Raw genomic sequence first — 288,358 nt, 5'->3', positions numbered from 1 at the left:
TAAAGTTTTGCTGATCGTAGTTCTCAATACAGTAGTTCAAGTAGTTCACACCGGAAGTAGGCGCCAGAGCTGAAACATTGTGTTTCCTTTCTTCTCTTTTCAGCATGGAATAAACCTTTACTTGTTCTCAATACAGGTCCTGGAGAGCCTCTGTGTCTACCGGTGTTTGTTTCATGTGGGCCCTTAATCACAATTGCTAACTGGTATCTGTGGCTGATGTGTTTGTTGGTTTACACTTTTTCTGCATTCTGGTTTTGGTTTCCAAAAAATATCCTAGTTCAAATACATTGTCTACAAAACATTCACCACACAGGACTTGCTGTTTCTCCCACATTTGCAAATGAAGCACTTGCTCATTTCTAAAAATAATAAGGACTTGTTTCTTTCTAGACTGCTATCAATAAGTGATGAATTGAAGATGGACAGACAGGGAATGACACTTTGTCAGACAACACCCACAGTGAATAGATGTTTTCTTTCAAGTATTTTTCCTTCTGCTTAAGTCCAATAATATATATTATATTTCAGTGGGCACACCTGAATGAGGGCAGTCCTGAAACTTACTACGCAGCATGGGGTTCAAAATAATTACAAATGCCATTCAGCTTTATAAGAGCTGAAAGCAAATTAAAAAAGGCCTTTAAAACTGATAACTGACATGTTGATATAGGATAGGTGATGGTTTTTCACGTTTGAAATTGTTTGAGATGATTTTATAAACACAAAGTTTTAGTTCAATTACTTAACATGTCACTCAAATGGCAGAATTCATAACTACGCAGCTTCCAGGGCAGTTTAAAGACTTAAAATGGAAACATTTTCAAGCTCAAAAGGTATGTGCCATGACAGTTTTGTAAAATAAACTGCTACAGTTTTTGTAGTTTGACTGGCTAGCTTTTTATTCAGATGCTAAATGCTCGCATCTGAGAAAGTTCCACTTTGACTAAAATGTATTACCAGCAGCAGTTTGTGAGCTATATTTATCACAGTAAGCCTTCCTCTGGTTTCACTTTGCAACTAATAGGTGTGGTGTGATATCAGTACTTAAATTGTTCTCTCATGCATGGTTTCCTGTTTCTCTGTGGCTAGTTTCAGAGGCAGAGGCCATGTGACAATACTACATCCGATATCTCAAACCACTACTGTTCCACTTCCTTTTCTGCTTGAGAAGTCATCATTGAGAAACTCTGAATGAGCGGGCTGGGAGAGAAAAAAGTATCTCTGAGGTAGACACCAAAGAATATGAAAAAAGTAATGATTATCAAGAGAGCTTGGCTGTTTGTTTCTGGTATCTTGTGTTAGCTTAAGTAAAGTATTTAGTTCAGGTAATCTGTCAAGTGAACTCCCTACACAGTCCCAGTCACTGTGTAATGAAAGGCTTAGGATGTTAAGTTACCTTAAAAGTTGTGTCCATATCCAGAAATGAGAATCAAAGTTTAGTTAGTTGTACTGTCATATAGCCACCCAGACTGCTCATAAAAAAAGGGACAATAAGTCAGAAACTAAAGGTTGAAGTACTTCATACACCACTCTTAATTATAATATAATGTAAAGGAAAAAAGAGAGATTGCGCATGCAAGAACAAACAAAATGTATCTTTTCAACTACGTTGTTGATCAATATTACCCTCCATGGTTTGCAAAAACATGCACCACAGACATGACATGGTCATTTGATATGTTTTGATATGTTTCAAGGTGGCGTTTTGCTTGAAATATACAAACAGGGGCACAAAAAAAACAAGATAAGATCCATATTATACAATTGCAGAAAAATATATTTATGAATGTACAAAAAACACATTAAACAAAGGGTGACTTGAGGTCAAAACAAGCCTTAGAGTACTACAGAATACTGCAGTAATTCAGAATACTATTCTAATCCTAATTATATTCCCACTATATCATCCTCTTATAGTCTGCTTCCCTTTTGGAGCATAGTGTTAAAAAGGTTGTAGAGTTCATCAGACTGCATTTCAATACAATGCAATATGTATCTGCAGCATCTATTTTGCACCAGGTTGCCTTGTGGAATTCTGTCCCATTCCTTTCCTAGAACCTAGAAAAGCATGTACCTGTTCAATGGATGCTAACCCACATGTTTTCCCAGCTCATCCCCACAAATCTTCGATAAATTTAAAGCCACAGAATATCCACAGCACAATACAGTTACACAAGAATGCATCTGATACATGAGCAACATGAGGATGTGCTTCAGGAATGTTGTCGTATGAGGATGAGCCTGCTGAAAAGGCAGCAACTGAGGTCCCTGGACCTGATCGATGTGGTGCTGTGCAGTCAGGTTTGTTACAAGTTTGTTACACTCCAGCTCATACCACCACACTTGGATTTCTCTATCAATTTGTCTCTTGTACACAGTGATTGTCTCTTGTACACAGTGATATCATTCTGCATTTTTGCTACATATTCACTGACATACTGTACATTAGGGTGATCTACAAAAGGCCTTGATTGGTAAAGAATCCACTCAAGGTGTTGTGCACTTCACCTCATTTTGTTGCGTCGCTTAACTTTGGTGAACACTGGGCAACTGTGTTCTCACAGTTGAACTGCTGACAGGAGAGCTGTTGCCATTTGGCATTTCTGATGCAGTGCAAGTAGCAGAGGGGAAATAATTGTAAAGATCCAGCATGGTGATGCATCAGTCTTACACAGTGTAGTTGCTTGTGATCTGTCCTATCATTGATGGACTGTGTTGGACTGTAACAGGATAAAAATTGCTGGCTATGAACACCCCAGATGGTGAGCAACACTGAACTGACTTAATTCACCCTACAACATACTGCACTTATTCTACAAAGGAATAATTTTCTTGATACTCAGGGCATATTGGGTTCCTATGTAGGTCTTATTTTCAAGATTTTTACCAGGCTTGACAATTCAACAGGTTAAAACACCTCATCACCCTGTCACCAGCCAAGTGACCAGGCTTGGCTCAAAAGAAAAGAAACTCCCACAAGCAGTCTTCCAATGCAAACAAAACTGGATTTCTTGCCAAAAAAATAGGGATAACACACAAAAAAAAAACCCTCACAGGAGTACTCTCCACACCTTTCCTTCAAGGCACCCTCTCCATACTGAGCTCTCCCAGTCCCTTTTATAGCCTCTCCTCTTCTAAGGACCATCCTCTTAAAGGGACTCACATTTTCTTAACAGAGATGGGCAGTTTGCTCAAAATAAAGTATTCAACAATCCAAAAAAACCTTATACATTTTAACAGAGTCATGCAACCGTGATATATTCGCTTAAACAAAACACCTAATCTTACATCGGTTATTTATAGATGGCTCACCAGTCACCTTTCCCTTTAAGATCATTTGCGTGATACTACAAACAGGAAAGGTGACTGGTGGCCATCTTGATCAACACAAAACAAAACAATACAATACTCCAAATGGGGAAAACACTGCAGTGCTTTTAGGGAAACAACAAAAAGGGTAAGTATCATTCACACTTCATTCGTATCACATACACTCTCTCAAACATACCAGAAGGGTAGGGGGAAGTATTGGAGTATTTCACATTCAGAGAGAAAAAAATAACAAGCACTCTGTCACACACCCACAACCAATCAACTCCCATGCTCTGTAACAAAGTGATTTAATGCTTATGACAAAATCATGATCAGCCGTGCATGACCAATCACTATGAAACTGAAAATATTGACATATCAAAAGTTAATAAACATACTTGCATAAAAAGAGTGATACAGTACTGTATGTTTCTTCTGATATCCAATATATTTTGTGTGTTTGATGTGTATGTTTTTTAAAGTAAATTCCATTTACACTGTAAGCAACTGGTGAATTCTGATTTTACAGTGCTATCCTCTTTAAAATAATGCCAAGTATATGGAGCATGACAGCATAGTTGCTTAATCATTTCAGAATTTGAAATGGCTAAAGTATAATTGTTTTAATATTCTATAAGCAATTAAATTACTCCATGCTGATAATACATTTTTTTCAATAAAATCTAAAACAGTTTGAAACTGAATTACAGAAGGAAACACGTACAAAATGTTAAAAGAAAAGTATCTTTTCCCAGGGACTTTATGAAAACTGAAATTATTTATTTCTCCTGTTTCCCCTCCCTGGGTCCTGGGAGAAAAAGTGTCTGATGAACCTACTTTTAAATCATCTGAAAAAATGTTAGTTCTAAATTTGGCTTCAGTTTTTCCCATAAAACCAAACCAGAAAACAAAACAAAGCGCTTGCAGTTTTAGGCACTGTTTAATTTCAAATGAAAAACTCACAAAACTAGTACAACGTATTTTATCAGTACCTTTCTCAAATTTATAATTTTTTTGATCTCTTTTTCAGAATGAAAGGAACGATTTCCTTTGTGTATTCTCTGCGATGTTTACTCCTGACATTATGGGTTTTTCTTTCCTCGGGAGAATCTCTTGGCTTTTTAACTGTAATGCCCTTAATGGAGTAATTTAATTTATCTACACCTTTCTCTTATTTCATTTCAAAAGAACAAAAGAAGCCGAGGGCAGAGACTAGATTTTTGGCCAGTCAGAGCCAGCCAACTAAAGTGATGCAGCCATTACTTCATCTGGTATTGAATTTTTTTTTTGTGTGGGCTATGCCATTATTTCTGTGAAAATGAATTTAGTAATTTGGTCAAATACTGATTATGATGAGACACTACACCAAATGTAAAGAGATGCTTTATATTTTAGAGTTTGGCATTAACTCACTTGGCTGAGGAAATGACGGCACTGTCTGTAAGGTCAGGATTGCTAAAACACCCCTTACTAGTGAGGAATGAACCAGGGAGGCAGATTAAAAGGTGAAGATGGGGTGGAGGAAGGTATTCTAGAAAAGATGTTTGAAAAGGAGTGCTCAGCAGGCGAGTATATGTAAGAGAGTGGAGATGTGAGACTTTAGTTTGATCTCCTGAACGTCTGTTTAACAGCTCTGTGAAATTGTGAAGTCTCAAGACAACGTGGTATAATATGTCCACCAAAGGGAGTGTGCAGTTTAAATTTACTTCTTCACTTCTTGGAAAAATCTTTTCAACAATCAATGGCAAACAACATTCACAAAATGTTGTTGGCTATATACTGTACAGTAGAGTGAGAGTGAAATTATATAATGCAGAAATCTAGATAACATGCATGTTTTTCCAATAGGAAGATGCATACAAGTACTATAAGTAGTCTGAAGGATCATTTCAGTTACAAAAATGACTTTACTGCCTTGAGCCAAGTTGATTTTACAAAAAAAAGCACTAATACAGGACTTATGAGACGTGTTGACTAGACTGGGATAGACAGAGATATTTTATCTCTGCTGAGACTCATTCACACACATTTATATGGGTCTGCCTGCAGAGGTGGTTGCACCTTTTTAGGATACATTCAAGCCAAGTTTATTTTGAAAATAAACAAAGCAAAGCTAAGCAAAGCTGAAATAAAGTTCTGTTGTATGTTTTTTATTTTTCAAGTCAACAGATTATTTTCATCATATTGTTTACATAGTACTGCGTTGTCTTCTTTTTACATGTACAAATTGCACTACCATGTTAAGACACAAGTCATGTGAAAAGATACTGTTTTGTAAATGAGTTAAGATTCATTTTGTTTTTCACTGTTTGATTCATTCCAGTTACTAAGTTAAAATATTGACTATCTTCTGATCCATGGATCACTACAGGTAAAATTCAGTACATCATGAGCACATTATGTATTGTGTTGTACATTTGCATAACTCAAGATACACAGAGGGCTGGGGATTTAGTTAGAGTGTCCAGATGCTTTAGTAAATTGGCATTACAATACAAAAAGTCTGAATTTACATCTTAAAATCAACTCCCTATACAGGTTAACTAATGAATGACCCTGACTTTTTTCAGTCCTGTGTTTAAATGAGCCATGTGACTGTGTCTTTTATTGCATTACCACTGCTGTTATTGTTGGGAATAATGCTGATGCTGCTTTTATCAGATACTGTATGTTTGACCTCTGCTTAGAAAACTTTAGAGACATAGCTTTGACTGCTTTTTTTGTTGGTGTCTGCATAGTCCCAGATAAGACATGGCAAAATGTCACAACAGTTATGCATCTAAATGTGTAGTCTGGCTTATGGGTTGAGGATAACCTGGAAATTCACAACAAAAAGTGAGAAATGATTATGTGATCCAAGAACATTTTCGTTAGATTGAATTTGCTGTTCCCAAGTAGGCCTGCGGGTAAAAAGAAAACACTTAAAAAACTTTAATGATCAGGTAATGTAGCTATAAAGTGGGAAACAATGTACAAATCCCATTCATAGAGCTATTCTCAGAAGGCCACATCCATCCATATATTATCAGAAAGCCACTTACCCTGGTGAGTACTGTGGCAAACCCAGAGTCTACCCTGGAAGCACGAGATGTACGGTGGGATTCAGAACACAGACCTGTTTTTCCCTTGAACTGGACACCACTTGGTTACATAAAAGTGGACAGAGTATCAGCTTTAACAAGGTCAGCATGTCACTGAGAGGTAGGAAGCAATTAGTGCACCAGTTAAAAACCTGCATGAACACAGGTGCACTGTGCAAACTCCATGCGACAGACACTCAAGTCCGGAATTGAACGCAGGAGCACTGGGCTGTGCAACGCGCTGCCCTTTCCTGAAAATCAGTTAGGATGATATAATGTGACCGAAGACCTCATGCCAAGTTACAGTTAATACGCAGTTTGCCATATTGGCATAGATTCAGTTGATTTTTTTTCTATCACACTTGTGCTCAAGTGTACATATACTCAAACAGTCCCTGTAGTTAATTTCTGTTGTGTCTTTAGGCACACATGGAGCATAATCCTTTTACAAAGAAGCTTTTTAATACTTTTTAAATCTAATAAATACATATTCATGTAAGGTACACTGAAGGTTCTGTTCCAAGTTGTTCCATCGTTACTTTACTAACCATACTGGGACTATTGTTTATAAGTAAGGTTTCAGGAATGAGGTTCCAGAATTCTTGTCTGGATGCCCAACATCCTTAAGTGGAAAGAGGAGTTTTTTTGGCCTTTAACTCCGTCTGTAAAGTTGACTGGCTGCCATCTGGATGGAGCTCTGTTCTTTTGAAATCACTAACGGGCTGAAAAAGTTTACAGTTTTGTTTGCTTTCCTTTTGTAAAATTGGGCCTTTTGGAAAAGAAAAAAAAATAGACTGCCTCAACATTTGTTTTCTAACAGATTACATTTTAAAGGTTTTGTAAATAAAATCGACAGGAGTTGTGAAAGGTGTATAACTTCCATAAGGATATATGAGTCCTTGGCAAGAGAAAATTAATTCTGAGCACTTTGCAAAAGACTCTGGACCACCCAGCTGAACAGAACATTTTCCTTTGAATTTCATTAACTTTTCTTCAGACCTGATTCCCAAAAGGCATAAAAAGCATAATTATCTATTTATTGCCAATGTGAATGATAGGTATTTAAATTAATTCCCCTTTTACATGATTACATGTATATTTTTTAATCAGCTCCCTTTAAGTTATATATTCCAATAAACTGTAAGTAGATTTAATACACTTTTGTACATTCAGCATAAGTCATGGTTATAGTAAAACAGTGATCTCCTTTGGATTTACTTTGAACTTTAATTGGGTATTCTGGGTGAGTGCAAAAGGATTTAAGAAAAGACTTAATTTGTACAAATGTTTTTACCTCTTATTATTTTAAAAATACCATTGAGGACCAAAATATGCTGTAGACTCAGATTTGCTTCATTAAAATCTGTGTTAGAACTCCAAAGTTCTGTGAAACTCCATTACTCCTTAGTTTGTCATTTAATACAAACAAAAAGTAACAAAATGTGCACTTGTGAACAAATAAAAATAGTGGCTCAGATTTATGGGCTTCATAAATGGTTTAGGTAAGTTCCAGCAAAAAGATTATGTATCATTTCTAATTAACTGTCAAGCATATAACCATTTGTAGTACAGTCATTGGTCAGTAATCTTTCTGTTCCAAAGCATTTCCTTTCTGTACTGTAAATTTCACCTGCATATGAAAATGTTTTTTCATGTTTTTCATAATTTCTTTTCTAAGATCAGGGTAAACTCTAATGTATAAAACCATTGAGAAAAAGGCAGGGTTCAGCCTGCAGTGACTTAGATGAGGGATTGAACGGTTAATGTATTTCTGCGTGACCTTCCTTGAACATGAAACCCAACTGCGAAGGACCATAACAAAATACCTAAGATGCAGTAAATCCAATAATTTTGAACTTTGAGGCAGAAAGGAATCCAAGGATAGAATCACAGGATCAGTCTGGAACACACTGTAATAAAAATAAGTGATGTGTTTAGCTTGGAGAATTGTCCGTAATTAACTATCAGAATGTGAGTAGAGTTCAGTCTAAATACAGTGCAAAATCCAAAAAGTGTTGGGAAATAGAAACAAAAAGGTGAAAATAAAAAAACCCCAAAAAACTCAGGAAAGGCAACCATATGAAATACACATGAGTTAATTATCTCTGTAATTTTTTGGAATTAGTCTCTTTTGAGCTCTTGGTTTATTAAAAAAAAAGATTTATTACGAAATAGGAGTTTACAGGTTTCTAGGAAGATTTTTAGTGTTCTTAAATGCTACCTCAGGGCAGGGCTTAATAAAAAGCATTCTGGAAAATAAAAAGTGATGGCGCAACTTACTGTGTTATACCTACATATTCAATACTAAAACGGGCACAGTAAAGACGTTTACTGTAAATCTTTCTACGACAGACCAACGGACCACGAGTGCCCCTGTCGGTCAACCAATCATGTACGGCGGTACCGCGCGTCATCGTGCGTCACAATGCGCGACGCCGTAGCCAATTACCTCCTGTACGTGTCTGTACCGCGCACTTTGAATGGCTGCACCTGTAGAACATGAAAATGACGTTCACTGCCTTACAAGTTGATAATCTGTGCTTTATTAAATTACCTGAATATGGTGAATGTGAATCTGAGGCAACGTAATCAATAATGGGATGTGAAGACATGTCAGTTATGCCTGTTCTGTTCCTCTTTAAGGACCATTGCTCAGTCTTTGAACAGTTCACTGTGTGATGACATATAGCCATAGAGATTCAGAAGAATATGATGGGGAAAAAAATGGGAGCTTATAAATACTGTATGGTAGATGTGTGAGCGGTAATGATATTGAGTATGTGCTTGTGTGCCTGTTAGAGAGAGAAAGAGGGGAGGAGACAGAAGGAAGACACAGTACCACAGGCAGGTTTTCTATAAATAACTCCCCCGGTGTCTTTCTTTTCCACTGAAGTGAAAGGCAGGAAAATGAGATCAATACTGCCATTGGAACTGGAACTTTGTTGGCATGAGCTGGGTTAATGTTAGCTGTTGTGGGTGCGAATGTGTTAATTGGCCAGTTTGGGAGCTATTTTTAGTAGCCCGACCAAGAGCAGAACTCTGGTAGCCCCCTTGTTTTACAGCCTTGAACGATGTGGTTTAAACGACTGAAATAATTTGTAATGCAGCATTTGCTTACAGTCAACAGACCGAAAAGATATACAAGGTGTCATTCTAACCTGGTAGGTTAGAAAAACACGAACAATACACTGGCTGTACTGAGCAGATAAATTATTTTGCATTTGGCTGTGTAGGAGTAAGACAGTGTTTTGAAAAATATTGTGACCTGATTAACGTTACCGCAAACATAATGCTGAAAAACCCGTTTTTTTTAAATGCTTCATTTGAAAATGTAAAAATCCTTTTAACAGGCTTCTAAAAATTGCAGCATTAACATCCTCCACCCCTTGCACTTTACTCCACTTTCAAATGGACATGATCATTATGAAAACCTCGATTTTGCTCTCCTTTGAGAAATGCTCACAAACTCAGTCACTATGAATGTAAAAAAAAGCAAGTCTTCAGTTGCCAGAAATGTGCCAGTTGCCAGGACTGTGGCTGTCCTCTGCATGTGCAAACACATTAGAGAACATTACATTTCTGAACTTGTAAAGGCTTGCATGAAAGAGCCAATTAGAAATACATTCTCCCATACAAAAAAAAAACTGCACCTACACAAAACAAGTACTGCAAATGGATCTGGTGTCTCATTTTTTACTAAACCAGAGTAACACACCACTGTAATTTCCAAAAGTATTTTCGTCTTCTTGAAATGGCACAGTCAGTATTATTCATTGCTTTCATTACAGTATGTATACAGCGTATAAATAATATATGTTGATATAGTTCCTATAGTCTTCAGTTACTGGGTTGGTGTTTCCCTAATGAAAAGTGGAGACTGAACAGAGGTGAACAAATGATTTAGGAACTGAATAGAGATTTTTTTAAGTATTCAGTGAAAACGGATATATATTAAAAGCAATTCTGTTCAATTTGAAATTGTTCAAAAATTCAATTATTTTAGCTTATGACTGGGGCTTATGCTCTTTAAGTAACTATTGCTCTTTTAAAACTTGGGAAGATACAATTTACAGTTTGTATGAAACTATCACCACTTATGTTTAAGCTTTTTTAATTTAATTCCCTCTGGCCTTGTGGAGGGCAGATACTGTATATATACTAATAGTATAAACTGTATAATACAAACTGTCCTTTTCAATCTGAATAATCTCCACATGATAGTGCTATTATATAATGTTTCAATTACCACTATGCCTTGTATGTAATTAGTGTTATATTTTTGAATATTTTGTATGTATTAAATGACAAAACATCCTATATCAAGTATAGAGCCAAGAGCAACAAAATTACATATGTGGTGTTCAGTCAAATAAAAATGACCAAATCAAACATCCAAGTAACATAAACACACTTCCATATTTAGACTCTGTTAAACCCTGACATCACTTCTTCAGGGAAAAGAGAAATTCAAGCCTGTGTTGTTTATGATTCCAAGGATTTTAAAATGAAAGTTTCTTGAATATTTGGTTTTTCGTGGTGCTTGATGGGACATCACAATATTTCCTGAACCAGCCAGTCAGCAACAAGTCTGCTAAAGTTATCTAACATTCCTGGAAGGAAGGATTATATATAAAATATATACGTTAATGTATACATGGTATTTATTAATGTATTTGTTCAATGATAACTGCATCGGCTCTTTTCTCAGTAATGTTTATGTTTAAAAGTCAGTAAGTTGTAAAGACTTAAAAAATATGCTGAAAATGTTGAATGAAGATAATAAAGTAAACATGTCCTTCAGATTCTAAAACAAAGCCTACACATTCTGGTGTATTGCAATCACTGGCCATAATTAAGCTCTCCAAAAATAAAGAAAGCCCTAGGTTTGAGTTTCTTACACTATATCATGCTAACATTTTCTTAGCAGACAGCAGTTTTAAACCATGAAATCCATTGACTTTAGCTCCCAGACATCTATCAGTAATTGTGAATCTAGTAACAGTGAAACTGTCTGACCTATGCACTTATTGACTCCAGACTTTAGGGAACAGCTGTATACATATAGGTGAGTAATGGATGGGTTACATAAAAGGATGCTTGTGGTTTATTACAGCACAAAGTGTGTGGTAATTACTGCACAGGTCTGATGGAGAGAGGAAGTGGCAGTGACAGATACTAAATTATGCCTTTTGGTTCCTGCTTATCATGTCTGCTTGACATAAAATTAGTCAAGGGTTTAGTTATTGCCTAATCTGCATGCCCATTAAAGGAATAAATTACTGAGAACCGGATTTCTACTACCAGCTATTTCAAAACTAGAGTTTCCCTATTCCTTTTATAACCGAAAATATGTTACAATCGCATTGCTGAAGAAACAGAAACCATTGTGGCATATCTTTTTACAATATGTTTTTTTATTTTATTCTCCTAGGACGCCCACTGTCTGTAAAATTAGTAGCTTACTCTGGTGTCAGTTAGTTTTGAGACAATGTAAAAGTAAATCAATATGTAAAATGCACAATATAAGATACATTTCTGAATAATTCCACCACTGAGAACATAAGAAAGGTTACAATTGAGATGAAGCCAATTTAATCCAGCTATAACTTAAAATAAGATAGGTATTGCCTTTTTTATCACCTTTCTACACTTCCACGGGCCTCTGTGTAAGAAGTGTACATGTCTCAGTTCTACTGTCTTGTCAAAAGGATGTCTTTGCAATAAAATCATGTTTCTTGATCCTTGAGACATTCCTGCACCGTCACCCAGACCTTGCTGTTAAAACTGGAAGTTCCAATATCTCACAGCTTCCAGCTCTATATAGTTGCTACCCTGAGGAAGGCAAAATACATCATTCAGCTTGTGTCATCCCACACAAAATACAAACGTGACAATGTGAGTCCACACTGGTTTTAAATTATTACCCTGACCCCCCGAGATTGGATTGGACTTCAAGGTTGTAGCTTCATTTTGACAGCAGTATTAACAAAATGTAGCCTGATCTCATCAGATCAACAGATCTGGGTTTGGTCAGTACTGGATAGGAGGCCTCCAGGGAAACTAGGCTCTTGCTGTAAGTAGTTTTGGTGGACTAATAAGTTGTACTCTTCTCTCTGGACCAGGATTGCTTAACCAGTGCTCAGTATAGTGACAGAAGAGAGTGTGTTGTTGGAGGGGCCAGCCTATGGGAGCAAAATCTGATGTCCAAAATAGCACTATCTACTGTATATAAATAAAAATAACAACCCCAATGTCCTGGTTAAGTCTCACTTCAGTGTTAAACAATCTAGCCTACATAGATTTAATATTGTATATTTGGATATGGATATGAACTATTCTGATTTTGTCAATATGAATGCCTTAATTCTGAATGATTTGACCCCTTTACTTTATTTTTATATATGTGAGCAATTCTGATTTCTTGCCACTCACTGAGCTTTTATTTTTATAAGACAGCATGTTCTTTTGCCACGGCCACAAGGAACTATAGTGTAGCATTAGAATAGTTCATTCAGGATGGTGGGTATTCAAATCAGAAAACATGACCATTATTTTGAACCCTGTCTTTTTTCAGTCTACTGAACCGTGCAAAACCACTTCCATTCTATTTATGAATATTTTAAGAATCTTGTTTTTTTACTTTAAGACTTCCTGGTAGTGCACGGTTTGGCAGAAGAGTATAAGTTAAATTGCAGAAAGTACTTGAACTCATAGATTTGCACAGGTAAAGCAGGTGTTAAACTCCAGCATCATGAAGCCCGCTGAACCATAAATAACACTCAGTCAAAAGGAAGGAATTTAGCCTAAAACCCACATTTTACCTGGCACACGCTAATTAACCCTACAATTATCTAATGAAACGTGCATTTTCCTGCTTTAAGAAAATTACAGGCTTTTCCACTATAAACACATGCTTAAAAAGCAGAAATATAATCTGGCCAAAATACAATCCCCCTAATTAACTGGTTCAGTTTGAGGATGCTTTTAAAACCTAGCCAAAAAAATCCAAACATTACCAGTTTCTCATCAAGACATCTAGGTATACTCTTAGAACAAACACTCTTAGAGCTCTTAGAGAAAACTGCATAGGAAGTACCATAAGTAATTGTCCAAAAAAAAAACTTTGCTTTTTAGGATAATCATTTGGCAAACCTATGGATTAAATTCTAAAATTCAAGTTTCCCATTAAGAAGCTAATCTAAAAGGGAAATAACTGTCACAATTGTGAGTAATGATTCCTTGAATTTATATATTACACAGTGCTTTACAGATAGGAGACTCACCTGTAATGGTAGGAGTCATCATCTGCCATCAGTTCACAACACATCTTTTATCATCAAGGACCTCTTTGAAGCAGCAACACATGAAGAGGTGGGAGAATCTGACAAATTGGTCAAGTTAAGGTGGTTGATCTTGTTTAGACTTTGGAACGAAATCTCACAGACAGGCCGGCTCTGGTAGCCCAGGATAGGATACCCCTGCTATACTCCATGACAAAACACCACTTACATGGAATATGCAAAACAACAATCCTTTATATCATTGACCTTCAATGATTCTCTTACGTGATTTTTTGCATTGTTTTGAACTGCTGATCATGTTTAATGTAAGATCGATCTTGTCTGGAAGAACCGTGATGAACAGTGACCATGCTTCTGAACACAGCTGGGCAGGTTTACTAGTTTTGCAAGTATGGAAGATATGCAGACATCCTATGTTAGAACAGCCACTAACTATGGCTCATCCATGCACTACGCAAGCAAAGAGGTGAATATTGATGCACTGTGCATTGCATTATCAGTGTATTATCTCTGTGAACCTTGGACAAGGAATAGACCCTGCAGAGCTGGAAAGGGCGTATAACTGGAACAGTAATTTGATCTACAATCTGGAAACTTTTTTGCAATATGGAAACTAATAACTGTGTTTTTGCAAGAGTTTAACGAAAAACCCTGAGATAACAAATGTTTGTTTAGAATAATTGCTTTTTGATTAAAAAACACGACTTACTCGTGAAAGTCCATTGACTTGTTTTAAGGATGACTGTTTCTGCTGACAGTGGTAAAAATATGTTCTCCTAAGGACCACAGAAGAAAAAGATATTGGCATGTTGAAATGCTTTCTATCAAACCTTGCCATCTTTTAGATAAGAACACTGGTAAGAGCTTGTTTCAGTTTCCTATGGGAGGCTTTTCAAAGACATTCTCAGTAACTTCTGTTACTTAGTGAGCTCAGATTGAAACAGTACAGATAGCACAAATAGGGCAAGTCTCACTTCCTTCGTAGTGGTAACAAGGTCACAAATTCATTCAGGAGTTTCTAGTTATGTAACAGATGTTTTGATCTGACTTGTTAAAATATTTTAAAACACTTACAGCAGATGGCTGCTAGGAAACCCAACTACAAAACAACAACTTTTCTTGGCCATTGGCCCCATAGGCCCGTTCTCTATCCCCTATTACGTACAGTAGAACCCACACAATATTTGAAGTGACATGTGTGGCAACGCCTAGCTGTAAAATAAAGGACAGGGTTGGGCAAGTTCACCAGCTTGACAGAACCTGACAGGCCACATACTGTACCTTGAAGGCACAAGAGGGCCGCCGAGCCTGGAGAAGGCTGTAATTGAAGGTTACAAAGTAAGCAGCAAAGCAGGAAATTCTTTTCTCCTGAGGGAGCGTGACCTTGCGTGCAAGATAAGCACAGTGCTCTCAGCCACGTAACAGCGATGGTGCTGACAAGATGTACAGTAATGCGATCAATGATCGAAAAATCTGCACTTCTGCGATCACAGAGTTAGGCCTCGCCTTGCTGGCGGGAGGCCGTTATCTTCATCAGATTGAAATGTGATCATTTTGAAAAATATTTTCCGAAAAAGTGGAAAGAGCACCCTTGAAAAACAGTGGAAAATCTTTCTCGTACAAGCTGTCTGGCTCTGAATGTTGAATTGTTGTATATTCCAATGCTTGGTAGCTTGGCAGATAGGATATCTGAGCATTACACTGAAAACAAGAAAGTTCAATTCTACAAATTGAGTGAGAAAGTCATTTTAGTTACTATATATGAAGAAGGCTGAAAAAAACAGGGGTGTAATTTTGCACAAAATGACTCACTGTGTCCAGAAATGTATTTATGATATATGTGTGTACGTACGTAAATCATTAAGTTACCATGTCAAGTAAAAAACAACATTTTATCATTTCCTTATTATGGAATCAGTTTAATTTGAAATCACTTCTTTGTTGGCATAAAATTAGAAATCTTATCAGCTAACATAAATCACAAGGCAGGTGTTATGTAAAGTCAGATAATTGTGAAATGTTTGTTAAACCAGTTAGCTCACCATGAAGCAAGGATAATGCAATGACAGCTTTAATGCAGGATGTCAATGAATTAGGTGGAATTTATAAATGAGATACAGTATACTTGCCCACATATCATGCAGCTGGTAGATTATATATAATTTCTGGTAGTCATTGTTGTGCTTTCTTTTAATATCACAGCTGGCAATCACATTGTAGGGAGAGAGGAAGGAGAGAAAGGAATCTGGAGGATCATTTCAGCATTGCTATTCTTGCTAAAGCCTCTGAAGTTCTGATCTTAAATGTCACAGATGTAGCCAAAATTAACACATTAGTATATGATTCATTTTTGGTTTATTCGTGCTTTATTTAAGGTCATTTAAGTTGTATTACAATTAAAAAATGGTGATTTTAAATTTTAGATTTTGGTTTTAATGAAAAAGGTTCAGGTAACACTGCTGCATTTTGAGGGAAAAAGCTACTTGGGAATGCATAGAGAAAGTTGTCTCTTGGCCTGACTACCGCCACAGTAACTGATATGATAGCACCTTCCAAGAGTGACACTTGAGCAATGGATAGCTATTAAGTACCATTTCCTGTCTGGAACTACCTCAGCTGCTACTGTGTGAAATTTACAATGGCAGCAGGGTGTCACATTGGTTTTTGGATAGGGAGAAGGGAAATGTTTGTTGCCAGAATTTACAAGGTTTTGAACACAGCTCATCTGAGGCAAAAATAAAAAAACGGGGCCTGACTCCCATGAAATCATCACACAGACATTTCTCCTCCTGGAGAAACTGAAGTCAAACAAGGGATCATATTTTCCTGCAAACAGGCTTTGTACTCCTATCCTTTACCTTTGAAGTACAGGACTGAGCAGGGAACTGACATACTGGTGTGTTTCTAGAGCTCTTTAGACAACCAGATTGACCAACCTGTTCCAGTTTCTCCCACAATTCAGGTGCCATCATAATATTAATATTTAGCTCAAAAGCAAGTACATTTCCCTTTGAAAGACCAACTTAACAAAAGAGTGGACCTTAAAGGGAACACAGGGTCAGAGCTGACAACAACTATGAATAGCTGTTAACACGACACAATCCATTCATTAAATCATATACAGTATGATGGAAAATAGGATGCATACTTACTGTACGTGTGCATTACAAACAGGCTGCCTTCAGCATCATGGTGACATTTGGCTTGTTAGCGGAGTGTATGTGTTTGAACTAGTGTCATTGTCAGAATATCCAAAATTTGTACAAGATTCGTATTTTGTAAGGGGCAGGGCTTACTCGCAAAAAATTGGAGAACTGGGCCTCCAGCATTAAAACTGCTACCTTAGTTGTAGTTTGAGCTCTATTATCTCTGTGCTGTGGGTTTGAACCTTGAATTTGTCGCTAGCCAGCTGTGACTGGGATTCCTCTAGTTGTGGCATGGAGTTGACTATTGAGGGTATGGCGGGACTATTCGGCTAGAGCTCTTTTGGTTTCTAGCAAACACAGTGACCCCACCACCTCCTAGGCACTTAAAGGTTTGTGGAGCTGTTCCTGAGAGACGTGCTTCTCCTACATGTGGTGCAGAACCTCCAGTGGAGGGCTATGGTACTTGTGACATGTGTTTCTTGTATGACCGGGCCTCAGGAGTCTGCCTACACTTCCTCATTTTCTTCTGTGTGTGGAATCGTAAAGCATAAAACACATAATTGAATAATCAACAACAAATAAATAAAAGGTCATTCCAAGCTCTGAAAAAAAATAAAGAAATATTGCAACAAGGAAAAAGTAGAACAGACATTTTCTCCCCCACACACTTGTCACAATCCATATTGCGAATTTTACAGTTCAGCTGCTAGTGCTGGAGTTGCCCATATTCTCCAGTTCATGCTTTTGTTTTGTGTTGAATGATCCATATTTTGTGTTGATTGTGTTGCAAAACAATCAGCGGGTTAAAGCAAAACTGTTGGAATTTCTGTTAATACAGTGAAATATAAGAATGGTTTATTGTGGGTTTAACAGAGCTTGGTGCACTGAACATGTCACAGAAGTGACGTCACTCCTGTGGAAACCAAGGCAGTGTGGGATTGTACCATGACTGAGGATCCACTCTTTCACTGCAGTGGATTTTGTTGCTTTTGTAGCGGAGCTAGTTCAGATATGGTGACGTCAGCGCCCTCCCTGCGCGTAGCAGGGACCTCAGCTGCCTGGGCTGGGGGAGGTCTCCTTTAGCTCATGCGGCTGGTTCCCTGTTGTGTTACGCCGGAGACCCGGGTTCGCGCCCCAGGTGCTGCGGGACGGAACGGGTGGCGGGGGGCACGACACCGCGCGGAACCGCGACGGTCACATTGGTGCCGTGACCCAGACGGGAGTGTCCTTCGCCGAGGCGAAGTTCAGCAGGGGAGGGTGTAGTGGAGCTAGTTCGGATATGGTGACGTCAGCGCCCTCCCTGCGCGTAGCAGGGACCTCAGCTGCCTGGGCTGGGGGAGGTCTCCTTTAGCTCATGCGGCTGGTTCCCTGTTGCGTTACGCCGGAGACCTGGGTTTGCGCCCCAGGTGCTGCAGGACTGAACGGATGGCGGGGGGCACGACACCGCGCGGAACCGCGACGGTCACACTTTCTGGGAAATGACTGTCTGCTCTGAGCCCATAAGCAACAGAGATCGAATCCTGGCAGGGGCAGAGCAGAGATACATATATTATTTGGGCTTTAAAGGGTACAAAAGTATAACATGTTTCAACTTGCTGCTGAGTAAAATGAACATTAAAAGCTATTTTTGGTCTTTGTGGGTGTCAGAGGACTGTTGCCTTAGGGGTAGTTCAGTTTCAGGCCTGCAATGTAACCCTAACTCCTTATAACATGGGTGCCAAACTCTAGCTTACTAGACTCAAACTAGACTAGACTAGTTCTACAGAGTCACTGAACAACATAAGTGACCTAATTAATAGCTTAACCGGGGCAATTTGATATTTCTAAAGGTATTCAGCTATTGACAATTTAAAGAGACAGACCATGCTATATCGTGACCCATTGAGGAATGAATGTGTATTAATAAAGGAAAGAAAATACATATAAATATGTACTCTCCAATGCTGTAAAATGTCTTTTAAAACATGATTATTTAGCTTGCTCTATTTATTGAAGTTTTTTAAAGTTTGAATATTGGCATGTAAATCTTTGGGAGTAGGCACTCTGTAAGACTTGGAAATTAGCACATTCATTTACATATAATGTGCCGTTAACTATATTGCGTGTCTCGAGTTTCACTTCACTGTTTGATGAATTTGTTAACATAGTCAGGGTTTCCTGCAGTTGTTTGTCTGCAAATAACATTAGTAAAATGCAGAATCAGCATAGTCAGGGTTTACCTTGAAACATTTTGGACTTTGTGTCTCAGGTCTGGATTTTTATCAAACAGACAATCTTACCCCCTTATCTTTCAGACTTTGTCCTGCTAGGAAGTGCCACTTGGCATTAGGTTAACAAAAAACCTTCAGACTTCACACAAAATACACTATTTTTTTATATTCAGCAGATCTGCTGCAGAAACCGTTTTGTAGAACAACTCACTTAATAAAAGACGTTTATTTTTAAGTGGGTACTTATCCATTATTGCTATTTGCAAGAGATCAGCATATGGAAAGAGTAAGGACTTGAAAAAAATAATAAATTGCAAAACATAATTATGTTTTACAAATCCCTTATAATTCTCATGCACATATCTTTTTCATTATTTCTTATTCTGTACATCTGTGACTTTTTAAGCTAGTAATATACACTACTAAAAAGTGGTTAATTAACTGACTGTATATGATATGCACTGAATCTAATTTAATAAGACGAGTTGATAGCTTCTTTTTAATGTAGTTCTGCTCAAATCTTCTGAACATTATATAAACCTTCTGCCCGTTATTGTGTCTTACATACCTACTTTAAACTATTAACATGCAATCTAGCGACTACTCTGAAGGTGAATCTGCCAGACTTAAAATGTGTTTAAATTAAACTGTCAGTTCTGCCATGTCAATATTCTCTTTTCCAGTCACTTTGGTCAAAGAACAAGCTGTGTGTACAGAGCTCATTGAATTTTGTATTTTTTTAATCAATGAAGGCTGACCACATGTGTAACAGGTTGATGTCATCCTCATAGTCTTCTTTGTTCAGTTGTGACTGGCCTCCCATATATGCAGCCATTTAACAAAGGTTTTATTTGCTCTGTGTGTATTGGAGAATAGAATGAAAGGATAACAAGTTATACCAAGACCAATCGCTTTTTCAGCTACATTTTGTGATCTTTTTAAAACACTTGCATGGTTTCTGGGGTGACATATCCCAGTGGGGTAGACCTATGAACTGGTAAAGATGGTGAGTTCAAGTCAGTGCTGCAGGCACTGTTGAGCTATTTTGCCAAAGTTGTATACTATAAGTGGGGACCAGCCCTGTTCAACCCAGGGGGAGTCATGTGCTATGTAACCCACTCAATGGCACAGAAGCCAGGACGAGATCCGGCCTGATGAGCAGCTGTGTAGGCACACAAAAGTAGGCATTTTACCTACTTGCCTACTTCCAGTTGAATACATGGAAATTCTTAATTGACAAAGGCATTTCAAAAGAGACCCCAGAATAATGAACAATTGGTCAGAACTGAAATTATGTGAGATTTTTTGTTAAGTGATAATTTACTTAAGATTTTAACTGTTATGTGATTATTTTGTTTGCACGTGTTTATGTACTTTATAATTAAATGGCTGTCATCGGAAACATTATCTGATATAGGGCGATATTGCACATGACAAATACTTACCAACACTGAAGTACCCTTGAGAGACAATAATATACTGTATCTAGCACACAAAGAAACAGAAAAATACTTTCAGCGGTTTTAGAAACCAAAACAGGACCTTTGCTAATTTTCCATATACAGTATCACGATCACTGCAAAATCTAATAACTTTAAAGAAACCGAAAGCAATTTTTGAACAATATTTAAAAATGGTGTGCAAACAAAGGTTGCAGGTGTATCATGAAAGACGTAAATGCTAAAATTTAGTCAGCTGTATTTTTTTGAAGGTGCACGTTTGCATCATATTAGCATTGATTTCATTCTTATACTACCCTGTAGGACTTGTTTTGCATATTTACTTTATTTCTCTTTCTCAGAAACTGTAGGGAAGTCTAAATACAGGGGGAAATGGCGAGTCTCTCTTTCTCTTTTTATTTGCAAATATTCCAGAGTACAAAAAAAATAGCTGTCAATTTGAACATCAGAATATTTTCATAATTCTATGGATTGGCAATGGATTCTAGGTGAGCAGGCAAAAACATATGAGCAAGCACTGTTAATTAATTTACTGATGGAGGTACAAAATAAATTCCACAGACAACCTTATGCCAACCTGGAAAATTGCACAAGGTAATTAATTACAAACATAAGGCATACAGAGTGGCTCAGAATTGTAGTTCATGTTTATTTGCAGATAGTATTCTTTAGTACTCCTTGAGGCATTTAGGTACAATATCTGTGCAGAGCTGACATGTGTTGATAAGGTGTTTCTGTAGATGTATTTGGAGGGCCTTGTACTTCCTTTTTGTTAGGATGCAAAACAGAATGCTTCTAGAACTAACATCCTGTTTTTCAGTGAAGGCAACACATCGCTTAATTAAAGACGTTTTGAACATCTCTGCAACGAACGTTCAATCCTATGACATAGAACTAGCCATCTGTACCATTTCTGCTTGTGAAGTGGTGCCTATGGTGTTTTTAAACAGAAGTCTGGGGGGAGGCCAAATTTCGAATCTCACACACTTTGACTCTCCTACACATAAATATTTCCTCTGCTGAACGCCCCCTTTGTGTATCCTTCTCACACCTCTCCTTCTGCCTCATCTCCACCCTTGCAGCAGCTCCCTGGCTTATTCCTTGTTATGAGAGGTGGTGTCCTGTCAGCCTCGCCCTCACAGGCTGGCTGCCGTTCCCTCAGCCAGGTGAGAATTTTAGCCAGCCAAATAATCTTCAATACATTTTGTTTCTATAGGTACATCACATTGGGAAACTACTGAACTACTCTTTGTAGTCATGAGACAAAACACAGACAGAATTACTATTAGAAAGTTTGTTTAAAAATGTTTAGTGAGGAAAGAAAGTTAAGAAGAAGGCTTAACCCACCTAGTTGTAGGAAGAGGAAATTAGGGCCTGTATGCTGAGTGAGGAGTTAACCAAGGAATAGCTATGAAGATGGGTGGAAGATTAATGCAGAAAGACGAATGCAAGAAAGAGATGTTAACTTACTATGATACAGTATTTGTAGTTTTTCAGGAAGTGACATCACGGAGAATTATTCAATTCAATTCAAAATGCTTTATTCATCCCTGGAGGTCAATTTGAGAATTATGGGTTAGAGTTGCAGAGTTGAGAAAGATCTTGGTTGCTATTATTCTTCCTGAACTTTCAGTAAAAACTCAATTTAATTTGGCCTTTCACTACAACTCTTGATTAAGAATTCTGTTTCATTAAGGGGACAAATATACGTAACAATAAACTAAGAGCCTTAACCTGCTTGCGCTGTGATATATTGATTTACCCCTACCCCTTAAGAACCAATGTGTTATTGATGTTTTTTGTGGCACAAAGATCAAATTGGCAAATGAAATAGCCCCATCTTTCCCAAAAGAGGTGTTTTAATGCAGGAGCAAGCATAGAAGTGGAAGGAACTGGATTCACTTGCAACATGTTACATAATGAAAGTAGAATGCATTCCAATTGCCGTGAACCTTGTGAGTATGTGTTGTGTCTTGGAATCAGTGTCCTCCTGTTGAAGTGTGAAAGTGAAGAAACACATTTAACAGCCTGCGCATTGCTGAACGAAGGCATCTTTTCACGAGTTGGTTCTACTCTATTGGAGCAGTCAACAGAACAGAAACATTTCAGCTGTTCCTAAGCGAATTCATTTTATTTTAAATTTCTTTTCCATGTCTAAACATGCTGATATATTTTGACTTCAAACTCAGTATGAAATATTTTTTTAGGGAGGACAATTTTAATAGACATATGCTGTAGATAAGCTCTGTGTAGTTGTAAAAATTGCAATACATGGTAATTTAACTATAATTTAAATACCATCCTGGATAAGAACATTAATTTGCTTGTGGTAACGCCTAGTTTTTGCAAGGGTTAAGAGCAGTTGGAATAGATTTGTTAATATAGGCTTGTATTAGCTTATAAAATGTTAGATAAGGAGCCCATTCACTTGGGTTTGTTTTGAGACACCTAAATCAAATTCTAAAATATTTGTGAAAAATATATTTACTGCTGTGCCTCAGCAATTGCCTTTTGAATTTTTAGTCAATGCACTTGTTTTAAAAACAAAAATCAAATCTGTGATAACAGCATTACTGCTGTAGACTGTTATGTTTTCTAAAATTGACATAAATCGGGAAAATATTTTTCGGTTTGAATATAAGATTGTCTTACACAAAATCCAGGTGAATGTATTTTATAAGGTTTTGGCAAGGAGTCAGATTCCCTTTGTCAACTTTGTCTACATTCAACAACAACAAGTTGATGTATTCATATTCCATCTTTAAAATGGAATTGCCTTCCATTGAATTTCATTTCAATGAAAAGGCATTAATGTTGTACTTGGCTGCTAGTTCCTTTTAATATTTTATGATGACTATTAACATGACGTTTCAATTTGCTTTGTTCTTTATTAAAATTAAGGATTGCTTTAGTAAGCAATGACATAAAAAGGCTTATTTCTTACAAAGATCTGAACTTATAATCAGATGTTTTGACATAAGCAAGACATATTATTTGGCTCTGTACTCTTTGTAAAGATAACAATAATCAAGCCTTTTATAAAAGAACTTACATTTTGTAAGTTTAATTTAACCAGCCAAAACAAATTATGGCTCTCTGACAAAGCTACCTATATATTGTGGTATTTTGATTTGCTAGAACTAATTTTATTTTATGTTTGTATGAATACATATACACAAACAGTATCCAGGGGATATGTGAATTAATGAGAGGTGGCTTTATGTAACTGCAAAGGAACGAGTAATAGGTTTATTCCATGCTGAAAAGAGAAGAAAGAAAACACAATGTTTCTAAACAGCCAAAACTTTGTTTTTTCTTTCTTCTCTTTTCAGCATGGAATAAACCTATTACTTGTTCCTTTGCAGCCTACGCTTGCTGACATAGCTACCCACCTGAACTACTTTGTGTAACTGTACTTGTTAATTGGAGAAGGTTGAACAATGAGTTCACAGCTGGTCTAATTTAGTAATTCGTATTCAGAGGGAGTGAAATTCAATGTGAGGGAGCTGTCAGGATAGGCTCAGAGTGGAATTAGCCACTCTGGGCTAATTAGGAGGCTTATAAGAACAGCTGGGAAGGGTTTCTGTGTCTAGACTCCAACCAGGAAGGAGGGAGAGTGAAAGATCCAGAGGAAAGACAAGCTGAACCAGGGCTTACTGGAGTGAAGCACTATTTGGCAGGGCCGCAGCATATCTTCTCCCTGTAGCTACCTAGATAGAAGAGTCGAGATGGTACAGGTGAAGACCTGACTTCTACCTGGGCCTTACCATCCACAGATGGGCAGTCTGTGTGTGAGATGAGAGAAAACCATCCAGCTGCTGCTTCTCTTAGGGACGCAATTGTTGACTACAGAATAAGTGTCCCTGGCCAAACAGGATCAGTCAGGATCATTAATGATCAGAAGAGTTAGCAGTTGCTAGTGGAGATCTGGTGCTTTGTGAAGAGCAAGAGCAAGGAGTGGAGTTAGTGATTATTTTAGTGCACACCGTGCTTGGGTAAACAAGCTCTCCTAATTGAGTACTCTAGTGTTGGCTTGAGCTAAAGTGATTAGTTAAGATTGTGGCTGAGATAATAGGGTTGAATTCTCCAGGGCCTGGTGGTTTCATGAAAGTTAGATCTACTGACCTATGAGTAGAGGACAAGTGAAGACCAACTTTGGAGAGAAAGGATGGCGCAGTCATTCCCAAGACAGCAATATGCTAATATCTTCAGAGGGGCTTTATGGGAAAGCACAGGCCACTTACAGCTTAAAATGCTAAGGTAACACACTGACAGAGTTAAAAATGAGGTGATGTGCTGGTGGCTGTCACAGGTTTCTTAATGAGGTTATGTGATTGGAGAAATTATACATATATATGTGATTTGAGAATGTATAAGGACAACCTGTAAAGGGTTTACTTACTTTTTCTTGAACATTCTGTGCCAAATGTGCATTCTTAGAAGAAACAAATAAATTGGAAACTTTATTTTCAATACTGCTCCATCTGCCCTTGTGACTTCTTCCATGAGATTGTGGTTTATTTAGAGAGAACTCAATCCTGTGGAAAATGATTGTGTTAAGAGACCAGCTGAGCAAGAGATAAGACCTGCCACATCCGGACAGTCAGTTAAATAGTAACAGGTTATTACAAAACCACCGGTAGTCTTAGCTAAACTTTAACAAGGATGTGTGTGGAAACTGAGCCATTTTAAATTAAGCGAATCAGCAAGCACCCCTTAGCTGTCATTTTAACCCAGATAAGACTGTGTGCCAGTGAAAGCAATGGACATCTAATTGCATTGTCAAAATGTACCGACTTTGTCATTCAATGTGACTGAGGGGTTGTCTGTTCCCATTGCATGATGGATTATAGAAGACTTCATCTTTTTTTCTCCTCATGTAATACTGCATGCCTACAGTATGTAACTTTAGCTGTGGTGCAAGCATACAGTACTTCCTGTTTTGATAATCAATCTTGTTTTTTTCTTAAAGTGTAACCTTTTGTAGCTGCTAACTCAAAACAAACAGGGTGAATTAATGTTAGGCTACATTGAGAAAAGTTATTTCAGTAATGTTAAAATCACTTTTTAAAAATGGAACTTCAATAATAATATACTATAATGCATTTCAAAGTTTTATCTGGATCCGCAGTTACAACTGGTTAAATTACTGTTTACAACAGAAATGAGTAAAAATACTAATTTCTTCATACCTTCCAGCATTTATTTTGTGTCCTTTGCTTAGGTTGTATCCTTTAGAGGTGAGAGACAGCAAAAGTAAAATGAGCTTTGGAAGGAAAAACAGTTATCTTAAGTATTATTTCACATTCAGACAAATCATTCCACTCTTCAGTGCTAAGATGATATTTCGTAAAAATAAAATCCATCAGCAGATGGACAGGAGTTAGCTAACATTACAGCAAAAAACTCAATAACACATAAAAATGAAGCTCCCAGAAACATGAAGCAAAAAGAACTTTCTTCTTAGAAGTGATATTAGAGAAGTTCTAGAGAAAAGATTGAGACCTTACGGTACAAGGTTAAATGATTAAAAAATAAGACTCTACTCCTACTGTATTCGAGATGATTTTGGCCTCATCTTTGCTTAATCATAATTCTGCAGAAAGGTCAGAGTGTTTAAAACAATAATATGAATGCAGTCCAGACAGACCCTGGAACTGACATGCTGTCTCTGACAGCCCTTCAAGTGCCTTGGTATCACCTAGGAAAGCACCACACCCCCTACACCAACAGACTTGTTCTTCAACACCAGGAATTAAAAACATAAGAGGTAACATATAAGTGGTTGCATTTAGTTTAGCAGTATTAGTAGAGTTTCCACTTGTCAAACAGTTTGTTTCAGTTGTGTTAAAAACCTTTGACAGGTAAACTAAGTTTATTTGTTTTAATTACTTGAAAATGTGGGAACAGTTTTTAAAAAATCTGGAGCAAAAGATATTGCTACTACTATTGCTTGGTAATATACAGTAAAACTTACCTTCTAAATCTCCTACGACTAATAATGTTAAAGTGAGGAAGATATAGTAACCGAAGATTTGGACATTCGGAATGCCAGTGTCATTGATTTATGTTATAATGCCCTCTGCGAATGTCAGTCCACCCAAAATAAGCAGCTGTGGGAGTGGATTTAAAATTAATTCTCATGTTTGCTTCCTCCCTTATGTATGTGGTATCCATTTATAGTAAATTTTATCAGGATTTTATAAGCTTTTTAATTGTCAGTTCCTGCTTAGCTTAAATCCCTCTACAGTTTGTTAATGTGGAGTTGGATAACAAAGTTGGTGAGGAAGTGCAGTAATGGCCTGGTGATGCCACTGGGACAGTTTCTAAGGGATGAAAATCCTGTGTTACTGTTTCCTTTATAAGTTGCGTGACAATCGGAACAGAAACGTCATGTCAGTTCATGGCTGTGCAGTACCTGTACACAGATTCACTGGGTCTTCCCCTAAAAAAGACCTGACAATCAGGTGATAACAGTGCATGGAGTAAGAACAGGTAATTATGGGATACAGAAGTATCAAGCCCTACCTAATATGACACCCACACGAGACTGGGAGTATTATGAAGTCTCATATTTCACTGCAAAGGTGAGCAACAATCCGTTTGTTCGTCGTTTTTGTTTTTCAAAGTATGGAATTGTTTTTTTTAATTGTTTTTACCTTCAGTGACCTCTTTGCCTTTGCCAAGGTGACTGCAGCCATAGTCCTCAGATGACCTCTGTGAAAGGTCCTTGTACTAAAGGCACTTGTACATTTGTTATTGCACAAACATTTCCCTTGTTCAGTTCCTCTGGTAGCTGTGTAATCCTTTCCTGTGTGCAACATTGAAACTTTGTTGGATTTTACACTCAAAATGGATGTGAGACATTGCGGCCTTCAGTTTTCTGAGTATCTCATGAAAAAAAAAATCCTTTGCATCAGTTTCAAGACAAACTTCATAAGAAATGGGATCTGACTGAATATGAATACTCTCAGCAGAGGATGTTAATGTTCGATTAAAATGGCATAACCAGCCAATCTTGGCAGATCCCCAAAAAAACTCAAACAGTTCTAAGGGCACTGAATAACTCACAAAGAGTATGGAAAAGGAAGGAATTACACCATTATGGTATTTTGTAAATTAATATAGAGTAGAGCTGAGAGGTAATAAAAACTAACACTATTGAATTAACACCTTTTCATAGGAATTTAGATCTGTTAAAGAGATATAACTTTCCTGATTTATAGAACTGAAGACCATTCCCCTTTTCCTTACAATTTAAGGTGTGATTTTTTTAATGCTAACATTTTAAAATAAATTTAAGAGTTTTTCACTAACATTTTACACCCATAAAAAGACAGCATTAACTTGCACTAGACAGCACATCTGTTTTTCACTGAGTTTTGTCATAAAAATTTAATTGAATGAAACTTATCAGCAGTGAAACATTGTCTAACACATCTGTCATAAGTTCTTCAAACCAGATTTTCAGTGGTATATTATGAGATTCTTGACAGCTACAGTAGATGTGAAAAGTTGTGAGATGGTAAAAGCTCAAACATTGTACCAATCAGTTTCTTGTTTTTATTTTGTTCCATTAGCCAAACATTACATGGACAAGGATGTTAAAAAGGATATATGGTATTTTAATTGGTATGTTCCTAAAAGCCAATACGGATTATCCAAATTTCTTAAATAGAGAAATAGAGGATAAAAACAGCAAACTTAATAAAAGTACCTGCTGCCTTAAAAGGCTATTTTTCAAAAGTGTTAATGTACAGTATCTCATAACTTCCTCTCATCATCACTTTCCACTGAATGGGTGCAGTGTCATGTCCAAATATGGGCAAACAGTTGCTTGCTGCTAATTATAAAATCTCTGGATCATTCTAACAAATCAAACAAAAGGGACTTTAATGAAAAGGCTTCTCAAGGCAGAGAGTACTTTAGGATCCCTTGCCACTGGGTTAATGGATAACTCTACAGGACAGATATACATATTAACCCAATACTGACCTTTGTGGTTCAATTTTCTTTCCAAATGCAATGTTGCTTCTTCATTTTTGTGTGCTTAAAAGTCAGCTGATTAATTTAGTAGTAAATGTCACTAACTTTGATCTTGAAGTGTCATTTTTTTTCCAAATGTTGCTAATTTTGGAATTTGTCGTGTGTGAACAATGTCTAATAGACCTAAAGAGTTTTTTTTTGCAATGTCCAAAAGGTTAACAGTACAGTGGGCACTAGATGGAGAGAAAACAACTGTAGATGTAAAGCATACAAGTAACAAAACAGATGTTGATTAAGCTTATTCACGACATTGTCATTTGTTATATTCATTCATTGTATTCAAAATAGCTACCCAACTAAACTGGGTCAGACAAATACATTTATGTATCTTTCCTGCTCTTGGATATACTGTAAGAGTTTAAGACCTCCTATTATCCAAGAGTCTATAATAGTACTTGAGTTGCATTATCTCTGTTTTTAATTCCTGAAATCTAATACCAGCTGTAATCGACTACAGTATTGACTTGGAAATTATTTAAGATTCAAGCATGTCAAAGACATAACTGCTTGCATATTAGAAGCAGGGAATACAGTGTGTGACTGAAGACAAAGATTGTGCAGTTTTGAAAAAAAACAACAATGTTTGGGTTCATGAGCCTCAACTGATGATTAAATTAGACTAACCTTGAAGGAATGATTTAAAAATGTGATTTCTTGTTAATTTGTGTGTTGCGAAAGGACTCGTTCAGGAAGAGCTTGTCTCTCACAATTCTGTCTCCAGTGTTCACTAAGTGCCTTCCTGCTGAGTTTGTACTTGCTGTGTTCACACATGGTACAGTTGATATATTGGTTTTGACCTCCACACAGGAAGATAAAGGGACTTTAATCTTTTTTATGCATATAATGTAAGCGTGGGGAAAAAATACACCCAGAAATAAATTGCTTGCATCTTTTGATACAGTACCAGATATTTCAGGTGCATGAAACATGGTTTGTCTGTTTGGTCTTTAACTACGATAAAATGAGTTTGTTTGTTTTTATTTAATCTTAGAAAGTTGCAAAACTAGAAAAACAGAACATATTACCAAAAAATAAAAAAGTTTGGACCCATAAAATGTATGAGATTTTGAATTTGGGGATGTTGAATTACCTGTGTTGAAAAGGTTTTTTTCCACGTGGTAAGAAACCATAAAATATGCAGTTTGCAAAATGCAGTGCTTAGAAGTTATTTTTTCCTTTTACATTGCTTTTTTGTACATCTGTTACAAGTTTAATTGAAATTGTGAGTTATGCTTTTTAATGAATTTCCTACATCTGGGAAAATAAAAAATTTCTGTGGCTGCCACCCCTGTTGAGGCAAAGAGATCTCATTGCGGAGATGTAAGGTGACTATTCTCCCAATCCATTTTGTAAGGCTTGAAATGGTGTCTGGAGGAGAACTAGACTACAAAGCAATTCATTGTAGCAGAATGAGGGGGTGCCTGTGACTACATTTCTAATCATATTGCACCCCTACATAATTTGTAAATTTTAATTTCCATGATAAGTTTCTATTCCCAACCTGAAAGGAGAGCAGTGTAATAAGGAGCAGAAGGGAGTTGTTTCCTTGATCTAATCTCTCTACCTTTATAATTGTTTGCTGTGTCTGTGTAAATAGAGACCTAGGATTTATTTTATTATTCGAAGACTTGACATGTACTCACTGCCACATTGAAAAATGTTGACTTCTACGGTAGTTATCTCCTGTTAAAACAATCATACAGTATATGTCTGAAACAGAAATAATGGTAGTCTGAAGACTTAATTATATATTTTTAGAATAGATTTTTCTTTCTCAAATGAGTCTTTGGTCATCAGGCTATGTTTACAAAACTTAGCTTCAGTTTTTTAGTTGTTATATTCCCTTGCACACACATAAATGTAACCAAATGGCATCTTTTCACTTGTAGCCTTTCTTAATGTTCTCATGTGGTGGGTCAGGTTGCATTCGTGAGGTTAGTAAGCTGGGGAAAAGATCCAACTAGAAATGGGACACTTATCACAATGTAACTATTACTGTATATCAGCCAGTGGAATTTACCTTTTAGCTGTGCTAGAGTAACAACATTTTTTTTCTTCTCTTGCCCTCATCTGTCTGTAAATATACTTTATATATAGTACTGCAAACACTGTGTTGTACCAAGGTGTTCTATTTGTTCTACTGTTTTATTTGTTTTTAAGATGTAAATGATGTGACCAGATGTACACCCAAGCCGTTCATGCATGCACCATCTTGGACTTGTCTACATTAAATATCATGTTTCATGTGTCTGTTTAGTCCTGAAATTAGCCTTTCTGAATTTCCTCTGTAGCTCCTGTTGTGTTTGCTAATGTGTATGAAGAGCAAATCAAAGTGGTTGCCTCTCACTGCGAAAGGGTGAGAACTGCACAAATACTGTGCTGCTCTTCATAGTTCCTCTCATCCTACCTAACACGCCTTTGGGGAAAAAGAAGAAGTGGTCCTGCTAATTGGCTCACATTAGCTCCAATTGACTTTCAAAAATGATGCTGAGAACTCAGACCCTATGATCTCATGTAAAAGTCTCAAGGGAGAGATTAGTGTCCATTAGTATGATTACATTACCTAGGCACTCTGAGTTCCTTCTTCATAACCATTCTGTCATGTGTCTACAATGTACCATTGAGGTGGAACAAAACACTTCAGTGCACTTGGACTTTTCTTAATGTAATATAATAGTAGTTGGTGTGCTCTGTATATAAAGAACTACTTTATAATTTGCTTGCACCAGCCTTCATAGCTTTAAAGACTGTGAAACATTCAGTTTTCACTGCATATTCCAATTTAAAAAATCTTCCTTTGTACAATGTATGCTCTTTATGATTTTGTCTATAAAATGTGAAACAGCAGACTAACTTTAAGGGGCATTGCAACAGTTTTCCCCCAAAAAAAATTTTTCCTGTCACAACCTGTGATTTCTTTTAGGTTTGCTCTCATGTCATTTTGTGGCTTTAACATCATATGACAACCAAAAAAGAAAGGGTTTTTATCATATCATTCTTCAATATTTGGAAACCGCTGAGGAAAATTCAGATACATGTAAAGATGAAAAAAGGAAGAGAATTGTGCTGTCATTTCTATTTCAAAAATGGAACGAGAAATTATATTTGGAATCGGCAATTATAGAAATGAATAGTTCTGCCATAAACTTTCATGTCACACAAGGACACACATCTGTTAGCGTCACATATAGATACAGGATGTGGGTGGATTTACCAAAACACTCATTGACATTTTTGTTGATATACTGTGAAACATCCATGACCTTAAGATGCTGTACTATCCACATCAGTATTTCTTACAGACAACTGAATTACATTGCTCTCCCAAAGTACTGGAACAGTTAAAGTTAAACTGGAATTTTTACATTCATCTATAATCCTTTCTCATAGAAACATGACTAAGTACATAATCTAAGTATTTTGTTTAAAGTCAGCTTAGCTCTATCCTCATGCTTGGTTTAAATTGATATTATTGGACATGTTATTTTAAAGAAGCAAAACTAGCAGGACAACTATCAGAAAGGCATCACCTGTTGGTCAGTTCTTTGCTGGGGAAAGTAGGCATTCCAAAGAACTGTGAGCAACCTATCACCACATCTGTACTTTGATGTCTGTAGTTGAAAAGCAAGATAAGTAAAGACCTTTCTGAAATCCAGTTTTTAAAGCCAAAAGAGAACTCAATCAGAACAATAATGGAAACTGGCCATACCTAAATCAACAGTTTTGAATGTACTTAAGAAAGAAACCGCAGGTATAATTGCCAATCAGGAAAGACAGAGTTGGCCAAGAAAAACATCTGCAGCTGATGACAGAAAAATTATCAGATCTGTCAAGGAAAACCCTAAAGCAACTGTCAGTGTGAAATTGCCAGCAGCCTACAGAGTGTGGGGGTGAAGGTTCAAAACCCACTATTTGCGAAATCTTGAAACAGGAGAATTACAAAAGCTGCACCACAAGATGTAGATCTCTCATAAGCACCAAGGACAGAAAAGCCAAATGTAAATTTGCTTGGAAGTACAATGATGAGCACTAAGAGTTCTGGAACAGTTTAATAGACGATAAGATGAGCAAAAGTGATGGAAAGGTTAACGTATGTAGAAAGAAAGTAACTGGAGATGCTTCCTAAGAACACGGTGTTATCTGTGAAGTATGATGCAGGTAATGTCAAGGCTTGGGCATATTACCTCTGAATCTAGCTGTCACGATTGTAATCCCTCCCTCTTAAGAGCGCTCCGGCTCTTTCACTTCGGACCTGATTTTGTGCACCTGCCCCTTGTTCCAGCCTCCTTCCAGCCCCCCTTAAAAGCCAGACGCCCACTCAGTTCGGGGCTCTGCATTGATTCCCATATCGTGTGAGCCCGGGACCTGGAATCGCCTGGCTCCGTTATGGTTTTAAGTTCCTGTTCCTGTTCCTGTTCCCCCTGCCAGTTCCAACCCTGTTACCGTTTTTAACCGTCAGTCTCGGATGGACCGCCCGGCTTTGGACCTTTTGCTTTCGTCCTGGATTTCGCATTGGACTCCTTTTGGATCGTTTGCCTCGGCCACACCTCCCCCGACCACCAGCACTTCAGGGACACGCCCCCCTGTTTTCATCCCCGCTTCCTGCATGTCTTTTTTCCCTCGTGTATTCTCACTCTACTCCGGATTGTGTCGTCCGCATAGGGTCCGGAAAGAACGCTTTCGTTACATTAGCTCTATTGTCTTTTATTGATGATGCAACTAATGATGTAGCAGCAGTGTGAATTCTTAAATTTACAGAAATTGTCTGCTTAGGTAGACGATGTTTTCCTATTTATTGAACACTGCTTCTCCATGGAGCATGACAGTGACGGAAAATGTCATCAGTGCAACCAAAGTAGGAAAGATAGGAAAGACTGACCAAGTAAATATCCAGGTTTAAATCTACTTGAGCATCCTTTTTATATGTTGAAGGAAAAATTAGAAGCTGGAACACCCCAAGAGTAGGCGAGGACTCAAAGTGGTTGCAGCAACGAATCTCAAATGATTCCACAAAGTTGTGATCTTAATAGGCCACCAAATACTGACTTTCACTTTCTGAAATTTACTGAAAGTGAAGGTGTCCCAATACATTGGAACACAAACTATGCAAATGCATGCATGTAATTTATTAAAAAACGAAGTGTATTGTACTTATTGATATCATGGCTACTTAATAAAGCAGTAATTCAAGTCGAGTGAAGTAATATTGTCAGTAGTACATTTACAAGTTTTGCAGTTCTTTCTTTATTAGATATTTTTTCTTATAAATCTAAATTTCTTTCATAGGAACAGATGTTTATGCAGGTGTGGGATAAGAAATAGCTTTGACATATTTACCAGCCAGTGTGTGGAGATTTCCCATGCACTTTTCCAAAGAGTCAAATGGTGCAGTCTTCTCAGACATCCAAAAACAACATTACATAATCGGCGTACACAGATTTTTTTTTTTCCTCTGAGAAGCATGCTCAGTGCAATGGTAACAGCAAGGAAAACTTTACTGTGCTGTCCAATATTCTTACCATTTTGTACTACACATACTGCAAAACGTCTCCTACATAATGAATAAGAGGATAACGGGAAATCAATAAGAATCGTAAGAACTAGCAACCATTGCCCTTCTTTTATTGTTTATAAAAGTATTTGATCGCTGCATTATGAGTGAATTATAATTAATTTGAACAAAGGAACAAGCGAAGGTTTGTTCCATGCTGAAAAGCGAAGAAAAGAAACACAATGTTTCGGCCTACTTTGCTTCTCTTTTCAGTATGGAATAAACCTTTACGTGTCCGTTTTTTAAAAAAAATGTCTGTTGACTGTAAAACAGATTAGTCTAGTATGCTGTTGTCCTATTTTCATTGTCACTTTTGGAAATAAATAGAAGAGAGGTCGACACATTGCTTGGCTCAGCAAAAGCAGTGGGAGGATTCCCAACTGTCCTGCACATGTGCTTTGTCTAAGAGAATGTGAAGAACTGTTAAATCACATTAGTAGTGTTAAGTGTGCATATATTTTTTTTTCTTCTTCAAAGCACATCTGTTGTGGTTAGAGTCTTTTAAGACAGGAACATTTGATGCATTCGATTAGAATTAAAACAAGCTCTTCTGCATGAAACATTTTTCCATGGCTTTTTCAATGATTGCATGTATTAGTTACCACAACATGTTAGAAAAAAAAATCCATGCTTGCTCATCATGTCACACTGCAGTCAAATGGTATCTAGAAATTAAATTACAACGGCAAAGGTCTATTTACTGACATGCAGTTTTGTTCCTCTGTTTTTGTACCAGATGGTAAGCTTTCGCTGTGTAAAAATATTGAATTCCAAATTAATTTAATCTTCGCAAAGGACTGATATTTTTTCCCGACTGTCCAAGCCTCATGCTCTCCATGCAGTATTTAGCAATCTGGCTGTTGATTTTGTTGGCAAAGGCCACATGTGCTATCACCCAAGGATAGACGATCAAAATAAAGTACTTTTTATTTTATTTTCTGTCTTATGATTTAAAGAGGAGCCTTTTACAGCCCGAGTCTGAATATGTACCTGGCCCAAAACTGAATCAGCTAGTGTAATTTGAAGGCTAAATGTCACAGCAGTTAAAGAAAGAAAATGCAAATTCAGATTATTTCCTAACTCTCAAAGAATCAATAATACACTGAAAGCAGACAAAAACAAGGTCTCCCAGCTGGCAAAAGGGGCAGCAAAGATGTCATTCAGAAATATTTTGATACCTCACAGCTTTTTCCATGTGGTGGATTCCCTCCCCCAAGTCTAACAATGGGGCTCTGGGGAGCATTAGCACAACCAGAAAGGCCAGGAATTGCTTCACCCAGCTCCCAGTGACAACTCAGGACACAGGCACATTGTTTCGTTTTCCCCTTACTTTCCAGGAAGGGAAAAAAAAAATTAGCAGCCGTATAAATCTCCTCAACGTTTTCACAGGACTGATCCTAGCTGTTAAATTTATTACACGTCTGTATTGTAACAGTCCTGATTTCATTTCCTGTTGTGGGGGGATTATGGTCTAATCCCATGAATCATAGTTGAAGCCTTTAGCGCGGTCTTTCCATCCCTGTAATGGATGGAGGAAAACTGATAATACGGGATTAGCATTAATTCTCTGACACATCTGGAGAAAGGAAGAGTGAAGGCTGAGGGAGGGGGGTGGTCAGGGGTAGGGAGATTGAGTGGAGAGGTGATAAAGTAGTTGACAGTTTTCTCATCCTATAAAAACCTGATCACCATCATTTACTGAATGAGAGTATTTCCAAACTCAGACCACAGCCACAGATAATGTTTCTAAATTGCTATATTCACTGACCAGCGCGGCTTATCAGAGCAGGGCTTTTAATGATTTCACAGGTATAACAAGTCCCAGTATGACTTTCTTTCAAGAATGTCGTGACCCTTACCTAACCGGTCATTCTTTTCTTTATTTTTTGAAGTTGAGGGAGTTCTGTAAGAGATTAATGTTGCCAATTTCTTCTAAGATATTAGGTTTTCTTCAGTCCTGTATAACCCATTTTTAAAGCAGGAATTATCTACTCAGGAGACTTATCTTATTTGATTCACCAAGTAACTGTAATGCAAGGAAGCTTCTTGGCTTAACCAGAAAAATATTCCTAGATGTGTGAAATGACCAAAAACCATCAAAATATGTTTTTTTCAGTCTGGATTTAGAAGGTTTAAAAGCATTAATACATTCTTGGCCTACTGTGTAAAGGTCTCCCATATACATATTGTAGTAATAGAAAGTTTTTATTTCGATTTTTAATTTGATTAATTACATCCTGTCTGAAGCGTAGCCCTGTGTTACACCTTATGCTTTTGGGATTATCTCAAAGTTGGCTCTACGCTTACCATGAAGAAACAGATTTCCAACAAAAACTTGATTGAATTTGGTTAATAGGTATTATTTCCTTTTTTGTTTATACAGATATATTTTGCTATACAGATAGATGTCAATTTTCATCATTTTGTTAGGAAGACCTCTTATTGTTGTGTTGTTTTGAGATGTATCCAATGGAAAAATAATAATTAATGGTATATACTGTATTACTGTGAAACAGTAGTATAAATGGAGACCAAACAGGTGGTTTATGATCAACAGCCAGCTAAGGTTGCTGCTGGAAGAGGTGTTAGTGGGGCCAGTAGGGGACGCTCACCCTGCGGTCTGTGTGGGTCCTGATGCCTCACTATAATGATGGGGACACTGTGCTGTAAAAAAGATGGCGGTCTTCGGATGAGACGTCAAACCGAGGTCCTGACTCTCTGTGGTCATTAAAAATCCCAGAGTGTTTCTCGAAAAGAGTAGGGGTGTTACCCTGGCATCCTGGCCAATCATGGCCTCCTAATAATCCCCACCTGTGACAATATCACTCTGTTCTCCTCCCCACTGAAAGCTGATGTGTGGGGAGCGTTCTGGTGCACTATGGCTGCCGTCGCATCATCCAGGTGGGGCTGCACATTGGTGGTTGTGGAGGGGAGTCCCCATTACCTGTTTGCGTTTTGAGTGGTGTGTCCAGAAAAGTGTTATATAGTAAGTGTAAGCAATTATTACTATTGTTCTTACTACACTGTTAATGACATTAAATAGCTCAAGGTCATTGTTAATGTTTTATTGACTGGGCCCCTCATGGAAAGACAGCAATGCCATTCTCTTCAGATACGTTTTTCTTCCTTAAATTTCTTTAAGAAAATAAAGCTTTTTCTTTCTAATTACATTTTATTAAGTGTTCTCTTGCATACCCCTTCTGTTTAGACTGAAGGTTTGTGCAAAAGGGAGAGAATTATTATTTTCTTTACAGCTATCTAATGTTCCCATTAGTTTTCTTTGGTTATAGTCAATCCAAGAATCCACTTATTTTGAAAAGGATAATTGAATTTCCCTGTTCTTTAATGATACTACCAGTGTTTTTGCTGTTCAAACATAAGTGAGTTCAGATACGTTTATCTTGTTGTTTGCTCTTTTTAACAGCTATAAAGGAAGATCTAGAAAAGCTAGTATAACAGGCTCCTGTTTGTTGAATTGTGTGCAATGAATTTTCAATTATGAGTCAATCATCGTATCTAACCAGTTTTTGGTGGGGGTTGTTGTTTCTGTTGTTTAGATGTCATTTAGCTTAAATGTTCTTTAAGTACGCTTCTAAATAACATAACAATTTATTCAGAAGGCCTGATGTGCCAATCTTTATGTCAGTTTTTTACTAAGAAACATTCATCATTGTTTAATTTAACTTTGCAGAATGATTTTTTTCTGCCCATTTTACATCTTCACTGAAATTATTCCCACCTCCTTTTTGTTGCTTTCATTGTGTTTCCTCTCGTGCACACAGAGGCACACATGCGCATTCCCTCTTTCAATGGAGGTAGCTGATTTATGAATGTGAAATGCAGGCTCATTCACACTCTGGACAGGCAGCATGAATAATTGATAAGCTTAATAAAGCTGCTCCTTTGGAGATAACTCAGCCTCAGCAATTCTGCTTGGCCTCAGAGCTTTGGGACTCACTGCTAGATACAATCACACGCATTACACACACGTGTTTTTCACGTGTAATATGCAATTTATAAGTTTTTGCCATGTCACATTAACCTGGGCTAAGTTGGGAAGGACTGACAAGCTCAGTTGCATTGATATGGAGTGTATCATCTAAAGTAAGTGCTTTGCTTAAGGGTAACATACCTCACCTGGAATTCTCTCAAAACTATTGGTAAGGATAAAAGACATGAGAAACCTAGCCTTGACAAAAGGCAATACTATTTGAATATTTTCAGGCACACTGTATGCAGTGCCAGGTGTGTACATTGATGTCCGTGGCTCATTGTCACAAAATACCATGTGAGGGTTTTCCAGCACAGCCCATTTAATCTCCTGCTAGGACAGAAAGATTGCTTTCTGCAGCTCTGCCCCTTCATTTTGATTCATCAATTAATGAGACTAAATGTAGCCTGCAATTACTGTGACTGATGATACATTCAAACTGAAAGAAAAATGTCACATTTGACACTTCTCTCTGATATTCTGTAATGCCTTCTGTCCTTAAAACAAACTTGCAAAAGAGCTTCAGTGTTTTCCTGTCTTTTGAAATACAGTCATACCCAAAATTGCTAGTTGTCATGTTTTTAAAGCTTTCTGTTTTACATGTTTGCTCCATACATTTCTTGTTAGCTCATCTTTCACTAATTTGGTCCACTTAGTACACACAAATATGACAAATATCAATTTGTTATTTTTTATCTTATGACTAGTTCTTTAAGCCTTCTTAGAACATTAAGACTATAGAGCCTTTGAAGTGAAAAAAGTTTCACTTTTATTTTGAAGTAAAAATTGAAGCAATAGTCCATTAAAGTGTGGAAAACAAAGAGTTAATTACCAGTGCCCCTTTGGCTTTTGATCTACAGTGGAGTTGTAGTTTTTTTTTTTGCCAAGTATTTTTATTGCATTGTACGCCTACAAAAATGATGCATAATTTACATATTAAAGTAATGTTAAAGGACATGTAAATTGTTGGTACAGTTATAGGCGACACAGTGGATATACTTGCAGTGCTGGGGCCCTGGGTTCGATTCTAGACCTGTGGTGCTATCTACATGGAGTTTATGTTCTCACTGTGGTCATGAGAACCTGGTTTTCTTCAGTGCTCTGACTTTCTCCCACAGTCCAAAGACATTTTGTTAGGTTAGGCTTTTGGAAAAATAGGCCCTAGGTGAGAGTGTGTTTGTGTTGGGACTGGTGTCCTGTCCAGGGTGTATCCTGACTTTCACCTTTTGCTTGCCAGGATAGGCTGTGAATCCAGCTCCTGTGACCCAGTATTCGAACAAGTTTGAAAATGGAAGGATAGAGCTTTAGTGTTTTGTAGCTGTAGTGTTGTAGTGTAGAGTCATGAAAGTGTTTCAAGTGCAATGACCAAAAATCTGCCTTTTTTAAAAAAGTAAAGAATCAATGGAGACTTAGTTCTTCTATAGACGAACTTTAAAGGTTTAGCAAGAGGAAGATACAACAAAGCATAAGTAATGAAGACAAATATAGACATTCATTCAGGGTTCAATTTGCATGATTCCAACTGAATGCAAAGTTAAGCTCCAAAAGAAAGAGAATCTATATAAGACAAACATATTTGCATGTTCTCGCGTCTATTTTTGAGAAGCAAATATAAACCTGAAAACATCTGTATGCATTCAATTCATTCCTGTGGAATTATCACTGAATTCAAAAGAATCCTGACACATCTGTTTTTTTCCCATGGCTATAGTGTAGGTTTTGGATCTATATTAGTAGATGAATCCAGTTACCGTTGTGTGCAAAGTTACTTAATGAATCTGAAAGAGTGAGAGGAAAAATTGTAGCACAGTACATTTCCAAATCTCGGCCCTTTCTACATCTTGTCTGATATCCAGGTTTTCCAGAGATCCATCTGTTTTCTCTTATGTGACAACTACTAAACTACATTCCTTGCAGAAATGGTATTAAATTGTAGATGACATGAGTGCTGTATTAAGTTAATGTCCCCATATTGGACAGATATTTCATAAACATGCCTGTGAGCCACCGCATGTGGCATAATATTAATAGATACTTCCATAATCTTTTACTGTTTTCACAATCTTGCAAAAAGTGTTTGCAGCAACATGTCAGTTTACATACACATCATTAAAAAGTCTAAATATTTTCCAGATCATGAAAGAAACAAACTCTCTGTGTAGCTTGACAGAGATGATCACGTCAAGGAAAGATATGTACCATTTAGAACTGTAATCCATATTAGTTCCAAACAATTCAAACATAAAAAAAGAGTCTAAGAGGTTGAATATACTGTACATATAAAATATCTCTGGAATGTATTGTTTTTGGTGAGCCAATTGCATTTTTATTATATTTCTGCAGCAGCGAATTGCTCAGAACAAATGTTATGAACATTTTTGATTTTCAAAGGATAAAATTCTCCCCAAAAAAGGATGTGTAATGTAATTCCATTTACAGAAGCATTTAAAAACGGCATGCATTTAAATATGAAACACAGTTTCATATTCAGTTCTTAATTGTTGCTCAATGCAGCCTCTGGTTGAAGGAAGATATTCTGCTCACCAGCATTTAAATTAATTAAACTTTTGAGGAGAACCATTGCTATTGGTATTTCTGTGGTCTGTGAGCAACATCTGTTCATTGCTTTTTGCAAAAAAAAAATCTAGCCCCTGGGTAAGTGTGAAATTGACACAGCACATCTGCAGAGATGGATTCATTTCCAATTCATGAACTGTGAAAGCAATTCTTTGAGAAGAGCAGGCAGACCTGTCTCGAAGCCCCTTCCACCTTTGTGAAACACAGAGCAAACACTTTAATTCAAAAAGGTATTCTTTTAATGACTATGCACATGGCATATAACAGCCAGGAAAGCTCATTCTAGGCTACACATAGGATGACCAAAAGAGTAATGCAGGTCTGTGCAAGATCATTGCATGTTTTTGACGTGTCAGAACAATAATTGCATCCTGTCAAAAAAAAACTTTTCAGGATGGATGTGGGAGTTCAATTCACCTCCCATCGTTGTCCTAAAAGTAACATTAATTATTTTCTGGGCTAGTAGGTGCTAGAGCTGAAACAGGAAACAGTTTATATGACCGTATTATAAAAGACATTTTCTGGAGCATTTCGCTTCCTTCCTCTGACATACTTGCAGTGCTTGCCATGGTTACCATGGCAGCGAGCCGGGGCTGCCGCGCAATCCAATACAATCCCTGAGCCAGGCCCAAGTCACGGATAATTTGAAGCACACACCATGGGAAACGTCGCTTACAATAAATTAAAACAAGTGCCTTTTCTGTGAATCTATCTTCCTTCCTGCCTTTCTACTGTTTCGTCCCCCTGCTCTCTAACAACAGTATCGATTTCTTAGAGTGAAATAGCAGCGTCATTAAAAATCAAGATGTCAGCAAGGCATTTCCTGCCGGTGACACCCCTCGCTCTGAGGTTGGAGCAAATGATACGGTGAGGGCCACGGGGTCTTATTCCTGCTCTTTTAATGAGCTACAAATGCTTTCAGCACCACGAACCAGGAACGCGAAGCTCCACAGGAACTCTGGATCCTATCGATTTAGACATTAAACCAGCCAAGCTGATACACTTTGTGACATCCATTAATGCAAGCTGTGTCTAATTTCAATGTGCAGGCTGTGCGTCTTCACTGCGCGGCAGATGTGCACTGTCTCATTATAAAGTGAACACTTCTAACATGAAAGCGCTACTTGGATGCCAAATTTTGTGGGTGTTAGTGAGGGAGATTGATTTTTAAGGCCCGGTTCTCTTCACCTCGTAGACTTTGTATTAATTTTAAGAGCCCATGCGCATGCGAGGTCTAAACATGCCACACTCGGGCTGCCTCTCCGTGTTAAAATGTCTTTTTTTTTTCACCCGGCTTTAAAACCTTTTTACACATGTGATGTAAATATGTGAACAGTTTTGCATTTCGACACAACCACAAAATTAATTACAAAGTAAGATTAATGTAAAGAGTTTTATTGGCATAAATATTGAGGGATGTTTTTCTTGGCTGCATTTTATTTTACGTACTGTATATACAATATGCCGAAATGGATCTAGGGAGAGAATAATGTCTAATTTCAATTTTCAGTGCTAGGAAATGTCTGTGATATTTATAGCCCAGTCTTACATTGTACATTTAAAGCTTTTAACAGAGTCTGTCTCAGATCTGGATTCCCAGTGAGAATACACCTACTAACAAGATAGTGTTTTCGTAAGTCTGTCAGACATGCCAGAACAAAGTAAGCACTGCAATCTAATATACTGTAGATTCTGTTAAATATGTGAAAAAGCTTTATGTTTTTGACATCCCTAAGCCATAATCCTAAATTCAGTGTTCCCCTAGGTGACAATGAATCCATAATAAAGACCCACTTTTATGATTTTCACCTCCTTAACTGCTTGTAAGTCACATTTACTATTTTTGGCAAATGAGGTTATACAAGGCCTCTTCTTTATTTTACACACAATATACAGTGACAAATTCTTAAGGTATCAGGCGTATCATCTTAACGCTCCAGCTTCCTGACTGCAGTTGAGAAGGCGAATCGAGTTCCGCCACTGAACCTGAAAATAGCCCATGCATTAAAATTCAGCACGTCAACAAGCCATTTCCTGCTTGCGAAATCCCAGGTCTAGAGTTACAGAAACGGATCTAGCTCTGAGGTCAAGCCTGTTTCATTGTGCCAGCCAATTGACCTGTTATTGCTTAGTGACATCTGAGGGGGGAAATAAGGGTTATTTAACATTTCAAACAAAGCAACATGTAAAAAAAAACACTGAAATTATATAGTTTGATGCACAACATTTATGATTACTACAATGATTTTAGAGAATTTGTTTATATTTAAGGCTTTGCATACATTTTTCACAAGGCCAAGAGAATATGATTAGAAATAGTGTTGGGAATCATATTTGAAGTTCTCTTACCTGTTGTGGAGGGATGTGAAACTAGCCAGATGGCAGCAGATCCAGTCACTTTAAAACATCAGATTTCACTAGGTGGGTTGGTGAGACAAGGCAGTTTTAAATCAATCGATATCAACATACTGTAGCTAAAGAAAATGGTAAAAGCTGTGTAAAATACTGTGCACACTTAGTCTTTAAACTATATGCAGATAAGTTGAGGAAAAGGACATTCCCCTTTTATTTTTATAATTATACTGGCATACAGCTGAGCAGGTCTGAAAAAATATTTCCATTTCAAGAAAACAATGATAGAGCATATTTGATATAGTTTTGATTTTTGTATTGCATTAAGCTTTCATTGCTATAATAGGATAATTACGTGTATATTACAATATTTGGTCTGTTGTATACTGCACACTTATTTTGGATTATTGGTGTAATGTGTCAGTATCTGGGCTCATAACTGGTGGGCTGTGGCTTCAAGTCCCTGTGAAGGACCTGCATTAATACCTTGAGTAAGATACACCAGTGCGCCCTGCTGCGTAAATGGGCTAGATTTGCTGTAATCCTATGATAGACCAGTGTCCATTCCAGGAGGGGGGGGGTCATTTATTCCTCTTGTCTGCTTAAACCAGGATAAACTCTCCCTTGATGAGCTTCTGTGGCTTATACTGTATATGGAAAAATATACTTTGACACCCTTGGGGATTTCCTATACTGTATGCCACAACTGATTCCGGATGTTGTTGCTCTGTAAGATTATTAACATGAGAATTAGAACTGAAGAAGATGTATTACAATTCTACAATGTAAGAGTAAAAATGTTCTGAAATTAGTCCAAAGACGGGCTTCGGTACAATATAAAGGAATGTCCTACTCTGACAGGCTAAAAAAGCTGAAACCTTTTAGTCTTGAACAGGAAAGATTGAGCTGCCCTGATTCAAGAACTGTCTTCAAAGACACTGGCGAAGTCAAACCAGTGCACTTCTTCAGAATCAACAGTGAAACACAAGCCAGAAGTAGTGGAAACTATGGGAAAGTGCATATAAAACTGTGAACAAAAGGCACTTTACACAATGGGTCGAGGGAGTCTGAAACAAACTCTATGTGGTCATATAGCTGACACTGTATAACTGATTTTCAAGAAACAACTGGATGAGATCCATGGATCAATTAGCACACTAACAACCAAATGGAGGCTAGATGAGGGCCTCCTCTGTTCTTTTTGCCTCCACTGTGTAGTATAAAACTTGTTTGAATGTATTCAAACAATTTCTTCTTTAAAAAAGATTAATCTGAAAGACAAACCCTTTAAAAGCAAGCACACGGAGTATACCAGAACACCATATAACAACAATATTCAGACAATATACAGTTCTGCTGTCACACATTTGTATACAGTATATTGAATCTTGTGCTTTAGCTGAGGTTCCCAAAATAAAGCATTGCACTGAGGTTGACAGTGTAATGTTGCTTTGCTGCTTTTCTAATGGCTTTGCATAAACATTTCACAGGGCCAAGAGAATATTACTAGAAATGTGTTGGGATCATATTTCAAATTCTCTAACGTGATAGGGAAGGATGTGAGACAAGGCAGGTGGCAGCAGACCCAGTCACTCTGAGACAGCCTTGTCTCATTAACCCACAAAGCGAAAGGGTGCGACAGGCTCAGCTGCCAGAGCCTGTCACTGAGGGAAGAAAGAAGGCAAAGAAATCAATGAGCAAAAAATGATCACAAAGAACATTTTTTAAACGAAAAACACAATTGGCAAGCATGGCACAAACACCTTGTTCTGAGAACAGCACATCTCACATTGTATGAAAGGAAAATTGCATCATCTAATTACAGTTTGCTTAATTATATCCTTCCGGAGTACCTCATACTCTCCGATGACAGGAGATTCCAAGTTTTGCAGACGCTTGCTTCGCCATAGTATTTTTAAAGGCTTCTGACATGCCACCGCTGTTATTACTGCTATACAGTATGTTATGTTTGCCAGGGCATTCTGTACATTTCTTTAGTAAAAGATTTGCATATATTGCATATATGTACTACAGTGGTCTCAAAAGCACATCTTCATTGTTAATGGAACTAGCTAAAACTGTATTAAATCATGCATGAAAATGTATATTACAGGCTAATATATGCTGTGTATTGTTTCCTTCTTTGTTTATTAACTAAGCTATTTCTAACATATTATGTTATAGCCAATCAGTGGGAACACTGGGGGTGTGAGGTCACATAAACAACACCATATGCTTCCTCATTTTACCTCTGCACTGAGAAAGCAACGTGCATGCTTTTAAAAGATTCTCTCCTGATTAATTACTAAGAGATTAAGGCTTGACCAGGTCATAGCTTTTTCGGACGCTGTAATGATCTGTGGTAGGCACTGATGAGGCAAGTGTCTGCGAGTGAAATAAACGATGAATGCGAGATGTCATTCTCCTCCCTGGATTGAAATTCACCTTGCATGTTAAATATTTTGTTTAACCTTTAAACAGTGTGTTTTGGAGACTCTCTTCCACCTGATGTTTAGGTACAAGCACACAAAGGCTTGTTTTACACCACCACTCACTTAAATACTAAGCAAAACCCTCAAGGTGACATGGATTTTATTTAGTTTCAAACAGCTTCTATTGTGTCTTTTATTGCAACTCCGACATCAACAAATACTGTTTCAGCCAAAACAAAGCATACATATTTCAAACCATAGGAAAATATTACTTTGAGCTTCCTTGTTTTCTCACCTGTGGACACTTGTCTTGGAGGTGTTAACTACCGTGATAAAATGATACTCGAGACCCTTGTGAACAGGGTTCTTTATTTACCTGAGTTAGACTATTTAATATCTTCAGAAGTCTTCTTTATTCAGAAGAAAACAAGAAGCCTACTATCTTATTAATTGCTTCCCTGCAGTGATTAAAAAAATGTAATCAAGCCTTACCACGGCCAGTTAAAATAAATGGCATGGCAGATAAGTTGCTGCTCTTAAAATATTTTCTTATTGATTTTGAAAGTAAAACCAGATTCAGGTTTGCCATTTACTAGGATTACTAGGATATTTGTCTTCACATTTTGAACTTTTTATCATGCCCTGTCAGCATTCCATGGAAATAAAATTCCACAAAAGACTATCAGGAAATACAGGAATTCTGTAAGGTACAAGAGATAATATCTCCCTGAGTTTCTAATTCTGTTAAGTGTTTGTGTACACTTCCATCTGCTACCGAAACCCCTATTTTCTAAAATCTGATAAAAATGTTATCCATATCTGCTTTTCATTTTCAAGCAGAAAAACATGTTTCAATCCACTCTTTTTTTATGTTGAAAAGATCCAGATCTGTAGATTCAGGTCCATTGAAGTTTGTAAATAAAAACAATTGTCAGGAATGTCAGTCGCAGAATAATTCAAGAGGCTAAGCTTTTTGCCATTTCTCATCTTATGCTACCAAATGTGCAGTTTGTAATGGTAATCTTGGTTATATCTGTAGTGTGGTCTTGTTAATTGATATGTTTTAGGACATTTGAGATAATGTAATTTTTTTATAGTGTGGTTCTTATTTACGTCATATGAAGGGTTAATTTGAAGGTAGCCTAAAATATCACAATTCTGAACAGACTTTTTATGCAGATTGCCTTGTGTTAATAACTTACTGTAGCATTGTCAATTCAAGACATTATTTCCTTTCCAGCGGATACTGCCCATACCTTGTCTTACAGGAGATTGCCCCAATTACAGCCTTAGTTGAGAAGATTTCCTGTAGTGCGTAAGCGTGCGGTCTGTCTCAGTGATTTACCTTCTTACTGTGATGGTGAGCAGCTTGTCCTGACACTGTTGGAGCTGTGGGTGATAGAGCCTGGAATAAGATTTGACCTTTGGAAGAATATGTTCTGCTCTGAAAACCACCCTTTTTTTCCAGTTTGTTCTTCAAACTGTCCATGTTGAATGGACAAATCTATACCTGCAGTATAAAAGTAATAGTTGGGTTGGTAACTTGCTCTGGATATTTTCTTACCAAGGTGGTATTTTTCAGCAACCACAGGCAACTCTCTAAAATGCTACTTTAGTGTCTGAATTGTACACTACGAGGCTTTACACGAATAATGCCATGTATGTCAATGTTGCCTCGAGTTTTGCATAATCCCTTTAAGTTTATTTTTAGTTATTTTGTATCTTTACAACTTCGTTCCAGTCAATTGTTATATCCTTACTTAAGTAAAGACCAAGACAGAATGTAAAAATTCATTAATACCCAAAATTGTGATTTTAACTTATTAACGTGTACAAGAAAACTTTACAGTCTCAGCTCATTGGTATACATTTTGTTACTATTTCTCTTGTGTATTTAGAACTGACGATATACAAATGTAAATCATTTCTGGCAGACAGAGATTTAAACTACTAAGTTTTCTTTAAGAAAAAAATGAAAAAAAGTAACCAGTGATGAGATATGTGTGTAGGCTTTCTCCAAAAAAAGGAGATGGAAATACAGAGTGCTATCATGTGCTGGATGCTAACAGATGGGATGCTACTTCTCAGATGGAGGTTATTTTGCCTCTTGACACCAACATGTGCTTCTAAGCAGAGAAACAGTTCTTTAAACCCTGCTAATATCCCACCTGATCTTTGCAAAAAACGGATGCTTAGCAGGGTTGTTTATAAAAAGGGAGGTGTGTGTAAAAGGTATATGATCATGAAGTTCATGATAGTTACCCTTGCACATTGGCTGTTACAATACTTCATGGTATAGAAAGAGGGGAAAGGGTTCAGAGTCAGAAAAACCAACCTTCTGAAGCTTAACCCTAATCAAAAATCATAAATAGAGAACTGTGGATAATGAACTTGAACTTGAACTTTATTGCCATATGTAACCGGTACTGGAACAATGGAATTCTTACTTACAGAAAGTAATAATAAACCAGGACCTGGGCAGTCTGAACATTCTGAAGGGTTGCATCACAAACATTTGTTCACGAGGAATGACAGCAGCCAAAAGCTTGGGAGAAATTAGAATCGTTTATTGGGATGTGGAGATTTGGCGTAACCCGCTTGGCTGAGGGCCAACCTCCCGGCCGTTGGACAGGGAGGATAGGACCCCTGTGTGACCAATTGGGTAGCTGCAAAGGTGGAGAGGGGGTGGAGGAGGGATGCAGAAAACGAACGAGGAAGAGGAGAGGGTGACGTTTGATATTTATGGAGACCGGTTGCTTACGTCAGGATTAGTGAGAATTGCAGCAGCTGTGTTGAATGAGCGCGGCTGCCTTCATTCCTCCCGAACTTTCATTAAAAACTCCATTTAAAAACAGCCCGACCAATTAAAGCTAATTCTCTGGCATGTTTCCATAGCTGATGCAAATACAGTATCTTGTCCAGGCAAGAGCTAGAGGGGCCTAACAGCCTTGTCCCATTTGCAGACTTTTTTGTTTTTATACACTAACAGGGCAAAAGGATTCTGAACAAGGCATCTTGCAGTACCTTCATACCTGCTGTGCAAGATGACATAAAAATATGATAAGAAGGAAGAGGATTTCTAAGTAAACAAATGTATGACTGAAGAAATGAGAACTGTGGGTGGGATTGCAGTTTGTTCCTAACTTATGGTGTAGGTGTTTTTTCAGACTAAAATTAAGCACATCTAGAATCTCAGTTCTTAATGACTAAGGAGTGTGGCAACATGCTGTCACCAGGACTGAATGCACTGCTATCATTCATCAAACCAAGACACAGAAAAAGCAGGCCAGCTCACCCTTACTTAACATTGAAAAAGATGAGGTAATTGTATGTTAAACATTTAAGGATTTTCTCAAAAATAATATTCAAGAGAAAGGGGAAATGAAAGGTCACTTTGGCATGTTGATGGGTTAAATCATATGATTGAAGACTCAGTGACCTGGCCAATGTGGTAAAACATACTGAGAATACAGACAAGCAGGACAAAAGAAATCATCAATAACAAAAAAAAAGTCTGTTCAGATTTTATTTGCAGTTTCACAAAAGAAAACAGTTTGACAAACCAGGATTGTTTTTTCAGATGACTAATAATGAGTCACCAGAATCGCTTGCCTTAAGACAATGTGCTATATAATAACTCCCTGAAAACACACACCTGCATTTCTTAGCCAGTTCGAAGCGTTACTATTTATGTTTTTTCAATAGTAAATAGCCCTTTCACCTGAATTGTGTATTTGGAGGTGCTTGTGGGATAAGGGGGTTTAGTTCATTCGGAACAACTTCAGTTTTTTATTCAGATCTTTATTTATACTTCAGTTTTTGTTATTCGTTGAACTGAATAAAGTTTTTGAAACTATATGTCCGTAGGAATTCAGATTTTTAGATTCAGAAAAATTGATTGGCCATTGAGTAAAGGAATTTACAAATATAGGTGTGTAGAATTGTTTCTAAAAATGTCTTTTCTACTGGTCAGAAAGTGAATTCTGATTGCTACTGTATGTTGGAAAATATTAGAAATAATCAAACATAATAAATATATTTTATTGTAATATAAAGTGTTTGATTGTAATAAAGCTGCAAATGGCATATACAGTAAATCACCAGAATGTATTATACTGTATATAGATATTTTGTCCATATACTGTAGTATAACATCTTGTTTTTTGATTATATTTATGAATTGTACTAAATCATAACATAGTTATGCCTTATTATCATGAAGAAAAGCATGTGTTTTCTGCTCTGAAGGTGTGCTTAGTATAGTTCTTGGAAAAAGCAATTGCCAAGCAGAGAAGGATATGTTTGCATTTAAGGTAGGGCAGGAGAAGGGTAAGCTACAGCAAGCAACAGGCACAAGGCAGGGTACACCCAAGACAGGACACCAGTCCATCACAGGGCAGACAGATACACTCACACCAGGGCCAATTTTCCCAAGAGCTAATTCACCCACCAGGAGGTTTTAGGCCTGTGGGAGGAAACCAGAACACCCAGAAACCCACACAGACACAGGGTGACCATTCCAACTGCACGCAGATAGCACCACAGGTCTGGAATTGGATCCAGAGCCCCAGTACTGCAAGGCAGCAATGCTAACCACTGCATCAGGGTGCCAGCCACCTACTGCTTATACGCTAGTAAAATGTATAGAGTCAATGTGCATTAGATGACTTTTGGGATTGAATTTTACTAACTGTGCTTTCTTTTTGTAATGGTGGTGCATGATGGGTATATTAATTTCTCATGTTGTCATTTTCTGCCATTTTTTACAAGAGAAACAGTTTGGAACTAGAACTCTGTGAGAAAACCTATTTTTTTGGTCGAAGAAATCCATCTGTATAAAACCCATTAGAAGAATTTGCCCTACACTGTCTAATGTTCACAAAACATAACCTCTATTTGCTTTTTACCCCAAGACCACAGAAACAGGAAATACAATTCAGCGTAGATAGATAGATACTTTATTGATCTCGTGAGGGAAATCGCAGAAATGTAGCAAAGCACATTGGAGGACTCAATCTCTATAATCAGACTATTTTGTGAATATAGTGCCATGTAGGGGAAAGTTACTATTGCAAAGTAACTTGAAAAGGATTCATTTTTTAAAATTAACAAAGTTGTAGAAAAGTCATTTGAAAACGTTAGCCATTGCAGTGACCTATGTATAGTAGTAGGTGTATTCGATATGTAAAAGTAAAATATTGCAATATACAGTAAATGTAATTTTCCCTTTCTTCTTATTAATTTAAAAAGTAATCACTTACACAAGAAACTTGCAGGCATTTCCCCTAAAGTGACAGTGTTGTGTTAGAAATTTACCTCACTGAATCTGAAACGCTTTTTTTTGTGTATTAAGTATCACTTTGTTCAGCCCAGGTTTATAGTACCTGCTCAGGCTTCAATATCTGTCAACCAAAAAATGATGAAATAAAAATATTTTCCAATCTTTGAAACCTGATGATAAATGAAAAGCGATTTACAGTGAAATTGTGCTGTATAATTATATAAATTATATGATTGCTGTTACAATCTAGCAAAACGTAAAGCGATACAGACAAAAGCAAATCTGTAGCTAAGAAATGAATAATGAGCTTTTACTTTAAATGTTTTAATATTTACAAATGCACATGTAAAACAGAGGGATCTTCTTTTGAAGGAATAAGAAATAGACTTTAGTTCTAAATTAAAAAAAAATCTGTATGCAAGTAAGCACAGATTGTGGAGATCAAATTAATTATCAGTTCTTGGATGAGTTTGTGCTAAATGCAGGATGGTGTGAATGTAACACCTCTGGAAAGAACACTGCAGCTCTTCCTGTGAAAGTGCTTGTAAAGTTTCTTATAAAGGTAAGCCAAACTAAAAAGGCGCTAAGCAAGTGCAGATAAAAAAAGTACTTTTGACTTTTTTATGTTGTCTCAAATGTTCTTGTACCAGTAGAGTTTCTACTGCCCGATCATTCACCTATCTGCTGTGTTAAGTAGTAATGACAAAATGTATACATATGGTGTTAAGAACAGGTTTGAATAGACTGGCCAACCATTCCTTTTGAAATTGAACACAAAGGTTGGGTATTAGGCCCCAAATAATAATTGTTTGCATTCGAAATTCACAGAAATGGTAAAGTGTATAATTTGAAAGCAGAAGTAAACTCTTTGAGACAAAATACCCAAAATGGGATGTCAATGAATAAATATCAATGAATATTAAGTTTACAGGAGTAAAATGAATCACTGGATTAGCAGCCAACTGTGGTGTATTTTCAGGAATCACAACTCTAAACGATGCAAAATTCTACTGACACCTTAAAAATATTCTTTCAAGAGCCACTTTGATTGTGGGTCTCTTAGAAGTATAGTTCACTTTGCCAATAAACAGTTTAGAAAACCAACCACCATCCATTTTCTAACCACATTATCCAATACAGGGTTATGAAAAGGCCGAAGCTTGTCCCAGCAAGCAATGGTCTCAAGGCAGGCCCTGGTGTGAGTGTGTGCGTGTTCAGTCTCTGTATCCCTGCGATGGACAGGTGTCCCCTCTAGGGTGTATCCTACCTCGTTTGGAATAAGACAAACATCTGCAACATAATTTGCTTTTTAATTCCCTGGCCCTTTGACACAGGAGCCATGTTTTCTTGTTTAATATCTTGTTTACACAGATAAATTACGGCATGTCAGGCAAGTGTGAGAAAAGTAGTCTTTTCAAAATGGTGCTGAGTCCCTATAGTTGTGTCCTTTAGGTAACCTTCAGCTCTTCCCTTACACTGCATGCAGCAAGTAAGTGTGGAAGTAGCTGCAACTGGGTGCAAATTAAAACTGGAAGCTGCTGTGAAACCTTAAAGGTCATTATTACAAAGGCTGCGGAAGAACACTGCTAGTGCAATTAACACTGTAATGCCATTTGGAGTGTAACAGGAACTCCTGAGAGCCAGTGTTCCACATCTGAAAGCAGAAAAGGTAAGCTTAAAGCTACTGTTCCACCTTGATCGCACATACACACATACACATCTATTATCTAGTAACCAGAGTAGAAGGAAATAAACATATTGTGCATCTTACATTTTCAACACCTACCACTGTTAAAAACAAATGTAATTTATATTAAATAAAATATAATTGGGTAAATAAGATTTCCCTTTCACAGCACTTTTTTTTTGACAATCGTGGTTTCCTTTTTTGCATGATAACAATTACATATTGTGGACAACAGGGAATTTGGATTTAGAAATGTCAAAATTCTGAACATAAATCTGTAGTGAAGGGTCATAAAATCTGAAGGTTCCTGAAAAGCTAGACACATAAAATATGTTTGATAAAAAGTGTCTTTAAGCATTAAATGCCAAGAAGTCATAGACACTCTGTAGAAGAATACATTAACCTTTCTAAAATACAGATTATTTTACTGTTTCCTGAAACTCCGCAGATGATACTTCAATATATCAAAGCTGAACAACAGGAGGCTATCTACAGGAAATGCAATAGCTAGAATATTTTTAATGCAACCTTTGTTTTGTGGTTATGTGGTCAGTTGTATGGAACATTTTTACATTTCCATGTCCAATCACAATGATACAGAAAACAGAACTGTCTTGCAATGTCTTGCAATTCCATGTTTTTGTGCATTTAAATTCCTGATTCAATGATGATCAATTCTACAACTCATTGCAATTGTCTCTTAACTCATTTTCATGTATTTATAAAAGTTTTTATAATGTTTGCAAACTGATCATTTTTTCAGTTACTTTAAGCCAGCCTGCCATTTTGGTTAACTTCGTGTACTATGCAAAATTTTTTGGAAAAGCATACACGTCATTAATTTTTTCATGTATGTATTTTATATGTATTTTCAAAATGTTGAATATTCCTACCCATTGCTGGCTTTCTGTCTCTCTTCATATTAGTTCAGAAATAACAAAGAAGATACAAGATAGAGCCAGCGAAATTAAAAATGACTTTTAACGCCTTGTATTTTATTCACTGTTAATTGGATTTCAGTGGTAAGAAGGAACTTGTCTTAAGCTGTGGAGCTGTTAGCTGTGTAACAAGAATATACATTCCAATAAAATTGACCTTTCTATTTATCTACTTTTAAATTAGGGGAAAAAAATAAAAATTCTATTGACACAATGGTTAGGCTGTTGTGTTTTCCTAAAAACTATGAACCTACCTCTAACACAACATTAGTTTCACTTTGAATAATGAGACTGGGTTTCTGTAAATCTGAAACATTGGATATGTTCACAAAAGTGTATTTTAAAAAGAACATTTTATTAATATGTTCCAATCAATACTCAAAACATTTCCACTTGAATATTCAGTTTCCTCTTCCATCTTACAGTTTTATACTTTAAGATGGGAGATGTTCAGATTCAGGAGAATGTTTTTGTTTTTAGTAGTAATGTGTATGGTATAATAAAAAGCATGACTTAGTGTCTGAACCAAAGGGACTTCTCTTAAAGATGAATGCAAAGCTTTCTTTCAAAACGTAGACTGTGCGAGTTAATAGTAATTTGTTAGTCACTCTTCCGTGAGCAGGAGTGGAGCAAGCCACAACATGATCTCCAACTTCCTCAGCCACACCAACTCACAACGCTTTGACAACAGTTGTGTGCAGGACACATGGAAGTCCCTGTTCTAAAAGCAGAAACTCTAGACTCAAGATTTTTCTAATTCGTCCCTACTAAGGTGTCCCCTGTAAAACCATATTCGTAAAACATTTATCGCCCACCAAATCTAGAGGTATTCAAAATCCACTGTTAGCCATGGTTTGCCCTAACAGAACAATGTTGTCATCGTTAACAATATGTTCAGCTACAGCTCTGCCTTTAAGAATTAACAGCGAAAGTAATTCTTAAGACTTGTAGGTTCTTATTGAAAAAGGTTTTCTTGAAAAGGGTCAGAAAAGTTTAAAAGCTCCTTTGCGAGATTAAATACATGCAGTCAATGTAAGGTGGCTTATTTGATCCTTTCAGCCTGTAATCATACAGAATCATGCAAGTAATCATACATAATCAAGCATTATCACATATTGAGGGGGCTCTGGGGGTTCTTAAATTAATTTAGGTCTAATTGATTTGATTCTATTATTTTTTTAATACCATAGCTTTGTTAATTAAAACTGTGAATTTGTGTGGGTAAAATTTCTGATCTGAAATCCGCTATTGTAGCTGTCATCTTATAACAGCCTACTTTGTAAAGTCTACTGCTGTTCATTACTAACCAAGAACAAGATTACAGTTGCTTTTCAGTGCCATGGTGATCTTTTCTTCCAAAGCCAGAAAGCTTCTGAACTATTTTAAGAAATGGAGCCAGCTAAATGCAATAAAGAATTATTTTCCACCTTCGCTAACGAACCAAGAGAGGAAGTGGCAGTGGTCCCACAGGGTTCTGTACGTTCAAAAAGGCCTTTGCTCCTGTTTCCAGCTGGAACAGGAGAGAGACATGGCTGCGGGCTTGTTTCCATGCTGTGGCAATGCCCTGAAATGAAAAGCTCTTGTCATGACCCTGCACGAAGCACACTCCTGCTGAACAGGCTCCTGACACTAACCCTCTCTGAGCAATGAACTCTGCAGGTATACACTGAGAGCTGCTTGAAGGAAATTCAAGTGAAGGAGGGAATTGTGTTGCCATGGTGTTCTTCACCAGTAAACCACAGGATCCAATCAGCTTTCCTCAGGTTCCAAATAGGAACTTTCATAGTAACACACATCAGAACACTTCCTTTTCTTTTTATCCTTCAAGCCACACCACTCTATTTCACCTGCCCCCACCACTCCAACCATTGACATTGGGATGTCTTGCCTAAGCTGTGCCAGTAAACCCTACACCTTGGTATCTTCAAGAGATTGTTCCTTTTTGATCTACTGTTAACTTTTCTTTTTTCTTTAATGCAAGCTGACCTTGTAGCTAAGCTTTTAAATGTTTAGTATATATTTTTTCCTCTTCTATTCAGTTTTTGGTCAGGATCTATTGGGATGCACATATAGTCATTTGTAACCAGATTTTGCCTCTGCTTATTGTTTTAGTGATCAGGCGCCAGTCTTATTTTGGCTTGCTTTGTGTAAATAGGTTTTCTTCAATTTAATTCATGTCTTTCTCCTTTTAGTCCTGTGACATACTAGATAGTCCATCTGTTTTGGTTGCTTGTTGTTTTATAAGTCTGTGAAATGGTACAAAAAGCAAGTTGAGTTGCTTGCAACACACCCAGCACAAGCAAAACAAATCAACATTTCATAACAACCTACATTTATTGTCTGACTGAAAATCTCTCCAGATGATCACTCTGCACTGTGCCTAGAGTACTGTACTGCTGGAAATTTAACACTAAAATGATTTAATGCACACCAAACACCTCGACTTATATGAAAACCTTACTGGACATTTTAGAATTGTTTTTTGCTGATGAAAACCGACATTTATTTATCAAGCACTATGGCTCTTGTCACACTGCTTACATGATGGTAAAAACGGACGCAATAAATCATTTTACATCTGAACAAGACTTTAGTTATGCTAGTTAACGCTCCTTATCAGCTCTGTTAATGTCTCAGCCTTAGTATGTCTGTTGATTATCTTGGAATCTTTCTAAGTTCTCAGGTCAGGACATTTGGGGCCATCTTTGATCTGAGCCTTGAATTTGAAGTTCATGTACACATTTTTCAGAAGGTGTCTTATTTCAGCTTTTTAAAATTTGCTGATCCATTCACATCTCTCCAGAGCTCATGCAGAAAAGTCAATGCAAGCTTTTGTCTTTTGTAACACGGTGCGTGCTAGTGTATTCAAACATTCTTAACAAGTTGCAGCAAGTTCAGGACTTGGCTGCTCAGATCTTAACTAAAACTAAGATGTGAAAGTGTACTGTATATCCCCTGTTTTAGCTTTTTTTTTTAACTGGCTCATTGGATTTCAGAATAAAATTCAAAATACTCTCCCTCCCTTTTAAGGACTTGAACAGTTTGGCTCCTGACTACATCAATGAGCTGTTACCTCCCTCTCACCTACATGTAAATGTCATTTGCACTCTTTGAACTCCGGTCTTCTTTCATTTCTTAAGTTGAGGCTCTGAACACTGGGAGTTCATGCTCTCTTTCCTCATGCTCCAGGACAGTGGAGTGATTGCCCAGCCCATATCAGATTTCACCAGCTTGTCAGCAATTTCATATCCTTTTTTTAAAACTCACTTCTATACTTTAGCTTTTAATTTTGTTTAATTTATTGTATCTGTGCTTAAACCTTTTTTGTTTAATTGAAAACCATTATTGCATTATTGAGATAATGAATCATGAAAACTGCTGTATAGAATGAGGAATATTATTAATTCCCTTTCAGTAGAATTCAAATTAATGTTCAAGTCCATTTTAAAATGCAATATACAGTACAGTACATATAAAGTATGTTGATCCTTAATTGTTTTAGAGAGACCCTGTGTTTTTTTGCCACACATGATTGTAGTTCCAGTTTTAAGTCAAATAATATGGAGTCACATAAATTCTTGATTTCCTAGATTTCTCAATTCTATAGTTTAAATATCATTTTGTTTTCTCCTTGAAATGACAACCAAAAATAAAAATACCCTTCGGTAACATTTGTGCTGAGGGTCAAACGCAGTACCTTGAGCAAGCACTCATAACAGCCATGCCCTTCCTGTTGGCTCACTGTCATGTGAGGCAAGGAATTATTGTCAAGTTGCTGTAGACAGATCCTGTTAATGCTGTCCGGAGATGGACAGCTGGCTGATGGTACAGTATCTTTGTCGGAGGCAATGGAAGCTGTATTCATGAACGTTGATGCAGTGACGTAGCTGAACAGAAGTATACTCCCAGTGGACCATGCTGTGTCTGGTTCAGATGACTCAAATTCCTCTACACTGATGCCATCATAAGCTCGTAGTTTCACAGGAACACTAGAACCAATTAGAGCTGGGATATCAAATGCTGAGCCAAGGTTAAGACATTTCTGGTTCGGAGCTCAGCTTGTCAAAGCCTGAAAAGTATACTATTGTTAAAGGGTGTGTTGCGTGAAAACCATGGAACTATGAACATGATAAATAGACCTTTGAAAGATGATGTAACCATGGTTTATAATGAATGGATCAAATGTGAAAAAAGCAATTTAACACTTCAAAGGAGGTAGAGAAAGGATCATAAGAGGACTGTACATTAATTAAGGAAGAGGCTCATTATGTCAGAAGATTAATTTAACCATTTAGGGTCAATACTTAAGGGTACTTTTTTATTAGGTATTGTCATGGTTAGTTGAGGTGAAGTAAAGCTTTGTCACTTTAAAGGTTAAAAGAGTCCTCGAGAAGAAATAAATATTTCAAAGAAATATATCATACAAACTTCTAAAAGGAAGTGTAATAGAAATTGGGAAAGAATGAGTCACAATAGCAGAGAGATACTGTATGACAATTGACATTACAAGGCACAGGTTTCATTTTTAAATTATTGTTTTTCTTTCGGAATACAGATGGTGATTTTATATGAAATAACAGCATATTGATTGGGTAGTGCATGTAGGCTGGCAATAGGTTTTACAAATTAAATGAATACTTAAGAAAGGTTACACATGAGTAGGCCTTTTGGGTCATTTTGCTCATTTTATTGAATACTCCTGAATATTGTAATGATCAGTGAGAATTGGTGATTCTGTTCAAAATTTCATAGAACAGTACACGGACTGGATCCAATCCCTGTGCAGCAAGCAAAGAAACTTTGGTTGTCACAAAAACATGAGCTTATGTATATTATGTATCCTAGACAATTGTCTGGTTATCCCAACCAGGCTGGGATGGTGCAGACATGAGCCTGGATAGATTACAAAACTTTTACAATTACGCCCCGGAGGTCCCACACATGCAATGTGTTTTAGATCTTTGAGATCTGCAGGGAAGGGAAGATGCCATTAAAAATGCATATGCCCGCACACCGTCCGGTGAAATGAACTCAAATTCCACTACGTGGGTGACATCTGAGAACGTGGTTCTTGAAAAACAGTTGTATTTCTTTTTAGCAGCACCAGCAGAATAAGGTTGCGTGCTGAGGTCATATCTCTTCCGTTAAGAACTGTCTGCAATTTTTATTTTCCACCTGAAGAATCATCTGTTATGCTGTGGTAATTACAGACATTTTCATGTTTTATCAGCATTAAAAAGAATGCCTCTGGTGGATATAAAAACAGACGCATCAATTCAGATAAGAACGTTTCCACAAACCTGAGTACATGTACGTTCTTGGGGTTAGACCGGGAAGCTGTGTCTGCAAAGGAACATTTAGAAGTTATTCCATGCTGAACAATAGAAAAAAAGAGTAAAACATTTTTATTTGGCAGTGGAGCCTTTTCAAGTGTGTTCACATGTTCCTAAAGAGGGCTCCACAGCCAAAACGCCACATTCATTTTTTTATACTCTGTACGAGACATACAGTACTGATATAATACAAGAGCAAAAGAAATTTCACATAGGGTACAGACCTTTTGAAAGTAAATCTGTACAGGCTGGAGTTTTATCTGAATGGATCCAGTGTTGCAGCAGATTCTTAGGTGAATAAGTTTAACAGATTCAGCAATATCTCAGAACTCATTCTGTCCATCAGACTTGTTTATTCATTGTATAGAATAACTTAAACTGCAATTTGAAATAGTAGACACCAGTGATGGTCACTAAATGCTTTTATTTATTGTGGTTGGAAACAGAGACCGTTGTCTTCACAAACACTATAGAAACTTGTGGCAGCTAGATGTCTTGTATTCCGTAGAACTGTTTTTTACCTGTTAGTTGTGACAGACTGAGATCTTAATGCATTTCTTTTAGCTTTAGCAGTACAGTAGATAAGGAATACCATACTGTAAGTCATTTTATATAGCCTTTGATAACAGGAAATGTAGTACAGGCCTACATTGTAACCATTTTCAAACTTTGAAAATCACATAAAAGACAGACTAAGATCAAATTTAAAAAAAGACTGTATAACAGTGTTTTCAAAACTGGGTTTGTGAATCTGAGAAACACAAATTGAAGATTGTTTAGTTCAATACTGGGTTGGCCTGGAACTGTGTTTCTACGAAGAACTTTTTAATTTGAAATTAAAAGGGAAACATATTTTTGAAAGATTTCACTATCAAAATGTTGCATTTAAAATCCCAATCCCAAATATTAGAACTGTAGCATATCCCAATGATCTTAATTTGCTTTACATAAAAACAGAATTAAGACCAAATGCCAGATTACCTCACAATAAGGAGAAATGATATCGATATTTCCTAACAATGCTGTTTAAAGTATCTTTAATTCTGTCAATTAGACAAAGGTCTCTACTAGATTCCGTGATAACATCAGAATTCTCCAGAGCTCATCAGAGCCTTTCACACATTCTAGTTTGCTTATTGTGCCACAGGTGGAACTGGTATGAGGTGGCGAGTTTCAGTTGCCTTCATTCAAATCAATTTTGTTTCACAGGTGTGAAATTATACTAAAGGAGATTCTGCAGATTACTGCAAGGGAAAGTCTAACCATAAATGGTGATGGTTTCAGACTTCACTGGTCACTCCTACATCCAACTCTGAACTCCAAAGACAGACTTAATGAAGCAGCCCAAGAGTTTTAGAAGACTTGGGGAACTTGCTGTGTGCTATAGGATGGCTAATTTTAAGAGTCTGTTAGACATGCTAATCCAGTTCATGTGAAGAGAGTAAGATACTCTCCTATTATACTGTTTTCTGCTGCAAAAGTAAATAAAAGCAATCAAACATTGACATTTATCAGTCACCTGACAGAAGAGGAAAAACAATATTTTTTTCTATACAAACCCTCCCCCCCCCAACTTACCCAACCATGCTCCAGTGAGGAATGTGAAGTGCAGTTAACCACTGGAAAATTACACTTTACGCCCGCGGGCCATCATCATAGCAAGACCTCCTTTATTCATTAATTTTAGAGGGAATGAAATCCTAGAATTTTCCTTTCAGAAATAATAGAAATGCCTTCTGTAGCCATCCATTTGAATTAAAGACACACGTGTAAAGCACAGCATGTGGTTGTAACAGAATTTGTTTCAATTTCTCTCTAATTCAAAACTTTTTCTCTGTACGGAATTCAGAAGACTTTAATTGTTGAATCTTAAGTGTTGTGCTGTCTGGAGATGCTGAAACGGTTGTTTTTCCTGTGTACAAAATTAACAGTTAACATTGTACTTATACAGTGCTGTGGAAAGTACTTCATGTAAATGCTGTCTGTGCAAGGCTAGCTTTCCAGCAAGTTTAAACATGCATTTTTTTCCACTGAGTACAGCTTTCCAGAAATACATCACCAATTTTTACATACTGTACACTGCCTAATGTGAGTGAACAAATAGTTTTAGTTCACCTCTGTTAGAGCCATTTATTATTTCTTGGCCTGAATGGTTGGACTTACACAATACTTACTACATTGCCTTAACTTGAAAGGTAAAACGTGTTGGCTGGAACACAATATCAGGACTATATTAGCACTTTCTTACATTTTGTATGTAAAAGAAATTGACCTAGACTATTTTTGAACCAAAATAAAAAAAATGGTTGAATATAATAAAAGAAAACATATGCATTATGAAAAATGAGAATGCAAGTAGGTCTTCATACAATCATTTCCGAATTCATCTATTTGTGCGGATGTATGTATTCTACATTGACCAAAGCAGAAAAATAAAGTATATATCATACGACTGCAAGGAAGACACACTCTGTATATTCAAGCCATAACCTCTGTGAGGTCTAACATTCTCTGTCCATGCACCTAGATTGTTACCATCACTAACTGCATTATTGCTGTCATGTAGTCTGTCTTCTATGTATTATGTGATCGCATTGTTTTGATCATCCGTGCTATTTATTATCCACTATTTTATGTGAGGTTACAGACTTGGACAGTCTGGGATAAAATGGAGTCTTACCCTACTCATAGGGGGAGCCAGAGGTTGTGGTGTAGGATTTGTATTCTAACATTTGTGCTCATGGCATTCAGTCTAATTTTTTGAGTTTGTTTACAGTAACTCACAGGCTTTCTCTTTGCTGCATTTTTCTGCATAGCAGAGTGCTTGCTTACTTACTTACTGCCATTTCGGTAATAAACCTTCTGACCTTAATCTGCTTGGGGAACTGATCAGACTAATACTCATCACCTGATGGTAATTCATAACGAGCAGAGTTTTCATGTTTTTTTAAAGTGGGAAACAGTTGGTAAATGGTAAGGTTAAAGGTATGTTTCATGTAAAAAAGTTAAACAAAGAATGTGGAACAATATTTGCTAAATATCAGCGATATTAAAACTGCAAAATATCCACTTCTACAACTATTGCTATTGCTCTGTGTCAACAGCTACCTCATTTTTTGCTTCTTGTTGAAGAGTTAACCATACTTATTACACCAAATGGTCCAAAGTATTACTAATTACAGATAGAATAGGCAAAAGCCAAACTAGAAGTGAAATGATCAGACAGATTAGGATCTATAATAGATCGAATATGAATATTTAAACCCAGAGATATAAGATTTAAAGTATGCCTTTGATCATGAGTAGAACCTACAACATGCTGAATAAATCTAAAGATTTCAAACTTATAAAAATCACATCACCTCAGTATTCAGACTTCAGATATCTTGTTTCATATCTGGATGAATAATGTGTAAATGAATGTCTCCTAATGGGAGAATCCACTCATAATTAGCAGATAAATCAGACAGGTATTCTGTCTATTCTAATAAAATGGACTGTCTGGCTTTAGGTGGGCGGTGGATTAAGTATAAATTTGATTGTTCAGTAATGAGGACAAAGATTCAAAGGAGGAAACTACCACAGTGGTATTTTGCTTACAATTTCATTCGTGATGGAAAATTCTCACAAGCTCTCCACTAAGCCTCCTGACTTTGTGAGTGATCGTAAATGATGATTTCATTTTGTTGGCTTTCTGGTTGTTGAACTTTTTTCCTAAATAAAACGTTTCTTCCGTAAACTTATTAGTCTATTCTAGAAAACCTGGTTTCCATTTTAGGGCAACAATAAACAGTATTTATCCATCCATTCATTTCCTAACTGCTTTATTCAATAGAGGGTTGCAAGGAAGCCAGAGCCTATTCCAGCAAGCATCTGGCACAAGGTAGGATACACCCTCAACAGGACTCCAGTCCAATACCAGGTTACACACAGATATAAACATGCACACGCTTACAACAGGGCCAATTTTCCCAGAAGCCAATTAACCCTCTAGCGTGTCTTTGGACTGAGGGTGGAAACTAGAGCACCTGGCAGAAACCCAAGTGAATATGGGAAGAACATACAAACTGCCTGCAGGTTGCACTCCAAGATGGAGCCCAGGGGCCTACGGGCTGCATTGCTAACCACTTTTTTGCCACCAATATTGAAATTAATAATTAAGTAAACGTACAAACCATGTGTACCCTAATAAATGCAAGAACAAACTCCACTAATCAGAACAAGAATATCACATCTGTGCATGCTATTAGATGTGTTAATTGGGTTCTTGATGTATTTAAAGATGTAATATTCACTGTTAATAGTCTACAAAGAAAAACTTTGGCTGGAGACTGTGCAAATTATTAAGCGGAACTGAAGCTGAAACTTTCATCTTTTCATAAGCAAAAAGAGCTGTGGTTTTTCAGCCCTTAAGTATACTTTCTATCCTGGAGGGCTGTACTAAAGATGGACAGACATCATTTTGCACTCTGCATTTTGCTCAGTCAATTCAAACATCAGGTGGTTTCTCTACTCTCTAACAAAACAAGAACAAAAAATCCCAGTACTTTCCCTTTTCCTACATTATTTTCATTCCCAAGAAGTCTTGTACCTTCAGATTCTCATTTTTTAGCCTTTTAGGTTAGGCAATTTCAATGGTAAGTCTTTGTGTCTATCAAAAGACAAAGAACTTCAGTTTGCCAAACCCATTTAAAGGTGTGTAGGAGTGTTAATCCCAGTGTCATGGCTGAATGCCACCATGGGCTTGCACAGTCCGGCCTGCCTAAAATTCCCCAATTATTTAATGGATGAAGACACTTCTGCACCTCATCTGGTGTTGACAAGGGTCACACTTGCTGCTTATCAACCATGTTGGTGCTGCCCTTCAGTGGGAGATAAAGTGGGACCAATTCTATATTTATGAAGTTTTTGGGGGATCCACACACTAAACAATGCAGAAGTGTTCACCCTTAAAATTCCAAGACAGAGCACAGTTTACATCATTATCGCAGGATTTTACATGTTAAGGGTTACAAAAAAGGGAAGGTTATCTGGCCCCTCTAGCCTGTTTTGGTAGTTAGTAACTAACTGATCTCTCCCAGTAGTGTCTGGGCAGAAGCCAGGATGTCAACTTCAACAGCACAACTGGGTGGCTTGTTCCATATTTCCAAATGAAGAAAATGTTTTCTAAGAAATGTGGCTCCAGTCCCCCGTATAAACTGCCATGAACAACATTGTGGGGAAAAAAAGAGAAACTGGAAACACACTTTGAGCCCAAAATAGCCTCATCAATGAATTCGCCCCACATTATATCACCGTCTATATGATTGAGACACTACTACTGATGGATTATAATCTAGTCCCCCAAGGTGAAGAAATTCTTATCTGTTTTGCCTACTATCCTTCTTTTTGGCCTGTTTTGACAAGATCCTTGGAAAGCCTTTACTATTTTGAATATAATGCCGACAACACACTAAAAATATTTATTGACAGTCTTTTAGTAATGAAAAAAATATTCTTTAATGAAATGTAATGAAAAAATGGTCTTTAAGTGTTCCCTAGGTTGATGTTGTAGTTTAAGAGAAGGGAAGAATTCAGAATTGGCCGGGGTAGAACTTGAAGGCAATGTGTATCATGAATCTATTTATTAACCATATGCAACCCCCCATCTGCTTCAGTGTTGCTTTAAGTCCATACTGTGTTGCTCACATTATTGTCGGTGATTAAAAAAAATCCTCTTGCCATAGATTTATTGGCTGGTATTTCTATTTGAGATGATTCAGTATCTAAATAATGAAACCCTCAGCCTTCCCATGTACAATAGAGAACCTGAGTCTTATATGTTTGGAGCATTTCAATGTACTGTAAACCTTATATGAAATAAAACAATATCTTATAGATCTTATTTGTAAGAACAAACAATAAAATTTGCTCTCCGTTTACTTTCTGCATTAGGTTAGCATTTCATGTCTGTTTTATCCATTGTCTGCTGTGTCTAATATTATGTTTCATTTCCTTGTGAGATATTACTTGATACAGCACCTTACAACAATTGTTTTTACGTCTTTTCTTCTGGAAATGTACTGTATGTTGTTCGCCTTTCTGCTATTTTCTTTTCCCCATTTCCCTTTTAATTGGTGTACAGTTTCAGCAGGAGGCAATATGAACAGCCGCTGTCTATAGGTGATTGTTACTGTCTATTGATGAGGAATAGTAGAAACGGGGGAAAGAGATGGATGAAAACTGTTTCTCTGCCTAACCACAAAAATTGCATTTGCCTGGTCTCGGAGATGTAATATTTCTGTAAATCCCGTGCTCAGCAATCCCTACCTGAAAGAGAACTACTTGACTTTTTTTGTGTGCTTTAGTTTTAATATATAATAAGAATAAGGATCACATTTATTGAATTTTGGGGTGCTGGTAAATATTAAATGTATCCTGCAATCATTTTCAATTGAAATTGTAAAAGCACATGAATAGAGAACTCTCGCAATTATTTTGGCTGTGCAGCACAGTAAATACATTAGATGAGCTTACAGCAAACGTCATGACAGATAAATGCAAAGTTGGGCAAACTAACGTAATGTGCAGCTGTTCATTTTTTTAAGTTCCCTCCATCGAAGGTACTTCAGGAATCCGTTTCAGAGACACTAATGAAGCAAAAAACAATAAAACTTTCTCCCCCTTAGAATGAAAGTTTATTTTCATAGCTGGCATCAAATAAAAGAGGCGTCGGCTTTGGCCAGTGAGACTCTGGATTCAGGTATCTTTTGAAACAAAGGCAAAAAAGCTGTTGTATTTGATGGGGTTGTGGATACCATTGGCATATACTCTGTGAAATAAACACCCAAGTGGCGACAGGAGTTGTTCTACATATGGTGTCTGCCTGGGATTTGTCATGTAATTCTAGCATGGAGGGCATCAATGATTTACAAGGTCTTTGGTTTCTAGTGGTTGCTGTCAAAATGCCAGGCATCATGTCAGATTACTGTAGCAAAATGGTGATGCAAGGCGGACTGCAGATCAATTGAACGTGAGCTACAGGGCTTTCCTGAGCTCCCAGAGATGGAGATAAATGTAGTTTCTTTAATACAATAAACCGGATTCTTATAAACTTTGTTATTACGAAACAATACTGGAAAAAATCAATAGTTGCCTCTTACTTTGGAATCTGGTTTACCTTAAGTGCCTAGTCAAAGACATTTCAGGATTTTAAGGCTTTCAGAACCTGTTGAAAAAATGTAGCTTGTTTTTAGTAATATGCTATATGTTAGTTTATGTTTTAATAACATGTCATATTTGCAATATATATAAAATATGTATTTTCACATTAAAATTTTAAATCTCTTGTGAGGTATAGACACTGTGGCTGTATGTAACTTACACTAATGTCATCATGTGAATCAATGAATGTGAAAACCTTATTAGTGAATCTTAATATTTGGAGTTTATCATAATAACAATAAACTATAGATTTCATTGTTAAATGGTTGAAAAACCATTACCACTACCGTAGATACTTCTTGATCAATTTGAATGCTTTTGATTGTTTCTTAGTGCGTGGGTGATGTGACTAGTTGGTGCAATGCACATCATTGAAGGGCAAATTACTAGTTACTGTAAAGCACTTTTAGTTCCAACTATACTACAGTATATTCCTCTCTGGTTGGTATTATTTCCATAGTCATAATTAAGAGATCTCTAGCAATACCTTGAGTCTGTCAGTTGCTATCAGGTCAAGGAAAAAATCTGTTCTTAGTACATATAAAAGTGTGGCTTAACTAACTGTGTCACAGCAAATAAGGATGGTATTTCAACAGGGGGTGAAGGTCTTTTATACTACCTAATGGACAGCAACATGTCAGGAGCTTAAGAAAGAATTCCATAAGAACTTCCTCATGTATAACAGAAAAGGGCTATATTGCATTTATGGTGTCATAGTATCAAAGTCAAGCAGTTGTTTTTTACAGGGGGACTGGGACAACTACACTATAATTGGATGGCCTGAGAAGGATGTTCCAAAAGGAGGGCACAAGGCTCATCCAAAAACAACATTAATTTAAGAGTTGAATCATTACATCCCAATCCAATACATTTTGTATATGTGTGTATAGATATGGGCTTTAACGCAGTCTGAGCAGCAAGGGGGGTTCGATGTGACCTTTAAAAAACTGTGTAGGAGGTGCTTTTTAAATGAAGGGTGTTCCGTTCCAATGCATGCAGAAGAGTGTTAGCCATCGGACAGTTCAAGATAAAGGGCTAAAAGCTGAACATTTGGTTTCTGGTGTCCTTATTGTAAAGAAGGCACTGGTCCTGAAGGGCCAGTGTATCAGCAGGTTGTTCAGCTCAGCTCCTAATGAGCTAAACCAGCTAGTTACTGGATAAATTCATCTGCTTCTCCCAGCTCTTCAAGTACTGCTGTTTTAAAAGACACCCAAAAAACCTGCAGGCACAACACCCCTCCAAGACTGGGCACCCCTGGTCTAAAGCACAATTTACAGCCAGAACCAGTCACTTTTACCAGCCACTGCAGAAGTAAACTCCCCTGGTATTTCAGTAAGTAAGGAAATTGTAAAACATTAAGTTAATGTTTAGAATTCACCAAACTTTATGTTAACTGGAATCAGGTTTTTAAATATCACCTGGCTTATGGTTACAAGACAACCAAAATATACCAGTTAAAGAGATGTTTACTTGGCTATTAACCCAAATAGCTTCTGGGATTGTTTCTATGCTTTCTCTAACATTTTGATGTCTTTAAAGTTATCTTGAGGACAATTTCTTAACATCATTTCCTGTTATTTCATGTTATTGTTTCAAGTTTGAAGGTAATCTTGAAAAATAGTTGTAGGCTCTCAGAATTGGCTTTCTGTGTTGAGTCTGTACAGAATCAAATCAAGACAAACTTTCTTTCCTTAAAGGATTCCTCAGCTGTTTTCTATTTATGGTATTGCTCCTGATATTTTTTTCTTGAAATAAACATTAAGGGTTTATATATGACTGTATTAATCAGATCAAGTACCTCTCTGAATCGCAACCCAAAATGGTAACTTGGAGCTAAGACAAATAATGTGGGTTGCCGTAATATTCTAGTAAATCAGTTGTCTTTTATGATTATCTGTCCTTTTGGGTTTTATCTCCATCTTTGAATAAGAATATAGAATTGCTGTAAATCAACATCTCATTCTGGCTAGACTGTTTCGCTTTTGTTTTCATTTTTCTCCTGCTACAATAATTATATCTCTCCGTGAAAGAAACAAAAAAGAATTACTGCCTACAGCTCTGAATTGGTTCAAACACCCACGGAGACTACAAAGGATGAGGCCAGAGTCTAAATGAGGTCAAAGATGTGATACTGGGTGTTTCACAGCCATTACAGAAGCACTTCTGAGTTTTGTTACACTTACAATGTTATGTCTCATCATCGGTTTAATGGGGATCTTCAAGGTTAACAAGGATTCAGTCTTATGTCTCCACATTATGTGAACAAATAAGAACAAATGCAAAGAGTTAATTGAAGCCAGTTTAGGTGCTTTGCCAAAAACGGATGGTTTGTTTTGAATTTCCAACCTACAAACACCTCCTCACACAGGAGATGCAAAAACAGACATAGCAATTTTCTTGAAAAAAACAAAACAGGAAGAGCACTGTAATAATGTTGAAGACATATGAAAAGGATACTTAATCTAAAGCATCTTGATAAACATTTTCTTAACACATTACTTGAACACAGTAACAAAATATTTCAGTAATACAGTCTTCAAGTGCCCTCAAAGTTGTTAGTATAGTAATGTTAGAATATAGCTAGAATAAAGTTTCAAATTTATAGAGGAGCTTTATAGATTATCCAGTTATGTATCATATTGTAAAAACATGAGCATGCATTTATAAATATACAGAACAACCAGCTGCAAATACAGTAAATATTTTCCCTGAAATTAACTAAAATTAGAGGAATTAGAATGAGCAAGTAAATAATGTGAAAGAAGATTACAGAACTCCATTTAGCAGTGACTGACAGACTGACACCGGACATGCACAGTTCCTGTCATAACAGGAAACAAAGCTATTGTAGCCTTAACTTGTGTTCTCTTGAGGACATCAAGAAAATTGTCAATTAGTTGAAAAACTGTTCAATTATCTTAGAGAGAGCTTTGCTATGAACTTGGATTTATTTATCCTAGATGGCAAACAATTGAAATTCTTATTTTTTTTACACAGCTAAAACTGAAAATGTATTTTTGTCTTGGAAATATGTTATAGAGAAGACAAAGTCTTAAAGGTTACTTACAAAGAAATGTTCAAATACAAGAAAAATATATAAATGAATGAGGAAAGAAATAGCTGTTGCTCAGGGTCTTTTTTGTCCTCACTTTTGCACTTGTAATACTGTGACCTTATTCAACTCAGACAATAACCCATGGGAGATTTTAAATGTGCCACACTTTCTGTAGTGAAGTGTAAAAACATCTACACCTCATAGCAAACTTCACATCCACTGTGCAGTGTAACCTGAATGAAAATGATTTCCACATACTTAGATGAAGTTCAGACTCAGACAGTAAGTAAAACCAGAATCCCACTGAATGACTTGAGAACTCAAGGATCTCTGGGGGTAAAAAGAACAGCACATTTTGGTTTTAAAATGTCTTTGACCACAGACTATGTGATCATTTAAAGCAATAAAAGAAGTGATTTAATTAAAGTATCAGCTTCCAAATGGTTTAGAAAAAAAGTATCAGGAGTCATAATTACATTTGGTATAACTATGAAACATCAATATAACATAAATGTTAAGCTTTGCTTAGGTTACTACTGTATATACAGTATACAGACCTGATAATTAAAATATACCATTTTGCCATACCACAACCTGATAATTAAAATATACCATTTTAAGCAAACTGTACTATACAGTTAGAAATACGGAACATTTCATATAATTATGATTTTGCTGTTAAATCATCATTGTCATTATTACAGATTTCTGTTTTAAAAGCAAATGTTTCCAAAATAAGTTCATTTGAGGGTTTTCCATTACCATTTGATTTCACAGATTGCTGACATGTGAAGTCTGATGCTGGTCTGAAAACACTGTGATTGTTTCTGCTTGTGCATTTTTTGTCCCCGTTCCTTTCGTTAAGCTGGTTGCATCCTGTCTGATGATTGAAAAACATTAGGTTCAAAACAGGTGAAATTGTTTGAAATGCATTACCATCCTGACTTTTAAAGCCTTGACACGTCCCAGCTACAGCCAGCCACATCCCTTGACATATAATACAGCTGCCAGCCTGGATTATAGTAGGGTTCACAGAGACATGCATTTCAGGTTAAGCATCTGGTTAAACGGGCAGGAAATGACTTGACAGTTTTAGTGATGCACAATATGTGTTATGCCCATATTCTCTGAGGCGAAACACGTACCTGCATTATAGCATGCATCCCTGTTGTTATAAGGAACTCCTCCATGTAGACACATGTAGACTCAGGGGCAGCTTCCCCTATGTACTGCAGCTTCATCACAGGTGAAGACGAGGTTAATACCTCACCTAACAAACCTGCTGTTATCGTGGTTCAATCATGTCTAAACACATTTCTCCAAAAAAGGAGATTTCCAGAAACTCGAGAGAAATAAGCATTTATAAACATCCGTGTACCTTATCCTTCAAGACATTTTCTATACACAATGTAAACTATTTGACCCTAGTTCGCTTACTAAAGCAGTCCATGTTAAACTATACCTTTTTTCATCAAGATTTGATTAATCTGTTCAAAGTTTGTACCAGGAGGAAGTATAGAATTCATGTGCCTTCCTTTTTTAAAATGTATGAATTCTCCATTATCACATTTACAACTTCCACTTCCTGAAAGGGATTTTTTTTTGATGAGTTGTACCACGTCTCAGAACAGAAAAATATATTCCACTCAATGGTGCCTCTCTTCCCTCTCCTTGTGAAAGCACCAAAGGCAGAGTATTATTGATTATGCAGTACTTTAAAATGAGTTATAATGACTTGCATTTGTATAGTGCTTCTCATCTCAGAGGACTCCTGCATGCTTTACCCACAGGAGGGGAACCCTCTTCATCCATCACTGAAGTGCAAGAACTGCATCGGTGATGTGCGACAGTCATTATATGGCAACAGCACTACTACACAGCAGATCAGATGGAAAAGTGGGAAAGTGCTTCTATAATTAAATTAAGGGCCAGATTACACAAGTTCATAATGGAATTTAGTCAATACAATGCAGTTAACAACCCTATTCTTATGAACAATGCAATATACTTTAGTACAATTGATAATGTGCCAAACATTTTTAGTGTTTGCCTTTTGTTTCCTCTCCTTCACATTTTCTTAAACAATCATAAGATACACCAATCGTTCAGTGCCCTGAGCCTTCAAGAACTATTTCACAAGAGGCTGAAGATGATCTGCTCATCAGCACAGTTTAAAATGTGGTTAAGAGGTACATACAATTAAACAGTTTAGAGTAAAAGATTGTATCATTCAAACATGAGCATCTTCAGTTAGTACAAATGTAATAGTGTTTGTTGGGTGGTAGAAGAATTCTTTGTTGGCCTGGTTGTGGTTAGGCCTCAGGCGTACATAAAAGGGTGTGATCAACCTCTGGTTAGGGCAGCTCTTCACTCTTCTCACAGGTGTACAGTAAAGTAATTTCAGACATTTCTGCTATTAACAATTTTCTATTCATTATTTATAATCATGATTATTTTATTTTTCTTCTTGTTACCTTTGTCTCAGTTCACTTGAACTTGAATAAAAACACTCTCTAAGGGGCACATTAGCACAGCTCTTCCAAGATATGAGCACTAATCTCTATATGTAAAGTCAAACATAAGTTTTAATATATAACATATAATCATATTAGTAATGATTTACCAGTTTAAAGCTTTGCTTCCTTGGTGACTGCTCATAACTGTAGGTACTGTAGGTCTTTAATTTGTTGTCTCAGAAACAGGCTAGACCTGTCTTTTTCTGCCTTCTCTGTCCCTGTTAAATGGTTTACCTCTTTGAAGGAAGTTAACATACGTATGTAGACAGGCTGAGGTTTTCTAATGTGAACTTTGTTAAACCACATCAATCTAGAAGCATCAACAACTGAGGAAATATGTGGCCCAGCACAAATATGAACAGGAAGTTCTATTTTTTAACAATCCTTCATGGTGGCTGAAATGCAAGCAAAACAAAGCAGTAAATTCTATAAAGAGTAACACTACAATACCTACTAGAATAAGGATATAAAATAGGCAATGAAGTTAGACTTTAGAGATAATTTCAGATATTTTGGAGTTTGTGTTTATGGCCAGCTTTACATGTATACATTTGATAATTTGTATGTTGCCATAGAGCTCCATGGATCCTCTGTAGGTTTAATTCAAGCTGTAGGTATGAGCGAAGTGTCCAGGCTTTTCCACTAGGTTTTCCATTTTCCTTTCCATTGAGATCTTGCAATGGACCTCTGTCTCTGCAATGGACCAGTTCATTCCAGTGCATCTAGGGAGAACAGTTTTGTGTTTCTGGTTTAGCACTCTTCTATACTAATTACAGTACCTCTTGGTTAAATTTCTCTGTAACTTTCTTGTCTGTCTGATACAGAATGAACTTCTTTTTCCTATTACAGAAGGTGAATTTATAATCTCAAATATGAGAAAGATTACAAATGAAAGTTGAACAATGATTGGAGATTATAAATAATAATAAGCACTTTTCTGGGCACTCCAGTAACAGTAGTGGGATGCAACAGCAGCCAAAGTACACTTGTTCTCTCACCACACACCAGCTCTCAGTGGGGAGAAGAACAGAGTGATGAAGCCAATTCATAGATTGGTATTATCAGGAGGCCATGATTGGTAAAATCATGGCCTTGATAATGGCCACTGGGAAATCTGGCCAGGACATTGGAATAACAACCCTTCTTTTTTTGAGAAACGCCCTGGAATTTGATGACAAACAGTCAGGACCTCGAATTTTACATCTCATCGTAAGGACAGCTACTTTTTTACAGTATAGTGTCCCCATCACTTAACTGTGGCACTAGGACCCACACAGACTGCAAGATTAGCACTCCCTACACGTCCCATTCATCATTTTGAAGACCCTTGACCATTTGTATGAAGAAATACCTGCTTTTCTAGTTCCATGAGACATGTCTTTACACAACAGTACAGTCCACTAGTGTGCTTTGCAAAGTTTGGCAGTTTTGCTTTTGCAACTAGCAGCAATGAAAATTAAAACACAGGAAAAACATGACTGAAATGCATCCCCTTTGCAGATGGTGACTATATAAAAATGAAACAACAAAATCTATTGCCTTACTTCATAATTGTCATTAAGATGTTTCACTTAACATTTTTAAGGTTAAAACTAATTTTCCGTTTACTACTCCTCTCTGCAATAGTGACACATACAGCACCAAAATTTACTCTTTGTTTAAAAAAATATATTTTCTTTAATTGCCCCCTCTTCAATTAGTACAGACCACTCCAGATATACCAAGTGAGTGAGCTCATAATATAAACAAAATACAGAGTCACAGCCACCCAATGCTGGCTTGAGCACCATGTAACATCTTGTTGTTGCTAGCATAAGGTCAGACTGACACTAGTCACAAATCAGTAACAGTCCTGACCTTAGAGGAGCTAAGGTATATCGATGCCATTGATCCCTTGTCTCCTCTCTTGCTTGATTATCTAGCATTTCCAGAGCATCTGGAACACATGGTCCTCTTTGCTCCTGGAGAGCCCCAGACATAAGTAGCCTTTAACTCAGCAGCTTCTAAATGGCCTAGAACAATTAAACTATGGTCAATTAGACCGGTACTGTGTCTGATTAAGTAACGGAAAGATCATTACAAACAAAAGTAATAATGGGCTTCTGCTCTCAAGGACCACTGTTTCCTGTTTAAACAGGTTTAACAATTTATTTAAGGCGAAATATAAGAATAGAGTTTGGACAGATAAGATGGATAAACGGAGACATCTGCCAAAATATTCTAGGGAGAGTTCTATTTATGACATAATTATAAAAATCTTCATTTAAAAGCATCAGTAAGTGATTATACAGTATATAATCTGTGGACTGACTGATCAGTGTGTCTTAGCTCTGTGTATTGTTTGTGCTCCTTCAAAGCTTTCTCATTCAGTTATTTTTACTTTTTTGTTTATTTATGAAGACGAAGCTGTGCCTTTAAGGCAAACAACAGTGGAACATTGAAAACTTGGCAGGTATGTTTGAGAACAGGCCTGTGCAAAGCTATGAGTCATTCAAGGTGTTATTTCTAGCTGCGAGCTGAACTGAAGGTGAAAAACACTGAACATCAAAGCAGAATTCTTTTTGCACAGGCAGCTCACAACTGGCTCACCTCTGTGAATCACACCCCCGGAGCCACCTCAGCTATTGACCACATCCTCACAGGTTAGACAGCTCACATCTTGCATGACAGTCCACAGCTGTTCAGTTTTAATTTCCTCTTGTCATTCATTCACTGTCTTTCATTTGTATCAATAGAAAGCCCATAATACTGACCTGACTTATTGATTATAATGGTTTATAAAAATAACTGAAGAAACATTCTCTGTAAATAGAAAATAAAAGCATTTACCTGTGAAACATTAGTTCTCCCTAAAGCTATTTTTTTTTTATTGAGTTATTCACGGGGAGTTCCAGAATGGCTCAGACAGTAAAGGTGTGCATTGAGAGCACCCAGATATCATGATTTCAAGCCTGGACCACACCAGACTGTGAAAGGGATTTCCCGAATTGTGGCATACGATTGCAAGAGTACTGCTAGTGGAAGGATGGGGATGAGTTGTCATGAGAGGAGTGTCTCTTTTGATTTACAGCTCTTGTGATTTCACATGCATTGGTAGACTTGCATTAATATATATCAGTTAGAGACTTAGTGTTTCCCTAGTCAGCACCAACTACAGACTTGCAGTGATATCAGTAAGTGATCTGCTCCTCCTCCAATCAGTTCCAACTCTCCCATCACGTACTGTAAAGCTTGCAGTATGTTGAAAGATTAAAGACTTGTTGAGTGAGCAGGAGGTAGGTGTATACTTCTGTTTTCTCATCCGACCTGTGCAGTAAAGCAGGTGTTGCTGTAGGCCAAGATGCAAAGAAACGAGTGATTCCAAATGGGGAATAGAGTATAAAACACAAAAATGTTCAAAAAACAAGGTGGCCTTCAAAAGATTTCCAAAATATTAATGCAAAGCCCTAGAGTCTAAGTTGCTGGTTAGCTAATCTTTTATATGTTTTAATGGAGAGATGTGTGTGGTCATTTTTTCTTTTTGATTTACATTTTATATTGTCCACAGTGCTCCAACATGTCTTTAGCTTGGTCTTTTGTTTTCGTTTTGTTTTTTGGAAACATGGTCATGGTTACTCATTCAATACAGTCACAGTCAATTTTAAAACACTCAGCTCTGGAATCTACTCATACCCAAAGACTCCAGAGAACAGCAAGTTCGACTAGACTGCGATGCAATAATTAGGCCAATGAGTAACAGAGGGATATGTAAGAGTTTCTGCAGTCCAGACAAACAGAAAGATTTTGTTCTCTTGAGATCCCATGAATCTTGAGCAATTTTTGCACTAAAGCCAATTTCACCACATGGAATATATATAGAGAGACAGGCATACTACGGCTGTAAAAAGACATCACCAGTAAAAGCATAAACAATGCTTTCTGTTATTTCTAATTACTCTATTAATTGTGTAGAATCAGTTTAATTAATCCAAAAATTATTGCATAAACACTTAAAATGAATCATGTTAAAACATGTTTTCTTGAGAAGTATTTGGACAATTAACATATTTTAGATTAAACTAATTTGTTCCTAAATATTGATTAATATTGTACACTAAAAAATACATTGGGTAACATGGAAATTCAGGTTTCAAACAATATTTTTTTGGCTCTAAAACGTCTCCTGAAGAACATGTGGAGACTTTCTAGTTCGTACAGGTTGCAGTTCTGCACTTATGATTAGCTTTCTTCAGTCCATACCATAAACAATCCACTAGAGAATACCAAAATGATAAAACACTGATCTTTATGTCTTCTCAACAATTGGTTCATTTTAAGACATGTTTTCTGTTGTTATTCCTTTTCATAAAGTCCATTTTCAACCAAACACGAGTTTCGCTTTATGAGTAAATTGACCTAGTAAATCTAACTAGTTCTAACCAGAACACCAGGACTGGAGGATTCAGAATGATTTTATTTCTGTTTTTCTGTATTCTTTTCAAATACAAGCTTCAACCTTGTGTGCCAATAATGCCACATGTGAGACAATCTAAAGACTCAGTTTGAGTTTCATCAGACCCTGTCATGAGATCCTACAGTATGTCACCTGGGAGTCAATATACAGTAGTAAGTAAGGTGGTATTTAGCAAATCCATGCCTTTCTTTCAACACCGCTGCAGACGCCAGATTCATACTGTAACAACAGTACCAAATCTCCCGATGATGCCAAAATTTATTGAAGATTCCCAGCTAAGTGAATTAACCCAAATAGCACTTTTCTGCTATGCAACAACCATAACATCAGCATTAAATGTTTTGTTGATGGAAAACATTATTGAAGCTGGGATGTCTTCCGGATGTCAAAATGGCTGTCACTATGGACTCTTTATCCTTAAATCTTCAGATTATTCCCTGACTTTCCCCATGAATAAGCAGTACAGAGTATTTGACTTCCACATCCAACCACTTTTAATACTTAGTAGCACTCAAGGTGCCTTCCAGCAGGTTCTCTAAATGGTGACAGGCTTTGTGAAACTACTAGAGGGCCAAATTGACAGATTTTTTATCGGTGTATTAATACATTCAAGCATAATGAATTTAGAACTATATGTAGTTATTTTGTATAGTTACACTATTGAATTATTCAATGCTACTTTTCACACTTTACCACCTTAATTAAGTTAATGCAGTTTTTCTAGCATCCACAAATTTTCTTTGCAAAATCAACCTTTAAATACAGTTCACCAAAAATATGACAAAGGAGGCTACTCAATGTGTGTGAATTTTGATAATATACGTATTAAAATTTTTACATTTTATATCTGTTCGCTTGAGTCTTAATAATATACTTGTGGAGCTGCATTAATGTTTTAGCTTAAATTCAACATTGTTGTTCCTTCTCAGCTGACATTATTTATACATTTAGATATTTCTGGCATGTGATTCATGCGGACTTCTGCTGTTGACTAATTTCTGGACAGTATCGGTCAGTGTCAGAAAAGCTTGTGGTGATAAGTGGATGTAGCAAACAAAAATACATATCAAACAGTTCCCTTTCTTACTATTTACAGTACCTGAAGCATGTTGTCTTTCTGTATACAGAACACATTATTTACTTTAAGTTACTTTTTTTGTGGCAAACACCTTTCGCAATGTTTCAATGAACAATTTTCCCACATGGAACTATTTGAGGTAAGCAGAAAAAACACATGGGCTATGAAAAATGTTTAAATTTGTCAAATGTACAAGTTTTTGAAAACTAAGCTTTAAGGACTTGCATAAGATAGGATTTTTACCATCATGTCAGTCAGAATAATTCATGGCAACAGCATGCTCTTAAAGTAAACCATAAACCTGACATATTCCTACTTAGACATATATATTTCTATCTTTTTAATGGTCACAGATATGTCTATAAATGATAAATTAGCTGTGTGTTACTTTTATCTTGGTTTCATAAATAATTAGCATTCTCTTCAGACAAATTTGCCCCACCCAGTGTTATCAAATGGCAATATTGGGGATATTCATAACCACAATTAAAACATGCCTGTAAAAAACAACATAAGACTGAATGCATTATAGACAGAGGGGTTAAAGAATTGCATTGGCGTCTGCTAAAATTGTCAAGAACGTGTGACATCCCTCCAGCTCCCAAAACCCTCCTGATACCACCTACCCACTCTCTCTCTTCCAGTAAGAGCAGTGAACACTCCCACACAATCACTGTAGCTAAGGAAGCATTGCAGTTGTCTGTGCAAGAAAAGCCACCTAAAGAGATTTCACTAAATAGTCTTTTCTGCTTACAAGTCATGCCCCAGATTTCCCATGGCACACAGGAGTTCAGAGATGAGCTGGCTTCTAATCTTTCCTAGGGGGCTCGAGGTAGACTCTGTAATTAATGAAGGTCTGTGCTGAGGAGGAAGTCTGCATTAAAGTTTTAACACTTATTAGCAAGCCAGGAATTTAAGATTAGACAGATTATGACTTTATTTGAGAGCACGTTCGTACAGTTTGTTGCTCACCCATTTCAAATCCGCTCAGTCTGAACGAACAGCTGATTTTGACTCTCCTTCTGTTTTTTTCCCCTCTTTCTCACAGCTATTTACTGTTATAAATTAATACCAAGTGCGATATAGTTGTCACTTAGTATTTCCTTTTGTTGAAATCAACAAGTATGAACCAGTGGGGTCTGGCATGTTTTCCCATTAGAGCCAGTGGATGGAAGGGGGCCTGTTCTTATACAATCACATCAGAGACATTCTTGGGTCAAACATCTTGTCTGCTGTTGAACTGCTAATTCAAGGATAATTAGATTTATAACTTAAAATACAGGTAATGGAGCAAAGCCTGTATGATGGATTCATTCAGAGGAGTGAAACATAGCCGTACCGAACCTTTATTTTTGAGGGTACTAACCTTTTTTATGTTGCAGGCTTTGCACTGACCCATCCTTGATTTACACTGTAGAGTGGTTTAGGGGTTCAAAGAGGAAGTGAAGAACATCAGCATAAATAACTATGGAATCGATGTGCCCACCTTGTTTTTTGCTGAAACATTACTTACAGTGTTTTGTAGTGTACTGTAGGGCATCTCCTGCGTAATGCATGCATGCAGTTGCTGAAAATGTATACATTAGTGTAGCAACTGCTCTGTATTGGGGAACAGTTAAATTTGAGGTATCAATGCACTCCCATGGGCAGCACAGTGGTACAGTGATTAGCATTGCTGCCTCGCAGCACTGGGGCTCTGGGTTCGATCTTGGACTTGGGGCTCTATCTGTATGGAGTTTGGAGGTGTTCTTCTCATCTATGTGAGGGTTTTCTAAGGGTGTTCTGATTTCCTCCCCCTCTGCACTGGTAGGTTGATTGGCTTCAGGGGAAATCTGAACTAGGTGTGAGTGTGTGCGTGTCTGTGTGTCTGCCCAGCGAAGGGCTGGCATCCCATCCAGGGAGTACCCTGCCTTGTGCCCTGTGCCCCCAGGACAGGCTCCTGTCACAGTGTTAGTAAAACTCTGCAGCAATCTGATAGCAGAAGGATGGACGTTGATTTTTTTGAAAAAATGATGAATGTGTTCAATGTAGTTTTAAATTATATAGGACATTCGAAGATAAAAGTGTACACAACACCAATAACAACAGTTGTCTCAAGGTATACACATATTTTGACCAATGTCCAAGTGTATTTTTTTTAAGCTTGTAAAATCTTATGAACCGAGCAGGAACATTCTATCCTTAACACAACCTAAACCTCAAAAGGAATATTATTTTTAGGGAAAAGTGGAGCAATGACAATATGCAAACGTTGTTGAAAAGTAATATTAATGAATGTCATTCTTACACCTCAAAGACAGATTTATTTTTTGAAGTGCAGTAGTATGTTCTGTAATGTCTCATTCTATAATAGATACAGCTGGTCAGTTGTATAGTTCTGTAGTAGTACCGCAGTAGTATCTGTTCTTGCCTACAGTACTTCACTTTCTCAGAAACCAAAAATTTCTTACAAGTTACTTCAGACTTTTCAGATTCTCATCTAACCATGTCAGCACATTAAATGACCACAATGAAAATCAATCCCAGCTTTTTGAAGCCCCTCCTGTGGCTCAAACCATACAAAGACACTTTGGACAGACATATCTTTTTCACTGCATATGTAAACAGAGCCCAGCAAAGTGCTTTCCATAGCCCTGACTGCTGAACTCTCTCTTCCCACTGAGTCCAAAAGGTATGGAGAATAAATAAAGAAAGAGGTCTATAAGTATAATAAGTGGGAAGGAGAGGTTTGCATTAAATTAATTTTTCACACTTACTGAATAATCGGCTGTGTGGGATGAGGATACTGAATTCCAGATTAAGGAACTAAAACACCACTGAGTTACTGTGAGTCATGATGGCCTTTTGCAGGCTGATCATCAAAATCTGGAGTCTTTCACATCGGAAAACTGCAATAATAGTAACCAGAACAATATGAGTCACTTCTGAGATTCCAGTGCTCAGATCTCATATATGAGCTTTACATTTCCTCGAAAAGGCTGGAAATAAAAGAAAAAGGCTGTGCTGGGAATTCATTCAGCTGGGTCGGTGAATGAATAAAACAGGTCAAACAATAAGGAGAACTCCCATATATAAAAAATATCTGCTCTGTCTTGCAAGATTTTCTGCTGTCTTTACAACCTTTACTTAAAACCTAAGATAAACCTAAGATCATTTATTAAGTGCATCTATTTTATGTTTTTTTATGGTTTCATTGTGTTTTTATTCTGTTGAGAGAAACAAAAATCCTGTGACTACTGCCAGGTTGAACACACATTTATATAGATTTTATTACACATCAGTATGTAAAACGGACAGTTTTCTCTTTTCCTGATTACAATATGGTCTTACTCACATCATCTTTGACTTCAGACGACAAGCTATATTCCTGAGAGAGAAGCAGGGGTGGATTTCCAGATCAGGATGGATGGATGAGCTGAACCAGCTTTAACTCAAACCAAATTTGTGGGCGCCACAAATTGTATTGAAACTGTGTTCAAGTATTTGTCAACCATTCTTAAAATTAAAAAGAAATTAGGAGAAGGCCCATCAACCTTCATAACCTGTGTGAGGTGCTGTCTAGAAGAGACTTATGAGTTAATCAATTAATTGTGGTCGGTTAGTTAAAATCAATTCGTTTTGAGGTCATTATGGCCTTCCTGTTAGTTAATACAAGGAAACACAATACAGACTGTAAGGCAACTGTCATTCATAACAGTTTAGCTGCGCATGCTTGATTCACAAAAGACTCTAAGACCAAGTTTGTCATTTTAGAAGAGGAAACAAAAAATAGATGTTGTATATATACGACATTCATTCTTTGTTACAGACTAAGGATTTTAACCTATTTTCAGCACTGAGTTGGTCAAAAATATACTTCTTCTTTTGCTGAAGTCCTACCATTTGGACAATTTCAGTTGCAGTGCCACAGTACTGTATATACAATTTAGAAAATATCTTTCTATAGTAAAGAAACAATGAAACATTTGTTATATGACTTTGGATGCACTGTTGTTCCATTGTGCAGGTCCAAGACTGAGGGAAAACTCAGTTCTCACAGGAAGATGATTTGTTCTCCCATTTTGTCATTACCATGCTTTGCACAGGAGGCAGCAACTGCTTGCTGTTTTAGAATCCAACATAAGCCAAGGAAAGAAGGAAAGACATTAGAACACAATCCAATTCTTGTTTCTACTTATATATTGTAAAAACGCTACTTTCATGCATCTGTACCAACTGTACAGTATCTAACATTCAAAGTATCAAAATATTTTCTTTGTCCTTCTGTAGCATGAGTTTGGGCATTGTTTAAAATCAAACACTTGTGTTCTGAGTTTATTGAGATGATCGCATTGCACATATCAGGCACAAAGTACACTAGGACTCCTGCAGAGGGTATTATTGCATGCTTAAATCTGTGTTGAACAGACATTTTTTTTTAAATTAGATAATGTTAGCCTATTAATGTTTTTTATGTTACTTTGATCTTTCCATAACTTCTTGAGCTCTGTCGAAATAAATCTTTAAAAAATCATAAAGCATTCTTTTTCTCTCTGATAAAAAAATTGTACGTTTTTTTTTCATTTAAAATTTTAATTGGAGGCAGGAGGTTGGTGAAGCCCAATCAAGAAGCATGCTTTAGTCAGTTTTCTTTGAAATTTGCATTGCTAGCTATTGTCATGTTAATATGTTGTAATTAGTAAACACGAACAGCCTGAGACACAAATAACTTCATACAATAGACTAATGAAAAAATGCATCATTAAACTAGTAAATACATGGTACTTAAATCTGTGTCAAATTAGTCAGCTGATCTTGAACCATGTTCATTACTCAGAGCTGCTGAGGAAACTGTTACTAATTAATAATATTTTCCAAAGGCATTCTGGGCTCTGCTTTGCACATCTTCCAGCTGTAGCTGTTGTTGAGCTGGAATAGTTGTTCAGACAAGTTGTTTAAATTAGCAATATTAGCCACGTCATATATAACCACTGAACATGTTAACTCCATTGAAGTATTTAACAAATTTGAAGCGTTAAGAAACCGTGTGAACGCTGGCCTCCAAACATTGCAGAATCACAGATTTTCAGTGTTCTGAAATTAACTTAGACCTAACTTCTGCCATTTTTTCTTGTGTTAAATTGAAATGCACATTTAATTACTGAAGCATGCAATAATACCCTTTGCAGGAACCATAGTATAATCTATTTTCTGCCTGCCTCTGTGCAATGTGATCGTGTCTACAAATTTTCTTCTGCTTTAGATGATAATGAGGCTTCCAGCTTCCTGGTCTTTTCCTGTCACATAGAAAGTCTCTGTGAGCCTACTCCTCAGAAACCCTCTGCACAGACAAAAAATATTTAATGCAATAATTATGTCTAGAAGTCGCTTATACTTTTAAAACAGCCTTTGTCTGTGATCCTGTGTCACTGTTTTGCTTCAGTATTTTATGTTTTTGAAAACACAGTGTTGTCTTTCTAGTCTGCCCAACTGGTTGCAGCTAGCACAAATACTGGAAGCCGAAGGACTTGTCCGAAACCGTGTCAAGAATCCATTTCTGTGTATTGCTTGCCTACCATTGCACTATTTTTAAATTCACTTTTACTGTCTGTTGAGCTAAACCTGGCTAAAGTTCAAACAGTTCTAGATTGAATTCTCATTGGACAATTTTCAGCTTATTTATAAACACAATGAACAGTTAATTGGTTGTGGAGGGGGAAACCAGAGGAGAAACTGAGGAACAGAAGCCTCATGTCAATAGAAGCTCTCATGTCAGCGTCTGTTGGCTGCAAAAGAGCAAGTATAGGTTCCACTCTGAAAAGTAGAAAGAAGAAACACTACGTTTAGGCAGTTGATGTCACAGTAGCCGAATCCAACTCCCGTCGAGTGTGTTGTTAAAGACCCTACTGTATGTGTGACGGTATAATCCGGAAGTGTCTAGAGAAGCACACCAGGGAAGGTGGGGTCGACTGACAGGGGTGGTGACAGTGCATGGGGAAAGGCCAAGGCGACAAATCCAATAAAGTATAAAGGGCTAGTTTGAGTGCAGTCCAATGTCTAATGCCGGGAGGTCCATCCGAGACAAAAACAGCTAAAAACAGGATAGGGGGAACTAGGAGCATGGAAGGTTAAAACCATAACAGGGCAAGGTGCTCCCAGACCCGGACTCAGAGGTCAGGATGCCGTGATAAAGCTTATGCCCTCTGGCTAATCCTGAGCCTGGAACTGCGGAGACGCCGGGCTTAAATAAGACAAAGGGGATGAGACACAGGTGAAACTACTAAACTAAGAACAATACAGAAAAAGGTAGGAGCGCCCTCTAGAGGAGGGATGACGACCGTGACAGTTGAGCCTTCCTCAGGTGTGTGAAGAATCCGTATATCTCATGAAGAATCCTTACAATGCTTACTTAGACTTTTCAGAAGGAAAATGAAATCCATTTTTTGCCCGCCAAAGCAACATTAAAAAAAGTTTTATGAATCTGTCTGGACTGTCTTTGGTCTCCAGGTATCTGGATCTTCACCACTCACAAGTACCGGTGGGAAACATTCTGCTCATAGCGAATGCACAAATAAGTGTGAGGTGAGCAGAACACTTGAAAGGCATCCTTAACTGTCCCTCATCTTCAATGCAGAAGTAAATGAGAGATTGCCTTAGGGAGTTTCCATGAATAACCTCCCATCTGCAGGAGAGACCAAGAAAGTCTTCAGCCTACTGTAAATGGCAAGGCACCAGGAGCTGATGCAATCCCAGCTGAAATCTACAATTTAAGGCCCTCACACAGTAGAGAGACTGACCAAGCTCATTCAGTCCAAGTGGGATCAAGAAATTATGCCTCGAGTGTTCAAGGATGCTTTGATAGTCCAAGTGCAAAGGGAATTTCCAAGCCAGAGACCAACACAAAAGGCTATCTGTGCTCTCCCCTGGAAAATGCAGCCAAAATCCTCTTGAATTGACAGTCTGCAAACTTCTCTCAAGAGCTTTAGCACTGATACAGAGTTCTGGCAGTTGCATCCATGTGGGGATAACAGTCCCGGGCCCAGCCCTGTCATAGAAAAGAGCACTCACTTTGACAAAAAAAGCACATCTGTGAGGCACAGAAGAAACAGGAAACAATGCATACTGTATACCAGGACCAGCAGTTCCACTATCCAGAACCAGCATGCTTTGTTGTTCTGTAACCATTGTAGCAAAGCATTCCAGGCCTGGACTGGTCTGTTCTTCACCTGTACACACAACCTAACTCCAGCAGTGACATCCTCTCATAATGAAAGACACAATTACATCTTCACTTCAGAAGCAAAAACAACACAGGTGTTGTCACCTCTGCCTTTTACTATTATGCATCATATTAGTCTAATCAGTCGGGTTCTGCCAGGATTTTTTATGTTTTTCTGTGATTGCTGACAGTTCCTTGCCTGTACTGATAAATTTGTAGAAAATGGATCTGGTTCATACCATCACCTGTAGCTTTTATGTAGACCAGTGGTTTGTGGAGTGAGGTGTGGGATGTAATTTGTTGGGAAGCCTTACAGGATATCCTGCCTTGCAGATGTTGGTACAGTATATACAGTATGAGCTAGTCATAGTTCTCAGGCAATGTATTGACAGTTTTGACTGTGACATCTACCTGTAATAAGAAAGTTTCTAGTTTCCCTTTTTAAGGTTGAAATGTTGCCAAAATGAAACTCGTATCATTGTTAAGGACAGTTTGAGATAGGATCAAGTACCATTTTGTTACTCAATCCAGTGATGGTGTTGCTGGTGAATATAAGGCTACTATTGAATGATTTAGGAAGCTTCAGGTTACGTTCAGCTGCGGTACATGGTATATGGTTTTAGCATCTTTATTGGCCTACACCAATGTACACAACTGTTGAAGTGGGGAGCTGAGTTAGAAGAAGAAGAAATAAAAGTTAGCCACCTGAGCAGGTGTGCCATACCTGAAGAAGGCTTGACAGCTGAAAAGTTATCTTTCTCCTTTCTGTTTTTAGTGTGGAATTAACCTGGTTTGTTATGGTTGAAAACTAAAGGACAGCACATTTAAAACTGAAAAAAGAAAGAGCCTCTGTAAACAAAGGATAGGGGGTGTTTCTTTTGGTATACAAAGCCCTGCTGTGTTGTCAAAGGTGATATTCTTGCTGGTCTCTCCAAAGAAATAACTGGGTGAGATTCTCTAATCATTCAATTTTAGCAGCATTTCCACCCAGCACTGATGTTCTGTCTTGGTCCTGGAGAGCCACTGTCTTTTCTGGTTTTCATTTCACCCTGGACTCTTAGTCACTGGATTTGAATCAATGGGTATTTATTTAGCAAATGCAAAGTCCCTGACCCAAGTGGTATCTTCTGGCCCAGCTATGTTAAGAGTGTGAGGTCCTCCACTGAGGACCTCAGCCAACCTCTAAGATGTACTGCATGGTTTGCTCCATCCCATGGGATCATTGCTCTGATTCCCCATCTATTGTATGGAGGCTGGCAAGAAATGTACCATAACCATCCTAAAGCAATACAGAGTAGAGCACTCTGACCACTTTCTTCGGAGGTGCGACCCAGGAAGTTGTTGGGTAGGGTATGCGATGAGGTGCTTGCTTGTCAGGTCCAGTGATTCCCATTCTTGAGCCCAGGTGAAGTCTTGCTGGATAGGGTTTTTTCAGGTTGTCTTTCTTGAAGGCAGACCTCTCTTTGGTGGATCAGATATGTCCTTGTGTTGTGGCATTATGTGGGTTATTTCGAATCATGGAATGTGTGCAGGAGTGATGTTTTTTAGGGCAGGGAGCCAGGGGAGTGGGGTAGAGTCTAGGGTCCCAGTGCTGATGTTAATGGTGGCATTCATTACTCTGAGTGTCTACTCTGTATGTGATGATCTTGACCAGACAGGAGCACAGTATTCTGCTGTTGAGAAAGACGGTGCAAAGGCTGAGGTCTAGAGAGTGGAAGTGGCAGCACCCTACAGTTGTACCAGCAAGTTTGGAGATCAGATTGTTCCTTGTTCCTGTTCTCTTGAAGTGCTTCCTCCTGTCTAGGGTCATTCCAACCTATGTGGGAGTAGGATGGTGCAGCAAGTTCTGATTGTTCATCTGAATATTGAACTTTTTTTGTAGCTTTTTGATTTGTGGAGGTGGAATAGACCAGATAATTAGTCATTAGCACTGTTTCCAGATCTTCACTCATTGACCTAAAAACTAGTGGACAGCTGTCTCCCAGAACCAAAAGTGAAAACTGATATACTGTACTGTACAGCTCGGTGTCTGTTTAACCGTGTTACAGCAAACAATTTAACGTCCGATCCAGAGCCATTTTTAATATAAATCGTTTAATTGAATACTCCATGCGCTTCGTTTCGATTCCTCTTTTTGAGTTAAAAGCATTCTCGTTTTAATACACTGTTTTGTTTGCCGCGCTCAGCAGTAGTCGGATATTCTTCGTTTTAAAGAACGCGTGTTTTCAGGACGTGTCTAACTGGAAATTTATTTTTGCAGCATAGTGATTCGGTAAGTATGAAGTAGAGGGAAGAAGTCGTGTAAATTAAGTGATAATGAGTGGTGAATATTTTTAGATTTCACAGCACTTTGGGAATGTTACTTTTCTTCAGTATAACTGGTTAGTGTTTTTACCTAGATGAAACAATGCTTGTTTCTGAAACTTTTTTATTGCCTGTCATTTAAAAGGTTACAAAGGAACAAGTAAAGGTTTATTCCACGCTGAAAAGAGAAGAAAAGAAACACAACTGTTCGGCTGTGGAGCCTTCTTCAGGTGTACCTACAGTACTTGAACTATTTAAAGGGTTAGGCAGCAGTAACAAATTCCAGTATTTAACTGTTATGTCTGGCACAGGTGTGTGTGGAAACATCTTAAGTGACATAAGAGAGGCACGTCTTCAGACGTCTTCAGAAGGAAAATGCACCTTTAAAATCCTTCGTCTTTTTCGCTCCCTTCCCCTTTTCAGGGCTAACGTGTGCAAAAGAAACTGCTTACTCCAGCCCTAACTACACTCTGCTGCTTAGAAATCCCTCCCAGGCAAGATCCGGTTAGATCTAGTTTCTGTTAAGCCATCTTATCTGTAGCCGAACAGGCTTCCTGTCAGAAATCCAGGAACTTGATTGCTACATAATGACATTGGGCTGAGCTCCAAGCGCTGCTACTGCCGCCGCCGCTGCAGCGCTCACTACGGTCATGTGACCTTCCACGGTGCTCCATTCATACCGGAGCAATCAATGGAGTAATAAATGTATGCTGGTCATGGAGCTGCTCCCTACGGCAGACTCTCTTTCTTCAGCTGAATGATAAACAGCAGCGGAGCGAGCTGAATGAGAACGGCTCGTTTTTTTGCCTTGGCTATAATCAGAAACACTGTTTCAATAACTACAGCCGGGACGATCAAAGGCAGCACTAATCTTTCCCGAGTATGCACTGATGTGCTAAAAGCATTATAACTGTCACCCCGTTCAGTATTGTGCTTGGGGTACAACTGGCCTTCTATTTTCCCCAGTATCTTGGGGTCTTTATTTCTGCGCTCCATTTTTCTTCTGTTAAAGAATAGTATACGATTGCAGGAGGGTGATAACCAGCCTGGCCCGTCCAACCTTTCTTGTGAATCAGTGAGTCAGAGGAGAAGGGAGGTGGTGTGCAGCTGAGGAATGAAGCTGTTTCTGTCACATGACTTCTCCTCAGGAGCACATGGAATGTTGCAGGACATTTGTGGCATTTGAAGTCTGTGTAAATAGACTGCCAAAAAAAAAAACCCAAAAAGAAATCACCCCCCTCCCCTTGCTCCCGATTCTGATTCAGAAAGGACACAAGGAACTACATGGAGGGAAAGGATTAATAAAAACAGGAAGAACTGTCTCCCCGCATCTCTGAAACACAGCAGGCGCTGCGCAATCTGAATCTTTAAATCCTTTGACAGGCCAAGCTCGTGAGACAAGATTGTACACAAACTCAACTCACAGAGAGCAAAATGCATCTGAAAGTGTGCTTATCAGCAGGGAATAAGGAAAAGAGCTGTCATTTGTAGGCGAAAGTGTGAATCTATGTAATCACAAATGTCAATCCAAAAATGTTTCTAGGTGCTCTTAAAGGATTAGGTGAACATTGCAGAATATAGCTGCTTGTTGTTGTGAATGCTACTGTATATTTAGAAGACCACCATCCAAAAGCTTTGCACAAATCACCAGATTTCACTTATGCATAGAAAAATAGTAATTGTACTGCCTTGTGGTCTCAGCAGCATGCAGAAGATTACAGACAGCTAATACACTGTATGTTGCCATGCTGGCAACATTCTGTTTTTCCAGCTTTGAGCAAATCTCTCACCTAATAACTGTTGTCAGAGGCCATTCACTTTTTTAATTGTGTTGTAATTCATTGTTTAAATATCCTGACTTGCCCAGGAGACAAAAGAAAACGTCTGTGTGTTTAAAGTGAATATTGACATAATTTCGAGAGGATGGTTCTCCTGTTGAGTTAAGGTAAAATGTGTATTTGCTGTGAGCCTTTGTGAAACTGCTTGACTACGAAATAAACAAATGTTAGAATTCATCCAATCAACTTCATTATATGTGATGTTAACTGGGGTAAGTAATTGCCTGAAAGAATCTAGTTCAGAACAATATTTGAAAATATTTACTTTCCTAAAACATTGTTTACTTTTTCAACAGGGAAGTGAACAGACAATTATCCTTCGTGTCTGTTTGGAATCCAAATTAATTATTTAATTAAGTTATTGTTCACAATAGAAGGCATGCAATTGATAAAGACATTGGGTTTGCTTTTATCAATGAGATGTGATTCATTGATCCTCAGAGATTATTAACTGCCTAATGCGGCAAACATACATACATTCAAGTGTATAAGTGATGTATCTCCAGAAAAGAAGATAAAAGTGTTTATTTAAAAAAAAGGTCAGCCAGAGAAATTTCTCTTTTACTGTTCTGATGTACAGTAGTAGTTGGCTCAGCTGTGTTGCATTGATAATTTCAGGCTGTCTTCATCTTCCACAACTTTAAATGACCTTTTGTTTTTCACAGTGTTTTTTTCCAACTTTTAATCAATGTTTTAACTCTCAAACCTAAAAACAGTTTGATACTTAGCACAGCACCGCAAACCAAATTTCACACACATCTGAGCAGCACATACTTTGAGTCACATGCCTGTGCTTTGATTTTGTTGAGTCTCTGTTCATTAATTCACATTTGTCAATTATACCAATTAATTCAATGAAGCACAGCAGTGAAAGCAAAAAAAAGCTATCTGCAATGACTGACGGCAATTGAAAATGGTTAGATAATGGGTTCCCATTGTTATGTAAACAACCAAATATTAAAGGCTTTGAGTCTATTATAGAGTTTTAAAAATGGCTTCAATATTCCTGTTTGTTGTTTCCATTATCATTCTTAGGTATTCTGTCTCTGCATCAATCATTTGTCTGCCTGCCCATCTATCTGCTTTTGCTAAAAATTCACCTACAATTCTGATCATATTGTCAGCAATTAGGGATGTAGAAAAAAACCAAAACAATATGTCAATCCAGTCTTGCATTGTTGATCTGATCAATTGACCATGACCAGGTTCAACTCGGAGCCTTTCCAAACTAATTCATTGCAGAAGTTTGTTACAAGCAGATCTATAATTATTAAACTGGTCATCAACGGGATCAATTAAACAATTAAGGTGGGGGTTCTTCAATGGAGCAGATTGGTGGGGCCATTTTGGAAACAAGATGCAGGTTGTGTTGCACTCTTCTAGAGGATATCCTTTTTAATTGAAGATCTGCCTTTGTCTCCTACAGTTCTGTTGCAGCACTGTGTTTAGTAAGACAGAAAATCGACCATATTTGGAATGCTCAAGCTCACAAGCCCATCGCAGTGAAGGTGTCAGGAAAAAGAGACCTGAACCCTATAATCAAGCAAGAGCACATTTTGGTGTTTTACATGACTCATCCTTGCTGGCAAGAACAAAAATGTATGGGGTCAAATCATTAGCATCAGCACCTGTTACCTTACAATGCACCTTCCAGGTTTCAAGGATTGGCTGTATCTGCTCTTTATCATGTCCCTAATTATGTTCTTTTTGAACATTCTTTTCTTCCAAAAATATTTGAAAAGACAGAGCCAGATAACTTCACCATCCAGTGATCTGTTGTTAATGTCCAGCTATGTAAAAAATGTTTAACACGTTTAACACTTTCACTGATATTTAGTCATGTTGCTGTACAATCAAGCAAATTGTAGTGGGACATGAATGCAGTCAGTCACTGATATGTTTGGATTGGATTGAATTTGGCTCCCAAACAGCCCAGATAAAGAGAAAGTGCAGCATGCTGAATTGCTTGTGAGAAACTCTTTTTTGTCATAGTTTAATGAAACCAGGATTTGACAGGCATTTCAACTGAAAAGTGGAACTTGGGAAGCTAACTGGGTCAAAGTATACTTTTAAAATACTTGTATACTAAAAAAAAACAAAAACTTGTCTCACAAAGTCATAACTGAATCACTATGTTCCTTCTTCGGCTTGACTCCAATCAGCAACCATCCCTAAAAGATACAGTAAACAACTATTACAAAAAGGTAACAACCTATGAAATGGAAATATCTGTTATTCTTCTGCTTTCAATGTTTGCTGTTCATGAATTCTAATATTTTAAATGCATGTCTTCCTGTGATGCCTGGTACTTTATAAACCAAAGGAAATATTCTGTCAGATTAAGTAAAAAATGATTTTGATACAACAAAAATAAAAAAGGTGGGTGATTTTGCGCTTACAGCTGAATGGAAACTGACATCCATCCAAAGCACTGCAGACCTTTTCACTTACTGACTGTGTAAAAAAGGATTTTTGCATTATTGTCACAGTTACATACAAAAAGAATAATATTTTAATCCTATCTGGTTAAGTCATCCTCTGCACAGGAAGAAATAGCTAAATTAAAATAGAACGCTCCTTAGACCCCACTCAAAGTCCCATCATATCCTCGTAATCCTCCCACAAAAATCTATTACTTTCAATAGTATTTATTTCACATTTCATTCTGCTCCCCTATGATAAAACTTACTGTGAACGGTGTAACTCCTGAAGCCAAGTGAATCCTTAGTGATGAATTATATTGAGGAAATGATGACAACTGGAACAAATAGCATTGCAAAATTGTAGGCTATGTCTTTTGATAGTTCACTGAAAATACGAACATGCTCTGTCTATATTGCTTACAGGATTCACAGGCAATGGTAGATCCAAGAGAGTAATTGAACAGATTGTCATCTGATTAGATATATTTTAATCCTGATTTATCACTGATTTATAACATAACTCCACTTTCTATGTCTTCATCTTATATTTATTCTGTATTATATTTTTCCTCTGGAAACATACCATACCCATTGGAACTGTGAAATATACCAAAATACCCTCTCTAGTACATTGTCTTTAGAAATAGCAAAGCTACTCGGTTGAAGGGAAATCCGGGCAATTACTTGGCATTTCTTGCAAATATTTGAATGTCAGTAGAAATTGGATCTGCAATGTAGTAATACACTGAAAGAAAAAAACATTCTTTTGAGATTAATTTAAAAACACATACGCTAAGACAAACTTCCATATTCACAGGGGGTATGTGAAGGCTGAGTGGTATTACCTTCTGAAGTGTAATAAATCTAGAATTAAAGCAATTAGTATGCATTTATTTTCAGAACCCTAGTGATTTTCAAATTGGCAGTATGCCCACTTTTTTATAAATGACTTGCTGTTTTATGTCTTACTATGATTTTAAAAAATGATCATTTCCAAGGGCTTGAAAATGGAGCAGTTCAATTCCTCTTTGACTGTACTGAGTAAGGACTTAACCTTTTCTCCGTAATCAAGCTGTATATTGGCATTCATTGATAAATGAATGGCTTTAAGAAAACCTAATGAATAGTCTTACTCTGTGACAAATATACTGCCAAATATGAAGGTATCACTCAATCCTAACTTTTGTCTCTTCCATTGTTTTGAAACATATTTTTGCTTTAATTTCCAGCGAGGATCCATTTTTCTCACTTTAGCAGTCAATATGTTTGGATTTTGTACACAGCGTACTGTGATGACCCTGCTATGTATTGTTATTTGTCTTTTTTGGCAGTACTAAAGTCCACAAGGTTATTACAATGTTAGACGACTGGCTTCATTGTTCAAAAACCAGGTCAGAAGTGGTAAACCCCCACTGAGACAAGTATTACTCAGTGCTGCCATGTTCAATATACAACTACACTGCGTTTTTGTGACAGGATCCATGAGTCACCGTTCAAGGCTTATTTAATTTCTCTATCCATTGTTTTGGATAGTAGCTTCCACCAGCCCTAGTTTTGAAAATGTTTTCCCCTGTGAATATCAGTACACTCTCACAGAGTAGAAGCAATAAAATAAGTGCATTTGTTCAAATATTACTTAGGGAAAAGACATTTTCAATAACAACATTAGACATTAAAAATGCAAATTATAAGTAGCAATAATGATACCACCTGATCTCATCAGGAGCTCAGCAAGGCTGGACCTGGTTACTGTTGGGATTGTTAGTGTTGGTGGACCAATAGATACCACTTTTCCTGCTGAAACAGATGATGACAGGGATGACTGTACTATAGAAAGTGCCATCCTTTGAAACAAATATTAAACCTGTTCTGATTACTTGGCCATGAAGGCATGTCATAGTTTGTAATAGTAGAGATCTTACCCCTAGAATACTGACTGCATTCCCTCTCCGGATTTGTAGAATCCAGCCTCCCTATAACTCCTCCTTAAGTCAATGGGGTCAGTAATTATTCATTTCTCCACCTGATCTAGTGTGTATTTAAGCTGCTGGCACATAATAGGTACCCCCCAGGTGTGTATTACACTTCAGTGGTTGATAAAGCATGTCTCCTCCCACACATAAAGCTCATTGGGATCTTCTGGGACGAGAAGTGCAAAATGAGTACAGTTATGAGTTATACTGTAGTATGAAAGTTCACAATCAAAAAGGCCACTGGGCTGTAAGACACCTCTCCTCCATCAGTATCAATCAAATCAAGAACAAAGGAAACTATTTCTCCTCAACTGCTTGAACAGTTCTTTTCAGAATCCTTTCATGTAAAGAAAAGAATTTTACTCTTTAAACTTATTTTAAGAATAAAATTGGTGTTTATGTATCTTATTTTAAAACAAAGAAATGTTTACAGACGTTTCTAAAACAAACTAAAACAAGAAAACTACATTCCCGACCTCTTATGAAACCTTCTCACCTCTCCCCCATATCTCTGTACCTTGAATGGATAACGAATGGATTGCATTTTGCTTTGGACTTGTGGCACTTGTGAACTCCTATGAAAATGCAGAATAAAAAATAAAATTTTAGCTGAGATTAGACTCTCCTCTCCCTCTCCAAGCCATATTAAACACCTGCATTGCACAGCTAACTGTTAGGAGAAGACTGTCAAACACATCACGCTTGACCGTTAGGAGCAACCCAGAGAAAATTTGCACTGAGGCATATCAATCATCTCTTTCAGTAGCAGACCTGCACGATTATTCCTTGTGCTTCCAACAAAGGTAAATTTGATTGTAATTCGCCTTGGACAGGGACATCCGCAAAGTACCTGAATGAATGAACAAATGAATGAATGAACAATGCTGATAATAATATAATAGCACAACCGACAGAGTGCAGTCAACAAGCAGCCGTTAGCCTGCCCACGTTGCAGCAGGATTAGTGAGTGACTCATGCCTTTCCCTGGATCTCTGCCGATGCTATGAAAGGTCTCGGTGACTCTAGCTCCTGATGCACTGTGACAGCTGGCCACGATCCAGGTCAGTTGGATTTCATTCACTTCCCCTGGCAGCCAATGGAGGAGCCTTGAAATACAGTAGCTCTTTATTGCTTTCTATTTTTTACACCGTTCCGCACTCTCGTAGCTCATTTGCCCTCAAGTAACCATAAGGTCTAATCTCAGGCTGTTTCTTTCAGCTCACACACTTACCCTATCAGCGTCACACAGTCATACATCCAGGCAGTCAGAAACTGAAGTGCCAGGGGGCGGATTCACTCTCACAGGGACGTAGCAGACATTTCGCGTAAACTTGGCTTGCTTGGAGCAACATAGTTGTGGGGCATGGAGGTCTTGGAAAACCTTTAAAAAAGCGCTACTTTACCAAATGCTGTAATATTTAATTCACTGACCTCAGAGATGGAGAACAAGAAAAATGCTCTTGAAAGTCAACCCCCTTTTGGTTCTTTACTACATTGGCCTTCATGATTTCCAAACTCATTGCAAAAGCATATACTGTACAGCAGGTAAGCCTCTCAAAGGCAGTTTGCAAGAGACATTACATTACGAGACAGACGTTACAAAATTTCAAAGATACGGAGGGAACGCAGCTGAGCTTGTTTGTCATTCATTTAACAGTTCTCGTCTTGTAGGGCATGCACCTTTAAACATCCGCTGGGAGCCCTTGACAATATCTACTTTCCATGACTTCATATCCTCTTGGAGCACTTTACAGAATTTGAACAGGACTGCATTTAAGGACTGTTAGGCAATATTTCACCGATTACTTTCAGCAATGAATAATCTATAACCTTTTTTTCCAGAAAGAAGCAAAAATCTTTATAATTACTGTGAGCTAAGGGCACGTAAAAACATACATTGACCTACATACATTGAGTCTGTTCTTGCAATACTGTTTTAAATAGACTATTGAGTGTTATAATTAGATTTCCAAGCAATCACAATACAAGAACAATAAGAAGCCATATTTGCCATGTCTGGGATACACAATGCAGGTTTTACACTAAAACTTCGTCCCTGGACTTGTAATTTCAGCTGAACTGCACACTAGACATTCGTCTGCAGAGAGGCAAGCAAGGGAGCTTGGTGTGTGTCGATGGTAATGGAAAGATTGTCAGAGGATAATTAGAAAAATCTGAAAGGAGCTGATTAAAAGAAGCCAGTGTTTAATGTCTTTCAACTTCCCTGACCAGATTTTGCAACTCAGGGATTACTTTTAGTTAAACTTTTTATCTGAAACAACACTCAACATAATCAAACACCAAATGAGACGTCTAATGGAAGCCACATGAATAGAAAGGGATCCTCATGTAGCTTGTCCTAAGCCATGTGTCATGTTTCTGCTGAAGGTTAAAGGCTAGGATTTTTTTATAACTCTGCTTGGTTCTGTGGGTGTAGTTTAACTGCTGTAATTACATGGCGTGGGTGGGGGTGGATCTGACTTTACTATACATTTTATAAGCCACACTCAGGGCGGACACACCATCTGTACCTCATTTCCTTTGGCGACAGAAGCAGTCATGCAGCATTGCCTTATGTATGAGTGGTAAATAGTCAACATAAAACTAAACTAGTTTATCTCTGACTTGGATTAAATATACAAGCATCTGAGAGCTCATGGAAGCCAAAAAAAGTCTTGCAAGATCCACTATAGAGTAAACCCGGCAATTTTGGAATAAATGTAGAATAACATTGGAGTACCAGCAGAAAATAACTTTATGCCTCATAGGAGATGGAAAACATATGCATAACATTCCGGTCCATTTTAAAATCATTAATTTACATTACCATAGTGTAATTACAGTCTTGCCTCATAGTGTCTCTTATTCTTATTTTACTCACAAGATACAGTACGTTTACAGGGAATGTTTGGGATCTTATTTTTTAAACCCAACAATATACCTCATAGGTCTGGTTATCACCACTGTATGCCTGTTTCTACATGAGAAATAACATGCAATATAGTGCCTTTTAGCACCTTAAGCACTTGTGTACCTGATAACCTTTTTAAATTATTCTCCAGTCATGTCATTTTAATGTACCAAGAGTATGGCACTTACATTACAGTGCCTTGTAAATGTATTCAGACCCTTGCACAGTTTTCACATTTTGTTGCTTTAAAGCTTGCAGTCATGACACGTTGAAGTGGCAATTAGTATTTATTATACACACAACCTACTCTCCACAAAGCAAAAAGCGAAAAAGAAAGTAGTAAATAGGTAATTAATATGAAAGGAAAAATGGAAAAGTCATGATTGTGCATGTACTCAAATCCATTGTGAGGCAAATATAACTTTTAAGTGTACAAAATAAGGTCAGCAGCTTTTGTGTGCAGTAATAGTGGCTCACATGATTTTAACAATAAATACGCCTATCTCCGTAACGTCCCCCAGTCAGGTAGTGAATTTAAAGCAAAGATTCAACCTTACAGACCAAGGAACTTTAAAAACTAATGAGGGATGAAGTGTACAATGGCACAAATCAGAAGGGTATAAACACATTTCAAAGAGTCTTAATGTCTCTTTGAGCCTGGTGACGTTGATCATTAAGAAGCGGAAGGCACCCCAACACTGCCTAGTCCCTCCAATCTGAGTAGCTGAGCCATGACAAAACTAGTTAGCGATGCTACCATGAGTTACAGAGGCCAGAAACTGGAGTTGGAGTACTTGTCTGTTGGTCCGCAATATCCCAGTCACTCTACAAAGGGGGTTTGTATGAAACTGAAAAAAACACCACATGGGGTTTGCAACAAAGCACCTATGTGATACTGGAAACATGTGGCAGAAGTTTTTGTGGTCAGACAAGAGAGGATTGGAACTTTCTGGATTAAATGCAAAACATGAAACCTGCCACAAACCCAAGACAGTGCAGGACTCAGTCAACACTATCTCTCCTGTCCAATATGGTGGTGATGGCATTATGTATACTGTAGTTCCGCTTCTCATCAGCAGAACTGGGAAGCTTGTCAGGATTGATGGGAACATAGACAAAGCAGAAAAAATCGGCTTCAGTCCAAAAACTGGGACAAAAATTCTCCTTACAGCAGGACGATGCAAAGCAGAAGCCCAGAGCAGTGCTGGAGTGGCTAAAGAATAAAAACATGAATGTCCCAGAGTGGCCCAGACAAAGTCCCGAGTTGAATCCTATTGAGAATTTGAAGAAAGACTTGAAGAAAAACTGCTTTCTATAAGCGATCCCCAAGCAACTTGAGAGAGCTTGAGCAACTCTGCCAAGAACAATGGGCAACAATTGCACCAAGCCAGTGTACGAAGTTGGCAGAGACTTACTCAGAATGACTGGAGGCTGTAATTTCTACCAGAGTGCTTCCACCAAATATTGTATACAATCATATTTCTTTTTTCTCTTTAGTTTTGCTGACATTTATTCTAACTTAGCTTACCATTAGAAGTTTGAGCATTCAGGTTTTAAGTAAAATATTAACAATATGAATGCAATATTTTGTAATTTCACAAAATAAGATACCATAGGAAAGCTCTGAATACAGTGCCTTAAAAGTATTTATAACATTTCATAAAAGCGCATGAAAACTGTTTAATCTTGAGAACCGTCATCTTATTCACATCTACATTATTAAAACCTCCATTATTTCCATTTACTTAATACCTCCAATAAAACACGCAACATGATATTAAAACATGTCAATATATGTTTAGATATTATATAATATATAATTTGAATGTTTGCAGTTGTGGCCCTCTGCCTTTTGCAAAGCACAACCTGTTTGTCAAGGCAATATTTGTGTTGACATATCACATTATGTGATTGCATATGGACAGCAATAACACTACCATATCTTTTTCTTTAATGTGTTTGCCTGTCTAAAATTCATTTTAATAATAAACTTTTAAAGGTAGCTTCTTAAAGCTTCTCAAGAAGGCAATAGCAAAACTGTCTCAGAACATTTATACACTTAAACTAAAGTGTTTCGATAAAACTTGACACAACTCTAATTTCTGAAAACACCCGTAAGCTTTTTTGGGGTTTTTAATGGGGCTTCTGGTAAATATATTGTTGTGAACAAACAAAGAGAAAAATATATAAAGGCAGAGACATAAATGGAAAAGGGGATTCACATTCAGAGATGTTCTGTTTGCTCAAAGTTAACCACAGCCTATTCTGTTCATATCTGAATCTTCGTACAATTGCAACACCTAAGATTAATATATACATTATTGCCTATATCATTTCTTACTACATGTGGACACTCTGTCCTTGGTGTGGTGTATAAGCTACCTTACACCTCAGCATAGCACAACAGCACATACTCCCAAACCAGGACAATTCAGAGCCGCTATTATCTGTTGACTGGTGTTTAGGAGGATAGTACTGGAATGCAGCATTTCTTTCAAGAGTATCTCAGGTTTGGAATATCCTGGCTGGGTGAGGGCTAGAGATCACATCCCTAAAAAATACATTTGGCCTAACACCTGTAGCTAGAGGTTAGATAAGAGATTTTCTTGGAAATGTGCTATTACACTCTGGATTATGTTTATTTTTTACCATACTCCCTAATCCTTGTCTTGTAAGTAGATAGATGCCCTCTTTCTGCCACTCGGGATGTTGGTTTATGAGAAGGTTTTGTCTTTGCACTTGACCTTGTGAAAAGAGACACCTATTTTCTGAAATCTGTGACCTGTAATGACTTTCAATATACAGAGTGGTTATCAAGTAAGGTAAGTGCATTTAAACAGAAGGGAAATTCTTCTTATTATTATAGTGCAGCCAAATAATTGCATCTTATTCTTAGAATCATCATGGAAAACCAGGGAATACTGTAAGCTCTTGGATGTGTGTTATTAAAATATTAATATTTGTGTGTATAAATGTGAAGAAATCACAATTGTCTTATACAAAGGAAAATAATCGTGTAATCTCATTATTAAGTCAGAATTTTCACTTCATTTTCTTTTTCTCTTATAGTTTAATTCTGCACATGATAAATTCTCTGAGAATATAGCCAGTGGAGGTCTTTTTATGATAAAGAGAAGCTTAACAGATATTCCACCATGGTTGGAAAAGTTAAGATTTTCGCCAACTCCATTTCAAACTCCATTGTATCTCCATGCTCTTACACAAGATTTGGTTCATCCATTTGCTGTCTGTCCGCACAACATTTTCACTCACTCTTTCACTTGCCAAGATGCATCTTCTAACGCTGGAACTTTACTTCAACAAGGATGGTGTAATAAACGGCTGCCTCACAGACTTCATCATAGTGCCTTTAATCCAAGAAACCACAACTACTGCAAGCTTTTAGCAGATCTGCGAGTTCACTGAAACAACTGTGCACAAATATGTACAGGCTGTGTGCAACAATTGTAATGAACACGTGATGCACAATGTAGCCCTTAGGCCACTGTTACATAAGTAGAATGGAGATGAACTCTCATTCCTTTAGAACACAAAGGCAAGAGAACATTTTCCCTGTAGCTGCTAGCAAAGCAGAGAATAACATGATTGGGCATTGTCTCTGGATATGGCCTCTCGTTTTATATGTTAAGTCTGTTTAGCCATTTCAAACCCGATGCCCTGCAGCTGGAAATATAAGAAAGCTTTGAGGTAACAAAGGGAAACTTCCAATCAAAGGAAAAGGCTAGCTACAGAAATCTGGTCAAGGTATACAGCTGTATAACTTTTCAAAGTATTCCGATAGACCCGTCTGTCTCCAGAGCTTTGTTGAAAAATGAAACCGAATATCCATGAAAGACTAATTTCATGAGATATTTTTAAGACACTTAAAAGTTTTGACATAGCTAAAAATGAGACACATTTATTCATCCGTCAGACTCAAGAAGCACATTTTAAAGTATTTGTTTTTCAAGTTTTTATGTGACAATTTTGAAGATATACAGACAATACAATAAAGCACTGATTTGAAATGGCTCAGACAACTTTATATATAGTTCAATCTGCCCCTCACCATGCAAAATAAAGGGAAGTATTCCATTTAATTGTAATAGTTTTTACATTTCCTCCATACTTCTGCCTGTTTCTTAGGTCCTTTCATTTCACTGTTCACCTCTTTCGGTGTCTCTGTATATACTCTAAAGTGTCTTTTGCTGCCTAGTCAGTCTCAGCTATTTATAAATTACCTAGAGTTCTGTCAACCTAGAAAGCTACAACTGATACAACTATTACAGAGGAAGCAATGCCATGTGATAGGAGTACGGGGCATAATGATATTTTCTGACTCTAAGATCAAAACTGATACTTTAATTCTCCACATTAAAACACACGGATACTCTAAGACTCGGGTAATGAATTCATTTTCATAGTATAAACGTAACATATTGATACCAAATACCAAACACCAAACGGTGTCTAATACATTGAATGAAACAATTAAAATTAATAAAAATATGTGCTGGATAATTTCCTGCTTGTACTCTCCATGTATTGTGGATGGATGATTCATATTTAGAGGCAGAATTTACACAGCTGCATAGGTAATGGATTTAGCTTCCCCTGATATTTTTTCAACAGGTGCACAAAATGTAGGTCACACATTTCCATAAAAAGAGCACCTATTTTGGCTTCCACAATTAACTAAAAGGATGGAAAATCTTTGAGCCTCAGAGTTACAATTAAAATAGAAACGTCCCTGTTTCACCAACCTTAAAAGACATATAGTAGTAGTAAAGTAGCCGGAAGCAATTAAAAATTCCAGTGGGTGTTAGGCCAGTTTGTCACTTTCATTATTATTAATAAACAAATTCTTAAGGTTACTGCATTCTTGTTTGTATTGTTAATTCATCATCATCACCTAGATGTACTACCGACTTCACACAGAAAATAACATAAATATTATAATATCTCAAAAGTATAAAATAATATTACAAATCTTTGCCTTTTTAGAAAGACTCCAAAAGAAATACCTAAATATGTATTGTAATTCAGCAATGTATTTTCTTGTATTTCTTTTTTATGTTTTTTAAAATAGGTTAAGTACTCTGAATTGAGTAAAGTGATCATGCACAGGCTCATTCTGAGCTACTTTAATAATTAAGTAAAAAGAGCACTGCTACACCAGTCTGCCTGGGTGTTCGTCCGACATTGCATGAGGAAGACGAGTATTGATACTTTTAATTATGGTGAAACTGCTTATAAGTTTAACTTAACAACTTAACTTTTGTTCTCCCAGCCTCAAAATAAAATGTGATTGATTTGTATTGTTATCATGAGAACATATTTCAATCCTGCCTCTTTGGTAAAGGATATGTCTAAATGAAGGGTGCTGCCATATTACTTCAGCTCCAGCAAAGCATCACCACAACAGAACTGCCCGAGGAGACAAGCAGAAACAGTACACATGGAGGCCTGTAGTCTTCCAGATTGTGTCATTGTTGTACAAATGGTGCTCCGCATCATATGCGCTGTATTGATACAATGTATTGAGATTTTAGGGCAAAAATGTTCATTGATATATTTGTTTTGAGGATATTGCAATACCTCAGGACTTCAACAAAATAAAATATCATTCTAGATAGTATTGTATCATTAACAGATATTTAAAGAAGTAAAAGATTATAACAATTTGTAAATCTGTATAGATCTGCATGTATTCGTTTTTTTTAATCACAGCAAAGTTATTGTAGTAATATTTTCAATGTATTTCTTAGTGATAAACTTACAGTAAGTTAAATATTTTTCCGGTATAGTGTTCTTGTTGTAATGGGAAACATTTGGCAAACCACGTATTACTCAGGAAAATGTCCTGATTTAGTTTAAGGTACCTGCTGAAATAAAAAAAAATCATTTAATTAAAAAAGTTCAATTTAACCTGCGCAGTAAAAAACAGCTCTTTGACTTCATTGACATTGTATAATCCAGCTCATGTTCTTTTCATCTCCCTGTGATGTTGTTGCGGATAAAAAGACTGCAGGCTGTCAACAGCAGTCTGTTTTTTGTTCACATCACCTCCTTGTGTTATCATATCTGACAGAAAACAATTTCAAGTACTTTTCTCTCTGAAAAAAAAAAACAACTCACAATAGGCCAACCTCACAGCGTTCAAGATCTATTTTACTTAAAAAATAAAAAGCAAAATAAAAATACATTGTCAGTTATTTCTTTTTTACATTTAAATATTTTTACGCAATGTGCATTTTGTACAGAAGCAGTGTTTGTCTAGTTTCTAAGCTTGTTATAAATAATTTATATTAAATATGGCGAGGTAGTATTCTTAACCTTTGATGCTGAGGTATTGAGGTTTATGCCTTTGTTGAGACTACATGAAATATTTCCCTTACATTTTTCTTTTGAGTAGAAGTAGAATAAAATGATTACTTTATGTTGTAATCTGAAACCCACTCTCTAATGCCCAGTAGACTAGAAATCACTCTATGTTGGTGAGATTTGATTACTTTAATGGTAAAATATCAACTGACTGCTGACTAGAACTCAGATATTTTTTATCTTGAAAACAAAATGTTAACGGTGTTTGAATGTTTTTTTATTGATGTGGTGATGCAAGCACTCATTTTTTAAGTGCAGATGAAGTACCATTATAGTGGTATAAAGATTTCTGATAATACCAAAATGAAAAAAATGAGACCAATTAATTTAACCAGCTCCAGATATTTTTTTTCTTGAACTTGTTTTGCTCAAACTCTTGTTAAGACAACTTCTTTTTACGGAAAGCACCAACAATCTCAATTTCGTTTCAGCAAGAATCATAAATCAATCGAATGCAACTGAGTATAATGACATTAAACCTTTACTTGAAATGTGTATATTTCAATATTTTAAAATACTTGATTAATTCCTGTAAGAAGTGAACTAGTGAAACATAAAATCGTTGCTTCTCTGTGGCTCGCGTTGATTTTATAAAACCACTGTCTTATACTGCCACCTGCTGGATTTGGATGGATCCACTGTCATCCAATGTAAAAATTACGTTCAATCTGATTCTTTCTTTTACCAACCATCATCTAGATTCATATTTTAGTGCCCGTTCCAGCAATTTGCTATACTTCAAAGAGATTTTTAACTACATTTCATATCTGAATATGAAATTTTATTTACGAAACGTTGTATGCTTTTTAAATTTGATTTTTATTGAGAGACCGTATCAATAATTAATCATTATAATTGCTTACACTTATATAGCGCTTTTCTGGATACTCCACTCAAAGCGCTTTACAGGTAATGGGGACTCCCCTCCTCACCTAGATGATGTGACAGCAACCAGAGTGCGACAGTACACTGCCCACACATCAACTATCAGTGGGGAGGCGAACAGAGTGATGAAGCCAGTTCATAGATGGGGATAATTAGGAGGCCATGATAGGTAAAGGCCAATAGGAAATTAAGCCAGGACACCAGAGTACACTCCCCCTTACTGGCCCCACTAACACCTCTTCCAGCAGAAACCTGTGCTTTCCCAGGAGGTCTCCCATCCAGGTACTGACCAGGCTCACACCTGCTGAGCTTCAGTAGGCTGTCAGATGTGAATTGCAGGGTGATATGCTAAAACCAGCTGAAAGTAGATTTCAAATCTTTTGATGAACTTATGTTACTTTCAGTTTCACATAAGACACACATAAGAACTATGTTATTTGAAAAAATAAATTATAAAACAAACAAAAAGTCTGCCTGTAATTGTACATTTGACATTTTCTATAAAAAGATCACTCTAGTTAATGTGCAACCGTATAATACGGAGGACCACAGCATATATACTGTATATATATATATGCGGAACCCATTTCCGTATTTCCAGTGTTTCCAGTAGTCATTTTATGTGACACTACAGGAAGCACTGCTATTTTCGCTACTAATTACCATGGTGCTTTGCGACTTTCCTTTCTCTTCCGGTTGTGATCTAATTCGGTTGCAAGGTAGTGAATTTGCTCCTTTAAGGGATATCTTTCATCTTAAACAATCCTTAAATGTGAATCGTGAAACTTAAAATATAAGGGCTCATTAATACTAAGTAACGCATAACGGGTGGATTATACTATGAATTGAAACATAAGTACAACGTTCATTGCTTACATTCATTTTAAAATCACAAGGCCACTTTCCGATTTCGTTCCATAACACTTACGTAGGGTACACAGACGTTGTTTTGTTTTTTACATACCGAAGAACTGGGAATATAATTAATATTATATTCGGAAACCTTGGGTGGAAAGAACTTTTCAGTTAGTTTGCTGGAACGTCACACAATGAAGTCCATACTTATATAAAACGCACAATTAGTGTATAACGTTGCTTAAGTTCTGGGAATTGTTTACGCATCTAAATAGTTATGTTCAGCTCGTTTTTTCCTGTAAATACATTTTCTACCACAACTGTGTGCAAGTAGCTTCGGATGTGAATGCTGAACCTTGTTTTCTCTCGTTTTAGCAAAGCTTTAAAATGGCCAAGTCCAAGAACCACACCACCCACAACCAGTGTAAGTATAAAATAATGCTACTTATGTGCCCGTTTATTCACACTCGATTCCATACTTACTGTTTTTTTTCTTTTTCCAGCCCGTAAGTGGCATCGAAATGGCATTAAAAAGCCCAGATCCGACAGATACGAGTCCCTGAAGGGGGTAAGTGTTGTGTTGTTGCTTTGTGGCCTTAAATAGTCGTTCTCGATGTAGTGAGTAGGTCTTGTTATCTGTTTGGCTTATTTTGTGTGCAGTTTAATTGTGCGATAATATTTTTTATGTTCCCCGCTAATGTAAGTGATTTGACAAAAAATAATCACGTTTAAATATTGCACTCTAAACCAAGAGCTGCTGTGCTTGAGCATATGGTCGTTAAAAGAATAACATTATTTCTATAATAAATGTGGGAATTTAGGAATGTAGCTCAAGAATTGCACATCAGTAAATGTGATACAGTTGGCCTTCCAAGCATACATTGTTCGTGTTCAGTTGAGTTCAGTCACTTATAATAGAAAGCCTTTTGAATATCCGCACCTTTAAGTAGTCTAGGAAGTTGTTTAACTGTTGTATGCATGATGGTTTTAAAACAAGGGGGAAGTTCCCATTTCTTTCACGTCAATAAGCCATTGTTCATTCTGCTGTCATCTTCAGTTGTGACATCAATTCTGTACAATGTTTTCAGTTGGGCTCCCATCTGGATCATATGTAGTATTTTAGTCTGCTCCAAATAAGTTTAATAGATAGTAGACATATTGCTTAAGTTACACTTCCTATAATAAAGAATGACTAAGGTACTTATTTTAGGATAAATGTTCCTTTATTGGATGAAATAAGTTGTTAATGTAATAAACTCTCATCAGATTATGTATGCAAATGACATATAGTAACTGAACAGATTTAATTATATGAAGAAGTGGTGATTAACAAAAAGGCACATTAAAAATGAACTTCATAGAAAGTTAGGTCATCACTGGTGTTCAGTCTTTGGCAGTATATTGTCTAAGACACTGCATCAGAAATATATGCTCTCTAAAATGTAGCTGTCAAAAATTTGGGTTTTGCTTATCATTATAGCACAAGATGTCTGCAAATGGGTTACAATCTAAAGATTCTTGTAATAAAGCAGTTGTAGAAAATGTTGATACCTGATCAGAAAAACAGTGACTTTACATATTTCTTTGTTCTTTGTTCAGCTCCTCTTGGTGTCTTACCAGAATGTTGGTTTATATCCCTTGTTAAATCTAAATTTAAGTTAGTCAAAGTGAAAGTGTCCTCAACATGCTGCCTGAAATGCATGACTTGACATGCTTGGTGATCTGTAGGAAAAGGTAGTATTGCCAGGTTACCAAGTGTACAGAAATCAGAATATATAAGCTTAGTTTGATCATTTATGACACTGCTTACTTTCTCAGTTAAAAATTACTTCTAATATTGTAAGGAAAGCTTAACATATGAAACTGATCATGCTGATGACATCTTTACAGTTGGGCACATTTTAAAGTAATTTGCTTTTGCAGGTTGATCCAAAATTCTTGAGGAACATGCGGTTTGCTAAGAAGCACAACAAGAAAGGACTGAAGAAAGCCATGGCAGCCAAACAGAGTGCAAAATAAGTGGCAGGAGTGTCACAAGGATCCACCTTCTTGTCAGACTTTTCCTTTCGGACTGTTTCAATCACCTGAGACACCTTTTGTACCTGAATAAAACCATGGGCAGTTGAAAGGAACAGTTCACTTTCTTTCATTTTTAAAAAAGGCTATTCATCTTTAGCTAGATGAGGGTGTAGATTGGGACAGCAGTTGCAGTATTGATAGGAAAGTTGATAATTAATTTTAACTGAATCAAAAGGCAATTGGTTAACAACATGAATGCATCTTGTTCCATGAACTTAATTACTGCAAATATTTGAAAAGGTTGAGACCGTTTTAAAATTGTGTGGTACTACTAAAAACATCTTGATAACAGTTTCTATGGCTACGTAGAATGTGGGATAAGCAAGTGGTTTTTATAATTACATTTATATAGTGCTTTTTTTATTCCAAAGGATCCCAAAGTGTTTTAAGTGTAGGAGTGGACCCACTTAATCCATTACTGAAGTGCAGCACCACTCGAGTAACATACAGTAGCCATTATGCAACAGTTGCACATTATACTGCAGATCAGGTGGAAAAGTGAAGAATTGCTTTGCCATTTGAATTAAGAGGGAGCTTTAGGTGGGCCTAAAGTGTGAGCCCAAAGTGGAGTTAAGACAATATTGCTTAGCTCCTGATATCTGCTGAGTTCAAGGTCAGATACAAGAAAATTGTTGGATATGCGTACTGAAAAGTTCAGTTCCTGTTAGAGTTGTCCTCAAAAGGTAATTTTAATCCTTAACATTAAAGTGACATGAGAACAGATCTAGACCTGCAGCTGAGCCATCTAAAAATATCAGTTGCAATGAGACAGGATTTCTGTTGTTTCTAAATTAATTCTTGCCAATGAGTGGTATCTTTGATTTTACATCAAATCTTTGATTGAAGATATAAGAATATTATGCTTCTGTATTTTTATTGATGGGTAATCCCTTGATGACATTTATTCTACTCAAAAGGTTTTAAGAGTGATTAACAGAGGCTGGGTGATTACAGTCTCTTTGGGAAAGTGAAATGGAAAGGGCTAATCAAACTAATAATCATAATAGTAGTTCTATTATTATAACAGTTATCTTAGGGATACATTTGTGCCGATAGCTTTAGATACAAAGTGAAATCTGTTTAAAGACGAGGATTTTTATGTGCACGAATGCATGTATCCATAATCTTAGTTTTTAATTTGTGGTATTTGAACAGTGCCCATGTTCCTCCAATACAAAATATTATTTTAAAACCTCATTCTTTAGTAGTGCCTGATGCTGAAGTAAAAATAGTTTGGAGTCTCCTTGCCCTCCTTTTTATTTCTCTTTCAGCTTTGAATCCAAATGGTTATCTGCCTCTACAATGAGATTGTCAAATGGTGATACAAAATTGAAGTATGATAGCATTACCATGATGGGGATGTTCTCCATTGCATATTTTAATGGAGCTTACAACGAAAGTGCAGTAGGGATGACGGCATCAAGGTGCCCTTTAACCTCAGCCACCCTAACGCAGAACTATTCCTGACAACATTTCCTAAAAAAAACTATCAATACCAAATGTTAGTCTTTGTATTAGTTGAATGCAGCCCTTCTCTACCACATCTTGTGCTTCACAGCTGCCCCTTAGTTTACTCCTCACTCTGTGTGGGGGTTCTTGGCCCTCAGCCATGGTGGTTAAGCCAAATCTTTATATGCCTAAGCACTCAAATACTTCAAATACATTTAAATATCAGGTGTCATTCTTCACTAGCAGCATTTTAAATAACTAGAACCCTCGTAAAACATTTTGGAAACTACTGTTTGGTATTTTGTAGTATGACTGGAAGCCTTCTCTGTCTTCACAAATCAAACATTTCTAAACATGGTAACTACATTGTGCAGACAGAAATAGCTCATCACACAATACATTGGGTAACTTGATCTAGACTTTGAGGCTGTGAAACAGGACTGATAACCTCAAACAGTTTTGGCCTAAAAGTACTATGCAGTAAGCGTAGTATTTAGAATGTCTTGTTCTCTAGCTTTGAGATTTTGTTGGTTTTCCTATTATTGTGCTGATGGTTTCTGCTTTCTTTTCTAAAAACAGTTAAACCTGCTATTTGCAAGCATTTATCTGCAAGTCATCTTTCAGACCTAAAACTATAGTGGGTCTTTAGGTGTTGCTTAGTTTTTCAGTAGTGCAAGAACACTTACTATCATCTTGTATTTACTGACTAGACACAGAAGTCCTTGCAATCTTCAGCTGAGCATTCCTACGGTCTTTCAGAGAGCACTACTAGTATGTATATTGCAGGTTGTTGCTTATTTTAAAACTCTACATCTGTGATCTTTATTAGAGATATTCAGCACATCTGGGTTGCTTGTTGAGAGTCGAGTATAATGCCACAAGAAACAGCTTCAAAGAAATGTTCTTCGGGAAGACAGAAGAAACTGGCTGATGAATAATCTCAGGTATATATTTTAAAGGCAGTGCCTAGCGTGCAACACATACTTAAGGGTTGTGAAAGTAGACATGAATGACCTTGTTTGACAGAAATTCAGCTGATCAAATGTGATTATGCAAAGGAATACCTATATGGCCCTTTTTAATACTAATAGTGTTTATCTTTACAATGATAACATACCAGCCATTTCTTTTTCTAAATGCCAAGAGCTTCAACCATTCAAAAGCACGGAAGCATTGTTTTTTGTGAATGTATAAGTTATATTAAAAAAAGAAGTTTAGAAATGTGCAGTGACCTTTTTACTTTTTTGAGCCTCTCAGTGAAGTGAAATAAGCTGTAGAAGGTAGCAGTCTTTTTCAAAAGAAGAATCTCTTGAGTTATTTCCTATGGTGGAGTCCAAAATAATCAAACACTGTTATCAAAGAACCAAATGAGCATAATACAACACTGACCATAATGTAGAAACCAGACTGATCTGAAGGTGTACAGAGGTCATGAGATTTGATGCTACGGTGCTGGCATGAGTATGTGTCTGTGGCTGTGTCCTTGTGCACTCTGCAAAAGACTGGCGTCCCCTCCCCACCCAGGGTGTATCCTGCCTTGCACCCGTTGCTTCCTGGGATAGCTTCCAACTCCCTCGTGACCCTGTATTGGATAAAACTGTTAGAAATGGATGGATACATGTCTGCTAATAACTGCATAAAGAAAATTTATTTTCCTTCTATTCTGGTTCTTCTACACTAATTCAAGATTAATAATGTAGAATATAAGTTGGTCAGAATTCAGACTTTTTTTCCCATTAAGCACTGAGCTTAAGGGTGCGCAAAAGTTAACAACTTTATTGCAGCACGTCTCTAACGTAATTTAAAGAGAATACACAGATTAAGAATGGTACTGCAAAAGGCTGTAAGAAAAGCTAAGATTAATGTCTGTTGCAAAATTCGCAAAATTAAGAAGGGGTGTCTTCAATCTTGTTTTTCTACATTTCTCATTCATCTGTCTATGCTACTGTTGTCTTTTAAAGTTGGTAAAAATGCTAGACTTTAAAAGAGATCACTTAAAGTGATCAGTGAGGTCTTTTCCAGTTGTGTGTTAAGTTAATACATTTTCATTTCATCCTGCATGAGCAGAAATGCAGAATGTATTCTGGCACTTGCTGCATAATAATTTCTCACAGCAGCACGGAGTGGATTATTTTAAACATCTACACATGAATTGAATACATGTACTGCAAATAGCAATTTTGAAGCATGAGGGATGTTGTTGCATCACATAACTTCTAACTGGTGTGAAAAAGTAAAAGGCATAACATATATAACATCTGTGATTATACCTTTTAACACAGGTTCTGCTGCCTCTGCTTTTGCTATAGGCCTGTTTATTAACACAGATTATTATGATGGATTATAGATTGCTCCAGTTTTTGTCATATAGCGTTATGGGAAAGCTCTGAATCTTGGAATGAATTTGAGTCAGAGGTGTCAGCATTACTGTTAAGGCAAACACAGCATACCACATCTGACTGATAAGCAAAGCAAGGACCAAAACCACTACACTTGGGACTTGGGACTTGGGACTAAGTTCTCTATGTGGAGTCAGTGTTCATCAGACCTGCTCTACTGACCTGTTGAAAAGATGAGGAGAGAAGTAACATTTTTAAAGGTTTTTTTGAGAGTCATGAAATGGTCAGAGGCACATGTTGGAGTTGTTTTACTCTGCTGTTGCATTAAAAATATTTATTCACTGCTTGTTCTATTAAAATATATTTTAAGAGGCTTTGCCAGCTTTGACAACAAACAGCATTGTTTAGTTATTTTACTGTTATTTTAAAACTGTATTAAAAACAAACAAGAAGGTTTATCAATTGAAAACCCATACTTCTTAGCCTATTACATTTATTATTTATTATCAGTTAAATCTGAACACTAACATACTACTGAATTCAAACTCAGTGCATACTGTACAATATCTTGTACTGCAGAGGGTTTAGGTTTCTAGAGAATTGAGATCCAGCTGCAGATACTGTAAGTCAAAACTGATACACAATTACTTGTGATGCTGTTTGTGAACGTGGATATCTAAAAATCAACAAACTAACCTCCACCTTTTTAATCTTTGGTCCGAACAACTCCAACGGCAACAGCCATATCGGGGACTTACTGCTGGTGCACATACTGAACCACCAGACAGATTGGTCTCTTGTTTTAAATCCGGTGGGAGAATGGGGGGATTAGTTTAGTATGTTGTTATAAGGCAACTTTCCACTGTGTGCAGTCTGAGCTACATGTCCTGGCAGCTGCAATCCCATTCTGACTTCATCACATTCTTTTTTTATATGACAAATGAAAGGGAAATCCTTACCTCCAAATATTTTACAGTAAATTGGACAGGAGTTGCACACTCCTGTCCAAGCATAGGTTGTATCTTATGGAGTATACATACGACAGGCTACAAATGCCCACACGCTCAGTGCAATGATGTTTAATTGCTGTGCTTTGCCAGGGACAGTTCAATCGCTGGCAGCACCTTTAATGTGTAATCATTTACATTGTGCTGAAACAAATTCATTAATAGGAATGTTGTCTTTGCCTCTAAGGTTTTTTTTTAATGTGTTAGATGTTATCACATTCCTTTAGCTCTTCAAATAAATTAACAGAAGAGTGATAAAAGTTTATAAGACAAAATACCTTTGTACTGTTAATTTTAAATAGTGTGCTTGAAATAGAGAAATGCCACATCCTAAATTGCTTTGCTGATAGAATCTCTAGAGGCATATAGCTAAATTGAATTTGAAATGTGATAGAGGAATTGAATGTATTTACCACAGATTTGATGTGTTTTTATCATCCTTGTCTTTAGTTATGTAATCTATAGAAAATGTTTCACTTCCTCTGTCCTATTTGGTACTGTATTGTTACTACCCTATAAGTGCTGAATTTCAGCATGCCTAGTTACAGTACATCCTGTATTGTTATGAGCTTTTAGTTATTGGCTTATCATGCTTTTGGCGTTTTTTTGAAACTGTGCATTATGTGTCGGCTCTGGTCAGTAATTTCTCAGTGGTGTGTTAGCCACACTGAATGATGGAGAGTTTTCAAAGAAAGCCTTTGTTTCCTTTCTCCTAAAGGTTGTTTTTTATCGTTTTGAACTGGACTGGAGAACAAGAGTCTGGCATCAAATATGTTAATTGCTCGAGAGTTTTCAGGGACACAAGAGCAGCTGTCACAGAGCTTCTGAAACTTTGCTGATTGCTTCAGACCAGCGGCTCCCTTGTCGAAGACCCATAACTTTGATCGTCTTTAGCAATCCTTCAGTTTAATTAGTCTAAATATAGCTCTGTCTTTCCAACTCATTCGGTGATAGAATGAGGCACTGGGGAGGAGCAATAATGGATTTACATTCCCAACTGATAAAGACTGGAATTTGTTTGTCTAGTTTTTGTATTGCAGTCCAGATAGCTTGCATCTCCAAACCTAGAAAAAAAGCTCCATCCTTTTTTGGTGCAACCCTTTCCCTCCATCATATTTACTTTTGTCAGTCTTCTATTGAAAAAAAGTAAATATGATGGAGGCAGAGAATTGGCTCTGTGGCTAAGGCTGTGGCTGGAAGGTTGCCAGTTCATATCCCACGGCTGGCAGAGGAATCCTACTCTGGCGGGTCCCTGAGCAAGGCCCTTAACCCCAACTGCTCTGGGGCCGCCATATAAATGGCTGACCCTGTGCTCTGACCCCAAGCTTCTCTTCCTGTCTGTGTGTCTCATGGAGAGCAAGTTGGGGTATGTGAAAAAGACAAATTCCTAATACAAGAAATTATATATGGCTGATTAAGTGATCTTATCTTATTGGTGGAGAAGGAATAGTTTGTCTTTATCCCTGATAAGATAACATCTCAAGATAACTTGTAATCATGTTTCTGTAGCATTACCTTTTTGCATCTCCGCTAATATTCCTGTATACAGTATATATATCCCCTATATATATTTGGGGAAATATATCTATCTCCCCAATATAGCTTATACATCATTTCACATTCTACTTTACCAAACAGAAATCATGCAAACTTAATGATGGCAAGTTCCTGAAAGAGAGAAAAAAATTCAGAAGGTTTGATTCTCTTTGTGATTGCAGAGGTCAGGGCTTAGTTGCGTGCAGGACATTGTCTTTCCATGTTGTAAAGTGCTGTAAGACAGTGTGAGGTGAAAGAAGGGGGTGATAAAGCAGCTGGCGAAGACTGACAAGAGATAGCAACGGCTCTTAAAGTCTTGCCTGTGCCAGATGGGGGCACAACTCCAGCTGCTGCCATCCAGTTTGTATGCTCTCCAACCCAGCAAAGGAAGAAGAGACCATCCCAGTGACTGTAGCCAAATGATCAGGAGTGCAGATCCTGCATGCTGCTTCCCAAAACTGAGGGCTTTAAAAGGTCAGCATACCACCAGATACCTCTGCACAGCACACACAGCTACAGACCACAGTGCCAGCAGCCCTGCAGGGGGAGACAAACCATCACACCTGAGCTGCAATTGAAAAATCAATTTCTTCGTTCCCTTTCCTGAATATTTAACTCTGAATATGTGGCTTTCTGAAATTGGATTGATGCTTTTTTATCAAAATGTCATGTCTTCATATTAACTTCGTGAAAACTTCATATACTGCACATAATTCTAAAGAACTGCTATTTAAGCTGACAAAAGAATTGTCACTGGACTGTGAAAAGCCCCTGTGCGCAAACAAATGTTAACACATTTAAAGATGCATTCAGTTGTCTGTTGAGATGTGTATTCTTCTATCCTAATCCATTTGCTAGGTAGCAGTATTGCGTAGTGTGGTGGGTTTTGGGTTCAAGACACTGGCTGTTTTACCTTGAATGAACAGGTTCAGCCCAATTTCTCCAGACCATCCAGCTGCAAGAATGGGGACTGGTGGGGTAGGCTCTGCATTGGACTGGCTTCCCATCCATCCAGGAGGTAGTCTTGTCCTCTCTGATCTCTTAATGCCATGGAAACCAGGATTGTGTCTGCATTGATGAGTTGTTGTGGCTAAAACACAGAGAGACCTACCTAATTCATTATATAACTGTGTGGGCATGTGGTTAAAAAAGTGTTAGCCAATAGAAGAAAACCTCTTTCAATAGCTATAATGTCAAAGAAGTTGGAGGAAAACTGGAGTTTAAAATATCCATAGTTATTGTATATATTAATATGCACTTCCATATTGCAGAACATTGCAGTATATGAGTTCCAGCCCTGTAGGTTATGTTAGGTTATTATCACCTGGTCTATTAATAGCTGACATTTGTTTAACAACTGCACTAAGCATTCAGACTTGCTAATGAGGCTGGAGAAGGAATTCCTTGGATGAAGAGAAAGTTAGAGAGATGAATTGTTGTCAGGAAGAATCTTAACATCTCAGTGTGGTGTGATTTGAGACCATCAAAAAGGCAGGGAAAGATTTGTTTGCTGGTTAGAAGTGGCTGATATCTAAATTACAAAAGCTAGAGGGAAAAAGCTATTTTTTACTTCTCTCAATTAGACTCATGTACTCATTGTTAGAGGCATGTTGCTTTCTAAATAATCCAATTCATACTGCTTTAAGCATGCTTTTAACTTTCATTGGTGTCACGGGAAGAAAACAGGATTCGTTTTTGGAATCTTACTGCAGTTTCATACTGATTTCACACACAGGTAAATTTGCTGGAGCTCTGGAAAAAGGAAAATATATATTTTTCAAAAGCAGCTTTAAATCACTACATTATATTACAAATCCTTTTCCTCCTGAAGTTTTCCTAATTGCATCTTATTTGTTTTGAGTGAAAAAGACTACACCAGTGTTGGACTTTTTAAGCTCAGTTTTTAAGGCTGTAATCTATACCTCCAAGCATTTTATTTTCTAGATATTGTAAAAAAATAATATAAAGTTATATTTTTTTTCTGTGTGTACTTTGTAAGTTCTCCTCATGTTCATGTGGGTTTCCTCTGGTTGCTCCATTTTCCTCCCAAAATCCAAAAACATATTGGTAGATTAATTGGATTCTAGGAAAATTAGCTCTAGATGTGAGCATGTCTGTGTCTGTGTTCGTGTGGCTGCCTTGATGGACTGTGATTTTATCCAAGGTGTACCTTGCTTTGCGCCTGTTGCTTGCCAGGATAGGAATTATACATCAGAAAGATCAAAGATAAGAGAAGATCATTCAGCCTATTAAGCTAATGTGGCTGAATTTCTCTGTGGTTCCATAGGCAGTATTTTCCACACGTGAAATCTCCTTGTGACCCCTAAAAAGGATCATTTACAATAGCCAGTCATCCCTAACCTGCATGTCTTTGGGAAGAGGTACTATGGGAAACTGGAGTATAGTAGGCAATTTATAATTTATGCCAAACAAGGTCATACACAACCCTGAAAGGCACACAAAACTCTTTCTTCTGTGTAGAAACCTTGAAGGAAAGACTCTACAGTCAGTCAATGTCCAAAAGTAGAGCTGAGGATATCTACAACTGACAAGTTCATTTTAGTGTAATTGATAGGTGCCTGCAGGAACTTGTGCTTGACTGTTGGACAGATGGTTAAAAACATCACATCCAATCAGTGAACATCCAGTTTGCCTCTGGAGGCAAAGACACATTGTAAACTCATTCTTCCATTCTGTCAGATTAAAAGGGACCTTAAAACAAGGGTTTGTAAACTCTCCTTTAATTAAACCAACTTTTTATTATACCAAAGGTTTGGGTGGGAAAATATTAGTATGCAGCACAGCTATAGTTTATTTTAGGATGATAAGATAACCCTGTCTATCTCACCACATTGAAGTGTTGTTTTATGATTGCCAGTGAAATCATACTTTCTTGATGATGTTTGTAGTAATGCAACCATTATTATTTCGTTGTATTTTGTAGGACACAGAATTTCTAGTAGTATGTTGTATTTTAAAAAAAATTCCACTGTGCTGCACTTTTTGTATATTTTTTAAATAAACATTTACATCCAGGATGTGAAAATCTTTATTCGGTAATTCAAATTTTTATTAGAGAATGACTATTATTTAATGATTCAATTTAGTTCTAAATCAGTAGTATATATAAGTATACATTATATATACTGTATAATTAGATGCAACATTCTCATATTAGAAAAATATATTAATTCAAAAACAATTATTGTTGCATTTAAGGTTTTTGTTGTCATTGGAAATTAGGCAAGAATGTTAAGACTTAGATCTGCTCATGAAACAAAGGAATTATTGGCATAAATCAGATTAAGCAATGGTTAAAAGATTCTCCAAACTGATGATAAACCTGTATAAATTCAGTAAACCATAGCAATTTACTGTATTATAAATGGGAACCGTGAAGATAATACAGCACTTGGGAAAACTGTTTTTTTTTTATTTATTTTGATAGTGCTATACATTGTAAATTGTATGCAAAATGCAATATATTCATTAGTTATGAGCTTGAAACCACAAACCATATTTTTGACATTATGTTTTATTAAAATCCCAAAAAGATACTATATTCCAGCAATTGAAAATATTGTTTCACGTCTCATTTACTGTATTTACATTACCAGAACAAAGAAAAAATACAGAATCATTTTCCTTCAGTTCACACGGAGGAGGATGTCCTCTCTGCTCATGAGAGAAAAGAACAGCGTTGGCCTCTCTGGTCAGTTCAGTAGCTTCATGCCATGCCAATCGGGTACAAGAACACACAGAAATCACAGCAAGGGACTTGAAGAAATAACATTTTCATGTTGGCCTTGTGATATTTACTCCACTCCTTTCATGAATTCCAGGAATTCTACAGAACCAAAAAAAAAAAGTGAAGAAATTAACATGATTCAAGTATTCTTTTTCAAAAATGCATTGGATATAGGAGTCATAAATCACTCCCTCTTTATACAACACAACACTTGTCTTGTGAGTGTAGCCCCAGCATCAAACAAGTTTCATTCTTTTATGCTATGAAGTCAATTCTTTTCTTTTTTTCAAATTTCAAAAAGTACGTTCTGTTTTTCAGTTTCCTCAAACACTGTGCAGTTATCATCCTATGATGAATGATATTGTAGTGGGAAGTCTTCAAAAAGGAAACCAAAACTGTCAGTGGGAAGCAACTCAACCAATCCCATTATTCTTCTGGCTTCCAATGAGTGAAATGTTAAATTCATAAATGGTGATTTATATACAGTATATATACTGTACTTACCGTCGTAATCGATCTTTCCATCATTGTTTTTGTCTCCATCTTTCATCAGTTCTTCTATGTCATCTTCAGTAATGGCTTCCCCTGTGGCTTCCAGCATTATCTTTAATTCTTCAAAGTCAATGTAGCCATCTGCATTCCTGTTACAATTACCACAAGAACGAAATCTTTATGCCGCCGATTTGGAAAAATGCAGAATTTACAAAAAAAAGTTTCTCTTTGCCATCTCTGAATACATGAATGATCAAAACCCACAAAAACAGTATAATCTCTAATCAATTCTCAACATGACCATATACATTCAAGCACAGTCAAGCATAAATAAAGATTGAATACAGTGGATACTGAATTTCATCAACTTACTATTACTTGAGTTTCTATGTTTCTACGTAATGGTAATAAAGCATCCATAAATATTCAGTAGTAATTTGGTTAGGTAAATGTTAGGGTTACTTTTAGGATTAACATGTACACTACAGTGTATCTATTAATATATCATTAGCATTTTATGTGACCTTAATTAATGGTAAATCGAGCGTTGATAAAATAGATCAATATTAACATTAATAAATCATTATTTGTAGGTTTTAACCTACTGTGTTACACAAATTTCTTTGAGACATTCCTTTTTGACAACAAGCACTTACTTATCAAACATTCGGAAGAGTTCTGCAAGTTCTTCTTCTGATTTGCCTTTGCTGTCATCTTTCATACACCTGACCATCATGACTAAGAATTCATCAAAATCCACTGTTCCACTCCCTACAATAAGAAAATGGTAATACTTCGGTCAAGATTAGATCGAAACTTTGACCCACCCAGTAATAGCAAACTCAGAAGCCTTTTTTCCATAACAGCTTTTTGTCTACCTGTATTTTCCGGTTTCTCCCCAGTGGAAATCTACTATGACGTGCTGTAATGGGTTTGTAATATGCACTTTGTAATTGGAGATATTGTTTTCATTTAATAATATGAGCGTCCACTTACTGTAGATCCAGAACCTTTTTTCTGTGTCGTTTAGTTCTGTACTTCCGATGTACAGTACTACTGAGAAACTAAGAGAAACATACCTCCCAGTCCGTGGCCTTCTATGAAGGTGAGGGAAAATCAGGATATACAGTATATTTCTGAAGTGGGTTTTGAAAGCTGTGGAATTTACACAATAATTTAAACTTGGATTACTGTACAGTGGATTATGACCAAGGTAACATAACAATAACTATAAAAGTATTCTTTGACTTTTGACAAACCCACATACCTCTTTCCCACACACCTCCTTGATTAATATGTATTTAAGGTCATGAACAAGTGCTACATGCAGAACATCTCACCATCTTCATCCACCTCATCTATCATTTCCTGTAGCTCCTCTGGGGTTGGATTCTGGCCGAGCATCCTCATGACCTTCCCCAGTTCCTTTGTGCTGATACAGCCGTCCTCTGCATCCTGTACAAAGATGTCAAAGGCAGCCCTGAACTCTATAACAGAGAGGACTCAGGATTAGACAAAAGCAAACATGGGCAGTGGCATACAGGAGCGTAAATTCACAAAATGTGTACTGTAGAAATATTTCAGAAAAATGCAAACGCACTACTGCGGTTTTATGAATTATAGGTTGTTTTCGATTACCTTGTTTTTTAGTCCTTTTCTGTATTTTAAAATCAAGCTCTTAGGGTTTCTCGGGGCTGCAACAGGAACTCTGGTCATTGTATTAGACGCTTATTGAAATAAAAAGTTGAAAAGCTTAAGATGGGAACAGTTGTGGATGTCTCTGTCATTGTTTTATTGTAGCAAGGCGCTTCACCTATGATTGACTCTGCACAGTGGGGACTTTCATAAGAGGACTCTCAAAAGGTTATGATACTCTTACAGCTGATTTTGGAGCCATAGATATCCACTTAGGCTAAACAGATCAAGGCAAATTGTTCTTCTCCCATTCTGGGACTGCTATTGTCTACTGACAGAAAGCAATAATGGAACTTCTGACAGAAAGCTAGAGTGAACAGCACCAGCGCAACTCACTTTTCATTGTGAGTTGATACACGCAATTACTACCTACCACTTTTCTGTTCCTCTGTCAGCTGCTCAACCTGTTCCAGAAATAGAAATAAAACAATTTAAAACATGGATTTGTGTATGGTCTTTGTAGGCTTACAGTATATAAACTCTTTACATTCACCTGTACTTTGTATTTCATTTAGGCAAAAATGTTTAATGAACTGCATTAATGGCTCTAACAGCATGACTGAAAAAGTAACACTGCATACTGTAAAGAGCGTGTACAGTATAAGCATGACTGAGTTATGTACTTGAAAGGTGAATACAGGTAAAAGTTCACAGTTCAGATTTAAAAATGTTAAGGTCAGATTGACATATAGGGTAATGTCATGTACATCTGGAAACATTCCTAGCAAAAACAGGACCTTAGCAACCACTGATAGACATAGATTGCAGATAATCAATGCTGACAAAATAGCAGAACTTTACATCATACAACTACATTCAATTAATAAACCATAAACAAAGGAAACATAAGTTGTGCTTTAAAGCGTTTAGAAAAATGAAACAGGAATTCCAGGAAAATCCACAGAGAATCAAGAAGAATGACAGCTGCAGGACTTTATGGTTACCAAGAACAATTCTACTGATTTGCCAGTCAGGGGGATGCAGTGCATATGCACTGTCATTTTAATACAACTATACGCAATGAGGAATTGAATGACAATCTTGTAGCTGCCCAGGCTCTGACAGATAGCATTGGAATTCAGCCTTGAAGTTTTTATCTAAATCACAGGCTCTTCTACTGTGACCATACATGACAAAAGCGTAGCTGTCTGAGTGGTTTGCCAAAATTAGCCTTTGGAGGTGATCCTGCTATTTGTAGGCATGGATGGAGTCATCACACAATGATCTTTATCATTTCAGATTTTTCCATATATGAAAAACAAATTATTTCAAAATTCTTAAAGCACATCGCATTCGTTACTACTTTCCCATGCAAAACTACAGTGAAGAAAATATTCTCAATATTAATCTTAAATGTTTTAAATATTATCATGTAAAACTGCACTCAGCAGCAATGAGCAAATCTGCATTTATTTTTATCTCTTTATTGGCTAAGTTACTGAATGCGATTGCCAAGAATTGGAATTACAATATCTTCGTTAAAAAAAATGATTTCACAGTGCAAGTGCAGTGAGGTTTTCAATAATAAACAGAGTGGCACAATTCCCCAGCACAGGTGAGAGATGTTTTGTGACCCATATCAACTAAACTCCATCACAGGATAAATGATTGTATTCCACTAAGTATAGAAGTCATTGCACAATCCAGAAATACTATGCTATTTGCACTTGTGTGCTTCACTGTGGTATTAATGTAACACTTTCCCAGCTCTATTTTCAGATGACACTCTCTCGGATGGAGTTTACAATTCCAACCACACTGTTAGGCTATGTCAAAGTAATTATGAAACGAGAGTATCTGCAGTACTTGACAGATTTCTGCAAACACCCAGCTAATACAAATGACCATACCATCCTGTTACCAAACAAGTTACCTGAAGAAACTGAGTACAAAAAGCAGCTGTGTTGGTGAAACCCATTTGACTCTATAGATAATATTCTTAGAATGCTATGTAAACTTTATGGATTTTATAATGTATGTTTACTTATTTGGGTATAATACATTAGTTTAAAAAAGGTTACATGCCATGTTTTGCCAAGAGAATCCTTACAATCTTTGTTCTCTTAATCCCAATGATTTCTGTCTTTCTGCTTCTGTAGATTCCCAGAATACCTCCGGCTTTAAAGATGCCTAAATGCTCTACTTACCGCTGCCTTGTAAATGTTGTCCATGTTAGAAGCCACTCAGATGGCTCCTAGGTGCAGGAAAGGCGATGAGAGAAACACAGAGGAGAGCAGAGGCAAATCCGCTCGACTGCAGCTTTATATCTGCCCCTCAGACCGAGCTGTGTCCCTCCCTGCCTCCCAGCTAACCCACCGGGATGTGGATAAATCGCAATCTCCCAGCTCAGATAAGAATGTAGTGACTCTTGGACAGCATACTTTGGAATGGAATGAACCAAATGGATAGCCATTCTTGTCGCTTTCCCCTAATCATGCCTGAATGGACTAGAGAGACACTCAACATTCCAGCGGGGGTATTACAGAGAGAATATGCCAGCTCTGAGATGAGCCAGAAAAGTCCTCCTACAATAATGTTTCAAGGCCATGATCTACTAATAGGGATGTCTGGTATACTTTTTTTCCAGATTCGGTACAGCTCTGTTTTCAAGGCTCCGTGGCAAAGAATTCTTCTCTCTCCAAGTCATTTGCATTAAAGCCTCCCACACAATTGACAAGATGCACCAAGCTTGGTTAACTTATAGAAATTAGTTTAGAAATGAAACTTGATTATATGGTGTTTTTTGTGGAAGGTTTTGTGTTTTCAAAATGATTTTGACATAAGTGGTGTTTCCCCTTTTAAACAAGAGTAAAGGGAAGCAAGTTAAAAAAAATACTTTTTATGTACTGAATTTTCAAACTGCTGTTGTGATGAATATAAAAATCAGTTTGTTTTTTTTCCTGGTAAGTGCTTCTCAATGTTGACTCTATGGAAAACAATAAAAATAAAGTGACTTGATTGTTTCCACATTTGTTTGTATGCTTCCTGTTCAGTTTGCAAAATATTGTGCTCTAAGCCTAGGTTTTAAAGGATTTATAAACGTACAAATTCATCCTTGTGAAGGACTGCAATTTTTAAAGCCACTATTCAGACCTTGGCACTTAGTGTCTTTCAAGCAATTTCGTTTAAAACGTTATGAGGAACTTAACCATATTTATGAAAACACTGTTAATTATTAACTAATTAATGTAAGGAGACAAGGCTGTACAGCCTAGAAACATAAAAATTTACGTCTTGTGAGTACTTTAATAAGGAAGACAAATAGAGTACCAGATCCTGACAGAACCTGACTAAAAGGTCATGTCTAATTTGCAGGCTGCTTCGACGTCTTTTAAATTTTACTTCAATTTCTTAAATTCGTATTTAAATGGTCTCGGTCTTTTTATAAAGACCAAGATTGTAATATGTACTGTTTCTCCTGTGGCGCAGTACAGTTTTTATACAATATGCGCATATTTTAATTTCAAATTCAGCAGCCCAGTACTGGTATTAAACAAAACTGAACTAAATGTGTCGCCGGTGAAATCAAATTATTACGAAAAAATATAATAATGTAGTGTATCCCTTGGGCGCTGAATTAGAATTCATAACTGTTAACACTTAAATTCAACGCATGAAACCAACTTAACAATACTGACGAATTTAAATTAATTTCTGAACCCGAAAGACTACCATTCCCACCATGCAACACGTCATTTACATTATATAACACCCCCCCCCCTCGGCCTGCATAAAATGGAAGGCAGTTGTATATAAGGTCACAATTTAGTCAGTTTAATGTCTTTAACATTAGAGTTTATATGATTAAAAACTTCTCGTAATTATTTCAAACACAGAGGAATACAAAAGACATTGCAGTTTGTGTATAGTACGTAGCACGCCAGTTTATATACATTCAACTTATAGTACATTAATATTCCTGTATACCAAAAGACAGTGCTTACTTAGTGTAACGCATTGTGACCTTAATAATGTACCCAGTTTTGTTCTTCTAGGATGCGCAGTCTGTGTCATTTATATTATATCAAACGATAACCTAAACAATGTTGGAATGGTTCATGGTGAAATATTTGATTTTCGGGAAAAGCAAGTAGTCGTCATGTTCGCCATCAGTCGTACTGTAAATGTATTGCTCGATTTACCACGGAGTAGTGTAAATTAACATTCCTGGAGGATTAGTTAAAAATAATTTCCGAATAAACGGGGATTTAGTTACATTCATGACCATTTAGTAAAAAACTGACTTTTTAACAGTCCGTTTCTTTTCAGACGCTCCCTAAGTCTTTTCTGGGGGAAGGAAGTCCCAACTATTCACCGAGGAAGGGAAAGCTAATGAAATCAGGTGACAATTTTTTTTTCCAATTTTTATTTTGTTTCAGCGTTTTCTGTTTTAATGCATTCAACAGTGGAAGAAAAGGTCCCGCTTTTGAATCTGATGTAAAAAGGACTCACGTTAGTAAGTATACTCGCTGGAAACGTGTTAGGGTTTTCTGAGGTTTTTAAGTAGTACTAGCAACATAATCATATATTACGATGCACATGACTGAATATTGAAACACAGTTGTGTGTTGTAGGGAATATCAATCTTACTGCTCTTCTTCTTTAAATTTGATATAAAATAAGAACTGAGCTCATATATATTAATTAAAGTCCGATTCATACCCACTGCATTCCTACAGTATTCATAGTTATTATCAAGGGGATTGCATACAACTAGAACCGTGGTCCTTGTCAAATGTAGTTTTCATCCTTTCGAGGAAGTGAAAATAGTTTGTAGGTGATATTTTAGCTTCGTATTTTTACATACATTTCCAATTCGCTGTGAGTCGTTAAATAGATTTCACTGAATGCTAAGACCATAACATTGTTTATTCATTGTTCACATGTACACTGTCAGTGTGAAATGACAGTAGTGTTTTATGTGGTTTGCGCAGTTTATTTGGGTAATTTCTTGTTTCTCTTCAAAATTGAGAAATAGTTATTTCACGTGTGCATTCTTTTTATTGCAAATAAAGACGACTGGTTTCCTCACCAAAGAGACCCGATAATAACTTTTTGGTTCTCATGGTTTGGGAGACCAAGGTTGTTATTATTTAGGACTGGTAATAGCCTTTTCTGTGTTATATGATGCGTTATGTGCATGAAAATGAGGATTGTCACCTTGAAGTCGTAGGCTTCATCAGTTTATCATGACACCATATTTACTGTATCTGAAGTGGAATTTCCAGTTTGTTTCAGTAAAAAAATAGCAGCTCTTTTTTTATTATCCGAGCAGATATTGGTTGGTTACAATGGTAGAATATAAACGGTCTCTTTATACTGTATGTGGTGCTGTAATAAGCTGGTCACTATGGTCCATAATATGGAGTTATGAACTTGACGGTAGTAGTACCTTCTACTGGCACCAGTAGATACCAGTCAATGCTTTTTGATTTGTAACACGATGTGTACTGTGTTTATATTTTTCAAGACGTGTGGTCAGTTTAGCATTGTAGGAACGAGCTTCGTGAAATAGGGCCTGTTGCACGAAGTGTAACATTGCACGACTTTGTTGTGGCGCAAGAAAACATTCTAATGCTGTTTAACTTATAGTAAATAAGGAACCCCAACAGTGTCCATGTCACTTTTAATTTAGAAGGTGTTTTATTTCTTCTAAATAAAAAACGATGACTAGATAAAGGATTAATAAAATTACCCAATAAAGCAAAGACAAACATCTGTAAACCAAGCAGTCATTCTGAAACCATAACTGGCAGGCTGAGACCACTCTGGGTTCTTAGGGAATCTCCAGTTACCAAACATGTGATATTTTTACTTTGCTGTGTAAATGTAAACGATGAAGCTCAGGAGGCAAGAGAAACATCTTTCTCCAAGCCTTGTTTTAATGGAAACATACTGTATAGGCAGTGGATTGTGGTGTACTGCAAAAACATACAGTATAGGAGCATTTGAGTAGAAACAGTGGTCCTCAAAGTACACAGGCATATATGTGTCCCTGACTTTTTGAGGGGAAGCTGAAGTAAACAGCACTATCTTTATCGTCATCTCCCCTGTATGCTGTTTCAAGTCATTTGACCACAGCAAGGTTAGTTTCGGCAGAGTGCCAAAAATGAGAGAAAGAGTTTGTCCCCCCCCCCCTTTCCTAAAATATGAATGTCACTCAAATATACGAGTGCAGGGACTATTGCTGCTGGCAGGAATTTGCAGTGTGAAGAATTTGAGGACCAGTGGTGTAACAGCTGTTTTCCTATCAGTCAGCAGCCTAAAGGACACTGAGTTAGATACGGTGTGTGGTAGTGTGCTGGATTTTACACTTAAAAAGGTTTGTCAGGGTGTGATAGGTCAGGGGTGAAACTGTATATTACTTTCATAGATGTAGTAACAAGTAGATTTAACAAGTAGTAACATCAACATTCCTTTGTTCCACTATCCATTAAGGCTGTCAACGCAAATGTCAAGGATAAACACAATTTTGACTCTTACAACCCACTTGAGTGCAATATGTTTTGTGATGTGTTTATAAATGTAACATGTTGTTATGTTTTTTACATGTGCAATAGAGAGATGTACAATGCTTATCTTATTTTTTTGTAATAGAATAATGTGCAATGTTTTTCTTTTCTTTTTTTTGTTTGCATTCTATTTAAATGTACAGGAGCGCAAATGTACAAATGTACATTGTCCATAAAACAATTTCCTCAGGGGACAATAAAATCTTATCTTAGATATGTGTAGTTTTCTGGACCCTCAAATTCACTCTGAATTCAGTTTCTCAGAATTTGATTTAATGATGAATGTTGATTCCGACTGATGAAGATAAAGAAAGTCGTATAAAGGTGACCTGTTAACTGTAATTTGACATATTTTGTTTTTAAGAAGGACAGGTAAATCAGAAAAGAGCAGTGTGGAGTATGGGTCAGGGCTCTTGGCTTGTACCTGAAAGGTTGTAGGTTCAAATCCCAGTTGGGATTATTCAGCAAGGGGCTGCATTCAGACTACTCCAGTGAATTCCAAGCTCTATTAAAGGGTAGAAATGTTTGCCTGTGAGTGAAAGTGTCAGCTACATAAAAAATAAAATAAAACCATCATCCTTGCAACTGGTATGAGTGAGCATGATATAATGTAAGGTAGTCATTGATGATACACTGTAGTAGAGGTGCAATATGTGCTTTTAACCTGTTGTAGTTTGTAGGGTGTCGATTACAGTGTGATTTTATATCCCATTGCAGTAGTTGAGCGTTTTTTTACTATGTGTTGCCTTACATTTTCATTTCTTGTTTGAGGCTCTGACCTCCTTAAAGGAATTCATGTGATCTGTCAGTGCAGTCATAAGGGAATATGACTTGTGAAGCTAAAACTCTCTTGTAATAGGTGGGTTATGCTCCGTTATGGAATAGATGGTTTCTGGGTGAATGGCTTTCTTTGCATATCATTTTCTCCTTTTTCGTGTTGGAACTTCTGACCTTAAGTAGTTTGCTTCCATTGTTTCTCTGCAAACAATGGATAAGATACAGCCATCAGTTTGTTTTTGGAAGGACATTTTCTTATATGTTCATGTATGTGGAGTTACCTGCATTTAACTAAAAGTTGACTGCAACCATGATGTTTAAAATGCTTGCTTTTGAGAAAAAAAAAACTGTTTTATAAGTTTTGTGTATGCAAGGTGGATGCCTCATAGAATTGATCATTTACTGGATGTAAATTAACTGAAATAATTCCCCCCCCCCACTGTGAATAGGCCACAATATTTAATGTGATTGCTATATGATTTTTTACCACAGCAAAAGCTAATAATGTTTACTACTTGACCCCTGTAAATATTTAGAATTCAAAGGGATGATACAGTTGATTTGGGGATGTTTTCATTTAGGGCAAATTTGATCCAGGTATGAGCAAATTTGCTTTCAAAACACCTTCGACTTTTTAAGAATATTTTTAAATGGAGGAAACATGAATAATGTAATATCTGCTGTATTTCTGTGTAATGACATTAACTTGCTATTTTTACATTAGTTCATAAATTTTATAGTTCATAAATTTTAATACTCTAAAAATAATACTAAGCATGGCACCTATATACATGTATATATGGATATCTGGATGAATGTCCTACTTTAGATTTGCTGTCCTACTTAAAACCACAAATGCCTAGAAAAGCATCCCATCCTGGTGGAACCAGTACTCTGAGTGGGTCACTAAGTGTGCGCTGTTGGCATCATCAGGCAGGACAGTTGCAGGATGTTGGAGGCTGCGACCACAGTGGTGAGGTTTGCTGACTATGGAGGTGAAAGCTTAACCCTGCTACCAGTAATCGAGAACAGCTCTGTGTCCCCAACATGGCAGCCGGGCCCCGGAGCTAACATCACCAAGCCACACAAGTGCCTTCAGATTCTCTTTGAAGACATCGGCGACTCCAGGTGAGTTCCCTCAATTTCAGCCTGGTGAGTGATGGAAAATGAGTAAGGATCTTATGCATGAATATGTAGCCAAAACCAACCAGGCTTTTTTCTTCTCTTGTTTTCTGGAAGAAAAAGTGTTGACAGGGCTTTCTTGTGATGGAAGAGTGCAATAAATCATGCATGTAACTGGTCCGGATTAGTTTGAACAAGTCAGATTAAGTTGAAGCGTTAGACTAGCTGGATTCTTCCATAGTTTGCTGTTCTAATGAATTCCAGTCATGCCTCAGATTAATTTGTTAAAGGTGTTTTGTTAAGCAGTCAAGTTATCAGTTTATTTTAAAAAGGCCAGAAACCACAAGATGCCTCTCCCTCAACCATGGGGTTCAATCAAGCAATGTTGTTTTTGCATTTTTACATTGTTAAATTGTATTTTATTCTTTTTGTGTCTAACTCCTCCTTTGGTTCTGTTCAACCATGGGGTCAATCAAGCAATGTTGTTTTTAAATTTTTACATTGTTAAATTGTATTTTATTCTTCTTGTGTCTAACTCCTCTATTCCCTTTCCTGCCACTTCCTTTGCAGAGTTAGATTCTGGGATCTTCTTCTTCTTATCCCGAATGTGGCATTCTTTGCGTTTCTGGTCTGGAAGCTGCCATCTGCCCGAGCCAAGATCCGTATTACTTCCAGTCCCATTTTTATTACTTTTTATATACTGGTGAGCACAATAAAAAAATAAGAAATGTAATACGAATTAATCCTTTAAGTCAGTAATGCTAAGCCATTTTTTTTCAAAGGTTTTGAATTCAGAGGTGCTGTTCATGACATTTTTGAGTCCCCATTTAAAATGATAAAATAATCTCTCTGTTACACTCCCAGACGTGAGCTGGATATCCCAAAATACTTTTCTCAGCAACTGAAACAAAACGTCCACACTGTTGCTAGGCTTTACTTTTGGACAAGAGGTTCATGTGATTTTTATTTTTTAGTTAGAACCTGTCTTTACTCTAGAAGTGAAGGATGAGCATAAATATTGATTTTACAAGACAGGACAGAAGTGATGTTGCTTTCCTAGATTGTTGTCTCTGACATATAGATCTTGTATATAGCCAGCAAGCAAATAGGCATTATATTTGTTTGTGCTGTAAGGATGTATATGGTGACACAAATGTCTTAATGGAAGATTGAAGTAAATATATTTACAAAGGAACAAGTAATAGGTTTATTCAATGCTGAAAAGAGAGAGAGAAAACACAGCGTTTCAGCCGTGGAGCCTTCTTCAGGTGTGAGCGAACCTCTACCCACCTGAACTACTTCAATATATTAACAATATGTACTGTGTTTGTTTATCGTGCCTGCAGAACTTGAGCTCTTCAGAATGATGATTTGCCTGAGTGGTTGGACAGATACAAAGGGTTCACTGACTTCTGGGTAACCAGCTCTTGTCTTTCACTTCCAGGTGTTCGTCGTAGCTGCTGTTGGAATCACCCGTGCTGTAGTCTCCATGACTGTTAGTGCTTCTAGTGCAGCTACCATCATTGACAAGGTAGTGCACATCGCTCACTGTGAATTTGTTTTGGGTAGTATCTAATCAGTTGCGTTCAGCAGTGGATATGAACTTTTATATGTGACCTACTGTATGTAGCTTAATCTGAGAAGTATTTGTTTTACGTTTGTAACTCTGTTGCACTAAATGGTGAGACGCAACTCTAGAGTGTAATGATATCCATTGTGTTTGGCTTTGTTCCTTTTGTCTTTTACCCTGATTTTACCTGGCAGTACTTGTAAAAAGCATTAACAGTAAAACTGCTTTTTTTTGACTGACCACTTCATAGCTCTTAGGTGAGAAACTGATATTCGCTCAAACCCTTGTCTTTGCAGGTTCTTTGGGAGATAACACGATTCTTCCTGCTTGCCATTGAGCTCAGTGTTATCATTCTAGGTCTTGCTTTTGGTAGGTCTCGCAACTGGCAACGTAACAAGTGTAAAAGAGTGAAAAAATAATACATCCGACAGGTATTTCATGTTAGTAAAGTTATTTCTTAATTATTTACTGGTCATATTATTTGTTGTATTATATTTTTGGAGAAAATCAGAATGGTTTTTTTATCTCTGTTACAGTACATCCATTAGGTTTTCTTTTGTTTATGCTAATTCATCAAACAAACCCCAAAAGCATTAGCAAACTGTTTTATGTGCACACTTGTATTAACACCCATTAATCCTGTTTCTTTACTTTCTGTTTACAGGTCACCTTGAAAGCAAATCAAGCATAAAGCGTGTCTTAGCGATCACTGCTGTGCTGGCACTGGCCTATTCTATCACTCAGGTATGGCGGATTTTTGGGAATAAAGGTTCATCCAGTGTTTATGTCTCTAGAGTTCTTGTGAGTACCCACCAAAAATATTTGCTTTCCTTTGGTAACTTTTTTTCACTACACTGTAAAAGCTTTTAATCAGTGACTGGGTATAATTGCACAATACACACATACAACATGGTGAGTTGTTTGTACAGTTCGATCTGGAATGATTCTAAACAGCTTTGGGCTTTGAAAAGTGACTGAATCCAAGTGACATAACCAGGCTTAAAATGAAGTATTAAAGGGTATTACTTAGGAAATATAAATATTAGTACATCCAGAGGAGAGAGGACTGCCGGTAGTCACTTTGGGGTGGTGTACTACATAAATCTGACTGTCTTGATGTCTTCAGGGGACTTTAGAGATCCTGTACCCAGATGTCCATCTCTCAGCAGAGGACTTTAACATCTATGGCCATGGAGGAAGACATTTCTGGCTTGCTAGTTCCTGCTTCTTCTTCCTGGTACTGAGAATCAAAGGCTGGGGATACTGATTGCTATTGGAATACCCAATTCAAATATATGAAGGAGAAATATTATATTATAAACTATTATTTTAACTAAACATTTTTTACTGCAGATTATTATGCTTTATTTTTATGTTTAGGAAGTACAAGAAAATTGCACTTCACTGTAGTGACACTGATGTGTTTGATACTTCATCACTACCATGTACCTTAGGAATAATTAATAATTGTACTTCAATAAAGTATGTCATATTGTTATAGTGTGGCTCTCTAAACTGCAGGAAGCTTACAGTATATGTATGTTGTTTTTTTAACTCCCAGGAGTATTCAGTTGACAGCATTTACACAGCTGAGAAATAAATCAGATTTTCGGTCCTGAAAGAGAAAATTAATTAGTTAATTAGCAATATAAAAGTACATTTTTCTGTTAATAAAGTAATTTTGCTTAAAGTGTTTTTTCTGGGGTAAGAACATCAGAAAACCTACATAAGCTGCTTAGAGGGTTTCAAAGTTTTTTTGCCTTACAGATCTATTCCCTGATAGTCATCCTTCCAAAAACACCTTTAAAGGAAAGAATATCACTTCCATGTGAGTATCAGTGCACATTTTTGACCAAGAAGATGGTAGTGTCCTGAATTTGGAGTGCAGAGTATTTAAAAATGTAAATTAAAGCAGCAATTAACAGCCAGTGCAGTTTATATTTAAAAATTAACAATGAAATATTTTGACCAGGAGGTAACGCACTTTACTTATTGCTGCAGTGACAGCAGTTGTATCCCGCTGACTTTTGTATAAAAGTGTGTTGCATGCTTTTAAATGGGTTCTGTTCCGTTAACACTTTCTTAATTCTGTGTAGTATTTTATTCTTTCATTTGGCTATAGAGATTAAGACAATATTTGCAATGGTATTTTATATACAATATTTCTATCTTTATTTTATAAGTAACATACATTAACTTGTGGGACAAAGACCACATTTGTATACTAGTCTTTTACATGTAAGAAAAACATGCTAACTATGCCATTATGCTATGCCAGATAGTTTAGAGCTAACTTACAGCTAGAAATGACATGATATGGAGTTGCAGCTGTAGAACCGCATAAAACATGATGCCTTGTACAATGAATGAGGCCTGTGTATTTTGCAGCCAAGAAGAGTTTTTATGTATATGCTGGTATCCTGTCATTGCTGAACCTAGTACAGGGTCTGGGCAGTGCGTTACTGTGTGCGAATATCACAGAAGGACTCTGGTATGTATTTGTTGAGGTCTAATCACTGTCGTCTTACTCCCACTCTCCAGCAGAAAGGACTCATGTTTGTTTTAAGCGATTTTGCGCTGTATTTATTACTATACCTGAATAAGTATAAATAAAGTATTAATGAGAACCACAGCACAGCATGATGTATGTGCTTAATTAAAAACTGAAGTAGTAGCTAGGCTTGCATTTATAGAATTCCAAAGGCTTTATAAAACTACTTGATAAGTGCTGGATAGCAAAATGTAATCATTTTACCATTAGCTGCAATGTGGAGTAGAACGGAGGGACATGGATTTGTAAGAGCAAGGTTATGGATTAAAATTCCCGATGAGGCAGTGACAAAAAATAGTTATTGCTTTGTTTTTATAAAATTCTTTTAATTAATGAAACTAGGCCCATTAATTCAATTGCTTTAAAACAGAACTTTCCAATTTCCGGATCACATGATTCTGTAAGGTCTAACTTGTTTTGGGGCCTGTTTTAACAGCTGCGTTGACGTGACTACGTTCCTGTATTTTTCCGTGTTTGCTCCCCTGATCTACGTGACATTCTTGAAAGGATTTTTTGGGTATGTAGAGTGTCCCTTTTGGTTTGTTTAATGTATATGTTAAGGTTTAATGTATGATATGTTAAGGCTTTTATTATTTATCATCATTACCTTCATTTAATAGTTTATATCAAAGAGTGCACAACTCTAGTCCTGAAGGGACTGAAGGTTTCACCTGAACCCACAATCACCTATTGAACTCATTATTTACTTGGTTGTTTGCTAATAGCCTTTCCTTGTTCTTAGGAATCTGGATATTTACAGAGACCTATAAAACCTCCTGGGCAGTGGTCCTTAAAGGGGAACTGCAGTTCCAATTTCTTAGACCGGTTATTAAATCTTGGTAACAAAATAAATTAATCGACATTGTAGAAACATTTTACAATGTCGACATTGACATTGTACAAAAACTCATACTTTAATTCTGAATCCCCCAAATTCTTTAAATCATTGCTTAATGTGTAATGGCTTTACAAAAACTCATTAAAGCTATGTAACAGTTGACATCAAAAACTTGTAAAATTAGCCATGTTGAATGAAAGGTGTAGCATAAAGATGTCCGATTTTATGTGTTCTCCCTTTATATGAAAATTTAGGGTCAAACAGTAGATTCGTTCCCTACCTACAGTAAAAGTGTATTTGTTTAAATGTTCATAATAAATATCTGTTCTATTGCATAGAATAGACATCATCAAAATCTATTGCACAAGCAAAACATTTGATAAAGTCACTGCAATGAATCTTACTCTGGCAAGAATTAGTATTTATCTCTCATCTCGTCCTCCAGATCAGAGCCCAAGATCCTGTTTTCCTACAAATCCCAGATCGATGAGCCTGATGACACAGATGTTCACCTTCCCCCGACCTATGGTGTGGGCAAGAAAGATGGTCATGAACCTGGATTCTACTCCAGCACACAGATAGATACCTCGGGGTCCTACTTGGATGATGTCGCCTCAGGCCCTTATCCTGTGGGAAGCATTAACAGTATTGATAGTGACCGCTGGAGAGCCATCAATGCCTAGAATCCAGTCCAGAGGAGGAGGGCTAGGATTCTGCACCTCTCCAGGAACAGTTGTGATCATGAAATGTTAAAGACCATGTGCAGGATTTTTTAAATCCATTCATGGGGATACTTAGCAACATGGATGTTGCTTTTGAGCAAAGCAGTAAATGTACAGTATATGCATTCCAATCTGAAATTTGCAACAGGCAATCTCGGCTCCCTGCTGTCCCACATGAAAAAGGGAAATGAGCTGGCAGACATCATTCTCAAATCATTTTGCCTCACAGTTTTTGCCAAGTCATTCTCATTTTCTCTCAGACTCAGCATTTACATTGTATTACAAGTGATTCTTTTATTTTTTTTTAAAAAAAGCTTTTAACTAATGCTTTATTGATGGCGTGAAACACTGACATACATGCTGCTTCGATTATATGGGAAATAAGAGACTTTACTGGAGTTTCTTAGAGGGGTTAATTTAACTTAAATCGTCACTTTCTTAAGAGTTTTGTTTTTGGTGCTTTAATGTAATAACACTGCTATAGCTTTGGCTGTAGCAAATTCACCAGAGGGGTTAGGTTTGTAGAAATCTAGTCAACATGATTTATGGAGCAGTTGCAAATTTTCAGCCAAAACAGTAATTTATCAGTTAAATGGATAAATACCAACCAGTGTCAACTAGCTTATTTCTATCATAAATATTTTTTCCCTTTTTGTCCTGTAATCAACAGCTGCTTTGTTACTTTTTCCCTGATCTTAAGGGAATTTAGAAAAGTTGTGTTTCCATGGTAGGACCAGTGTGGTGGAATTTAACCATTTTAGTGCACTTAAAGAAATTCTATAGAAGAGCATTAAAATATAAATAAGGTGTATGAGAATGAGTCTTATTTATTCCTATGTGCGCATAGTTTGTAATTAATGTTTGATGGACCCGCCCAGTAAGACATTGTTTTAATAAGAACGTACTGAACATCTGATTAAAAAATACTTAAAATTTCCATAACTGTAATTGAGAAACAAGCAGATGTTAATTGCGCTCTGAGAAGCAGGATGGAACTCATTGTTTCAGCTGTGAATCCTACCTCAGGAATGAGGAGGCTGAAGAAGGATCCATAGCTAAAATATGTGTTTTACTGTTTTTTTTTCTAATTTTCAGTGTAGAGATGAAAAGTAGAAAGAAATCTTTATTAGTTCCTTTATGGATTGCATGGTGAATGCATGAATGCAGTCTCCTGCTTTACTTGTACAAACTTGGAACATTTTGCCCAGTAGCACTCTATGTAACCTCCTCTTTTGTTTAACAATTTTTATAAATCGGAATTCCATACAAGCTGTGATTTTTAACTGTGGTAGTTCCCTGTTTGTGTTTTGTAGGACTTTACAAAATCTGGAGCTGTAACCTTATCAGTAGCACTAGAAATGTGTTGCTGTATTAGTATTAGACAAATAAGTTCCTCAGAAAACTATATGGAACACTCAGATCCAGTATATCAGAAATAGAAGAAGGATACAGTGTCTTGATATTAAGTATTATTTCTCAGCACTGACACCTCTTGAATAAATATTTTTTGCTTTAATGATTCCCCTGAAATGGATTATATTGTTATCAAGACTTCTTCAGTAGTTAACTAGTTTCCTTAACTTGTAAGGCAATAAGCCCAGGGCAGGATTTTGCATCTGGAAAATGCTGGACTTTTGCGTTTCAGGGAATAGATGGGATGATGTGGAGTATTACATCTGGTTGTACAGTGAAGATGAACATTTTTTGTGAGCCGTGAATTGGAAACATTTGTAATTTTAATTATTTTTGAATACTGTATTGTGTAAATCTGAAATGCCAAATCAGAACATTTTTGTGCTTTCATAGGGTTTAACAGAGGTGCAGATGTCACGATTACAGCACAAGTATTATACAATGTTTCTTAGCAAAAATTAAATCGATGTTTAGCAGTGAAAAAGGTTTTTGACCTGTGTGAAATTTAACTGGAAAGAGTACTCTAACTTTTGCACTTTGGGCTGAGCTTTTTTGGACTGTGTATTTTATTAAAAATAGTTCAGAGTGATTGAAATATTTAAATATAGACCACAGAAACTTTCCCACTATGAGATTTTTCTGTTTCTTAAATGTTAAATGATACACTTTTCACATTTCTAAAACCTTGTTTTGAATATTGTGACCAAATTTAAAACTGGCCCTTTAATATGGCAAATCTGTGTTGAGTTTTTGATGCAGCATAATAAAAGTTGCACAGGGAAATGTTTTCAGAGGAAGTTGCCTCTAATTGCAAAGATTCTTCTCCCATGGAATTTGGTCTGGAGCTGAAGACTGGCATCAAGATAGATGAATTCAAGATGACCCTGGGTTCTGTTGGAGGTATTTGACTGGTGGAATTGTGGAGGCTTGGAATTTGTATTAGAGCAGGGATCAACACAACGCTTGATTCATCATTGTAAGACCAACATGAAAGCATGTAAAAATTAAACTTTTTTTATTAAGAAAATTGTTTTATTTAATTGTGTGTATTTCTGTAGAGTATTATTATTGTGGTATGTTAAACATTCCTAGAAAGTGATTATTAAAAACACTTCCTGTCTGCCTGCTTTCTATTTTTTTTGTCAATGTTTAGTTTTTTTTTTTGCCAAAGTAGAAGAAAACTCATGGTAAGAGGGAAGAACAAATCTTAGATATGCCTAACATTTTGTATTTGTTTTAGCTGGTTAAGGAATAAACAGTGTAATGTGCTTACGTGTATAAGCACTTTTATATCCATTTACAGTATAATATAGAGTTACTTGAACAGTACTCTCAAGTGGGTTTGAGATCTATGATCCAAGTTTCCAAGATTAAATAATTCTGTAGGCCTACTGGAATTTGGAAGCAAAATGCAGGAGGTATATACTTTTTCTTAGATCCACCTTAGTCTTTACTTATTATTTCATCCAATTCCATGGAAGTTTGAGGTTTGAAGCTGTTCATGGTATGAATGTGACAAAGTAAATACAGGAGTAATAACTTTATTTCATAAAAGAGGAAGGTATACATAAATTAAAACGGTAAATTAAACGAGAAAGTTGAAGTGCAAAAATGAGTTTTAAATCCGGATTAAAAATGTTGAGGTACTTGCAAAATCCAATTTGGTTTAGAGAATCATTGCAAATTCCTAGTCAAACAGAATAGAAAGCAAGATTTTCCAGTGTTCAAAGTGTATTGGGAAATTAAAGAACTCCCTCACGTTCAAAGGAAGTGTAGGTGTATCTGGAGTTCAACAATGATATGATGTGATGTTCACTGATGATCTCAAATGCAGATAGATTATAGATATTAAAAAAGGGGCAGGACTGTTTTTTATGGCATAGCATTTTAATGCCTCTGTAATTCTGCAGTCTGTGTTTAAGCTTTACAAATGTTTTAGTTGAGAGGACACAAACAGTCAATAAATAGCTAACCCTTGAAAATTAGGACTGCTGTATGTGGATGTAGCTGCCAACACACAATAAAGAGCTGGAAACATTGGTATTTAGGGAGTAATATGGGTTTCTAGTTCCCAACTTTCAAATTCCCTCTCGGATTGGGTCACTCTGTAACCTAGACATGCTAAAACGTTGAAATGGAGTGTAATTAAGGCTGTCAAAATCAAGTAAACATGAGATGTGAATTAATGTGCAGACAGATTATTAGTTTACTAGTTTTAGGTTTTGATGGTTCAATTAGTCAGACCAGCATAATTGTCAAAAACGATTTAGTGCCAACATTGAAACTCTTTGTTTTTGTATATTATTATAATGGTACTATACAGTATGTAAATCAATTATGTCTATCAATGCCATTCACTATGTCCTTTATTAAATGTAATTAAAACAACCAGACTTCCAGTGTCATTTAATTCTTGCAATGACAGCTTGTTAGTTTATTAAAATGTAGGCCTGTGATGTCCAACAGTATTTACAAATGAAAAATACTGTTTAGAAACCAGATTGGTTGTATCTCTAATAGCATAATCACCTGTTGACAGGAGGAAGTATTTCTGAACAAAAACGGTGCATAATTTATCTCTATGTACATAATAATCATTATTTAATCATTTAGAAACGGTTCTAAATATCTCAAAGGCATTCCTTTTTTATTTTTTCCAGAGCCGATTTTGTGTATAGTTATTGTGAGTTGCCTGCTCCCTCCCTGTTTAAAAGATAACGAATGTATCCGTTTTTCAAGCCGACACGACACAAAATGTTCACTGTATGGCTGAGATAATACAGGCTCACAGGGATAATGCACGTTAACAAGCCCCTCCTGAAAGTTGTTGCTTGTTTTACTGAACTACAGTTCCCACTTGAATCCGGTTCCCTTCGGTAGCATTCTGCAATGCGATTGGGCTTCCCATGTACGTCTACCAATTGCATTTCACAATACTGGCATGTTAAAAAAAATGACTTTTCATGTGGAGCGAAGGCTGAAAGGTGCATAGATTTTCAAGTGGTTGCAGAGGAATATCAGTGTATGTTTTAATAATCCAAGCAAAATAACCGAAGGTCGTACCGAAGGACAGCGTTTTACAATGGGAGGGAGTGAGAGTGTAACGAGAAAGGTGTCTTTTGGTTTGGACGAGGAAGACAGGGTGAGGGTTTTGCACGGAATCAAGGTAAGGAAGGAACAATTGCCAAAAAGCAAACTTATTGGAAAGGTCCTGCTCGCCAAGGAGAACGTATTACGTTTATAACAAATGCAAAAACGGAGACTGAGCTTTATCTGGTTTTTAAGCACCTCTTAAGTCTAGCTCGACAACCTTATACTGGGTACAAACGCCTGGAGATGCAATCCTGTCTTCTAACATCGGATGGAGCAATTTATGTGGGCTAGGGCAGCATCCCATAAGTCATGGCTTTATACAGCTCTCTCAGCACCAAACCAAAGTTGACCTCTGATAAATGCCTGCAGGTTTGCAAGCCGTCTTGCTTTATAATAGGCAAATCGGATGCTGACTGCCGCAAGTGCTGCCGAATTGCCGAAACTGACAATGCCAACGTTACTGTTAAAACAAAAACAAACGGTTATACTGTAGATCAACACGCCAAAACAAAAACAATAGCTGTTTTCTCATACAGGCCCAATTCATGGTTGTTTGAAATATAAAATTAACTTTCTAAATTACTCACCAAATAAACGTGGTAATTTGTGTTCCAGTTTTGGAGCATGTTTGCCTTTTAATCTCGTATTTCACTGTCTTGAAATGCTTGTAATGCTATGCTTTCATCAAGTGCTCTTCAACTTGTGTAAGCAGTGGTTACTATTCACAATATAGCGATTGCATCGTTTATGATTGCAGGTGTTGAGGTCCTTGTTTTTTGTGTCATCGAAAAATATGTACCTCTTAAGCTCAGTGTCTCGAATCTCCAGACACAGGCATAGGTTTGGAATTAGTGGTGCAGAGTTGCGAATCTCACCTGCTGGTCCTTAAGCACCACTTCCAGCAGCGACATGATCTGGTGTAGCTGCCTTCTGTTCAAGGAATGCCTGGGCCCAAAGTTCTTCTCTTCTAAAACGTGTTGCAATAAGGTCCTGAGGTAGCATGATTTTTGAATGTTGTACATTTTTCTGACAGCAGTTAATTCACTTAACACAGCCACGAGACTTGATTGTTTGTTCAGTTTATTGTCATATGCACAAGTGCATGCGTATTTGCATGTATGCTCCAATACAAAGACATTAAAAGAATCGCCAAAAACATAAACACAGAACAGCAGCAACAACAACAAGTAAAATAACATACAACTTAAAAAAAAACAGTATTGTGAGTCAGTGGTAGGGGTAGAGTTCAGTAATCTGACAGCTTGTGGGAAGAAACTGTGAATGTGTTGATGGAGGGGGGTAGTGTGGAACATTGTCCAGTTAGCCTTTAAAATTGTGAAGTCAGGACTGAAAAGAAGTGCATTACTGTCACTTACACTGTTTGTTCCTGGACAAAATGATAACACACTTGTTTTCTCTGAGCAGTTGTCGGAGGATGTCATCAGGAAAATGAAAGAAAAATCAGACGAATCCCAACCCTCTGCTTCAGACGAGTGGTCGTCCTCTCAGACAGAAAGCAGTAAAGACTCCTCAGGTCTTGTCTTGTTTGTGTGAACTATTTTTTTTTAAACACTTGAACTACAAGGTACTGTTTCATCAATAGGTGAAATAATAGAGATGGTATAAAAAGTTTGAAAAGGAGAATTTCAATAAAAAAAATAAAATAGCTTTTCAACAATTTTGCTTATTTCTAATTCCATCATACTGATGAGAGTGATTTGGGTGAACTGACACTTTTGCTTAACTGAAGATTGGTGAATGAGGGGCAGATGCTTACTTGTTGATTGAGTTTTCTTTGGAGAAAGATGTTAACTTTACATTAAATGCCAATGCATTTAATTAATGTGAAAGCACTTAACAAACAGTGAAACAAAATGTGTTGGTGGTCAAACTTTTTAACAACATCACATTAATCTGAAAATGTGAAAGACAATAGTGAAGATGTTTTCTTTTGTTGTTTGTAGGTTCAAAGATGCATTCGGGACACACATTCACAGTAAAAGAAGAGGAGTTGTACAGAAGGTGGGTGTTTTCATTGGTTTGAATTAGGGCCGTGCGGGTTTTTTATAAGTTATTCCGATCTAACATTGACCGTACTGTATTTTAAAAGGTGGAATTCGTCTGACACCCCGTGGTGAAGTGAGGTATTACATCTTTAAACGTGGGTTGGAAGGAAAACGGTTAAAGTATCTTAGAAGAATTCTGAGAGAATATTATTCTAATATGATATAGGAACAAATATGGAAACATTATGTTATTCAGATCTGAGACTAAACCTTTATATTATTTTAGTCATATTAGTTTAGTTTATTTTAGTTTATCTGTCAGCCATCTGTCAGTTCATACAGTTCTCTGTTTTTAAACTGTTTACTAAGTAGCTTCTTTTTTCAGCTAGTAGGTATAATATTGTGGTTTTAAATGTTAAAAGTGAAAAGGGTGTTTATTAATTTGGTTGCTGACACTGTGAAGGTACTCAACCAATTTTTTAAGAAATCAGTTAAACTCCACAAATGTGTCATTATCAGACATTGAACATTGTGGGCTGTCCTGATGGAGAAGGGACCATGCATAACAAGCCTTTGAAGCCCCTGTTTAATATAAGTCATCAAGAAATTCAGAATACTGTAGTCAGCTTAAGTGGGCAGATACAGTCCAGTTAATATTACTACTGCCAAGTCCACAGTATTACTATTCCAAATATTTTCAAAGAGCATAATTCGGCTTTGAATCTTCACTGTCCTTTTCAAACGCGTAACGTGGAAAAATGCCTGAAGGTTCTTTAGCTGCAGATTTAACTGCAGCAAAATCATTCTGTCAGAAAACTGCTGAAGAGAGAATCTTTGCATGCTTAGTCTTTTATGAAGAAAGATAGGATCTTGGTCTGCAGAATGACCTCCTGTAGCTACAATACAGTATAATGATTGCATCAGTACCTTTTAATCTAGCTGAAACATTGTTCTGCATTAACCTTTAGTGTGGTGTTGTGTGTTAATTTTTTGTGCTGCACAATGCTTTGAAGTACTTTAGAAAATATTACCATAAATAAGATCATACACTGTCCATTTTGTGCAAAAAAGTGGATCAATATAAAAAAAACTGCTGACTGTAAAGAAATACCTCTGAAAGCTTGGAACGATGATGATGGTGGTGATGGTATTGATTAAGTTATGTCTTAACTCTGTGTTGCGGGTTGTAATTTTTTTTATTTTTTGAAAATACTATTAGTTGTTATAGTAGTTGTACTATTTTACTTTAGTAATGATGAAAATGTACATTATTTAAAAAAAATGTCTTGGTTGATTTTGTTAATGTTTTGGTCAATTTATGCCCTCATACTTTTTTATGCTTTGTGTGTCCAGAAAGTGCATTGCATTTTTGCCCGGATTAGGGTGTTTGGTGTTCTTGTGGTGCAGGAGACTGTTCTGGTGTGTAATCAGTTACAGGTGTGATGCCGTACGTGCGTGACCCTCTCTTGCAGGTACGAGAGGGAGAAGGCGATGGTCCAGGAGGAGCTGGCTCGGATTGCCCGGAAGGAGAGAGAGTCGGTGCGAGACGAGCTGAGTCTGGCAGTCCTTCGGGAACGAGCCCACACACGCCAGGAGGCAGAGAAGGCCAAGGTGCTGGTGAGTGTCCCTCCACTGTGCCCCCAAGAACACAGCAGTGTACCTAAATGCAGATCCCTGCATGAGCTGGCACCTTGAAAATGAGTCCGATGGAGTTTAAATTTACACAATCAGAAGTGAAGGCAGCTTTTTTTGGTATCTTGTTGCTTTGAAGTTTGGAAATTAAGGGGAACGTTGTAAATGTTGTTAATGGAGTCAGTCACCTTAAGTTTTATACTAAGGAATTGCCTTAACTCAACTCAAATTCATTCTATTAATTTCCCAAAGTAAAAAAAAAAAGTGGCAGTAAGACAGCCCTTGACCTATTCACTTATATTTTAAGCCATCTCAATTAAAAAAATAAAATAATAATAATTATTATTATTATTAATAAATAATTATTAATTAATTTTAAGTTAACTGGTATTTAGGATAGTTGTTATTAACCCTTTTTTGTACAATGTTTTGCACAATGCTTGTAGTGCCTTTAGGTCTTCAGATAAATATTTGAAAATGAATATGGATCAAAATTAGATGAAAACAGACATGTTTGTGGCTGTCTTTTCTTTGTGCAGTTTTATCGGTGAGATAGTCTGGGATTTAAATCACAGTAAGGAATTAAAAAAAGTTGTCCTAAAACATGTGAAGACAAAAGGATATTGAATTGGTGTGAAACTGTTAAAAGAGAACTCAAACTATTGAACTAGATTCATTTCTAACATTGTGTTGTACTAAAGAATTCAAATTAAAGCAAGTTTGCACACTGGATGTTTGGCTCCTTTAACCCCTTGTAAACTCAACCTTGATTCAAATCAAAGTGATTCCCTTGTGAAATTTTTCACAAATGCATTCTGCTCTTTTGAAAAGCTCCTCAAAAGCTCCTCCTGTTTGTATTACCTAGTGCGGTGACTGTTTAACTAGTAATTTGAATTTTATGACTTGATTCTGATATGGTTTGGTGGAGTACTAAATGAGTCTCAGAGAAAACTGAACCATAGTGATTTTTCTGAATGATCTCTGATCTTAAATAACAATCTCTACGGTTATGTAGGTTCAGATTTCTAGTCTTACAGTAGGTAGGCTTCTTATCGTCCACAACAGAAATGCCTCTTCTTTTCCCACCTGGGGGCGTGCTCAGTCAAGAGCATCTTGTGTAAGGCCCAAGCTGTTTAACTTTGATGTCTAGAGGCCTTTGTGGTGTGTGGTACCGTAAAATTACAATCTTGGTTTTGTACACATCAAAGCTACTTCAGGCTGAAGCCTTAGACAGGCCACATGGTTATCTTAGATCTTGGCTCTGGATTAGCACTGGAGGCTGATGCTGGCTGTGGGTTGGTGTTTTTCCAAACACCTGCTGTACTTGATTACCTTCTACTTCCGTATTGCAGGTGTCATTATTATATTGACTATCAGCTGGCACAGACCTGTGGCCATGGGTTTAAGTAAATTTACAATGGAAACCCTTGAGACTCTGTTCAGAAGTAGACAAACCTAAAACCAAAACCATAAGTGAATATTATGCTACAGAACAGATTGGATGTGTTTAATATTTGTTTATTCCATTTTTTGTTATAAATTGTTACTTTGACTTAGTTTTTGTTGTTATTGTTTCATTCTCTTTATCCATTATGAGGTAAAGCTAACAGTATAGGTGACATTCAGCTCCCACCACTTAAATCACCCATGGCTTTTGTGGATAGATTTGTAAAAGAGCCAGTAAGCTTTAACCTTTTTAAATTTACATAATGTCAGTGGTTGTGTTTTACTTCACAGAGGTTCTGTTTTAGTTGGTCTAATACTTTATCATTGTATTGTGAGCGGCTGCCTTCATAACTTATTTTTCTCTCAACGTTGTTGGTACTGTGTAACAGCTGCAAAGATATTTCCAACTTCAGTGGTAGGTCACGTTTATACATTTATTTGCCTTATTCACAAACTGAAAGTGTGTCACACTTTGTGTGACTAAAGTGTGTGACTGAACGTAAGATTAGGTGACAGTGCTCTGCCTGAAACATAACAATGATGTAGAACAGAATTTGGTCAGCTCGGTGCTAAGATTATTGCCATCAATACAGATAAGGTTACATTATCCATATTGATGGCAAGGAGAGAAATGATTCATTGCCTGGATATTTAGAGAGATGTACTGTAAATGCAGGAACCTGGTTACTTTCCATGGATTTATGTCCATTAATATCCCAATATTACTGCAAGCTAAAGTCCATGAATAATATGAATATATGTATTATAGAAAACAAAAATTTATCAATTTAAAAAGAGTGGTCAGCGTGCACGGTAAATATGTTTACACAAATATATAAAATAAGAATGTCATAAGAAGCATGCCAACAGATAAAACATACTATGCCTGTCTAGGCAGAAATTTTAAAATGTTTTTCATTTTACGTGTATGTATTTTCTTTCAAGCGTGACGCTCTGAATGTAAGTAGAGAAGCAAAACTCTAAAACTGATATAAACAATAAACAGCTAAGTGAAGTAATTCATTAGCCATGCAGTGTTTAATAACCCATTACTGTCAACAACAGATGTACCCAGATGCCTGCGTTAAGACGTACGCTTTGCACTGAACGCTCATAAGCTGCTGCCCCTGGGCAAGACTGAGCTCGCACTCTTGTGCCTTTCTGCTCTCCGCTGCTGTGAGAATCTAGCTAAGCCCACGGCTGTGGCTGTTATCTCAGGCTGACAAAGATTGTGCTCTCAGGATTTTCTTGTGTCGGTATCCGGTGATGTCCCCAAGCACAAAAATCCACTTGCAGTCGCAGCTACCTGCTCTTATTTATTTATTTATTTTGTCTAATGGCAAGTTTATAATAAGACTCTCTCTTTGGGCTAGTTTAGCTAAGCCCTGGTTAAGTGCCTCTTTGCAAATCACTGTCGAAATTTTAAGTAACCTGAAATTGCTTTTTTTGATTACATCCCGTTTTTTTCCCCGCTCACACAAATCTTGCAGGAAATGTTTTCCCCTCCACCTCCCCTTCCCCTTAGCTATGCTGTTATCTGCAGTATGTGAAAGGTAAATTGTACCAAGAGAGTTTCTTGAGGATTTAGATACAGGCTGATGTTTTACACGGAGTCCCATTCTCTGGCTGACTTCTGAGACATGTTGCCAGCACCTTATCTTGGTTCTGACACACACCGGACATTAATCGAAATTCATTGGAGAGGCACGTGTGGGGAATTCACTATCAGGCAATGTGCAGAACCTCTATTGTGGAGACGTAATTGTGTTTTAACCCCTCTTGGGACTTGCACACAAGTGCTGGGACATTTTTCACTCTGGCATGAGATTAATAATGACGCTCTTAAAGATAATAATACCTACATATATAAAATCATCCTCTCTGTAAAATACAGGTTTCTTCCAGATTTTTGCTTATTATGGTGTTTTCAGACCAGGAAAATCAAATTGTTTTAATAATAGGAGAGCGGGAAAGGAAGACTGATTCTTGAAAACCACAAATTATGTAAATCGTGCCACCCAAAATTAGAGGTGAGCATCAGGCAGTTTCACTCTGTGTATAATTTGCAGTAGCAAAATACAGCCTGGGAAGCACGAAAGCAAAAAGAAAAATGTTGCTTAAGAAATAATAGCCTCTTCTTGAGTTTAATTAATAAAAAGCCAGCCAAAAAGACATTAAAAGGCTTGTTTGACAGATTTCTAATAGGGCCCTTGAGCCTTTGAAAAACCATTGGCAACTTGGTGTGGATTGATAAGTGCTTATTTTGTGTCTTCGACAATAAATTATATGGTATAACCTGAGGTTGCTGGCTAAGCTGTCCGTAGGGGCAGCAGTGAGCTTTTTTGAAAGTCCTATACTGTGCGTAACTCTGTGTGCACATGTGAAGAGTGTGGGTAGAGTGCTAGAAACTGTCTAAAGATTCTAACAGCTAAATGGGTCCGATGGGGTAAATAGTTTATTTCGTTTGTAACAGTTCTTACATCTAACAGAGACGGGGATCTCCTGCTGTGTTGCTTGAGATGGCACAGTCCAACATTTTTTTTTAAATCTGAGAAACCTAGTTTTTTTTAATTATATGCCCACCCTATTTGGAGTTGCTAGTTGTTTCTCATGTCGGCTCGCAGTGATGACTGCTGTACCAATATAGACCGAATGAAGAAATGAGGATAGGCACCCACGCTTTGAGATATTCATCCTTTGACATGTTCTAAGCTACTCAGTGATGGATATGAGGTTCGGTGCCCTTTGGAGGAGAGTTGTGGCCCTTACTGACCACACCTAGTCCTGGCTGCCTAATCCCAGTCCTAACCCAGGTGACACTTAAACAATTGTGTATTGCCACTTGAAATCCTGATCACAGTCTTCTAGTGACATGACCTGCACTTGTCACCTAGATCATAGAGCTCACTCTGTGCCTGGGTGTGGGCTTTCACCAGTTTAGCTACTTGCAGTCCATCTCACTGGTTTTCTGTTTTTGGAAATGTTACAGTCTAAGACCTGGGAAACTTATTAGAGTTAACTGGACCAGCTCTTTTCCTTAGTTCTTATGCAGCTGATAATCTAATGTACCTGAAATAGCATCTTGTTTCACATGTTCTGGATAAGGGTGATTAATGAGTGTGTGGGTGCACCAGTTCTCAGCTGGCTTCCCCAAGATCACCAGGAGCAGCATTTTAGTACCGATCAGCATACGTTATAGACTTGAAACAGGCTAGAAATGTTGCACAGAGTAAAAGTGAAAATGAAAGAGAGTAATTTTGTCAAGTATTTCTGACTAGTCAAAAATACATCACTGAGTATCTGGAGGTAAGCGTCTTTATAGGCTAGTTTATGATGTTGCTGGAAACCTATTGTTATTGTTCAGGTTGTGATTCCAAGAAGCAAAGTTGGTGGTGGTTGAGCTTGTTTTTTGTTACCACTGTTATTTTCAAATACTCCTGAAAACTCATGTAATTTGGCAGGATTTTAACAGGCTAGGTGAAGATAAAAGTATGCTGGCAGGTCGCATACAGTAGTTAGGCTGCCATATTGGATTTTTTAAAACAAAACTGGAAGAATTGTGAGCCATGGTGGAGGTCTAAAATGTGTTGGATCATGTGATACTCTGTCCATGATAAAATTATCTTCATCACAAAGTAATTGGTGATAGGCTTGGTTTTTGTTGAAAAACGTGAACGACTACTCCTTCAAAACCACGAAGCCAAACAATGCAAACTTGATATACATGAAGTAGTTAAATTGGTCTGTCAAGATTGTTCATGGCAAGTTGCAATTAAACAAAAAACATTGCTATGTTACGTACATGATTTGGTAGCCATATAAGACCTTTGACCTGCTCTTATAAACTAATGAAAATTGAGTTTATAAACCCAAGAGTGCAGATAGGATCATGGTTACTAAAGAACACAAATGAAAAACCTTATTTGCTTGTCTTTTTTCATGACAGATAACCACTCTTAAAGGTCAAATGCAAATCTGTTACAAAAAAGGGATGATCTGTAATGATCCTAGCTTGTAGCTATATTTAAAGTTTGTATTCATCATCTGTCGTTTTGTCTATATCTTGATTTTGCTATAATTTACAGTGCCCTTTATTATAAAAGTAATCAGTCATGACGCTGCATATGGGAAGGGATACCCACACGGTAATGGCTGTAACTCAAGTGACAGACCATGGCTGCTTGGAAGTATCTGGAATCCTTAAATCGGTTTATTATGCTGTGCTTGTTTTATGGGACACTGAATTTAATATCACCTTGAGTGCTGTTTTTTTTTAAACAGGTGGCTTACAAAAATCGAAAAATGACACAAGAATTATGACATTTTCAGATTCACTGCTTTACCTGGATGGAAACTATAGAGGTGCCATTGACTACAAGCAATGGTTAATGGATAAAAATCAACAGCATTTCAAAATGCAGCTTGCAATTTCCAGAGCATTTCTAACCCTACATGGTGACTGACCCCAGATACCATAACTCATCTGCTCATTGTGTTTCTAGAGCACAGTTCTGCCTGAGGGCTGATGGAGCGTTCCAACACATTCCTTACATAACGACGACGTGCTTGGATATTTAATACTAAAATATACCCCATTAATTTTGATAATAAAGAATATATGTAAATCTATATGTCCCATCTTTTACTTCAGTGGAATTTTAACATATAAATAATATGCACACACAGTTCATAGGCAATCTAGGATATCTTTTTGTACATGAAAGCAGGGGTGATAAATTTTACTTTAAAGATCATAGGGTAAATGAAAACAGAGGATTATTATTTTTGTCTGAAGGATGATTTAATAAAAAGTGGTCAGGATGGATGGCTTTTTTCTTATTTTTTCAGCACAGTCCTTGAGTAATGAAAGGAGGTGGAGGAGGGATATAAATTGCATGCTGCTGTGTTGTTTGGCAATAGCATATGTCAATAAAGTGGCAGCTATTCAATTGAGTAGTTTAGAGTGTGGGTGAATGGAAGCTATATAGTACCACTATACCAGAATATACCAGTGTATATCACTATACAAGTATTTTTTAAATTTAAATTTGGCTGAAACCCAATGCTATGTTGCTTGTATCTCAGTTGTGGAAAAGTGAGAGCTTTAATGCACATATCGCTGATCTTGGTTTTAATTCTTCTACAGAATCCAGAGGCTTTCATGTGATCTTGTCCTTGAATGTGATCTTTGAAATCTGTGTTAAATATCACCCGAGTTTATTATTCTTCATTACTTGTTTATATTGGTATGTTGCGGAAAAGTTAGTGAGTGCTTTTATTTAGGCACACAATGATTGTGGTGCTGTGTTTGCTGGTGATGTTAAAATCCTTCACAGTTTACAGTACATTGAAAGCTCAGCTGTATAGATAAAAACAAGAACTCCATCTCATGACCATACATAACACCCCGTGACAAAATGGCACCATTTTACATCTCTTTTTCACAAATAATAAACCTATATCTTACAGCGTAAAGAGCTTATAATGAATAAGGCTTCTTCCAAGAGCATTTTCTTCAATTGGGATTGTCAGGGCACCTGATGAAGGTATTACACACATGTCTGGTATCTGTTTTTTAAGGAAAACACATTTGTCTGTTGTTTTGAAAGGTTTGCTGTGAGGGAGATTACACCCTTAACTGCTGGCATGATGGCAAGTGTACTGTGTGAAATAACATGGTGACAATATAATTTGTTCCACATGGAGTAATTACTGTTGCAGAAATACCATTTTCTTCATCTAAGCAGGACTTTGTGGAGTACCACTGGTTGAAAATGGTATGTACTGAATAAAGAACACAATTTTTTTCAGATAAATCCAAGTAATTCTCAAACCAGGACTTTTTTTTTTAGTGAGGACGAATGTGCTTGCATTAAGTGGTCCAGCTTATCATACAGCATGAATTTTATTTACTCTACAATATGTAATTTCTTAAAAATATAGGTTCAACTATGGAGGACATGCTTTCCGCCACAAACAGTACAACAAAGGAAACTGTGATGTAATGACTTGTATGTATGTTTTTCTTAGATATTAGTGTTCTAACTTATTTCATTTTTCAGGAAAGAAAAAATATCACAGTCTAATAACTTCAGGATATGAAGGACTGATTTTGGTTCTGCAGTCTTTCAACTTAGCGTTGACAGTAACTCCTCCTGATCATTCTAGATGTGCCTGATAAATGGAAAACAGAAAACTGAAAAAAAACAGAAGAATGAATAAATTGATAATCTGAATCTGACAGCCTTGCTGTGACTCTAGGGAAATTAAGAGTCAATGTTTGAAACATCCCTCCTTAAACTGTACTTTCTCAAACCTTTTCATCCCCAATGCATTACATACTCATGGGGTTTCCTGTTCATATAAATTCTGCTTGCTATTTCTCCTGCAGATGGAGAGGTCACTAGTAGTTCCAAGGGGTAAGGTAAACCCATAAGTTTTGGGAATGGGGTTGTGGGGAAATTTCTTCATGACCAGGGTCTGCAGCGCTCCTACAGTATGTGTTCATTTGTAAGGATTGCATCGAAAAGGAAGTTCTGAAGTTGGAGCATGCCCATGGCTGGAGCTGTTTCTTTGCAGATGATTCCTTTGAGGGGATTTGTTTTCTCTTTACTACCACCCAGAGGAGGGGGAGTCAAAAGTTCAGTCTGTCAATTAAAGTATCTCGCTGTTGTAAAATGACGAGACTGGTATCAACTTCCTCTGGGTTTCCTGTCTCTTAACTTTGTATAGCTAGATTTCTTGTGCAGGAAAATTGAATATTGTCAGGTCAAGGTTGTGATGATAAGATAAGTGTTGGAAATTTAATTTGAAATATGCTTTATTTCTGTTTTTCTCAGCATTTTTTATCTTACCATTTGCTCTCCTAAACTCCTTAAAGAGAGTGTACTTAACAGAAAATGTCTGAAAATTATCTTGCAGATTAAAACGTCTTAGAAAAAAATTATAAACTAGAGTCAGAAATAACACCTTCTTTTTTGCTGGGAAAGTACAATTTGAAGTACTGTAGCTTTCTTTTTTCGTGTTGTGGATGTCACTCAAAACTGGGTTTACTGAAGTTTAAATGGCTCATATTCCTTCATTTTGTCCCCCCAGGTCAAAATGCAAAACAACATCAGGAGAGAGCGATAAATTGTACTCTCAAATAACTTGGCACTGTTGTTGATTACATACTAACCTTTGAAGAAAACATGGATGCCATATGTAAGAAGGGCCAACAGTACAAATACACAGAAGAACATTCTGTGTATGTGTACTACAACAATGACTTTATTCTATAGAACTTTCAATGAATTTGTCCAAACATTCACTGTGGTAGCCTGGTTTGGTAACCTTAATACATGCAATGAAAATGGACTGGGCATGATTGTGAAGATAGCCAGCAAACCTATTCGTGCACAACAGCTACAGCTGGCAGACGTCTATGTCAACCAAATAATGTGGAAGACCAATATAGTCATTGACTGTCATGACCATTCCTTGCACAGTGAATTCGACCTCCTTCTGTCTGGGTGTCGATTCAAGAGCAATAGAACTAAGTCATCTTTTATTCCCACAGCTATTAACCTGCTTGATTTATACAACTGCCTATTTTTTCATATATGCATTTCTCTTATTTGTTAATGGGTTCATCTTTTACCTGCCTGCAAAGCAAATTGTCCTTCTGGGACAATAGAGTATATTCTGTTTGGAACTGGGGTACCATGAAAACTATGAATGAAATTTGAGAAGGAAAATATCATGGGGACACGTGACATACTAAACAAGAAGACGTTGTTTAATTGATCAGATTTAAACATTTTTAATTTTTCAATATAAAAATAAAAAAAATACAGCAATGATAAAGGAAGGACAAAGCCATTAATGAGATTTTAGGAGATATGTATTGCACTTTGTGAGCAAGAATGCATCTAATTGATCTGAAAATAATAACAACAATATATACTGTACAGCAAATTATCTTATAAACTTTTATTAATACGGCAACATGCATCAGAAGAAAAAAGACTGCTGTGTTTTCATGCTCATGTTTAAGAATTAATAAAATGCAGTTTAAATTGCAAAATATGTGATTAAAGAATTCAAACAAGAAAAAAAAAAGTTTTCCTTGAAGTCTTAGAGCGGCACATTCTGAAAACCTGTCAGAGAAGCATGTTAATCAAGGCGCAATATTAGTGAGTCTGTCTCCTTTGAGCCAAGATGTGTAAAATAAACCCTAGTCCTCTTTAATGCCTTATTTTTTATCTCAAACTCTTGCCTTTGTCTTTCACAGACAAACTCTGTTATTCTTTTCTTTTCCTCTCTTTCGTCTGGCGTTTTCAGACATTCCCTTCTTATCTACGAATTCTTCTTTGCATCCAATGAATAGTCTTAAGGAGATTAATTTCAGAGCAGGAGGAAAAAAGACCAAAGGGATTTTTCTTTTAAATTTTAATAATGCCTTTACAGGCAGTCAGTGGAATAGGTGATAAAGTCACATTTGCATTAGGCTGTTTTTTTGCCTGTTTAATTAAAACTCCATCGAGCTAACATTTGTCAGTTCAGGGTTTAATACCAGCTAATATAATTTATATTGTGTTTGTTTTAAACTTTTCTAAAGCAATAAAAACACCTCAATAGTCAACTGGAAAGGTAAGTGAAAATATTTGTTAAGTTTAAACTGAATATTGAAATTTCTTCATGATGTTCCTGTTTACATTGCAGAATACTTAGATTATACAAGTTTTCGTTTTTTGTGAAAGAGGTTCTGTGTTTTACTCAGAATGTCTTAAACTATTCTGAAATACTTCTGCATTGACACACATGTTGTGCCATTTTAGGTTCTCTTTGTGTCCAGCAGTGTGTGCTGTTAAATGCTGACTCTAACCAGTCACATTTTTCAGTTTCATGCAGTCTGTCATACTTAGCTGTATGTAATACTCCCATTTGCTTTGCTTAGGTTGTTAACATCTCCTTATTATTTCTTGGGTGATTGTTTTTCAGACTATATACAGTACTCTGGCTGCCTGTTGGGTATACTATGCTAAATTTCAACTAAATAGAAAAGAAAATATTACATTTCCAGTCGATTGAGAATATTGTACGTAGACGTGTATCGACTTGGTTTTGCTTAATTTTTTATTTCAATGTCACAATAACATACCAATTTTGTGATGAAGTTTTATAAAGAGGTGTTCATCCCTGAAGCAGAGAGAAACCAAAAGTATGGCCTGCAGAGCTGTGCTCCAGGGATGAATTGTTGCTTCTGCCTGTTGGCTTCACAGAAGCTGCACATACTGTACTACCAGGTCTCAGCTGGAGGTGTTTCTGCATGGCATTGAGCCCAAATTACTAAGCATTTGCTCAGAAGGGGATGTGGAGGCTTGTGTTTAACAGAATAATGCCCTTGGTATATACATGCATTGAGGTGGGAAGTAAACAGTGTTGTTTGTCTGGGTAGTGTACTAAAGCAGTGTACTGAAGTTGTATTAAACTTATTTTGCTCATTCGATTCTGGTACTAGATCCTTACTCCAGAGGTGAGATATTTACTATCTACAGCCATTCTGTCACTGAACTGTCCTTCAGTGAATCCTTGATAATAAAAGCTCTAAGGGAACAGGATATTGGTTCTGATATCTCGGACAGTATCTGGGAATCTGTTCTTTTATGTGAGTTCTGTGCTTGTCATTGGCTCTTGTACTTTTAACTCCAAAGACTGAGATGAAATATGATCATTTTTAGTCCATAATTATCTTTCACTAAGCAGGTTATTTTGTCAGAAAAATTGTAAGGTGAGTTAATTCTTCACAAAATGGACTGCTGCCAGAAAAAATGAGCATAATTTAAAGATTTTCCTTTTGCATACATGGTTTTTGCCCTCCCACGACAGAGGGCTGCATGCTTTGGACACTGATGGTTTTTCAGTCTGCCCGCTACTTATCAGTGTGGTAGAACATTGTTAGTTTTTATTTTGTGCAGTGTGTGTGGCATGCAGGAGTAGCATTGCACTGAAATAAATAGACTTTTGCTAAATAGAGCAGCTGGAGCGTTGACAACATTTCCATATTTAATTTTACAAAACAGTTTTAAGCTACTACATTCATTTACTAAGATTAACCTCTGTCATAATGACTGGTATTATCGGTCACATTGTCTAAAAGTATAAAACATTATCAGCATCTTAAGACAAAGTTTTCCAAGCTGTGCCTAAATCTTTGCAGTGAATCCTGTCTGTAGAGTATGTTACCCAAACAGACCAATGTGGCCAACTGGAAATATTTATGGGCATCTCTTCTAACAAACACATACAAATGATATTCTTCAAAATTTAGATTAGCAGTAATACATTTTCAACTTAGTTTAATTTAGTCAAAACAAAATTAAAAATAAGTCTTTAGGTAGTAATCGGTATGTGAAAATGAAACTTGTGTCACTGTTTGAATCTGAGATGCAAATTAGTGTGTGTTCCACAGTGTGAAGAATTCCATGTATGATTTTTTTTTCCATTTAAATGTATTCTGGAGATGTCATCAAGAAAGCATGTTTTCACAAACATAAATTTGCAGTTTGTTTCTTTATTTTTAATGGGAAGTATGCAAGGCTTCATTGTAAGAAGAGGGCTTTGTTTGGCAAAGTTTCTTGAAAGTTTTTTTTGCCTTTGTCTACTTTTATTTTTTCAGTATTCAGATGTAAACACTGAACCTTTTGGAGTTTTCCCGTTCATGCTCAGGGTGGTTTGTAGGAAGAATGGCACTATTATGGATTTGAAATATGCTAGAGAAATGCTCCAAAGAAGTCTAGGTGATGTTCTGTTGTTAAAACAGACAGAAGATCCTGTCTTTTCAACTGACGGTCTCATGTCTTTCAGTATAACCCTGTTTTGAAGGGTTGGGTATGTTGTGTTGTAGTGCCTTAGTTGCATGCTTGATTAAATGAGCTTTTTACACCAAAGGAAAGTGTGTCAGTTCTTCTCCATTTCTCAATTCTCAGGAACAGCTGGAGTTTGTTTATGAATGCAAACACAGTGTATAAGATCAGGCAACAGCTTTAATTTCCCTTGCAGATACACATTGATTTTATCCAAAATGAAGCATGGTATTATCCAGAAATGCCAAATTTTGGACCCGTTGAGACTCAGCTGTTTCTACCTTTTCAGTTACAGACCTGGGTGATATCTGGAAAGCTTCCTGGTACATTTCTGGAAAGCTCTTTCAGGTTGCAGCAGGTTGACTATTAATGCTATTATTTATTTTATAATGCCATTTATCTCTCATAGAAATGACTGCAAAAATAATACTACTCAAACTTTTAGTCACCTGTGATAGAACAAGTTAGTTTAGGAAAAAATCGCGTTTTCTGCTGTTTTGATTTCAAAACAAGGCAAAACTTTCAAGGAAACAAGGGGGGCAAGTGCACTGCATTACTAAGGATTCTCTCCTGCCTTACATTTTCAGTTACTTAATAGTAATTGCTGTCCTTTTAAAGGTAGTCTCAATATGTTGGGTCTGCACTGAAACTGTGTGGTATGTTTTTTAAAGGAAGTGTTTTTTATTCTCTGCTATTAATTCTGGGGACAGCGTAGCATATTGGGTGTCTCTGGACTCGTAACTTGAACCAGGTGGTTGTGGATTTGTTTAAATAAGCTGTTGGGTGGATGGTAAACAAAAAATGCCCCCAAGGTACAACATTCCATAGCTGGAGAAAACTCCATTATATAATGGTGTGTCATGAAAATATGTGCATTTCTGTTTCATACAGTACTACAGTATCTTAACTAATCATGAATTCACAGTCCTGTTGCCTTTACCTTCCTAAAACCTGTACACTTGTGTTCTTTAAAGCCTTCTCGGGAAAGGACATCTTATGAATCTAATCAGACAAATAGATGTCTTTTTCAGCTTTGTCAGGCTACTACAATTACTTTTTCTTGTATTTATCTCTAGTAACAGACAGGGCTGTATTAAAACACTTGACCGTAGTTTTTAAAATGCCACCTACATCTGACAGTATCTGGGTTTAATGGGCAAGTCACTTTGTTTCTGTTGATGCCTGTCCATTTCAGGAGATGTCTTGATGCACAGCTCTGTTTTAAGAAGAGAAACAGCATGTGCTGATGCAAATTATACATTTAATATTGAAATAGACAAGGTTTTATTTAACGTTTGTGTAATATTAATGAAGACCTTATGTGATGATAATTTCCACGCATGCAGGAGAGGCATTGCATCAACATTACATCAACATAATTCAATGCTCAGCCCTTCTCTTGACTTCAAGGCAGTGTTTGTTTCTCCTTATGTGGCACTCAAATGCTATTTTAAGATTATTGAATGCGTGTTCATACCATTTTGTTGTCCCTGTTAGACTCCTTAATTTTTAAATAAAATGTATACACATACAACTCTATATCGACACAAATTTCTGTTAGTAATAAATTAAGATACCTCCCGTTTAGTTTTGCGACATGTTTTGTTTATTATTGTTTCACTGGTTTGATTGTAGTGCTGGGAAGTAACCTGACCTCATGTCAGGCAAATGTTGGGTGCTGAAATCCTTTAGTAGTTTAGGTGGTATTTGATTTCTTTGGCCAGTGTATGTACTGTAATAAGTACGCCTGAAAGCTGTCTAACCCCAGCAGAACTACTTTCTGTAAATGGTCAGACAAATTTGCAGCATGATATGTCACTGAAGACCATCAATTTCCTCCTGTTACTCCACAGAATAGAAGAGCTATCCTTCCTTGCTGTGTTTAAACCCGGGTCAAAGCATTTACCTTTATTCCTATGTCCAGTGACATTGCCCCTTGTTGTAATAAAGCAGGAGTATCAACATCTTAATAGTATTAAAGGCTAATATGCAGATGCCTTGTGTTAGCAATAAGAACTAAAGAACGGAAGATATGGTGATTTTTTTTTGTTTAATCAGGTGCATGAAGATGCAACATATTTTATGCTGCATTATAGAAATGCAGAGATTAGTGCTGTGTCTGAAATGTATCTAAGCTCAGTGCTTTTGGCATTAATATAATTTTAGGTCTTCCAGTGTTGCTTACTTCAGTGTTTTAGTTTTCATAACTTGGGTTTGTCGAGTTCTTGTTCATTTTCAAATTGTAGTGCTGCTTCACTGCGCATCTAGTATTTTAACTGCCTTATATACTGTTATAATAAATGCAGCTAATATTAAAATTTAGACCTGTTTATTTCAAATGAATAGCAACCATCTACAGTATCAAAATGAATTCCCTTATTTTTTGAATTTACAAGTTCCTTAATCCCTTCCTCCTGATTAAAATGGAAACTCTTTGATTCCTATCATTAAAAAATTCTTGGTGAATTACATCTCATTATAGATGTGTGCATATATCTTTGGACACTCATAATTGACTGGGGTTCTGTGTGGAAATGAGCAATTAGCTATAGTTGTAGGTCCTTTGACAAATGCAGAAATTTTCAGTTGATGTACAGAATTAATGAACCAAGGATGAAAGTTACATCACAGGAATCTTTTAAGCATCAGCTGGAAACCTATTGTGTTCTGAGACAAACGTGATGTCATTTCACAGGCTGAAGTATTGAATTGCCTTCAGAGTCCTCTTATTAAGTTGGAAGTGCACACAAAAACTCAGTCACTCCCTCTACTCTAAAAGTGTCTTCATACAGGGCAACTTTGTCGGAGATTTCTGGAACCAGACTTAAAACTTGCAGATCAGGAGATTTTTATTGCTGTGTCTTTGAAGTTTTAAATGCTCTCTTAAATCCGTAGGCTTAAACAAGCAATGCCATTCATACATGATAGGAGAAAATTTACATTTTCTCAGTACCGGTTGCATCAGTGTAGCTTTCGTATAGAAGATAGGTTCTAATGTAAGCTAATTAAAGGAGGGAATTCTTATTAGTTTAGAGCAGGTAATGGATTAAGCAGCAAACTTCCTACCCTTGAAGTTCTGTTGGAGCTTCTAGCTCTTCTACACAAAGACATCCATGTTCTCTGATGCTGTGATTTTTTTTTGGGAAAAGGCATGCTTGTGTGTAGCTGCTGCTGTACGCAGAATCAAAGCAATTAAGTGTATTTGGAAAAACATAATTTTTACTTTTAAATTCCTTTTCTTTCTGTAATAAATGTTCTAATCAAAACTACATTACGTTTCCAGCATTTTAATTGAAGTGTATAGTCCCACTTTCTTTTTTGGGGTGATTTCCACTTTATTTTGACAGACAAAGATTGACTACAGGGTGCCAAAATGAAGTCCAGCTATAGGTTCTAAAAGGGTTTATTTATAGTATCATAGAAATGTCAGTTTCCTTTGACCTCACATTTAAATTTTGTGTTCTGAATAAATCTGAGGTATTTGCGAGTTATTTGTGAATTGAAGATATGTTGTGCCATGCCATGAATCTAAGATCGGTTACTTCCATTAGCCACTAGATGGCAGCAACAACACTTCAAAGCGTCTCTCCGTCTCTGCTGAATGAGGTCTTAAAGCTATAGGGGTTCATACTGTATTTTATTGGATTAATAAGAATGTTAAGACAATCTGAAAATGTCTTTTTGTTAGTTTTTTTTAATTAAGTGCTTAATAATGTTACTAACATGAAAAATCATTTTCACTGTTGTTTTTGTATACGGTGTAGTGCTGTATATGCTGTAATGCCAGCATTGTAGATCAAAGTGGATTTTTTTTAACAGCTGTACCGATTGCAATAAAGGTGTGAATTGTATGGACTGGAGTCCTTTCCTAGTGTTTCCGTTGCTTTGTAATTGTCATTTGCTTTTTATTGCTTCTTTTTTATCTTTCTCACAGAAGTTGTTCCAGCTTTATGGGGTTCACTGTATATTGCCAATTGCCTAGAGGAAAAAAAAAAGTATTTCAGGTGGCAGTCTTTTTTTACGGAATAAATACAAGCACTTTTTTGACTGTACCCTTTTGTTTTAGGCTTATCTTTCAAAACACCCATAAAACATTTCTCTTTTAAAGTTTTTAGTTATCTTACTAGAAATCACAGTTTAGCAGTTCATGAAAGAAAAAAAAATGCAGATCCTGACAGCTAGGATGTATTTACTGACAAGCCCAATCTAATCTAAAACATTATGGAGTCTCAACAAGTACAGAATAACAAGGCTAAAAAAAACTGACATTCATAATACCTGCTTCCTAATAGTTGATTTGTATTAAATTTGTATTTTCATATGAGAAAACAGCTCTGTTTTTAGTGTAATGTGGTGTGTCTGGAGAAAAGATCACTGAGAAACATCACTGAGTCAGAGAGCAGCTTGAAGATGTTGTTTACAGCTTGTTACCATGGTTTCCAGTTGTGTGTGTCCTCTGTGTGTCTTATGCAAAAGATTGAGAGCATAAGAGCATAAGATGACAGGAGGCCTCTACATTCACCTGCATTGATCCAACAATTCCATCAGGCTTTTGTTGGAGGGATCCCAGGGAATTGACTTCATTCATCTTGTTCCTAATACATATGAAAGTACATAAGCCCTTTCTTGAAACAAGCCAGGGTGTCGCTTCGACAACATGGTTGGGTAGCTTGTTCCCTGTTCCCTCAGTCCTTTGTGTGACGCAGTGCCTCCTGTTCTTTGTTTAAAATGAACTTCCACGTAGGTTCCACTTGTATCAAATTTATATCAAACTTGCTTCCACTTGTGATACCATTGTGAAGAAAACTGTCCCATGTTTTCTATTCTGAATGTACCTGCATGTGGTGTTCACCAGAGTCCTGTTGATGACGTTGTTGATCTTGGGCCCAATATTTTATACTTTTAGTTATATGAAACAAGTCCCCTTGTAACCTCCTCTTATAAAACAAAACAGATTCCTTTAATCTGCCTATGTGTCAATTGAAATTGAGTGCTTTTCACTGATGTTGGAGTATTCTGAAGACATTATTTCTCACCATGTTCTGTGATACAGGCAGTAAGAGTTAGTCTCCTCTTCCCACATAATTTTATGCATCATCTCCTCAGTATTGATGACATGTATTAGGTGCACAGAAAGTCTGAGTAGCTCCCGTTTGGAAAAAAATATTTTGAAATGCCAGTAAACCCTGTCACCAAACAAAATTCTCTTGGGATGCACTAGACTACAAAGGGAGATAATCTTTGGAAGATTGTTATAAACAGTCTGTAGTTAATTCTATTTAGTGTAAAATTGAATGCAGTGGTGGGATGTTGCTTCTTGAATGTAAATGTTGGCAAGCAGTGTGGAGGAGCAGGCTGCCTGCTTGTATTTATTAATTCATTTATGTTTACCAGTAAAAGACATTCAAGTCTTGAGTGTTACTCACAAAAAAAGTTACTGAGCCCTTAAACATTTTCACTTTCAAAATTGCAGATAAGTACACATTGTTTTTTCAAAACATCACTTAATCCTGGACTTGATTGTTTGTGATTTTCACTGACCAAATTATAAGTAATAATTTCAGATTATTCTGTTATATAAGCATTAATTAAAGACTTGTTTTCTTCACACCTTGTGCAGTATAAAGTAGCCCTTTGAGCACAGAAAGCGTATTGGCCAAAATTGTAGCCTAGATGACAGCATGGGGTTCAATATGTACTGTATGTGTGCATAAGACTTTTTTGTACCCATACAATAATTCCAGTCTTGTTCCTTAAAGGTCTGTGCATATTCATGAGTCATTTCACAAACAGAGCTTACCGTACATGTGCGTACTACAGTTTAAAAGCAGATAAATGGGACTACAGGTACAGTTATAAATCAAAGGTGGGTGTACAGTATATGTTGTTAAAATAGTTATATTAGGGTTCAAAGGCTCTTACGAAAACTATAGGCTGGACTGGCATCTCAAGTTATATTAACTTTAACTCTGTATTCTAGTGAAATTAACTGCATCAGGCAAATTCATTAAGCTCTGTACCCATTTTCTTCATTTTCCCATAAGCCTTGTGGCAGATACCAGGTCTCCTGCTCAACAAATACCATTTCTTTTAGCATACTGATTTTATTAGAATTCCTATTTAAAAAATAATAGTTTTAACACCGCACACTTGGGTATTGTGTTGAAACTACCTGTGTACATATTGGAAAGTAGCCGTGAGTTAGAAATATTATGAATGCAGGACAGCAGCAGATACAAAAAGGAGCAGACAGGAACAGATTGATGCATGGCTCTTGGGTGTGCGTGTCATGTGCAGCACGACACGGCCTTCTTTGTAGATGGTCTGATACTAGCTGTGATGTCAACTGCGTAGTCATGTGTAATGGAAAAACTGATGAGGTGGAGCTTATTTTAACAAGGAGTGTCTCAGCATACTGTACATGTGTATAATGTGTTGTTTGTGATTCAGAAGTGGATGTGTGATCAAGGCAATTAATGATGCTCTCCTTGTTAGCAGTGTTTTCTTAGACTTTCTAAGCGACGTATTTTGACGTTCATAAGTGCCAAACAAACTGCATTAAAATTAATACAGATCATCCTACTTGTACACAGTGCCATCAAGGTTAAAATTAAATCTTTTAAAAATAAGCTTGATGGTTGGTAGCTGAATTCTCTGGTGACTCTTGTTCCACCTTCTAGTCATCTGTTAAATATGACAAGTTCTGTCAGTGTTTGTCTGTTAGGGCTGTGATATACTGTAAAACAATATCATACCTTTAAACCTAGCTGGAAATGACAAGGTGTCAAGATTGTATACACTTCTAGAGACCTTAGCCTTCATTTGGAACTTCTGCACTTCCTGTGCAGAAGAAATTAATCATGGTTTGTTTTACTGCTGTTATTTTCAATTCCTGTAAATATGTTATGCATTCCTGTTGGAAAATCCAGTTTGTCTTCAGATTACTATTTTATATAAAAAGGAAGAGGTATGTGTAGTATATGGTGGCATTGTTAAATAGGTTGAATAGATACAGCAATGTGAACAGAAGTAAAATAAATGAAAGTCTTTCTTTCAGATGGCTTCTTCTGAAGATAAAATAGCAAATGTGGTTTGTGACTGCTACCCACTAAACAAAATACTGTAACAGAAGCCACTATCATAAAAGAGAGACAGTGATGACTGCTAATAGCAGATGCAAACAACTCATCCATTAAAATTGGTTTATTCCTTTCAAATAACAGTGTGGAAACTGTTGACCTTGTTGCTAATTATAGTTCTAGCTTTCATATTTGGAGAGCTAGTCATTATTTTAAGTGCAGAAATTCACCAGTTTCCCAGTTCTACTCTTTCATATAGAGATGTCAGATGAATGCATGGAGTTTCGCTGTAGTTGATGATACATTAATGCTTAATGAATGAGCACCTCATTACAGTGAATAGATGCGTCTTTCTTGTGGGCCGTTGACATCTCAGAGGCATGCTCCTTTGCAGACTTCCTAAAGAAGGCAGTGAAAGCACAGAGTTCTAGATTTATTTGGATAGACAGAATGTTACACTTTGGATCTCCATGCAAGCTCATCAGATCTGCAATTGTACAACTGTTTGAGGTGACCAGGTCGAGTGTCAATTTAAAATGCAGATTTGGTATGGATTTCTGTGAGCAGGGTGCTGCATTTTGGAAATCGGTATGTCTATTCCCTTGTGCTAGTGTGCAATCATCTATAAATATTGACAGATAACAAATGTTACTTATGCAGTGTACTGTACGTATGCTTCCGTACCTTCTGTATCACATCAGGGTGCTGTATGGGGTGAAGACCACCACAGCAAAATCAAAATTTAACTTTGTGTCAAAACAGTTGAAGAAAACAGGTTAAGATGGCTGTTGGTGCTTTGTTTTCTTTGACAGTAAATCAACAGCAGTCCATAGACGGACAGCTGATGTCCCTATTAGCCTTTTATAAGAAGTAAGATAAATAAAACCCGAAGCAGCAGCAAATATTGGAAATCTCATCTGTATTGAAAACTGGAGTTGAATTAAGAAATGATACTAGAATGAAGAAAAGGCATTTGGTAATACAAATAATTGTAATATTAATTATTATTGTATAAATGTTAATTCTGAAGTGCTTTAGGGTGTTTAGCAGCTGACAGATTGATTTCCGAGGGAATTCAAAGGAGATGCCAGTTACTTTCAGGTTACACTGATATATAAGATACATACTAATGATATGGCTGGTTAATTATTGATAAGAAATGCATATTTAAAATGTGGCTCTGGGGCTCAGCCGTGGTATTGGAGCTGGATTGATGGGTGAGCCTGCCAGCACACAAGTGGAAGAAAAAAAACAGCTAAAGGCCCCCCTGAAGAAACAGAAAGTATACACTCTCTCTCTCTCTCACGCGCATTTGTATTTCTGTACTAGTGAGGACCCCCATTGGCTCATTCTCTTTCTGTTTACAGTTCTATACACCACCCAGATAAATCCTGCCGCAGAGTGAAAACATACCTTACACCTGAAGACGCTTCTTTGGCACATTGATTTTAAATAAAAGACACCGTTTGGTTTATGAAAAAGGGATTTGCCCACGAAGGCCCCCCCTTAACGGTCTCCACAGTGCCGGATTTTGGTTATACTTGGAAACCGATTTCTTCTTTTTTAGTCGATATTTTAAACAAGAGTGCTCTTAGCTTTTTTTGGAGTATTGTTACTAAATGGAGGATCTGCTCATAGCCTGCCTTGGTGGCAGAAGTGGGTTTGGGTGACTGGTCTCTCTGCTCCTTAAAAATGTTGGCTTACTGTTAGGAGCTTCTAGTGTATATACCCTTACCTGGCATCAAGGGATGCTCTATTATCTTGAAATCCTGAAATTCACCCAGTAGTTAGATCCTTAGTGCTTTATTGTAGCTGTCTAATGATGGTTAGGGGTCCTTTGGGTGAAAACTTGGATAAGGCAGTGTGCAATGTATAGCAGCTTTAAGTGATGTATTATTAGGATGCTCTCAAAATAGGAATGAAAATGTTTTACTTTTGAAAGCATATGCTATGTGTTTCGTATTTATTTGTTGTTTTCCCAATTGTTTAATCAGGTGATGCTAACTGTTGATTAATACGTGTCTAAATAATGTCTTCATTTTCCCAATGAATTAGTGTCTTTCATGAATTCCCACAAGGTGCTGATGAATCAGTATAATGTCATGCAGTTCTGAGTGTCAGTCATCCCAGCCAGCATCGTGATAACTCCATGCCAGTAATCACCCCCAGTAGAAAGAAAAGAGCAATCATGTTGTGGCCCTTTACTGATATAAAGTAAAATAGATCTACTGTAAGTAAAGAAAAACCCAGATGGACAACAATTCTAGTATAGTTACACAGATGAAGGGGTTACCTGATACTTTGGTAAAAATGGAAAACATATTCTTTCAAAGGTAAGATATTTATGTTTTCTATGAACATTCTTGAGGAAACTGTATACTAAAGGCAGTGGATGATGTGTGCATGTACAGAATGTATGGAATTCTGCCTCCTTGCCATTTACTTGCGGTTGTGATTTAGTGAGTACCTAATACAGATCATCTCACACTGCTCAAGACTGGGTTCTGATTCTAGTAGTACTTTTCAGGAGTTTCAGATGTTTCCAATTTCAGAGAAAACTGGGGAAGACTAATCTGGCTTGTTAAATGAATAACACCACACAGATAACTGTATGCTATCAGTAATTGTAATCACAGACTTGACATCTTTTTACATGCAAAGCTGTTAAGCCCCTTTCTTTGCACATGCAGTGGCTGGAGTCCTAGTAATTGCTGACAAGATAAGCACAGTCAGTTGAGATTTTATCCTGTGCCCTTTGCACAAATATACTCGTAATCTGAACTCTCACAAAGGTTTTCTTTTTAAAATCTGAAATTATGCTTCTTGGGGATTTGACCGCCAACTAAGTTTTGGTGCAACTTCAGATTGTGTGTCTTTGTTGTAGTCTAATCAGTTATTTTTTCCCCCTTGTTGTATCTTCATAAGGCTTCATGGTAGTAAAACCATTTCCATCTGTTTGAGTTGAACATTTTTTTCAAATAGGAGTCTTGATGGGATGATGGTGTTCTGTTGAGTTTAGCTTTCACTTTTCTTAGATTGGGTATTTATTTTTTTCTGTTTCCTTGGTATTGACTTGATTGTAAAAATTGGAAAAGCACTGTAAGACGCATTCATGCTGTACTTTATATGCTTTATTTCTTAAGAGAAGCAGAACTACACCTCTAATTTGCAAGTCACCTGTTTTTGGTATGCCTTCATATGAGATGTTTTGTTTATCACGTGTTCTGTGAGTGGTAAAGTTAGCTAACTTTGTATTCACCCATGGCATGAAAAAAGAGATTTAAAATGACTTTTAGTTCCATTTACTGGTAATTAACTTTCAGCGAAGAAATGTAATGTAGAGTAATAACATTGTTGCAGTAAACCAAGTAAATGAAGTGTGATTGTTTTTGTTTTAATATCCATTAATGATGTGTTGCTCTGATGGAAATAACCACCATTTCACTCTCAGATTGCTGTTAAAAGCTCATTTAAAGCATCGGTACCATTTTTAAAACAAACTTCTTAACATTAATTCGCATTTTTACAGTGATTTGTTTTGATTTATTGCTAGGAAGAGGCTATTATTATCTCTCTTTTTATGTTCCAGAGAGTGATGCTTTTATTTGATAAAACACAATGCAGTCATATAGTGGCCTCCATTCTTGTGTGTTAACTATGTGATGATTAGGTTTACAGTTATCACATATTTGCATTTCTCAGCAAAACATTTAAAGGCATTTCAAATACATTTCCTTTAATTATACTACAGTTATGACAGGATATGTTAGCAGTATTCTCATTTCTAATAATGATGACAGGACAATTATGTTTGGTTAACTCAGAGTCTGCATTTTACAGTGCTGTGAAAAAGTAAGTACACCCCATTAAAAGGTGTGTGTTTTTCAACATATTTGCATGTATGAATATTTGATCTTCATTTCAACAATATTGATAGATAAAGGTGATCTAATTTAACAAATAACAATGAAAATTATTCTTTGCAATCATTTATTCAACAAAAAAAGTCAGAAATGCAATTGTCTGCTATGGAACAAATAAGTACACTCCCTAGCTTCAATAGCTGGTGTTGCCCCCTTTGGCAGAAATCACTTCTTGTAGGTGTCTCTTGTAATTGTCTATCAGTCTCCTATATAGACTTGGAGAACTTTTTGCCCACTCCTCCTTACAACTCCTTCAACTGTGTGATGTTTGAGGGCTTTCTTGCATGTCCTACCTGCTTCAAGTCCCCCCACAGCATTTCTATGGGGTTAAGATCCGGGCTTTGACTTGGCCGTTCCATAACCCTCCATTTATTCTTTTTGAGTCATTCTTTCATGGATATGCTTGAGTGTTCTGGGTCATTGTCTTGTTGCAAGGTCCAGCTCCTCAAGTACTCTCTGGTACAATGTGGAACTCATGGTTGACTCTATGATGGCAACCTGGCCAGGCACTAAGGCAGAAAAGCAGCCCCATATCGTAATGCTTTCACTACCATGCTTTACAGTTGGTATGAGGTTCTTTTGGTCAAAGGCAGTTTTTTGTCTGGCATTGTGGCCAAACAGCTCTACCTTTGTCTCATCCGTCCAGAGCGCATTGTTCCAATAGTCCTGATCTTCACCTAGGTGTTGTCTGGCACACTTCAGTCGTGCATCTATATTCTTTTTTGAGAGCAGGGGCTTCTTCCTTCTTTACCTCAAATGTAAGGCAAAGTTGTGCAGTCTCTTTCGGATGGTTGACTCATGCACTTTGACATTAACTGAGGCAAGACTTGCCTGTAAATCCCTTGATGTTACCCTGGGGTTCTTGGAGACTTCCTGCAGCATCTTTCGGTCAGCTCTTGGGCCGAATTTGGTGGGACGATCTGGCCTGGATAAATTGCCAGTGGTTTGAAATTTTCTCCATTTGTAGATGAATTTCGGACAACGGAGTGATTGACTACAAATTGCTTGGAAATACAGTAGCTTTAAAACCCTTTACAAACTCATAGGCAAAGCAGACCACAGGTGGTTTCTGATGTTTATATAAAGCAGTGCCCTCCAAGTTACTCTCTAATGATGTTCTAATCTCTTGCACCTGTTTTGGTGCACCTGATTCTTAATTTTAGGCATTTGATGCAATGATAAAGGTAGGGGTGTATTAACTTTTTTCCATACAAGGAAATTGCATTTCTGTTGATTTAAATATTACAAATGAGTGCAAAATGTTATTTTTTTAATTAGATCACCTTTATCTATCAGTATTGTTGAAATGATGATCAAATATCCTTTTGCCCAAAAATGTAAAAAAAGACAAACCTTTTCATGGGGTATACTTACTTTTTCACACCACTGTTTTCAGAGTTGAGGCTTGAGGCCGAGAGTAGTAAAAACCCATTATATTCCCCTCTAAAGGCAGCAGGAACTCAATTTCTAAATCAGTTTGTCATTTGACTTTTTATTTTAAGCGTCCTGTTTGGTGCAAGTTTGAAATGTTTCAAATAAGATCCACATTATGTCTTAATTCCTTTCTTCATAGTTGTTTTTTTTGGTGTTTTCTGGAAAAAAAAACCTTTTAATTAATTCTACCAGAGATTCATCATCGTGAAATCGTTAATCATACGGAATGAGAAGGAAGCCACTGGCCTATTTCCCCCCTCCTCAGACAGCTTGCTGTTAGGGTAATCAGTTTGATTATTAACTGCTAATTCATTGCATAGCTTGGAGCTGTGTACAAAATAAACACATTGAAGAAATAAATACAGAGAGCATAACAAATCTACAACAACACTCGGCAGGAGAAATGCATTTTAGAGAAATCCATGGAAGCCGGGAGAAGATCAGGCGCAAAGTTTGGATGGCAAGTCAGTCTGCAGTTTTTAAGTCTTTCAGCCTTATGATGCATATGGACTGTTTAATTCAATAAGCAAGTAGAATCTGTAGTTTAGAGCCTGCACTTTACTGTGTTACATACAGTACATACAAATCTTGCCAGCGTGCAAAACCTGAGTACACATGATTAATTTGCCTTTTTAAATTGTGATTACAGCACCCGGTGCAAACTGCAAACGTTTAATTTACAATTTGCTGCGTGAATAGGTAAACAATTAACCTGTTTTTAACAACAAAAACGAATCCCTCCACTTTCCCAGAAGAGGCAAAGTGTTAACCATAAATTAGTTCGAGTTGGCCGGAACGCCAGCCTTCCCCCCCCCCCCATACACACGCCAAATGTAAAACCAGCCCCCAGCAAGCTCATCTGCGGGAGTTATTTAAATTTTTCATTTGCATAATTGATTTGTGGAGAAAGAGTTTCCCTTCTTTTTGGCCTTGAATGGTTAGACGTCTTTTTGCATTACTTCCAGACACAGCCTCACGCCCTTGTTATTGAAGCAATTACTCACTTTAGCTGGGCATTTAGTCCCAAAAAATACCTTTAATTATTTCACTTTCTGCCTAAACCCATTTAGTGTGCGTGTTTGCTAAGCTAGAGCAATACGGGACAACCAGGAGCAGATTAATTTCTTAGGAAAACTGACAAAGTAAGCTCTTTCTTATTGATGTTATTTAGTTTGGGCTTGGCTGCACATTGCCTGCAGGGAAAATCTGAAAGATGTAGAGGTTTAAGCTTGGTCTTAGCCTTTTCAGTGCGCGTGGGTCCTATTTGATCTCTGTTCACGAAACATCAATCATCTGATTATGATTGGGACCCCACGCACAACAAGAGTCTGCTCATAAGAGAAAATGTAGTTTGATTACTAATGGTCTTCTAGGACAGCTACAGCTCACAGATGTGCCACTTGTGAATATGTGCAGAAGCTTGTTGAGAAACTGGCTTTCGGGTCACAACATTTACTAATGAGGTCCCAGGCCTCAGGAAAAGAATTCTCAGTACATTGCATGGGTGTCATTTTTTTCATGATCATACTGGTTGGGGCCAGGATAATATTACATATTGCAAAGATATGAATTGTCGTGACTAATGGTGATTCTTTTCAAGTTGTATTCTTATTTGAAATAGCTCAGATTTTCTGCTCATCGGGAGCAGGGCTAGAATTACTGTGTTTTTCTTTTTCCTGGCTGCTCGTCTTCAAGGGAGATAGGCCTAATGAAGCAAGAACAACGATGAGGTAGTGAAAATGAAATGTAAATGATGTTACATCTTCAAGCAAAGAAGGATGGAGAGGTTAAACAGATGGCATTTGGTGTAACTGCCTTATTATCCTGCCTCAGTCAGTAAATGGGCCCTTCCTTATCTTTATAGATTTGCCATACATTTTGCAGGTACGGTATTTTTTAAATGTCTCATTATTCTTCTGGAGCACCACTAAAATGCAGAATGTGCTCATCTGTTTGCATCAGTTTTGTTGGGAGCATTCTGGTGAGCCAACTTCCACTCGGGGAAAAAAACAAAACAAATTGTTTATAAATAAGTACCTTTTAGAAAAGGGATTAAGAATTGCCTTTGATTGCAGGAAGTTAAAATTCAGTTTGAAGTGTCTCACAAATGCTATGTGCACAAGTTCTTTGAAGATAAGGAATGCTGGGTTTAAATTCACTTTTGAAAGCATTTCGTATTGTCAAATGAGAACAGCCACCCTTTAAAGAGGTTTGATTCAGACATTGCAAAATAACAACTCATTTTAAAACTTATCTTTGCAGTTTCCTCAAGACCATTAGATGCTTTTGGAAATGTACTATTTAATTACACTGCAGTTTTGTATCATTGTGGGCATGTCATAGGCACACACTTCTTTTTTTATTAAGCCTACACTTCACCTTTTTCCATATTCCATGTTATGGCCAGCAGCATGTCACCCTGCACCTCATATCTGACAGCCTCACAGCAGGTGTGAGCCTGGTCAGTACCTGGATGGGAGACCTCCTGGGAAGAACTAACGTTGCTGCTGGAAGAGGTGTTAGTGGGGCCAGCAGGAGGCGCTCACCCTAGGGTCTGTGTGGGTCCTAATGCCCTAGTGTAGTGGTGGGGACACTATGCTGTAAAGAAGGTGCCGTCCTTCAGATGAGATGTAAAACCGAGGTCCTGACTCCCTGTGGTCATTAAAAATGCCAGGGTGTTTCTCAAAAAGAGTAGAAATGTAACCCGGTGTCCTGGCCAAATTTCCCATTGCCCTTACCAATCATGGCCTCCTAATAATCCCCATCTATGAATTGGCTTCATTACTCTGCTCTCCTCCCCACTGATAGCTGATGTGTGGTGAGCGTTCTGGCGCACTATGCCTGCCGTCGCATCATCCAAGTAGATGCTGCACATTGGTGGTGGTGGAGGGGAGTCCCCATTACCTGTAAAGCACTTTGAGTGGAGTGTCCAGAAAAGCGCTATATAAGTGTACGCAATTATTAATTATATTCTCACAGACTTTGGTCAGAAATGCTCTGTAGCCTGGTGCCACGAGCCCTGTGGGTGCCTTACTGTAAGATGCAATGTGAATATCAGTGCAACACTGAAGTGGAAAACGATATGTAGAAGTCTTTTCTTTGCATGGTACTAGGCTTAGTAAATCTGTCTTTGCGGTCTCTTGAACACCTGTTAATGGTTCTTTTGTGCCACTGCTGGACCTTGAGTTTTCTTTCAGGTGACTGGAGTCTGTGTTACTCGATCCGCATTGCTGACTGTGCATAAAGGACTGGGCTAAAAGTGGCTTTGCGTCGCTGAATAAGCTTTGATTACAAGGTGACATTGCAGTGCTGGCCTTCCTCAGACGGCTGTGGTGTTTCATTTCCAGTGCTGCTGCACTTTTAAAAACAACTGGGGAATATTTTTGAATGCCGCAAATTATGCACCCATTTTTTTAAAAAATAGTAAGGATTACTTCAAAAAATGCTCATTTTGTATTGTGCTGCAATAGGGGCAGAGTTTTAAACATTCCCCCTTTTCAGGTCTCTATAGCACTTGAAATAAAAATAATAAATAAAAATTCTGGCCTCACGTTGCATGCACTCAATATGTTTGTTTCACACTAAATGATTCATATTTTAAAAGTGAATTTGCAGTTTGACCATCAATAATGAGAACTGCAGCGGATTCCTTGCTTGGTGAGTGCTCTATGGGAGATTAAATTATAGCTCTCTGTTTATTAAGCAAAAAATGGGAATGCTGTCTTTTTAACGATGAAGAATAGCTCCTTGTTTTTGTATTATTTATACCCCTTATTTTAACATGACCAAATCAGTACTGTACTCTAACCTATATTAGAAGCCAGGCTCAATTAATCACTTTTTTATACATTTTCTTTCTTTACTCTTCTCAGCCTGCAGAATTGGATGCCTGGGTAAGCAGTGTGTATTTGCTGTTAATCTTACTTTCTTTTTTTATTTAAATGCCATGTTCTCATTGTGCATTAAAAACAGAATCTGAGCATGCATATACCATCTCCATTGCTATGTTTTAAGGGTATTCAGCTAGAAAATTACATATCATCTGTGTGCCGGCTGAAGTTATTCTCTTTGTCAACAGGCAGGAGCTTAAGTATGGGACTGATTGCACTGTATGGAGCAGGGGTATAATTTGTGGAAGCTTTTTAAAACTCATCTGCCCCATGAGATAAAGCTTTACTAGAACAATTAGTTCTGAATGATTGATCAACATCATGAAGATTTATAATCTTTTAAATTCAATAAAAGCAAAACTGTGTTTGTTTGGACTAGAACAGCCAAAGTTCCCTTTCAGGTGGAATATATCAGCTTATTCTCTTCAGTGTCTCACTATATGTGTGTTCATGTCTCTTTTGTTCCATTATTAATATTGATTAAATTTTTTGCGTCCGTTTGCTTCCTTTTGCATTGACTTTAAAAAGTCTTGAATTATTTTTTTTCTTGTTTTGCTTTGCCTTTGTACTTTGTACGCTAGATCAGTGCTAAATGTAAATTCATTAAATCATTAGATTTTTGAGTTGTCTAATGTACATAACCTGCTTTAGAATGGTTTGAGGCTTAAAATGACTTCATACTGGCCTATATATTTTAGTAATGGACAAACACCCCATGTATAGAACAAGTGATGGTCCCATGTAAAGGCACAAGTTAGGACATTCTGGAAGTTAACTGTGTATCTAAACTGTTGAAAGACCTTTCATCCATAGTGTGGTTCATTGTGTTAAGCATCATACTTAATACGATAGTGAATACAAAAAACGTTGATAAAATTATTTTTAAATCAATTTTAAATTTTAGTGCCAGCCACTGCAAAGCTGTGAAAACAGGAATGATATGCTCACAGTCTTAAATTTGATTAGGGTTCTAGTTGCGAAGCATTGAACTTGCTGAAGCCCATTGGGAACCACTAAGGAATAGCATTCGCTGGCACTGTTTCTATACAGTAGGTACTATTCAAGGATAGCATGTTCAGTTGGACTCCTTTTCTAGTGGTTGGCTGGGTCATTGCACGATTGAGGTGCAATGACTCCAGCATGTAAGATACCATATGAGCACCTGCACAGTCTCACCTGTTGTTCAGGGAAAAGAACTACAATTTATTGCCTTTACTATAGAGTAAGATGTTCCAAAAGGTACTTCTGCCTGTCTGTGCCAGTGTGCATTTGTTAGAAGTGGGCAGTAATACGATACCAGCAAAATGTGGAACATGGTGCCCCAATTTGCATTGCCTATGTGCTCCTGCAATGGAAGGAAGATCAGAGCAGCACCTGACATTAATCCTTCTTCACTATGTTCGACTGATCTATGAAGAAAAATACTCCAGCAAAGCCACTTCCTGGAGCCTCTTATTCATTCTGTGAATAGCATTGTCTAATCTCTACCGAATCTAATTGCCCAATATGTACCAATACGTACATTTACTAGACTGTCAGTCTGCATGTTACGTAGCAAAAAGAAAAGGCAGCTTGTAAGCTTTCATGTAAGTAAATTTTGGCATTGCCAGTTCGTTAAGGGACTCTTAGTAGTTTTATCACCCAAGTGCATGACTGGACATTTCACAATGGCTCACCTAACACATTAAGATTTCTTATAGTTCAGTCACCAAAAAAGTTCCATCTATTATATACATGCTCAAATCACAACCAGTTGACTAATAACTGATTTGGTACTCAACTGCTTAACCATCATGGCAGTATGAATTGAGTGGCATAAACTAAAGTCTTACTACCAGTTGGGGATGTTGTGATAGGCTGCTTCAGGGGTAGCGTACAAGGGAGGACCCCTTCTGTGATTTTGGAAGCCGCACACAATGGATAGTTTAATCACCGAATGTGCTTTGCATGGTTTCCAAGGAGGTCTTTTAGCACATTTACAAAGTGATCAGTATTATTTACGAGTTGTGAAGGCATACCACTGCCACAAAGTGTAGATTATAATTGAGTTTACCTACTATAGATAAGTATCCTGCCCTAATAATAAGTCTGGTGTCTAGTGATCTTGCTAATGGAAAATGTACAAAAATATCATTATTTTTTCAGAAGGTATGCATATCTATGTATGGGTCACATGAACCCTTGAAAATAATTTGTACAAGGTCATATGGAAGTGGCATTGTAAATCGTAAATTTATGCACAGGAAACAAAGCCATAACTTGTATTTGTAAATACAAGCAATAGGTGTTTGTTATTGCATCCTCTGAAAATCTGGGTTTGGTCTTTGAAGTACTGCTGCGATATAGTATATGAGTAGACAGTCCTTTTTTTATTTCTCACTACAGTATGTGTCGAACTACTTGTATGTGTAAACTCTGTTTAATTATAAACAGAACCATGAATTGCTTGCTGCTTGCCTGTCTTCCATAGTACTAGTTTTTCTCTTCTGCACAGAGCTCTTCCTTGTTTCTTCTCATGTTTAGGGATCGTCACACATTACAACACCAGCAGATCATTTACTTCAAACAGAATATGAGATCAGCTCTGTTCATAGCAATTATCCTGCGGCTGTTTCTGATATCTTTCTGTGGAGTGTTTTTCTGACTTTCCAGTGATCCAGTCAGACAGTTCAGCAGTAAAAGGCAAAATGCATGAATTGGAAAACAAGATCAATGAACGCAAAGCAAGAGTTCTGGGTTCATAATTTTTTTCCAGTTCATTATACTTTTCCTCCCTAGAGTTTTGCCTCTTTATCTTGTAAATTTAAATTAAACCAAAATGACCAATACAGACAAACAATGGGACTTTTTTCTGACCTGTTGTCAAAAGTGGGTAGCAGATAGATGGATGTATGCATGCATGCTTTTCTATTATTTTTACAGCTCAAATGCTGAACAAGTTCCTAATTATTTACATTACAACACTGCCACATTTTGAAAACAAGACTAGGAGTAACAATCATGCAGTGATTTTCATTGCACATCAAAGACCATGACATATGCATAGGATATTATATGTATGTGATTTGGTACAGGTCAGTTTAATGTGAGATCCATCTGCCCATGAAATCTGTAAGGCCCACAAAGAATGCAGAACAAAATTATTTGTCTACATTGCAGCAGAAATGGGTTGATCTCATTCATGCTTGTCATAAATACCTGTGATGCTTTCCCTGGAAGGTTACTATTTTTATTTATTTTTTTTTTTGTTTTAAAAAGCATTTAGCTTCTTTGCACAACTGCATTGTCCTACCTACTTGAAGCATTTCTTAAACAAAACCAAACAAACAAACAGCTTTGAATGGCTGATTTATTGCTGTGCCTGAAGCAGGTGGAGAAGGTGTGTAATTGAAGATTTGCTCATTCAGTCTGCTGTGTCTGATTAATCTATCAAGCAGACAGAGGGTGAAGCTTTTTGAAGACAGTGAGTTGAGCTTTCTGCTTTTCCGTTATGGTTTCTTTCCGATTATTGCCTGTGCCAGCTACAACATTGTGCATAGTGCGCATCTCATTGTATGTTAGTTATGTGAACTCCAAGTACCAGAGGACTGTGTCCACCCTCCACTAACCATCATCTGGCTGGACGAAGAGAATCCTAGCTCTTCGAAAGATTTGATTTTTAAGAAGATGCATAGAAGTGGTCGACAAATTAACATTTCAAGATCTAGACAATCAAGGCTTTTGAGCTCTACAGCTCTACGCATGGTATTCAGTCACATTAAGGAAAACAAGTGTCAAAAGCTCCAAAACCATTCCTGCCAAACCATTTGTGCTCTGGGTTTATATAGTGTTTTAACGAACAATGAAATTCTAGGTTTGTGTCATTGGTGATTATCATTATTTTCTACAATTCTTTTTAATATAGAATGTTACAACAAAATAGTAGGTTCCTCTAAACTGTTTGACAGAGAACACAACAACAATTAGTAAAGGTCCCCAGCTACTCACATATAATACTGTACAGTTAAGTATATTCATTATAGTGTGCTAATTTGGTGTAGGTGACAGCTAAGAGAAATTTTTGCGTGTGTCAGTAGGCACCAATAGGCAATCTAATTTAATGTAATTTTTCACTGCTACTGCCTAGCATCTAGGCTAATGGCTGGGTGCTTGCAACAAACAGTATCGCAGAGTAATGCAGTGTTAACAAGTTACATTTGGAGGCATTTATTGGATTGTATAGTTGTCCATAGTGCTGAGCTGCTGCAGTCCATCCTAAGTTAAAGAATTCCTAAGTTAAGGAACACTGTAACTGTAGTTGGATATTTATCAGCCAAGGTGGTAAAGGTGTTTCAGGAAAAGAAGTTCACATGATTTGAACAGGCAGCACAGTTATTTTGGTTTTGAACATAACTCATGGCAGTGACTGAATAGTTTTAGCAACACCAATGACGAAAGCTGTGTTTAAATGCCTGACTTACAGTACAGCCATTTGTCATGTTGCGGGCTCTACTGTGCCTGACAAGAGTTAATGCCTATTGGAGGTACAGTGCATCTTTCACTGACATCATTTCAAGACTTCAAAATAGCATCAGCTGATTGTATACCACCAGGTAGGAAGAACCTGGTCATTGTTGGCAGTGACATGACCCAGGCGTGAATGCATGCCACCTGGATCACAGAATTTAGCCTGCGTGCCTTTACTGCTTCGTCCTAAACCCTTTTTTTTCATACGATCTTTGAGTCACTTTGGCAGTGTCTTCTCACTTTGGGATTATGAATGCGGCGACAGTGCAGGGACGGCTTTCAGTATGCTTTTTGCTGGAGGCAGCACGTTTGAGGTAGTGAGAACAACAAGTAAAGGCTTTCTTGCTACACCTACACAAGGTTGTGGTGAATGAAAGAAATGTGTGGTACAAGATTCTCATTCAGCATCAGGATAGAAACACAGTTGGCTCTGGCACATTAAAGGCACAGCAAACTTCCCAATAATTCCAGATGCAGGATCCACAGTTGGGCTGTTCTATGCCAAGTTGCGTCCTAGGCCGACTAAATAGAAATTTAGCCAGAATGTTGGAGACACCCATTTTATTTCCCCCTTCTTCGATATAGCACAATCTGCTCGGCCAAACGTCTTTCGTTTGATTTAAAGGTTTTTGTGCAGCTTGTACATTCAAGTCAAAGATGTATCTTGGCTTATCTTTTTGTTTTTATATTGCCTTCTAAGAGTTGCTTCTTATTTCTCAATCTCATCTCCTTGTTTTTCCATTTGCACATTGGAAGGCTATTACTAGTTACCTTTTTCTCAAGCTGATAGTCTCACCTAGATATCAGAATTAAAGCACTTCACCCTCTGCAGTATCACTATGTGTCAGGAAGCTGAGATGTCCCGATTGGTAATGCAGCAAGCAAATTATTTTCTAGTAGGTCTATAAGGCTGCGCCCTCTCTGATAAGTTCTTTCTTTAAATGATTGCTAAGGCCTGCTCCCAGCTTGAAAACTGGAGAGATGAAAATCAAGCACAACCTGTCGGAAAGAAAAAGGTTTCACACTGAGCTTTTTTTTTTTGTTTATTTTAAGACTGCTGCCTGATCTCTTCAGTTGAAGCCTGATCTGTTTTCTCTTTTATAGGCAAAGCAGCTGGAGAGGAAAGAAGCAGAGCTGAAACTGCTGGACACTTTTTATAAGGAGCAGCTAGCACACCTCGAAAAGAAGGTAAGGGCCTCCACAGCTGGGGCTTGCTTCAAACAAAGTAGCAAGGGCTACCGTCCATAAGCGGAGGCTAGTTTGACTGGCCTAGTTTTTATTACTGTAAGCCTGGAACAAGGGGGTCTGTCCTGAACCTGTAGTATTACCATATAACGTTATCATCTCTATATGTAATATATCTTATTTATATCCATCTATAGTGGTTATTAATACATCAGAAAGAGTCCTGCAGAAAGTAAAAGTTCCAACCAGTATAGACAACACTACAGACAATGGAAAAAGATGGGAGACTTTCTTTAATATCAGAATTGATTTGTCTTAATGACTGCATCTGTTACACGTCTGTTAAATACCAGAAACTTGGGTATTTGTCTGAGTGCACAATTTTGAATTGAATAGGATAGAATAGAACTTTCATACTAGGTTGATTTTATTATTTTGTAACTAGACCACATTTTCAAAAAATAAATATTTGCAGATATTTTAGCAATAAACATCAGTGTAACATGTAAAGATTATACATTCAATAATGTTTTACGTTGTTGTCAATTAAAAACTAAAAGATTAAAGATAATGACAAATTCAGCAATAGTACATTTTTCAATAGCTATCCTTAATAAAATGAGACTGTTGGATCTTGAATCTCAGTCAGCACTTTTATATCGTGTTTTACATTAACTTTCTTGTCTACATAAACTTTTAATCCTGTTTATAAAATTTTAGTTTATTATTGTTTATAATTTTGCTTTATTTTGGAGGTAAAATGTCCTGAGATTCCATGTCTTAAAAGGCACTGTAGAAACTAAAGATTTGTATTATTATTCTTAATAACGACCACGCAAATGGAGTTAAAGTAGGAGAACAACTCTTGAGGTATTTTCTTTTGATCAAGTGGTGATTTTCTTTTTGTTGTCGCTTTTTGTTCAGATTCCTTTTTCAGCAATGGACGTTTTCTAAAACGCAAAATTGCTTCTTTTTTTTTTTGGCGCTGCAGATACACAATTGGAGGTTTTCTTTAAAATTGCCTTTTATTATGTCCCTTTTGTCATGCAGCATCCACTTTTGTATTCTTTGAAATGTTGGAGTCAATAGCAGTTAGTGCCTGTTCTTGGAGCTGCCTGTATTTGCTGTGAAAATGGAAGCAATCCGTGGTGACCCACCAAAAAGTAGTTTCTTTGATAATAAAATTGTATAAAGATACGCCTCCGACACTTTCCCGAGGCCAATAATTCAGTAGGTAACAAAAATTGTGTGGCCTGGAAGGACTGTTCTCACTGCAGGTTCACACTTCACAATCTTCATGTATCTATTGTATCTGTAATAGGTGATGTGGCAAACTTACTTCACAGCTCTTTTCTCTCTTATTCATGCTTTGAAAGAATGTGTGGCTTTTTCTTTTGTGTTGTTTTCCACCCAGAGTTCGTATTACGGAGTCCTTGACATTTTGTTAGCGCATTAAAGTCAGAGTGCATAGCGGGAAAATAAAGGTTTGCAAAACATTTTAGCAGTGAGGACATTTAATTTGTTTGTTTTTTTTTTTTAAGGCATAGGCAATAGAGTGGTTGGAATAAAAAAAATGAGTCCCATAGGTCAGTGTTAAGGATTCGATCTATTAATCTGTTTGCCCTTCGTAACGGGCTCTGTGTTGCATTCAGGCAGAAAGGGAGAAGTGTTGAGACATCTCCAATGCTGCGAAATGGATCAGAGACCTGGTTTTTAATAGCTTTCCCCTTTGCGGGCACACTGAGCGATTTTTAAGTGAAAGCAGTGCAGCATACCGTCTTGTTCCATCACTACGGATAAAGCCTTTTTTTTTTGCTCAAGTGCTTTTTTTTTTAATTGAAAGAGAATCTACATCTTGTTTAAGATGGCCCCTTTATGACCTGCTCAACAGTGCTCACCATGGTGGCTGCCTCTGATATTCTGACCTATGTATGTAAACTTTATTATTCCAATGGCTGAAAAGTAATACACTATTTTTAAGGTATGGAGTTCAGATTCCAGGGCAAGATGCCCCAAGCAGGAGAACAATATCTCCACACTTACTGGTTGACACAGGACCCACGGTTCACATGCTGTTATATTTTATTGTAGTAATCTTAGCCTACAGATGTTTTCACGACAAAGGTCCTGTTCTCCATAGCTCAATTCCTCGGTCCCTGTGTTCTCTCTGGCATCCTTAGGTTCTCAAGTCTCCTTGAGGTTCCTTCTAGTATGCACGTCCAGGAGGTACAGTACACAGGCATTCACTGCTCACTCTCCTAAACTGTTCAGCAGATTATTATAATCTTACTTCAAACCTAAATGTAACCTATAGATCTTAATGAGAAAGCACTGTACCGATTCAAACAGGCTACATGAAGCATATCTTTGTTTCTTGCTTACTGTCTGTATATTTATCTGTTTAACAAAGCATACTGAGATGTTTGTCTACATGAATTGTACACTTAATGGAAATCTGGATGATGATGATGATGATGAATGGAGATTTTAACAAATAAATTTAAGAACTGTGGCGACACTGATATACAACCTTTTATAGATGCTGTTCATTTCTGAACAGGGATAAAAGCAGCTCCGACACCTCTGTCTCATTAATGCCCCTCAGGTCGGACCTCAGGTGAATGTTAAGATGCCTGGGCCTGTGTGCCGAGCAGCTCAGCTGTTTCATGCCTCACCCTGCCCTGCCAGCCAGCCGCATCCCGAGTAAGAGCTCTGTGTGCGGGAATGCTAATCCACAATAGCTTATCTGCTTCCATTTCCACCTGAGTGGAATAAATTGATTTTGTGTGTCCCTGTCAAGTCAGTTTTGTTCCTTTTGAGTCATTTCCAACAGCTGGCAAAGGCAGAGCTCTCTGGCTGTTGTTTTATTTTTAATGATATGCGGTGCATTGATTGAGCACATGATTCATCTCCTTTCATTCCTTTTCTCCCCAAGTTAGCCATTTCCAGAGTTCATATCATGGTTCTCCAGCTTGGTGCCCTGAAGCCTCGGCTGGACCTCCTGACTATTAATTGTTGTATCAGTGATGAGCAGGAAGCCACCAACATGTGGGTTACATGTGTAAGGTGTTTTAGCCAATTAATTCTGTTTAACCCTTTCCGTGTTCTTCTATCATCACTTGAGACGCTGCCAGGGAAGCTGTAAGAGTGACCTTTTGACATCCTCTCAATCTAGCTATTGTGCTTCAAGGAAAGATTGTTTTCTGTGGTTTTAAAGAATAAAGGATTTACGTAAAACCTTATTTTAAACCTCTCTTCAAAACCTGCTACCTGAAGATTTTCCGGTTTCAGTTTTGCAACAAGAGGGGATTCAAAATAAAATACATTGATATAAATATTACAGATTCTGTACATTAATTACCAAATAATTTTTTGCGGTGATGGAGTTTAGATCAAATCAGTGGGCATTCTGATTGCACCATTCATAATGAGGCATTATGATTGAAGAGAATTCAGAGATCCTACAAAAAACGGTCATCATGAGCTCTTAGGTGGGTTAAATGATATTGGTGATAAATTCTACCAGCAGAGTAAAATATACAGAACTATCTCACAAAAATAGTTTGTGAAAAACACACGTCAATGCAAATATTTTTATTTTTGCTGGACAACATGAGATGTAGTAATATTTTGTATTATAATACCTGCTGTTTAGCTTCTTGCACTGTCTTAAAATATCCTTATTCCAGATCAACTACAGCTTGATTTTACTGTGCTAAAATGTTTTACTCATTAAGAACCTCTTTAGCTTTCTTGACTTCCCACAATGTAGTATTAATGTGTTTCTTGCCTAGGCTTGTGCTTTGAATGTAATCTGATGGAAATCTAAAACCAATAAAAAATGCCTCTTGGTTCTAAATATTGCTCATATCTGTTAATTTGACTACGTACTGTATTTTTTCCTTGTAGGTTAATAAGCATGATACTGATGTAAATTGCTAAATAATTATAAGCCAATTTAAGTTAAGTAAGCAGATTATCTTTGAATCTGTAATTTAACTAATAAACAGACTTAATAAAGTTGAAATGTTGATACCCCATTTGTAGGCTACTGACGGAAATAAGTTTAAGTAACTTCTAAGTTCTGTTGGTCTTAGTGAGAAAGTCAGATGCAGCTACTGCAGTCACAGTTGTTGGAAATTAAAAGTAAGCTTTGCCTCCTGACTTATGCAAAGTGTATTATTGCAGTGGAAGTGTTTATTACATAATACATTTGATTTTATTAAAGTGCTGCTAATCTTGAAAAGGGAAGAGGTGCCAGGAGCAGAATGGAGACGTTTGTGGAATGAGGAAGATAATAATATCCAAATAGTGTCTGCCTAATATTAAGGAGGTGTTTACTTTGGGATTTATTAGAGGCATTCCCATGAATGCAAAATTGAGTAATATTTGCTTTTGATGAGCTGTTTATAGATCTTTTAATCATTCTCTTCTTTTGTATATGTAGATGTTAACATGTTCTCTGATATTGTTCCTTAATTTCTGTTAAGCACATTTCTTGCTTTTCCATTAAATGCTGCTCATCCTATTTATTTTTTGCCCAAATTACTCTAAAACTGTAAAAAAAAAAAATTCTTTTCCTTTAGTATTCTCATGTCAGAGGTATTCTACAGTATCCGTATCTGGTAAAAGGCATTTTTTGTACAGCAAAATCTAAACTTTATTTGTATTTACTAAATTTGGATTGGTGGTCACTTATACTTATATGTGTGAATCAATATTCTCTATATTATATATGTGCAGAAGCTATAGATTAAGGCATAACAGCACTACTTTAAGTTAGCAGGCTGAGTTTTTAGTGTCAGGTAGCTCAGGAAGAGCAGTAGGCTTTCTAGTTCATTGTTCTTAGTTGGAAGAAGAGATGTTTTGGTGTTCTGACCTGTTCTGAAGCTAAATTGAAAAAGTTCTCAAAGATTACCGAAAAGGTGAGATTGAAATTTCCTAGTGTTAACCCCTTTGAAAACTTTAGAAGTGAAATGGGAGGGTAATTAGTTGGATTGTTTGGGAGAAGAGGGGACTTTTTAAATAACAGAGTGACTGCTGTCATTTTATTTTTTACTCGGGCTGGAATGCTCCTACTAGATTATGGAGGTACTTACCTCAGAAGCCAAGTGTGCCTTGGATTCAGACTGTAGGTGTTGATGTGTTGTCTTGTTCTCTGTGCTACATCTGGTGAAGTTGGGAGTGAGAAATTGGCTGAAATGAAAAGAAGAAGAAGAAGAATGGAACTGTTTGATGTGTGTAGCTTGCTCTAGAAGGAGTGGAAAGAACACGGTTGTTTTTTGTGATAAAGGGATAAACATAAGAGCAAAAGGGAAGTTACAAGAACTTATGTTTTGTATTTGGTGGCTAGTAGCATATTTGTTTGTTTCATCTACGAATTTCTTTCGGAATCCAAGGAGTGTGGTGTGGGCAATAGTCTGTTCCACATGCATTCAGTTCATTTCCATTCCCTGCAGGCAATGTTAGTACAGGGGAATCTTGTTGAGAATCCTGCACATTGGTTTGAATTTGTGGGTTTAGTGTTTTTTTTCTTCTCACTTAGAGAACAGCTTCAGTTCAGCAAGAGCTGATCACTTAGTGTTCAGCCTAAAGTGTTGCTTCCTTGTATCAGAAATATTCTCATTCCTGTGGTGAATTTAGTAAAGCAGTTAAGAGTTTTGTTGTTCACTTAAATTTGGACAATTTCCTGTCTTGCATTAAACAGACACGACATTGCTGTTGGAAGGTTTTTGGAAATCATAAACATGCATCGAGATTATATCACACATAGCGTAGTACTGCATTACCTTTCTCAAGCAAAGTAATACTTCATGAAGAGTTGGGTGTTTTGCCGTCATGGATAAGCTCATGTTTATGCATCTTTTGTTTCACTCAGACCACAGCAGCGTGGGGAGAAGTAGTTGAGGAAAATAACCTGATGAAAGTGACTGGACAGAGGTAAAATAGCAGAAGAAGATAAAAGAGAAATATGTCTTTATACTGCACGTTTTTTTGTGCCTTGACTGAGCCTTTTCAGTATTAAAAATGCTTAGCCTGCATTGTTAAGTGAAATGGTGCAGAAATGCTGAAGTAACTGTTGGTAAATTAAGTTAGACACATTCTCCTAAATTTATGTTATTTCATTTCTTCTTCTTTAGCTGCCTGGTATGAACCGTTCCAGCTGCTTTCCCAGTTCTGTAGTCTTATCTCCTGCTCACAGCACTCAGGGTGTTTAACGTTTAAGTAAACGTTTTACATCCTATAGTAAATGGGACTGCATATTGCTGTCATGCTTGAAGGAAGAAGGTGATTGGAAATGGGCTCATTTTATATATATCTTTATTTATATTTTACATTTTCTCTTCATTCCAGAGAGCTGACCAGTATTGGTATGAAGCAGTGGGGGGAAGAAAGACTTGATCTTTCATAGGTCCTTTTAGATTTTTTTAATATGTGAGTCTTTGGAAATGGAACTAAATTCAGAGTGCCCTAGCAATAATAAAGAAACCTGTAATATTAACATAAAAATTTCAATTCACTGAAACGATACATTCACAGAGATATTTAGAGCTGTGACACCACCAGAATCAGACACTGGTAGAATGAGTTAAGCAATAAATATATTTAACTGGTGGATACATTTAACACTATCCAGCATGTTGTGTTAAGCATTTATTTTCTGTTTATTTGTAATAGATGCTTCAATACAGAAACATTTCCTGCTAATATCTGTGCTTGTGTGACTTGAATTTATGATAGATATGGATTTTACTGGATGCCAGTACATTTCTTGCACGCTTGGAAAAAAATGGAAGGCTTGATCTTTCTCAATTTATCATGTGAATCTTATGAAGTAGCATTATATAAGTAATAGTGCAAAGTTACCTTCATAAAGAGGATGTGCAGCCAATTCCTGGCAAGTCAGTAACTTTGATTAGATGGTTTCCTTGTGTGTTTTTTACAAGGTAAATCAAAGTTTGCCTACATATGCACGATGGAATCTGTGTCCTGATGCAAGGTTGGTCACCATTTACATGAAATTGCTGCCCTCTTTGGATGGATTCCTATTGGCACAGTCTGTTTTGTCAAATCTGCATGTAATCTTTAGTTCCAGCTCAGGATCTCACAACACTGTTGTGTCTGGGCATGGCCAGTCATTCAGCTTGAACTGTACTTAGCACATACTGTATGGGCTATCTTTGACAAATCCCTGCTCAAAGAAAACCCACTTCAAGAACTCCTTCAAGCAGATTATTTGTTGGGAATGGGCTTTGAACTCCACTGCCCAGGCTGGCTGGTCTAATTTCCAGAAGACCAGACTAAGGCAACGGTTAGCGCCAAAAAGAATGAAGACCACATTTGTACTTTTCCACTGCTACGAACAGTTCCAGAATAACCTGTGTTGCCAAGTATTACTTCTAGAATTCAGGTAAATTGTACTGTGAGTGAAGATAGCTCCTGTCAAGTCTTCCACGGTCAGATGCAATATTGCTGTCTATGTACTGCTCAGGAATTTTAATCGCCTGCGACATATTGAGAAACACTGTAGTATATTATTGTTTGGCTTTATGGCCATATAATAAGTGGGACAGCCTGACTGTTATTCTTATTGTGAAACAGAAAGGTTAATTAAGCTTTATTTCTTCAATGCCAGAAAGATGAGAAAGAAGTACTGTTCTGAAGGACAGCAGAGGATGCTGCAACTTCCACTCATTTAAGGTGCTAAAATATATGATGAAGGGTCCAAATGGCTTGTGTATTCTATATGGATTGTAGTTCACTACAGTGTGAGTCTTTTTCTTTTAACTAGCTTTTCCTTTTTGACTTATATTCTTTAGAAGTACAGAAAGTACCATAATAAAAGCCCTTAAAATGTTCATGTTTTTATTGAAGCTAACTCGAGCATCTGATAGTTACATTATCTGGCCAGCGTCTGGCCAGGAGATAGGAGGCTTATACATCTTTTATGTGATAGCTTTCAGTTAATTGGCTATTTGTTTTTTTTTCTATGTCAAATGCTTTTGTTCCTGAAACAATGCATTGACTATTTAATTCGCTGGGATTTTAAGTCATTTCAGCAGAGCTTATCTTTCCACAGGTGGAAAGCAAATCTTAGGGGAAACTATAATTAAATAGCAAATGATTTTTTTTGTTTTATTTTTCTGTGCAACTAAAAAATGCTGAGTAAAGGAAACAAAAATATATTTGTGAAAATTAAAGTATTTTCTGTGGGACATATGCTGATATGTTATTGAACAGACAAGACATGGATAAACGTATTACGCTGATTTGTTGTCAATTGGGTGTCTACTACAAAATATAAGCTGTCCATGTACTTTGTAATAGGCTTCTGATGCTGTCGTGTGAGATTCTGTTCTGTTTCTCTTATAGAATCTGGAGAAGCACGTTCACTGGTCTCAGAGTCCTAGATGCCACATATCATTCTAACTCATCCAGAAAAAAAAGTTCAGTTGGGCACAAGGCTGGTGATTGAGGCATCTGCCGTATTACCGATACATACAGTACTTATCCTGAAAGGACTGAGCCAAAGTAGAGCTGTGTAGTTAGGTTGTCATCAATCCCTACAAGCAGTATTCTGTAGCATAAAGTCTCTCCTGTCTGTACTATCACTTTGATTTTCCCATCATTTGGTCTGTTGTGCACATCTGCTGTGTAATTCTGCAGATCTGCCCCACTCTCGCGGTCGTCTGAGTGACATCAGAGTGGTCTTCACATAACCTTGAATCATCACTAAAGCTCCACTTCTGGTGAATCTGACTGAGGATGGTGCGCTACAGCTATGTCATCAAAATACGGCTTGAACATGCTTTGTTCTTGATAAGCAGACATACTGGTTACCTGTTTTTTCCTTTCCCGATTTTTATTTTGTTAAACTTGCGACATGTTATATCACCTCATCACTCATGTCTAATAAGCTCTCGTTAATGAGGTGGTTGCCAGTACAGCAATCAGAGACACTTGAGTGGGACACAGTCTGTTATTACCGATCAGTTGTAGGGGAGTTTTTTTTGCCACATGTTTCTGTACATCGGAATTCTTTTTTGTGCCGTTCTCTCAGGGCATGCACTGTACAACAGACAGCACCACAGCAGACGGTACATTACAAATAAGATTGGTCAAAATCGTAAAAACGTGACTCACTTATTCATTATTCAGAATTGGTTTACTTTGTTTTACTTTTGCTTCTCAATAAAAATAAAAAACATGGTACTTTTTACCATGGTGTGCATTTGATCAGAAAAGGAGAATGCTCTGGTCTCAGGTTTCAATTTATGTCTTGAAACCTGCTAGTTGGCTGGAGTGATTAGGAAAATGTGATTGTGTATCTGAGTAGAAAATGCCTTTCAATTTTCTTTTCAAAGAAGAACTAACTGGGATGATCTGGCTGCATTCAAGAATAATAAATTCCCAATTGGATGAGTTCTCCTACCCTCGTTGAACTAATTAAAAGTATGGAGGGGAGAAATGTTCACTTCCCAAACATGCGCCTACTGGGAAACGACATTTCCAGTTGCCTCTGAGCTTATTTGTTCTGTATATGTAATGAAGTCCAGTAGCGACCATTAATAATTTGTGTGCATGAGGTTTCTTAGACCTCAAAACAAAGCACAGGCAGAAGTTCTTTTATTTATGTGAGAGCTAGCTCCCTTCCTTTCTTGTCATGCTCTTAATTTCACCTGTCTGTCTGAGAGAATAGACTTCACAAAATGTGAAAGGCAATTTAAACTTTCCAAGGCATGTGATTAGACAAACTATTTTAATCTGGTTTAATTTGAACTTTATATTAAACTGGAACAGGTGATTACTAGATGGACAATCAAAAAGGGATGAGCATTTTATTCTAATCCATTTTATCGCTTTCAGTGTCAGACTTCTTACCTGCACACTGCAGTCAGGTGAGCTTACCTGCATTCCTGGATAGTCTTTTTGTGATTCATCAAGTGGAGAGTTACTGTTAGAAAATGCAGACAATCAGTGTACTAATATAAAAAAGTAGGAGGCCAGAAACGCCTACATTTTATTGCCTGAGATTAGCATTATGTCTTTGAAAAACTGTATATCATGAGAATATATAGATAGGAAGTTTGCAAATAATTTAATTAATGAATGTATACCAATACCTGAATTTATGAGCAGATTGTGCTATTAAATAGCCTTTTTAGCACTGGAATGGGAAGAATATTGATTATTTAACATGTTCGATCTGATCTGGGCCTTTGGAACTTAGAAGAGTGCAAAAAATGGAAGAAACATACAGTATGTCTGCCTCCTGTACCTTATTTTGTGGGAAAACTGCAGGCCTACTCATTACTGTTTAAGATGAGATGTTGGTTTCAATGGATTTCTGAATCTGCATTTGCTCTACCTGAAAAGCTAGAGGGAGATAAATCATGTACACCCACACCTGGGCCTTTCTACAAAATACAACCAATTCAAGTTGGCACTTTTTTGAAGGACTTAACTTGAATTAGAACAAGTTACTTTTAGCAGATTTTATAATGAAAAGGAATTGTTTGAGAAGATGTTTTTTACAGTTATTGTAAAATATTATATTTTGCCTGCTATCTCTTTCCTCAGCTATTTTGCTGGTAATGTAGTAAAACTGTTAAATTTGCAGATAATTGGTAATTTAACATTTACAATTAATATAGCCATACAGGTGGTTCTCTTATAAATTTCAATATAGTCAAGTAAGTAGGTCTTAAATCAAGAAGTTGTGAACTTCATATGCAGTAGTTGCTTTGTGATCAAATTAAATGCGTTTGACATGTTTTATTTCCGACTTTGGGCTGTTGATGTGCGATGCATGACTTAAGAATCTGTAACATTAGTTATTACATACAGTAACACACTTTCATATTTATTTACTTCATTAGAAGAATAAGGAAATATAACATCTACCAGCTGGATTTTGAAAAACAAAATCAGATCAAGAATGTGTTTGCTGTCAGGCTTTTGTTGTGTTTGAGGAATTTGGCTGACAGGACTTCAAAGGAAGATAGTAATAATACAGGCTCTCACTTACTCAGTTTATTTTTGTGTGAATTATGTCAGTCCTAGGGAGATGGTAATGACAAACCACTGTGTTTTAGAACTTCTTCTTCAAATTTTGTGAGTCTCTTTTCTACAGACGTCTAGAAAAAAAGCTCTGTGAGTTTCTTTTCTAAACAATGCAAATAAACATAAATTGCTCTTTTTGGCCCTGCAGTATATCTGTCTTTTAACTTGTCAATGTACACATTGACAAACCTAGACTTGTGTACTAGCAACTAAGAAAGTATGTACGCAACTAAGAAAGTCATTAGTGAGGTTAAAAGTATCAATTTTCATTCCGGTTTAATTAATTAAGGTTTAAACTTCACTGAGAAGTGGACTGAAGTTATGGCATATTGGTCATTATTGAACAACGTTGTGCCTTTAATAAGTTTACTCTTTGTGTACTACCCATAACCTTTATTTTCTGTGCTGTTCTTTATACACTACATTTTTTTTTGCTTTGCCTTCGTTTCCTCTTGCTTACTATTTATATATCAATTTCCTCCATTAATAATTTTTTTTTAATTCTGTGCCATTTTTGTTGTGTTCTTATTCTATAGGGCTATAGAGCTGCTTTTCTATCCCACAAATCTCAGTATGTTTGTAGAAGCATACCTGGTTCAGTGAGGGACAAACACAAGCCAAGGACAGATTTAGATGAAAAAACAGCCTGGAAACTTTAGTTTTTTTTTTTATACATCAGCTAAGCAGTTCTTAAAGAAAGGGAACAAAACTCGCTCTGCTTGGCAGAGCCTTCAGCTAGGTCTTGCAAGAGCTCTGAGCCAAAACCAACAAACCTAAAACAATAACTTAAAATAACAAACGGACAGAAGATCGAACAGGAGACCCTGTTGTTTTGCCAGGAATTTCGAGGCTGTTTGTCTGTTGAAAGTGATATACAACCAGTGAGCCACCAGACTAGTCTCTCCACTATGGGGAGAGTTAAATAAGGAGAGGCACAGGAGCAGAAAGTGAAGTGAACACCAACGAGGAGGGTCACCTCAGATGTACATGGTCAGGGCTCCTGACATGTGCCATTCTGTGAAATTAAATCATCAGTGATTTGAAAGCTGGTGCTTAGGGTTAGGTTTAGCATTAAGAAAACAATATATTTTTATTTGTTAATTGAGGTTCTAACTATTTTCATTAATATACATTTATGATTCATTTGGTTGTATTCTGATATAATTAGTCAATATCTGTAACTGGTAAATTTTAAACTTATCTTCAGTAAGTTTAAATCAGCTTTAAATTTGCACCGGGAAAAAGCTCTTATCAGTAGTCAGCTACCTAATGATGCTGTACAGGAACATTGAAACTCACTTATTTTCAGGAGAACTGGCTAATTAATAAATATTGATTTTGTCTCACAGGTTTCTACATGTGAAGAAATTCATGAACTGTGCATATAGTACAGTACACTTAAGTATAATATCCTTTTTCCCCTCAAAGTTTTATAGACCTAAATGAGGTAGACACCTACTGTAAGTGGCTTTGTTGTGTGTTTGTTGTGTTTAGTTCTAGTTACGATTATTATAGTGTAGGTCATTAACAAACAGCACCTTAAGAAAATCAACAGAAAATGCACTTCTCTCTGTTACCGAGTCTCTTCACTCAGCTCATGCTACCTCCTTCTCATCCCTCTTAATCCTTCCTGATCTCCCGGCCGTCTCACTCCATTCTCTTGTCAACACTCACTGACCTAGGAATTTCTGGCACTGCTCTCAGCTGGCTTTCCTCCTACCTCTCTGATTGCACATACCAGACCTCCTGGTGCGACTTCTTGCATACTCCTTACTCTGTTCTCTCTCTGCATCTGTTCCCTGACTCCTCCCTCCCACAGGTTTTTTCAGATCATTTCATGCTAATGAAGCTCAAATCGTCCTCTTTTCCTTCCAAAACACTCGTGTTTCCTCCCACCTCTCTGTCTATCTCTCACCCACCTCTTCCTGGAGGTATTCCAGATCATCTTACCTGCTTTATTTCCCTTCTTCTTCCCCATCCGTGGACCCCTCCTTCCCTGTTTGTCTTGACTAGCTCGCTACCATCTTATTATCCTCATCCTCCTCTGCCAAGAACCTTGGTGCCACTCTTGATCATTCCCTCTTCTGTACCCAGCATTCATACCAGTGATTCTGCACAACTTCATGTCCAGGTTCTGAGGATGCTAATCTCCTGCTGTTCATTCTTCCTCTCCCCAACGGTGGAATGAGCTACTGTCAGCAAACACAACTGCCCAGTCCCTGGTCACCTTCTGTCACCTGTTCAAGACTAATGTGTTTAGATCACAAGCATCCTTCAGTAATTCTTACACTCTATTGCACTCATGTTTTTAATTCTCATGCTGGTAATCTAACTTGATAATTGCACATATTCACTGTAAACATGCAACACGTACAATGTGGTTGTTTACATTGCTGTTCTGTATATAGTAGGTGATTACTGTTTTGTAACAGATTCATTTTGTCTTCGCGGCACATACTGTACGTTACTCTACTAGTTGCTATACCTGCTTGATTGAACCTTAGATTTACAGACTTAATGTAAATCTTCTGTATTTTACATCACCCTAGATAAGGGCACCCCCTAAACAAAAAATGTGGCTTTCATCATGATTGAGGTTTCCTGTAATCTGAGGCAAGGCTCAATGGCAAGTCTTATTTCTTACAATGAAGGCACGGCTCTCTTTATTTGTAACATATTTTATTGGAAATGCAGAATAAGTAACAATTAATGCTGTAAATGCGATTGCATGCAGATCCATAAAATGCTTCTTGCTATCACATTAAATGTAAGTAAGAATTGCGTACTTTTGTGTGCATCACAGCCACTGTAAGAACTGAATTCATCCATACATTAGTAGCTAAGCATCATGTGTAAATTCATCTGATAGAAAAACTAAAAGATATTTCCAGTGTGCTCTAAACAATGTTCATTTTAACACATCGTAGCTCTTCGGCACAGTCTCTTAATCACAAGAGCTTCATTTTCCTTTCTCAGCTAAATCATTAGATATCTTTGGTTATCTTTGTTGTTCAGTCTTCAGCAGGGCCGTCTCTCTCATTCAGTGTTCAGGCTCTCTTAAACATGCATGCTTGCACTACCTTTACTGCAGCTGTGTGTGGCATGCAGGGGTATACCTGTATGTGTAAAGTCCTGAAGCATGCTTACAGCAAAATTATTTCATTTATGCTTAGTATTCTGATTGATGTCCCTTTTAAACATCTTTGATCAGTTCTGTTTTCCAATTAAAAACACTATACCTTTACCAATTACAAAACAAGACCTGCTGCTCAGTGATTTGCCTCATCAGTCCCTCACATACAGGTGATGTTACACCTGTAAAGTACAGTTTACAGGTGATGTTGATCATTTATCTGAGAACCCTGATTAACTCAGATTTTGGTCCTTTGGATTACCGTTTGAGATCTGTAAAGGCTTACGCCTTTATTTTTGCCAGCTGTTGAATGACGCATCCAGACAATATTGCTTTCAAGAGAAGAGAGATGTGTTTTGTGCACAATAATCACAATGACCATTTTTGAAATAATTTTGGTTAATAATGAAATATAGAGGGTAGTAGCTAAATACTTTTGAAAGATACTTTTGAATGTGGTTGTTAAATAAACCCTGAAAATTGTGAAACATTGGTTATACCACAAAGCAGAACCATATATACATTTAAATGTGGGAAAACGTAAAGGAAATGTAATGGAAATGGCACTCAAATGTGATTTAACTTAAGCACTTAAGTTGAATATACTGTTAAAATGTATCTTATACACCAAGCTGGAGTAGGTTATGTATGTTATTGTCCATTTTGTATTAGAATGTGTTGGATTTTCCACAGCACATGATTCAAATGGTTCATAGTATTTTTCCCTGTTTTCTATAACGTCGGTAGTGGTCTGTTTCTCTTAGGGACTCTGCTCAGAGACTGAGCTTCTCCAAAACTCAGGTGCTCAAGAGAACTTTCTTTTATTTCCAGTTATTCTGTCAGCCAGACACTACCTGAGGACCTTACTAACTGTCGATCACTTGGTGCTGTGTAGCCAAACAGAATATTCTTACTCATAAAAAGAAGTGGGTTCCGACATAAGTCATTGGTTGTTAACAAAACTGAAAGATTCCTATTGTTTGGACTGCGATTACTCTTTAAGATGCCATACAAAATGGACTTGCTCCCAGCTGATATGAAAATCAAATTGCAAAGATTCTAGCAGCAAAACAAATTATGTGATAAAAATTGCGTTAGGCACTTCTGCAGTGTTTATCCTACAAAGATCGCAGTGGGTTTTCCCTTCTGTCCTTTCCCAACCCTCCTTATTCTTGTGCTTTTGGAGTCAGGGCTGAGTTTTTTTTTTTCCTTGTCACTAGTGTTGCAAAGCACTTTGAAGCACTTCAGTGTACGTAAGAGATAATAATCCTCCTCAAATCCTGACAGTTTGTGTGACGTGCTGTTCACAAATCCACAGGCTTGCTGTCAAAACTGGCAATTCTGGGAATATCTGCACTCTAACAATGAATAGAAAAGGTATTAACTGGACAGAGAAAAGCAGTCTGAGCCTCTTAGGTTTAGGCAGTTGAAGTCAAATTCATTTGATTTTTTTTTTCTTTAAACCTCAAGGGAAATAAATGCAGAGGTTATTTTTGTATTATTAATTTTATAGCTTGTCGTGATTAAACTGCATCAGGCACATAGCTTCTTACTAAGAGCTATGGTGAGCAAACAAAACATTTGACTTTTCTGTTAACTGCAGAGGCAAAGTTTGATGCCTTTTTTTCTGAAAGTAATACAAAAATCAGTTTTTATTGCATATTTCTAACAATAAATGCCAGGAAACAAGTGTATATTTTTTTTCAACCCTAAAGGCCCGCTTGGTCTTCATTTCATTGTACAGTTCTGCACAACAGTCCCTACTGGTTAAGGATGTGGCTGCTGTTTTTTATCAAGGTAATCTGTCAAAAAAAAAATGCAGGCTTCATAATGCTTACCACTTTGCAGAAGCTGAGTAGTTAGTATATTAATTGCTATTTGTGTGGTGTATGTTTGGAAGAATAAGAAGATAAATGTTTTGAATGCTTCTGGGAGCTTGTTCTTTGCTTTGTCAAAGGGAACAGCAGGAGCAGCTTTGATTGATGAATGGCAGTTAGTAATATAGTTAGTAATACTGTGGAATTGCAGTGAATTGCTTCAGTGATCGATGACAGGTAAATTAAGACTTGAGTGCACCATACAAAAATGTTGCTTAGGCACTGCTCTCTGCTCTTGTTTCCTCTCTGAAATGTAATGTTCACTATGAAAAGAGCTAGTAACCATAACAATAAAGAAAAAAGTTAAATATTAAAGAGGTAAGAATCATTCCTTTATTTTCTTTTGAGAAATCACTTTTTACTGAACCCATATTAAGCTCTTTTGTTCATTAAAGCCAGGATTAGATGGTTCATAGATGATGATTAACAGTTCTTGTACTGCTCCCCTTTATGGGGACCTACAGTACTTTTTAAAAACAAAACTACAAAAATGACCTTTATGAATGTTACCTTAGGTATTAACGAACTTATCTTTGCTTGTCTTTGAATTGATAATTTCCTGCATTTTATGTTTTAACTTTAAACATACAACTCCTTTTTTCCATTAGAAATCAAATTTACATCATGGACGTGGACAAATAAGCTTGAATAAAGACGAGAGAAAAACATGCTTCTAACAATTTCATCCTAAAAGCACTCCATGCTGCATGAATAGGAAAAAAATAAAAGAAAATGATGTGGAATGAAAAGCTGCTATGTGTGGAAAAAGAAATCCAAAGGACATGCAAGCTTTGAGAAGCTTCAAAGGCACCAAGATGTATTTTTAGACGCACATGAAAGCATTGAATTGCTCAAACAGCCATTATAGCGTGCTCCTTGACTTTTCAACATTACACTAACAGAAATGAATACATCACTAATAGGTAGTGGAGGTGGGTTGAGATTAAATTTAAGATACAGAAGACCTTCTTTCAAAGGTTTTATTTCCTTGAGCTGTTTTCTTTTCCTCAGTAGGATTTCCTTAGCAATTCTTACAATAAAACTCATCTAACTGTGTAAAGGACAGCACCCCTGCAGCACAAACTGTAGCAGAACTCGTTATAAACTTATTTCCATCTTTCTTGTGTTGGTTCTTCACTTAAGTGCCCCTGGAATATTTTACATTAAGCTTTACATTACATTAGGTTTCAAACACCTAGCAGCACCCTTTCTTTATTAATTATTTTACACTGAATTGAGCCTTGTGTGTTTAATCCTCCACATGCTCATGCTGTTTGATTTGTTTTTTTTTTATAAGACCAGTATATTATTTTTCAGTACGAACTAGGGGCTGACAGGAGACTGCAGACTTAACTTTGAAGGCCAGCTCAAAACGTATAGGAATCAGATTCTGAATTGTGGGATTTTTGTGGGGAAAATTTAAATTCTGGATAGTTTGTTTCACGTTTTAAAGTAGAAATTCCATTTGGAGATCTCTTTTCTGCTGAAGGTTAAATGGACAAAAATAAAAATCCAGATCAATGATGAATAGTTGCTTTGGTTAACCAAAGATCATATGTCACACAAGTATAAAAATTCAGTCCTGCATGTCTTATATAGACATAAAGTAGTACCCATCTGGGTTAGGTAGGTCTTAATTTACATTCTCTTAATTTGTGCAATTTCTGTTTAAAGCATCTCAATAATATATACCATTTCTTAATTTAGTATGAATTAGTTCTCACTAATTAGTTCTCTTTAACAGGTTTGAGCACGGTCAGAAACAGTCAAGTACACAAAGTGACTGAGAGTGTAGAATATGCTAAAGGATGAATAGCATTGTTTAGGTGACACATGAACAACTGGACAATCACTAAGTGTTCTTCCAGTTACATAAACATCGCCTCATGCTTACTAAATAAAACTAGGATAAAATAATTTTATTGTCTTAGTCTGTACCTTATGTTGGTGACAAGGTTGCTCTTGGCAAGACATTCACTAAAAATGCCCTATTGTGGATTTTGGAACTGATCTTTTTCACAAAAGTGATTTAATGGCTGGTTTTCTTTCAGACAAATTTAGCCCTTCCTCCCTGAAAATTCCTAATTCCTTATGGTGGGATTCCTGGAAAGCAATTCTTTTTTTAATTTTTAGGTAAGGCTTTGAGGTTTTCTGGTTATGTTAGGCAGAGTTTTACAGTTGCTCTGCAATAGTTTGTAAGGCATAAAATCTCAAATAAAATCATTTAAACCCTAAAACAAAGTAAACTACTGTCTGAAGCAATCGTAATGAAATTCAATGCAAAGGATTATTTAATTAATTTTTGCTCTTATTTTTTAAATGAAAATCAATTGTCAACCTTAACATTTAGTTGATAAAATGATTAAATGTCTACATTTAATCAGCTAAAACCATAAATGTTTCTGACTTGAAAAATGGTTCTAATGTTCCTTATGAGACTTTAAAATGACTTTTAAAGGGCTCACTGAGGACCAAAAGACCAAAAATCCTGGCACATTGCAGAAGAGTATGGACATATGACTCCATTTTCCACACCATTCACCAACCAACACTGACAACAGTCAGTTCACCTTCACCTTTTTCATGAATTTGTTAAACATGAACAAATAGTTTAAATTAACTTTTGATATGACCATATAAACATCTTACATGAATAAATGTGTGTAATTGTTTATATTTTGGAGCACAATCAGAATGCATGTTACATTTATTGTTATGGAAAATTAGTTTTAAATGTACATGTTTTTTAATTTCCCTGCATTTTTTGGTGTAGATTAAGAACTACCTGCATTTAGGTCATCCAGGACAATCTTGGAAGTGGTGGAATCTTTGACCTAACTTGATGTGCTCAGCATTTGTTAGAAGACGGAAATATAGCAATGAATTTCTTCTACCTGGGAGCACGTGAAAGCACTGTAGCATCCTAGCAAGACTAGTAGCATTTGCATAATCTTTCTTGCAAGGTGCTGAGACATAGACACTGTCAGTGGCTTAATGCATTGTCTGACAGTACTTATCACCACAGAACCTTGTATAGTAAGCCAATCCAGAATGTAGTGCTGCCAGATAGTGTCCCTTCTGGTAGCTGAAACTGAGCCAGGTGGCTGTATCTCTTTGGACACACTGCTATGTTTGACACTAAAGCTCACCATACCATAGCTTTGCACACCATTCTCAACAGTCCCTAAAAATATCCTCAGACAGGACCCATATTGACTTGTACACTTGCATTAAGGGGGGCCCTCTCAACCTCAGGTTGGAGCTCCTTTGTGATTAATTGTAAGGACTGCCCTTTCTGAGGGCCTCCATTGATGAAGATGATGATGGTGATGGCAAATGTCCTCTAATGATACATGAGCTCTCTTTGCATTAGGTTTGCATAGAAAGCTAAAACCCTGAATGATTAGGCTTTATATTATGAGGCCGAGTTTTGTTAAATACATACTGTAGTAAGATAATTCTGAGACGTATCTTGTTGTACTCTTGGCCCTGATGAGGTGTGGATTTTGAATGACTTTTGAATGGCAGAAGTAGACTCTCTGTCATTTTTTATACAGGTGTTCTATTTAGGACTTTATATTTTGGATGTGTATTTTTTGTTTAAAATGAATTATTGTGACAGTTTTGTTGCACATGTCCCCTTAAACCACAGTCACAGCCTTTTAAGCTTATCTCTTCCTAAGTAGCAGAGAAGTAAAAATACAGAAAGAGGAATGATTCAGTTCATTTTGTCTTGGAGATGGCAAATTCATTTGTTTTTTTCTCAGAGATGCTATAGCTGCTGATTGAAAATGTCAGTGATTAGTGCTAAAACAACTGTGAGCTTTGAGCCTGGGGGAAGCTGACGGTAACACAAACCGAATCAGTGCTTTCTGAATGATTTTATAAATACATTTCCTTGTTTCTTTCTTATCTGTTTGGCATCCTCTTGCATGTGTTCTGTGGTTAGGCTTTTTACTTAGATGGATATTTGCTGTCATAAGACTTTCTTCGTATCTGCTGCCAGGAGGTTTGAGGGGAAGCTAATCAGCATTTTCCACTGTTCTCTAGTCCAGTTGTAAATAAATGAGGGTTGAAACCAAAACTGTGCAATACTGACGTGCAGCCCCATTCATTTCCATTAGATGATATTTGGGAAGGTTTATGTTTATGAACCAGCATTTAATGGGTCAGGCTAGTGCTGCGCTTACAGTGCCACCACAGCTTCAGGCCCACAGTCTGAGGGACTCAGACTAAGTGTAGGCCATACAGTACATTATCATACATTGTGATTGGTTGCATGTGTATATGTTAAGAAACTGATGCTCCTTTAATTCACTGTAACGGATATGGATGATGATGTTCCAGTGCTATGATTTGGTTGTGTATAGTTAGTATACACCGTCTCCTGTTTGCCCTGCTCCTGTGTGTTTGAGAAGTTGTGAGTGCCCGTACATGTGGCTACTCCAGTGTTCTGCTCGCTGCAGAGCCCTGGAGTGATTTGGGCGTCTAGCGAGTCGAGAGAAAAGGATGTGAGCAACAAGACCTCCGATGGGCTGAGACAGCTTTCCATACCATAGAATAAAAATGGACGCCGAACGGACAGAATTGAGCTCTGTGTCCTGAAGTGTTTTTGTGCTAAAAACTCAGTGAAACTATGAGTTGTGTTACAATGTATTTGAAACGTGAGTATTTTGTGCCACAATTTTGCTACCATCTTCTGTGTTTCTTTTATTTCCATGCTTCAGAGGCTTGTGGGTGTGCATGACGTCATTGTGTCACTGTCAGCTGTGTGACGTCTGTGCAGTATGCAGATGTCACTGAGGCGGTTTAAGGACAAGAACAAGGTTATCATCATTTTTGTTATGTGTTTTTCGTGATACATTGTTTGTTTTAGTAGAGCAGATGACAATTTCTGGCAAAGACTGACTTAGGACAGGGTGTAAATTTAGAATGGTGAGGGGGCAGGGAGAGGGCTGGAGGGATCAATAGGCCTTTTGGTCAGATTAAGTCACCAGACCCCTATTAAACTACCATCTCAAAAAGTATCCTTCACTAGAATGTATTTTAGAAATTCAAAGGGGGCAATAATGAAGTGGATTTTAGCATTTTTGTTCAATAACTCTCCATGATTAATTTTAATTCTACTGCTGTGGGTCGGTGCAGCTTGTTCTGTCAAAGCACAGACTTTAATCATTCTTAACATTTGCAAAGCTTTTTTCCCCTCAAATGCATAGATATGATTTTTTTTTCCTGCTGGCTTTCAACATCCGCTTGTAATGCATCGGGTTCGGCGAGGATAGAGACGGGAACTCAGGCTCTTGTTAAATGAGAACACGGCGCTTTATTGATCGATTTTCGATTTTTAAGAACTTTATTTTCTTTTCACAAATAAATACAGGGAACCACAAAATAGACATTATATACATTAATATACATACTTAAAACAGTATATACTGTATGATCACATCTCATTAAGTTTTGACACGGTAACAGTTACATAGCAACAATTTATCTTGTTCCGTTGGAAATCTCATTCTTAATTTAACATGATAATGTTTTTCACAGCTTCTTGAGATACTGTCCTATGCCCTCTGTTTCCCACAGGTTTTCTGCTTCCTCCCTCCCTTCTCTCCACAGCAACCACAACAGAGAGGGAGAGATAGGGTACAACACACTGTGGTCAATTCGGTTACATTTACACCGGGTGGTATAGGGTGGTAATTGGGTACTTGTATAAAAGGGGTGCAAAACCAGGGAAACTATTTACTATTTACGTGAATACGGGCGATCTCGCGACTCTGTACACCTGTTCCACAATTGGTCAGCCACACTGGCCAGCGGCTCTCCTAGTCCCTGCCTTGGCCACTACTACTCCCGTCCTGCCCCTCGCCGTGCGCCCCAGCTGGGCGCTCTTTGGCCGCAACGCTGAAGTACAAGTTGTAAACGGGTACTGTATAAAATATTTTAAATTTAAATTTCAGAATTGAAACCTAACTAGTTGCTGCACTAAATATTGCTGTAGTATTTTGAGTCTATAGAAATCCTTAAACAGATGTGCAATTAACACTTGTATACATTTTGTAGTAAGTTGATTTAACTGTTGACCGAGACACCAGATAGCGCTTTAAATGAAAAGTGAAAATACTGTAACGCATATGGCCGCCATTGCAGGTTGTGCGAGCCGGCTTACCAGTGCGGTGATGTCACCGCCCTTCCCTGTGAATAGCAGGGACCGCAGCCGTCGGGCTGACGGGAGATTTCCCTTTAGCTCAACTGGCTGGGTCCCTGTTGAGTGATGCCGGAGGCCCGGGTTCGAGTCCCCAGCGATGGGGGGGCCGACCTGAGGCAGCAGCAGCGAGGGTGCATACCCATGTGAACCTGAAAGCGCTACAGTACTTTGAATTTAAATTGTATTTCGGGCAGGTACAGAAGTTGATATCTCTTCTGATTTGTGCACTTACATTCATGAAAAAGGGGTAAAGTTCATATTAGGGATGTTGAGATGAACCGGTTTCACTATTAACCAAGATTAAAAACGTCACGGTTTCCAAACCGTGTGAATTTTAGAAGCTACGGCAAAATTCTGTTTTAGAATTTTGCATCATCCTGGCTGCATCCGGCTGCACATTGGTGGTGGAGGGGAGTCCCCATTACCTGTAAAGCGCTTTGAGTAGAGTGTCCAGAAAAGCGCTATATAAGTGTAAGCAATTCTAATTATTATTATTAACTAGAAGCCTCGCGTTCCATGTTGCCCTGAAAAATTCCTTTCGCGAGTCACGTGTGTGTGCAGTGTTCAGCTGGCTAGTCCAACAGCACCTTAGTTAGCCTACAGAGAGCAGACGTGCTGTGAAAATGACAGAGGGATACGACATCTCAGCATTATATCCACCGAAAAAGAGTCTTAAATCGGCAGTGTGCGAGCATTTTGGATATCTAAAAAATGATCAGGGGGTAGTAGAAGACGACGGACTTCCCATTTGCAAAACGTGCGTCTCCGTGATCACCACCCATCCCTCTTTACACAAGTCCAGGTAAAAAATAAACTAGATAACGTTACATTAGTTAGCTTAAGTTAGGGCTCGCCCTGGCTGGAGCAGTTCACAGCAGAGCAGTCCCCTGTGCACGTTTAACGTTACTTTCGTTTTCATTCGATTTGATTTTGTGGGGAATAACTCTGTCACTTAGAAACATTTTCCCCATAATTGGTGCTTGCCACCAGTCCACCCACTGGCCCTGGCGTTAAAGTAAATACACTTTTTACTGACAACGAGTGACCAAGTTCCAAGTGAGGAGAGGGACGGGCTGAGACTGACCTCTCTGAATATTTCCATTTGCCCACTATAAATTATTTCTCTATATTTTTTAAAATATTTTATTAAATTTATTTTTATACATTCAAAAGGTAGATGCTGTATTATTTTGGTTTCTAAAGGCAGCTACAGTGAATTCTTAAATGTTCCTACGTTTCCCCATCATATTTATATTTTTAATATTTTTAAAAGTAGGCTTACATGTTTTATTTGCAGGACCAAAAGAATGCTATGGAAAAAAAAACAATAAAATGTTTAATTACAGTATGCCATGCGTTGTGTCTTTTTGCCCTCCATAGTGTCTCATAATAAATTACCTGAAAAAAAATCGTAAAACCATGAAACCGTGATATTTCCTGAGACTATAATCGTACCATCAAAATCTCACACCGTGACATCACTAGTCCATATACAGTATACTACTGTATACTATAATACAGTATATGTACCAAGATGACAGATAAATGATTTCTTAACAGTGCATCTCCATAGTGTAGATCTGCTTTTTTTTTCAGTCATGAATCAATCATGAGTTACGACCTCTTGCTTTGTTTGGTTATTATCTCTGTAATAGTCACAAAAGATACATATCATTCATACATCTAAAGCTGTATCATTTTTAATTCATTTACATTACATATATAGTGTTATATTAATACCCCTAGATTAATCATTGGAAGATGTTTAAAAATGCAAAGACCTTAAGCCAAGAAAGATATTAATATACAGTATCACAGATGTTTTGATTTAGAGAAAAATGGAGATTCACATTTTTGATTAAAGACTTTTTGGAATTTTTTTGACAGCTTTAGTCTTGCGGTGTAAATCTGTCAGGTCACAGAAAAGACTAGATACCTGTTAATGCAGACTTGATACCTAATCGGAATTGAGTTCAGAACTTTGAAAGAGAAAGCAAACTACATGTGATATGGAAAGACAAAACAACGATTTTTCAGTAGCGTATCAATTATGAGATTCTTCGATCTTGTAATAGTTTCCACTCAGGAGACTAAATGGTTAGCTTCTATTTGGAAGGCAAAATTGCGGTACAATAGTTGGTCAGTGCGTTTTGAATTTATATAGGGCCATCCTCATGCATCTAAATGCATCTGAAACAAAAGGAACAGAGATTTGGAAACCATCCAACGTGACTGTTTCAGAAGGATATCCAGGAACATTCTTTCTTTTTACCACCACCTAATAGGTGTCAGAAGACTGCAGTGCTCTTCCAGGTTCTCTCTTTGAGAACTATAGTCAAGGAGGGTTTATGCTGCACAAGAGATTAATCACACTGTCAGAAAGAAAACAGTATCTTTTGGTGATGCATTTCCATTAGACAGATTTCAGATTCACTATATTTTGATTATTAGTAAAAAAAAATGGTTAGTTCTTTTGCTTTGGTGGCAGCTAAGATACTGTGGGTATTATAATAAGGATATACAGGAAGCCAGCTGAGTTAATCAGGCTTAAAAGTATTCAGTTCCGTGAGCAATATTATTCAGAAATATTCAGAAACATTGGTGTGATAACTACAGAAACAAGCAAACATGTAGCGGACTATGAAAGAAACATCTTTACCTTTAGATGGAACATTATCTTTTTTTTTGTTAAATTTCCAATGTTTATGTATCAAAGTGTCTTTTCTGATATTCTGATGTTATGACTTTATCATATTGTACATACAAATATACCCTTCTCATCTTTACGTAGATTTTCTGGAAAACGTTTTTGTAAACTCTATCCGTGCATTAACACACACAAATGAGTCCAAATACTGTCAGATCTCTTACCCACTTGAACATGGTGAATTCAGCAATACCAGATATGGTAAATAAGAAATCAGTACGTAATGCCATAAGTAGTTAAGAAAGCCAAAGACAAGAAAATGACTTTGCATGTTTCATCTCAGAGATGAGCAGGGAGGTATGTTTGTCTTGAGCAGTGTTAGGGAGAGGTCTGGGAAAATGCCTCCTGAAGCCTGGCAGGTGTACTGTTCAAACGGCAGCAGGTTAGGGTCACAACATCTTATACTTTCATTGTGTGTCAGCTTAAAATTAGCAGTGCAATCATGGGCTCAGGACAGAAGTACCCGTTGGCTACGGCTGTTGTTTTTAGCCTGCTGAAGGAACTCGCCAATCGTGTACAGAAATTACCCTTGGTATTTACAGAGGCATCCTCGAAAGCTGTCAGCTACCATGATGATAAAGACATGGATGGGATTAGGGAGATCTAGCAGATCCCAAGGGGATCAGCATCACTGTGATAGCCCTGCCAGGGAGCAGGAGTGGGGAAAAGCTGATGGAGAGGAGGTGAGCCTGGCAGACACCAGCTGGAGGATTAGGAGTGGGCAATCCAGCTAATACTCCTCAGCACCTGCCTGCTGCCTTGCTTTGTGTTTGAAATAGTGCTCTTCTCTTGTCACAGCTTTAATGTGCTTGGAATGGTTGGAGGTGTCTGTGGCTGTGCTCTTTGGTCCATTTGAGCCCTGCACCATTTTATGCAGAGAATCTTTCAGCATTCTGGGAGGTAGTGCGAACCCCTAGGAGAGCTGATAAACTTGAATTCAACTCCCAGCCATCTGTGTCCCATTGGTACCCCAATTTTGAGACAGATGCCAATATTCCCCATCTGGAGGAGTATTCTGCCATCTTCACCTCTATACTATGTGATTGTATGCTTCCAGCTCACATAAAACCCGCCCATTTTAATTAATATTCAAAGAAGCTTTTTCAGCAGTAGATGTATGCTCTTAGTGCTTAATTTGAGTAATGCCACAAACAAACAGTTACTTGAAAAGGGGATTAAAAACTATAAAAGCAGAAACACTAGCATTCCGCAGCCTTGTACTTGTCACAGATGTCCAAAAGGGACTAACCGTGGGGAGCAGGAGAGCGGAAAAAGACCCATATGCGTAGCGGCGAGACGGGAAAAAGGCCCGGGCTCATAGTGCAAAGAGTTCAGGAGTGCCGTATAGAAACCTATGCCCTCAGGGAGCGGACGTGGGGCGCCCTGGTGCTAGGCGGGTCTCAGGACATCCGAACGTCAATGCTGAGCGAGGACAGAGTGCAAGACCCGGAAATATATAGCCCAAGGGAAAGAGAGGGACAGGAAGGACAGCAGACCGGAAACTAGGGACAGGACAGAGAAGGAGTGCCCTCTGGCTGCAGAGGGCGTGACAGTACTGTGAAAGGAGTTATTTACATGTCTGTTTATTGAGACTTGACATTAGTCACTTGGGGAGAAATTATTTTAGACAGCTCGGGACAAATTAGAATTACTTTACTTTGTATCTAACTTATGATATCACACATAACATGAATGCAGCTGATTACAAAAATGGAAGGATCCTGTAATTATAGTAACCAGTGAATTAACAAGTGTAGCATTTTAGGTTGCGTTGGTTACCGTGGTAACTCTAGGGCATCTCTCAGTGATCTGGTATGAGGGTGTGTTACAATAATATTGTAAGCTGTGCCAAATCTGATTTGTGTCTCCTAGTTTTGAATTTCCTGCCTTAATCTTCATTATGCTCAATTAATTTAATGGAGTACTGCAGTCCCAATTTCTCAGACCAGTTATTAAATCTCGGTCACAAAATATATTAATTAACCGTATAGAAATATTTTACAAATTTTGAATAAAGCACAAAGTCTTTAACTTTGTGAAAGTACTGTAAGTTGCCATGTTTTCGCAAACCCCTGGTCTTGCCACTGGTGCTCGCAAGAGTTCTCATGAATTATGACACAATTTGGCCCTTCCTGCTCACTAGTCACTGAGAGAATTAAGTAAGGGTTTTGCAACAAATAAATATTTCACTGCAGAAAGTTTCCAATGCAATCTGCATTTAGAGTTAACAAACAAGTTCCTTTTATCAGCAAAATTGCCTTGAAGTTGAGAGCTGTGTTTGAGTTGGATTAAAAGAGATGTATACACAAGCCTGCTTGTTGATAATGTAATAGGGCCACTTAAACTCTCCCAAAGTTTTGTTGTCTCGCTCTGATTCTCAGAACGTGGTGCTGCACATACCTGGAATTTTTATCTATTTTGTGATGTAAATTGGAGATTTTACAAGTTACTGTGTACATTTAACTTTTATTGTGGTTTGAAAAGCACTCATTAATGCCGATTCTTTCAAACCTCAAAATATAAAAATAGCGTTGCAGTTCCCCTTCAGACTTGCTGCCAGAGAGCACACTGCCTTTTCTCACTACTGATACAGATCATGTGTTGTCATTATCATGGTTTGGTTAAAGTCCAGATGTTTACCCTGTGTAGATGATTTTTAGGACTTTGAGCTGAGATGTGCTTTCAAGGGTGTGCCGGTTCCTAACGGAATAATTCCAGAGAAGAAATGTTTGGATGGGGTTGCACTTGACTATTATTTCTGGGAATGGTTCGAAACCAGGTACCAGCAATTCTTCACCTTTTTGTGAGTAATTTCATGGCATTTTAGTACTATATTTTACTTCACAAAGAGGGTAGACAGAAGTTTTCGTTTATCAGTTCAATCATTCGATTCGAAACAGAGATGAGAGCTTTAATTAAGGGGTACAACATGTTTTTTTAATGTAATGGCTACTTTATGCAACTGTTTCCCACAGAAACCACAAAAGATTAACTTTTTTGACATATTAAAGTAAAAATGATTAGTTGAGTATCTGATTTTAACTGGATGATATTTCAAAACTTAGTGACTGGAACACGCTATGGCATCTATACTGTGTCAGGCAGGTATTAGAGTAGTCCTTGACCCAGCTGAATCTGATATACTTATAAATGGTTTAGTTAATTGCACTGCAGTATTTCTGATTTATTTTGCTGTTTTTCTCTTTGTTTCTGGGCTATGAAAGGAGCTAACAGTTCTTTTTATTATAGAATTAACACTGTGCGGTTTTGCACATAAAAGACCTATATACTTTACAAGCCTAATTTCTGTATATCCCTGTATTTACCATATTTTAATGTAATTAAGTTCTAATTAAACACAATACAGTAAACATTGGAGAAGCAGAATTGAGCTGAAACACATTACTACTAGTAATAGCAATGAACATCCCACTTTCAGAACTTGATTAATTCAGCTCCGTGAAGTTGCCCCCCCTACAGACGGCACAAACGATGAAACCCACCTCATTCGTTGGTGCTGTGTTTGTGCCGGTGAAAGTAACTCCCCAGCTGCTTCCCAGCTTCCCAGAGCATGTATTGAGCTTCCCAGTGCACGCGTTTGCTTGTAGCAGCTCGATACATGCTCGACCTGTAGGAGTTAAGCACGAAGAGGTTCTAAAATTTCTCCTGTAAACAAATTACAAGTTTTGGACTGCATGAGTAACATTAAGATAATATTGACGGATAGATGCGAGTGTGCATTTTACAGATAACTATTCAGATCGCCTCTGCAGTATTTTTAAGTGAAAGATGTTTACAGAGCTAAAATACACCCAAAGTATGTATTTGACGCTTTTATTAGCAGCCCATTCTTGCAATTAAAGGTACGATGATTTGGTTAGCACTGCGACTATAACAATTCACTGTTAAGTCTTGTGGGAAGTCACGAATTTCCAAATTAGTTGTCTTTTAGCGTCGAAAATAGAATACTAATTTCGTGGGTTTCATACAAGTTTAAAAGCATCATGAAGGATCAAGCAAGATCTTCAGAACTTAATATTTTAATACCTTCGTAGTTTTTATTCTCATGGCGCTTCACTCGATATTACCCTTGGGAAGATGCATTTACTCCAGCCTCTGAAACCCATACGTGCGTGCGCGTTCTTCTGGTATGTTATGATCAAGTCCGCTGAAAATTTAAAGGCAAGGTAAAAGCTCCGTGAAGTTGCTCCCCTACAGACAGCACAAATGATGAAACCCACCTCATTCATTAGTGCTACGTTTTTGCCGGTTTGTGTCGTTTAAAGTAACGTTTGTGCTGCTTTCGTTTCCGAGATATAGCACCTTGTTTTTCCTTGTTTTTCCGGTGATCATGTGACCATGCCGAGTTACAGTTTAGCTCGTACCCTTAACATTTTAAAGATAACCAATATCCATAAACATATGAGCCTCCTTAGATGTGAATAATACTAAGATATGATGCATGCCAACAAGTTAACCATCTATGACATAAACCTGTGGTTGTAATGTATGTAAAATCACCCTGATTGAAAGATCTATGGTTTTTATTTTATACGGCACGTTTTCCTTCTCTTTCCCTACCGTAACACGCTGTTGTCATACACTGTGGGATACCATCGTGACAAGACCTCCGCAGCATGTCATGATAGTGACCCTATGTATATCGCGGCAGTGTATATCACGACTGGCGCCTTGCTTCCATGCCACCCTGGCACCGCTGTCGCAACAAAGGTCTCATATCAGGACATGATATACCCAGATAGGAGGAGTCGCGATATATGGACTTTGTGTCTCGACATGGGGTCAGCATATCGTGTCAGGGTATGTCTTATCGCAACATATGGACTCCATATCGCGACATGGGAGCGGGGCATTTTGTCGAGGGTATGTCATATCGCGATATATGGACTTCATGTCGCAACATGGGTGTGGCAGTATTTGTCATATCGCGATATAGGGGCTTTCATGTCGCGACATGGGGCAGGGTGCTTTCGCCGAGGTATGTCATATCGCGATATACGGGCTTCATGTCGCGACACGGGCGTGGCAGTTTTTCTCATATCGCGATATAGGGGCTTTCATGTCGCGACATGGGGCAGGGCACTTTTGCCGGGGCATGTCATATCGCGATATAAGGGGCTTCGTGTCGCGACATGGGGGTGGGCGTTTTGTCGGGGGGTACGCCATATTGCGATATGCGGGGTCCATGTCGCGACATTGGGGGGCGGGGGCGTTTTGTCGGGGTATTTCATATTGAAATATATGGACTTTTATGTCGCGACAGTGGCACCATGACAGTTAGCGCCAGTCGCAATGGGTATCACGATGTGTTCGTGATCCGCGCACACGCTATCGGAGTCGTGAACGCGCTGTGGATGCCATGACATTCTTTGTCTGCTATTCAGTTTTCACCTCAGTGCGACTTCTCTTAGATTGATCAGTAATTAGAAACCAATGTATGTGTTACTGTATATCCAGCGTGCTCATACAGCATATACGGTACACACAGAACTTCCGCTGTGGCGCTTTACCCAATCAGAGTGTCGATTCTCATTCTTCACCCAATCGCGGCCCGAGCTGTTCGGGGGTTTAGCCAATCACGGGTCTGAGAGCTGTTCAAGCCAGCAGCTGCAGGTGGATCGGCTTGTTTACCGTCAATGAGAATCTATTTTTAAAGTGCTTTACTTATTTGCAAAAAAACACCATCGGTTTGTATTTTAACGTCTTTATTGATTCACAATGCCCCGTACTCTTCGAAAACAATACATTTTTATTTGCAATATAACTGTCTCCGCTGCTTTATGTAATGAATGCATGGGATTTGAACAATTTTAATCGTATATTTAAGGTAGGGGAAACACCTTCTGCTTTGTACTTCAAAACTGAATAGAAATGTAAAGTGTATGATCATTATATTATTACGATCGTGCTTTCAATTCTGTTTTTCAATTGTTAAATTATATCGATCTGGAAACTAATACCTAAAAATGTGAATATGGGCTCTCGTGTTGCACCAGCGGTAATTTGGAAACCGGCGTCTCTTCACCAATGGAAGGAGTACACAAGCAATACATTTTCGAGAACATGGTTAAAAATTAAAAGAAAACACCTAACCCAATGAACTAACATAGTAACCTCCCTAAATGTAACACTGTTTATTCGTGTAAAGGCTGCAATATCTGGGGTCAACAGATCAAAAGTTCACAACTGAAAGATCTAGTGGTCGTGACTTTGCTGGTTTTGTTCGTCACAGAGTGACGTCACAGCCAGGAAAAGAACGCACTATATTGAAATATATTGAAACATCCATCCCAGCCGACCAGACAGACTCGGAAAACAAATTGCCCCCATCGTTTTCATCACAATCAGGAGTTCAAGTACCGAGTTTGCTGGTACCTGTAAACATCCTTGTAGATAGTCATGTGATTACCTGAAATAACAAGGCGCTATATATCGGAAACAGCACAAACGCTACTTACAGCGACACAAACACAGCACTAACGATTGCGGTGAGTTTCGTCGTTTGTGCTGTTCGACAGGCAGGTGGGCAACTTCATGAAGCAGGACAAGCAAACATGTCTGGGTCATTACATTGCAGACTGCAGAAGACTCGACTTCACCTGAGGATTCAACACACAGGCACCCACACCTGTGTCTTCAGAGCGCAGGTGTGCCCTCACGCTGTATTCTACACCAAAGACTGATCGGAAACACAAAGATAAAAGGACTGTTTGCGCATAAGACCCCTGTAAATACAAACACACGGATAATGACAGTTTATTAAATAATTCAGATACATGTTCACTTCTGTTATGTGAAAATAAAAAAAAAATGTTTCCAATATTGCCGCGGTCCGCAGGTGTAAGACGGTGGACTTTCCAGTGTTGCTTCTCGGATGTGTTATTTACTACCCGCGACAACCTTGTATGTAGTGCCCCTTAAAAAACAGGCTGGTTCTTTTTCACGTGAATGAATGTGCATTGCATAAAAAGTGCAACAGTGGTCTTGTTGTTCGTAAAGTAGCAGATTCAAGCCTTTTTGAACACGTGGCTCGACTGACGGGTCGATTCTTTACACGTCCCTTGGTGCGTGTGTTTATTTAAGAACGACACAGTGAGAAACTGATCACTTCTTCAGATTTTTTAAAAAGCACACCGCTACGAAGTATTAAGACGTGCTCGTTAAAGCCTCTTGGTAAGAACATGCAATTGTTTGCTAGTGTTCGCTTTTTGAGACTACATCCGGAACTCTTCTGATTAGGGTATGTGACGTTCGTGACAAATTTAATTTTCCTGCTCGCACAAACTCACAGAAGACACTGATATTAAATGCAAAATCCACCCCCGTCCCCCACCCGGGCAAACAAAGGAACACAATTGCAGAACTGTTACTCTCGCACCGGTAAGAGACACTTGAACTCGGCAGACGGGGTCATTGGTGGTCTAAGTCACCGTGCATGGTGATCACCGGGAACCCAAGGCGCTATATCTCTGGAACGAAAGCAGCACAAACGCTACTTTCAACGGCACAAACGTAGCACTAACGAATGAGATGGGTTTCGTCGTTTGTGCTGTCTGTAGGAGGGCAAACTTCACGGAGCTAATTCTTACATTTTAGATTTAAAAATGAGAATGACTAAAGTAAGTATTAGCACAGCAGATTATAGAATATGAGTCCACCAATTGTGAAAGAAAATGTTATGTGAGTATACAGTCATGTAAAACCTGCTACTGTGTTTGGAGAGGTTTTCTTACAGTCCTTTGCAGTGAAGAGGGTGATGATTTGGATGGGTAAGTGTGAACACGTTATTGCTGAAATAACTACATTTGCAGCCATTTCAAAAGCATATTTAAGATGCTCAGTAGAGGATTATAGGATTGACAGTGCCTGTTGCTCTTAAACTAAAAACAGGTGTCTGAAACTGAGGTGAAAGTTTTGAGCTGGATGATCAATACGGGAAAGAGAATTCTGCAACTTTACCTCCTGCTAGAGAGGCAACCTGGAGCTGGCTGTCATCAAATTAAGGGGTCATTTTTTTGCCATTAAGTCAGGTTTGCTGAATACGTTCCTATTATCCCAGTGTATTCTATTATTTGGTTATTTATGGCGATGTGTGTTTCTTATCTGTCAAAGGGTGGCGTGGCTGCAGTCCCTACAAACAGCTATCCTCTGTGTTTTCAGATATTTTTACATCTCCCCTTTTACATTAGATCGTGACAGCCATTTTATTTAAATTAAAAACCAGAATTGTGGTGTTCCAGGCTCCTGGGGAAAATGTTGAAAAGGTAGGATTTATGTTGTATACTGTTTAGAATTATAAACAAGATGATCAGGTCTGTCAAATTAAAGTGGAAATCTGCCATCTGCCATCTTAGAAGGTTTAGGAGATGTGCTCTAGTTAAGGTGTTTGGGTCACTGTAATGGGTTACTTTATCAGCACAGTAATTCCCCAGTATTTCTACTATTACTGTGTGACAAAGGAAATTAACAACACGTAATGCCAGCACACTCACTGTCCATGCACATAAATATATATACAGTATATCATTTATCAGGTAGAACAGTTGGCTAAGCTGCATATTTTGTTGTTTCCTGCAGGCATTAGTTTTGGCTTTTGGACATTCAGCTTGCAAAATGAACCTCCTGTCCATAATTTGCAACAGCATTCCTCAATTGAAAGCAGTCATAAGACTCCTGGTGCCCTCCAGTACCAGAGGCTAAAATAATGGCAATAATGCCTTTTGTATTTTGGAGAAAACAAAATTCTAAAGCTCATTAGAATAATGCTGCATCGTGTATAAATCTCCAGTGCATAGGCCTTCAGAAATAATGAAATAAAGACATCCTCTCAGTTTGCACTTTAGAACAGCCGGTCTGCAATTATGAGCTCTTGTGAGATGGGTCATTAAGGTATTAGCATGTAAAATAAGAAGTTATTTTAATCATCCCTTTAGAGAGACTTCAAATAGAAAAAATCTCTGAACCATGGTCCTTCTAGATCTACAAAAATGAAAAGGAGGAGAAAAAAAAATTATATTTGTGCCCCTTAATAGACTAAAGATTACTGTAAGTGCCGCTGGAAATTATTTTTTGCCATTTCCTCATCTCTCCCAAAATCTGCTCCCTGTGAGGGATCAAATACTGTGAAATATATAAATTACTAGCCGAGCATTCAGAGAAATGATCGGATTTTGCAAAGTTCAGCAGTGGTCCCACTGGACTTTTTTTCATTCAAATTAATTTTTTCAGAGGAAAGAACATTTGCAAAGTGGTAGTTATTGGGCATGAGATTGTGAGTATTGGATGCATTGAAGATGCTCTGTGAAAAACTTCAGAGTCTTGGAACAACTTGAGGAAAACGTAAACCTCGATTAAATGTCAGAATATTTTTTTCAATGTTCTAGTTGCCATTCTTGTGTGGGATTTGATTCCTTAACTGAGTGTAGGATGAAGCGCCTGACAGCAGCCAGTGTGTAGATCATAGCCGATTCCCTTCATTAAAACAGCGCCGATACGCAGAGCTCCAGGAGGTTTCTTGTAAGGATTGCTATTTATACAGCAACATTAGTGGCACCCATCTTATAATTAGGGGGTCCTTTTATTTCTCCTCGTGTTAGTTATTTTTGTGCGGTATGCTGCAGTTAAGTTGGGTCATCTGCTTCATTTCCCCCCCTCTTCAAAAAAAAAAACTTCTGGGGCCTTTTGATTTGCATAACAAGATAGGTTTTCATAATGAGGTTCCATGCAGCTCACTGTTACTGTTATGCAAATCTTATTTTGATGAGCAGTCATTGTTAATCAGTGTATTATTTCCACACTCACTGCAGGTACAGAGTTTTGTCCTGGGCAGGAAGCGTAGCTAAGTTTGCTGGCGGGTGCTGATAGGCACGGTAAATGAAAGCCGTAGCTGGAGAGCTGCAGGCAGCAGTCGACTCTGTGTGAGAGTCGTTCTTAAATGCCACCGCACCACGCGGTAGCTACAATTTATTGTGTCTATCACTTGATAAATACAGTTTGCAATGGACGTCATTGTCATCAGGGTTGTTTTTCTGATGAGTTTCCTACAAAACAAAAGAAGACTTTTTTTCTGCTTCTGTAAATATTTATTGTTTCTGAGTGGGAGACATCTTCATTCAAGCATCGCCATGAAGACAAAGCCCTAACAGCATTTTGACTGGAGCACAGACAATATAAGCCCAGCAAGAAAGCATAGAGTTATCTTCTATATTTCTATTAATTCTTTGTATTTCTCTTACTAGCGTTGTACACTGTCTTTCTAAAACTACAGTAACTGAAACTGTATTTTAGTTTTTACAGAAAGATCATTTTTAAATAATACAGGTCATCTCTTTTGTTGAACTGTACACTCTCTGGTCTCTCTAACGTGTGCTATACTTTGTGTTAAGGTTTTGTGCTGTAATGTGCTCCACATGATAACTTGGTGTACATCCTTTTCTTTTTCTTATCAGAAACCCACCCAATAATCTGTAGTGTGTAGATGTGTTAAACATCCTTGTGATTGCGGTCTCAAGAGGAAACCAAGCACCTGCAAAGAGTTATTTAATTCATGCAATAAATTGAATTAATATATATAATACTCAATGAGAGGAAAACAGGTAGGGGAGTAGGAAAATAGAAAAATAATAGGTTGTATTGTGACCATAAATCTGTCCATTTAAGAACAACATGTAATAACACACTTGTTCAGACGGTTTCATGGCAAGTGTTTTGTGCTCTTAATAGTTACTGTTTATGTAGAAATTTAATTGGGTTTTAAAGCCAAGACTCTCACAGCTGCAATCCATTACAATGTTTTGGCCTGTTTAATTGCATGCACTTACAGTTGTACACTTCACGAAATGTCTATCATGGTGTTATTTGTCATATAATGGACTAACCATAGGCATTGCCTCCATCTCAGAAACATTTGCATCTTTATAGGAAATGTTCATAAATCTGGAACACAATCTTTGCTGCTCATTATAAGTCTACAGCGATATGTCAATTGAAGCTGACACCACAATTGCTGTTGCTTTGCCCCATACTAAATTACTTAATCCTGCTGCCAGAGCAGAATTAGTAATCTAAATTCAATTATACATAATATAATTATTACATGTACATATATTTGAATTGAATACTATTTCTCTGTTCTAAATACTGTAGTACTTTAGAATTCTAAAACACAGCAAATTAGGTATTTGCTTTGGTGAAAAATAAACCTCTGCAAATGCAAATAAAAATAATAGGGGTAAAACAGTATAAATATGGTTATAAATGTGTATATGTGTGTTGCTAATAATTAGTATTGTTAGTCTTTCTAGTTTGCTGTTGGTGAAATTAATATCATTCTGCAAAAATGTTTTTGAATATTACTTAAATGTCAGATGGTTTGAGGAAAAAAGGATATTTTAATTTTGAATTGAGCTCAAACTTTAGATTATTACATTTAGCAAATGTACAAAATATGATTTCAGTTCTAGATAGATTTGTCTTCTTTTTGAGTGGTAACCTTCCTGAATGTCACATCGTCTAAGGGCAACATCCCACTGTGCTTATTTTTATAGTTTTTTATGTGAAAATCCTGTAGGCAAATATTTTTGAGCGGGGATTATGTAGAGGCAGTTGTGGTTATTATGCCATTTTTAGTTTATGATATCGTTAAACTAGTGCTAATTAAAAGGCAATTTCTCTTCAGTGATTCTCATCCATTTGTCCATAAGTAAGCACATGATGTTGGTATGTCCTAAATATTTAAACAAATCTTCATGTGATGCCAGAATGGGAATTTCGTCTTGCCATGTGTCTGATTCTCTTTCTAATGAAACTCTGCCTGGGTCATGTATTTTTCTTTTTTATTTAGTAGATTATTTCCCTTGTTGAGGGAAAAATGCAAAATTAAACCATGTTTTTAACATTTGTGATGTCCTAAAGAAGCAATTTAAGAAATTAATCTGCAGTGGGCAGCTGCCTCTGTGGATTTTGAAGGCGTGTCCTTGTCAGACCAAAGAAAATCTAAAGCGTGTTTGCTTTGTAGTAGAGAGATTAAAGAGGAATGGGTATCCTTTCACTAAGGCTGTGTGTAAGACGGGTCTCTCATTATACATTTTTAATTTGACTTTTCAGTCAAGCTCCTTGATGTCTCTTTAATGCATTTTCCAATTTTTACAGATATTTCACTCTTTTTTACTGTTTTTCAACAGTGTATGCGAATAAAGCTCTTCTGTATAATAGCAAAAAGTACAGAAAATTGACAGGTATTTTCATTTCAGTTGAGTGTAGATGTAAAGGTGTAATGTACAAATTTGTTTTATTCCAAACCAACTCTTACCTGGTGTTTTACTCTTTACCTGGTTGTTTTAAAATCACCAATGTATTTTATAACTGTGCAATCTTCAGTTATTTTTCAAGAGTTACCTTGTGGCAGTAACTCCTGCGCTGCTCGTGGAGAATGAGAAGACGCTGTCAGGCACCTCTGGTACACACATCCCTGGCAGGAGCTTGCCTTTCTTGATATACTGCAAGTTTCACAGTGCTCTATAGGAGTTACCTTGAATTAGAGGAGCAGTAGGACTTGTTGATATCACTGCAAGTCAGCAGGCTTCAGCAGTAAAGATTTCATTGAAAGCCAAGACAACCCCAGGCCACCCTGACAGTACCCTGCCAATTGTGCACTGGCTTCTGGGGAACCTTGGTCACAGTTGGCTAGTGACAAGACACAGATTCAAACTCTCAGCATCTGGTCTATAGTGTGCAGCCTGTGCTAAAGGTGAATTCACTGTTTGTACCTTTCTGAAGTTCCATCTCTTTAGCTAGGACTCAGTTCTCTTGGAGGTCTGCTGGAAGAGTTGGAATCATCTCTTGATGGTTTTCTGCTGTGGGCAGACGTAGCTGCCTTTGATGTGGTTTGCTCACATCAGTGTCTTTATGCTCTTTTTGTTTTTTAGAACATTGAGTATTACAAGTTGACGTCTGAACAGTTCCATGAGGCAGCAGCCCAGGCAGAAGCTCGTGTGAAGTAAGTCATTTTAATTATCAAGCAGGACTTTTTCCTTTTATTCTATGGGTTTAATAAGTTGTGAAAGTAATAAATCTCCACCTTGGCATTTTTAAAAAATCTTTCCTCTAATTAGAGAATACATTTAGAATGTCAAGACTGATATTCACTGCTGTTTTTCATTGCTCAAATAATGGAGCATATGCCAAATACATATTATTAAAAAACTGGATTTTGAACACCATTTATGTTTCTCTAGTTACTGCGAATAGCTGTGTAATTATGTGCATTTAGCTATCTTTTTATTTTTTTCTCTTTGTATACTGCTAAGAAAGGCTGTCAGAATTATAGGGGATGGAGTTAAAGTTCCTGCTGTGTGGTAAGGTGGATGGATAGGTGGATAATTATAATTTATTGGAACGAATATTAATTAGCACAGGCCTTTTCACAAAACAAGAACGGCACCCATAAAGATGTGTCCTTATAGGATGCATCCACGTGCAAATGCCCATTTTACTGGTCAGGTTGTGCTCTGCTATGCTGATGAATCCCATTTAGAGAGCGAAGCAGCTACCCATGGCTGCTAACTTTGACTTTACATGCACAAAACCAGAAACCTGTTCTGATTGTTCTGTTAGTTTTAAGAGACTCTCAGAGCTCATTTAATAATAATGTATAGTGACCGTCCTCAAAAAGACACCCTGGACTGAACATATGTTCCTTGCAAGGTAGATAATCCTGGCAGATTGTGTAGTGGTAACTGGATTTTTTAAGCTTTTCTTTCATGATGATAAAAATGCCCATAAAATCAAAATCCTTCCAAATACTCATTTTGGTAGGATTTTCAAAATAAATTACACCTAACAAATATTCCAGAACCATGTAACTTTCTAAAAACTGTTAGACAAAAATATTGCTTTTCTCTCACAATAGAACTAGCTCGTCTTCTGTCTTTTGTCAAGACGCATTCTGCTATTTTCTCAATATTACGGTTCGCCAATGAAAAACGGCTGAAGATTAATTTGCGGTTCGTATTCATTAGCATCTATTCATTCTTTCAGCGTTGAGACACAAACTTATTTCCCTGCAACTTGTGAATGATTCAGAGCTGGTAATTAATGGAAATTGTTTGCAGTATTTGTGTGTGATGCAAAGAGTGACTTTAATTCAGTTCACATTCCAGTTTGGTTTATTTTCTTGTTATTAGCTTTGCATCCTAACAAATCTCTTTGCCTTTAATGGTATGTCGTGTATGAGGCCATGATGTGCATCAATAACAGCCTTGCTCTGGATGTTGTGTTTTGCTTTGTCCATTTTATGTACAGTATATAGTGTTTTTAAATAAGCAAGCATTAGAAAGTGCAGCTACTTAACACAGAGATTTTAAAGGCTCGGGAACCCTGAGGTTCTCCAGAGACTATTTAGGGAGTCCCCTGAAACAAAGGAAAATTTCACTCAAAGGCTAATAATCTTAAATTCAACACTCACACAGTGAATCTGCTCTGACAGTACTTGAAAATGTTGACCTGCTTTGAATATTTTACAGCTAACAGTGTCTCCGTTTCTAATAACCCTAGACTTCACTTTGATTAGGTTTAAATTGAGGATCTTTATTGAGAGTCATGCCTTCTAAAGGGAAGCTCGAGGTAAAGAGGTTGAGATCCCCTGACTTAGATTTAAAAGACAATTAAAGTTGAAGTTTATTGAACCAATTCTTTGCACAGTTGTGAAGTTTTGGCTTTACTTCAAATTCTTGCATTTACTGTACATACAATTTATCTTTTAATGGTGCATCATAGTGCATTATTAGCATTTGCTCTGGCTACATGTATTGCTTGTGAGTCCTGAGACCTTTTCTTTCTCATTTCAATATTGTTGCTTATTCACGGATTCTTCAAATTCATTAGTATAGTCTCCTTTCCTTCAAGAATTCTCTTCTCTTCATACAATGGTGATACAAATCTCAAACAAAGAGTATATTTTCCAGACTCTGCACTGTTGCTGCTCAATTAATTTTCCTCCTAATGTCTGTTCTGAACAAGGTAACACTGAGGAAACGCTTTACTAATGAAGCTTGACACTTTCTTGTGAGAGGTTTTAAGAGGTCACTCAAAGGAATACACCGCCAAATGAAATAATGATCATAAATGTCTGTTTGGGCGTCAAAATGTGGTCATCTCCGATTGTTTTCCGGGAAACTTGCAGATCTTTTCCTGTGCTTGCCCTTTCCTCCTTTCATCTTCCCACGGGTTGTTTTCCTCGCATAGGAGAATTCTAATTTCAAGGACCTCAATTTTTGAACCACTCTCTTCACATAAAATACCACCCCTAAATTCTTCCATTTTGATTGAAGCACAGTGCCATCCACACGCAAGGTTACAGCTTACGTACAGTAGGTGATGGGAGGTGCCAAGCACCATGACCTCGGTCTTGTTGTAGTTCACGTGTAGGAAATATTTAGTCATCCAGGTTTTTATACTGTATCAGAGATGTGATTGCAGAAAGAGCTACGTCAGTGTCAGGTTTAGTATGGACATAGCTTTGAGTATCATCAGCACAGAAATTATAATTAAGACCATGTGACTTCAATATCTGACCAAGTGGAAACATGTACTGTAATTGATGAAATTTTGGAGGCTTGGTATTGAATAAGACCATTTTGAGTCTTTAATTTTATTTCTTACCACGTGCTCTAGTGAACATGAAAATGAGGGGGCCTGAAGTCTAATTTAGGGACCATATGTCGTAATTTCACACCCACTAAGCAGCTTTCTAGTATGTCTCTTAAAGATGTCTGCCACCTCTACGGCCTTATTCATCTTTTGTTAATCGTTAGTTTTGTTAATGGTCTTCGGTGTTTAAACTCCTGCCAGGCTTTCTATTAATGAATGTATTGAGGCTTATGAAATTTGTCCACTATACCAATGGTGTTAGAATTTTAAACTCTGTAGTCTTAAATGCTGTGATGCTTTGCAATTCTCTGTTACTGATCACTATCCCCAGAACTGCGGAGAAAGACATTTTTACACTTTAATTTGTATTTCTCTTTCATCCCTGTGGGCTTCCTATATTAATGCCATGCAACTGTCTGTTGCAGTCAATAGCATTAAATAGTCTTTCAATCAAAATATGAATTAATAATATTGATCAGAAAAAATAAAATACAACTTCCCAATAGCACATTTTAGACTTTGATTAAATCCATAAACCCAGCTGACATGTCTGCTAATATACTCCAAAAGATTATACTGACACAGTGATCACTTTTTTAGTCCTTGTAATTCTCTTATTATCTTAATATTTATTATTCATGGCGCTTATGGTATAGTTATTGATCCTGGGTTTATTTGATGATGATTTAAATACATGGAAGTGTTTCTGTGAGGTTTGAGGGATACATCACCAATTTTTATAAACTTAGAATCCTATAAATCATCTCCTGAGTTCATGATACTGTAATTAATTATGAGCTTTTTAAAATTTTAAAGCTTTAAAAAAAGCTTTATCTACATAGATGTGATCTTTAAAGCCCAATAAAAAAATGTTTAAATAAATTAGAAGCTTATTACAATGTCTTTTTTTTTAAAACAAAACTTCAGCACCATTTAATTTCATGCATCTTTTTTTCACTTTAGTTTTATACGGTATTTGTGGTCACTCCCAGAGCATTTAGTTTAGCTAGGATGTTCTGCTAGGTTCCCTTCTCTGCCTGTTTTTGCCTGTTTTCTTTAGCAAAGTGTCAGCCCACATTGACATTCTGTGCAATTTCGTTTTCCTCCTATCTTCTTCACGGCCATGTGGCTCGGCTGGCTGCTCAGGTGTCTTTGCTATTTTTGCAACACTTTGTGGGGCTCAGGACCTCCGTTTTTCACCCTGTTTCTGTACTTGCTAGTTTTGCTCCTGCCATTATCTGCTGCTGTGATTAGTAAGCAGCACCACTTGTAACGTTCAGCACAAAATATTTTTTACTTATAGTTTGTTGTCATTATTATTTTGAAAAGGAAGTGCTCTTTTTTCTTGGCTTTTAGCATTATAACACTTATTTTAATGCATGGAAGGCTCTGTGTTGAAAAGTCCTTTTGGTCATAAAGTCCCCGCAACTATAGTAAAGAACCAAACATTGTACTGAAGCTCTGAAATCTTGCATGTCTGCAGGCCAGTGCACAGATCATGTTATATTTTCCATTTCGTTCATTATTTGAGTTCCGACCATATCGCTTATCCAGCGTTTAAGTTCCCAGTTCCGGAAAGGGATTGTTTACAGTAATAAAAGGCATGAAGTTTAAAAATAGAAGGATGAGGATGTTTAAGCTCTTTGTACCTAAAGACCTTGTCCTTGTTTGTTAATGTAAAGAAAGTGTAGAATACTCTCTCGCAGTTCTGAAATTCTTTGAAGTACCAAAATCATAAGCGTTAGAAAGAGATTGTTGCAGATACGGTACCCTATAATAATCTGGAACTGATATCAATGACGTGACAATACGTGAAGGCTTTCGTGATTTCCATTCATCTTAGCTACATCTGTCCAAAACTGGTGACTGCTAAGTTGCTAAAAATGTTTTTTATAAAATGCAGAACAAACACTGCAACTGCATCAAAAAAGGTATCTGAAAGGCTGTGGGAAAAAAAGTGATCATTGTGGAAGACTTATAACCAGCAAAATGAAAAATGGATAAATGTTGCACAAGCAGGTGCTTGATTTATCCCTCTTGTATGCAGGGTATTTTGTATTCAATTTTGTCAGAGTCATTGTGTGCAGTTACAGTTCAGCCAGCTTTTCATTTTGTTGCGGTTGTGCAGCTATTTCACACTAGACTGGTCATGGAATAATTAATCAATTTATTGATGCAATAAAACTCGAGAGTTTTGCACAGTGTTGTGCAGTCTGAGCGGTGACCGTCTGTGGCAGACGGGAACATTGGGCTTAAAATTACATTAGTGACATCATATCGAGAGCAAAAGGTTGAAGGTGTTTAACTTTTTTATGTAGATCTAACAAATGTTGAATCACAGTATTGATTAAATATGTTATATTAGCTGCCTAACATGTCAGCGAGCAATGTAAATTTGCAGGTAAGTGTACATTGTACATATTACAATATCATGCCTTGTGGTCTAACAAAATACAGGTTATAGATTAGATTGAATGTAGTAAATGGCACAGTTAAAGAGGAATATTTTTAAATATCAACAAAATGCACACAAAAGTCTGCAGAAGACTGGTTTGCAATAGTGTTTGTGATTTGATCTTCTGTACTAAGTGGTATCAGATAACCCTGTGCTGGTGATAACAGTCTATATTTGTGTTCAGCAGAGAGGTAGGTTGATCTACTGCTACAGTCTGTCACGAACAAAATGTTCCAGGTTGTTGAAGCTGACTTTTTTGGATTCTTCGGGAGATGAATAGATGAGGATTAAGTATTGTCAACAAAAGAAGCAAGATGGTCTGAAAGGTGAAAGCTCGTTTGTTTGTTGAGGTTATTCTGAAGCATTGGTGCTGCTGATGAACTGAAAAAAACAACAATTCTGCTTCACTCCAAAGTAATGAAGTCATGAAGTCACACTCCACACTCCTAGTTTTCGAGTAAGCAGAATTAGTGTTGGTAAAGCAAATACTATAGAAGAACATGAATAAAAATAATACATTAAAAATAAATAAATAAAAATTCCTTAAACTTATATAGCGTTTTTCTGGACACTCCACTCAAAGCATTTTACAGGTAATGGGGACTCCCCTCCACCACCACTAATAAGCAGCCTAGTGCTCCAGTATGTTCTCCACACATCAGCTATCAGTGGGGAGGCGAACAGAGTGATGAAGCCAATTCATAGATGGGGATTATTTTGAGGCCATGATTGGTAAAAGCCAATGGGCAATTTGGCCAGGATGCCGGGATACCACCCCTACTCTTTTTGAGAAACGCCCTGGGATTTTTAATGACCACAGGGAGTGATGACCTCGGTTTTACATCTCATCCGAAGGATGGCACCTTTTTACAGTATAGTGTCCCCGTTACTATACTGGGGCATTAGGACACATTCAGACAGCAGGGTGAGCTCCCCCTACTGGCCCCACTAAATACCTCTTCCAGCAGCATCCTTAGCTTCCCAGGAGGTCTCCTGTCCAGGTACTGACCAGGCTCACACCTGCTGAGGTTCAGTGGGTTGCCAGTTGTGAGTTGTAGGGAGATATGCCTGCTGGCTATAGTGAAATAGTGAAATAGAAAACATTCAGTATATGGCTATAATGAATAGTGAAATGTCCTTAGAAGATTGATTAAATAAGTAAAACATTACCAAATGAAGATGGGCAGAAAGCTGCTATGCATTCCATGTATGTCATACTTTAGTCTGGAAATTGGAAGAAGGATGAAGTAACAAAAGATTGTCTTTTCATCACAGAAATGTCCAATTACATTTAGTGCTCTGTCTCTTGTACATTTTGTGCTGTCTTTACTTTTAAAATATTTTCTTTTTTTCAACCTAATCTTTTTGAGAAAGAATTTTCTTCCCTGGGTAGGAGCGGGGCCCTCTTATTTTTAATTTAGTCACAGCGACTCATGGAGCCGTGACACAGACCGGATTTAGCACAGACAACACTCTAATCTTTCAAAGCGTGCAGAAGAAAATGGCATTTCATCCTCAACTCCATTAATTCGTTCACTCTGGAGGGGATAAAACAGGATTCCCACAGGACTACAGTCCAAAATGTGTTGTGATTTCACCTCTTTTCCTTCTGTATCTTTTTTCTACTTTTTACCAGCTTTAACATTTAGATAATTTGTTGTATGGAATTAAAGGTACTTAACAAAGTCCTAGTCTGCAAAAAGCAGCCCAGGAGGGTCATGTCTTTAATGCAGATGCAACTGTTTTAATCCAGAAAGCCGATCTCCAGTGGCCTCTTCCTTTATTCTGCTGTTTCTTTTTCTAGGAGTTTTATAACCCACTGCCCTTTTCATTCTAATTAGCAGAAATTAGAGATGAAAGGTTTTTTAATTTATAGGATAGATGTGAAAGAGATGTGGAATGAGGCTGAAGGATCTTAGCAGTTCAGTAACAATCTCTGCGTTTGATTGAGACTGAAGTACTCCCTCAGGGATGTTTAACATAATCGTATCCTGTGTGTCTCAGATTGCTACTGGCAGAAATTGGGTTTTAGATGGCGATGGTGGTGGGGTTAACTTGAGTATTATTAGTTTTGGTGAATAAATGTGGTCTTGGGTCATTTATTTGTGTAGTTACATTTATATAACCAAATTGAACATTGTTCTGTATAAATATATTTTTATGTCATGCCAGCAATGAAAAACATAAATGTTTAGGATGTATAAATAGGTTGAGAATTTAAACCGAGGAAACTTGTTAATATTGTTTAATTTGCCAGTATGGCTAGATTTAAAATGAAGTATTTCATAGTAATTGCAAATTGAGTAACATGATTAAAGAGAAGTGAGAAAAAAAGAGGAGGAGCAGATTGCAGTAGACTGAGAATTGGTCAGTGGAGAGGCAAACTAATTGTGGGGGGAAATAGATTTCTTCTGCAGATCGTTGTGGTGCCTCCCCCTCATTAAAGAGGTTTGCGATTACGCGTAGTGACTTGGTAGTGTGGCGCTGCTTCTCTAGGGTGCTGGGTTCTGCTCCCAGTGTTGAGATTGTGTGTTCTTACTTTGCTTACCTATGTCTTCACCAGTCACACTGGTTTCCTCTTGTATCCCACAGGCAAGCAGGTTAGGCTTGATTGGCTACTTTAAGTTGTCCTTTACCAGGTTATCCCTGTTCCTTTGTCCCTGTGAAAAAGGAAGATTGGAGTCCTATCTAAGTGCTCAGCTCTTTCTGCAGTGGCTCTGGTGACTCCCTGCCCTTCTCTCATGAGAATCGGGAAACTTGCACCAGGGGTGATAGCCATTTTTAATCAGTGCTAGTCATCAGGTTGCCTGGTTTTTGTTAGACATAGAAAACTGTGTGACAACATTAGGGCTATAAGCAGACAAACGTAAGTCATTATATAGTTATAATACAAAGCCACACAGCCCACACATAGAAATTAAATTATAAAAAGGAAAGCACATACATTAGCAATTATCACTTGCTTTACAAACACCTAAGAATTAAGTTGGTTCACATGACAGTTCGTGTGAAATTAGTTTTAGACACGTATAAGCCCTTGGGAATTGTTTAATTTTAATAACACTGCCAAATATGAAAGTATCTAAAGATGTGAAGTGCAAAATACAGTACCTGAACCCACACTGAGAAGAGAACCTCTGCAGTTACACACAGAGTTTTTCTGTGTTAAACCATATATGCAACTCGATTGTTTTCTAGGTGATGTTTTTTTTTCATGGTGTTATAAATCCATAGCGCCTTCAATATTCAAGACACTTTCTTTTAATCATCTTTTCTGGTACACTATTGATTTTTTAGAGCTCCTAAAGCATCCTGAGGAAATTACTCTAGTGCGATAAATGACTGCTTCAGTGTGCTATATTGTATAGCCGACGAGTTAATTGAATAGGGAAGTTTTGAGACTTAAGAGGTTCAAGTGGGGAGCTGTGTCAGAGTGTGAGCTGCAAAGGAACAGGCAGAGGTTAATTCCACACTGACAAGTAGAAAGAAAGAAAATGCGCATGAAGTTTGCCTGAAGAAGGTTTACCAGCTAGAGCGTTGTTTTTTCCAACTGCTTTTCAACTGGAATTTACCTCTGCTTGTGCATCTTATTCACTGCTCTGGTGAGCAGAGCCTTTGGTTCCTTCAGCATTGCTTCTTTCTGTGGTAAATGTGTGAGGTCATTTATTATTATGGCCTTGAGAAATTCTTACTATTGGCCAAAGGTGTGTTAAAAACAAGAAATTCCAGTGACATGGTTCTAGGCATGGCTTAGAATGCAACCCCACCCCCATTTAGATCTCATGCTATTTTCCAGTTTTGGAAAACCTTGAAAAACATAGCAGGAGTGGAAATATTGAAAGCTGTTTCCTGTAAAAAGGACAGTGTGGTACAGGGAAATAAGTAGACCAGACTTTTGACTGCGCATCAGAGCACCAGTTCCTTTTCTTAAATGTCATTGCAAATACCTGTTTGGGACGGCTTTATCGATGTTTGCATAGATTTACTCATCTGTGTCAATATGATGCCTTTTTATATAAACCCCTACACGCTCTTTGTAGTGGAACCTGCTGAAGGGGTGCTCCATCAGGTTTTATTAAGTGCTTCACAGAGATTGTAACATAGTCTGAAGAAAAGCAGATTAATAGGTTATGGAGGATTTACAGGAAGCACTAACTTAGTCTCAATTAAACAACAACCATTAGCCAAAGGTAAAACTTACAATTCTTTTATATTGGTTAAAACAATACCTTAGGGTAACTTCATGATATTCTGTGTATCGTGAGGGCAGATGTCAGCTTCAGACATTAAGCTGTGGAAACTGTTTGTCTAAAATTAAGTATATGAGTGCATTCAAAAATTGCCTTTGCAGGATTTCAGTTGTAAAGAGCTGTTGGTGTGTTAAAATAACGGTTTAGTTTTACGAGCAGGTTTTAATGCCAGCCACATAAAAAAGCAGAGTAGAGTTGCTGAGCTATCGAAAAATCTCAGACTGAAGTTCACCAGCTAATAACGAATTGCCAACCCAATGTTACTATAGCTGCCTGCTACTTTCTTGTCTCTGTCTCTGTTAGTTACAGTATATGCCAATTGCACTCCAGGGAATTGTTGTAAGCATTTGCTCTTTCTTAATATGTCACACATTTCCACATTTATTTCACATAATTCCTTCTTATTATATTTATTCAGCATAGTACACAAATGTGCGGTGTGCCATCTATTCACCCCAAGGGAACCTGCAGGACAGGAGCAGCTACATCAACAGCTGCTACTTGTAGAACAACTGGAACAAGGTGAACAACCAGCCTGGAAGTATAGGTCTAAGGAATAACAACATGATCCTTTCCTTTCATTATAATTATCTCTTACTATTTAATGAAAATATTGAGAAATTCATGCATTTAGCCCCCCATCTCACACAGAGAATAACAATAAAATCATTATTAGCCAATAATACAATCTCTTATGTCAATAACATTATGCTTGATATTAATCAAGTAATATTTGTTTAATTAAATTCACTGTCTGGAGAATGATGCTTGGCACGAGCAAATATTCCATGCTATAACAAAATTCTCCATGGGGGAATCTGCAGCTTTGCAAAAGCAGAAAGAAATTTCTGCTGTCCTTCGAGTCTTAAATACTGCCGTGAAACAAAGAAGTGAATTATGAAACACTGACAAGAAGCTATGCTGGGTGAAATCCACAGATCATTTAGCAATCAAATGAGCTAGCTGGGTCAGGTGGCCCCCTCTCATTTGTAACCTTCCTTTTTTCATAAGAACGTAAAAGCCAGGTTTCAGTTTCAGAAGCCCTTGATTCTGTTCAAGACTGATATGTTACGGCGTCAAGTCCACCCAGCATGTACCAAGATGTACCAAAGGGTGTCTTTCCGTTATAACTATTTACTAATTAACTGTATTTTCTCATTCAACTCCAGAGTGTACGAGAGCACTGTCTACGACAAACATCTTGAGCCAAAAGGCTTGTACTTCTGAAAGTAGAGTGTACAGAATGTTCATCCTAAATGGTTTCACACAGAACTTCTGGGAAGTGAACTGGGAAACAGCCTTAGAGTTTCTAATACCCAAGTTTGCAGGCATTGTTAAAATGAGAACAGAGCTGATGTAACAGAGCATTTCAGTTATAAATGTCAGAATGGTTTATATTCCCATTAAAACCTGTGAGTAAATGCCTCTCTTTACAGTCCTGCTGAGTTTGCTCTATCACACTCAGTATGTCAGCAGTCAACACCTTCTACACTTCAACCTTCATTACCATTGGAGTTCTGCACCATTATAGGTCAACATTTTTAATAATTAACACTCATAAATTCAGTCTCCTGTTAATTAAAACCTCATTATTGAGCTTGAATTGTAGCCGCATTGTAGCTGTTATTGTGTTACAGTATATTGAATCTTTGTGTGAAATACTATACATGAAGAGTTGTGGGAGTTTGGAACAAGCTACTTTGCCATATTATTGGAGCTAATTCCTTAGCTTCTTTCAAGAAATGTCTGAGTGAGTTCCTTGGAAGTAAGTTTTAAAAAAAACAAATGAGCTAGACTGACCTCCTTTTGTTTGTTGATGTGCTTATGTGTCCATTATTGAACATTAATTATAGTTTTTAGTATTATTTCACAATATTTTACTGTGTATTATAGTACATTCATTCATGTATTTGTGTGGAATCAAACCTGTTATGTTTTTTCTTTGCTTTTTTGTTAGTAACAGAATAATATCTAAACACATCTGATATGACTTATTATTTCACATTTTACTTATTCACTCTTTGGGTTTTGTGGAACTGTTTTTTTCCCTCTTGTTGCTTTGTTCAGTGGCTCAAAATAAAATGCTAGCTCCGACCATTACAGGCAAACTCTGTTTTCTGAAAAATAACTCATAGATTCCTTTTCATACAGAATTTGCTCTGAATTATTTGTTTCCCTTAAGTATGCACAGTGTTTTCTTTCTAGAATGCGGAATGATACATATCAAGCTCCTCCCTCTTTATTGTTTACACTTCATCAAAAACAAGCAGTCATGTTTTTGTATTTCATCAGACAGGTGAACCTATGGTAATAACTTGACTTTGAAAGAACATTCAGAGCTGTAGGTTTGAATAACATCATGTGTCTTGCTGCGGCTTCCTTGAGTGGCAAAATCTCATTGAATGTGCTAGTAATTAACTATGCATACAGTTGGAATTCAGGTCACAAATTGAAAACAATTGCCTGCAATTGATATTAACCTTCACAAAGAAAAGCTCATCCTCCACCTTTAGGAGTTTCCTTAAGCACTTCAGGATTGTAGTAGTACTGTATGACAACAGTAATAGTGAGAAAGCACTGTCTAACACATCTGAGACTTAGGCAACAATGTTAAAGAAAATTTTAAATAACTATTTATCCTGTTTCTAAATATTTGCTTATGCCCATTGTTTTCCTCTAATCACGTTATGACTGCTTTCTTCTGAGACCAGATCCGCTTCCTTTCCACTCTGCAACAGAAGATAAAGGCGTCACTTAAACTGTTATTCGAAAGACACAGTGAGTGTATGTTTCTGCATCATATCATTATTTACAGGCTGGCCTTTTTAGATCAAAACACATTAACATGGGGGGGGGGGATGGTGGCTTTGTTTCAAAATGAATGTCAGTCATAGAGGAGAGCAGGGAAAGCAGCAGCAGTAAGTCAGGAATTTGCTGTATTAATTACCCCTCTCTTCCAGTATAGTATTCTGCAGAGCTAACAGATTGTGAAACCTCTGCTGAACAGCTGAGAACCATGCCTCCTAATCACTTTCTGATGTTCCGCAACTGTACACAGATGTTATTTTGTAAGGGGAAAGTCTCTGCAGTTACAGTAGATATGTTTAACGGGAGCAGATATTTTGCTAGGAAATGAACAGGCTGATGAGCACTGGCTGAGGGGCAAACAGGATTTGAGCTTCTAGATTGCATGGATTCCTTCATTAGGTGTAAATTTGTGTTTTGTAGTTAGCATGTTTATTTTTATTAAATGTATCCCTGTGCCTTTTGTGAATGCATTTGTATGTGTTTTGTATGATTCTGTTGCTATTTTTGCTTAAATTATTTCTCTGTTTTATTTTTATAAAAAAGGTTCTGAGAAAGGCTTTTCACAGTTGCACGAGAGAAAATGTAATTGGCACGCAGAATCATTTGAAAGTTGACTGTTATCCATTATTGTGTTTTCACAGTTTGCTGCTTGCCAAACTACCTGTAAGTTTTTAGTGAACTGTTCAACCACTTGTATTATCTAGCAGTCATAGGTTTTACCTACAAGGAGTTTAGATATTTTGGAAATATAGTATTGATAAGATCTGTTCTACTCTGTTATAGATGAAACACAATGTGGGGAATTTAAAGTGCTTGTGCTAAACAAAAATCGCTTCGCAGAACAAATAAAAATTATTGGGGATTGAAGATACCTGTATACAAAAGTGATTTTTTTTTTCCAAAACAGGAATGGTTAACTCCTCGATCAAATACTTTCTTTGTGTCTGTGCACCTAATCATCACTAAAAAGACTATGGCAAGCTACAGAGCAAGAACGAATGCACTCAACTGCAATTAATTGCTTTCACTTCCATTTTAATTAAGAAACCTCTTGGGTTCCAAGTATGTTCTAAAGGCAGGTAAATAAACATCAAATAAAAACTTTAAGAAGGTCCTTTTCCACGATAAAACGGTAATTTTCACCAGCAAAGTTAGATGGCATGGCATGTAGAATTGTAAGCAGCTGCAGCAACTAATGCAATTTTTCCCTTCCAGAAGGGTTTTCAAGTTTGTCCCACTTAAAAAAACAAAAAATTGTGTCACTACCCACTAACCACCTGATATAGGAAGATTAAACTGAAATGAAAAACATACAAATATTGTGTTTTTTTCTTCTTTTCAGCTTGAAATTAACCTTTACTTGTTCTTTTGCAGCCCTTCAAAACACCTGCTGCTTCCTAATCCAAAACTGAATTTGATGTGTTGCTTTGTATTCATTATTTATAATTGTATAGTTTTAATTTTAGTTCCTTAAATGTGGGTGGTGTGGGAGACGGCACTGCTACCTCATATTTTTGGAGTCCTGGGTTCCGGAATGAGGCACCTTCTGTGTGGAGTGTGTGTTTCCTCCCCCTGTTCTTGCAGGGAGGTACAGTGAGAAGCCATAGCGTACTTCAGTCCAGTTTTGAAGTTTATTAACGGCCGTCCATCCGGAGAGCAAAGCAGACATAGCATCTACTCTGTTCTGAAAAATGATCACATCCAAGAGCAACAGGGACACAACATATATTTCAACACAGAATATAAAAGGACATACAGTACAATCATATACTGTAGGAGTATTTTAAACACCAACTCAGAATATACTCGTGTTAGGATTTTCTATATAATCTGTCCAAGTAAAGCTAATGAATGTTGAAATGCTGGAAAAAAATATTTTAACACCCTGTTAGACGATGCTTTGTATTTTGGGGATTTCATAGAGAAAGAGAGCTACTCATTACAGGTCTAGTTTTATCATCTCATTAATGCAGCTGTATTAACAAACCTATTACAACTTCTACTGCTGCGTTTCAGACGCAGCCTCTTGAACTTCACCGTTTCCATGGGATCACTGGCAAAAAAAATCAAATTCTGCGTCAGCCGTCTTCGTAACTATTTGTCTGTTTCCTATCAGATTTAATGAAACTGGCCTCTTGACCAGGTCATTTTTGTCAATGTGAATTTGTACTAATTTGGTTTTACTAGGTTAAATAAAGAAGAAGAAGAATTATCATCATCATCTGTGTAATCCCACGTCATGTTCTGTTCCAGTTATTTGTCAGTAAATTTTCCATTAAAAAACTATAATCTCAGGAAAGTGGTAGCAGTGCTGCCTTTGTAAAAATATTTTATTACAAGGGTATTACGTTGTGTGATGTTAGAAATATATAATGAGATGCCAGAAGTTCTTAATGCACTAATCTAATTAAAATTGTCATGTGGTTTACTCATGTTTTTTTTCACATTACGTACAACTAGTTCCTGCTGTATGTTATTGATCGGCAGGTTTTGCTCTAGTTTCAAGACTAGCGTTTTTCTAAAAAGATGTGTATAATATATAAAGTAGGTTTATTTAATAATTAAATAACTGACCCACTTAGAATTTAATAAGAATTGCTCTGCAGCATGTGCAGTAGAAATAATTCTTAAATGCTCCTTTTTGCGCCCTGCCAAAAGGACTCTTTGATAGAGTCAAGAAAAACATGCAGATAGCCTTAAGCACTGATCAGACACATTGTGAATGCTGTTTAAGAGCATTTAGAAGAGTACAGGCCGAGGATTGTTGTCACCTGCCATATAAAAGTAACATGATATAAAGCATTCCTTTATCATCTGCTTTTTTAAAAACAAGCTTTTCCAGGAGAACATAGGGCAGGTTATATAAAGTGAAGGTCAGGAGACTATGCCCACCAAAATATACCGAGCGGCTACAAAGAGTAAACTAATCCATCAAAGGACATCCCTTGAAAAGTAAAAATAGTTTTCAATAAAAGAGAACCTTGAGAATATTTTTTTTTCAAAATGTGAGAGATGAATATTATCTCTTTTCTTTTTCACTTATATTCCATTGCTGTATGAATCCTCCCAAGACGATTAAAGAGCTGCTGACCAATGTGCTGCTGAGCTCTGACTCGCTTCATACTGGTGAATCTCATGTGATGCACTCTTTATAATATACTGTATTTCCCCACAGAGCCACAGCTGGCCCTGTTTTTCATACTAACGTGTCCAGAATCATAAATCCTCCTTGTTACCGTGTCCTACTGTATATTTATTATTTTGTCACAGAGTTCATGTTTGAAGGTTTGTCTCCAATGACATAAACATTTGAATTTAAATAGTGAACATTTGCAAAAGAAAAATGAATACATAGCAAAAGGTGCTGAGTATGTAATTCCACAACAAGATATTTTTCCGTTTAAGTTCACTTCCTAGCCTTCAGTAGTCATGCTGTTTTCTACCAATTGGACAGTTCAGATACAGCAGGAGCCCAAAAATGTGTTGATTTTTTGTGTAGGGCACTGGTCCTGCCAGTATGTATTGTGAGTGCTTTTGGACATCAGTGTACTTCCAGCCCTGTTGGAGGGTTATAGTGAAATACTATAAATCTATCTACATGGTAACACAGCATGTCACAAACTGGGCGGGTAGTACAGTAGATGAAAGTGAATAGCTGTAAAAACATTAGATGAGTTCCAACCTCCAAACATACCTTTGGGATGAACTGGAATGGAGTGGCAAATTAGGAACTGGCTGCATTAGAATTCATTCCTGCAGGAGGAAATGCATAGTATTCATCCAGTCATCTGTCAGTAGATGGTGGCAAGAAATCTTTTGAGGATTGCACTAGTCATTAAGGCCAGGATTGGACATTCAGTATACAGTAATATCTGCAATTTCAGTGGCTGTCATGTTCTTTTCTCTGCTAGATTTCTGCCACGGTTTGGTGTAACGTAGGCTGAATCGACAGAAACAGTTATACTACAATGGATTTCACACATTTATGAGGCACAGAAGAATAAATGTGTTAATGTGCTTGCTTAAAATGGTGAAGAAAAGCTCAGCAGGACCCTGCTTTTTTCTTTACAAAAGCTGAATATTTCACATAGGCCAACATGATGGGATGTGCGTGGGGGGAGTATGTCAACTTTTACTGATTACACCTCTAAACAAAAACGTCTCAGTCATAGGAGTGAAACCATACTGTCCTTATCTATAACTGGGGACTGGGAGAGTAACTTCAGTTGTCTAATCAGGTTAATAAATAGTAACAAGGGAACGAAAGTCTACAAAACTGCCAGTTCTCTGGAATTGACTCAGAATTGAATGGAAATGTTTTTGTCATGACTTGCTTGTTTTTGCTTTACCTTATACAGAAACAAAACAAAATGAAAGAATTCAGTATATGCAAGGTACTGTAGGTTGTAGCTATTTTGCTTAGCCTAACTGCACAATCTGTTTGTCTACACAGCATCTGTGTGCAGAAAGTGCTCTGAAGGAACCTCTTGTGAATTATACAAAGTATAGTATAAAGCTAGAATCATGTAATACAGAGGACACAAAAGGGATTAGGTTGCATTGCACTTTTCAGTATACATGTAACACGACTAGAAAAATAGGAAGTCAAATTTGCATTGATATTCAAAACATTAAATTAAAGACAAACTAAATTGATTGTTGTGTAAAGAAATCTCAATGTAATTGAAAGGTCAAATATACAACATTTCTCGGAGATCTATAAAAATAGTTATCAGTCCAAAAAGGGCAGAAAACCAAAAGAATGCAGTGGCTCAACTATGGGGGAAAAAACCAGCATCAGTGCATTTATTTACACTTCGTAGAGCTTTGCAGTTATTAAAGTACAGCAGATTCTATTAAATACAATGCTTCTGCCAGAATGTGAATCCGAGCAGAGATGCACAGTTAGGCAGCACAGCGTGCACACTAAACTCTGTACTATGCAGCATGAAGCAGGAGAGGCATTGCAAGCCAATTAGGGAGCCTACCATTTGTTCTTACTTCCACAGAAAGCATTCATTATAAAAGACACCAAGTGTCCAGGATTTGTAAAACCAACATTCATCACCACCAATGCAGAATGAGCCCCCGATTTCCTACTGTATAGAAACATGCTGTTTCTTAGCAGGCCCTTGCAAGGTCATCTTATAGTAATAATTCTTAGAGGATGCAAGAACAGGGCTATTTAGGCTTCTAGTAAGTTACTCTGAATTTATCCAGGAACACGTATTTAGGGCATGATGTAACATGCCATACCTTACAAAAAATGTGAGATTGTGTGCACCTAGGTCATGTGCCTTCATCCTGTATGCTGTAAGGCTCCAAACCAGTCCATATTTGAGACTTAAGACTTTAATTATTAGTAGGAATTGTATAAGATTTGCCTGCTGTTAGGTATCCATAGAGGCTCCCTGTCAGGTAAAGACAAAAACGCAGATGAGGCCGTAGATTCTCTGAGAATCTTTACCTGCAGACAGGTGGCGCCTTTCAGTCCTGATGGATTACATTCAGCGCTGGGCCTTGTGGTTTACAAGATGGCATTAAACATGCAGTAACATCTTCATTTTTCACTTGACTGCTTTTATGATGCATAAAACTGTCAGCAATAGACGTGAATTGGTGGGAAGAAGTGGAAAAGCCCAGATCCACAGAGAAGGGGCTTTTAAGAATCACCATAAACGAGGAATCCATACAGTGGAAAAAGCATGAAGTCTTTTATAAATGGCAAATCAGGATTGTTTTAAAAATGATTGGACAAATATATTGAAACATGCTCTTTTCAATGTGTAATGTGACAGCACTACCACCATGGTTCTTCTCAAGACGCTTTGATTTCCTCCCATCTACCTTAGATGTGGTAGCTAGTGTCTCTAAACTGTCCCTGTATGCTTGTTTTTCCATTCTGTGATAGGCAGTGGTCCAGTCAAGGGTGTTCTGTGCCTTCTGCTTCCAGGGCAGACCCCAGGTTGCCTGGAATAATCAGCTCTTGGAAGTTGTATAGATGGATGCACAACTACTGGTGTATTCTGGGCACTATGAATGTGTTACTGAGTGTGTGTGTTCTGTACATATTTAAAATGAATTGACGTATATTTCGGTTCCAGCCACTATTGATAGTATTTCATATAATTAGGGTTAGGGTTTTGTTCAATAACATTCACTATTTAAGTGTTCATCTTAAATAATATATTACATGTTTGTTTAGATTTCTTTTGCTTATTGGAATGTTTACAGTTCTGTCATAAAGCTGAGGCAATTGGCGTCCAATGCATAGATACAGGAAGGCGGCTACTTTATATTTCACTCTTGCAGTTTTGGCAGAAAGGTTCTGATGTCTGTGAGAAATGTTGAAGGCCGATATTAAAAGAAAAGCTCAGTGGACAGGGGAGGCTTTTTGTGTAAAAGAGACAATTAAGAGGAAGAAACATGTAACTTTAAGCTTGATTAAATGACCTAGACCACGCTTGTAGTAATTATCCCTTGTATGAGAATCCTCTGGGTCTGAACATTTCTTGTATGCCCTGGGTTTTCAGCAGCAGAGACCAGGTTGACAGCTTACAGTCGACAAACCTTATTTGCTGGTTTGGATGTTGAGCAGTCTTTGGTTAGTCAATCGAAAAGCTGTCAGATCTGCCTTTTAGAGACCTGGGTTGAGACAAGATGTGCTTCTCAGTTGGCAGCTAGGCATAACCCAGGTCAAGGAAGTGTGTTTCTAACTAAACTTGGATTGTAGCCCACTTTACTAAAACCTGCTAAATTCAATCTTGGTTTTTGATAAAGCTATTAACAATGCAAGTCCTGTTTTGGCTGTATTGCTTGTCTTCTGGCGTCTATTAGCAGACCTGAGAATAAATATGTGCCTTACGTTACTTTCAATTTCAAACACGACAGACAAATGCCAAGAAGATAACTTGTGAGTGATCCATTTGTTTTCAACATCATGGTAGCAGACAGGAGCTTTTGGCCCCAGATGCGTTCCATGAGAAGCACACCCCTCTCAGTTGTGGTTTAAAATTAGAGGTCAACAACAGTTGTCTGATTATAAATCCCATTGAGCGGATAAAGAAGAGTGCACTGAGCACATATTTTTCCATGGCCGATGGTTAGGTCTTGTTGGACAAAAAAAAATCTTTAGTTGTGTAACAGAAGGTCTACATTATACACAGCCGTGAATGACTACAAGGGTTTGATAAGTAATGTTTGCATTAACATCCAACCATTTCATCTTTTGTGTTCTCTGTTTGAGAATGTCCATAACATTCCAAATAAATCAAGAGTGTATGATGCTTTTTCCTTCAGTTGTATTTCACTTGCCTAGGTCTCCCTAGTCATTTTGACTGCCAGTGTGTCAGTTATTAGGTACTTGGTGAAATAGGAAAAATGAGTTTCCAAAAAGTGCTGCCTTTTTTTTCCAAGTTGGGATTCATTTTCAGCTCTGGGCTTGCACACAATTTGAGAACGCTTCAGTTTCGAGACTAGTGTTGCAACACTGTGACAAGCCTGAGAGGTCTGGCATGCAGCTGCAGAGTCAGGTCGGATTAATAAAGATAAAAAATTAAAGAGACATAGTTATTCAAAATGTTTATTAAATGATTGCCGTCCAAGCATAAAATATGCTACTGAACTACCTAAAATGTAATCAGTTCAGAATTTTACACAAGTGATAGCCTTGTTATGTGGGGCTCAGATTGGTAATCCATCCAATAGAGCTTGGAATTTTCTCTGTCAATGACAAAATAATTCACTGTGAAGGAACAGACCAACTTTTCCCTTTCCAACAAAAGGGATCACCAAAATGATTTCCACAGCAGGTGATGAAAGTGCAGATTTAAATGATACTTGAGGTAGTATGATATTTTGTTAAAGACTGCGTAAGACAGAAGCTTTGTGCAGTCTTACCCTAGCACAGACCAACCTGTAGAGTGGCTGTAAACGAGACAGTCAAGTATTTTGATGAAAGAAAGGTAGACCTAAAAATATTGGTATCTGTAACTTTATTTATACCATGCAATTTGGTGCACACAGAATTTGTAAACAACCTCAATTTCTTCTGATGCAGTGTAATTATATAACTCAGCAAGAAACTCTCTCTGCATAGGTGACAGCACTTCAATTGGAACAAGTTATGAAACACAACATAAAAAGTGTGAAGTTCATCTGTTGCAAGGCCTTAAACCACAGACATGGAATAAAACATCAGTGCAGTGATCTATCACATAAAGATGGCTAAGAAAAAAAGTCCCTTTGCTTTCTCATCTAAGTTCTTGGTACTGACATTCAGGACACTCATGGTGAGTTTAAGTTTGGAACTTGTTAGCAAAAAGGTTTGCAACTCCGGTTTCAGGAGGTTTGGTAATTATACTTTATTAATGCAAAGATAGGAAGCTTTCAATAATTGAGAATTAATCAATTTGGAATATATAATGTAACTTTTCATAAATATAAAATTAATTTTTAATAAGGGTCAGTTATTGATACTCTGTTACTACATTGTTATTATGTTACAAGGTATAAAGAATTGATAAAGAGAATTTGCAGTCACTAATCTAAGTGTCACCCACCATTTCTTCAACTAGACAACCACGCAAAGATGGTGAGACCATTGATCATTGTGAGTTTGGCTGTCCATAAGTAATTAGAGTTGAAATCACACATTTTAGATATACAATTGCTTAAATTTTTTATATGTTCTGCTGAGCTTCAAAAGTCAGGCTCTGTTGAACAGCTCTCTTGTGGCAAAGAGATTAAAAATAATAGGAAATGGGGTAATTAACACTTAATCTTTGAACATCTCATTATTTACTTATGTATGTATGCTTGAAACCACCATCCAGGCGGCTCCTTGTCTTTTCCAAGTTAGTTAATAAAGCAGTTCGCCTAATATTTTTATTAAAGACCTCACCTTCAATTTGGTTCAAACAAGCTCAGAGCCTAGGCTCGGGGAAGCCAATTTTCTGCTTCAGACTCCTTTATTAAAAAGCCTCTGCTATCAGTCGGCTTTCCTCTCTGATGAACGTAGTTTATTTTAAATTAAAGCTGAGTTTCTTATCAGTGAGCAGAAAGAATTAAGGTACTGTATTCATCCTTTTCTCTGGGTGTAATTAAATGGAATAAGGCTTCTTCAGTTGTTGGAAATTATAATCTGATACACATCACACCTTTAACAATAATAAATGTGTGTTGTTGTTCATTTTTTTTACTTCTGTTTCTTCTCTTTTCTTTCTTTTCCTGTAGATAAGATTCACAAGTAAATAACAAGAAATGGTTTGATGCTCTTCTTGCTTAGAGGAGGTCAGATCTTAATATGCTTTAATTGAAACAGTGGGGCTGGCATGCAAATAAAATTAAAATTAGAGTTCTTGTTTTAATTCGCAATCCAATTAAGCAGGACATTTAATGTTATTAAAGGGGAAGCATAATGCAAGGCAGGGCATCACAGAGGGTGCTGTTCTGCTCTTCTTAATTAATTTCATAGAGAAGTACAGTACTTTGAAAAAGCCTACCTGGGACTACATAGCTAGGATGTCAAATGAAAATTTTAAGCTTGCCATCTGCTATTCAGCAAGGTTAATGTATATATTGTATATTTCTGTATGTGTTTGATTGGTCATGAGCTCCTTGACTGTAGAGCAGTCTAGAGTAATTGTGTAAAACAAAGAAGAGATAATAGCTCTTCTCTGCTCTTATGCCAAAGATTTGGTGCTGAGGGAGAGTGAAGACTAAGCATTCAGTCGCTGCCACATTAAAATTTCCATTTGATCCATATTAGTGTTTATTCTGTGTTTATTTAACCTTTTCATCTTACATGGTGGCATTTAATTAAAAATGTTAATCAGGTATCACAACAGAGATTGAGATCTCATTTACAATTTTACAGCTGTACCACAGCAGGATCTACATAATGAATTAAACGGCTTGTGTCTACAGGGGGAGTTTCTGCTGTAGTTGCAGTGCTGTTGTAAGATGAGCTGCTTTAATAAAAATAGCAATGTCTGTGAAAAAATAGACAAAGGTCTGAGGCTTGGTCAAATGAATAATGCAAGTAAGTGATATAAGAGGCCAGCGGTGTGGTAAGATGTAAAGCAAGTTAAATTCAAGTCAATGTAGATAATGTTAAAAATATGTAGTGCGCTTCTGTCATGGTACTACAGCAGAGATCTCACCACCCTGGAAAGAATTCAAAGACAAATGATCGACATAATTCCAAGGTCAAAGGCGTAATGTGCACTGAGAGGTTAAAAAAAAACCTCAATCAGTTCAGTGAAATGAAATGAGAAAGTTAATGTGAAATCTACTTTTTAACTTTCACAAAGAAAATTCATGTCAAAGGACACATTGATGGGTAATGCATGCTTTTTAAGGACAGAATAAAAGCCTCTACTTTGCATCTTGGTCTATGAATAAATAAACTACCAGCAACCTGGCTAACATAATGGGCCTCTCTCTGGTTTCTAACTTGTATATTGTTGTGAAGAGTAACACAAGGCAAGAAAGTGCTTGGGTCTGATTTCATGGACAGCAGTGATCATCGAAATTAGATAGTACTGTACATTGAAACTTATAGTAGTATAGAGCACATTTTAGCGCAGTTTTTACTATAGATTTTTATCAGGGATGTTACTGTATGTTAAAGAGATGGTATTGCAGTACTTCTCCAGAAGTGCTATTTCCATTGTTGAAGGTCACAGAACATCTTTTGCGTGATGGTTAAAGTAGGTTTATGCTTGACAATTAACATACTGTCTCCATAAACGTTATAATCATTAAATGAGAGACCATTTTCCTTTTTTTGCACTTTGTAGAAAGAAACTCATCAGGCCTGTTTGCATATTATGTGTGTTATGACCTAAGTATTGAGCTATCTCCCACACAGAAATCAGATTAATTGTAGCATTTCAGTGGTTTTGTCTTTCACAGGTTAAAAACAGAACCTAGTTTCTAAATGCGGCCATATATTGCAGTCTGTTCGTGTAAGGTACTCAGGGGAAGAATTCATTCCGGCACGTAGCGCACCGCAGAATTATCATGCTTCTGAAATCCACAGCTGACAGTTCTCTTTTCTATGGCGAGGGAAGCCACTAAGGACTTGCTTGAAACACTTTTTTCCATTAATGGTACTGATTAGTACTGTAAGTAACTCCTACACTAAGACCAGCCATTACATCCTTCTTTTAAACCCTGTTTTGATTCTGGTTTATTTTTTCCCCGCAATAGTCTTGTTTTTTCTATAAAGGTCTCTGCTTATCATTTCTGCCTCTGCTGTGCAGATACTCGCTTTAGATGTAGTCTGACCTTTAGGGTGAGGACCAGGTTGCTGTCCTTAAATTGTACATTTTAATTCACAGGACTTTTTTCTCTCACAGACTATCAAAAACTATATAGATCCCACAAACTGTGACTGAAGTCCATATTCTACTCCTTCAAACCCTTGGTTCTTGTTAGTGTACTGTCGTCTGGAGTGAGAATCACAAATATTCATTTGGAATGAGGTCTGGAGATGGCCAGACAAGAACATTTATTTCGGGCTATCAGCCATCATGGACGAAAGAACCAGGTGTCTGGCTAGAATGTCCTGGCACAGTACATGTTGGAATTTCATGATTCCTGCTGTCTTGACACAGGTTCCAGGACTGGTACTGTAGGTGCAAAACAGCCACAATACTTAATACTTCATAGCTGGTTTACAAGGAAGACGCTTCCTGAATGGGAGAAGCTTCTTCCTTACAAACCATCTATGAGTGCTGCATTCATTCAATGGCAATGTTGAATGGTTCTTTTCACAGCTTGTATCTTGACATTGCCAGTGTGTATTGGTGTGAAGGTCCGCTTCGACCTTTATTTCTGGTCAAAGGTAAAAGGATTTATAGTTCTCTCCAGCCTAGTGGCAAGATGCACTTACGTGCTCTTCCTAGGACAGTTGCTACTACGGTACAGTATATTAGTAGTGTGAAATTTCTTAAAATTGATACTATAGCAGGAAGTGGGTCAGTAGGTTCAGCTATTTGTGAATGCTTTTTCTTGCCGACCCCAAACTGGAAGAGGTCAATGATCATTTGTCTGCGGTCTTCAAGGAGCTCTCTGACTCTAAGAATTTAAGCTTTTACAGAGTGTTTTCCTTGTATTACCTCCTTTTATACCACAGGAAAACAAAAAACCTTCTGAAGTCTCTGTATAGTTCCAGAGGCTTCCCTTGCACTGCCAAATAGCAAAATGTTACTGTAGATTTGTTTTTGTTGAATTTGATTTAAAGCAGTATTTAGAGGTGGGAATAAATATGGCCCTCCTTTGGAATTAATCATGACAAATATGACACTACCTTGTGCAATGCCACTATGATTACATTATAACAATATTAGAATGTTTCAGTAAGACACACGATCCAGTCTATACTGTAGCTCATTCTGCTATATGATGTTTTTTTGTTCCTTTTACACTGGGGGTATGAATAAATCTGGAGGGCACTGTGAGTTTTTTCACAACAAAATAAGCCTCTGTTGGATGACCCATGGCATTTTTTGTGGCTCAGGGCGCAATTCAAAGGTTTCCAAGGTTACTAGAACTATCTCCATGTTTCAGTTGGTTACAGTTATTTATCATCATTCCATGTGTCGCTGTCTGGTTCATTTGTTAATGAATATTCTTACTGCTAACTGGTAATCCAGTTAAGACTATTCTCCAGAATTCATTCATGTTTTAAACTGAACAGCTTGAAACAGCTTTTCTGTGTGGAAGACACTAGAGTTTGTAATTTAATAATTAAGTAAATACTTCTTCATGAGCCAAAAAATATAACATCTACTGACATTTAAGGAAGCCAAATAAAGCCTCACTTTGAACATAAAAAAATACAGTGTATACTATGTTTGGTGGTCAAAACAATTTCCAGAGCTGGAAATAATAATCATTACAATTCCATTTGTTTCAGAAATATGTGTTCAGCATTTTTGATGTTTAGTTTACAATGATATACAAATCCCTTTAAAATACAAATGCCAACACATTGCATCTTCATTAGATCCTAATTTAGGAGAGCTTGTTCATTGCCAGTCAGGTATAGGTTGTTTTATCTTTATTAACCAGTATTATTTGAAATATCATAGTTGTGAATGTTATATACTGCTTACATCTCTGTTCTGTTGAAAAGAATATTGACGGGACGTCTCATTCCACAACTGGTGAAAATCACCTGTAAACTGTTTTTAGAAACTAATGAGGCAAAACATTCAGCGACTGTGATGTTAAGTGAAAAGCAGCTGTTTTATTATTTATTATTTTATTATTTATTTTAATGAGATGGTTTTTTAATGAGTGGCACCCTGTTTTGGATAAGGCGTTTGGAAAATGGGTGGATGGAGAAGACAGGGCAAAGGTGCTTTTGAAGGGACATCACATGAGAAAATATAAATGCTGAAAATGTGGCACACTAATTATTTAAATTAAGGATATTGTTGTGTTTGTTAAATGTGTTAATGAATATGTATTGAAAGAAACAACACATAAGGATATTAGCAGCATTGCCACCTTGCAGCCCTGATTTCAGAAGCTAATCAAGGCTGGGTTAAGTCATTACTAGGATGGGAGACACCTCCAAAGAAAACTACTGTAGGTTGTTGCTGTAATTGGGGTTGATGGAACAGTATTTCCAATCTGTGGCAGTGTCTTAAGACTGTGCCGTCCTTTCAGTGAATATTTAACCAAGGTTCTGACTTTAAGTCTTTAATTATCCCTCAATGATCAATAAACTGTACGTAAGAGTGGGCAAAATACACAAATGTGTTCCGTGTCCTGGCTAAATATGACTTTGTTTGCTCAGTCTTTCCTATCTAAATTTCCCATCTAGGATCTAGGAATTGCTGTTGGTATCGTTGTCCTCATTACCTATGTTGATGCACACATACCTGTACTGACACAAACAGTACAATACACAAACACTGGACTCATCTGGAATTAGACAAAGGCAAAAAATGCTGGGTCAGCAGATTGTCGCTTTGCACAGTCTTTTCTAATTAGCCATTTGGCTGGAGGGTAGCGAAAGGGTTAATACTGTAATTAATCTTCTTGCGAATGTCTGGTTTGGCTGAGACAGAGATAAATGTCTAATTTACCAAGACGACTCGTTATTGTCAGTAATAAAAAGCTTGCCAGGATATTCATTTTGCATGCTCTTCTTTCTGCTTCTCAGCCACCTCTTCTTTTTTCCTTTCCTAGCGTGTTCTACAGCGTTGTGTTAACTGGCCTCCTCTTCTGCTCAGTTCAGACACAATATACAATAACCCCACTATGCAGCGAAACAGTATTATCACATTGATGTCAGTGCTGGTAAGATAAGAGGGATAAGTTGATTAAATTCCATTTATTAAATAAAGTGTATGTGTGTGGAAGGTGTAAAAATAAATCTAAAACTCACAAGTGAAATAAATTAAATATAGTATGTTTTGCTGATTCTTCTGGGGTTTGTCATAGAATCGTATGCTGTAATTTACCAGCAAGCTGCATATAAAGAATCTAGATATTGGCAATACAGTAACTTTCAGTGATTTCTCTTGTTGAGATTTTTTTATTTGCATTCTTTAGTTATAATATTATAACAACATTGCATGCTTTTCCGTAAATATATACTGTATATGAATAAATACTTGAGGAAAGATATTTTTGTAATATTGCACAGAGTTTATTATTTTAAGAAACGCTTAATCAAGTGTTATTTCAACAGAGAATAGATTCTGGTGTTTATTCAATTCAAATTTTAATGTGCAAACAAAATAAGCAAATTTGTCCAGGATTCTTAATCTTTTGTGACAAATCAAACTCTTCTGTCATTAAATATCATTAAAAACCATATTTTTCCATTACCTAAAATGCTACAAAATTAGGCTCCTCAGTCACAAGGTCACCCATATTGCAAATGAAAGTGTAACAATCTATACTAATAATTCAGTGGGTACACACATCATGGTATTAAGGTCTTAAAGTTTAAGTTAAGTTAAACAATGATCAGATTGGTTTGTTGTTTGAGGAGTTATAGTTACTACTCCCTGTCAGGCAGCACTCAAACTCCTTAAACTACGAAGCATACTAGCACTTAATGTTGCACTTATTGTTTGTTGTTGTCTTATGCTGCTGTTAAATGCACCCATTGGATATTGACCAGATGCAATTTAGACAAAAGTCTCTTGAGATAAAAGCATCCTCAATATAAGTAAATGTAAAATGTTAAATGTGGGATAACCAAATACTGAATTAAACTCATGTGATATCACACAAACACTTGGTGCTTGAGGTATTAAAATTTCGAAAGATCACTTTGTTGACCATATACAGTTTCTTGTATTAGGAATTTGTCTTTTCACACACCCCAACTTGCTCTCCATGAGACTTCATGCTCAGGGGCCCAATGGAGTAGGATTCCTCAACCGGCCGCGGAATTCGAACCGGTAACCTTCTAGTCACAAACTCAGATCCTTAGCCACAGAGCAACCGCACTACCTTTTGAAAATTTAAAAAAGAATGAATTAAATTAAATAGATTTAAAAAGTGGACAGCACTGTGCTGCAATGGTGTGTTGTCCCCATGTTCATGTGAATTTCTTACAGGTGCTCCAGGTTTTCTCCCACAGTCCAAAGATACGCTGTTCGGTTAATTGGCTTCTGGGAAAAGTGTCCCTGGTGTGAGTGTGTGCTTCTTTGTGTCTTTGAGTGCCCTAGCATCCTGTCCAAGGTGTAGCCTGTCTTTCAACTGTTGCTTGCTGGGATTGCTCTGGTGAATTTAACGATGGGAAGAACAGCAAAAGATGCAGTTTGTTTGAGTAACGAAGATCACGTGGTCCCTCTCACTTTGATTGAAGGCAACCTATGAGCAAAGGGAAATCACTCAGAGAATGAAATGTTCTGCTTTAATAATCAGTAGATTAGTTCCTAGAAACCAGAAAGCGAATGTTTTGGGAAACAGGCCACATCCTGGTAGGCAATTTTCAGACCTCCGTGGTTATAGCACTAAGAAATTCCAGGAGCAAATAACCCACAAATCAGCAGAATGGCTGTAACTCGCTACCTGCATGAACATAATATGCATACTTGGAAGCTGTCTAAGGGTAAGGTTGACAGCTAACAAGAGACGTTGCTGTCTTCTGTGAGCCAGAGAACATCTGAGGTGCTGGCAGAGAGTGGTGGATTGTTTTATTCACAGATGAACACGGTTTTGCTCTTGAAAGACCTTATAGAAGATACATTTTTTGGTTGTGATGAGTCTGTTGTTGGCCATTACACTGTTCAAGCCAGCCGTTAGGGTGGTGGAAGTCGGATTGTGTGGAGAGGAATCTCCTTTATCACAAGAATATTTTGGTGCAGATTGAAGGCAAAGTACTACTCAGCAGTATAGTACTTTTATGTACTGGTTTATAAATTTGATTTATCCATTTCCTGAAAGCCAGACCAAAATTTCTGTTTTCCTGAAGGACAGTGCAAGTCCACATAGTACTGCTACGATTACAGTGACACAACTTCAAGAAAGCAATGCTGAGTTCTTGCCATGATTTTTTCTTGACCTGTGCAATATAAAATCTGTTCGACTAACCTGCAAGTGCCATCAGATTGCAAACGTTCTGCAATCTGTCCAGAAGCTGATCCTGTCTGTGCTTCAGTGTGTTAAAGCACAGGGAGGTTCTACCCAGTCCTAACTGTCCTAATGTTTTCTTCTTGGCTTTTCATACAGAGGGCATATCATGATTTTTTTTACCTGTATTTGTGGTCACATTTTCTATGATTTTGTTTGATATGTGTTATTTACAATCTTTGATTAAACCCATTAAGCCTGAGTGTTGAGTTATCTATGTGCATCAGTATAGATAATACGTAACCAAGCAACAGGTTTAAGTAAATACAGTGACATTATTTATAGAATTTAATGTGATACTGCCTGTTTTCTTCAGCCACTTGTATTGAACACATTTCCCCTAATAAATCAGCACATTGAACCCCAATCCAACGTTATCATCAAGAGCCAGCTTTTAATTACCTGGCTCTTGCAATATTGTAGTATATTGCTTTTTTGTACAGTGTCTTCTTTGAGCTGTGCTCATTTCTATTGCATCTTGTATGGCATTCTGCTTTGTCTGTATCGTTTCCTGACAAGATTCATTACAGAGACCACCATTCATGCATAATGACATCTCGTATAAATATGTTTCAATGCTTAGTTAGCACGTTTTCTAGATATTTGCAATTATAGTGTAAAACAGTTAGGTTCATGTACTGTCTTTAGCTTAGCTTCATTCAATCCAGTTTTCTTTGTCACAGTGACACTGAAAAATGAAGCATATCAAAGAATAACAACAAGAGGTTGTCTCTGTTTTAAGAACAGATACAGAAAGTATACACTTACTGCTTTTTGTAAGTATTCTTCTAGAAATATTCTCTATAGGTAATCTACAATGCTCTACTACAGCGCAACGGTCTCTTAGTTACTGTACACTAGGTGACAGCATTACCCCGTTCAGTGCATTGGCCAGGCTTGGCAGCCTTGTGTATAACAGAACTCTTTTGCAGAAGTTCCCTTGGGTTTGTAGCTTGCATAGATCTGCCCAACACAGCTATTTCCATGTGATTCAGTACACTTATGCTTATGCTGCTGTTATTAAAGTAGTCTGCCTTTTAGGAAACTGTTGCAGAAGGTACATCTTTTCCTAGAGCTTTATAGAAGGATAAATGTTAAGGTAACACTGCAATCCCTGATATTATACTCTTCTTCTTTTGCATCAGTCCCCTCTCCAAGCATTCAAGCAGCACTGATATGAATTTGAGATGGCAACTCTGCACATAGAACTCAGTACAGTCTGGAATGGATATGTAGGAACTCATGGTTCTCCGCACCCCACATTACCCCAAAAGGAAAACCTTTCATTATTTTTGAAAAATAATCTGCACATTCCGTTTATTTATGCATTTGTTCAAGGGACAGAAAATATTTCTCACAAGTTACAGAACATAAATAACAGCACCGAATGGAGAAAAAAAAAGCTCTGCTTTGGGATCGGATGGGCAATTGCACATACTTTGCAATAGAATTCCCAACTATCAAATTCCCTATGAAATTGAATTGACTCATTGTAAGGTGCTCTTTGTCATTTCGTCCTCTTTGCACATCTATAAAGCTAAAAGGTTACTTTTGTTGTAAAAAATATAGACCTATCAGGAGTAACAGTTAAATTAAAACCAAATGGCTAAATAGTTCCATAGGATTATGTTTCTTCTTGAAGAAGGAAAAATATTGAAATGAAAAATAATGCAAAATGTCTAATGCTTCCTGCACAGCAGTATATGTCAAAGTTAATGTGAGGGCCATATTTCACAAATATCCTGTAATACAGTAAGTGTCCTGCTTAATCACACCCACAGCTCTGATCATTTTTGCACAGTTTTTAATCTGTAAACATCTGTGAGAAATCCAACCTAGATGTCAATCAGTGCTGTGTGTGATGGTGATCTTCCAGCTCACTGGGGAATATACTGTACCTGTAGTCAGGTAAATAAAGACTTGACTCCAGGCTATGTTTAGAATGCCCAAAATGATAATTGGGGTAATTGTCATTTTGCATTATCTGAGAGGGCTATATATATACTGTCTAAAGTGCTGGTATACAGTATAGTGTCACAGCACTTTTACAATTACATTTTAATTAAAACATTAGTGTTGAATCTCCAGGAATTATATAAAGATGGTTTAAAAAAAACATCAGTTAAAAAGCATTTCTGGGTTTAATATTTCTCAGACTTAAGAAGCAGGTTGCCAACTGTTTAGCATTCTGCTCCTTAGATGTGAATTTTTTCTTTCTGTAATTCACTACATAGTAAATACCCATCTTTAGTTTCTGATATTTTCAGCAATATTGAAAAGAAAAATAGGACCAGAAAAATATGATGTATCTCTCTTGATAAGTGTGTTATTTTAAGGCTAGGTGTATTTTAATAATAAACTTTATTTTATGTAGCACCATTAAAGGTGGCTTCCCAAAGCACTTTACAGAACGACAACAACAATAAAAAAATAGAAAAGGTATGCACAATGAGAATACTCAATGAGAGGAGACAGTAAATGGTGGTACTGAATACGGTAGGAGCAAAAGGGTAAATAACAGACCAATTAACCAAGAACCAAGTAAATGCACCTCTGAAGAGGAAGGTTCTTATTCTAGATTTGAAAATGTTTAGAGAAGGTGACTCTCTGATATCCTTGGGAGATAGAGTTCCAGAGCTTTGGGGCATAACAGGAGTAGGCCTGGTCACCCATAGAGTGTTGGTGTGCTTGAGGGACAGATAGGAGAGCAGATTTAGAACAGCGAAGGTTGCAAGGTGGGGAGTAGGATGATAGTTGCTCAGACAGGCACTGAGGTACCAAGCCATGTAGAGCCTTATAGGTGAGCCTTATTTGGAAGTCGATATGAAACCTGACAGGAAGCCAGTACAAGGGCTCCAGGATAGGAGTGATCACTTGCACTAGACCTGGCTGCACACATTTTAGGCAAAGATTGACATACTGTACAGTATATGCCATGTGCTGTATGTAAATATATCAATGTGTGCATTGCTAACACTGGTTTAAAAATATTGCCGTGGTGCTTGCTTTTTAATTTTTATTAATAATATAGTAGTAATAGTAATGATAGTTGACATTTTTATGAATCCAAGGTAATGTACAGGATGTGCAATCAAAGAAACAAAATGTAGTTTGTGTATCTTATCACACAGCAAACAGATGGCAGCATGCAAGTTGTATTTTATCTAAATAATGGTATTATAAATATAATAGCACTTGCTGTTAGGTGGGTTTATTGTTTGAACAAAAATTGCCCATTATCTGAGGGGTGATGTTTACTGTTCTCTGTAATTCCAGTTTGATGGAGATTGCCTAAGTTTACTGTTCTCAGTAACTCCAGTTTGATGGAGATTGCCTAAGTGTTTTGCCAATCTTTCACAGTCTTAAATCTTTGTAGTCTGATTTTGTCAGTATCTCAGTTTCTCCACCTAATTAAGATCTGGAAAACAATAAAGTTGCTTAGTTTTCTTCATAAATCACTTGCTATTAAACATTTAGGGTTTTTCTTTTCTAATTTAGATAACCTGGTTTTTTACCTGCATTAATGTTGTTAAAGGGTAAACGTTTGTATATTTCCAGTACTGACATTTACATTTTTCTGAACATTATTTACAAAATATAAAATAAGATACCGACAGCATGTAGTACATTTTATTTCCTCTTCTCTCCCTTTACTTGAGGTGGGGCTGTGCCCTACTAACCCCTAATGACTAGCTGCTACAGACAGTGTGCCTAAAATATTAATTAATATATTTTTCAAATGGCTTTCCCAGATTTTCTTTTTTTTTTTGCTTGTCATTATTTTAGATTTTGTCATATGAATCTAAACTTTCATGTTTATTCTTTTGAGGCACTTCCCAATAAAAAAAAATGTTTTGATTTGAGATATTTTCATTCTATCGTACGACATGTGTCTGATGAAAGGCTTTGCTTGCTGCTCTCCCATGATTCCTCGTTCCAGTTCACCACTCTCTTCACTGTTTCGCTTGCCCGCTACTTCCAGTCTCTTGTCTTTCCCTGTGTCTCCTCTAGCCCTCTGCTATCATTCCCTGTCAGCTAGCTAGTCTTGCTTTCCACTCACACTTTGATCTCCTGTATCTGCACTTTCTCCTTACTTGCCCAGCTCAGTGAGAGCAGCTACATATGATCATCAGCACTGTACACTCTCACAGCCTCTCCATCTGGACAGCAGACCCTACAGTTACTGCCACTGCTTACAGACTACCAGAAAGCTATGTTGTATCATCACACTGCAGTATATTGCAAGTGTTTTGCAGTATGGTCGTTGTATTTCTGCATCATGAGTTGTATTAAACATCTTGTGCTTTGTCACCTCCATATCTGTTATTTAAAATGATTTTCCTAGTATGTAAAGCATAAAGAGTTGTGTTTTCTTTGTTTGACACTGTTAAATAACCTTTGATAGATAAACTAACAATCTATTCCTCTTTGTTGTAGAACGACACCAGCTTTTGAAAACAACGAAAGTTCTCTATCAAAGTTGTCCCTAAGGAGGTCATTTAGAAGCTTTCTTGAGAAACCACCTTTTTTTCCTCTTAATGTAAGTGACTGGTTCTGTGCCCTTGCAGGAAGAGGAGGGTGGAGCCTCTGTGCAGTAACCTGCAGTCGGAGATCCTGCGGTGCTATCGGGAGAATAAGGAGCAAACACTGAATTGCTCTGACCTGGCCAAGGAGTACATGCAGTGCATCAATGCTGCAAAAAAGGTGAGGAAAATTCCCCTTAAATCCTGTACAATCCAGGGTGTTTGCAATGAGAAAATGTCTGAAGGTATGTAGGGCTTTTTCAAAGCTTTGTACAATGGTCCAGTATTGGGTAAGTTTTTTTTTTTTGACACGGGGAAACTTCTAGTAACACTGAAGAATGACGTTTCAGTAGCAGTGATTTATTGTTTTCTGCTCCAAGTTGTTTATCACTTAGTTTCTACTTTATGGTTTTGCATTACAGGAGACATAAAGAAACCAAGTATAAACCCCGTTTGTAACAGGAGGTCTGTTGTACACTGGTTCTCAACAAAAATTCAGAACACAGTAGTTGATATTCCTTAAAGCTTAATTCATTTTTGCTTACATTTTTGTAATGCATTAGGTTAGGGGTACAGTGTTATAGCTGGAGCTTTCATCTTTACCTGTCCAAAGTCATCCTTATGGGCTGAGTACATATGTGTAAAAAGTTATAATCTTTACATGTTTTTACTTTGTGTGTGAAAAATTGTACTGAACAATATTTTTTGTTGTGGCCTACATGGTAACAGTTAAGTTACATTTAAATTCATATTATTTATAGGGTTCATCAACCCTAGGGCTATTTGCAGTACATAGTGTAAAGGAGTATACAATTCAAAGCCAAAACTGAGTACAAGATGCAGTCTCGAATTTCTCCTGCCTGGTGCTGTTAAAAGTGGTAGTTTTGAGGGAGAATTTTGCATCCATATTTACATCTCTTTTCATTGAACTACTTTAAATGGTTGTTCATTCTTGTATATTAATACAAGTTCATCTTGTATATTAAGCGGTAAGAGGCTAGGCTGTGTTAACATGTTTTTGGATGACATTGGTGCTGACATTTCCGTATAAGTTACACAAGAAGTGTGTGAGCGTGACATGATGAGCCAAAAACCATCCACCCACTTGGAACTTAAATATCACTTGTAGCTGAAATATATTTGTAGAGTAAGGAGCATTTTGCTCATATGTATGAGAGTATCAAGTCTATTATGCCTCTGTACCTGATGAGACCAAAAGAAGCCCCAAGACTCCCTTAAGATGAAAGATTATTTAAGATGATTTACTCTTAATATTGCACCTTCAGTAAGTATATTCTACATAAAGGTCAACTTAATTACTCAGGCTGACCTTTCACCAATCATTTGTCTGACTTGTAAGCAGCTTATAAGCAGCTTTTACAGTTGTGAATGTATAAATTTGATCTTGAAGTCCTTTTTCATGCAGATGATTTGGAGCACCTTCATAGGTGTTTAATTTAGTAATAAATTGCTTAATTTGATATTATACTGATATTGATTACTTAATTTTATTTTATACTTAAGGGATATAAAGAATTGTTATGTAATACAATGTATTGCATGCAAGTGTTCCGAAATGTACATTGTCAATCTATCTGCTTCACGTTGTGAGGCAAATCTATAATTAAAACAGCAGGACAATTTTAATGAATGGAAGACCAGCGCAGTTCCAGTCCAGTTTAGAACCAGAGACTTGTGAATATAAGGTCAAATCCTCAGTTTTTAATTCCTTGCCACCTGGCAGTCCATCAACATGGCTGTTTCTTACACATATGGATTTAGAATTGTTTTGCCTATTCTGGTAATTTTCTGAGCTCTTAGCTTTGCAAGGTGTTTCATGAAGTTTGCTCATAAGACTCGGACAAGAAGCAAAGAAGCCAAACCCAAAAGAAACTAAACTTCTAAGAATCTTTCGGTAATGTCAGGGCAACTTTAATACCGGTAACATTGATATTTTTTATCAAAAGCTCTCCAATGTAGCACTGTGCGTTGCCAGACGTCCTGATTACAAGCGAAGAAAGTCTGTTTCTTTTTTTGTTTTCGTTTACTGTACGAAACTATGAGTTATGTTTAAAAAATTACTTATTAAAATAACTCGGTATCATTTTTGATAGTCATATTCCTACAAAATATAGCTAGCTCTGTATAGGAGTACAAAGGCTTCAATCTAATATTTAGAGATGTCATTCAGTATCTGTGAGCTGGAGTCAGTGCTGTCTTGCCTTGGTAATGAGTAGATATTGCCTGATCTGTGTCTCCGCTCAGTGGGATTCTGAAGTAATTTAAAGAGTGAGACACTCTGACTTTGATTGTGATAGATGTTTTTAGCTTCCACTGTTCAGGCACCGAAAGATGAAATGCAGTGGTTAAGACAGCGTGTCTGATTATCTAGACGCAAGAGTGCAGTAGAACTGGTCAGCAGAGTGCAAGTTTAGAATTCAAAGCTTTTAATGCCCCTTTCACTTTGAAAGCTCTCATAGGAAAGGTGCTGTTTCCAGGAGTTGAATTACTGGAAAATATTTGGGGAGAAGATCAGAGAATCCCCTGAAGTCTCTCGGAGATCTAATGTAGAGTTTATTAGAGCCTGGGTTCAGTTCACCTTTTCAGGCATACCCACAAGTAACTGATGCATACAGCTGAAGCAGGTGACAAACATTCAGTACCAAAAGACATACAGTCTCATGTACAGTAGGTAACATTGCTTGCTCTCAGAAATCCATTGGAAAGATCACAGTGTAAACATGTCCATTATACATAATAAGACTTATTATAGTTTCCCCCACAAAACACCACAGTAACTGAACAGTTGATTCATCCTTCTGTTACAGAACCACTGGAAGACTACTCCTTGACCTGAATCGCAAAGCTCAAATAATATATGTAAACTATATATATATTATATTTTATATGTTCTGAATCACTTATCACATTAACATCAAGTAGATCCTATCTTTATACTTTAGTATTCGAAGAGATTTAATATGTTCTCATTGTATATAAGTCTTTCCTTTTAATTGATTGTTTTTTATTGAAGAAATGCTGCATTTGAGTTTCTTAACACAGATTTCTCAAATAATCCCTGAATTAGAATCTGTTTGGTATGCAGCATGGAGCACAATTTGTTTCAGTCAGATTCTTGTATAAAAACTTTCTTATTATGATTTTGCACATTGTAAATTCCACTTAACAGTGACAGCAAAACTGAAAAATGTGGTCATTGTCCTGACCTTCTATAATAAATAAACAGTAAATGCTGTTTTATAAAACATCCTGCACTTAATTAAAAGGTTCTGTTCTGATGTTTTCCTCTCTTTAATGGGATGTGTTGTACCTGCTTAATGTCTATTTGATATAGTCAAAAACTAATTTTCTGTTTTAATTAACAGGCTGCTGCCCCTGTCTCATCATTACAATTCATTGGGCTCACTGGAGGAATGTTCCTAAACTGTAGGAAACCAGCTCTTACTTGACCATTTTAATAGTCTGCCTCCCAGGACAGAGGCTGCCTGTTGGCCATTCTGTTACCCATTTTATTTAGCTTTTCAAGGAATTTTAATATTTTGCATATGTACTGTACATGCGTTGTTTAATGCTATTTTCTAAATAAAAACATAGTTGCTTAAAAACGAAGAGTTAACAGCTCTGCCCAGGGCTACTATGGGTACAATGCCAGAGAGAAATGGAAGGGTTTCAGCAGTGGCGAGGAAATCCTGGTCACGTTGCTAGACTGAGAACAGGCTTTCAGTGGGAAGCAGCTGTGTGTGCACCTGCATTCACTGCAGGTCTGTCTCTCACTCCAGGTGTCCTTGCTCTCAGCAGTAAGATTTGATGATCCCTACTATGTGAAGGGCACCAACAAACAAACAAGACAAGACTGTAGCGGAATAAATTGTGCAGGCTTCTCAACTGATAGAAATCATTTCTGAATTCTCTCATAAGCCTGTTTTTTTCTTCCACGTTGCTTCTTTAGCAGCTTATATTTAATTGCATTTGTTATGTTAGAAATTGACCAAATTAGCTGAACCGTTAGTTTTAGGCCTGCAAAGATCCTTTTGTTCCTGGCTTATGTTTTTTTTTCTCCTTCGGATCAGCAGAGGCATTTGTGCGTGAATAGATGCTTGGGTGCATTGCATCCTGTTGCGTGTTGAATACTGCTCTTCCAATAGGAATATTTCACATTGAAGAGCCTGGTGTATAATAGTATGACAGATGTAGCCCACAATTTTAACTCTGTGGCAAAGCAGTGAGAGCAGCTCCTGTCGCTTAGTTGTATGCTTGGGAAGCCAGTGGCAGAGGCTTGAGGACAGCGCTATTAAATCTGTTCAACTATTGGTCACTAAGGTGCCACTAACTATTGGTCGCTAGGGTGTCAGTGAGCAATGAAAATGCCCTTGGACAGTATCGTATTTCACATATGGTTCTTTATGGCACAGATTCTTGCAGAGAGTTGCAGAATACAGCAGTTTGCTCAAAGTGCTTCAGGGTCGTAGATGAAATTTTGTAATCTTAGGAAATGTGCATGACAAGTAATGACTCTTCTTTACATTGAAATATAATCGTTCTGGCATATTAAACTTGATATAGGTGCATAACTGATGGAGCCCAGCTTGTATTATTCATTCCTTCCAGACTGCATATTCACATTGCTCTTTCTGCATGCATCATTTTCATTTATATCTATTTATATAAGTGATTTGACTGTTTGGATTTTGTGCAATTGTCAGCATGGATGAAAAAGACAGGAACAACTCCAAATCTGAAAGAGTTAATAGAAGTACAGCATATGACTAGACTTATTAAGGAGTGCTTCATCCCAGAATGGGGGAAAAAACTGAAGAAGTGCTTTATTTTTTCTCCATTTTTCTTGCTCTTTTGTAAGATTACATTATGAGGACAAAATGAATATTCATTCATTGCCAGCACATTCAACACCTTTGGTTTTCCGTGTTTTGAGTACTTAAGGTTGTCAATATGCTTAATGTAGACAGTAGCAATGACATACCATTCTCTTCCACATAGAGCTGCTGTAGACTGGTACAAACCACATGTTCCTGGTGCTGACTTCTGTGTTCTTTTATTTATGTCTTTGTCAGTTAGTAGCCCCGTTACTGACATACCTTGTTAAATACAGCTTTTGATATTTTTTATTTTATTTTTTAGTTAACGGAAATGTAGGTTCAATTCCTTAGGGTCCAGGTCCATGCCGTATCCCAGGGTATTATCTTTTTTAGCTCATCCTTCAGCTCCCGACACTGTCCTCCATCTGGTCTGTTTCTGTCATTTCTGATTACATCTCTTCCATCTGGCTTGGAATTTGTATTCTTTCTCCCTTCCCTCCCCTGTTATTAAGGTCCACGTTGCCGTCCATCAGGACACAGTTTGTCAAATTACTGAGTGCATTAGCTTCGATCTGCTCCAGTGGCCGCACAATGAAATTTTACCAGTCCCCAGCTAACAAGCCCATCTGAAGATTTTCAGATTTATTAAATTGTAAAAATAGCATTCCTCAGCTTGGAGATCCAAAAAGCCATGTGCAGGCCCATGTACAATTCCTTCTCAGTGATGAGATGAAATTCTACATATATCGATCGCAGTGGTATGATATTTCACAGGTCTATACATGCTATTATGACGAGGTCATTAATGCTCCTCTTGATAAAGACACTACATTTCTGTTCAGTGTTCTACAATGGGAACAGTGTTAACAAACATGCTCCTTGTATGCAAACAGATATACTGTAATCTTCTGATAATATGAAAAGTAGTGTAATATAATTAATGTAACTCCTGTTACATGTGCAGGATTACTTTACTGTTTGTCAATCTTTCAGTGTTTGAAAGAAGCTTATTCTCAAGATGTTTTTTTTCTTTAACAATAGCTGGCTTAAGATGGCTGGAAAAGGAGTTAGAAGCACTCACCTGCACATGCTTCCTCAATTTTAACAATGTCAGTGTTGACAGTCGTAAGACACACATTGAAGGTAATGCCATCCTCTTTGCTCCATGTCTGAATTTTGCACTGATATTTGTTGCAGCCGCTCAGGATATCCATTGACTCACTCTCGGGAAAGCTGTAGGGAAACTTTAGTGGATAGCATGGAAGTGAGCATTGCTGCCTCACAGTTCCAGGGTCCTGGGTTTGATTCCAACCTGGGTTACTTGCCTGTATACTGGGTGATTCCTCCCATCTCTCAGGGATGTGCAGATTGTTTGATTGGCTACTCTAAATTGTCCCTTTCTCATATGGGGTGGGGAGATTTAAGGGGATTTCTTTCTCTCGGAGGTGTGTTCCTATTGCATCCAGTACTGGCAATGGAACTATAGTGGGGAAAAAAACCCAAGTGAGACTGATTTGGTTCCTATCATTCTGAACTATTTCCTATAACAAGTGTTCTTGTCTAAATGCACTAATGATGTTTAATTGTTAATAATGTTCAAGCACTTCAGTCTGAATGAAAAAAGATCCAGCGAAGGTTCAGAGTCAAGTTGCACAAAAGCAGTTTATGGCTAGTAATACACTAATTACAACATTACCATATGCTGTATCCCAGATGCAGTCACAGTGTTGTATTGCAAATGACAGAATTCTTTTTTGAGGTAAAATTCAGTACGTTATGATGTATTGACAAAACACTGTGTTTAAGACAGATGAAATTTGTAGAAGTAGTTATAGTTCTAGTAAGATTGCTCATTTGCACGTTCAGTGTGTCAGACTAAATTCCCGCTTACAGGATTTTTATGCTAAATACTGTATGTTCACACAAGATCTTTGCAAGGAGGGCAAAGTGATTATTTTTAAAAAGCAAGTCATTTCAGGGATCCTGAAGACAATTTGAAGAGAACAAAGGTGTCCTGTCAAAACGATAATGGCAACAAAGTAAACATAAATAGCTGTGATTCCATTGGATTTTTCTTTCTTGAACTTTTAAAAACTCATATACTGTAGACTCGTTCCTCCAAAAGGTCTTCAAAAATATTTAGGGAGAAAATTATCTTGTAAATTAATGCTTACCTCAGAATTGTCAAATTCTCTTTGATTTATCTGGGTTTTAGAACCAAATGAGAAGTGATAAACACTTGCAACAGCAAAGAAAGGTTAAACTGTCAGAACGGCAGCTCCACAAAAGGGAACAGCAATTGTTAACAAGGTTCATAACTGGCACCTACGTCTTCTCTTGCCTCTTAATTTATATCACTAACTTATCAAAGCAAAGCCATGAAAGTGGAGTTCAGATGAGAGGAGTATTTGTTACCACAGCAACTTCATTATTTTGTTATATTCAGCTGTCTAAGGCCTTACTTCATTCAGCAAAGAACATGCAAAGATGAGTGCGGCTTTAAAAAAATACTTAATAAATTATATAATGAGCAGCTTCATTTTCCAGACTCCCAATGAGAAACTCTGGGGGTTCTCTGGGAGAACCGCAACTTTAACTTTTTCATAATAAACACAAGGGATCTGACATTTCCTGGGATACATGCCTGAAACTATCAAAGCTGCACTCTGCTTGGGTGATTCTGAATTTCTGTGGTGTCATTGATTAAAGTCTTCCTAGTCGTGGCATTAGGGATTTCCGATTGCTCCATTTCCTGCACATGCAGGTGCTATTAAATGCTTTAATTTGGGCTGCATGCCTGGACTCCTGATACCAGGACTGGAGCTGTCAATGTAATGCCCCCCTGTTCAGGGGGTCACAGATAGACTTTTTTTTCTGCTTTTACCCTTTTTAAAGCTGCTCATTAAGAAGAAAAAATGACAGCCCTGGGGAGTTAGCAATTTAGCTATTCAGGCAGCTTCTTCGTGTGTAGCAAAGCGCACCTTTACAGTTGCTCGAATTTAAGAAAAAAAAGTGCTTGTTCCCTTGTGTGAGAAGTGTATAACAGTATAACAGTGATTTTTTTTTCTGTTGGTTTTCCCATTGCTTTTTGCTAAACCAAACATTCCCATATGGACTGCGGCTACTTTCTAATGGGAAGACTTACAAAACGAGGGGAATACAGTAGCTCAAAATAAACTTTGGTAGTTAAAAATCTTTTTGGACAAGTCGCTTCTCTGGCAGGTAGATGTATGAAACATTTTATTCACTAACTATATACCACTTTTAGCAGATACTTAGACAGAGATAGAGATAAAAATGACAAAAAGAAGCTTTCCATGTGAATAGCTTGTTTGTTTAGTTCAGTATCAGCCAGTGTGTAATTACCTTTATTTATACTATATAAAAGACATTAAAGATTTTACAGATTTTAGGCCATATATCTGCTGTGGTTGATTAAAATAGACTTTTATATTGCTATTGATGTTCTTTCTTAGGAACCCTTTTTTGCTATTATCAAGCCTAATTATGCCAAGCCACTACTTATGACTCAGCTGTTTGTGATCCATGTTTGATCCTTTGTTTTTTGTAAAAAAAAACTCAGATTCTAAAATCATTTTTTTCCAGTTCTCAGAAATTATCAGTATGTGTAGCTTAATATGACATGTAAATATTGAGCACCTGCATATACTTTCTGTTTTTCTCTTTTATTTTTTTTATATACACCATATTGATTTAGAAGCTATGCAAAACAAATTGAAATATTAATTATTTTATCATCCTAATTTTTTAACTTAACCATAAAAATACTCCTTTTTATTTTTCCTCGATTCAGAAAGCTAAAGGAAACTAGGGCTGAAAAATATGGTTCCAACTTTACCAAACCAGTGTAGAACAAGGAGAAGTGCCAGTGAGAGGTTCACTACTGGCTCAGGGATAAAACTGCTATTCCAGTGTGAGGTCAGGAAATGCTGGCAGTTTTAGAGGTCAGAATTCAGATGGGATTGGAAGCCGAGATCTCTTTGGTTGCCTCTGAGGGCTTCATTACCCAGCTGCAGAGAAGAGCTGGGATGTTCTCCACAGTAGCCTGGTTGCGTTCCAGTGCAGTTAAGAAAATTCTTGTAGCATCAGTTCAGTTCCCTTTTTCTGTGAGTTTTCAAGGGGTGCTCTCCATGATGAACATGCACTGTGAATAGAAAAAATATAGCCCTTTGACGTTTCATGTGGAAATGCTTCTTGTAGATTTGAGCCCTGCATATCACTCATAAAATAATAAGAGAAAATAATAGGGAATCATGGGAGATTAATAGGCTTGTCTGTGAGTTGTGAAAAATATAAACGCTCTGAATTACAACCAGTTCTAAACCGGGTTTTGACAGAAAAATAAAAAAGGCTAAAGTACACCAAATAGAACTGCTACATACAGTTTATCTGGATTACAAAGTGAAGGTTGGACAGACAGGGGAAGACATTTTATTGCTTGTGTACAGTAATATAAATAAGAATACAAAGATTTAAAATAGTGTACAAAATGAGAAGGTAAAGTAGAGATCCTGTGAAAAGATTTGGTGGCTTTGTATGAATGCCCTAAATTCAGGATCAGTTCTGTTTTATCACCAGCATCTATAGTTGTAGGACATTTATTTTTGAGTAATTCAGGATGTCCTTTTCCCGAGCACTGAGTTTGAACTCCGATGCCTCAACTACACATTTCCAGTGTCTCTGCACATACTGTGATCTCCTCAGTTCAATTAATTGTTTTTCTTTTATAAGAGTCCATAGTGTGTAAAAACTCAAATAGATCCCAGTGCTGCCATTCCAGTCCTGGTGTTTCCAGCTTTTAGTTGTTTTCATTGTGGAAAAATCACAGTTTTTGAGTCTACTTATTTCAGATTAAATCAGTTATTAAACTTAAAAACCAGTTTTGAGAAGTAAAGCAGTTTGGTTTGTTGTATATATACCAAGTGTTGAAACTTCATTTTTAAGTATATTTATATCAAATTCATATAATCTTAGACTTCTTTTGTAGAGTTTTCCTGAACTTTTTGCTTTTTCGTTAAATATTGCAAACAGCCATTGTAAAATGACCTGTCTTTGTGATTCATTAACCTGAGTTACTCGCTTTGAAATATTTTCTAAGAAGCTAACAGTGGCTTTAGCACTACTGGCAAGTGAGTCAGATTTGCAACGTGAGTCTTGGTCTGAAAGACTAGTTTATTTCTATTGATCAGGACAGATAGAATGGAGAGTCTGCTCTCTGAAGAAATCAAATGAAAAATCTTTTCTGTACAACAGAGTGAGCTTTTCAACTCTGTAATACAATGGTAATTATCAAGATCTTTGTATTGTTTTGTGTTGATCTGTAAACAGGGTCTTCCTGCTTTCAAATGCATATTGATCGCGCATAAAATCTTAGATCTAATTGTTGGATCAAGCAGGAGACAATAAACTTTCCATGCATATACTGTAATATTCAGGTGCAATGGACCATTCAATACAATTAGAATTCGAAAGAGCACAGATTTTTGCTGTTATTTTTCACAGTATTTCTATCTCAGTCAAGAAAACCTATGCTATACAGTATATTTATAATCAAAAGTTTGTTCTATGTCTTTCTTAAAGCCATTCTCCATTTGAAGATTTTACTGTTTGACTGAATATAGATTGGTATTCAATGTGTTTGTCTTAATTGCTGTGAAAGCCACTGCAATACTAAAGAGCAACCTCCAAAAAAAATCTAACTCCTGGGAATTGTCTGGATGAGGAATAAAACAGAACATGGTTTAGGTGGATAAACCACCTTGGCTGTTGATTCACATGCCATCATGAGAACTGACACAAAAAGCAAGTGAACCATAGCACAGATGATGAGGGGAATGAATTTGGTGGTCTCTGTTAATCTCTCACTGGGCATTAATCCACATTACAGAAGTATAGCAGTGTGTCGCAAATTGACACAGCTTGGAGGTCACATATTGGGAACTCCTGAGATGAAATTGTCTTGGTGTGGGAATTAAACTCCAGAAGAAAACCTTCAAATATAGTGGCTGCTTAATTGCAGAAATGTTTAAAGAGATGAGTGACAGCATTATTTCCTCATCCTAAGGGCATGCAATGAGACCACAGTCTATTTTCACAGGTTTAAAATCTGAACCTCTTTAGTCTTGAACAAGGGGTATTGTAAGCAAGGGTTGCATTACAGGAAGTAGCTGAGGAAACTACCTTTTTCTTCTTTTGTTTTTATTCCCTTCCTTTAGCAACTGGTTCAGTGGGTTTCTAATCCCTTCTTCCCCCTTGAATGTTTTCCAATGTTTATTCCCCCCTTTACTTAAATCTCAGGGCCCAAAAACCTGTTATACTTGCAGAAACTGGAAGACTGCATTTATGAGGTGCAAAGATTTGTAGGTACTGTATCTGCAACAAACTGTACAGTGATGCCGTGGAAAATGATTTAGTTGCAATTATGGGATCAGTTCCCTATTAAATCCTATGAGAGGCCTAATCACCTCATTCCTGAAATACATTATTATGCTTTTAAGTTCCTGTATTAAAGAGAGTCTCCAATGACATCCTAGTGATTGTTTAGATAGTTACGATAGGTACATTTTTGGTGAAATGGATGTAAAACAATGATCTTATCAGAAATACTCTATTTTCCTTTCTTGTGTAAATATGCAGTAGTAGGCTTTACTTGTGGCCTAATTGAGTGCGAATACCAGCAGAGACATAGTGTAGTTAAAAGGCTTTTGCTGAACCTGTGCCCAATGGTATGTGGAAGCAAAGCTTCAGATCGAGAAGGGCTGCTGACTCTGGAGGGGCTGCTGACTTCTGTAACAAGGTACAGCAGGTCCTCTGAGGCCAGCTGCAGGCATTTTTCACTGGGCTGTGTGGAAACGGTGACATTTCCAGAGCTTCTGTTATATCGGTGCCTCAATGCTCCCTTATGAATTCCTGAGTAGTGTGTTTTCTGAGGTTAGTCAGCTTATAGTTCAATTGTGTATCTTACCACAAAAAACGCAGGGTATTCATGCTGTGCTCTAAGCTACACTGAAGTGTGTCCTTTACTTCCCAGGCGTTTCCGATCTCTTCTTGTCACAGACATCTGTTTATTCGTTTTCAGCTATGCAGAGGATGGCCTTTTTGTCAGGGACAGAAAATGTGACATCATTTTAGATGAAGATTTTTTGACAGTAAATTATTATTATTTTCCTCATGTTGCCAGTTAAAAAAAAAGATTGTTCACTCAGTATTTCCCAATAAACTGATTCATCTGTTCAGTATTTAAAAAAAATCCATTTTACTTTCACCACAGTAAAATGTGCTTTACTTTATTTCCACAAAAATAGCTTTTTACTATGCTTACATTTTTAAGCTTTAGTCATTTGGCTACACTACAGTCTTTTGGGATTGTAACGACACCTACTGTATAGCTACGCTGGAAACAATATGTTTTGGCTTCTCCAGTGGCTTAACTATTTAGCTTTTTTGTCTGATCTGAAAAAGGGAAAGCTCCTATCTTTGATTTCAATTTTACATGGCCAAAAACAGTGGTAACAAGGTGCATACAGAATGTGAAATGTTATTTCACTTCAAAATATTTCTTATACTCTGAGGATTCAAAGTAACTACTCATCGTGTTCCCGCATGTGTAAGGGATTAAAGTGCAGCCTTCTGTGAACTAACAAGCAGCAGGGCACCGCACTGCATTAAAAATCCTGCCCAGGATAGGTACAGTACGTATATTTACCAGAGGAGCACAGCTGTTCACTGTATTTTTAAAAGAACAATAGATATATGCGCTGAAGATACAGCTTAAACACACCTGAAGAAGGCTTCACAGCTGAAACATAGTGCTTTTTTCTTTACCTTTCAGCATAGAATTAACCTTTACTTGTTCCTTTGCCTTTGCTGTAAATGTCTGCCTCATGCAGGGATTAACATATAGTCTCCAAAAGGTGGCTTCACTGTCCGCACTGAGTATCTCTCCTCTCTTCAACATTTACTTTTTTCTCTTGGTGCTGCAGATACTGTTCGTTTGTCGACTACCACAATATAGTCATTAAATTTACAGTTACTTTTTGCTCAGCATTGAGGTTAGTGCTTAATACAGTTTTCTTTTTAGGATTACAGTTAAACATCATGTTTTGTTGTATCATAAGCATTCCTTTTGCTGGGGTGGAAATGGAAACTCATAGTTAATTCTTGGTGTCAAGTATGGTATGAAGATTTATTTTGCACACTCTATACTGTATATATGACTGTAATAGAACTACAGCAAATGCAGAAAAAAGGCAAGCTTTCTGCAAGCCACTGCTTTAGGAGGTCGGGGAGTAAAGCTTTGGATTAAAGCCAGTGCCTAACGCCGTGAACATTGTGCTGCTGGATGGGCCTTGTGCTCAAAAGGCTGCCAACTGGCTGCCAAACAAAGAAGACACCAGAGAGCAGTAGGCCATTACAGCTGAGAGATGAAAAGGTAACGGCACAGTAACAGATGAGAACCAGAACTGCTGTGCCAGAAGCCATGTGCCATGCCAGTGGCACAGCAGCCCAGACCTGTGGGTGACCACAGTCCACTGACACAGCTCTCGCGCACAAGACCCTGTGGCCAGTTGCACACTGGGCGCACAGCTGAACTCCGAGCGCTGACGCTGGCGGCTGTCGACAGAGAAGGAACTTGGTAAATGTGCAGAAGAATGAAAGATTGATGTGAAAGGTTGGCTGAGATGAGAGACGATGGTTTCCAGTCCTGGTCAGCATCATTACCCTTGGAAGCATATATTAATAAAATGTTCTGTTAAGAAACATTTAAGAAGGCTATGTAGTTATTGATTTTTTTTTTCAATTCATTATGCTTCTGAGTTTTATTCTATGAAGGAGACAAATTCAATTCAATTCAGTTTATTTTTATATAGCGCCTTTCACAACAAGGTTGCCCCAAATGCGAAACTCAAAAAGAAATGAGATACTTCTCAGACATCTTCCTCTATAAGTGCAGCTCCGACCTGGGTGACATGTGTTCCCCATTCTGTACCAACAGCCTGATTAAACAACAAATAAGAAACCGCTTCATCAATTGAATTTAAGGGGGAACTTTAGATAGGCCAGATTGCACAAGCACACAGTTGAATGCCAGGAAACATGGGGTTAACACTACTTTTCTGAAGAGTGCACTGGGATCTTTGATACAAGTAAATTCATTTTTCCTGCACTGCACCATATAGAAGGAATGTAAGCACAGTACGATTTCCACAGCGGTCTCTGTATGTATGTCTGCTGGATTTAGTAATAGAAAGTTAATCACTGCAATCATATATGCAAAGCAAGGAATGTTCACAACATATATTTTTTTCTTGGATTTCCAATAGGAAAATGATTACTGCCTGCCGTGCAGTATTTGTCTGGCAATACATGTATCATTCAGAGAGCTTTTTTAAGCAAGCTTCTTTGTCTTTCACATGTAATTAGTAGACACTTTTGGACTGTACACTAGCAACATTTAATAGGATCTGTAAACCTTGTCTTTTTGTTCGTTGTTCTGTTACGGCCGGCGGATTATTTATTTAAATACTGCGGCTGGTTGGCCCTCTGAGATTAAATGCATTTCTGAAAAGGAGGCATGCTGGGGCTCCTCTGCTCGCCAAACCAAGGTCTTTAGCGGATTACAATTTTTTGCTTCAAGAACCTGAGGAAGCTTCTAAGCCTTTGTTACAGCTTCCCCCCAAACATCTAATTCCATAATAGATTCATCAAAATTGCTACCAAAAAAGAGAGAAAAGGCTACCCCTTTTGCATTCGTGACAATTAAATTCAACCACCCATCTCAGTGTAGAGACATAATAAAAGGGCAGAGCTCAAGGAAGAGATCAAAAAAATCAGGAGACCTATCATTTTGAGGACAAGGGAAACTTTTAGAAATATAATTGGAGTGTTAGAATTAAGAGCAAAGACTATTCACAGTTCTGGCAGCGCTGTATTTTTTGTAATGTAGTGCCTTCTTCTAACAAAAATGAACACATCTACAGTCCCTGATTATTGCTTTTGACCGGTGCAAACTAGCAGAGTTTTATGCTAATACGGAATAGAAGAGATATTAATATAAAACAAGCAAGTTCATTTTTTAAAGAATACATTAGCATTATCTGAGGTTGAACTGCAAATAACATGTTACAGGTTTTTCTGTTGGTACACTGATGAGTGTACACTAAGAATAAATTAAGCTGTTTTAGCCCAGATAATTGGCTTTTATTCCATTTTTTGGGTAATAAAGTTGGTACTCCCTGCTCTTCACAAGCAGATGAACAGCATAAGTACCCTTGTTGAATATTGATTATGTTGTCAATAAATGCTTCTGCTATAAGATTTGCAGTCAATATATTCAGCATTGTGTCTTTTGCAGAGTTGATAAAGTATTATTGATTATTTGTATAGAGCTCAGTCAATGAAGTTTGCCAGGCTACTTCTCTGCTATTAAGGAAAATTCCCTTCCAAAAGGATAAAGAATGATGCAAAGAAAAAGATTAACCCACAGCCTCCCCCTTGTTCTTCCTAGCTTCTTCGTGAGCTGGCTGACTTTGTGTTAGCCCTGGTCTGAGAGACAACTGTGTATGTAGAAACTGAATAGGGAAAAATCAGTCTCTCTCTCTCATTGATGTTGATAAAGCATAAGGGTATTGACCAAGGCAAAATCTCTTAAAACCTCATGCTGTGCCAGCTCCCTTCTGCAACTTTCAGCTGATTCACTCAGTCAATACATAGAAACTCAAAGACTTCAAGCAGCTACAGATGAATTTTTCCTTGTCAAGGACATTCTTTGAGCTGGATAAAAGGTCCAAAGGAGGGTTTTAATTTATTCCCTTCTTGTATTCCCGTTGATAATGTAAGCATGAAGGGCAGATTCAGCAATACCACTGACATCCCTAGTTTTTCTTTGATATAATTACAGTTTGTTTAGTACAGTATACTAAGCACATTTTAAACTAGACATTTAAAAAACCTGTAATGTACTAATACATTCCCCCTTTTAACAAAATGTAACAATAATGGGAAAGTAAAGAGAGGACAAATGTTTGACAGTATTATCTTATCTTACCAGAAAGTTATGGAATTTGAAATTAATGATGCATCTTGGAATGCACAAAATGAGTTCCTCATAAAAGTGCCTCAAAGGTATAATTCGATCTCCCTGTACATCCTCTGGCAGTTTTTCTGCTGATACAGACTGGCATTACAGGAGTTTGTATAAGGTAGGATTTCGTCCAGTAGTGATGAAACCTGGAAATTGGACTGTGGTTTGCTTTTTCTTGTAGTTTTCTGGTTCAGATCAGTGCTTCATATTACATTATTTGTATTACTGTCCAGACAAACAGTACTTTTGTGAGATATTGTATCCTTTACATTTGAAAATGTGGATTGCATCTTATTCACTGAAAGACATTTCTGTGCAACCACCCCAATAACGTTGTGCAGTTGGGAATCCTTCCCGATTTGAAAGAAATTCTGGAAGCCGTGATAAATCCCTGTATAATGATCGTTGTCACTTCTGGGTTGAGTAGGTGAAAGTGACACTTGCCTTTTTATCAGCCTCTGCACTCCATTAAATCCCTTTTACTCAGAAAAGTACATCAGTTAAGGGTGTTATATTGGAAATAATTGGGAGTGTAGTCAGTAGAACCTAAGGGAAATCTAGTCGTTCCTTTGCAGTGTTTTATAGAAAAATGAGTATGCTTTTGTCTAGGTTAACGATATTTCCATATGTAACTATATTCGTTAAAGGGCCTGCTGTTTACCAAGTTGGGGAAAAAAGGTTTTTGGATTAATGTAAGGGGAATGGGATGTGGGCCAATGTTGTTACAATGGTCTACAATCTCAACGTATGGCTTGGTTTATTTCTTTTGAGTACACAGAATGGCACTTGTAGGAAATAATAACACTAGATCGGCTGAAATTGGTTTCTTTCTTTATGTAGCTTTCATCTCCCCCCCCCTTGTAGTTTTATCATTCAAAAGGTGTGTGTCCCCCTTTTTGGTCTTATATTGTTACTCTGAGTGGTACTGAACCTGAAATAAAGACACTGCATTTTCAGTCACAATTTCAGTTTCATCGCCAGCCAAGTCTGGGCGTATCAACAAAAGATTTCAAAGGGCTTTCAGAGGGGACAAAAAGGCCGTTAGGACTTCCAAATCACTTGCTGCCTCTGGTAGTTACAGTTTACAAAGCACTACACAAATAGGCCTGCTCTTATAGAAACTAAAATCATCTCTTATGTTGAAGATAATAACTGGGTCTTTGAGCCCAGACAATGTGCCATAAAAGAAATTTTAAATCGGCAACAATTTAACATTAATGTCAGCACTAAGTTTTCATCTTAGGATTTTTTGCAATTTAGCGCTTTTGGTTATCCAGTAAAGCCTTTGAAGAATCAGGTACTCATTTGTAATGTTGTACTGAGTGTATGTGAACCTATAGAATATTTACTATAGCAATGTTATTGGAAACATTGAATGGAGAAAGAGCCTTTAGATAAGATAACAAAAAATGTTGTGTCCTAATATTGCTCTCCAGCACAAGAAGGGACCAACGTGTTTCTGGGCCTAGAACTTACATCACAGACTAGATCTCCTTAATGTAATCGACCAAAGAGGTTATGTGCAGATTTGACAATCTGCAGGTTGAGCAAGATACAGAGTTACATCTGTTTTTATAATTAATAGCTCTTTTATAGAGAAAATGAACCATGACCAAAATAAATTTGAGATTTCCTTACCATGAGTCAGCATATACACCACACATCAAACTGTAGGAACCTATTGCTGGCTATACTTATATACTGTAGGTCTTGAGGTGTTTTAGCACAATTGCATTGATAGTCAGGTAATTAGTCACATCGTGCCATGTAAAAAAACTGCATTAGGCAGTACATTTTATTTTTCCACAAAACGTATTCTTCTGGCATGTGTAATTTGCATTAGATACCCACTTTGTCTTCTGTTACCGTCATGACTTCCTATACTAGTTGTCTAATTTAATGAAGGAGCTTGATTTTTTAAATTTATTTTTCTACATATGGAGATATTGAACAAAGACTAATTGAAGTAGCACCATAATGTGAGATACAGTATTCAAGACAGCAGTTTTTAAGCATCCTTAAGTTATTTAATAGTTGGATTTAAATGACTAAATGCCAAGATTACCCTGAAAGCATCATGAAAACAATGAGGATCCGACAAGATTCCAGATACTGGTGCACAGTACTCACAAAACAGTGCAATAACAGGCACAAAGAAAAACATTGTTAATGCACATAAGTTGATAAGTTGAAATGCCTGATACTTGATTACTTCAGGAGGCATTCTACAGTGAGCTGAATCTTCACTTCATTTCAGAAGCATGAAGCTTTACCTAAAAACCATTTAAAATATGTTTTATCATCCCCAGCATATGTAGTGCCCCCAGCTTTTGTGAGCAGATGTTTTTACAGTCCACTTAGTGTTAGCCTTCCTTTACCATAGGCATCAACAATAAAGGTTTCACATTATAGCATTTTAAGGGCCCGGACTGGTTTGGGCATAACCATCCATTCACGCCTTGTAAAAGAAAACTTCTTTGTTGAAATAATCCCCCTGTCACTAGTTTCAGCGTAACCTTTTTGTACAAAGAAGCCATGCAGTCATTTACACATTGTTAAGGGGTGTCTGGGTTACATAAAGCTGTTGTTTAACAGCCTGACAACACCACGAGGAAGAGATGGCTCAGCTGTGTCACCTAGGTGACCACCCGTGCTCCAAGTGAGTCAGACAGCACTGGAGAATATTTGGTTGTCTTCAAAGATGGCATCACACGTAATACAGAGGATAAGAAGACAAAACCCTCTTGAAACAATGAGTTTTGACAGGCCGTGCTGAGTTCTGTCCCTGCTTTGTGCATTTTACAACTCATTTACAAAGCATTTAAAAACAACTGAGAGTATTCAGTGCTGTGCTTCTGCGCATACAGATAGATGGGAAGCAAGAAAGACATTTTTCTATTCCCCCTCATAAGAGCCTTTTTAAAGAACTGCTTTAAGGTATATTTTTCCTCTCATAAAACAAACAGTATATAAGACATGTAATATACAAAAAGTATAAAATGCAGTCTTTCTAAATGGGAAAAACTGTGTTTAGCCTGCCAGTATTTATGCCATCCATCACTGGACAGAATAGTAAGTAGTCCACGCATAAAGCTTTCAATATTTTCTAAGCTAACATCTGGTGACTTATTTTCGATCGCTTTGCCATGAATATCTTGCATCCTGGAAGTGGGGCTGTTGCCTGTGAAACCCAATTGCCTGCCAATCATCAGATAAGAAATATTTCCAATTCACTTTGGTCCTGGCCAAGTGCAGACTAGAATTTTTTATAAATACAGTATATATACTGGAGTATACTCTCCAGACCTTCTGTTATGTGTCCCTCAGCCATGGGGTAGCTCAGATACAGTGAAAAGGAGGGTCAAAAATAAATGTTTTGTTAAAAAAATCTGTTTTTATTCTAATATAGATCTAGGCTTCATTCATGTCTGCTTTAACCACATCAAAGCAGATGGCACAATGTCTTGGCTTGAGACTTTGTGCCAGGCTAAATCAGTAATGCCCCATGACACTGGCCATTGAAAAGTATTGGTTGGATTACTCTGGATTTAATGTGAGCCATATACTGTACAGGTTTCAGGGGGGAAATATTGATAAAAGATGAAGAGTAGTCATCATGTTTTTGCAGTGAGTCAGTAGAGGATAACTCCACTGCCATTGTATGTGCATGTTTCCTTACACCTGCAGAATATTTGGAATGTCAAGTACTGCTTAATTAAATATTCCAAAAACACAACAAAAGTAAAGCAGTTCCACTTCTTTGCTATTTTAGGACTTTTTTATTGTCTGGCATTAAAATGCATTACAGATATTTCATGGCCTAATTAGTACTCTCTTTGTGAGGGCTATTCAAAATTGTAATTCATTAAGAGATACGCACTGTAGCTTTTAAACTAAAGCTCCCTTAAAGTATCTCTGCATATTTCTATCTTTTCTCCACGTAAAGTACTGATTAGCTTGAAATTTAATCCTGATTTTGGTGTCATGCAGTCTTTTTTTCTTTCTGGTTGCTTCATTCCATTTTAAAACTCTGCACTGACTTTGCAGTAGTCAAGTTCCTTAAGCTCCTGTTGATCTTGAAAACGCACTTAATAAAAACTGATTGATATATTCATTAGTTAATGAAGAGACACTGACCTCGAATTCAAAGGACTCTGAATTTTGGAACTGGACATTTATGTTTTTATTTTCACCTTTACATCCTTGACTGTGAAGCAGTTCGAGTGCAAGACATAACACTAAACAGAACTGAACTGTATATGAAAGAAACAAACTGATAAATGCTCAAATCTTCAGTATTCATTTGGTAATACAAACAACTCGTAACAGCTCTATGGGTTTCTGCATTGTCAGACTTAGCAGAACAATGAAAAGAAAGCTGATTATTTGGTTTTCTGTGAGTGATTCATTAGGTTCTAGAAGGCATGTGTTATTTTTATTTCACCTGAATTTCATTTAGCAAGTAAAAGGCAATATTCCAAATATCTATTTGGATGTTTTTCACTGGGTTGAAAAAACACTTAAATGAGCATTGTGGGCTTGTAACTGATGAATCCCATACTTATTTAGACATGAAGATTGATTTAGATCACCTCTAAAGTTGTGTTAAAACAAATGCTTCCTTATTGTTTCGAAACCCTTTAGTGTGTATTCTGTGCTAGCGTTTTAATGAAAAAACATGACATTTAATGTATTGACGTAAGATATATCTCTGTGTTTAACATGTTTTTAAGTGTAATTTTCCTGTAAAGTGCACTTTGAAGCTAATCTGTCTAATGATTATAATTGTTTAGTTCCCGGCCCTGGTCCTGAGAGCGTGCTGGTTTTTGCTCCAGTCAAATCTTTAATCGGAAACAAATTCTGTTTGAGACAGTTTTGTAAATTTGCTTTCAGATCTTGAAAGGTCAATTAGGATTTGTAATTGGTGCCAACGCTGTAACAATTTCTGAGCTGTGATGCCTGAAATGTACCCAAATGAACTGCTGTAGTAGGAACAAGCACTAATTGTGGGTGTGTCTGATTCAGTGACATTCTCACCTCTCTGTTCTTCATAAATTGGTCAACTAGTAAGAGCTGTTTAGTCAAAAAATAATGGAAGCATGTTGAGCAGAGAGTGAAAAGGTCTGAATTCTGAAGTTGTTGTAAACGGTACCCTTGAAGTACGATCTTTTTGGCACTCAGGACAGACCTAACAAACAAGATAGATACAGATACAGTGTTCCTTGAGGACCAGGGTTGCAAACTGTGCATTCTACAGGCTGACAAATATACATTCTTTTTGAACAGTCGATTAGGAAAATTAAGTGAATATATGAAACAGTAAAAGAAACTGCATATGACGTGTAGCACATTTTCTGACATTTGCATGGCGGTGTCTTTTATGTATGAAACACATGCAGGCATTTCCTGCACAATTCCAGGGAATGGGCCTGAACATGGAATAGGGTGGGTGCTTTGTTTCAGTTATGTATACCAGAACTGGGGGATTTACAAAAAATTCATAACCCTTTGTTCTCCAGCTGCTGTCTTCATAATTACTGACAGAACCAAAGTTCAAACAAGCCTATTTCTTTACCTTACTAAAATACATGGGATCTCCGTCTTGGGGTTATTATTATTTATTTCCTTAGCAGGCACCCTTATCTAGTGTGCTTCCAATACAGACTTTTTACATTAAGTACAAGGAACAATTGTGCAGGTCCAGTAAGCTAAAAATAAGTTTATAAAGTGACAATAAGTGTGGTGCTTGCTGTCATTTTATTAACTGGAACAATTAGGCAAAGTCTGTGTAAATAATGAAGTGGTCTTTACTAAAACAGCATACAAATATTGTGGATTGAGAATACTAATGTTAACACCTGTTGTAAGTATTCCATATTTACAGTATACTGAATATGTGCAATTATCAAGTTACATTAGTGCAGTAGAGGGTAAGAGTTGTAAAAGGGACAGTGAGATCTGAGAGACCACTGATGTCATCTAGCAATCTAAAAATACAATATCATACAATGCAAAATTTACAATTCAGGTAAATCAGCCAATGGCTATATCACCCTGCAGTTCGCAACTGGCAGCCCACTGAAGCTCAGCAGGTGTGAGCCTCGTCAGTGCTTGGATGCGAGACCTAAAGTGTTACAGGGGCCAGTAGGGGGCGCTCACCCTGCAGTCTGTGTAGGTCCTAATGCCCCAGTATAGTGATGGGGACACTATACTGTAAAAAGGTGCCGTCCTTCGGATGAGATGTAAAATCAAGGCCCTGACTCCCTGTGGTCATTAAAAATTCCAGGGTGTTTCTCAAAAAGAGTAGAAATGTAACCCCGGTGTCCTGGCCAAATTTCCCATTGCCCGTACCAATCATGGCCTCCTAATAATCCCCATCTCTGAACTGGCTTCATCACTCTGTTCTCCTCCCCATTGAAAGCTAGTTTGTGGTGAGAGTACTGGTGCACTATGGCATCTGTCGCATCATCCAGGTGAGTACCTCACATCTGAGGTGGTGGAGGGGAGACTGTAAAGTAATACACGATTATTATTATTATTGTTGTTGTTGTTATTATTATTATTATTATTATTATTATTATTATTATTATTATTATTATTTACAGATAATCTGTTTAGATTATCATCATCTAAACAGATCGGTCATGAGCAAGGCCCAAAGGGGTTCGGGGACTGACCAAATTTGATTTCTGTGGAAAGTTCATTTAATCACTGAGGAGTGCATAGAGGATGAAGAAGCACTGGAAGCTACAGAAAGAAGGAGCTACATAAGATCTGATTCCTCAGCAGAGGAGGTGGTGTACAGAGAAATTTGGGAGACTAAAGATAGGTAAGAGCAGAGTAGTAGAGACATCAGTAGGTGAGACACAATAGGGTGTGAGTGGGTGGAGTGGGGTAGTGCAACAGCATGAAGAAGTGAGAAAACTTAACAGGGAGCCCAGCTTAGAGGAGTGACTGTGGAATAGGTGAGGGGCATCAGATTTTTAATTAGCTGTGTCGAATCCTTGGTAAGGAAGATGTTTCATAAGAGGAATGTGCCAGAGATGTACTATGTTAAGAATTAAGGATCAAGAGTGAGTCATTAAATTGAAAAAAAATCTTTTAAAAATAGTAAAGGAGACAAAGGACACTTGTTTTAGCAAGTAAGGCTTTAACAAGATATATTTCTGAAAAAAAATAGATTCTCCAAATTTTTTCACTTCAATTTAACCTTAAATTGTGTGATCTGAATTTTGCTGTTATTCCTGGAGAGGCCTTTGGACTGATTTTTGAATGGATTGGAGGATGTTTCCAGATGAGCTTATGTAGACAATAGCACAGTGACGTATTCAGACGGAGATCATTTGAAATGTTCAGATCCAACCAGTGCATGTGTATGTGGCATAGAATAAAGTTGAACCTTGTGAATTTTGTCATTTGTAGATGTGGTTTTCGAAAAGCAGTGCATTATTAAATGCAACACTTATTGCACTTAAAATTTTTTATGTTTTATGTTCTATGTTATTAGAGTGATTTAAAGAATCTATCTAGTATGTGTCCTACTAATCTGTCATAATTCTTTCAGTGTAATGTCATTTATTTTGTGGCCAGGTCACCTTTGGGGAGAAGATTGTCATCTTAATGGATTTTTTTCTGGGCAAAACGAGTTATTATTTTTAGTTTTGGAGGGGGATCTTATCTGAAAAAGTCAAGGCAAATACAATATATGTTACAGGCTGGTTTTAGGATTATAACCTTTCACTGCTGAAAACTAAAATAATAATTTAGGTGTATTTTACTTGTTAAATTTTATATAAGATTTCACTGAATATAGTGTCTACTTGTGTCATGTGAACAGCTACTGTATGTCTGGGTAAAGTTCAGCTTGAATCACTTGGAAGATTCCCTTCAAAATGAAAAAAGTGGGCCACTGTAATTGCCTGAGAGTCTCATTTCAGACATGTTCGGTCCATTTCAGGCTATAAGAGTTACAAACTCCTCTGTAACCTGTAATTGTGAAGCATAAAGGATATATATTTAATTTACTTTAACATTTCACATTTGGTTCTGCAGATTTTCTTTGAATAGATGGAAAAATATGAATAGTATCTACCTGTTGTTAACAAATTTAAGAGTCTAAAGCTTCTTATTCATGAGATGATTTAAACTTATATTCAGACTTCTGTGGTTTCCCTGTGTTCATTGCCTACTGTCTGATAGATTCACAGATAATGCCTTAAGGAGTAAGAATAAATAATCTTGAAAAAAATGCCTGAACACTGTAGGAGCTACAAAAGAAATTGAGATAGAATTCAAGACTGGGCAAATATCTGTCAGATGACATTTAGTAGACAAGTACAGACTGCTGCATAAAGGTAGCAAACTCATAAACTACAAATGTAAAAACGCAGAACTTGAAGTAGCAGTATATAAAAAATCAAAGATGTTTATGTTATAGCATCATATATACAATGTGTTTGTAATCTTGGCATCATATCTAAAATAAACTTTTGCTGGTCTAGAATCAGTCCAGAGAAGACGGCATAGATACACGACCATACTCAAAGAATGTCATACTTTGACAGATGAAAAGATTCAAATCTTTTTAGCCCTGAACAGAGAAGACAACGAGAGGATCTGATTCACATTTTCAAAATCCCCAAAGGCATTGACGAGCGTTAGTTTGAGTACTTCTTCAAAATGAACACTAACCAGAGAACACAAATGGAAACAAACGTAAAATGCTATTAAAACTGGCCAGAGAAGGACTGTGGGAGTCTGAAACTATCCAAATATGTTGTCAAAGCCAATGCCCTGACTGGTTTAATAAAAAACAGCTGGTTGAGAGCCTTCAATTAATTATCTACGAGCAACCTCCTTTTGTTTGCAAATTTTGATGTTCCACAAAATAATAAAATCAAACCAAATAAACTTATAAATAATCTTTTGGCTTCCCTTTTAATTGTAGCTGAAGACTATATTATAGGTTTTATCCATGTAATAGCAAATGCTGAAAGTACTCCAGTAGAATATGCAAATGATTTCCTGCCCCTCTTTACTACATTGTATTTAATGGAGTGTGTCCTAAGCCTGTGTTCTCAATATTTTAGCTCTCATCTTAAATAAATAGATGCCTGAGTTAGATTTTAAAAGACCAGTCTGTTTTCCAGTTTATATCCATCCTGCTGCAATGATATTGCAGTAGATAAAACATAGTATTATTCCATCTTCTTCCTATTAGATTCTTATAGATCTAATTCGATGTAGATCTATTACATTGTTAAATAGGCATCTTCTTTAGTGATTTCAGAGAATCGCTCAGAAAAAGTCCCTGCTGTCTGTTTTCTTGGAAGCAGCGCTAACAGGCAGTCTCACTTGACCTTCTGAAAGCTCGGAGGTGTTTATGTTTGACATTCTTGACTTAATTAGACCAGACATGTCTTCATATTTATGCCACACCAAGTGATTGTGTTTGAAACCAAGAAGTTGCAATTTTTTCCCCCTTTATATAAACACTTCCTTTGCTCACTTCATATCAATCCTTGAGTGACTTCCAAAAGGTCACACATCTCTCAGCCGCTTCATATACAATGTTGTCTTAATCCAGACACAAGCAGCTCCCCTATTAAATTATCTTGAGAAAAAATGTCTTTAAGGATTGAGCTACATAACAGAGTCACTAAATATATACAGTACAACCACATACTGTACAGCTGCTTTTAGAGATTAATTATACTAAAAATATGTTCTTTGATTAAGACATCTCTTGACAATGTAATCTTTTAAGATCTCCATCATTGCAGAAGAAGTTGTTTGTATTCAAAACATAAAGTGGATATATTCTACGTAAAATAGGTTTAATTGCTTTACTACTGATGTTGAGGATGTCCTGATTGAACTTACTTTATATTTACATTGTTCATATATAACACAAGCTTGTGACATTAAAAACATTTTTTAAACACTTGAATATTGCTAACTAGCAAGGTAATGAATAAAAGAGAAGTTGACAGAATATAAGTGTTTTTTATCATGTACTGTATTCATTGTTTTTTTCAATACTAATTCAAGTACAGTTAGTTTTGTTTAAAGGGAGACATTGAAAACCTGCACTTCAAAATGCATCCCAATATTATGGAGCCCTCTTGGGAGACATGAGACGTACAACTCTTTATATCTCCTTCATTGAAGAGTTTCTATTCCCCATCTAATTAATCATGAAAACTTGGTTCTTTCGTTAGTGTTACTTAATTGGTACATAGAAAACATCTATAAATAATTGGTTTGTTGGAATGAAGTTCAGTTGTATAAATACTGTAGAAGAAATACCCTCTAATACTGTTACGCTCACAAATGTTATAGTACTATTTGGATGGCAGGGTGTAGCTGTCAGTGACCACAGACAGTGATTCATCATCAAAGTGGTTGTGTCATCATATGATTGTCAAGTCAAATTCCCAAACCCAGATTACTGTGTACTCTACCTTGTGTCTCTTACCTGCCGTGATGGGCTCTGGCTCTTCAGCGATTCTGAAATGGAAGAATTGGTTAGAAAATGGATGGATGTTGTGCCATCATAAAGTCATCATTAACTACTTCCTGCTCTCAGCAGCTTACTCCACTATATAATAGTAATGACAACCGAAGTATGTGTAATGTCAAGCTCCCTAATAAGCACTGTAGCACTACAGATTTACATTTAAAACACAGAATGGTTTTCATGGACCCAAAAATCATGATACAAATATTGTTTTTTCCAAGAAATGTTTTAGACATGCAACAGAATCATAACAGTGTCCTCTCTTAGTTAAGGCAGTACCTAGTTCATCGCTTTTTTCTCCAGATTACATTCTGTCTGTGCCTCAGAGATTTGATTAAGGTATTTTTACAGATGTCTTTATAGGTTTTTGCTGTGGTATGTGCTTTGATGGAATTTGCGACAGGTTTTCAAAAACGCTGCTCATTTTGTCATAGTGTCATCTGAGTTTCTTCTTCGTTTTTAATATTCTTCGGTCTCATTTCACATGGAGCTCTCTAGATATTGATGCCTTCCATTAATCCTGTGGCATAAATATATTAATAAGACAACTGGCAGAAAACATTTGGTTTGCACCTGCTAAATTCAAGCTTTGTTAACATTGTCTGCTGAAATGCTTTTTTAAAATGGCCTACAAAGGCTTATTAAGACTATATTGTGTACATTGTATTGTGTACATTTTAGGCATTTTATTTTTGTTCCTTGCCAGTTTCCATTGCTATAGAGCTGTGCAAGAGATCTGATGCTCAGAATTGAAATGTCAGTTTTAGTGGAAATAATATAAATGTTGCAAAGCAAATAAGGTGGCACACTGCTGTTAGGTATCATGATCTTAATACTTTCATCTTATTCACTAAAACAGTAACATAAAAGAATGACAATCTTGAACTTATACTGTTATTTTTTATTATGTGTTCAATTAATAAGTGTTCTTAAATTCTTTGCATTTCCAATAGTTAACTGACATTGTGCTATGTAATAAGTTGTTTTCTTTTTTGTGATTTATATCCACTGTATCTTTTTTCAGAATATTTTAATCTTTTGCTCACCAAAGTGATTTTGCATCTGAAGAGCCACCCAAATGAGATTGTTTTTAATCGTTTGGTTGCATAGTGGCATAGAAAAATAAACTGCCCAGAACCAACTGATTATTTGTAGTTATTAACAATACAATGTCACAAAATGTATTGAAGTGAATGGGAGGGAGGTCCTTGTCCTAGTGTAATTAGTGCACACATTGCCCATCAGTGTAGCATTGTGGAAACTGGTCCTTTTACTCATTTCATTTCTGTCATTCAGAATTGAGGAGTCTTTTCACAAGCTTCTAAATTCTGAGTTTTAATTAGTTTTAACAATCCTAACATGCTGTGCTTTGCAGTTGACAATCATCATAAATAACATAAAAATAGGATCTCCAGAGGGTATTAATTTCACCAAATAAGTTTTAAGATATATGAAGAACTAAGAGTCCCAAACCAGAGTCTTTTCAGACAGATTTTGTTAAATTTAGGGGCGTCTGAACTAAACAGCGAACATTCAGAATACCAGAACCTGTTTACCAAATATAGCATTTAAAAGTGGCCAAAAGATCAGCCAAAAAGAGGGTACCAAACCATTCACAGCTTTAAATGTCAGCACAGGAATTTTAAAATCAATATGAGACTTGACCAGACGTCAGTGTACAGATTCCAAAACAGGAGTAAGATGATCACTTGAATGAGACCTGGTCAATATTGGCTTTTGAATATACAGTATTATCATGTGTGTTTGGTGTTGTCAGCCTTTGTTTAAAGCAGGGCATTGCAGTAATCAAGACAGAAAGAAACAAAGCCATGAAACAGTTTTTCTGCAACAAGAGTAGACTATACAGTATGGAGCCAAGCAATATTATTTAGATGAAACAGTACATCTTAGCTGTATTCTGTAGTTTTGGAATCTGAGAATCACAAATTAAGATTGAAAATCAGATCCATATTTATTTTATGAAAGCAAAACCCAATTCACACAGATGAGCTGAAAAACCTAGCAACATGAACACAGTCTTTTTAATGGCTGCCTTGACACAAATTCAGCTAATATTGGAAATCAGATTTGGAAGCAGCCACCTCAGTGTCAGGTTTAATCAGGTTTTATTTGTGATTTGTGATAAATCACAAATAGAATATCCTCTAGTTTTCTACCAAGGTTTCTTATCTGCTCTTTTGATTTACTGGTTACATTTGTTCCTCGCAGTTTAAAGGAGATACAAGATCTTTTAACTTGTGAAAGTAGGTTCTCAAATTTCTCCTGTGGGCCTTAAGTGACTTAGCTTGAAAGAGAAATGAGGATCTCACATAATTGTTACTTATGTAGTAAATATAAGGATCCGATTCTTTAGAATTTTTTTCATCACTCATGTTCACTGTATTGCATGAAGAATTTTTCCCTGCTGCTATTATTGCTAACAGTAATTACTAAATGTAAAAAGCCATGCTAGCACCTCACACAATTAAATATGAAACAAGTAAGGAATGAAATCAACAGAGAAGCTAGGTGGTGTTAACTGCCCCTTTAGGATATGAGGAAATTGGAAGGCACACAATGGGAAATGAGGCAAGAATGATCGAAAGGGGAGAAGACTCTTTGAACTATGCGTTTTTGTGGTGCAGCTTGAAACTGTTCACTCTTCACTGGCAGACACCTGTGTCGGGATGCCAAAGACGATTTATTTACCACTGAGCCTTGATCTCAACCTTATAGTCATTTAGAAAGCATTAGCCTGAGGATGAATGATGCAAGCATATGGCATGATTCAATAATGTAAACCACACGTCTGATAATGGGCCTTGTAATCTGTAACCTACAGATACACGGGTTGAGATATCTGAACTGCGATTTCAATCTAAAAGCCACAACTCGCAGTCATACTTATCTGTATTTCTCTCCATTTTGGTTCTGTTTATACCTGATTTCCCAGGATTGTCATGCATGTAGCACATAGCACAAGTTTCTGTTTGAGAATGTTGCATCAGTGTGAGATGGGCTTCAAGAAAGGGATGCATTTTCATGTAATAAAAATATAATAATCATAAATGAAGCAAATTTGTTCTAACATCATGCACCTATAATTGCAGCTAGTTTTTAAGATAACATGCAGATATTATTATGTTGTATGTCATGAGTTGCAAGGGTCACATCTTGAAAAAAATATCTTATGCATAGTCCATATTTCAAAATAGCATTACTTGCCTAATATTTGTATAAAATGTAATTCCATTTTTTTCTGTTATGGTGAAGATGGAGTATTGAAACAGTTCTTCTGTTGGGAGTGCTAAGTGGAGGGAACCAGACTCAGGACTGTCTTAGTCATAAGCTTTCTCCCTCTCACTGGGAGGGAGCTAAAAGCAATTCAGAATACTCATGTAAGTCTCTGAGAATCCCAGATTGATATGAAGCTCTGACAGTTATTATTTAGGATCCGCAATGATAAAAATCAATCTGAACTAGGTATAACTGGGGAAAAAGAAATGTACTTAATCTTTAACATGCCTTTAATTTCTTCATGCCTCAGTCTGTTCATAGCAAATATCTGTGGATGTTACTTATTGCAAGATCTCAGAGATAAGACAGTGGGGGCAGAGAAGGGAAGATATGAATGTGTACAAAGAAAACAGAAGGGTCAGAGAAAGGAAGATATGAAGGCCAGCACAAAAATTGTGACAGCATTCCGAGAAGCTGCTTATTGTTTAAAATAGAACTGTGGTGTTCGGTTCTTAAGATTTTCTTACAGATAGTCCACATGTTTTTTTCCCCCTTTAGTGTGAACAAGTATTGAAGAAAACTTGTTTGTGTAAGGAAAATCAAAAGTTGCAAGCCCCTTGCCCTTTCTCGTTATCTCCTCAGAAATTCTTACAGCTATCAGGCAGTAGACTAGAGAACAGTAGGAGACTGGCAGGAAAACTCACTAATTGCTCTGAGGTCTAGCCTCGGCTAGCACATAATTAGCAGAGCTGTTCTGTCCCAGGTGAATTAAGTGGTGAGTAGATAACAGGGGAGCAGATCTGGTATGGCAAAGGGCAATCCTTTTCTCTTTGGCCTCGTTTAGACTCCCAGGTTTGCTACCTCACAGGTTTGAGTTCAGTGTTGTTAACCAATCAGTCAGTGTTGTGTTATAGAGTGACTTTCAAGGTTCTTAACATAAAAGTAAAAATCACCAGTCAAGTTGGTCAAACCGAGCACATTGGTAGCGCCATGATCTCGACATTGTGAATAAGAGCCAGAGTCATATCATGAGCCAGCACCCCACTTGCCTACAGTCTTGCAGTGACATCATGCCACACCTCCAGTCGGCACTATCTCCCCTGTCAGGCTCTGTGGTGTTTAAAGCATGTGAAAATTGGAGGATTTTGATGGGTGGGCAGATCAGAGACTCTGCCCTTCCTCATTCTCTCCGTGAACTCCAGGAGGTGTCAGTGGTAGCTGGAATGTAAAAGAAACATTTGGTGATAAATTGGGTGGGTGTAAACCACAAAAAGGCAACACAACCACAATATATGTGACGAGCAAGCCATTGGGCGTGCAGTAATGAGATCTTAAAAATAGGCAGGTCCAGGCCAACAGACATACCAGACAGCTGTAAGGTTTAAAATGGCCAGTACAGTTTGTTTCACAGTGCAGGGAAAAATCAAAACCAACAAACCAAACAAACAAAACAAAAGCCTGAGCTTCTACCTGAACTTCTTCTCAAAGTTCCCTCTCTATCATGGCTGATCAGCTACACTGCTTGCAGGTTTTCAAACAACAGAGTATCACGGACTCTCCTCGAAATTTCCATACACAAAATCTCTCTCTCAGACTCCTCATCATTTAAGACCTTTCAGATATTGTTCACAAAAACTCACAAGTTCCTTTGTCTTCGGTCAGAGGTCAGTCCTTCTCCCTCTGGTGAGTGGTACATACACGGTCAGCCCCTCAGACAGCAACCACCCACTCCTACAGACCGCCCGACTCAGGAAGTTTCCTCTTCCTGCTTTTTAAATAGTCTCCTGACCTGTTTGGTCAGGTGACGGAGAACAAGAGGAATCTGGGGAATGTGGTCCTCGTAGGGCTGTGCTCTAACAAATGGTAATATACAATATAAGGGATAGCCATCCATCCATTTTCTCACAGCTTTATCCAATACAGGTGTTGCTATGTATCCACAGCCCATCCCAGCAAGCAAAGGGCATGAGTCAGAATACACACTGGACAGGACACCAGTCTGTCACAAAGCACACACAGACACAAACATGCACGCACTCGTATCCCACGCAGACATGGGGAGAATATACAAACTCCACACTGATAGCACCCAGTAAATGAACAAACGGCCCCAGCACTGCAAGGCAGCAATGCTAGCCACAGCACCCCTGTGTCTCCCCATAGAAAAAAACATGAACCTTAATAATGTATTATGTGCACTGGGTGTTGTTTCTGAATACTGTATTTCTCAGCGATAACTCATCTACATCATTTGAAACGTGTTTGTTTTCGCAAGTGGTGATTAAAATGTTAAACAGCCAATTACCAAGTTTACCATGCAGGAATCCAATACCCACATCTAAACCTCTGGAGATATTGATAAAGCTGCTTTTTGCACTGTGGACTTGTAGTCTGAAAGGGAATGGATGGCTTCAAAAAAGTACAGACATAAGGAAAGGTCTTTGTGAGTTCTAGTTTGATACATTGAAAACAATCAAATCAGTCTCGCAAGTGAAACACAAGGAATGTGTCATTGGTAATGCTGGACTGAAAGCACTTCATTACTTCCTTCAGTCCTTGCTTCCATAGACTCTGATAGTGTTGGGGAGCCTTGGCAATGAAACAAGTAACTGTGTGTTTTTTATTCCTGACCATAGACTGTTTTATTTATAGTTTTTGTTTTATTGAAGTTGAGAAGAGGATGCATCACCCAGTCCCCAGGATAAAAACCAATCTTTATTCAGAATTCTGGGGATGAGCAGGAAAGGCTTTCCACTCCTCAGTGATTATTTGACCCTTTTGCCACACCTGTGTATGGTGCTGCATACAGTATGCCATCTTTGTTTCCTTAGCCCTAGTGAGCTTCATGTTTATTTCTGTGGATAATGAACACTGCACTTGCCCACAGACAGTGCACTTTGTGGTGCCGGTGCATCCACATATCGATATTACCCTAAGACAAACGGGGATTGGGTTCTTGCGATCTGATGTTTGTCAGTTTTTCCCAGGTGAGCCCCGATCTGTGGTAGGGGAGATCGAGTGGATCAGAAACGATATCACACATTACAGGAGCTAAGAAGATGATAGCTCTGCATTGGATGAGTTCTAGTGTTCTCCCTTTATGTGAGTTGAAATTTTCCAACTTTATTTCTGGAAAACTTTTGTTTCTGGAACATTCCATGCCTTGGATGCATGGAACTGAGGACTGGAGTCTGCAGCTGAAATCACAACACTTCTTCTGTGAATCCTCTTCTTCTTTGACTCTTGTTTTGAGGTGTACCGTATATTGATGAAACTTTTTGGATTTTTCTCTCTGGCTGGAGAGAGGGTGGCAAGGCTGTGGTAACTGGTGGCTGGAGATCTCTAATTGTATATCATGGTTCAATGTCCTTGTTATAAACTGTCTGTATGTTGTTAACGAAAAATTAAGTCTCTGTTTATGTAATTATTTATCCTATAGTAAACATCCTATAGTATAGGTTTTACTTCCTGAATTATTTTCTTGTGCATTGTTTTACTGTATAAATACTGTACTGTATGTATTGGTTTTCCCCTTTCATTCTCTGCAGAAAAATGTTAGCTTTGGTACCTAGATTGGTGAAAGATAATTCCCTTTCAAGACTGTAAAAATACGTTATAAACTGCATCAGACACTAAATTAATATGAATTATTGATACATGTCTTTTTACAAGTACATTGAAATACTGCGCAATCTAAAAATACAATATCATACAATGCAAAATTTACAATTCAGGTAAATCAGCCCATGGCTATATCACCCTGCAGTTCACAATTGGTAACCCACTGAGGCTCAGCAGGTGTGAGCCTGGCCAGTACTTGGATGGGAGCCCTCCTGGGAAAGCTAAGGTTGCTGCTGAAAGAGGAGTTAGTGGGGCCAGTTGGAGGCGCTCACCCTGCAGTCTATGTGGGTCCTAACGTCTTAGTATAGTGACGGGGACACTGTACTGGAAAAGGGCGCCATCTTTCAGATGAGATATAAAACAGAGGTTCTGACTCTCTGTGGTCATTAAAAATCCCAGGGCATATCTTGAAAAGAATAGGGGTGTTACCCTGGTGTCCTGCCCAAATTTCCCATTTGCCTTTACCGGTCATGGCCTCCTGATAATCCCCATCTTTGAACTGACTTCATTAGTCTGCTCTCCACTCCAGTGATAGCTGATGTGTGGTGAGCATGCTGGTGCACTTTGGCAGCTGTCACATCAATGATTCCTCATGTATCTTGGTTTTTGCATTTGTTTTTGAGCATTTGTGAGGATGTTAAGACTGCCAAATCAAGTGGGTGTTGAAAGCATGTACAGTGACGGTCTTTTTCCAGAGACTTAATGAATGAGAAATGCATAAGTGCATTGTTTTGTAGTTTTATGTTTGGATGAAGTCCATAATATGAAGTTTCCTTCTCTGGATAAAACATTTATTTTATTTAGAATGCCACAGCATCCTGTCCTTACACAGTCCTAGTCCTAGAATGGTTTATTTTTATTTTATATAGTAATATGCCTTTCAACCGGTAAAAGGCACAATTTGAAAGTCAAAACACCTATAAAAGATTAAGTTAATTAGCTTCTTTAATATAGTTTAATTTATGTGAATTTAAGCTTGTGTAGCCTGTTTTGTAAAGTTAAACAATACCTGAAAAAAATGTTGGAGAACTCCCTTATTTATAACCTTTTCTTCTCTTTTTTTATGGTGGTGTATAGTTCTTATTTGTTTAATGTTAATGTTTTAAAATAGTAAAAATTTGTTGAGGGAGAGAATGTTAATAACTGTTTCCTCTCTAAGGGGAGAACAGACACAGGGCTGAACTTTAAAGCTTAACTGGCTAACGATGAGACATTGCTCTAGACCTCTTCAGTCCTTCACAGAGGTAAGAATAAACTTCAGTATGAGAAGAGCTAGGTAATGATCTTTATTATTCTAATTTTTATAGGAGAAAGCCATGCTAAAGACATTAGACTAACTTTATCCTGCAAAATAATAATATTGGTTAATAATTGAGTAGTGCTTCCGAGAAATTCTCTGACTGGAGTAATGTGTGTTGCTCTTTAATTCTGTCATCACACTTAAAATTGTCTAATATTTTCTTACCATAAAGGAAGAGAAAACTGTGGATATACAGTACCACTTGCTAATCCACTACCAGTATGTTTAACCCAGTATGTTTAATGTTCTGTAAGACTGGAATATTTTTGGAGTACTAGATTTCAGTTTCATGTCTGTGTAAGATTTCTAAGCTCTGCCTTGAAACACACCCCTAGGCTCAGGTCCTTTTAGCCCAGGACGTGGAAACACAAAATCAGGTGGGCTGAGTATTAGTAAGGAAATAAGAGAGGTAAGGGCTGTGATGATAGAAAGAAAAGACCACGAATGCTACTTAGATTGAAAAAACTTGTTTTTTAACATTTCAAGCTGATCTCGTGAAGCATTCTGTGACAAACAGAAAAGCCAAAATCAAAAACAGAAATTGCTTGTGGTTTTTTTAAGCTCTTCGTTTCCAAAAAAAACTCTACTGGGGATGAGATTGTCTTAAAAACCAATGAAACACTTAGTTGTCTGCATTAGTAGAGACAGACCAGTCACAATCTTTCAAGCTGATCAAGCTACACAGGTTCAAAACAGCAGTGCAGCCAAGCCTACAAGAAGCATAGTACATACAACACCCCCGACTGGGAGCTGTAGCTATTGCCCGTAGTTTCTTCTTATCCCTGACCACACAATTAGAGCATGAATACGTTAAGTTTAAAAAGGTACAAGCGTGCTGGGCGTCAGCCCAATGGACTAAAGTCCTTAGTCACTGTACTGTAAGCGGCTTCTGAATGGCAGCTGAATCTCCAACTCACACTGAGAAAAAGAAATAAGGTGGGCCGTGTGATTTATCTGCTTATGAGTTTATCATATGTTCAATTCTTAGTGCTAATATACAATGACTTTGGTCATGAAAGCAGCACAAACACACCTTTAAACACAAATTATACACTTTTTCATTCTTTGTATTGATGAAGATACTGTGCATTAAATGCGATTGCATGATGCTATGAATAAGAATGTATTTAGGTTACTCCTTTATCAGAGGCGAGTTACCATTAGTAAACTGCAGAGTATTAAGAATACAAAGTAATATGGTCATACAATAATCACACCATACAAAATGTCTAACAAGTTACAAGGGACTTAATTACAGTCCACTTCAGCAGTAGCTAAAGTGATACAGTACAAGACACTGGTGGATCTTGGCGGGGTGCCTAGGTGGTCATCATACAGCAGTCGATTATCTGTCTTTTCATACAGCTCCCCACACTCGGGTCCTGTTGTGCTCAGATATACAACAACCTGCTGTAAATCACATGCTTGTTTAATGCACACATCCTCCCACACTCTGGTCCCGCTGCAGTCAGATATGCAACAAACCACTGTAAATTACTTGCTCATTTAATGCAATTTCAATTTATTGCAACACATATTTGCCAAATGTTCAAATTACTTGGCTTGTGCTAAGGAAAAATCAACAACAGTTCAACCACTATTATTGGCAAGCCGATAAGTTAATCAACCTCTAATAAGAAATAAACAGATATAAAGACCTTTTTCTGAGTCATATTTGGATTTATCCAAAAAGAAATCGATGTAAGTGCCTGTTTCAAACAGAAAAAAGCCTGCATGGCTTGGATGCAATCAAAATTAACAACTTTGACCTTTGGTCTGTCAGGATTACTGTGTATCCCACCCCAGCTTGAAGAGATTAAATCTGAGATGTACAATTGCAAAAAAAGGTCATGACGTTGCAATTGCAGGGAATTTTCTTATTGACCTTTAGCCAGACTTGAGCTCTGATTGAAAAGGCTACAAGTGTGTCAGTCTCCAGTATTTCTTAAGTAAGGCACTCCTGAATTAAAGAGCTAGCCTTCCTTGTGCTATACTGTAAAATGCCAAAGATAAAGAAAATGAAAAACGAAACAAAATGATCATTAGGGCTTTGGTCATTAATGGACATTTCTAAAAGCTGGGGGATTAGAGAAATGGAGCATGGAACGGGGTGGAAGGGGCAATTTAATTGCTGTACCCACAAGTGGGTCAGTTTTATCTTGCTGAAAGACCATGATACATTCGATGTGCTCAGATGCAAGCAGACAAAAAAACCTGAGGGCAGGGTGGAAGTGCTTTCAGCAGCAGTAAGGGTGCTATAATGACATCGGTTTCCCACCAGGAAAAGCCAGGAAGAACATTACGTTTTCAGCAGAAGGCCGAAAAATCCTATACTAAGTGATACATAATGAAACCCCTATAGTGGTGTTTTGGATTCACACTTTGTTCAGTAGCTGACCTTCTGCACAAAATGTGAAATGGGATTTTTTGGAATTACCTTTCTTACAAAGGAGGTGTAGGTTAATTTTAGGATCCAGCAGTTGACCCTTGAAATCACATTTCACTTTGAGGCATGTTTGCATTTAATATGTGTTGCATACATTTAATAGGTGTTGAATGTATTCAATGTTGGTTGCTTGCATATTTAAATGTTTTATGCTTAATGTTTTTTTCATGTTTTACACTCAGTGCTTGCACATGTTAATATTCATACATTCACTGTTTCATTTTTAATTGTTTTAATGTTTAATTTTAACTTCTTACATTTCTGCTATCTACTACTAATTTGGTTGACACATTCATCCAAAGTAACTTGCATTTGTACCCATTTGTATTTTACTGTAACAATTTGGGTTATGTACCTTTTAAAGGGTAAACAGCACTCTCACCTGGAATTTGAACCCACAACCTTTCAGTTACAAGCCAAAACGCTAACCACTGCTCCACTCGACTGATCATATTTGTAATTGAACTGCTCCACTCTGCTGCCCCTATTTCTAGTGCTAACAAGTTCTGTCATGCAGTATTTCTCTAAAAAAAGGAAAGCAATGTTTTAAAAAAGCTGTGAATAATTCACAAAATAAAGCCCTCGGATCCAGCCTTTAGAAATTCTGTTTGAGGGGAATGGGTCGTTGGTTGTTTCCTCTTTTCAAAAATCCCTGTATGCAAAAAATGTAGATAAATTGTAAATCAAATACAGACAAAAGATGTCCCTTGAGTAAAGTAATTCAGATTTCAAAATCTAAAAACTAGAGTCATTTTTATTAAAAATCATTACATGATAAGTCACTGGTAGTAGCATTCACCTCTGGAGTACCTGCAGACAAAATACTGTAGATTCATATTTTTTCTTTTTTCTCTGCTGCAAAGGAATGCTGTAGTAGGTGTTTAAATTTACTTAGATTTAATGTTATAGTTTATATTTATATATCTGCATACAGTGCATAAAATATAAATATTTAATTTGATTTCAGTTTTTAAAAAATCACAAGCTGCAGGCAATTAGATTCCATAATATGTTTTCTCTTGTAATTTAAAGTCTGGACTTGTTGGTCACATTAGTGGAAGCTGCCAGGCAGGCGAAAGTCACTATCTTGACAGCTCCTACAGCTGCTCACTGCTGTGAGCATTGTGTTTCCGTTTGACCATCGAGACACTGGGAGAACAACATTCAGGCTCAAGCTGTGAATTGCAATTGCTATGTGAATTCCTGGTTCTTTCGTTTTAAATGTCATCTGTAATTCAAAAACAATCTTAGCATTTTACAGCTAATTTTCCAGTTATGAATAATTGGGTTCTCAGTCATAGGTAGTCTGCAGGTTGCCACCTGAATTTAAACACACATGGCATGAGATCATATGAAGGAATAATAACAGCTAGCTTCTTAAGTTGCGTGTAACACATTCATTCAAGGTTTCAATTCCAGCATTCTTGGATGTGAATTTTAAGATCTTTCTGGTTCATTGAGGAGAACAGCTGTAGATAGCGATTTAGTATTTTAAGGATCTGCAAATGGATAACAAAGCAAAACACAATTAAAATAGGTCAGATTGTCTTTGACCTTTTTTACGTAGGTAATGTACCATAACATGACAGGTGATTTCGGTCTAGATTATCTCCAGGCAGTGACTACAAACTGGACATTGCAATTAATCACCTTTTTAATGGATTTTTGTCCAATGTGTATGCCTGGCTGAAAATGAGTAGATCAAAAGAACTTTGCTCAACAAATTATAGCTTTGTTGCAGGAGATATCTGAGCATAGGTTTGTAGACAACGACAAGGAATACAAAGACAGTTACAGAATAATAAAAAAAATCCAGTTGCATTGCATTTTGAGAAAGACCTGACAAGAGTGACAGTTACAAGATTGCCAGTGAAAATGAAAGCAAAGATGAGACAATCTGGCTGCAAACACAACCACAGGTGCTTACTCAAGCTTGCGTTATATTAACAAATCATATTAGCAGTCAAAACAGAGCTGCCCAGTGGTTTAAAGTCCTCCTGCTGCATTAGTTCAGGTGGTATATCCTCAGAAGCCAGGAAACTACAGTGGATCTGGAGAAATCCAGTCTCAAGTACATCATTAGTCTCAGTGGGCTGTTGCTGAACTTGATAAAACTTGTTTAAGGAGGGCAGCATTTTGCCAACCCTCTGTGCTGCAGTGATCGATTGCCAACTTGCCTCTCTTCCTCAGTTGTGTTAATGCAGCGCATTAATCTGCTGTAACTAAAACTCAGTTCTTGGTGCCGCTTCGGAACAAAGATCCGAGGTCAAATGACTTCGAAGGCAAAGGGGGATTTTTCATCTTAATTTAGTTACAGTGTGCTGTAGGAGGCTACAGTGCAGCAGCAGAACAATGGCTCATCCTCTGCTCTAGTCATCTTGTTTATTAAAAGGTTGAGACAACAGTGGATGCTTCTAATCAAATAAACATCAGAAGAAATCGTTATATGGTCTGTTGGTTCCGCAATACATTTCGATCACACTCTGGCCTTTAAATGAGATAATCCTTCAGAATATTGAAAAATATTATTTTAAGCAGAATCATGTCTTTAGACATTTTTTGCCACAGATTGTAGTTTCTGTTAAAGGTCAAGAGGTACAGTATGAGTGTTGCTAAGTTGTGAAAGTACACACAATGACAGGTAAAAATGTGTACTTCACTCCATATACATTCAATGGCATTCAAAATTGTTACACTGAAATACAGTTGGGAAATGTAGAATAAACTTGATTGATATAATAATGCTTTATCCCTAAAGCAAAATCTAATACAGGATGTATTGTTGAAAGTTGACTTGCAAGAACGTTTTCATCCAAATATGTCCCTCTTATTAGCAGTCAATACAAATGCTCTATGCAATTTGTCACACACCTTTAGCAGGTGGTTTTGTTTGTTCCCATTGAATTGTAATCATCTCTTAAATATACTGTACCATTGCATCTCTGGTAACTGTAAGAGAATATTGAGTCTGCCCCCCAAACTGTGTTCTCCATCACTTCCAGAATAGTGTTACAAAGAACACATACTGTAACATTCTTGACTTGTGCATGAATTTAATATATTATCACCCTAAAAAATAATCCGATTTGCCTGTATTAATGCTAATGAATTTAGTGTTACTCAGCATGAAGTCTGAGAAGTCCTGTGTATAATTAGTGAGCAGTTTTACATATTAAGGACATAAGAAGTTCTGAAGGAGTATTAATTTCACCCATCAGATCTTAATTGAAAATTTCTATTAAGGCACTGGGTGAAGATTTAAAAAGCTCTGATGCTATATTGTTGTAGCATTAATTGAAATTATTCTGCCTACCTTGAGAAAATACTTTATCTAAAACTGAATTCATTCTTATTTTAATTCACTTTTTTAATCCAATACACCACAAAGTGCGACATTTAATGGAAATAGTGCTGCTGTGTACATGGGTTATTTATCTGCTAATAAGGTCCCAGTGGATAAACTGAGCCTATACGAACATAAAATTTGTAGGTTTATTACCGAGATCGATGATTGTATACAGCTCTCTGAACTGTATTGTGAAATTGAATTTCTTTCAATGGAAAATTGACGTGACCACCATGCTAATCTATGCAAGTTTAAATGATGTGTTACCTTTGTATTTAAGAAGACTACTAAACAGTGATGCCACAGAAAATTTATAACCTGTGAGCTAGTAACAAAAAAGACTGTGTAAGTTTCTTTACTAATGGGAGAAAAGATTTACAGCATTTGGCTCTCTCAACCTTCACTTATACATACCTACACTCTTCCCATCCAGACATGTTTTTTTCTCCTGGACAAGAAAGCCCTCTGTTTTTTATTATTCCTGTATTAATTGCACCACAATTTAATCTCTCTCTGGAGACATCCAAAACAGGTAATCCTGGATCTTGTATTTTAATTCTTTATAATTTCACAAATAATTAAAAATTAATTAAATCACTCAAGAAAGCAATAGCTTTTCTACTGATAACATGAAACTATAAATCCCTTTTCTTGTCTGTGTTTTGGTTTCTTGTATGCAGTTCATGCAGAATGGCTCCTAACATTTGTCATTCTGGAAATGGTATACCAAAAGCTTATCATTTACCTGGCAAATGAAATACTCTAAAGTACTAAGTGCTGTCTTTCTTTGCAGAACCTGCTGGTGAATCATGGATGAAGAGGAGTAACTTTGACCTGGGTGACCATTGCCATGGGCGCAGCTTTGACTTGAATGGAAACTGTCAATTAAAATGATTGTATATCCATTTGTATAATAAGAAGAAGTGGATTGTTAAAAGCATGGAGCATCTGACTTTTTTATGTCTGACTGTATGGTTCAGATTAATTTGAAGTTGCACTATATCCCTAGAGGTAAAATACACCTCCATAATCTTAAATAAAATTTGAAGAAAAAAAATCACTTGCCTTTGTAATGTCATTAATAACACATTAGTGCCAAAGACCCTATAAACATATACAGTATCAATTAATATCAATTTTATTGTAACACTGAGTTTTGCCTGACCCCTTAATTAAGTTCTGCATAAAAGTAAATATTTTTATTTTCATTTTTTGCTGTTATACACACTTTATATGTGCTTTTTATTTCTTTATAATATATTGCATTAAATTTGCGCATTTCCATTCTAGTCAGATAAATCATGGCCATTTGCTGTTCTGTGTCTGATCAGGAGTAGGAAACTTTCCAGATTTTGTCAGCAAAAAAAGAAAAAGCAAATTTACCTATTCAATCATCTCTGACATCATATTTCATAGTTTTGTTCTTAGCAGCTCCTGAAAAGGCTTGGGCTTATAATGTATTGTCAAATTCTACTACCAATACCAGTCCTGAAATGAATTAAGATGTGGATGGACAGCATCTGACATGACTCAGAGCATCTCAGGACATTGGGCCATGTGGCAAGTTTGGTACACTTAAACTATGGAATATAAAGTAAAAAAACAGTATAACTAGCTAAAAAACTTTTAAAAATGGCTCATAGAACCTAGGGCATTGATTGTTGGAATGATTTTACAGTTTTCTATAACATTTTGCTATATGCATCTTTACTACACAGCTTGGCTCTGGAACAAGGTACTGTAGCATATTCTGTATATTCATTCTTGTTAAGATGCACTTACAGTAGTTTCTAATACTGCCAGTGATGCTTTTATGTACTCTTTCTACCTGTGAAATGGTGACTTATAAAAACAAACTGAATTCTAGCTCTTCACATTCATAGAAGAGTGTTTTATGAATTTGCAGGTTCTTGCACATGCTGTTTCTTAAACCAATTTAAGATTACAGGACCTTTGCAAGAAAGGGAATTGTCAA

General features: G+C 37.2%; 4 protein-coding genes across 7 annotated transcripts; 3 read left to right on the top strand and 1 right to left on the bottom strand.

Annotated features, from left to right (window-relative positions):
* Positions 1 to 103,566: 103,566 nt before the first annotated feature.
* rpl29 (ribosomal protein L29) lies at positions 103,567 to 105,905 on the top strand. The gene is made up of 4 exons (XM_088915666.1): positions 103,567 to 103,637; positions 104,149 to 104,197; positions 104,277 to 104,341; positions 105,697 to 105,905. Exons 2-4 carry the CDS (start codon positions 104,161 to 104,163, stop codon positions 105,790 to 105,792), a joined length of 198 nt encoding a protein of 65 aa, XP_088771792.1. The 5' UTR covers positions 103,567 to 103,637; positions 104,149 to 104,160; the 3' UTR covers positions 105,793 to 105,905.
* Positions 105,906 to 115,702: 9,797 nt separating this feature from the next.
* On the bottom strand, positions 115,703 to 121,870 carry LOC148835385 (troponin C, slow skeletal and cardiac muscles). Its single transcript, XM_088915665.1, has 6 exons — positions 120,266 to 121,870; positions 118,492 to 118,522; positions 117,764 to 117,910; positions 117,080 to 117,194; positions 116,436 to 116,572; positions 115,703 to 116,030 (listed from the first exon to the last, which is right to left on the bottom strand). Exons 1-6 carry the CDS (start codon positions 120,287 to 120,289, stop codon positions 115,999 to 116,001), a joined length of 486 nt encoding a protein of 161 aa, XP_088771791.1. The 5' UTR covers positions 120,290 to 121,870; the 3' UTR covers positions 115,703 to 115,998.
* tpra1 (transmembrane protein, adipocyte asscociated 1) lies at positions 121,862 to 134,743 on the top strand. 2 transcript variants are annotated; one of them, XM_088915664.1, is made up of 12 exons: positions 121,862 to 121,986; positions 122,388 to 122,460; positions 126,341 to 126,535; positions 127,100 to 127,232; positions 127,974 to 128,060; positions 128,396 to 128,468; positions 128,764 to 128,843; positions 129,226 to 129,336; positions 129,867 to 129,927; positions 130,488 to 130,590; positions 131,087 to 131,167; positions 131,934 to 134,743. In XM_088915664.1, the coding sequence occupies exons 3-12, from the start codon at positions 126,357 to 126,359 to the stop codon at positions 132,169 to 132,171; spliced, it is 1,146 nt and encodes a 381-aa protein (XP_088771790.1). In that variant the 5' UTR covers positions 121,862 to 121,986; positions 122,388 to 122,460; positions 126,341 to 126,356; the 3' UTR covers positions 132,172 to 134,743. The 2 variants fall into 2 exon arrangements, with proteins under 2 accessions (XP_088771790.1, XP_088771789.1); XM_088915663.1 differs by lacking the exon at positions 121,862 to 121,986 and having other exon boundaries at positions 122,409 to 122,574.
* Positions 134,744 to 136,578: 1,835 nt separating this feature from the next.
* Positions 136,579 to 287,443, top strand: LOC148835383 (MICOS complex subunit mic25a-like). Of its 3 annotated transcripts, XM_088915659.1 has the most exons (10): positions 136,579 to 136,789; positions 138,142 to 138,250; positions 138,681 to 138,738; positions 140,195 to 140,339; positions 174,584 to 174,667; positions 212,604 to 212,674; positions 246,018 to 246,153; positions 249,359 to 249,419; positions 251,852 to 251,953; positions 287,177 to 287,443. In XM_088915659.1, the coding sequence occupies exons 1-10, from the start codon at positions 136,706 to 136,708 to the stop codon at positions 287,275 to 287,277; spliced, it is 951 nt and encodes a 316-aa protein (XP_088771785.1). In that variant the 5' UTR covers positions 136,579 to 136,705; the 3' UTR covers positions 287,278 to 287,443. The 3 variants fall into 3 exon arrangements, with proteins under 3 accessions (XP_088771785.1, XP_088771788.1, XP_088771787.1); XM_088915662.1 differs by lacking the exons at positions 249,359 to 249,419; positions 251,852 to 251,953; XM_088915661.1 differs by lacking the exons at positions 249,359 to 249,419; positions 251,852 to 251,953; positions 287,177 to 287,443 and adding an exon at positions 280,451 to 280,529.
* Positions 287,444 to 288,358: the final 915 nt, after the last annotated feature.

Source organism: Atractosteus spatula, chromosome 5 (genome assembly GCF_055471065.1).
Source record: "Atractosteus spatula isolate fAtrSpa1 chromosome 5, fAtrSpa1.hap1, whole genome shotgun sequence".
Lineage (NCBI taxonomy): Eukaryota > Metazoa > Chordata > Actinopteri > Semionotiformes > Lepisosteidae > Atractosteus > Atractosteus spatula.
The sequence above is the reverse complement of the archived record's forward strand: the minus strand, read 5'-3'. Positions and strand labels throughout refer to the sequence as shown.

Coding starts and splice junctions, on each gene's coding strand:
- LOC148835383 (XM_088915659.1), top strand. CDS start 136,706: ATGGGAGGGAGTGAGAGTGTAACGAGAAAGGTGTCTTTTGGTTTGGAC. Junction 140,340..174,583: donor CAGAGAAGGCCAAGGTGCTG/GTGAGTGTCCCT, acceptor TCTCTTTTATAG/GCAAAGCAGCTGGAGAGGAA. Junction 246,154..249,358: donor GCATCAATGCTGCAAAAAAG/GTGAGGAAAATT, acceptor TTTAATTAACAG/GCTGCTGCCCCTGTCTCATC.
- LOC148835385 (XM_088915665.1), bottom strand. CDS start 120,289: ATGGACAACATTTACAAGGCAGCG. Junction 118,523..120,265: donor ACAACATTTACAAGGCAGCG/GTAAGTAGAGCA, acceptor TTTCTGGAACAG/GTTGAGCAGCTGACAGAGGA. Junction 116,031..116,435: donor TGGAAAGATCGATTACGACG/GTAAGTACAGTA, acceptor TTGGTTCTGTAG/AATTCCTGGAATTCATGAAA.
- tpra1 (XM_088915664.1), top strand. CDS start 126,357: ATGTTGGAGGCTGCGACCACAGTGGTGAGGTTTGCTGACTATGGAGGT. Junction 128,469..128,763: donor CATTCTAGGTCTTGCTTTTG/GTAGGTCTCGCA, acceptor TTCTGTTTACAG/GTCACCTTGAAAGCAAATCA. Junction 128,844..129,225: donor TGGCCTATTCTATCACTCAG/GTATGGCGGATT, acceptor TGATGTCTTCAG/GGGACTTTAGAGATCCTGTA.
- rpl29 (XM_088915666.1), top strand. CDS start 104,161: ATGGCCAAGTCCAAGAACCACACCACCCACAACCAGT. Junction 104,198..104,276: donor CCACACCACCCACAACCAGT/GTAAGTATAAAA, acceptor TTCTTTTTCCAG/CCCGTAAGTGGCATCGAAAT. Junction 104,342..105,696: donor GATACGAGTCCCTGAAGGGG/GTAAGTGTTGTG, acceptor TTGCTTTTGCAG/GTTGATCCAAAATTCTTGAG.